The sequence below is a fragment of the Vulpes lagopus genome, chromosome 2 (assembly GCF_018345385.1).
Source record: "Vulpes lagopus strain Blue_001 chromosome 2, ASM1834538v1, whole genome shotgun sequence".
In the NCBI taxonomy this organism is placed as follows: Eukaryota; Metazoa; Chordata; class Mammalia; order Carnivora; family Canidae; genus Vulpes; species Vulpes lagopus.
In genome coordinates, this window is record NC_054825.1 from 53797814 (window position 1) to 54086171 (window position 288358).

The following is a 288358-nucleotide window of genomic DNA, read 5'->3' on the forward strand; positions in this document are numbered from 1 at the left end:
CTCAAAGCACTTAGGGCAATTGAATCTCAGCTTATATCCTCAATTCTCTTGCAATTGCTATCCATTCTTTACTAAATTAACCACATCTCTGATTAGACAAGCAGTAAACATCCCAGCCCTCTCCTTTTTCTTTCTTTCTTTCTTTCTTTCTTCTTTCTTTCTTTCTTTCTTTCTTTCTTTCTTTCTTTCTTTCTTTCTTTCTTTTTTTTTTGGTTCTTAAAGTTTATTTATTCATGAGAGACACACACACACAGAGGCAGAAGGAGAAGCAGGCTCTCTGCAGGGAGCCTGATGCAAGACTTGATCCCAGGACCCCAGGATCACAACCTTTGCCAAAGGCAGACACTTAACCACTGAGCCATCTAGGTGCCCTCAATCTTCTCCTTTCTCTCCATCAAACCCCGCTCACAGTCTTGCCTTACCGTACTATTAAATCCAGCTCCCCCCCCCCCAGTTTTTTCTTTTTTAAAAAACCTCCCCATCTCTGGGAATCCTTGGAGAACACTTAGAGATGCATATTCAAGGACAAATTGAACCTCATGTTTAGCCAGATGTAACGGGAAAACACCTGAACTGAGAGTAACCCACTGTGTATGGGTGGCTCAGTTTCCCTTTAAGCAGCTGGGAGATGTGGGATGTGTAACTTCATCTGCATTGGTTTGGGGTGCCCATCTTCCCTATCTCTGTGTCCTTCAAGTACATTTCATCTTCGAAAGCCTCTGATGACAAATCAGAGACAGGAATGTCTTCAGAACCACAAGTGAACTGCTCACTCACTGCTCTGGAGCCCTTTCAAGTCTCTTTATCAAGAGTTGCAGGCAGAAAAGGTCATCCCTAAGCCTACTGTGGTCGGCAAGTGCTGGCAACAAGATGTCTTTGTAGCTACTTCCTTAAAGACTTCAGAGCTCTTTATTAATGCAAACAATAGCTGAGCTGATAGGGATGGAACAGTAGCACCCTTTTTACTGTGGGTGGCATGTCCTTCCTGGTGACTCTCAGCACGGAAGCTGCTCTAGCCTTCCAAAACCTGTTTGGACCAGTGCTTTCACTGGTCGCTGAGGCCAGCCTGCGGTCCACATAGGCGAGAGTCAGCGCAGACCTGAGGGATGTGAGGCTGGTCAGGCTGCTGTGGCCAGGAGCATAGGGCAGGATGGACCAAATCACCTAGCAGGGCTGCGTGGGTCCCCTTCATCAGACTGTGCGGTCTGAGCAATGTCTATAGGCAGCAAGGAGCCAAGAGGACAGGCTCGGTCACAGAGCAGAAAGGAAACCGAGCCCAGCCTGGGGAGCAGCGCAGGCATTGAGAGGCCCGGGGAAGCCAGAAGCACAAATGGCCAGGGCAGCGCGAACAGCAAGCGGCAGTAGCAGGAGGAGGAAGATTTCCCGAGTTACTGAGTACTGCAGGCAGCAGGATAATAAAACCTTTGACTTCACAAGTGAACATGGACTAAATACAAGGGAGGATCAGAACCACACGTATAGGACTAGATGCGTGTACACAGATGAGTGAAAAGTGGGCAGAAATGAGCAACAGGTAATGATCATACGCACCGGCAGCCGAACCCACGCACTGACCTGGACCACAATGCAAACGCCCAGGACAGTGCCTGACACACAGTAGGCACTCAATAAGGAGGTCTGTTTCTTCTAGTGCTAACCCACAGAAGGGATCCCCCTCCCTGGCTTCCTAGAGAATGCAGCCCTGTCCACTGACACGTTCCTGGGGGAAAGTCTAACTGCTTCGGAAAGCTGTTCGCTGCGTACCCCGCTGTGCTATTTACCTAAATTAATTTATTCGGGCCCAAATTCAAAAGCAGGACCTTATCAGGCCGTGGTGCACCATCTGCAGAAATTCTGGGCTGGAATGCGGCCTCTGGGCTCTCCTTTCCAGGCGCTAACGTGCTCCTGATCTTGCAAGCACACGGCTGGGAGGGCGGGGAGGGGGCGCCCCGCTGGAGGAGGCACCCGTCCGTCCCTAAGGCGGTCTACTTGGGGGGCTTCTCCGAAAGGGAAGCGACAGAGCGAGGCAGGGCCCGGGGCAGCCGGGGCGCAGACCAACCCCTCCCGGTGGCTCCCACTGCCACCCCCCGCCCAGGACACCGGGGCTCCGGCTGAGCGCTGCCCCAGGAGCGCGGCTGGAGCCGGGCTGCGGCTCACCTCGGGCCGGGGCGCCAGACCTCCCGCGGGCAGGGCGCGCTCCCCCGCGCACGATGACATCATGTGTTTGGGGGCCGAGCGGCCCTATATAAGCGGCCGGCGCGGAGCCGGGCGCGCCAAGGGCGGACGCGCTCTCCGGCCGGGCTGCGCGCACGCGGTCCCCGGCGCCCAGGCGGAGGGAGGGAGCCCGAGCCCCGCGCCCCGCGCCCCGCGCCCCGCGCCCCGCGCCCCGGCCGCCCCCGCGATGCCCCGCAGCCTGCACGCCGCCGCCGCCGTGCTCCTGCTGCTGTGCTCGCGCCCCCGGCCCGCGCGCCCAGCCCCGCCCCACGGTAAAGAGTCCGCCTCGGCTCCCCGCGCAGCCCCGAGCGCGCAGCCCCACCTGCACGGGGCACGGCCTGCGGGGCTCTTCGGTGCTAAGGCAGCATCCTTGCGGGGGGCGGGGGGCGGGGGGCGGGAAGCGTCCCCTCGGATGGCGTAGTGTTTAGACCATTTGGAAAATGCGTTGCGGAAAATTCGTTCTCCTTGGAAATGCACGACCTGTTGCGGGTTCGGGGAAGCGCTGCTGTCTCCGGATTAAAATCTGCTCGTGCGCCCTTTGAGCTGCCCCCGGGTCTGGAGGGGTGGCTGGGGAACTCGCTGAAGGGGAGGACAAAGGGAACCAGGTGGCAAATGCTGCGCCCCATCCACGTGCAGATGCTTAAAGCAGTGAATGTGGCACCCGAGCCGCGTGGTTACCAGGAAGGGCGTGCAGCACCCCCAGCCGCAGGACCTTCCCCCAGGGGGGTGGTGCTTTTCTTTGGAGGAGAGACTCTTCACCATTAAGTTTTACCTCCAGGTCAGAGGGATGGTGCGTCCCGTTCCTAATCATTGTTTCTGCTCCAGAGGGGCTCTACTATCTTGAACGTAAGTGTGCGTGCACCCAGAAGAGCGTGCACACCTCAGTTCGGAGTCTAAATAGGGCGCTTAAGCCCCAAAGGCTGGAGGCTGAGGGTGCCCAGCGGGAGGGGTTGGGAGGAAGTGTGGGGACCTGAACTGGCGGCTCAGGTCAAGGCAGGGAGTTTGGGTGAGCAACCAAGGTCAAAGTTAGTTAATCCTTAGGCACAAGAGGGTGCCAAGCTTTTGCCTGCCTCTCCAACTGCTGGGTGAGCACTTTTCTGGGGGTGGCGACTCTTGGGAAACTGCCTGGGTGCCTGGTGGTAGCTCCTGCCCTTGACAGAGTTTGTCTCAAGTTGCAGGGACATTTGTAGGTGCTACCATTGCTGGACCGAGCTTAGGCTGAAACCTTTATAGGAGGGCTGACAGTGACAGTGATGGCTGGAAATGGAGCCTCCCTTGTTAGCGGGGTGGAAAACGGATCCTGCTCTGGAGCATGAGCGCTCAGAGACTCCTTCTCCTGGAGGTCACTGGGTCCATGGGGCAGGAGGGAGGTGGGGGAACTGGCCTGTCAGAGCTTTGGCATTACTTTTCATTCAACTCAAATCCATTGGCTGGCAAGATATGCTTGATATTATTTCCCTTATCTTGTCCAGAAGAAATAGAAAGTTGGGGGGGGGGTACCTGGGTGGCTCAGTCCATTAAGTGTTAAGGACCCTTGATCTCAGCTCAGGTTTTGATCTCAGGGCTGTGAGTTCAACCCCCATGTTGGGCTCCATGCTGGGCATGGAGCCTACTTAAAAAAAAAAAAAAAAGTTGGTGGGAGAAAGGAGTTATATAAAAGTGGAAATTTTTACAATTGCAAACTTTGACTGCAATTGTATTCCCCTTTCAAGAAAGCTGCACTGGGATCTGAAGTTTTGCTAGAAATTTCCCTTGTAGTTGCACACTGCTCCAAGACAGGAGAGAAACAGCAATTCATTGGCTCTCTTTCCAGAAAGCCTGTTGCTCCCCTCACTCTGGGGCAGCTCCTCCTCCCTTTTGTCTCTTCCCCTGCCCTCCCTGCCCTCCCCTCCCTCTCTACCTCCCCCTTCTCCTTGCCCCTGCCCCTCCCCCTCTTTCCCTTTCCCTTCTTTGCCTTCCTTCCCTCCCAGTTCTGCAAGGTGGGGTGGGGGAGTTTGCAGTAAAAAAAGCCACTCTCACCAGACACTGAGTAGCCAGCCTGCCTCCCCCTGGAGTCTAAGAACACAGTTTTTATTCTGTTATTACTCATGCGGATTTCTTGGCTGTTTAACCACCTCAGGGGACAAGGTCAAAGCAAAAGTCACTGAGATGTAGAGAGTTGGTATTAACCCAAGGTTGGGAATGGAGGGGGGTTAAGCTAGGTAATGAGGTCAAAGTGTGGTCTGTCCTCCTCCTGGAATATTTAGACTTCCAGCATTTGGCACTGGTGAATGTCGGAAAAAAATGGAGTCGGGAGGGAAGGAGTATCATAAGGTGAGGTCACGTGTCTTCTGGAGAAAACCTTGGAATTCTTAGTCGTCGCGGGGGAACATTTCAGTGAGTTCTGCAGAGCCTGTTCTGCCTGAACCTGGTTTGGAGACCTGGCAGTCTCTGGCTGCCCCAGTGACTGTTACTCAGAGAAGGTTCTAGCACCCAGACCAGGAAGCCGGCAGGGCCCTCAACCCCTGGCCTGGATCCTTGTCAATACACCCCCTCAGTGAGCACTCAGGGCATTCTCCTTGCCTAGTACAGAGTAGGCCTGCAGGTTCCAACAGGCATCGAACTGGGCCTCCCAGGTCTCTCACGTAGGAGAGATCGCCTTCCTGAGAAGGGAAAAATTTCTTCTGGAGAAGCCTGCTCCTCAGGAATCCTCCAAGGTGTAGCCACAGGGGCCTTGGCCTGGCCTGCCTCCAGAGTATGGTCAGGACTCCTGCTCCTAAACTCTGGGTGGGGAATCAGGAGGTGCCACTTCCAAACAAAAACAAAACAAAACAAAAAAAAACAAAAAACAAACACACATGCACACACGTCCCTGAGAAAGTCTTCCTCGGGTCAGTTCAGGGCCCAAGATGTACCAGGCTGGGCCCTGGCCTTCATCTGAAATTAATTAGACATGAATTTTGTGTGTCCAAGCCTATGGGCATTTTTACAGGGAAGATGGCTGTAAGTACTTATCAGATATTCTGAGGTTTCTGAACAGCAGCCCCCACATTACCCTAAAGATTGAGAAGGAGACTCAAAGTAGCAAAGTTTATTGGAGGTACTGGTAAATGTGGAGAGACACTTCTTAGCAGGCACTGATCCTCTACTTCATCTCACTGGTCTTTTATTTCCTTACATATAAAAGAAAGTGATAGGGTCGCCTGAGTGGCTCAGTGGTTGAGTGTCAACCTTCGGCTCAGGTCATGATCCTGGGGTCCTGAGATCGAGTCCTGTATCGGGCTCCCCCAGGGAGCCTGCTTCTCCCTCTGCCTATGTCTCTGCCTCTCTGTTTGTCTCTCATGAATAAATAAATAAAAATCTTTATTTTTTTTAAATTTTTTTTTTTAATTTTATTTATTTATGATAGGCACACAGTGAGAGAGAGAGAAGCAGAGACATAGGCAGAGGGAGAAGCAGGCTCCATGCACCGGGAGCCCGACATGGGATTCGATCCCGGGTCTCCAGGATCGCGCCCCGGGCCAAAGGCAGGCGCCAAACCGCTGCGCCACCCAGGGATCCCAATAAATAAAAATCTTTTAAAAAAAAAGAAGAAGAAGAAGAAGAAGAAAGTGATAGGCTACAGATGGTTCCCAGAGACCTCACTGCTTCTCTCCCAGGGAGGGAGTCAGTAATGCCTCGACTGAAACAAATCCTAGAGGAGCAATACAGGCTTCTATTGAGATGTGGAGATACCCACATTGAAAAAGGATTAAAAATCCCCTAGGGACCAGGGAAATAGTTAGGGGTGTCAGGGGAATGATCTGTTTTATAAAAAACCTTGTAGAACCATCTGACGCCTTGAACCATGTGTAAGTGTAATTTGATACAATTACCAATTCACTTTGAAAATTTAAAAAAAGAGTTGAAAAGCACCAAGGCAAAGACACAAACCAGAACAACAGGAAAATATGAGATGAAACTAGTTTTTAAAAGGCAGCAAAATCTTTTCTTTTTGCTTTTAAGGATCACCGTTGGCTTGAGTAAGAAATGCTTGGTTGTGGTTAAGGGTGCCGATTGCTGGTCAGTTCAGTTTTACTGCAAATCAGTTCCTAGGAGAGGAAGGGGACAGGACAGCCTTCCTCTTCTGACTGTATCCTGTGGACCAGGATCATGGCATCAAGGGAAGCCGGGAGAGGCACTTAGGATTTGAAGAGTCCCTCTCACTGGATATGTCACCGTGACACCCTGAATCTCAGGCTCTCTGTGTGAATCTCAGGCTCTCTGGAGGTGAAGAGGGAGGTGTCAAGCAGGATGCTAAGTGTGCACTTGGCAACATTTTTTCCCCCAAAATATGTTTTTTATGTAGGAATAGGGGATTTCTGCGTGTGAAGGGCGTGGAGTGGGAGGTGGTAGGTGACTCTCATGACATTCCTAGCAGAACTTCTCCAACGCGTTCTCTCCACCCCTGGAATTCTAACTTAGGTGAGGGTGGCAGCTTCCTCAAAGAAGGACCTTCCTTTTGAGACGAGTTTTCTCCTCTTTAAGTACTGATGTGAACTGCTCTCCAGGGTGTGTTGGTCACTGGGAAAAAACAAGATGCATGACAGTGTTTCCAGGATGCTGACATCTGTGTGCAGAAATGGGGAGAAAGAATGTGATTACACATGTATGTGTAGTCACACCACGAAAATGTTCCCGGCAACTCCTAAAACTGGCTGTCTCTCTCATGGAAGCAGGGAGACTGGGTGGAAGGAAGAGCTTTTACTGTGCACCCTTTGGGGGCTTTTGGGTTTTGAGCCTTATGAAATTTTTTTTAATGTATTCAGAAAATAAAATTTGGCTTCCCTAAGATATGGGAGGCTTCTAATAAAAAAGCCCCGTACCTAATGCACAAGACTCTGCTAGAACTCACTGTCTTGTGCCTCCCTCTGGAACAGAGAGGCTCTGGGAAGCAGTTGTCCTGACACAGCCTCTGACAACATCTTACATTTGGGCATCCTCCTCCTTTTCAACTGTACCCATTTCAAAACAAAATCTGTAGTGTTTTCTTCTAACTTGCTCAAGCTCAATTGTACTTACTTTGCTTTGTTTTGTTCTTTCCAGGATCCAAGTGGAGCTATTTTGGTAAGTAAAGATTTTAAATATATTTTGCAAAGACTTATTATTTTAGAGAGAAAGAGGGAGTGGGGGGGAGGGGCAGAGGAGAAAAAAATCTCAAGCAGATTCCCTGCTGAGCACTGGAGGCCAGTGTGGGGCTGGATCTCACAGCCTTGAGATCACTACCTGAGCTGAGACCAAGAGTTGGACTCAACTGACTGAGCCCCCTAGGTGCCCCTTAAATATTGAGGAGATGGCTGTTTTCATGAGAAAGCCAGAAACTCCATGATCTGTGGAGGTTATTGTGGGGATTGAAAAGAGCGAGTCTGATATCATTAAAAGAAAGTACAAAAGCTTCTCTAAAACACTGTTCCGCATGGTTTGCATGAGGCACTCTCTCCAAGCACAGGGGCCTGCTCTGTGCGCTTAAATTGTGACTCCTAGCATTCTAGATTTCCAGATTCCTGCAAAGATTTCTACCAAACCTCCCAGGTGAATGTGCCTAGGTTACCTCCAGACTGCAAGGGCCTTGGGTAGGAGAGAAACCTTCTCTGTAGGAAATATATTCTACAATAAACAAAGAATAAAGGGCTCCTTTCTGGAAGTTTGGCTCAGACCCCAGAATTTAAGCTGTCCGTGTATCTAGAATTAAACGTCTTGTTGCCATGTTTGTAAGCGAGCGCAGTTCAGAAGTGGCGATGGCCAATCCTTACTGAAAGAGGGATGCCTGCTTCGTGCACAAGGAGAGAGATGGACATCAAGTATGCAGTGGGGTTTCCACGGGTTGGGCAAGGATGACATTAGCCATTCCTGGCAGGCCTGCAAGATAAGCAGCTTGAAATCAGCTCAGCTGGTGTGTGAAATGAACTGGAAATTTGGTCGTCGGCTGGGGTGGGAATGGCAGGCCCAGCGCCAGGTCGGCGGACAAGTACAAGAATGTTGATAATGTCTTGTGAGGGACCATCAGGAGCACTGTGCAAGCTAGATTGTTCTGGTAAGAGGAGGGCAGAACTGGCCTCACTCACGCGGGAGGAGTGGTGACAGGCAGAGAGTTGATCATAACAGCAGAAGCAGAATCCACAGGAAGCTCTGACTTAGATTTGCAAAAGGTAGCCTTTGGATGTCTGTTAGCCCAGGAGGCATAGAAAAGTCACTGGGCCAATTCACCAACCACCTACAGGCCACGGTCTCCTTGGCGCCCGCGCTGCATGGCTCCATCATTACTAACATCCCTTATGTGCTTACTGTGTGCGAGACACGTTGCTAAGTGGGTGGGTAATGAGAAGGGTAGGCTGTGGTCTGTTGCTGGAAATACTTATAGGTCACAATTCGAAGCTGGATAGATCATGGCAGATAATCAATAAATGGTTCAGTGCCCCGAAGTTCAGAGGAAAGAGAGTCCTGGGGCCGGATAGTCAAGAAAGGCTTCCTGGAGGAGGAGGGCTTTCACCTGAGACCTTGGAGGATGGAGAGGATTTGGTGTGGTAGGAAGGAAGTATGTGGGCCAAGATGATGATGGCATCATATGAGCAGACAAGAAACAAAATAGTATTTGAGGGGCATGTACAGAAAGAGTTGTAGGGGAGCGATTAACTCTAAGGTTGGAAAAATAGGTTGGATCGAACAAGGGAGATGGGGAGCCTTCCCATTTTGTCCCATAGATGGAGGGGCACAAACACATTAGTGTTTTAGGGAGAGTAGTGTGGTGCAGGGGCTGGAGAGGGAAGGAGGGTAGGCAGGAAGGTGTCTGGCCTTTGCCGAATTCCCATTTTATGTCTTAACGTCCAGTTTGGGGGTGGCAGTCCGAGGGAAGGAAAGGGCAGGGCTAAAGACTTGCTGCAGGGAGAATCGACAAGACTCAGGGCCCCTCAGGAGGGAGGTTCGCTGTGGGGGTGGTGACAGGAGCAGCCCAGAAGCATTTCTCCTGGCCCACTAGCTCTGGACGGCCCTCTCTGTCCCCCACGCCCTGTGCCACCAGAGCAGCGCTCTGCTGAGGAAGCAGAGGGCAGAGTCTAATGGTGCGTGACATGCAGGGGCTGAGCCCAAAGCCAAGTCTGGCTTTTTATGAATGTGATGAGTACACATGATGTGGAGTCAGCCCTGATGGGGGCCAGTGAAGGAGGACGGGTGAGGGGTGGCTAGCGAGGCAGACAGGTCCAGGCTGGCAGCTGGCACCTGTGCTCAGAGCCACTCAGGTAAACAGAGAGCCTGGCATAGGTGAGAGGGGGAAATGGTTTCCAAGTGGTGAGGGCTGCACTGAATGAGGCAAATCCAACCAAATGCCACGTGCTGGTTTTCCCAGGGTGCAGACCTCAGCCACTTTGCACGTAGATGCTGCTGAGTCATCCTGAACCAGGGGCCTCCCACAGCCTGGAACACAGGGTAGGACTTCTAGAAGCACATGGAAAGAACTCTACCCCCACCCCTCTCCACAAAGTCACCCAGCTGACCTCCCCGATGGCCTGTCTGGAGATAGGAGGACCTTGTGATAGCCATGGTGGGGCCAGCCCTGCCCCTGTGCACCCCTCAGCCAGAGGCGTGCTGGGTTTAGAATTGCTGAGCAGGCCCTCGCCACCGGAAACCTGTCCCAGACCAATCCTGCTGAGCCCCAGCAGCTCCCTCAACTCTGAACTGGAGGGCAGTTGCAAGTCAGGCTGTCCTGTGAGCGGATGCTAAACTCCAGCCTGCTGAAGTGACTCTGCCATTAGAAGTCAAGGTAGCAGGTACCCTCATGGGGTGGAGGTGACAGGAAGGAGGCGCCAGGAGGGTGCTGGTCATGTTTAGTTCCTTGGTGTGGGGGCTGTGTTCAGCTGGCGAGGACTCATCAAGCTGCTCCCTGATGATGCACGCACTGTTCTGTGTGTGTAGTATATTCAGTAAACGAGTTAAAGCCCAGCTGGCTGGGAGAGTCATCCTTGCCGTGGAAGTTTTCCTGGCCCTTCCCCACAAAAACCAAAACCAAAAACAAAAAAACCCAACCACGACAAAAAACCTCTAGCATGTTCAAAACAACAGAGCAACCAAAAAGAATGACTGTGTTGGAACTAGTGACCCGAGAACACGTCGTGTGAGCAGAGAATGGGCGCCGAGCTCATCCCTGAGCGTGCCAGACATTGCTTTAGTGCTCCCCAGATGTGAGCGAGCCCAGAAACAGATACCACTGTCTGCTAGAGATTTGGGAGGAATAAGATAAGCCTTCAAAGGAGATGGGAGGGACAGGGGAACAGGGAAGCCAGGCCCTCCTGTTTGAGGGGGTGGGCATCCCACCTCTCCCGGAGTCCAGGGCCCTGCAGGGCATCTGCCCGGCCGGCCTCTCCATCCCGGTGCAGAGAACTCTGGAATGGTAGTGGCTGGGCCTGGGGGTGCGGGACAGTGGGCTGCAGCCCCTCACAGGCCCTCCTGCCCAGCTTCTCTGCCATGGCTGGAACGCCCCCCCCCCCCCCCCCCCCCCCGCCGCCCCAGCTCTGGCAGGGCTCCCTATGATCCAGGCCCTGCCACTGCATTCCTCAGTCTGCTCTCTCTCCTTTGTCCCAGACAAGAGTCCCGGGCTTAAAGGATTTCCTTGGGGAATCAGGAAGGCATCCCCCACGGGGGCACATCTCTGGTATTCCAGGCTCCAGCTTCCACCTACCTTCTGTCCCGAACCTGCTGGAATATTAAGTCACCACCAACTTTCCCTGGCACGCGGCATCCATCCCAAACCCTCCCCAAACTCTAAGAACTAGACACAGGGGCCGCTCCAGTTTAGCACCATCTTCAGCCTGGGATGTGATCCTGGAGACCCAGGATCGAGTCCCACGTTGGGCTCCCTGCATGGAGCCTGCTTCTCCCTCTGCCTGTGTCTCTGCCTCTCTCTCTCTCTGTCTGTCCCTCATATGCAGGGTGGAGAGCAGACTTAAGAGCTTGAGGGAGAACTCAAAACAGTAGTTAGGGAGCATGTGCAATTAAAAGGCTGATTTAAGGATCACTGGGTGGCTCAGCGGTATAGCACCTGCCTTCAGCCCAGGGCCTGATCCTGGAGACTCAGGATCGAGTCCCACATCGGGCTCCCTGCGTGGAGCCTGCTTCTCCCTCTGCCTGTGTCTCTGCCTCTCTTTCTCTCTGTGTCTCTCATGAATAAATAAATAAAATATTTTTTTAAAAAGCTGATTTAATTAAGAATGGGTCCTGTCTTTACCAAAGGTGGAGAGGCTCAGCCAACTGCAAACACCCCGTGACCTCTCCCCCATTCCAGCTGCTGGCCTGAGGGTGAATGGGAAGAGGCATAAAGCCCTCTGAGCATAGAAGCAAGAAAAGGCCAGAAGGCGTTTTTCATACCGGGGAACTGAATCCCTAGCCCCATGCGGTGGGGATTGCCCTTGAGGCCAGCAGTCCAGCCCCACTGTCATTGGTGAAATCGGGGCTGTAGTTCCAGTTACTTCTAACTGAAGTTGTGACATCCAGGGTCTGATAGGATGTGGTGTGGTTCACCCACTCAAAATCATTTCTCATCCCTTCTGAGTTGCAGAACTGAGGTTTGTGTGTTCTGGGGGATCTTGGCCTGCATTTCAGTGTTCCCGGCTGGCCTTACCGGCTGGGTAAAACCCTAGGGAAGCTAGGATTCGTTCCCAAAGGCAGGGTGAGGGCATGGGAGTGGGGGGCGGGGGTGGGGGGAACCGGGAGGCAGGAGGGGAAAGTGTGCAGCGCCCAGAACCTGGCAGCCCTCCGTGAATATTTGCCAGGCCACTTTCTGGCTGAATGGCCTTAGGCAAGTAACTTAACCTCTCTGAACTTCAGTGTTTACTACCAAGTGGGAGTAATAGCATCTACCTCCAGTGGTTCTCCAAATGTAGCCCTGGGTTCTTTAGCAGTAACAAAAGCACTATGTTTGACTTTGTTAGAAATGCATGGAGCCTGCTTCTCCCTCTGCCTGTGTCTCTGCCTCTCTCTCTCTCTCTCTCTCTCTCTGTTTTGCTCATGAATAAATAAAATCTTTAATATATATATATATAAAAGAAATGCACATTCCTGGGCCCATCCCAGATCTACCTACAATACCCCAAAACTCTGGGGCTGGGCCCAGCAATCTGCTGGCACAAGCCAACCAGGGGGTTCTGATGCCCTCTCAAGCCCGAGAAGCACCTGTCTACTTCAGGGAGGATTCAGCAAGATGACGATGGAAAGAGGCTGATGGTGCTGGGCACGTGGTGAGCACCTAGCACAGCTTATCACCATTTTCTTTCCCTCTGCCTCCCAGGGTGGGATTATATTAGCTAATATGTGAGAAAATGCCTTGCAGACTCTGTAGTACCAAACGGGTGTGAGCTGCGTTAGAAAGGGTTGGCTTCTTCATGCTTTGCTCAATGGCCAGAGTTTTTAATAGCAAGGAGGTTACTCCTCGTATATTCTGAACAAACAGAACATGTTGCTTGAGAAAGAAAGGGACTAAGCAAAAAACATCAGCTCCTCACAGGCCAGAATGTTCTTTTTAGCCTTGTCCTTCAGGCCAGGGTGAATCAGCCCTCATCTCCCTGGTGCTCTCCTGGCCCTTAGGGACCAGACACCTGGTTCCATAGTCATCGCCGGGGCCACCTTGGCCACTCAGCTGAAGTCACTTGAGCATCCTTGGCCTCTCGATCCAGCCCCTGGGAAGCCTCAGGGCTGATCCCTGGTTTAGGGCAGCAGGGTGGAGGTCTGAACCTGGAAGAAGTCTGAGGCTGGGCTGTGAGAATCTGGGATCTGGTTCCCGGGCTGGAACCGTCACCCACCTGAGGCAGAGTGAAGCCTGGGGACTGCAGGGGAGCAGGTTCTGTCCCTGTCAGCGTTCTGGAGGTGCTCAGACTTGCCCCTGCTGCTTCATTCCCCAGCCCTCCAGGAACCCTTAAAGCCCTTGGCAGCCCATCCCCAGCATGAGAGAGAACCCCCCCCCCCCCGCCGGGGGGGAGGTAAACCAGCTCCAAGGGAAGATTTAAGCCAAAAGGGCTGAATTCAAAGCAGGTGTGTGAAGGAGGCTCCAGGAGGGGACTGGAAAGTCTGGTTTTCCATGAGGAAGAGAAGGGATCAGAGATTGTCCCGGGCAACCTTCTGGGAGGGAGCGAGCGAGGGCCCCCTCTCTTGCTCTGTGCTGTGCCCCCTGTACAGCAGCAACCACCGGGATGAAGGGTGCAGACGTCTACTGTGGAGGCCGGAAGTACGGCCAAGACTTCCGGGGGCTGCCCTGTGGACAAGGACCATGATGCGTGGATTCTCAGATCCACATTTTTTCCTACATTTTAGCATCTCTGAAATAGGGACATATCACCAGTGGTGTCTGGAAGCAACCCAATATGGTAGTTGTGGAAATATGGTAGTTGTTCTGCAAATGCTCGCGGAGAAGCACCCTGTCACAAGAGGGAAGGAGCTGAGACGATGAATTTCAGCAATTAAATAGTCAAAACAGTGGGAGCAAAGAAGTGGGAGACGAATGGCTAGTATGCACACTGTCCAACACTGCATATGGGAATGATGGGCAACCATATTTGATTTTTAACTCTTTTTTCAACTTTCATTTCATGCATGCTTTTTGGTAGAATTTGAGAGTATTACAAGTATTTATAAACAAAGTAATATAGGCGCGTGCGCAGACACACACACACATATTTTTTTAAACAAAAGTATTTCTTTGAGGAGTGAGCAAACTCCCTAATTCCTTGACAAGCATTTGATTTTATGCCAACCAGGAAGGAACAAATGCTAGGACAGCACCTCCTTCTGTCTATAAAGGTTGACTCAGAGCTGGTCTGGCTCTGCATGGTTTGTTTAGCTCATCTTAACTTTTTAAAGTGTTGCAATCATTAACTTGTGCTTAGATCAGCTCTGTGACTCCTGGGTGAACTGGATGAGACCCCTCCAGATCTCCTAAGGACACACTCAGGGCAAATCGCTCATGCAGCCCCCACCTCCCGGGACAGGTGGCTCAGGAAAGGCTCCTTGGTTATGGTGAAAGTGAGATTTACTTAAATGGGGCAGTGCTGACATTGGCCAGTGGTGCCCGGTGCTGTCGTAGAGCAGCCCCTCCTCGGTGCTCCGTCTTCTGGGAAGTGCGCTTTGGGGTTGGAGAAGGCAGGAAAGGTGACTGAAGGTTGTGGAACAAAGCTGTTTTGTAGCAAGTCTGAGGCAGTCATGCAGATGACTGTGTTTCCCTTTTGGTTTGGACCACCAGGAAGCCCAGAGGCAAACTGAGTCACTGTCTATTCTCCTATGACCTGCAAATCTAAAGATTCTAGATGATTCTTCCTATTCCTGAGCCAAAATGTTATAACAGGTAGATTTCTGGAATTTTTAGCTAGTCGGGACCTTAGAGGAGTCATATCTATATTTTCACCACTCCTTTATCCAGCACCCCCCTCCATCTTTAAAGATTTGTTTTAACAAATTAATATGATTTAATGAAATGGTTAATTTTCCCCATCTGCTTTTATTCAAAGATAGACATAAAAACCAATCAAAATTTTCCATTAGCCCAAGATACTTGATTCACATTCATTCCACCAATATTGAGTGAACTGAGTGTCGAGCATTGGATTAGATGCTAAAGCAATAGTGGCTAAAGCACGGCGTCTACCATTCTGTGACTGTGACTCTGGAAGGACACCGTGAATTAGATAGGGCCCTCCACTGCAGACAGAGGAAGCTTGGAAGAGACCTCCCCTAGTGTTTTGGGGAAAGGACTAGAGAAAGCTTCCTGGAGGAGATGATATCTTTTTTTTTTTCTTTTTAAAGATTTTATTTGTTTATTCATGAGAGACACACACACACAGAGAGGCAGAGACATAGACAGAAGCAGGCTCCCTGCAGGGAGCCCAATGTGGGACTCAATCCTAGGACCTCAGGATCATGACCTGAGCCAAAGGCTGACACTCAACCACTGAGCCACCCAGGTGCTCCTGGAGGAGGTGATATCTAAGCTGAGACCTGGAGGACAGAAAAAAGCTAGCCAGGCAAAGGGCAAGGGGTGAAAAGGTGCTGGGGGCCTAGGGACAGGTTGTGCCAGGACCACGCATTTAAGAAAGATCACCCCCGGCTGCAGGGTGGAGAGTGAAAGGAGTGTAAAACACTAGAGAAAGGGAGGTCAGAGGATTGTGGGAGAGGAGCTTGGGGGCTGAACCAAGGGAGGGGTCATGGAGGGTCTTGACTTGTTGGTAGTTCAGCTGGAATTGTAGACATCTAATAGAAATGTAGACACGATGTAGGCACAGTGTAGACACAGTACCACGGATTGTGGATGAATGCCTGTCTCTGTTCAAACTGGCATCCAGACTGCCATATTGCCTACATGGGATCCTGGGATGGGGAGGGGAGGGGCACTGATACAGCCAAATCCCACCCCACCTACACATGAGGCAAGGGACACTCAGAGTTCCACAGTGGCCCAAGCAGAGCATGAAGCGCCGAGCCAGGACCAGAACTTGGGTCTCCTGATTCCCATTGCATGTGCTTTCCTGGTCATTCAGCAGATGCTTATTTTATACGAGGTGTAGCATGCCCTACACCGCACATCATGAGATTGTGTAAATGCCATTGAGGAAAGGCAGTGATTTTTTTTTTAAGTAAATAATCTAGATTTGCCAGGAACAAATTATGCCAAGTTAACTTGTTTTTCTTCCCCTCATCAGGACAAAAGCCTGTGGTTAAAGAAAACGCAACAGACTTAATACCTTTTGACACAGATAAACATTTGATACGGTTCCTTGCACCACACTCATGGGAAATGTGAATTAAAGACCGGTGTGGTTGCTAGGAGAAAAAAAATCAGTAAATCCAGCCATTGTTACTATGGACAACACATGGCTGTTACTCTTGTCGGGGTTCCTCTAGGGGCAACCCTGAATCATTATCCTCAGATTCTTAGGAAGAGGATGGGCAGCTAAAGAAATGTGGTGTTTGGAATCCAAAAGAAGCACAGTGGAAGGGAGAACAGGAAGCAGAGGACGAACATAAGTGAAGGACCCGGTCAGAAATAATGGATCAAAGTGAGTGGGCTGGGCAGCAGGGGCAAGTGTCGTGTGAGTGTGCCACGCTGCAGGACTAGGGCCAGCCCGCAAAGACTGAAATGACAAGGAAGGCAGGGCTGCTATGCTCTGTCCCTCTGGCCCCTCAGGAAGGAGGGCGTGTGTATGCACGCATGCACATGCACACATACAAGCACACACACACATCCCTGCATCTGTATTCATGTGTATACGTACACTCTTGGATGCGTCTCTACTCACGCACACTCACACTCCCATCTCCTAGCCAGTGAGCTGGAGTCTGCCTCTCAGCTGGTTTCCGAGGGATGGCATGTGTGTTTTTATTTCACTGCTCAGGGAGGCACTCAGGTGAAATCTTAAAATGCCTCCTCGGTGCTTCCTTCTGGCAGTTTCCCAACAGTCTCCCCGGCTCTTGATAAACCTGTTGGTGTGATGCTCACCGACAGGGATGATGTAGGGAACGTCCCATTCTTGAGACTGAGCGTGCAAGTAACACTGAGTGTGCCCAGCTGCCTGGCCAGAAAACTTGTTACACCTGGGAGAAAAATGAACTGTAGGAGCCTAACATCCTCCTTGCACAGAACTGCCCCATGAATCACAGGGACCTCTTGGGTTCATGGCCAAGTGCTTGCTTCCCAGTGAAGATTATCTCGTCAAGTTGTCACCAGAGAAGTTTTTCCCTCAATAGCTTTTATTTTTTTTTCTTTTGTTTTTTAGCAGAAGCCTGCTGCAAGCAGGGCAGTGTGCCAGGGGCTCTGCAGGGCCCAGGGGGCGAAACATTTCCAGTCTCAAAGATAGTCATCCAGAAAGAGAATGTAGCCCCACAGGGGCTTCCCAGGCAGATGCACAGACTCCCCAGGGAAGATGCTTGGGAAACATTTGTTGAGTGAATGAGGAAAGAATGGTTTCTCTCTCTGCTTATTTTTGGCTCTGGGAGTCAGTGAAGGCACCAGGGAGGAGGTAACACTTGATCTGGGATGATAGGATTTCAGAGGTGAAACCAATCTGAAAAGCAATGCCCCATCAGCACGCGTATCTCATTTGAGGTAAAAGGAGACCCACAGGGCACCCTAGATTTGTTTTTCAGTGAGGCGAAGGGGAGAACTTGCTCTAAAACGTTGGCAAACAGCCTGCAAGAGAAAAAGAATTGAGACAACTGAGCTCAGGAGGGCCTGTGGCCCAGCGTGTCTCGGGAGCATCCAGATCTTACGCTACCATATTTGTTCCTCACAATGGGACAGTGGGGTGGGGGGCTGTCACTTTCATTTTGTGAGTGAAGCTCAGGGAATCCATGAGATGTGCCCCAGGTCACAGGGCTTGTAGGTGGCAGAGCTGGGACTGGCAGCTTGGCTGGCTCCAGAGCCCCCGACCTTCCCACCGCATGTCATGCTCTCAGGAGAGCAGATGGGAAGCAGGAGTCTGGGTGGAGCTCCTCAGCTGTGAGAGACCCATGAGAGAGCAAGTTTTCTCACTTTATAAAGGAAAACTGAGGGAGTAGCTTTGAATCACAGCAAGAGGGCAATAGGTCAGCTATTGGAAAGAACGTCCTCACGGTGAAAGCTGGTAAGTGGAGAATTGAGCTGACGGTCTTTGGAGGCCAATCAGCCTTCACTTTAGTTCACTTTCCACCCTGGGTAGCTGCAGAAAGTTTGTGTCTTTTTATCAGATCCTTCTCTTTATTATTTCCGGACTGCCCAGGGAATGGTTACAAGGTCACAGATGCCTCCACTGCTGCTCCTGTCCTCTAGCTCTGGACAGTCTCCCAGGGCTTACCTGCGGGTCACCTCTCGCCAGCCCATAACCACTGCCCGGGCTCCGTGCCTGCTAAAGCGCATTGGGAGCTGCCGTGGTGGCCAGTGTGGACGGCTGGGGTCAGAGCTCAGCCTTGCTACCTACTGGCACTGTGACTTTGAGAGATCTGATCTCTGTGTCTGGGTCACCTCCTCTATTAAATGAGAATATATAAAAAGAGAATATAGTACCCACATTGTAGGGCCGTTATACAGCTGAAATTATGTAATACGTGTTAAGCATATAGAATGAGGGTGGGCAAACTATGCCCCACAGGCCAGAGGCAGCCTACCCCCTGTTTTTGTAGATAAAGCTTTCTTGGCATGCAGCCGCTCTCATCCCTTAACACAGGCCCTAGGACTCCTTTTGCACCACGGCAGCAGGGCTGGGTCGTGGAGATAGAAACTGTACACCCTGCAAATCCTAAAATGCTGGCTATCTGGCCTTTTGCCAGAAAATATTAGCCAACATCTGATACAGAATGATGCCTGGTGCATAGTAAGTGCTCATTACATGGTAGCTTAAAAAACAAAACAAAACAAAAACAAAAAAACAAGGACAACTCATTAGGCCTTGGAATTTAGCAAAAAATTTGGTTCAGGCCCTGGGATGGCAATGACAGTCTAAAAGGAAAATTCTAAACAGATCTGTCAACAGTACTCCCTGAGGGCAACGATCGTCCCTCTTCCCTTGGCTCCCCCTCTATCAGGTAGGGACCAGTCTTGCTCTCCTGGCCTGGAGTCCTCCTGTCCCCTCTCTCTATTCCTCTTTCTGGTCCCAGGATGATTAATGGTGAGAGCACCCAATCCCTTCGAGAAACACTCCTCCACACTGTATGATCTGGCCCTTCTTGCCCATGGCCCCCCGCGAGGCAGTCACAATAGTCCGGGCCAGGCTCTCAGCCTCTGTGCTATGAACATTCTGGGCAGGATGATTCTTTGTTGTGGGGGGCTGTCCTGTGCTTTGGAGGATATTTAGCAGCATCTCTGGCTTCTACCCACTAGAGGCCAGTAGCACCTGCCAGCCAGGACTCCACAATGTTTCTAGACTTGGCCAATGTCCCCTGAAGGCTCAAATCACTCCTGTTGAGAACACTGACTTAAAGTTTGAGATAACGTCGCAAGTGGGCCGACAACATTGCCGTCCAGGACACCCAAGTTCATACTGAGAAAAACAGTGTCTTTTTGCAGGGACACAGACCTATTAAAGATGCATCTAGTTTATACCATCAGATCGCTAAACAGAATGTTTAGCATCTCAGCCTGAAGCACCAGCGTTTGGATCACGCTCCAGCTGGGGCTGCATTTTCACGGAAACACTGCGTAGTGCCTTGCCTCATGTCCATGTCTCTAAGAAGGCTTCTCAAAGTGCTCCATCCTACAACACGGGGAGGGCCTCCCCACAAACCAATTTCTGGTTCCTCACCCAGGGTGTGGAAGGTGCTTATGAACCCCACACCTGCCCCGACCCAGTGTCCTATGTCAGTTTTCCTGCTCCATCTGTTTGTACATCTGATTCTACCACAGGTGACAGGGAGAGACAGCTGGCAGCTTTAAAATGACAGTTTATTCCCTGATTCACTTATTTTTTTGATCCCTTCGTGGGCTGGTCCTGGGATTAGAGACAAGTGTGACACAGCCCTTCCCCTCAACGAGTGGACAGCTGAGGGACCAGCAGACATGTAAGCAGGCAATTGCAGCGGAGCAGATTAAGTGCGAGGACAATGTGCACCAGTGCTGTGGACACAGGGAGGACAAAAAGCCTCAATTCGGGGGTGAGAGTGGCTGTCAGGCCTGCCTGAGGAGCCAAATCTTGACAAAGGAACAAAGCAAGGAGAGCGTGTGAATGTTCATGCGCGTGGGTGGTGTGCATTTCAGGGATGAGGATGGCTTTCCACTGTGGACAACAGAGGTCCAAAGAGCAGGCGAGAGTGTGCGGTGCAGTTAGAATCAGGTGGTGGGGCAGCCCGGGTGGCTCAGTTGTTTAGCGCCGCCTTCAGCCCAGGGCGAGATCCTGGAGACCCGGGATCGAGTCCCACGTCGGGCTCCCTGCATGGAGCCTGCTTCTCCCCCTGCCTGTGTCTGCCTCTCTCTCTCTCTCTGTGTGTGTCTCTCATGAATAAATAAATAAAATCTTTAAAAAAAAAAACCAGGTGGTGGCCGCGTAGTGTTTGAGGAGTGGTGCGGGGAGACTTCTCCCTGGGTCGCTGGTGTTTCGGCAAGTCTGTGGGCAGAGGCGCTGATGGCTTTTGTTCCAGATGATCATTTCAAGGATGTTTATGTAGCAAATAGTTTTATAAGCTAGAGATAGTGTCTCCCTCTAGGGCAGAGAGCAGGTTTGTTTGCTATCTAGTAAGATAAAGACAGTGTCTTCCTTGGGGGCAAAGTTGAGCGGGTTTGCCAAGCCCCTCTAGAAGATTGGGGCTCCTTGGCCGGGATGCCGAGCAGTTGGCAGGCACAGGTGTCACCTGGCCCCCATCGTAGCGCCCTGTGGAAATAGGGCTTGGGAAACAGGCACACATGTCACTCTGTTACTGCTCTGAGTAGCAAATTGTCCTTTGTCTCGGCCTCAGGAGTCTCATGTCCTTGCAATGACACTGTGGCAGCCTAACTTGTTAGTCTCCGTGAAATTTGCTCCCCCTTTCCCCCAGTGAGCTCAGATTTTTAACAGGTGGCAGTGGGGGAAGCAAAGGCTAGAGAAAGGAGTAGGATCACTAGGGTCTTGAGGGCTGCGCTGAAGACCTTGGGATTAGGGACACCTGGGTGGCTCAGTGGTTGAGCATATGCCTTTAGCTCAGGTTGTGATCCCGGGATCCTGGGATCGAATCTCACATCAGGCTCCCCACAGGGAGGCTGCTTCTCCCTCTGCCTCTGCCTCTCTCTCTGTCTCTCTCATGAATAAATAAATAAATAAATCTTAAAAATAAAATAAAATAAAAAGACCCTGGGATTAATCCAAAAGGCTTGAGAAGCCACCAGAGAACCTTCAGCCAAGGAATATGCGGAAGTGGTATGTGTTGGTGTGGAGAGGGCAGGGCTGTGGGGTGAGCCTGGAAGAACAGGGCCCGTGAGGGGCACAGATATGGAGCTATGGGTCTGAACAAAGGCTGTGCCAGTAGGAACACATGAAGGCCAAGTTTAAAAGAAACTTTTTGTGGTCCTCGATAGCACTTTTTCTGGTGCAGGAGTCAATCCAGATACCTCACTGCACGTTTTTGTGGTGTCTCTTTAGACTTTTCATGCCATGACATGTCTGGAGCATATAGATCTTCTAGAAAGTCCCTCAATTAAGGTTTGTCCGAGGGTTTCTTGATTGTACGTTTTGGCATTAATACTGCAGAAGTAATATCTCCCTGACTTTGCTTTTCATCGAGTGGCACTCGATGTCATTGTTGGTGATAATTTTGATCACGTAGTTTAGATAATGCCTGATAGCTTTCTCCATTTTCATGTTGCCGTTTTTCCCTTTTATAAATCGTAGGTAATCTGTGGGAGGATCCTTTGAGTCTGGGTGTAAAAAATTTGGATATTGATTGTATACCAGATAACATCTAGTATACAACTGGATAACTAGATTAAATTTTCTGACTTGGATAATTGTACTGTGATTATGTAAGGATATGTCCTTGTTGTCAGGAGACAGACATTTAAGTATTTAAGTACAAGACGGCATGAGAGCTGAAACTTTCTCTCTAAAGATAGCCCCAACTTACAATGGTTCGACCTACAATTTTTTGACTTTAGGATAGTGTGAAAGGGATACATATTCGGTAGAAGCTGTACTTGGAAATGTGAATTTGGATCTTTTCCTCGGCTGGCGATACCTATGGTGATCCTCTCTGGTGACACTGAATGGGGGCAGTGGCCACAGCTCCCAGGCAGCCACCCCATCACGACGATAAACAACCGATACACTTCCAACCGTTCTGTACCCAGACAACCACTCTGTTTTTCACTTTCAGCACAGTATTCAACAATTTACATGAGATAGTCAACACTTTCTTATAAAATAGGCTTTGTGTTAGTTGATTTTGCCCCATTGTGGGCTAGCATAAGCGTGTTCCAGGTAGGCGAGGCTAAGCGATGATGTCGGTAGGTTAGGTGCATTTTTCAGACTACATGATATTTTCAACTTACAGTGGGTTTATTGGGACATAACCCCATCACAGGCTGAGGAAGAACTGTAATAACAATAATAATGTGTACACATGTGTATATATAGAGAGAGTAATAAAGCAGGTGTGGCAAAATGTTAACAACTAGTGAGTCTAGCTGAAAAGTATATGGGAATTGATCGTGCTATTCTTATAAATTTTCCGTACATTTAAAATTTTTCAAAATGAAAAGCTTTCAAAAAAAAAAAAATCCATAAAAGTAAAATTGTTAATTGCCCTGGGCCTAGAAATGGGACCAAAGAGGAGGATGAGAAGAAGCAGGTTGTGATTCTAGGCTCTGGTGCGGTGGGTGGTACCACCAGTGGAGACAGAGAACCTTGAAGGAAGTGAGAGAGGTTTTGGAAGGAGGAGGGTCAGACAGTCAGAGAGGAAACGATGGCAAGTTTGGTTATTCGTGTTGAGTTGTTTGGCTGTCTGCCCCCTCTCCAGCCACGTAGAGTTTCAGGAAGCCATGGGCATGGGGGTGGGGGCGGCCAGTAGGCTGAGCTGGTCTGGAGCTCAGGAGGAAGCTCAGGGCAGGGCAGAGGTGCTGTTGAAACCAATGGAGGGGATTGGCCCAGGGGTGTGTGAGAGAGGGAAGAAAGCGCCAAGGACAAAACCATGGGGCCAGGAGCTACAGACACCAGGAGAGGGGAGGTTTCAGACATGGCAGGAGGGTGGGGGTCACTGGGGCCAAGGGCTGCAAGGAAAATGAGGATTAAAGAGTCTAGGGGATCCCTGGGTGGCTCAGTGGTTTAGTGCCTGCCTTTGGCCCGGGCCTGATCCTGGGGCCCTGGGATCGAGTCCCACCTCCGGCTCCCTGCATGGAGCCTGCTTCTCCCTCTGCCTGTGTCTCTGCCTGTCTCTCTCTCTCTCTCTCTCTCATGAATAAATAAATAAAATCTTAAAAAAAAAAAAAGTCTAAAAAAGAAAAAAAAGAGTCTCTTTGAAGGTAGTGGGGCATGGGCCTCAAGTCAGAGGTGCAGAGCAGGGAGTCTGAATGAATGGGAAGTGAGGATGCACAGGCCGGTGGCTCAGACAATTCCTGTAAGATGCTTGGCTGCCCGCAGAAGCGAGGAGTCACAGTGGAGGCGAAAGGAGAGGTACGGGTTCTACCAACCGACGCCCCAAGTCCACAGGCAGTACTGGGCTGGGCCACGTTCCGCTGGGATAGCAGCGCTGCCCGCGGCCTAGTGTCCACCCGCAATGCGTCCCGGTGAGTCATCCCCAGCCTCACTCTGGTAACAGAGATGAGTGCTGGGGTGTGTGGGGGTGCACAGCCCCCCATCAGCCAGAGGGGCAAGGTGCACCCGCCATCCAAAGCACCTGAGACAGTTTCCCTGTGCCAGGGGAAGAGCCTGGCACGGAAGCGGCCTCTGCCCACGTCATGGGCTCTCCCAGCAACTGGCTCTGGTGCCAGGACTACGCCCTCGGCGTGATGACTGGCCGGCTCTCTTCATTCCGGAGCCTGCTACAAGTAACAGCCCCGTTGACCCTACACCCGTGGGCTGCATCTTCCCCATCTTGCCTTCACGCCAGCTGTAGTTACAGCCCCTCTCTCACTTTTTTTTTTAAAAAAAATTTTAGTCATTTGATTAGAGGGAGAGAGAGCGAGCACACAGGCACACGTGATGGGCAGGAGAGCGAGAAGCAGACTCCAGGCTGCTTGGGGACCCCAAGGCGGGGCTTGATCCCAGGACCCTGGGATCAGGACCTGAGCTGCAAGTAGACACTCAACCCACTGAGCCACTGGGAACCCCCATAGTCACAGCCTCTTCTAAAACCCATACAAGGGGTGCCCAGATGGCTCAGTGGGTTGAGCATCTACTTGCAGCTCAGGTCGTGACCCCAGGGTCCTGGGATCGAGCCCTACGGCAGGCTTCCTGTCAGCGGGGGCCCGCTTCAACCTCTCCCTCTGCCCCTCCCTCTGCTTGTGCTTTCGCACATGCACACACACACTCTCTCAAATAAAATCTTTAAAAAATATATGAAAAGTAAAACCCATACGGGAGACACACCACTGCTTGATTTCAGTCAACCACTATTTTACAGACCAGAGGTACAATTTAACCAGAGTCAAACATTTAAACCACAGTAGAAAGCAATGATATGAATGGATAAAAGAATGGCAGCATACAAGGGGATATTATTCAGCCACAAAAAGAAAAGAAGTAGGGGATCCCTGGGTGGCTCAGCGGTTTAGCACCTACCTTTGGCCCAGGGTGTGATCCTGCAGTCCCAGGATCAAGTGCCGGTTTGGGATCCCGGCATGGAGCCTGCTTCTCCCTCTGCCTGTGTCTCTGCCTCTCTCTCTCTCTCTCTCTCTCTCTCTCTCTCTATCATAAATAAATAAATAAATCTTTTTTTTTTTTAAAGGAAGGAAGTACAGGTATGTGCTACATGGCTCAACCATGGAAGCATTGTACTATGTGAAAAATGCCAGACACAAAAGTCACGTATTGATTCTGCTTATAGGAAGTGTATTAAATAAATAAATAAATAAATGAATGAAGGAAGGAAGGAAGGAAGGAAGGAAGGAAGGAAGGAAGGAAGGAAGTGTATAGAACAGGCAAATCCATAGAGAGTTTGAGTGGTTACCAGGGGTTGGGGAGAGGAAGGGGGTGGGGATTGAGGATGGGTTTCCCTTTGGGGTGATGAGAATGTTCTGGAGCTCAAGAGTGATGATGGTTGCACACCACTGTGAACGTACCAAGTGTCACTAATGGTAAATTTATATTATATATATTTTACCACAACAAAACATCAATTAATTAAAAAAAATTTTTTAAAGCAATCTTACCCTGACAAGGGAAGAGTAAAAGCCCTGGCTCCCACGTCAAGGTCTTTGATCTGAGGAGGGGTTTTTATCCGTTCTTCTCAACTTCGGCTGCACATTAGAATCACCTGGGCAGCTGGTGGGCCCCCACCCTGGTCCAATTAAACCAAATCTCAGGGGCTGGGGCCAGTAGCAAACTTAAAAGCCCTTGGAGATGCCAGTGTGTGTCCAGGGTTAAGAAATAATGCTTTAGACCAGTGGTTCTCGAAGTGTGGTCCCTGGACAAGCAGCGTCAGCATCACCTGGGAACTTATTAGAAATGCGGAGTCTTTGGCTCCATGGGTAACCTACTGAACGAGGAGCTGTGGGGTGGGGCTCAGCAATCTGGGCTTTACCAAGCCCTCCAGGGGATTCTGGTGCTCACTCACATTTCACAACTGCTGTGAGGTTAGACTCAAGAAGAAATTACAGAGAGCTCTCCTCAGCTAGTATTTACTGAGCATCTACCATAATTTTGGTTCAGTGATAGGTATGAAAATACAGAGACCTACCTCAGCTCTCTTAAATCTCTACTAGGTGGGATTCTGGGAAAAGAAACTGTACATTAAAATGAGAGGAGTCACTTTATGGGTAAATTGTATTCCGTTGGATGTATATACAACGTTTTGTTGTTCATGTGTTGATGAATGGACTTGGGGTATTTGCACCCTTTGGCAACTATGAATAATGCTGCTATGAATATTGGTGTCTAAGTGTCTGAGTCCCTGGTTTCAATTCTTTCGAGTATGTACCAAGGAATAGAATTGCCAATTATATGAGATTTCTAACTTTTTAAGGAGCCACCACATGGTTTTCCATATCAGCTGCCTCATTTTACATTCCCACCAGCGACATACACTTGGCATGATGGAAACAGATCTGGAAATGGATAGTGGTGATGGTTGTACAGCAGTGTGAATGTACCTAATGGCATGAATTCACTAAAACAATAGTTAAAATGGTAAATTTTATGTTATGTATATTTTACCACAATAAAAATTTTTTAAATGAAATGAACCATAAAAAGAGATTTGGAAAAGGAAGCTATATTCCTAATAGTCAACTCTGAATAATTACCTCAAACACCATAATCATGTTTCCATAATCATACATATAATAGTACATTAAAAAGATGATGTCTGTAGCCTTTTCTATTTAGAGATGCTTGAACATAGAGAAAGAATATATATTTTTTGAATTTTTATTTATTTATTCATGAGCGACACAAAGAGAGAGATAGGCAGAGGGAGAAGCAGGCTCCCTGCAGGGAGCCTGATGCAGAACTGGATCCCAGGACCCCGGGATCAAGACCTGAGCTGAAGGCAGATGCTCAACCACTGAGCCATCCAGGTGCTCTGAGAAAGAATATTTTTAATATTCTTTTTGAGGGTAGATCAGGACATCTGGCTTGTATGTGGACCTTGCATTTTTACATCTACCACGATTCGTTTGTGAATGAGTCAAGGAAGATCGAAGGGAAGAACGTGCACTGAACACTGACCAGTGACCGGGGCCTGCCTAGGTTTCAGTATTGGGCTTAGGCTATTCCCACTGTGGCAACTTGTTTAACTCACTGATTTATTGCTCCTGTTATTCAAGAACCATTTGTTGGACACTTCAGTTTGCCAAGCTCTGGAGTAGGAGTCAGGGACACAAGAGTGAGAGAGGCAAGCTGAAAGCCTAGTACAGTGGTTCTCAGCCTGCAGGATCAGGCTTGTGGACTTGATGATCCCAGGTCCCCGGGATCACAACCTGAGCCAAAGGTAAACACTCAACCACTAAGCCACCCAGGTGTCCCTAAAATACTATTTTGATAAGTATAGGTGTTGCTAGGGAAGGAGAAATGCTAAAAGCTCTACAGGAGCACAGAGGATGGGGAAACACTTACCTTACCTTAGGGAGTGCAATGGGTGGGGAGACATACCTGCCCCTGTACCTCCCCTCTCCCCGACAATCCCAGTGTTACTGGGTCGGGGATAGGGTGCCTCTAGATATGGCAAGCGAAGGAGAATAGGGGCTAGCAGAGATCTGAGTTGGTGGCCAGTCGTACAGCTCACCTCTTCTCCCTCACCGCCATGGCTAACCCAGAAATGATGCCCAAGTGTGGCTTCACCCCACTGTCACCCCCTCCTCTTCAGCTGGCCCAAACAGGAATTGAAATATCAGAAAGGGAGACAGAACATGAGAGACTCCTAACTCTGGGAAACAAACAAGGGGTGGTGGAAAGGGAGGTGGGTGGGGGGTGGGGGTGACTGGGTGACGGGCACTGAGGGGGGCACTTGATGGGATGAGCACTGGGTGTTATGCTATATGTTGGCAAGTTGAACTCCAATAAAAAAGGATCCAACAGCAAAATAAAAATAAAAACTAAAAAAAATAAAAACAAAGAGGAGAGTTTGATGTAAAGTATAGATTAAAGCCTCTTTAGAAAACTGGCCCCTTTTTCTTGACCTCCTTTGGTGCTCCAGCTTTGTGCTTTGTAACAAGTCACCCTGACTCTTCAGCCCTCGCTCACTGCCCTGTCTCTGACTCACCTGTAGCGTTAACACAGGAAAATGCTGGTTTGATTCCTTGGCCTCCACTTGTTCATAATAAAGTCATGAGACCTCACGGATCAATCATTAACCCACACCCTGCCAGCCTCCCTTCCTCCTGGGCGTCATGGCCATGCCTCTGCCCTTGACTGGCAGGCAAGCATGCAGAATCGGGCCAATGTGGCCTGCACAGGGGCCAGAGCCCAGCCAGGTGCACTCTGGGAACTCCATCCCACCCATAGGCTGAACCCACCGACTTCTGTGAGAAGCTGTGTGTCTTTTAATTAACTTCGGAAGTAAACTGAGAATCCATAAGGCATACATTAAGCACATTTTTTAAATGTGGCCTCCAAATCCCAACAACATCCTGGGGATGTGTGGTTTCAAGGGAGAGGCTTCCCTTCCCCTCTGAATGGGGGCCTGGGGCTTAGACGTGTTTTCTGTGGCTCCAGCCACAGGACCACGGCTGATGGCCCTCAGGGAAAGGTAAGCAGCAGCCCCCCGAAAGGGGGACCTTTCTAACAGACAGAGGAGTATACATGATGCCGAAGGACTCTCAGCCTTGTTGTAAGGCAATGCCCCGCTTGGGAAAGGGGAAGCCAGATGAATCCTAGGTTCTTTCTGAATTGATACATCACCTGCATCGAGAATATATAAGCTCTCTGCTGCAGCAGGGCCTCTGAACTTGCTGTGCCCTGGCCCTGGAATGCCATTCCTCTGGTTTTGCTCATGGTTGGCACAGTCTCATTCCTTTTCAGTTTTAATGGCACCTCCTCTGAGAAGCCTTCCTGTAGTGCCTGATCCACAATGATCCCTCCATTTTCTCCACCCCAGTCTTTGCTTATTGCCCTCATAGCACTGATTGCAGACTGGAATTATTTTATTTATGTACTGCTTTGCTTCTTTGCAACTTATTGTCTCATTCTTCCACTGAAATATAAGCTCCATGAGGACAGAGACCAGATCTGTTTTGTTCTTCAGAGCATGTTTGGCACCTAATACGGTGCCTGGCTCATGGTAGGCCCATTTGTTGAAGAGATGAGTGAATTAACTTCCAAATTAAGCAGCATTCTAAGGAAGAGCATTCAGTCAATATTTGAATATGCATTTGTAATGACAAATGTAATCTATTTCATTAAATCTATATCCAAATCCGATACACAATCTATGATCACTTCCATCTAAATATAGATCCCAGGACTCAATCCGTTTAATATAGTCAGATCCCCTTAGAAAACAAACTTTAGGGGACTTAAAAGCTTTTATTGTATTGAAACCTTAACTATTGATTGAAAAAAAAGGTGTGTCAATAGCCAGCAGATGTAAACCTTGCCATGAGGATTTTATCCGCTGGGGCAAGTTTTGATCTGACTTTGAGGAGACATGCCCTGCAGCCTGTGGCACCCGGCTGGCTTCCCAGGTAGCTGCCTGCACAGACATTCATACAGACACAGGGAGGAGTCTATCTCAGAGAATATGACCACCAAGAAACATCAGGGGCAGCAGGTAGGTCTGAGGACCGACTTAGGCCCAAAAAGACAAACCTCAAAATAGGATAACAATGAATGCACTTTGTTTTTTTTTAAATCCAGACTCATCAGAGTCCAAGTTACATACAATATTTTTATTAAAATGCTTATTATTCTTGAGCACATAGGATGTACAGTCAGTGAGAAAGAGTAACCACTGAGAAACTAGCAGTTTTTACATAGTTCTTGTCGTCTAAGGCACTTTCTGTGCTTTTATTATTACAGGGTATGTACCATGTATGTAAATCTAAGAAATTACTCAACCTATAAAGTTTTTTACGTTCCCCTATGCCATGTCTACAAACAGGTTATAAAATAATAAAATTATCCTTCATTTGCTTGCATAAATTATTTGCCCAAGGCAGTAATAAGTCTGTACCTATACATATACAGAGTAAATACACCCATACTGGGGAGAGATGAAAGCTAGGAGCCATATTAACCAGTCATAATACGTGGATCTTATCTGGACCCTGATTCAAATAAACTGTTCAATGAGTTTATGAGACAATTGGAGAAACTGGAACGCTCACTGGATGTTTGATGACATTAAGACATTAGTGCCAACAGTTTTTAGATGTGAAAATAGTATTGTGGTTACTTTTAAAGCTTTAGCTAAGCATCCATAGATTTTGTTTAAAGTAACCCAGTGGTGGAGGGTAGACAAAACTAAACTAATTGTGGATTAGTTTATGGGGGCCATGATAGGATACTCTTTACTTTTTTAATTATTTATTTATTTATTTATTTATTTATTTATTTATTTCCTAGAGAGAAGGGAGGAGGGGCAGAGGGAGAGGAAGAAAGAGAATCTTACGTGGGGGCTCGATCTTATCACCATGAGATCATGACTTGAGCTGAAGTCAAGAGTCAGACGCTTAACTGACTGAGCCACCCAGATGCCCTGATACTCTTTACTTTTGTACCTTCTTTGAAACTTTCTGTAAATTTCAAAACAAGACACAAGATGTATTAAGAAAGTAATGAAATATAAGTTCATTAAAAAAAGTCACATTGACTTTTTTTTAGGCTCATTGGTGCACTTTGGTGGAGTACATTGCAGAATGCAGAGAGATGGCTTGTCTTCCCATAGCCAATCTTCCCTGATTAGCTGCACAGTCCTGCTGAGTTCCTGGATTTCTGACTGGGTTTTTACTCCATGGGCTTCCTTTCCAGGCAGGCTTCAGGGTTCTCCTTCATCCATATGATGAACGCTTCTTGAATGCATGCCTCCTTCAGCCCAGAGTTCATTCCTACCTCTGCTGGCTGGCCCCTCCCAAACCCTCTGTCTTCTCAGGGCCACACTCCATCCATAGGCTCCTCTCTCCCCTGGACCCGACCGTCCTTCTCTACTCCCCTTTCCCTTCCGTATGGAAGTATGCTTAAGTCTATCCATTAAGCACAAGACCCTTCTCATTACCCTCATCTTCCTATAACCATGTGCACCCATGTACAGACACACTTCTCTCTTCCCTTTATGGCTAGATTTCTGAAATGAGCTTAAGAAACCCTCCAAGTCAATTTATTAAGTGTTTAGTAAGGGCCACATGTCAGATACGGGGGAGAGGTGTGACAAAATGCTCTAGCCTTCAAAAGGACTTTGACATTTGTAGACAGAGTTCTACTCTGGAGCAGGTTCACGTGCTGGTCTGGAGACAGCAGTCACATATGAGACTTAAATGAGCATTCTTGGGACACCCGGGTGGCTCAGCAGGTTGAGCGTCTGCCTTTGGCTCAGGGCATGATCCCAGGGTCTGGGATCGAGTCCCACATTGGGCTCCCTGCAGAGAGCCTGCCTGTGTCTCTGCCTCTCTCTTTGTGTCTCTCATAAATAAATACATTTTTTTTTTAAAAAAAATGAGCATTCGCATCACAGTGATGCATCCCCAGCAGGTTGGCTCAGGAGTCCGGGGCAGGGAGAAAGCACTGAAGTAGCTTTGGCAAGACTTGAGCTGGCCTTTGAAGAATTGACAAGATTTGGAAAGGTGAAGGGGAAGGAAGGCGGCATTTTAAGCACATTTTTAGCATAAGAATGTGTGAGGGTTGAGTTCATAGCTTGTTCTGAGGATGGGGAAGCTGGCCTGACCATGGGGCTGACTGGGGAGGGTATGAGGGCCACTGAAGGCTTGACAGGCTGAGGTGTTGCCAGCCATGAAAGATGGCCACGGCTTGGCTTTGTTCTGTTGGGTGGGGAGGGCAGGCTATGGAGGAAGGGAGGGGAGGGTTGGGCTGTGCCACAGAAGCAGGGCTAGGTCTGGTTAAACTTGGCTACCATAAGAAAGGAGCCTGGCAGCAGCAGGAAAAAATAGAACACAGAGACTGCAGAAAGCCTGTACAGTGTGACATGATGAGGGCCAGTCCCAAGGTGATAGAGGTGGTGGTGGTCACAGGAACGTGGGACTCCATGATTGACTCAGGGCAAAAGATGGACCGAGCCAACCTGGCTCTGAGATTTGGAGCCTTGGAAGGGTGCTGCCGCGGTTCTCTGATGAGGCATCACACCATCAAATGGAGATCTAGGCCGGAACACATCAACTAACTGCAGCAGGTGGCCCTTCCTGGAATCCTGAAGCTTACAAAGAAACCGTTAAAAAGTTATGGGATAATTGGAAAACTGAATTCTGACTAGATTCAATAACATTAAGGAATTAATTGTTAGCTTTTTAAGTGCGGTAATGGTGTTGTGGTTTTAAGAGTCCTTATGTTTTAGAGGCACATACTGAAATATGTACAGACGAAATATATTTGGGTTTGTTTCAGAATTATCCGTAAAAATAATAATAAAATTAATTTTTAAAAATTTTTTAAAATAAAATAAAAATGAAAAAATAAAAATAAATAAATTAAAAAAAAAGAATTATCCAGGGATAGGGAAGAGTGTGATACAGATGAGGCTGATTTGTTTCTGCAGAGGATTAGTTCTCAAAGCTGAGGAGTACAGGTTCATTTTGCTCTTCTTTCGACTGTTGTAAATATTTGAAATTTTCCATGACAAAAATTCTGGTCCTTGAGTAATGCTGATCCTGTACCTTGGGCCTCATAATTCCCGATCAGAGATCACAAGAGGCATTTTGAGCTGTGCCAGGTTAATCTCCTGTCACATTTCAAAACAGAAATTTGGTCCACTTCTGTTTTGCCTTAAGCAGAAAAACATGAGCTGGAAAGAAATAATGCTTTGGCTTTGTCTGGAAAAACAAACTGGGAGATACACATGATCTCCTTTATCAGGATCACGTGAGGAATCCAACTAACTGAAAAGGCAAAGTCAAAACTCAGAAAAGTTGAATTCTTACAGTAGCTGGAAATAAACACTTCTTTTGGAAAGAGTCAGTCCCGAGTGCGGTTTTCTGGCACCAGTGCACTTGGCATGAGTGTGAAAGTCAAGACCCAGTTGAAAAGCCACGGTCTGGGCTGTGGCTGCCTGCAAAAGGCCAGCGTTACTTGGGCAACAAGTCATACATTATTGAGGCAGAGGCTTGGGGTGGGGGCAGAAGGGAGTCAACTGACACCCCTGATACTGGTTGCCCTGGTGCCCACCCACGCAGCACCTCATACCCTTCTCACTCACAAGCCACGAATATGGGAGGCTGCTCTGACAATGTCCCCAGCTGTGCAAGAAGAGGACACTGGCCACTGGGCGTCACATGCCGGTGGAGGGTCCCATGAACTGCTGTGAAGCCCCACACCTGGCAGGCCATCTCCCAGGCCATAGGGCAGCAACCAGATTTCTTTCTCACTGAGTGGTCCCAAACAGAACAAATCCTCATGCACCTAGACTAGGAAGCTAGGAAGGTACATTTTGAACCTGAGCAAATGACATAATTTTTCTTTTCTTTTCTTTTAAGATTTTATTTAGTTATTTGAGAGAAAGCGAGAGAGCATGAGCACAAGCAAGGGGAAGCAAAGGGAGAAGCAGACTCCCCGGGAGCAGGGAGCTGGGAGCCAGATGTGGGGCTCCATCCCAGGACCCTGAGATTATGACCTGAGCTGAAGGCAGATGCTTAACTGATAGAGCCACCCAGATGCCCCTTCTTTTCTTTTTTTTTTGATGGGAAAAAGAAAATTATATGGGGTAGTAGGGAGGCTAGGGGGTTAATATAGGTACATGCTTTCCTGGAGAGAAGCACAAGATTAGGATCAGAATCCAGAACATGAGAGACTCCTAACTCTGGGAAACGAACAAGGGGTAGTGGGCAGAGGATTGGGGGATTGGGTGACGGGCACTGAGGGGGGCACTTGACCGGATGAGCACTGGGTTATATGCTATATGTTGGCAAATTGAACTCCAATAAAAAAAAAAAAAAATAGGATCAGAATCCAGCTCAGTAAACTGGTAAGGGCCTGTTCTGCACCAGGCGTTATGGGACAGGCAGGGATGAACATGACCTGCTCCTTGCTTCATGGAGAACATGGGAGAGGGAGGAGACAGGCATGCCTGAAATCTCCCGGATAAATACTAAAACAGAAGGGCAGGGAGGTTCTGTGACCCAGGCAAGGTAAGTCTGGTACTAAGCCAAGGTCTAATTAGGGTAAATCATTTAATCTCAATTCTTCACCTATAAAATGGTGCAGGTTTTGCCTTGCACCATCCTATAGATCCTATAGAGTTGTAAGGATCAAATCTACTAAAATAATAGTAATAATAATAATAAAACAGGAGTATAAAAGGCTTTTTAGACCCTGTTGCCCTTAGGGGATGGCAGCCAGCACCTGTGGCAGATTCCCGAGGCGGGTGGCTCTCCAGCCAGCCCCAGCCAGCCCGGGGAGCAGCAGTGCCCTGTGCAATCACTCCCACGGCCACTTCCCCCTGGGCACCTTGTCACACACCTGGGAGCTGCTCTCTCTGACTCGTTCAAACTTGCTTGATATAGAGGGTGGAGGGCTTAGTCTCAGTAATCTCAATCCGTCTCAGAGCTGAGAGCCCGAACAGAACTTCCAGAACATAGTGTTCGATCCTCTCATTTGTATGAAGGGTACAGGAGACTCAGGCAGGGAATGTGACTTGCTCAAGGTCATTCACTGAGGCGGTGGGACAACTGGCGCCAGAATTTTGTTTTCTGGACCCTTCTGGTCCAACATAGCTGCTTCTCTTTCCTTTTTTATTTTTAAAAATATTTTATTTATTTATTTGAGAGTGAGACAGAGCATGAACAGGGGGGTGGAGGCAGAGGGAGAAGGAGAAGCAGACTCCCCGCTGAGCAGGAAGCCAACGTGAGACTCAATCCCGGGACCCCTGGATCCAGACCTGAGCCGAAGGCAGGCACTTAACCGACCAACTCACCTCGGTGCCCCCTAACCACTGCTTCTCTTTCCTAAGAAGGTTTTGCCAACACTGGCTCTGTTGCCTTTTAGATCTCTAGCTGTCCTGCCCCCCAGTACCTAATTCAGTGTAAGTTCCAATAAAGAGTATTTAGTGCACAGTGAAAAAGAAAAATCCCTCCTGATAACCTTTTACCAAGCTCTCTGTTCTTTTGGGGTCCTTTGTTCTTTGGGAAACTGTTTACCAAATGCCTGTTATACATGTGACCCTAATCACACCATGAGTTCACAGTGATCAAAATGAGCTGCCCCTGACCCCAAAGAGCTCTTGGTTTAGTTATCACTAGAATGCTCTCTTCATGAAACCTTCTGGAACTTCTGTTCCGGGAAGAGAAAGTCTTCCTAACCCAGTTCCCTTTAGTCATGTGTCCAAGGTGAAGTCATCTCATTGCTATGCCTCTTTCCTCACTGAGTTTTCCCACTGGTGCCTGGCCGGCAGCTTCTGCCTTCCTGGCTGTGGGAAGGCTGGCAGCCTCATTCTAGAAGGTAGCTGCGCCTCTTCTTGACCTGAGGGTTTGCATGATACCTCATGATTGCTCCATCTCTGCTTCCCGCTATCCCTAAGGAATTTGGCTTTGTCCTCAGCTGAGTAACAGTATTACTTTGGTGTCCTCCAGCCTCCTTCGCCTTCTTGGTGTAGTTGAGTTGCTTTGAGTCCAGGGCTCTGAGGTCTTGAATATTAAAATATAGCTCAGTAAAGACTCCCACTGATATGTGCAAGTGAGAAAACTGGTGTCCAGTGAAGGGTTGGACAGGAAATTTTGCAATCCCTTCAAGCTCTAACATTTCCAAAAAGGTATATCCAGAGGTTGACAGGCTGAAAAGTTAGTAGGGTCCTACTGTGTATGTCCAGACCTCGGCTTAACTCCTCACAGCATTTTTTAAAAGATTTTATTTATTCATGTGAGACACAGAGAGAGGCAGAGACATAGGCAGAGGGAGAAGCAGGCTCCATGCAGGGACCCCGAGGTGGGACTCGATCCTGGGACTCCAGGATCACACCCTGGGCTGAAGGCAGATGCTCCACTGCTGAGCCACCCCGGTGTCCCACTCCTCACAGCATTTTAAATGGACCTGGGCACCAAGTTTTTCTTCTGACTCCCTTTACTCCCAGATGAAGTTCCCTAGTAAGAGAACAAGGGATATGGAACCGGGATTCTGTGAGGCCAGTATACACATGTCCACTCTTGGGAAATCGAGCTGCCGTCTATGGACGGGTTCCCAGGAGACGTGGTGCTCCTTTCCCCTCTGCTCCAGTTAACATCAATCCTGGGCCTGAAATACTGATGCATGGACCCCAGATGGCAAAGCCGGGGTCCCACCTCGGAGAGAGCCCACAGGGCACCATGGTTCTACCCTAACAGGCCATGACATGCCAGTTGTTTGCTTTTCTGGAGAAACCGCCCCCTGAAAATCCATTTAATTACCACGGGAGATAATCTTTTAAACACAGCTTTACATTCTTTAAAGATTTTTCCCTGTGGGAAAAGAAAGTTTATCTGAACATAGGATTGGATTGTTTATTTCCATTTCCAGAGGAAGGACAATTACCTGGTAGCTAGTAAGAAGCTGAGCCCTGAAGGATTTATTTTTTAAGTCTCTTACTGCTCACTGGTAGTTTGGCACTAGTTTGTAGGATTGTCACACTCTCCTAGTATAAACTTTGCACTGAGCTCCGTGATTCCAGGCATGTGTTTACTTGATACTTTTCAGGCATCTCTATGAGATTGGGTTTTATACTTGCTCGGCATATAAAGAGTCAGTGTCCTCAAGGGTTTCCTACTGGAAGATCATACCTGTATATCCACCAGCCCCAGACACCTACCTGGAGCTCTGGACAGTCCAACACCAACTTTTTCAGCCCAAAGCATCCCAGAGGATGTAAGTTTGGGCAAGCAGGGGCCTTGTTGTTGTTGTGTTCAACCTGGTGGCCCCAAGACTCCGAGTAAATCCTGCTCATAATAGATGTTCCATAAACAGATGCTAAATTGCTGAAAATCAAGAGGTCTTCAGGTGGAGACAATGTGTATTGTGTCAAAATAGGAACAAGGCAAAATGAAAACGGAGCCTGGTGAGCCCTAGTCCTTGGCAATGGGGCTCTTCTAGTTCTTTCCCCACATCCCTTTAAGAGCAAGCAGGCACTAGGCTGAGATTTCAGGGCCCTGAAGAATGTACTTCTGGGGATTAAGAGGAGAAAAGGAATAATGGTATTGAACACAGAATTAGAAAGTGAGGAAAAAAACTTTAGTGGAAAACTGACTAAATTTTGGGCTTCCAGGTCCCGATGGGGAGAAGAGCTGGTCTGAGAAGTACCCGTCATGTGGGGGTGTGCTGCAGTCCCCAATAGACCTGCACAATGACATCCTCCAGTACGATGCCAGCCTTGTGCCCCTTGGGTTCCAGGGCTACAACATTTCTGCCAATGAGCAGTTTATCCTGACCAACGATGGCCATTCAGGTGAGAGAGATTCCTCTAAGATCTGTAGGGGGATGTGAGCTGCCCTCAGCTTCCTGGCCTGCTCTCTCCCATCTGGCAGGGAGGAGGCTCTCCTGAAGTACCCAGGAGAAGGGTTGGTGGCTGAGGGTTGGGAGAGCCCAGGGATGCCTGGACCACCCACTCAGGGGCTGCTGGAGGCACCTCTCAGAAGAAGCACATCTCTTGGGAAGGGGAAGGGACAGGCCTGAGTCCTTTGGCCCCTTGGCTCAAACACTTCAGGAGCCATGCAATTCATTGTGGGGTCACCCAGGCTTTGGCGTCCGACAAACATGGATTTGAATCCTGGCTTGACTACTTATGAATCATGAGACTCTGGGTAAGAATATTAACCCCTTTGAGCTTCCATCTGGAAAATGCACGTATTGATGGGAACTGTGAAGACTAGAGATTACGTACTTTGGGATCTGAATACAGTAGATGCTTCATAAATAGCAATTTCTCTTGTTATTGTTATATTATTCTGCAGCTTGGCAGGTACTTCATTAACAGCCCAACCTTCATAGCTGGGTGTGTGATACATGGGCATGTAAAAAACAAAACAAAAAAATCGTCCACCCATTGGTCTAGTATTAGCGCTCCTGCCATCCTTTTCCCAGGGGACCTGAGAAGGTGCTGGTGCTACCAGAATTGCTTTAGGGAAAGAGGGACATTCTCGGGAGAAGAGACCAGGTTTCTGACCCTCAGGCTCCAATTGCCGCATCCACCTGCCTCCTGTCGGGGCCCAGGCCGGTGTGGCCTACCTAGGTGCTCTCAGGCAGCGCTGGGCTGGCCAGGGCTCTGAAGGCTCCACTCCCCACAGTGAGGCTGAACCTGGTCCCGGACATGCACATCCAGGGCCTCCGGTCCCGCTACACGGCCACCCAGCTGCACCTGCACTGGGGGAACCAGAATGACCCTCACGGCTCCGAGCACACCGTCGCTGGGAAGCACTTTGCTGCTGAGGTAAGTGGGGCAGTCAGGCTGGCAGAGGCTGCCTGGCGGTGGGTGGTCTGGCACCCTTCCACCTGGCTGGGGTACAGGCGCGATCGGAGTGCAAGCAAGGGCTGCCTGCACACTCCACACACCCACCCCTGGCGCTGGGGGCAGCACAGCGAGATGGAGCCACTCCAGCAACCCTGCAGCTCCTTGCAGTGTCCTGGGCCCCGTCCTCTCCTGAACATGCAGAGGATGGGTGGGATGTTGGCACAGCATTGTGTTATGTCCCTCTGCGGCACTAGATGCCAAAAGAAAACAGGAGGGGGCAGCCCGGGAGGCCCAGCGGTTTAGCGCTGCTTTCAGCCCAGGACGTGATCCTGGAGACCCGGGATCGAGTCCCACATCAGGCTCCCTGCATGGAGCCTGCTTCTCCCTCTGCCTGTGTCTCTGCCTCTCTCTCTCTCTCTCTGTCTGTCTCTGTCTCTGTCTCTCTCTTCCTCTCTCTCTCTCATGAATAATAAATAAAATCTTAAAACAAAACAAAACAAAAGAGGAGTGGAGCCATCGTTCCTGCGCTAGTGGTGTGCAAGGGGTACACTGGGGTGCCCGAGGTGCTCCATGGGATAGGACTCGGGGATGTGGTTCTGGATATTTACAGGGCAATAAATACAAGGAGATAAATGCTACTGATCAGCCTGTGGAGCCCAAGGTAAATAATGACATGACCATTCTCCTCTGTTCTTAACTGCTGAACTGCTTAATGCCTCAGGCTAATTATAGGTCGAGTTACAGGTGTGGAGGGGCTGTAAGTCTGGCCCAATAAGATGGCACTCTTGGAGGTGCACGTATATCAAACCAGGCCCATCTCCGAACCTCCAGGACTGCAATTTCTTTCAGGCTAATTGCAATGTGGAGGCTTCTACTCACCCAAGGGGAATAAATAAGGAGTTAGGGTGTAGGCTGGGAGAATTTGGGCGCTTGAAAATATTTCTAGTTACTATATTTTCCGCTATTAAGCCACATCATCACCAAGGGCCTGGTGGAGATGGACCATACACATCTATAATAGAGAAAATACATCAAAGTGACCCAAAAGTGGCAGATTCTCTACGGAGGGTCCTTGAAAGTGTAGCCATTCTTCTGGATTGAGTCCTATAAAGAAGACCCTCTTAATCTCAGCAGGGAATTCTATTTTCTGTCTGTATTACTCTTGGCCTCCTCTTGATTTAATCTGAACACAGTAAGAAAAGTGCTGAAACAGACCACGAGCTCAAAAGGCAGCTATAAAAAGAAATAAGGATCTAGGACCTTCAGGGTTTTAGCCATATAGAAGTCTCCATTTCTCAGAGCTGGGCCGAGCTAACATGGTGTGGGGTCGTGTGGCACGCTGCATCCTTCATGGGGAAAGATGGTGAGGGAGGAACCCCTAAGAAATCTTAAATAGGGGATTACTTAAAAGAAGGCACAATTTTGTATGATTTTTAAAAATTAGAAAGGGTCGCTTGAAATGTGGGCAACATTGAGTTGTAGTCAGTAAAATATGCTTGAATTCTATTGACAACCACATAAAACAGAGAAAAGGAAAAGACAGAGAAAATCTCAACGTGTTATAGTCTCAAGAGGCAAAGAAAGAACAAAAATGTGTATCATATATCTAGGCCTATCTACTAATACAATTTTTTGGAGGACAGGTAACATCACCTTTTGTTTTTTTGTTTTTGTTTTTTTAATAATAAATTTATTTTTTATTGGTGTTCAATTTGCCAACATACAGAATAAAACATCACCTTTTGAATTAAAAATTAGGTTAAACATCATCAGAATTTGTCATAACAATGTCTTAATACTTACCTAGACTTTTTAAAATCCAAGATTTCTCAGGAAGTTCTTTTTTCCTCACTTTAAAAATGACAAGTAATTCCTGCTTTGAAAAAAAATGAGCTTAGCTTTTTATTTTATAAAGGTAAAATCTACATTCAGGGATTAAGAACATTCTTGTTTTCTGGTATCTTAGATTATGGCTGATAAAACCTGTATAAGCCATGCTGTGATTTTTTTTTTTTTCCCACCTGAGGGATAAGTGTGGACCCTGCTCTGGATACAGTTACAGTTAAGTTACCACTGGAGGTTTCCTGCCTCAGCCCCTACTACTTCCAGATCAAATGCAGAGTGGCCAGGCTGAGCTGGGCAAGCTACGTGGGACCACTTTTCCTTAGACCCCAGAATAGGTAGAAAAAAGACAGAGGGGGCCCCTGGGTGGCTCAGTCAGTTAAGCCTCTGACTTTTGATTTCAGCTCAGGGTCATGATCTCAGAGCCGTGGGATTGAGCCCTACATCTGGCTCTGCCCTGGGCATGGAGCCTGCTTAATTTCTTTTTCTCCCTCCCCCACTATCTCTCTCTTGCTCTAAAAAAAAAAGAAAGAAAGAAAGAAAGGAAAAGGAAAAGAAAGAAGAAAGAAAGAAAGAAAGAAGAGAAGACAGAAGTGCTCCAAAGTATCCAAGCTGTTTAATGGCTAGTATAAAGACCCATTCATTCATTCATTCCTTCACTGAGTACCTACTGTATACCTGGTACTTTCCAAGCACCCTATCAGACACTAGAATACAATGATGAATAGGATGGACAGTCTCCCCTGGTAGAGTTTTTGGTCTCCAGGACTGAGGGAAAAGAGAAAACTAGGGAGGCCATGAAGGAAAGGGCCATGAGGGAAAAGAGAAAACTAGGAAGGCCTGGTCTAACTGGGGCAGGGCACAGGGGTTTTGTCCTCCCCATTGGATTTGAGTCCCCTGCAAAAGCAAAGGTTCCTATGAGTCGCTCATCCCCTGGTGAGCAGCTTTTCTTTCACTGCAGCTGCATATCGTCCATTATAACTCGGACCTGTACCCCAACGCCAGCACCGCTAGTAACAAGTCAGAGGGCCTCGCCGTCCTAGCTGTTCTCATAGAGGTAAGAGAGGTCTACGGGATTTTACCTAATTTGAAGCCAGGGTGGTATTAGACTCGGCATTTGGTCCATGAACACCTGTCTGTTGGATGTGGATGGCTCACTCCCGTTTTGTCTGTGTCTTGCCTCTAGGGCTGGAGATAGCCCCCCCGTAGGGTACCTTCTCTTTTGACCTGGAGGAGCACTTTCTGTGGCTGGGCAGCAGAAATGGGCATGTCCTTTGAAACATTGGGGAAAGTGAGCCCTAATGCCTAACCCTATTGTATGAGACAGAATTGCCCAGCTGGATAGGACCCGTGTGTGGGGGTTGGGAGGGTGGGGATCATTCAGTGCTGCCTCATCAGGTGCCTGAATCCCTTACACAACTCCTAATATCCAGGTTCTATTCTTTATATGGACCCTAGAATGAGTTCTTTCCTTAATCCCAGAAAATGAGACTGTTCTCTAATTTGCTTGCATGCTTTTCCCTGATAAGACAACATGTACCTTGTTTCTCAACATGCTTACTTGCCTGACCTGGTTTGCGTGAACCCGGGCTCCCTTAAGTTCTGGTTAGAGCACATGCTAGTTGTGGCTTTCAGGCTTCCAGCCTGATAATCAGGAGCACAAGCTGTATTCCTTGCCCGGGGACATGCAAGCCCCAGTGTCTTGAGCACTCAGTGTCACGCATCCTGAGATGCAAGAAGACAAACTCCTAATGGCCCGGGATCCTTCACAACTGTCCTAGTAAAGTGCATCCTTCAGGGAGAACCTTGGTAACAGCGACTGTGTACCTCTAGCCGAGCCCTTCCATCAGCAACTGCCAAACCAGGCTCAGCCTATAGAATTCTGTCCCAGTTCAACCTGCCCTGTCTCTGTTGCAGATGGGCTCCTTCAATCCATCATATGACAAGATCTTCAGGCACCTTCAAGATGTAAGATACAAAGGTGAGGGGGCCTTGGATGCATATTCATCCTCTGTTGGAGAAGGATGTAGTCACTCCCATGTGACCTGGAGAAAACTGAATTCAGAGGGCAGGTGCTAGTCACATTCCTAGGCTGAGTCACATGCCCAGCAGCACCTCTGCCACCATTTCTCCAACATGTCTCTCCAGGCCAAGAAGTGCTCATTCCAGGGTTCAGCATTGAAGAGCTGCTTCCTGAGAGGCCTGAAGAGTACTACCGCTACAAAGGGTCCCTGACCACACCTCCTTGCCACCCCACAGTGCTCTGGACAGTTTTCCGGAACCCTGTGCAAATTTCCCAGGAGCAGGTAACTCTCGTGCCCTTCTGAGTCAGAGACCATGTCGCACCTCGGTCCCTACCCATATCATAATCAACAACTTGGTTTCCTCACTTAGAATTTCATTGACAGCTATGCAGAACCTCTCCAAATATTGCAGGTGCCCGGAAGCACTGCAGAAATGACAAGCTGAGCTTCAGAAGTGGAGTTTTGAGCCAAGCTGGGGAAACGAACCCATCTCCATAGTTCCTTACACAGGAGTTGTTCAGCTGCATTTCCTAATATATTCCTCAGTGGCTGGATAGTGTTTCCTCTGTGGTGGGAGAGAGCACAGTACCTTCACAGGGCAGAGACAAAGCCATAGAACCGTTCCCCTCCCCAGCAGGTGTCTGGTTGACTGGGTGCCAGGTGATCTGGTCTGTCTCTTCCTCTCAAGGCTTGGAGGGAGGTTAGTGCTGTTGGCTGCTAGGTGGTGGAGGGGCTCCTCAGCCTCCCACAGACACGGCATTCCTCCAATGGGCCCCATTTGGAACCCAGCTCTAAATTAGAGGGGCCTAAGGCTCATTCTGATGGCCTCATCAAAAGGAACAAAAGAGGGTGGCAAGAGATTCTCAGGTCTTCTGATGACTAGTTCCATAAAATTTTCATACACCTACACAGATTATATAATCGGTTTCCAAGGCAGTTTCCAGGTTAGGCTATTACTGCTTCCCCAAACATTTCATCTCCTGATTCATCACACCTTTAGTCCTGTCCGCCTACCTGCTGCCATTTATCTATGTTACTCAGATCAGTAGCTCATAGTGATTCCACTATGAAAAGGGTTCCACTGCTTTCTGGTATGCCTCTTGCCAAGCCCCAGAGGTCTCTTCCTCATTGAGGTCAGGCAAGAGAGCATCACTCTGCCCATGGGGTATGTTTCTGCTTCTCCCCTTACAGCTGCTGGCTTTGGAGACTGCTCTGTACTACACATATGTGGATGACCCATCCCCTAGAGAAATGGTCAACAACTTCCGGCGGGTTCAGAAGTTTGATGAGAGGCAAGTGTACACCTCTTTCCGACAAGGTGAGAAGATATTGTGTGTGTGGGGGGGAGTGTGGTACCAAGACACCCATTTTATATGAAGTTGGGTGCCCTGTCCTTGGGTCCCCTGTCACAGATGCCCTTAGGAGGTGGTTTAAGAGTACTCTGGCTGCCAAGGAAACCAGGGTGTGTAAGAAACTACTGTGTGTGTGGGTTTACTGAGGTCTCCCTTCACTGCTCTTGACTTCCCTGAGCCTCTGTGGCTAGTGTTTGCTAGCCAGGGCCTCTTGGCATCTGGAGCAGAGCCTCATTTAATCTGGGAGTCTTCCACAGCTGGGGAAGAGAGGATGTTCTGAGACATCTTCTCTGGAGAACCACTCTTAAGACAGACAGTAGGACTGTTCATGAGATCAAGCTCCTAACTTCTTACCCTAGGCTTTCTTGGCATCAAGGCTCATCTTCAGCTCTGCCAGGTGATTCACAGTACCATGAGCATCACCAACGTCCACGGAAGGTCCTCTGTAAGGCTTTAGAGTGGGCATAATGCACATCTGTAGCCACAGCAGCTCATGGTTAATATAGCAGGACCCATCAGGCAAGAAAGCCTCTGCATTCACTGCCCTTTTGTCTCATCTCCTTAAGCTTACTGAAGTACAGGCCCACAGGAGCTATACTGAATGACGCTTAAAGTTTGGTTTATTCCTAATGCTATGAAAGCTTAGTTCTTCCTTTTAAATCTATAACTCCCCAGAAGGACATTTAACGTCTTTATCTGTTCAATACCTGTGTCAATACTGTCGGAAGCTGGGGGTCCATGGAAACACGTGAGGGAGAACTCTTGGGGCCTACACCCTTCTTCAAACCTCCAAGTTCACCTTCTAACTGTAGATTCTTGAGCCACTCCCAATATGGGAATCACAAGTGGTTAGAAGCAAGGTAGGTCTGTGGGAGTTCCACATGGTCCCCTCTCATCACTTGTGGCTGAACTGGGCCAGGTGATCATATCTAAAGATGACCCCGTTAACCCATGTGCTGGAGAATCAGATCTTCTTATCTCACTTGGTGTACCTTTGTGGTTGTCATTGTTCCTTTCTTATTGTGTGAGATTATAACTACCACTGACTAAGCCTAGTTACACACAGGAAGATTGTATTTCAAGGCCCTTGCCAGAAAGCTTTAGAAACATGCCCTTCTGGACTCTCCCATATGTATGGTTGGAATTATGTCCTTCTGTCAGTTACTGAATCAAGAACTGCCCAAGAATTTATCTTTTGTGCTCTCCTCTCCAAATACCACTGGTGAAGGTTATGTCCCTCTTTTTCCTCAATTCTCTGGTCTGAAAACTGCATCTGTGAACAATGACCCTTCCTAAACATTGAGAATGTATTTGATGATGACTGTCAACTTCTTTTCTAGGAAATGCTTCAAATGTACAGAATTATCCCTTTGTGATCTCTTTTGGATATAACTTTCTCTTTTTCCTATTCTTCTGAATGAAGTATGTAGTACACAAGTATTAAAGGGAAAATACTACAACTCTTCAATAAAATAAAAAACATAAAAACTCTACCTGGAGGCAAAGGGCTGGGCCCATGTAGATAAGGTAGTATTTTGTTTGTGATTCAAGGATAATAATCATATCTCTTCTCTGGGCTGGTCTATACAAGTCACAAGGGATTATGGTGATAAATATTCCCCCTATAGTCATAAGACCTGGGTTCAAAGCCTGAATTTGTTTCCTCCTGGTTGTATGTTGTAAGCAAATCATGTCCCCTGTTTGGCCTTGGTTTCTTCAGCCATAGAATGTTAGGTTGGGCTAGGTGAGCTGACATCCTTTCAGTGCTAACATGTGATATGATTCTAAGCAGACACTAACAACTGCCCATCCTCACTTTACGTTGCAGGGTCAGTGTTTGAGGACAGTTACAAAGGATCAGAAGAAACCATGCAGGAACTTGAGTGTGACTTCCCAAAGTAACCTCCACTTGTAACAATGGGCTGTGGCATTGGGAATAATTAGCCATCTTCTTAGACTGGCTCAGGTCTAAGTTGGTGCTCATGGAGTGGGTAATGCAGTCAGGCCTGTAGCAGAACGCTTCAGTAGACTCTCCTAGTCTAGCTGGGGAGCTTGAGGGGCCTCTCAGCAGAAGCCTGGAGACTGACTCCACACTTAGGACATCAGGATCAAAGCCCAAATGCAGCTTTGCCGCTGTCTTTCCTGCATAGTTCATCCAGAACTGCTATTTCTAAGAGCCCAGGCTGGGCCTAGCTCTCCCCTTAGAGTGAGAAACCATGGCAGTCCAAGGCAAACCTGTTCATTTGGAGGCTGATTATAGAAACTTGGCTATAATTGTCCCTTCTCGCTCACTTCTGGGAGATGTGGGGAGCTAATGGGGCTGCTTCCCAGGGAGCAGTGGGGAGGGCAGCCCCAAAAGAGTGAAGCCCCAAATCTCATCCCTCAGGGGCACCTGCACTCATGAGGTCCCTCTAACACCAACCTGAAGGGGCTTCAGACTGTAACAGGCCGTTTCAGGGTGAGCCTGTTTGTCAGTGTGAACCTTAAACAATTCAGGCTCAATTATTTGTACATTCTTTCATTGAGGCAGGCTTGTAATTAGGGTCTGATTTATTCAGGGTTTTCTCTGGAAGTTAATGGGAACTATGGACTTGGAGTATTTTGCCAGGAGAAAAGTAATGTTAAGGAAATCCTCTAGGAGAGAAAGTACAAGGATTTTGAGGGTAGGCGCTGAGGTTTAGCCAAATTGGAATAATTGGGACTCAATCATTTAACTTGTGCATGCTTTTTCCTCAACTGTGCTTAGAAAAGGAATAAAGAACTTGGTTTCTGTCCTTAAGAGGTACCAGCCTGTCCTTCAGCCACCAGAAAGAATAAAATCTTGCCACTTGCAATGATATGGATGGAACTAGAGGGTATTTTGCTAAGAGAAATAAGTCAGTCAGAGAAAGACAAATACCATATGATTTCACTCCTATGTGGAATTTAACAAACCAAACAGATGAACATAGGGGAAGGGAAAGAAAAATAAAATAAGATAAAAACAGAGAGGGAGGCAAACTATAAGAGATTCTTAACTCTTAAGAATTAAAAAAAAAAACTTTAAAAAAATAATAAAATGCTGAAAAAAGAAAAAGTAGCAGTCTGTCCTTAAAGACAGACTTAGGTAGTCTAACTATGATTTAGCCCTAGGACAAGGTTTCTCAGTCTTAGTGTTATTGACATTTTGGGCTGGATAATACTTACTGGGGGCTGTCCTCTGCACTGTAGCACTTGCAGCATCCCTAGCCTCTCCCCACTAGAAGCCCATAATATCTTTCCAGTTCTGATTGCCAAAAAATGTCTCCAGACATTTCCAAATGTCTCCAAGGCCGGAGAGGCAGGGTTGAGGACCAGGGATTGCACAAAGACTCTGTCTAGGCTCAGACTGATTTTTTTTCATTCATATCTCAGGATTCTGGAGTTTTCAAATGCCCTGGTCTTTATTCTATTACAGCATATTTTCTTTTTTAATTTAACTTAAAAAATTTTTTTAATTTACTTATTTGAGAGAGAGTGTGTGTGTGTGTGCAAATGGGAGAGGAGCAGGAGGAGAGGGACAAGCAGACTCCACACTGAGCATGGAGCCTGACATGGGGCTCGATTCCAAGACCCTGAGATCATGACCTGAGCCAAAATTAAGAGTCAGGATGCCAAACAGACTGAGCTGCCCAGGTACCCCAACAGTGTGATATTTTCAGTCTGGTGATGGTTACTCCTGAAACCAAAAGGTTGTTGGGTTACTAAGGTAGAACAACCAAATTCAAGAAACCATTCTCCATCTTCTTTTAGAATTTGAATATACCTTTTTTAAAAATAATTGGGTACATCCAAGGCTAGGAGAAGTGGATGAGAGAGAACTATCCACCCTACAGAGAAGTATACAAACCACTTTATCAGGGGTCCAGATGCCTCTGAGGCAGCAACTTGCTTCAGAATCTCATTTTTGTCCTTGCTTTTGTACCCTTTTTTTCTCATGTGTGTTGGGTTTCTTGTTGCCTTTGGTTAAAATGCCCACTCTTTGTGGAGAGGTGAAATAAACACGAGGCACCTTTTTTTTAGCTCTTAGAAAGTGCCTCTTCCAAGTGGCACAAATAGAAGATTTGAGCTGAAGAGAGGAGATAAGATTCATTGTCCTCAAGGAGGGATCCCAGAGAGGGGAACGCACCCTGTGAGCAGACCAGACCTCACAGAAGTCAGATGCCCTCTGTGAGGAAGGAGAAAGATGGCAGAGGAATATTTGCAGTCCAGGGGCCTCATTCTTGGTTTCTTCTACATGACCTCTTCCTAGCTAAACATACCAGCACTGGGTCCTGATGGTGATGGGTAATAAAGGAAGAGCCTATCAGACCGAAATGTTAACCTTATCTAGCCCTGTTTTTAATATGCCAGGGCAAGGAAATTTTTAGGGACAATGAGAAGCCAAATTTTTAGGGATAATGGGAAGCCAAAGAGTTTCTATAATCATGTCTGTAGTGGGCTTGCTCTGAGCAACTGCATGTCACCCACCGCAGAGCCTGGAGCCAGCTGACGTATACTTAGACAAGAGCGCTAGACAGTAGAGGGTTTGGGCTTTCACCCCTAGTACGTATGTGGAGTAGCACAATTAGAAGCTGCTTGACCCTGAGAGACCTGGGCAGTTTTATAAAACCTTTAAAAAAAGAGGGAAAAAAAATCTTACAAAGCTAAGATGGCTAATTATCTACTTTTTGAGACCAGAATGTATGCTTTGTTGTTACTGACCTTGTGTTTCTAAAAGTTCCTATTTTTAAATAAAATCTCTTAGATGGAAAGTATTATCAAGTCTACGAAGGTATCCAAATAAAAGACCAGAAGAGTTCCCACCTTCAAAGGCCCCTGGGTAAAGGGGGGCTGAATAGTTGGGAGTAATTGTCAAATGTGCTAAGAAGTCCCTAGTCCCTTGATCTAGTGCAATTTAATATGCCACATGTCTCCAGAGCACACCCCAAGTCAGGCACGATGGGGAACAGAAAACCCCAGTGTGGATATTCTCTTGCTCCTAACAGCAAGCCTCTGGCACAGAGCAGACCAGGTGGAAAGTCAGAAAGCTGGGCCCACCCTTGGTGAGGTGGCCCTAGCTGTCTTTCCAGCATTTCTCCCCCTGGCACCCATCCACGCCCTGCGGGGCCTCCCTTAGCATGGCACTGCTTTGAGGTGTGCACATTATTAACTTCGGCACACACGATTCCCTTTGCCTGGGATGGCCCTCACTTGTCTCACCTGAAGAATCCTTTCAAAACTCAACTCTAATCCTATGATCCCAGAAATCTTCCCCGTTCCCGGGAAGGTGACTTGTAGTTTCCTTCAGTGCAGCTAGAACAGCCCATCAATCTCTGTTACGGTTCTTAGCATACCACAGGGGGATGGCTTACAGCCATACAGAAACAGGGAATCAGCAAGTCTAGATTATGCCCCCACACTCCAAGCCCCCTAGGGACAGGGACGACTGGCACCTTACTTTTGTGGCAGGCACTGTGCCAGGTGCTCACTACCAAAGAGTATAACTGACCATCTCCCTACCCCTCCCCTCTCCAGGGTCCCCTCTGCAGAACGATTTTAGGTTTAGTTTCCAGTCTTATTTTGCTTTGTTTTCAGTTTGCCAGCAGCATTCACATCAATCCATTTGTTTAAGAAACATTAAAGATCAGAATTTGGCTGTCAAGTTTCAAAGTCTTGGGGGAGAGAGTAGCCTAGAGCTGTTGTGGTCAGGCTTTTTCTATTGCTCCAGCCTGAAAGGAATAAAAGGCTCCAGTCCCACCACCTACCATTCCCTCAGCCACGGACAGCCTGAGCCTGGCCTTTGAAGGGAGCTGAGAGTACTAAGTATTAGTACTAAGCTCAGTAACCCAAGCCTACTGCTCCAGAATCTGGGCCCCTCAGAGCAATGGGGCTCTCTGTCCTGGGCCTGCAGTCCTGCACTGGAAGGCAAAGCCCCCAATCCCTATCATGGCTGTAGCAATCCAGCTCCCTCATGTAATCTGGTGGTAGCTTTTCCCCCGATTTATTTGTAGAAATTATTTCTTTTTTGGGTTGCTTGGTATCAATAAGAAAAGCTCCCCAGTTAAGTTTGTTCTCCAAAGATAGTCCTGTTCTGTAGCCACTGAGGGCAGCTTCCTTGCTTTTCTTACCAAAGCCTCATCCAAAGAAGGGACTAGCATCTCTGTTATTTCAGTCTATGACTCGTAGTAAGCATAATAATAAGGGCTTTTATCATCCAAAAGGGGATTTTATGTACTTAAATGATCAAATCCTTGCTAAACTAAAACTTTTCATCTCTTTTAATTAATGCTGAAGGCAGCTAAAGGCATGTATATACACACATGCATAAGACACGTACATATGTACACACAGACACAGGTACGACTATGTAAGACGTCACCAAAGCAGCCCGTACTTTAATATTTTGAAAGGAAAAGGGTTGTATTCTGTTTGAATAAACAGACCTGCAAGCAGACCTAAAAAATGCTAGAGGTGTTCCTGGAACTGCAAGCTGTGTAAATGGGGTGCTTGTTCCTTCCGCTGGGCTTTCCTGCGTGTGCACTTGAGGCTTCAGAAGACCTCGCAGGCAGCGAAGCGCATCCCTCGGCCCTGCAAGGTAGCCGCGGACGCTACAGCTCCTGAGGCAGCTCGGACCGTAGCAATGTCCTGGGGCCAGCAGCTCGTCTGTCTGTCTGTCTGTCTTCTCTGGGGATCTGTACCTCCCGGGAGAGGCATGTGCCCATCAAGGTCCGCACTTGTGATTTCCTTCTCTCCTGGCTCCCCCTGACCCAAACCAGAACACTTTCTGGACAGCAGGTAGCTCTCCCCCTCTGTGGGGCCTGCACCCTCTTAGCAAGCGGCTCAGAGCCGCTTCCCTGTGTTCTCGCGGGTGGCTCTTGGGGGCCCTCTCTGCCGACCAGCCTGTCTCTGTGTCTCCCGTCTCGATCTTCAGTGGGAACTGCCCGTCTAACCTGCTGTTTAGAAACAAGCCATTTCTTTGTTTAACCTGTAAATGAGTTTCTCTGGCTGTGCCCCTCCTTCCATCATCTGTGTCCCCTGTTCTCCACGACATCCCGGAGGCCCTGCTGTCATGCAGGCTATGGCTTCTCTCTCTGGGCTCTACTTCTCCAGTTGCCCCAACACCTACCCCTGTGCCCCCCAAAGTCTTACTGACTTTCCCTCTTCTGTGAGGTAGCAGAATGGGACTCAAGCCCTGTGGGCTCCTTCCCTCTCTGCAGGGAAGTCCTGCTTCCTTGATGGCTGGTGCCATCTCAGCAGGCAGGGAGCAGAGTCCCAACATCCTCCCTCCCTGGGCTTCCTTAGGGGTAGAATTTTCATGAGGGGACACCCTCCCTGCCACTTCTCTTTCATAGTGGCCTAAGCTCTTAGCTTGCCCAGTCAGGCTTCTTTGTTTTTGCTGCATCAGAGTCTTGGCTGACAGTCACCTGTCCCAGGCTCTGGGGCTTTCCTTGTCTCGGTGGCTGCTTGCTCATTTCATTATTCCCACGGAAAGGCAATGTAGGCCCTCACTAGGAGCCAGGAATCTGGTTAGAGCCCTGGATTAAATAAGGCTTTGTTTATAGGACCTAATACAGCCAAGGGCAGCCAGATTTCCCTCCAGGTAAGCCACCAACCGGGGCCATGGGCTCTTAGGAAAAGTCCCATCCCTGGGGGCCTTGCTTCTGTAGACTTGGCTCTGCTCCCTAAGCTCCCTAGGGGCTCCTCATCCAACCTGAAATAGGGTTCCTCAGTTGTCTGGGGGCCTGTGTGGCTCTCAGAATGTTTGAGGTGACTGTGAAAGTGATGACTTTAGAAACTGTCCAGTTTGGATGGCTTAGCCAGGTGGTTAGGCTTACTAGTGGTCTTATGTGGAAAGAACTGGCTCGGTACCACAAGCATCTGGAGCTTCAGGAACAAAGAACAACAGTATATTTCATCAAAAGGCTTGGAAAAGTAACCATGACTAGTTGGGAGTTTTGGGTTGTTGTTTTTAAGATCTTAGAAGCCTTGGTTGCCTCTAGGTACCTTAAAAAAAAAAAAAAAGCCCAAATACCAAATTGCAGTGTACAGAGGCCAAAGGCTGTGCAGAGAACACAGCACATGCTATACAGACACCGACACTCTCCCCAGGGGAGACTCATAGCCTGAGTTATGAGCCACAGACTGGTCCTTGTGTTCAGGTTTTAAGAAGAGACCTGGGGCAGGGAATGAGGCCATGAGAGCCACTCTCTGCCACTTGGGAGGGCATGGGCTACTGACGGTGGCCAGCAAGAGCCAGAGAACAGCCAGCCTGTACTTTGTGGACAGCTCCTCCCCATAGCTGCTCTGCTTATCCTTCCAACAGCCTGGGGCCACCTGGGGAAGGCAGACCAGAGACTCCTAGGGGCCAGCCTCAGACCGGGGAGGCTGCATGCTCAATAGGAGATTGTAGAAGAGGACAGTAGGGAAAGGACACAGGGCTGATGGCTCCAGAGGAATCCACTAGACTCTGGTCACACACAGGAAAAGGGTGTGAGCAAACCTCATCCTGCAGTCTTAGGTCTGGCTCCTCAGGGTGTCAAGTGCTCCCAGATGTAAGTCCCTGGCCCTCTGCTGGCATCTCATAACTGGCCAGGGCTCTCCCAGGGTCTGAGTCATCACGGTGGGCTCAGCACAGGCTCTCCTGAGTGTCAGGCTGGGTGGCCACTATCTGCACAATTCTGGCTTCCAGTGTGAACTGGAACAAGCACCCACACTACACACACATATGTGCTAGAGGTTTCTACTGAGGTCAGAAAACCACCAGACAAGATGGTATGTATAACAGAGACTTTCTGTAGATGGAGGACCTGGTCGGGAGAATGGGGAGTTCTAAGAAGCTGGAAGAAGCATGCTGGGGTAACCCAGGGGGATTTCATGACTGGGCTCTTCTGTCTTACTCAAGAAAGATGGGTTCACCCATGACCCTACCCCCAAGAAGGTCCCTAGGGGGCTATGAGACTTTTACCTTAGATAGCTGGGCACTATGTCAGCCCCACTGAGGACTCCTAACTCACCCCAATAGTAATTTGCTGAGAGAAGCCACAATCTCCCATAGCGGAAAAGGGAGGCTAGTATCGGGAAAGGTTTCCCCAGTTTGCCCAGTGGGACCAAAGCAAAAACAACCAAATCATGACAACGAGACTGGATGGGGATGGAGCAGAAGTCTAGTGACAGGCTTCAGACTAAGCCCTGCCAGCCCCAAATAGTTAGAACCTGACAGATTTCTTACCAGTGAAGAAGGGTAGGTATCTGAGAAGCAGATAATAGCCTGCCCAAGTGGACTCTGATCCTTACCCTTCCTCATCTTCCACTTTAGCCATGTTGTACTAAAAACTGAAGTCTTGCCCTAGCTAAGAGACTGCTGTGATAAAGGAGAACTGGAGAGGGAGACAGTGTGAATTCCCGAGGTGCACAATTGCCTCTAAACCATCAGGCACCTGAGTCAAGAGTGAATACTCCCAGAAAGTCTGCATTAGCCCTGTACTTGCAGCCAAACAAAAGGTAGGGCTTGGCCCAACACACTAGTCAAATCTGCCATAGTTTGACGTGGTTAATTTTCAACCTTTTCCTCTCCCCTTTGAAGTGCAAGACCTAACGTACGCAGGACTGAGTCTGGGTATGTGGCCTACTGGCCTTGCATGCTGCAGCTGGGTGATTGCTGTGATTCTTGGTGCGATCTGGGCCCGTGATTACTTCCAAGCCCATTTTCCCCTGCTTCTCTGTGCTGTCGCTCTAGCTCTTGGTCCTCTCCTTGCTGTGGGTCCTACCTTCAGGTCACTCTATGATTCAAAGTGAAATGCCAATCAAATGCTTCTGTAATGAAAGACCTAATCACTCTATAGCATGCGTACATTCAGTGAGCCTGACCAAGACCTTCTGTTGGCCATGCTGGGAAGCTGTTGCCTAAGAACAGACCTCAGTCCAGTGTGGGGGCTGGGTGATTAGCTCAGTGATCTCAGCAATGAGCTCCTGGTTGTTTTGGAATGTTTAGGACTGTGCAATGGAGCATGGGAGCTAAGCCAATAGAGGCTTCCCAGTGGGCCTTAAATCCAGCAAGCCAAGACAGAGCACATTCTTATTCTGTAGCCCAGAGCTGCTCCAAGTATGGTTCATGAACCATGTACATTAACCTCAGCCAGAGCTGTTTGTAAAAATGCAGATTCCTGGGCCCCACTCCATACTGAATCTCTCTCTGATGCTCGGGCTCAAAAACAGTCTATATCCTAAACAAGTTCTTCAGATGATCCTGGTGCAACTCTGCGAACCTTGGCTGGAGAATCACTACAGTTTGCAAATGGCCCCCTCTAAGTAATCTGGCCAGTTCTACTAAGCCAAAGACCAGAACCTGAGAACAGAAATGGGGAAACTACAGCTTTCTATGGCAGATTACACTGCTGTCACTTGACTTCACATCCATGTGCCATGGGATGAGATGCAGGGGAAGGAGGGAATGTAATGCGTGTTCACTGCCTCTTGACCAGGCATCATCCTCTCAGTGGTCCTGGCTGGCGTTCTTGGCATCTGTGTTGTCCTGGCAGTGTCCATTTGGCTTTTCAGAAGAAAGAAGAGGTAAGCTGGGTTTAGTTCAGAATGAGAGTTGAGTAGCTTCTTTGTCCATGAGGATTGATCTGTCTGGGAAGGCAGTCTGCAGAATGAAGAGCCCCTGTCATCTGTACCGACACTTATCCTAGGAGTGCTGTTTCTCAAACACCGTTGCCCCCAGTCTCCTCTGCATGAGACACTGGATCATTATACTCAGAGGTAGAAGTGTGTCTGCCAGACCTACTGCTGTGGCTTACACCTTAAGACAAGTCTCTTGATTTGGGGGGACGGACATTTGCCTAAACACAAGCAGTAAGGCTGTCTTCTTTCTAACATATTTACATCTGGGTTTTTTGGTTTGTTTGTTTCTGAATCCAAAAAGAGAAATGAAGGAAAACTTGACCAATCACTCACATTAGCTATTAATGCCCTTTGCTAATGTTTTTATTGTCATGTTTGATTTTTCTAAAACCAAATTTATTTTTTTCTGGTATATACAAAAACAATTTTCCAGGAATATTGTGGAATCAAAGGTTGGAAGTTGGGGTTGTAAGGAGACCTTCTTTAAAATGGAAGTCTAGTACTATCAGCTGTTACAAGAAAACAGTTGGAAAATGATGAAGTTCCTTCTTGGTTAGTGCTTTATTTGGGGGGCATTCCTCCCAAGACCAACAGAACAGGGGAAAGGTCCCCATGAGAGGAATCTGACCCCTAAAATTCATCCCATTCCATAGCTGAATTAGGCTGCTCTCTGTTTGCCTCTTCTTTTAAACTGAGACTCATGTGTTCTTCTTGTTCCAGTAGCAAAAAAGGTGACAACAAAGGAGTCATTTACAAACCAGCCATCAAGAAGGAGACTGAAGCCCATGCCTGAGGCCTCAGAACTCCCAGGCACATCCAAGCAAGAACTTTGCTTTGCCCACTACACACTGTGGCTCCCTAGACATTTGAAATACCTGAGGGTTGCCTGAAGTTCAACCCACACATGCTCCAGACCCATGCAGGACCTCTAGGGGGATACCCTGCCATCCTGATGCCACAGTCACTGCCAGGATAATGTGTGGATGGGAAGAACTCACCAATGAGGCAGGAACTCTAAGCTGTCTGCTTCATCTGTGTGAGACCATTAAGTTGTCTGGATTCTAGGGGCACAAACCAAGTCATCCACTGGGGGCTGTTACAGGTCAGAAAACATTTTCATCCAGGGATTCGCTTTAGTGTGGTTTCAAGGATCCTGGAAATTCTGCTTCTTGTCCAAGCTTTCAGACCAGAATGTGCATTCTCTGTTTAGGTTTTACCTTTGAGGCTCAGTTTCTTTCCTCAGGGAAGGGGTTGTTGTCTTCCTCTGAGTTCATTCTGCTATGACAAAACTTTTGGTCTGATCTTACAACTGGGAGGAAGAATGATACAGAAAGGGTCAAGGTGTAAGAGACCTAAAGAAAACAAAAACAAAAGAGTCTTTGAAACACAGTAGAGGCGTCTCCCAAGTCCTGTCCTTTAGATCAAATGCACTGAATGGACCTGAGAGGGAGAGAAGAAGACACAGAAGGGCTGGAGGAAATCACTCTGAAGTCAGAACTGGAGTCAGAAGTGTGAGGACAGAATATTAAGCCCAAAGCCAACCTCCTGTCATGGGGCAGTTTGCTTTGTACTTCACAGACTTTATAATTAGGCTATTCCTTGAAAAGCATTGTTGTTTTCTCTCTCCTAGAGTAGACATGACTCCTGAGATGACCCAAACTGCATTTGAACCTAGAGGAAATAGGCAGAAGCAAAATGACCGAAGAGCTTGGTCTCTTGCCCAAAGTTCATGTCTGACACTTCTGTGGGATCCCTCCTGCCACTCTGGAATTGGGATTACCTACTTCCCTGACCTTGAGGATGTTCAGCATGGCTTGGTTATAATCTATTTTCAAGCTATGGAAGCAGGAAGCTATCTGTGCAGGCTGGGGGCATCCTGGTATTTAGGGAGCAATAATAATGGAATGTTAACAAAAACTTTTCATAGTTTTCCACCCAAGTCACAGTTTCTGAGAAGACTTAACCCTTTCATGGGTGTAAAAGCCCCATGGAGGCCAGTTAGTTCCATGATTGGGAAGGGGCCTCCACCACCGACTTCATCCCGTACCTTGCAGTTCACGGAGAACTTCCTGATTCCTCATCTCATTTGGAGAGCATGGAATATCCCATCAAAGCATGGTTTCTTTATAAGATATTTTTCCTTCTACTCCTCCCTTTGACTCTGAGAAGTCTTCTCCCTTCTCTACCATCATGACTTTTTGTAGAGATGGCAAACCCCATGGCTTTGTGGCTATAGTTTGCTCAACAGAGTTACAAAAGACCTAATGAACACTCAGACGTGTGTACACAAAATCTCTGACAGCCCTGGAGCCTGGGGTGACATTCCTAGCCTAGCCATTAGCATGCCTGATGCTGATCAAATGACAACAGGGACAACCCTCATGACAGAGCAACGTGAATAAGGTGATGCTTCCTTGGCCTTGGCCCAAAGTTTCCAATCAGAAGCCAACCTAAATCACTCCAGAGCCCTGGGACTGTCTACCTTTTATGGACAAATTTTGCAAGAGAACAACGAGATCATTGTACCTGGCACAGCAGCCGTTCAAAAAAAGTGAGATTTACTGGGCCATGAAAACAGTGGCATTTCTCCTACCCTGTGGCTGAGATAACACAAAGCTAGGGAGGCAAGCAGAAGACCAACAATCAACAGTCAACTTCCTTGCTAATCGGTATTGGACTCCTGAGGACCCTGCTTTGGAATTGGGAAGCCTCTGGTCAGGTTCTCATTCATTCCACTGACACAGCTGCCACTAAAGGAAACCAGCACTGTGGCACGTGTGTACCCCCCCCCCCCGGAGCGCCTGGGTGCTGTGCTGGGTGCACGACAAGTAGAGATCACAAAAACAAGGCCCAGGTGGGGAAAGGACACAGGAAAGGCCCTGGCTTCTTTGCTTCTCACTAATGGGAGAGAGCTTGAGTCTCTTTCTTCTGTTTCTTTAGTATCATCTGGTACAAATAGTAAAAACTTATACCTGTTTCCTTAATAGACACTCTAGAATTTCATTGCATTGGCTATTAATCCCATTTCAAGTTCAGATCTTAAATTCTTCTCCCCTTCACTAAACTCTCTGGAGGCCTCCTGAGCACCACTGGGAAGCACCAGAATCTGCAGCACCCCTCTGTCCCTGTGCCTCGGAGGGACCATAGGCCACTGTGACGATGGTCTGTTTAGCACTTCTGTATTTATTATAAGAATGATTGTAATGAAGACATAAACTATAAATATGAGAAATTATAAATAAAATGTTTTTCACATCAGACTGAATTTTTGGAAAGGTTAAAGCATTACTGTTGGCAAAGCACTTTGTAGTTCCCAGTCTATGGTGACAGGTAACTGATCAGAGCAAATGTCACTTGGCTATAGTGTTTTACACCTGGCTCAAGGGGAACCCTGGGTGGCTCCCCTGTTTAGTGCCTCCCTTCAGCCCAGGGTGTGATCCTGGAGACCGGGGATCGAGTCCCACACTGGGCTCCCTGCATGGAGCCTGCTTCTCCCTCTGCCTGTGTCTCTGCCTCTCTCTCTCTCTGTCTCTCTATGAATAAATAAATGAAATTAAAAAAAAAATAACCTGGCTCCAAAGGAAAACACACTGATGTACTTAATCATTTTACTGAGGATGGAGGCCTGTGATGTGTGCGGCCCTGGGATCACACAGTGGAGCTGAGAAGTCCAGAATAATCAGGCAAAGGCTCAGAGAGAAGACGTTATCTAAGCTGGGCCTTAAAAAAATAAGTCAAATTTGAACAGAAGGATGGAAAGAGGGAGGCATTCCTAATCAAAGTGACATGAATATAAAGAATGGGTCTTATGCCTCTTTACTTCACTAGGTATTGCACTGAGTAGGTTGGTAGCCTTTCTTGGTTGCCTGGTATCTATTTTGGTTTTTTTTCCAAGCATGCTGTCATCTTTCATGTAATTTTTTATCTAAATGCAGATTTCACCTCTGGTTTGCTGAAAGAGGCATCCTGTCAAGGTTACAAACAGGCACCATCGTTTGTTTATTTAGAAAAGCTTCCAAATCCAAACGGATTTTCACTTCAGTTGCCCAAGGATGGAAAGAGATGAACTGTCCAAGGGTAATCTTGCTCCAGTAGGTGATAAAGCAGCAGGCTCAGCTTTGAAATAGAAACATTATAAAATCTCCAGGTTTTGATGGTCTCTTCAGTCAGAACACAGGTGTTCTTCAGTTCACCCTCTCAGATGCTAAATCCTTCTGAGGTGAGGACAGGTGGAACAAGGCACTCACAAAGTACCCGTGCAACTCTCATTCCTTTGCACTTGCTCCCATGCTAATAGGGCTGGGACTGCAGGGGAGGGGGGAGACTAACATGAGCAACAGAAGTCATCTCCCTCCCTCCTCCCTCCATAGCTTTTCTCCCCTTTCCCTGAACTCAAGATTCATTGGGGTTGATGATCAGGGGCATGTGGTGGCAAGAGCCATGGGTTGGCTGAGGAGACTCCAGTCTTTCTTCAGGTTGGCCATTACCTCCTTGTGTAAATCCAGGTATATGGGCAATCTAGAGCACGCAGTCCAATAGACTATAAAACAATATGATGCGAGACACATGAAAATTTAAAGTTATAGTAGCCACACACCCCAAAAAGGAAATAGTGACATCAATTTTAGTAATATATTTTAGAAAAACCCAATGGATCCAAAATACTATAATTTCAATATGTAATCAATATTTTGATGAGATATTTTCATTCTTCCTTTCCATAGTAAGTCTCTGAAATCTAGTGTGTATTTTACATTTACAGCACATCTTGATTCCGATGCTAGATTTTCATTGAAAATATTTGATCTGTATTTAGAGTTTACAAAATTACAGTTGAAGAAGCAGATTCACATGCCCGAGTTGCTCCAAACACACTTAGAAGATTTCCAAAAACTGAACTAATTATCAGCTTATAAATTATTGATTAAAGTAAAATAAGTCAAGTTTTTCTTACTTTCATTAGACACATCCTAAGTGCTCAGTAGCCACATGTGGCCAGAGGCCAGCCCAGCCACTGTGCAGATATGGACTGCTAACCTTCTTCTTTGGCATACCCTTTGGCAAGGTTAAACCTAGAGAACTTTCATGCAAAATCAACCTGAGAAGAAAGTTTTGTGAGCGTGAGGAAATGGGGGGATCCAGGTAGGTAGATATGGAGGATGGAAGAAAAGAAGGCAGATGGAAAATCAGGCTAAGGTGAACAGACCAGCAGACCTTAGGCACAGCTCTCCTCTTTGTACCTCTTCTTGTAGCTCCACAGGGATTCTCCAGCCTTCCCTGCCCTGGCAATGTCCTTTGGCCAGGACCTGGGGTCCAGGTGCTCAGTAGTGGCTCGGCCTAGAGCACTCTGGTGCCTTTGCAGGAGGAGCTTGAGCTACAGGCATGAAGGCGCCTAGTCAACTTGTTGGGGGACCTCACTGCAGGACCCTGGCCCAGTGCCAGGTACTAACTGTCCCCCAAATACCCCCCTCCTGATCTCCTCAGAGTCTGACCATTCCTGCTTTGTCTCTGCTATTCCAGAGCTGGCCAGCATGAAGGGAGCAAACACCCGAAACCTGAGTCACTTGAACTGTCAGCTGGCCCAGTTCCTCAACTGGGAAGGAGTTGCAAGTTGCCTTCTTTCAAGGTGTGGGGAGAAGTTATGAGACAAGAGGAAAGGAGACCTCTGCAGCTGCCTGCTGGGAAGCAGAGGTGCCATCTGTGCAGTAGGCATTTTGGAGTTGCCTCTATGCCTACACTGTGCACACCCCAGCAGGGTGCATGACCCTCTGTGGTCCTCTGGCTCAGGCTCCATTATGACAGGGTAGGGGGGAAGGGGGGAGGCCCAGACAGAGCTGGAGAGGAGGGGCCCCATGCTCCACCTGTGCCCTTTCATTGGCAGGAGTAAGGGCCAAAGTGCTTTATGATACAGAATTATTCACCATAAAAAATTATTACGACAAAGTCAGTATATCATTATGACTGCAGGTCAATCAGGGATTCAGTAAGCCTCTCATTTGTATATCCTAGACTGCACCTTCACTCCATTATCCCACAGCCCAGGCAGAGAGGAAAGAGGAAACACTGCCCTCAAAAGTGGAGAGCCATAAAAGGGCTCTGGCTCTGGGCTAAGTTAAAGTCACACAGCTCCTGCAGCTCTCTGATCTTCAGTGACAGTATGGGGTCTGCCCTTTGCAGCTCCAAGGACATGGAAACATCTTGTAATAGAATTTACCATGCTTCTCTCAATCATGGCACAACCTCATGAAGCCCCAAAGGCTAAAGGCCCTAAAGGCATTTGTGCCAATATTTCTGGAAAGTCAACAACCTCCTGCTCCAATCTGCTTGGTAATATTAAACCCTGGCCTCTGTTCAGCAAAAGTCTGACCAAGACTGCCAGCTGCTAGCAGACAAAGGAGTCAGCTCAAGCTCCGGCGATGTTACCCTCACCTCTTCAGCAAACTTGATATGTCCCAAGGATGTATTCATTGAACTTTCTCTATTCCTAAGGCTGAACTGGAGAGAAGGAATAAATAACACACACACACACACACACACACACACACACACACACACACTCTATTATCCCATTTGTATAAAATTCCAAAAAGTACAAAATAAACTACAGTGATAGAAAGCAGATTGACAGTCACCCAGGGATGAGGTGGCGGTGGAGGGTGGGGGATGAAGGGATTCCCAAAGGGCACCAGAAATTGGTGAAGTGTTGGATATGTACTTTATCTTAATTGTGGTGATGGTTTCTCCACATAGGTCAAGACTGTTCAAATTTACACTTTAAATATGTGTTATTTATCTTACACCAATTAGCCTTCAATAAAACTTAAAAAAAAAAAGAAGAAGAAGAAGAAAAAGAAAACACAGCTAAATGACACCCTGCCCTGTCCTGGCATTTCCATTGAGAGCTTATCCTCATCCATCTAGAAGGAGAAGGCTGGCCAGAACTGGCACCTTCCTTGAGACCCACCCTGTGGGTGGTAGCCTAGGAAGGAGTGTGATCTCTATTCACACAGCCAGCTCTGACCTCTTGATACTGTAAGTCAAAGTCATTATTTCTGCTTGAGCTCACTGGTTTCAAATATTAACTTTTAATTACCTGCAATGAAGACAACAAACACAGGGCTATGGGTTCAAGGACAAACTCAGACCTCTGTAAGGACTCTGTGTCAATGATGACAGAGTCTACTGGCTTCTCTGCAAGAAAAAAAAGACTCTTCTGGTGAGGCAGTTAACATAACCAGTCAATTCATCTGCTGAAACTGGTTTCCCAAGCTACCTAGACATCCAACAGCAGACCTCAAGCATCTTATTCTTTCCTTCCCAATCCCCCAAAAAATAACCATTTGAAAAGTTTTCCTAAATGAAGTACAATCTTCCCACGGAGAACAAGCATGGTCAGGAGCTTATCACTTCCTCTTAGCCACTGGGTGAAACCTAAATTTATCTCCTGTGATACTGAATATAATAAGAAATATGTATTTGGTACTTGTCCCCAGTTCCTGGCTCAGAGCTCCCAAGTGTTATCCATAATAAGCTCCTTTAAGCCATACCTAAGTTTATGCTAAAGAAGTGATGCTTGGAGGATAGGGGATTGGTTGCCAGAGGAACCAACCACGTCATTAGAAGGCTGGAACTTTCAGCCCTACCTCCTCTGACCTCCAGGGGAAGACTGGGAATTGAGTTCAAACACCAATAGCCAATGATTTAATCAATCATGCCTACATAGCAGGACCTCCACAGAAACCCTAAACAATGGAGTTCAGAGAGCTTCCAATACCTGGAGGTACCCAGAGGGGGCATGGAAGCTTTGTGCCCCTTTCCCATACTTTGACCTCTATATCCCTCCATCTGACTGCTCATCTGCATTCTTTATAATATCCTTTATAACAAATAAGTAAATATAAGTAAAGGTTTTGTGAGCTGTTCTAGCAAATTATCAGACATGCAGAGTGATTCATAGGAACCCACAGTTTATACCCAGTTGGTCAGAATTACAGGTGACAACCTGCAACTGGCAATTAGTATCCAAAGTGGGGGGCAGTCTTGTGGGATTGAGCCCTTAATCTGTGGGGTCTGTACTAACACTGGGCAGTCGGTGTCAGAAATGAGTTAAATTGTAGAACACCTACTTGGTGTCCACAGAGAACTGAATTGTTTAGTGTGGAAAAACTCACACATCTGGTGTCAGAACAGCCTTTTCCTTTATCTCTCTTCTGTTATTCAAAGTAATTTCCAACTGATTTACTTTCTCATACCTCCTTATTCAAAAGCAAAAATTTAATGAATAACTACTATCTGTTAAGCACATATTAAGTGATGGGGATTCAAACATGATTCAGAGAGATTTCCTATATTCAATGATAATTGGTATAACAATCTCATTTGGGAAAGCAAGCAGAAACCACTAACCATAGTATATAGAAGAGTAGTCCGAAAAGAATACTATGTACCCATTAATGAAAGAACAGCTAAACAAATTGTACATCTAAAAGATGGAATGCTATTCAGCAAAAAGTTGTAAATTACCAATATACAAAAAATATGGATGGATCTCAGAAAATTATGTTGGATGAAAGAATTCAGACATAAAAGAGTAATTTAGTGTTGTTCCATTCATATAAAGTTCAAAACAAATGAAATTAATCTATGGTGACAGAAGTTGGAAGTGGCGATTACCTGTGTTAGGCGGGGTCCATTGACTAGAAAAGAGTGCAAGGGAACCAGCTGGAAAAAGGCAGTGTTTTATATCTTGGAAGGAGCAGTGGTTACATAGATGTAGCCATTTGTCAAAACTCATCCAATTGTATACTTTAAATCTGTCCATTTTATTGTATGGAAATTATTCCTTGATTTAAAAAAAAATCTGCTAAGGGATAACTGGACAATGACACTTGCTTTGAGTCTCATCAGGAATGATTTCACAAAAGGTAACATTTGAGCAGGACCTCGAAGGAGGAATAAGATGCTTTCTTTCTGATTGGAATTGAAAACAAGAGCAAGTATGTGGAGATATGAAAGTCCAGTGTGTCATAATAGAGATCTTACGGGTGAGCTTGATAATAATGTCTGGGAAGGGAAGAGGGGGGAATGGTGGGAGGCAGGAAAAAGTGGTTGGGATCAGACTGTGAAAGCCCTTGAATGATATGTACTTTCTAATAAGGACAACAAGAAATCATGGAAGTGCTGAGAGTATAGTTTTAGCTGATTACATAAACAATCTATGCTCATTAAAAAAATACAAATAATATATGTATAAAGCCAAAGGTCCCTCATAATCCCAACTCCCCAAATAGGCATTGCTAAGAATTGTTTTATCTTTCTAGCCTTTATGTACATGTGTGCATATTTTAGTGCTCATTTTTAATAAAATGGACGGATAAGATATACATTGTATGCTCTATAAGAGCTAGGACCATGCCTGTTTACTTTCACTTTCACATTCCCAGTATCTAGCACAATGTCTGGCCTAAGAAATATTTGGTGAATGAAAGAATATCTATACCTTGCTTTTGTTTTCTAACATGTTCCAAATATCCTCATTATTTATTTATTCATGAGAGGCAGAGAGAGAGAGAGGCAGAGACATAGGCAGATGGAGAAGCAGGTTCCCCACAGGGAGCCTGATGTGGGACTCGATCCCAGGATCCTGGGATCACGACCTGAGCCACCCAGGTGCCCCACATCCTCATTTTTTTTTTTTTAAAGTTTTTTTTTTAAATTTTTATTTATTTATGATAGTCACAGAGAGAGAGAGAGAGAGAGAGAGAGAGAGAGAGGGAGAGAGAGGCAGAGGGAGAAGCAGGCTCCATGCACCGGGAGCCCGACGTGGGATTCGATCCCGGGTCTCCAGGATCGCGCCCTGGGCCAAAGGCAGGCGCTAAACCGCTGCGCCACCCAGGGATCCCTTCATTTTTTTTTTTTAATGGCTGTTAAGTATTTAGCTCTTTGAGGCAAAGCTCTACGGACAGATATTGCTGCAAATTCCTTACCTTTACAATACTACTGCAAGATCCTTTTGCACTTGAGTATATTTCAATAGGATAAATTCCTAGAAAAGGAAATGCTGGTTCAAAATATTTACATCTCAAAATTTTTAAATGAATTTTGCTAAATCACCAAAGGATTGTACTAATTTGCTTTCTCACAACATGCTGCTTCCACCATATGTTCAACAATCCTTGATATTATCAATCTTTTTCATCTTTGACAATCTGATAATCTAAAAATTGCTTGTTTTATATTTCATTAATTAATAGTCTAGCATTCTCTTATCTTTACTGGTTATTATATTTTATCTGTGAATTATATGTTTATGTCCTTTGATTACTTCACTAAATCAATCATCTTTTTTTATTCACAGAAGCTCCTTCTCTATTATAGGAGGCAACTCTTTGTAATATAAGCCAAAGATATTTCCAGTCTTTTTTGTTTAGAGTATCTTCTGCTGTTTTAAATTTTATGCAGTCAACTCTGTCCATTTTTTTCCCTTTGTGATTTATAGTACAGTGCTAAGAAAAACTCTATTCACCTTAGGATTATGAAACTACAGTGGCCCCTGAACGAATTTGAACTGAACTGGTCCACTAATAGGCAGACTTTTTTCAATAAGTATATTAAAAAATTTTTGGAGACTTGCAACAATTTGATAAAAGCTGTAGACAAACTATATAGTTGAAAAATATAAAAAAAAATTAAGAAAATGTTAGGCATCTCATGCAGAAAACAGATGCAGATACCAGTCTACTTTATCATTTACTTCCATAAAATATACACACATCTATTATAAAAAGTTAAAATTTATCAAAATTTATGTACATAGAGATTGTACATGGCACCATTCAGCCAAAAGAAATATAAACAAACACAAAAATGCAGTATTCAATCTTGAGGGCAGCCCTGGTGGCACAGTGGTTTAGTGTTGCCTGCAGCCTGGGGTGTGATCCTGGAGACCTGGGATCAAGTCCCATGTCGGGCTCCCGGCTTGGAGCCTGCTTCTCCCTCTGCCTGTGTCTCTGCCTCTCTCTCTCTGTATCTCTCATGAATAAATAAATAAAATCTTTAAAAAATCTTAAATGCATAAAATTAACTACAGTATATACTGCACTACTGTAATAATTTCATAGCCACCTCCTATAGCTATTGAGGTGAACTCAAATGTTGCAAGTATCTGCTTAAAATGCTGTGTGATGGTAATCATCTCTGCATGACCAATTCACCTCCCCAGTAAAACTGCATATCACAGTAAAAAGTGATCTCTCCCATTCTCACATATTTTTCATAATGTTCAGTGCAATACTGTAAACCTTGGATAACATTATGAGACCCTTCTAGAAGTGCTCCCAAGAAACAGAAAAAAATCATGACATTACAAGAAGAGTTGAATTGCTTGATATGTACCATATTTTGAGGTCTGCAGCTGTGACCGTCTGCCATTTCAAGGTAAATTAATCCAGTGCAAGGACCATTGTGGGGGTGGGGGGAAGGAAATTCATGAAGCTGTCACTGCGGCTATGCCAGCAGGCACAAAAACCTTGTACTTTTTGCAAAATACCTTTATCTTGTATTGAAAATGCAGCTTTTGAGTGCAGCACTGCTATAAGCACTGCTTTCTTATAGACTCTAATATGATTTGAGAAAAAGCAGTCATTATATGATAACTTAAAGCAAAAGGAAAGTGAAGGATCTAAAGCTAGAGAATTTAACACCAGCAAAGAGTGGTTTGATAATTTTAGAAAGACGTTTGGCTTAAAAAGTGTCAAGATAACAAGAGAAGCAGCTTCTGCCAACCACGAGGCAACAGGCAAGCTCCTAGTCATTTATTAAGAAAATCATTGTTGAGAAAGAATATCTGCCTGAAAAGGTTTCTAATGCAGACAAAAGTGCCCCATTGTAGAAAAAAATGCCCCAAAGGACATTTTTTTAAGGCAAGAAGGAATAGGGTAACTCTACTGTTGAGCAAATGCAGTCAGATTTATGACCAGGACTGTCCTTATCTATAATGCTACTAAGCCTCAGCCTTGAAAAGAAAAAGATAAATACCAGCTGCCAGTCTTTTGGTTTGTAAGAAGGCCTGGATGATGAGAACTCTTTCTGGATTGGTTCCATCAATGTCCCTAAAGTCAGGAAGTACCTTCCCAAGTAAGTGATTGCCTTTTTTTTAAGTTTATTTTTTTTTTTTTTGGATTCTCTTCACCCAACTTGGGGCTTGAACTCCTGACCCCATGATGAAGATCTGCATGCCCTTCTGACTGAGCCAGCCACGTGCCCCAGTAAGTGACTGCCTTTTAAAGTTGTTGTTTTGAGGTGGGGAGGAGGAAAGAGAGAGAGAGAGAGAGAGAGAGAGAGAATGAATCTTAAGCAGGATCCATGCCCAGGACAGAACCTGATGTAGGGCTCAATCTCAAGACCCTGATATCATGACCTTAGCCAAAATCAAGAGTTGGATGCTTAACCAGCTGAGCCATCCAGGCATTCCTAAAGTTCTTTTGATAGTGGACAACTTTCCTGACCATTCAGAACCCCATGCGTTCAACATAGAAGGCGTCAAAGTGGTTTACTTACCCCCAAACACAAACAACATCTCTAATTCAGTCTCTAGATTAGGGGGTCATAAAACCTTTAAGGTCATGACATATGGTATCCTATGGGAAGTATTGTTAACACTATGGAAAAGAACCCTGATAGGGAAAACATCATGAAAGTCTGGAAGGATCACACCATCCAATATGCCACCATTGTTACAGGAAAAGCCATGAAAGTATCAAGACAGGAACAATAAATTCCTGCTGGAGAAAACTGCCCAGATGTTGTGCATGACTTCACATGATTTATGACAGTCAATCAAGGAAATCATAAAGGAGATTGTGGATATGGCAATAAAGGTGAGAGTTCCAAGACATGGATCTTAAGAAATTCAAGAGCTAATACACATCACCTCAGAAGAGTGAAGAGAAGATGATTTGATGGAGATGGGTGCCTCGGAACCAGTGCCAGATAATGGGGAAGGAGACCTAGAATAAGCAATGCCAGAAAACAAGTTGATGTTAGACTATCTGGCAGAAGGGTTCTGATTATTTAAGACTGCTTTGGTTTTCTACAACATGGATCCTTTTGTGATACAGGCACTGAAACTAAAGCAAATGTTCGAAAAAGTATTGGTACCATAGAGAAACAGTTTTAGAGAAATGAAAAAAAAGTCACACAGAAATTATGATGTATTTCCATAAAGTCACATCAAGTGTGCCTGCATCTCCTCTGCCTCCCCTATCTCCTCTCCTCTTCCACCTCTGCCACTCCTGAGACAGCAAGACCAACCCTTCTTCTTCCTCCTCTGAGCTCAGCAGCCTACTCATTGTGAAGATGATGAGGATGAAGACCTTTATGATGTCACTTTCACTTAATGAATAGTAATAACCATCATGCTGTACAGTCAATAAATTATGTACGTGTCTTCATATGAAATCCCAAGAACTGCAGGACAAGAACTGTGAGAGGTGTTTCTGTGTCACCATTACCAGCATCACTCAAGTGTTCACCATGGAGAACACTGCATAGGAGACTGGTATGGAGGTGGACAGCCCACCCTCACATAGGCATAAGGTGAGTGAGAGTTAATATAAAATTAACAATGTATTCGTTTTCTGTTTTAATTTTTTAATATTTTATTTATTTATGAGAGACAGAGAGAGAGAGGCAGAGACACAGGCAGAGGGAGAAGCAGGCTCCATGCAGGGAGCCCGACGTGAGACCCGATCTCGGGTCTCCAGGATCAGGCCCTGGGCCAAAGGCAGGCACTAAACCACTGAGCCACCAGGGCTGCCCTTGTTTTCTGTTTTAGAACTTTGCTTTCAAGAATTACAGTATGCCTCTCATGATTGGAGAAACTGCCTATTAACCGGGTTCCTGCAGCTCTTCCAGGCCAGGCCTGTCTGCCCCAACGGCCAGCGGCCCATGCTTGGTCCCAGCAACCCCTCCCCCCGCCCGCATCAGTCCGTCCACGTGGGCCTATTAGCCTATCATCACAAGTGTTTTTTAAAAAAATGTAACAATGTTGGGCAGCCCGGTGGCTCAGCGGTTTAGCATCGCCTTCAGCCCAGGGCCTGATCCTGGAGACCCGGGATTGAGTCCCACGTCGGGCTCCCTGCATGGAGCCTGCTTCTCCCTCTGCCTGTGTCTCTGCCTCTCTCTCTCTGTGTGTGTCTCTCATGAATACATTAAAAAAATATTTTTAAAAAATAAAAATAAATTAAAAATACAAAATTAACAATGTTTCTAATAGTATATTATGAATATGATTATAATACCCTATGCCATAAAAATTTTATGACAATTCATTCATTAGTGTGTAGGCTAGGCTACTATGAAGCAATTTTATTGATTACATAAAAATATGATTACCATAAAGCAATCAGTGTTGCTTCCTCATTATCAATGCATGAGTTGTTATACATGTAAATAAATACAAATTTTTTATATCTTTTCATTTTTAATGTCTAGTGTTAGTAATACATATAATGTCTACAGTGTTTTGTATAAGAAAATATTTATACAGGTACTGGAAGACTATTCATCTTGCAAACACACATCATAAACTACATTGTTAATAAATAGAGTACAGTACTGTAAATGTATTTTCCCTTATGATTTTTTTTAAAGATTTTTAAATTTTTTTTAAAGATTTATTTATTTATTTATTCATGAGAGACACACAGAGAGAGGCAGAGACATAGGCAGAGGGAGAAGCAGGCTCCACACAGGGAGCCCGATGTGGGACTCAATCCCAGGTCTCCAGGATCACGCCCCAGGTGGAAGGCAGGTGCCAAAGCACTAAGCCACCCAGGCATCTCAAGATTTTTTTTTTTTTTAATTTGAGAGAGAGAGCATAAGGGAGGAGGAGAGGCAGAGGGAGAGGGAGAAGCAGACTCCCCGCTAAGCAGGGAGCCTGATGAGAGGCTTGATTCCAGGACCCTGAGATCATGACCTGAGCTGAAGGCAGACACTTAACCAACTGAGCCACCCAGGCACCCCTCTTATGATTTTTTTAAATAACATTTTCTCTAGCTTACTTTAAGAAAGCATTATATAATACATATAACATAAAATACGTGATAATCATCTATTTATATCAGTAAGGCTTCCAGTCAACGGGAGGCTAATAATGGTAGTTGAGTTTTTAGAGAGTCAAAAGTTATGCATAGATTTTCAACTACCTGCGGAGTGGGTGGGAGGGTCAACACCACTAACTCCTGTGTTGTTCAAGGATCAATTGTATTCTGATTTTCTTCTAGTTCTTTTATAGTTTTACTTCTTGCATTTTAATTTTTTTTAAAGATTTCTATTTATTCATGAGAGAGGCAGAGACATAAAGGGAGAAGCAGGTTGCCCACAGGGAGCCTGATGTGGGACTCGATCTCAGGACCCCAGGATCACAACCTAAGCCAAAGGCAAATGCTCAACCACTGAGCTACCCAGGTGCCCCTGCATTTCAATTTTAATCTTTACATTTTGTTTTATAGTAAAAGTGAAATAAGGGGGCAGCCCCGGTGGCTCAGCGGTTTAGCGCCGCCTTCAGCCCAGGGCATGATCCTGGAGACCCGGAATTGAGTCCCACATCGGGCTCCCTGTTTCTCCCTCTGCCTGTGTCTCTGCCTCTCTCTCTATGTCTCTCATGAATAAATAAATAAAATATTTTTTAAAAAAGTTAAATAAGGACCTGGCTTTCCTTTTCCCCCCAAATATAATCAAATAAATAATCAAACAGCCCATTTATTGAATAGCTAATTCTTCCTCTGTTAATTTAAAATGCCAATTATATTATATACTAGATTTTCATATATACATAGGCCTGCTCTGGAATTTCTATCCATATCCATTATTGTAAATTTATGGTATATTTTGGTATCTAGTAGAATAAACACAGAAAGGTTTTATTCTCTAAAAGTGGCATTGTTATCAACCCATTCTAGACTAGGTAAATTAACAAACAAGATATAAGTTTATTTATCACACTAAAAAGTTTCAAATGTTGATATACTGGGTAATCTTTCATAGTGTGTTAAATAGGCATTTAATATGGAGAATTGTCTTTTCATTCATGAGATTTTTTTCAGTTATACTGATTCTACATCAATTCCTATTAAGCATATTGTCAATAAACATACATTTGCAACTCTTTTTTTCCTGTTTATTTATTGAATATAATTTTGTAACTGTTGATTCTAGTAACAATTTTGGGTTTGTAATTTGAATGCTTTATCATATTTTTATAATTCATTTTTTTATATTTTACAAAAGTATTGATCTGTAATGGACTAGAAAGGTTTTTTTTTTTTAATGGCCCTTCAATCAAAGAAAGTATGTGATGTGATGAGCACTGGGTATTATACTATATGCTGGCAAATTGAATTTAAATTTAAAAATCAATAAATAAATAGCCCTTCACTACAGAGTTTGAGAGGCAAGCTAGTTCTAGAGAGCCAACCAATTTCAATTTCCAGTTGTTTGCCATTTGTATAGAGAAATATGATTGATTTTTGTATGTCAGTCTCGAATCCCATAACCTGCTAAATTCACTAAGCAGTTCCAGTCACCTTTTGGTAGCTTCCTTAGGACTTTCTACGCTACTAATTCATATTATCTGAAAATAGAGAATTTTATTTCTTCTTTTCCTTTTCTTGTCTTTTTGTACAGACTAGGATCTCCAGTACAATGTTGAATCAAAGTGCTGAGAGTGGACATCCTTGTATTGTTTTTAATCTTAGTGGAGAAAGCATTCAGTTCTTTATCATTAGGTATGGCCTTAGATATAGGTTTTATGTAGATTGTCTTCTTTTCATGTTAGAGAAATTCCCTTCTAGTCCTAGTTTGCCAAGAGTTGTTAATTCAAAAAATGGAGGTTAGATTCTGTCAGGAGCTTTTTTTGTATCTATTGATATGATATGTTTGTTTGTTTTAGTCTGTTAACATACTAAACTGAATGATATTTATATGTTAAACTAATCTTGTATTATTGGGAAAACTCAGCTTGGTCACATGTATTATCGAATTCAATTTTCCAAAATATTGTTGAGGGTTTTTACATATATACAACATGAGCGATACTGGTCTGTAGCTTTATTTTTATTTTTGTTTTCTTTTTAATACCTTTGTCTGGTTTTGCTATTAAAGTAATGCTTGGTAATGCTCATAGAATGAATTGGAAAGTGTGTCGTCTCTTCCGTTTTCTAGAACAGTTTGTGTAGAATTGGTATCGTTTCTTTCTCTTTGGTAGAATTCTCCAATGAAGACTTCTAGGAGTTTCCTTCATGACTACAAATTCAGTTTCTTTAATAGATATAGGTGATTTCGGGTTAGCTCCAACATGTAAAGAGCTTGGAAGCTGTCACTCCCATCCTTACAAGAAACGCTAAACAAACTAAAAATCAATAATGTCTTTGTACCTGTTAAAGAACTGATGTCTCAGGATGAGCCATCACCCTGAAATCTGAAGACAGAGGTGAATCCAAAGATTGCTGGAGTCTGAGTATGGAATAGTAGAACAGTGAGAAATTCCTAAAACTAACACACAATCTTAGGAGGCTCACGTTTTTGTAGGTTTTATCTCCAGGAACACTACCAGAATCTCATGGTCAGTCTTCCATGGCTCTGGCAGGGAAAGGGTAAGAGCAATCATTGTAAAATATGTCCAGTATTCTCCATAACAAAGACCTAAAAAGACCTTAAAACAGACTTATCCTACTTAGGGAAAAGGGCATTTCTCCTACTCTAACCCACTTTGTTTTTCATGTCTTACCTACGGGGGCAAAAAAGCTAAGAGACACTTAGTCTAAGGATGCAGGCCCACTAAAAATAAAATGAAAAAAATTTTTTTAGAGAGAGCAAGCATCAGAGTGCAGGGACCAGAGAGGGGAATGGGGCACAGAGTGGGGGAGAGGGGGAGAGAGAGAGAGAGAGAGAGAGAGAGAGAGAGAGAGAGAGAGAATCCCCAGCAGGCTTCACGCTCAGCACAGAGCCCAACATGGGGCTCGATCTCATGACCCTAAGATCATGACCTGAGCTAAAATCAAGGTTTGGACTCCCAAAGTAATGAGCCACCTAGGTATCCCTAAAAAATTAAAATTTAATCTTGAGATTATAGGCCACATTCTTTCTCTTCCATCTTACTGCCACACCAAAAGGTTTCCAATATAATAGCAGTGGATTATAGCTGAGAGAGCTGTAAGACATAGACTTTCTTTGATGAAGAGCATACAGGGAAGCTCAATGTCAAGGGGACAGACAAAAACAAGAACACAAGGAAATTTGAAGCCTCTGCAACAAACCCCAATTACAGTCCAACTCTTGCCCAGATCAACATAAAACACTAGATCCTATTACTCAATATATGATGCCCAGTTTCTAATAAGTAATTATAAAGCATGTTAACAAGAAAAAACAGTCTGAAGTGATAGTCAGATTTTCAATTTCTTCTTGAATGAGCTTTGTTTTTTAAAGGGATTTGTCCATTTCATCTAAGTTTTAAATTTATTGGCATTGTTTATAACATTCCATTTTTATTTAATAAGTATAGGATCTATAATACTATTCATAATTTATGCATTTTTTCCTTATCTGGCCAGAGCTTTATCAATTTTATTGATTTTTCTTAAAAAAAAACAGATTTTTGTTTTACGAAAATTCTCCAATTGTTCTTCTGCTTTTTGATTTTTGCTATTCTCTTCCTTTCTTCCTTTCTTCTACTTATTTTAGCTTCAGTTTGTTCTTTTTCTAATTTCTTAAGTAGAAGCTTAGAAGTCATTGATTTTAAACACTTTGACTTATATAAGCATTTAATGCTAAAAATATCATTCTACTCCTTCTTCAGGTACTTTGCTTTGGCAACTATCTCCCCATCTCCTGCATCATCAATTTTTCCCTTGCCACTGAATGATTCCCATCTTCATACAAACATGCTGTTATGATTGATTATTGGGGGGCAGTGTGGAGAAAAAACTCTGTTTCTCCCTCATCTTCCTCGGGTTATCATCCCATTTCCCTACTGTAATTATAATGGTTATCTGTACTTGATATGCTGTGTCAATGTCCTTAACATCCAATATCTATAATCCACCCCACTTAGGTATTCATCCCTACATTGAAATTCCATCTCTCCATATGTAATGATTAATTCTTACTCCTCATTTTACTCATTATTCAACAGCATTGACAAACCTTCCCCTCTCAGGTCACCACATTCTCCTGATTTTCCTTCTTTCCTCAGTGGACAACTCCATTTCCTCTTTCCAACCTCTCAACTGGAGTGCCCCAGGGTTCAGTCCTCAGTCCTACTTTTTCCTCTGGATCTACATACATTACCCATTACGCCCTTCATCTACTGCTATCCATCCATTGCCTTTTATCTACTACTAAAATTTCAAGTATCATGCACTCAACCTATTCCATGTTATTTCATAATTGGTAGTACACATTTTTTAGTTGCTGTAAAGTAATATTTATGTGTTTTAATCTAGGCAGTTAGGTTATATGTTCCCAGAGGACAAAAATCTGCACCATCTTGTTCTTTTCCATCCTTTTAAAGTATTTAATACAGTGTTTTGTACATGGAAGGCCCTGATTAAACACTACAAACCCCACCTCTGATTTTGCTCAAGCACTGAAAAATGAATGGTTTTACTACTAGGTAGAAGGATTTACAGTGATCTACATGTATACAAGTACTTCCTATTATTGAGTCTTAAAGCCAAGACCTGCTCAGGGATCATCATCTATTACGGTCACCTTAGAATGTGTCAAATCCTTAAAAATTCTTTTACTGAGACTGAATCCATAAGCCAGTTGAGTGGTTCCATCTATTCAGTATATACTTCTTTCCACTGGAGATTTTTCATGTGTTGAGGCTGGTCACAGGGAAGTCCTTATTCCAGCTAAATACCAAACAAACAACAATTAAACTAGAGCCACAGTTTCAGTGGGGAAGGGCCAAAAAAATTGTATACAAATCTGGGCTATTACCTAAGAAATGCACACCTTTTCCACTGGCTTACAAGTGAGGACTAAAAAGCTCTTGGTCTCTGAGGATATTTCATCTACCTGAGGATATTTCATAAACCTGGAGGAGCCTCATTTCCAACCAGAGTGAACAAGCATCACATGGTTTGAGTTTCAGGCCATAATGATTTTCTATATAGTCTGCCTGATGTGTGAAAGCCAAGCTCCTCCCCTTAGCTGCACTGTCTCCATACCAAGGGGAGAAAAAAACAAAAGGACTCTATAGGCTGCTCAGGGTTACTGGATAAAAAGCAAACTCTACTCTCCTTGTCAACCAATTGCCATCTTTAGCCAATATTATATAATGTTTTATAAATTCACTATTTTACAATTACTTAGAGTTTTCAAGGTGAGTTTCCAAGATCTTTGAAAACAATCTTTCACTTGGTTTGACACACCTCAAAGAATGCCTCTGCACCAACTGTTTCTAAACACACAGAAATGAAATAGGCCTTATGAATTTTAAGATAACAAAGATTTTTCTTTAAAAAGTGTCAGAGCTGACCAGTCACAAACAGAATATACAGCCAAGTTTTATAAAAGACAAAAACTGTAACACAGATACTGAAGAATATACTGCTCCAAAGAAGAGGACACAGGAAATGAGTAGTGCCAAACAATATTTTTATTGTTCACAGAAAAATACAGGTCTGGAAAGAGTCTATTGCATTGTGTATTGAATGCAAGGCCTGATATTACAAGTATATACACATAACAGCATAACTGATATAAAATGATACATATTGTATACTTATATAAAATGATACAGCAGCTACCTCTCTAAATGCTAGAATTTAATAGAATAACACCTTTTATTAAATCACAACTGTAAACAATGCAATGATAAACAAAAAGCTCTAAGCAATGCACTTTAAAATTGTTTTGTTGTGATATCTACTTTGTCCACCTGGAGTTAGGAACAGTAGGACCCAAGAAAAACTAATGAAAGCTAGCACTTTCAAGGAGCTCTTCTCAGGGAGCAAGCTGCTGCTGGCCAAGACAGGCAGCCACCCTGGCCTCCCTGAGGCCCTCAGGCCCACAATGACTGCCAATCCCTGCCTTGGGGTTAGTCTGAGGTGACTGCAAAGTGGAAGGAGCACAGGTAGTAGGAAGCTTCTGTCACAACTGCTTGTCCTGACCCTACTCTATGGATAAGAACACCCAGTATGTTTTATGTGGATCTGCCACTCTCAGCAAACACTGAAATGTGCTTTAAGAAAAAAAAAAATTAACAATGAGAACAAAAGCTATTTTCTATGCAATCTGCAGTTATCATCATTTCTTCTTTTCAGCCACTTTTTCATTAGATGCTCTAAAGAGGCTGCTACTACAATATTACCAGCCAGGCTGGCCAGGATTGAGGTAACAAAACTTCTCCAGTTACAACTACTAACTTAGACAAATAAAACATAAATATAAACTCATTAGAAAGCAACAAAATCAAACTGTATTAATCACATGGCAAAATAGTCAAGCACTGCAACAATATTCACATTCCAAGTTCAACTTTAACTATATCCACATTTCCTTCCAAACTGAGAAAACTTTGTGGGGAGGAGAACATAAAATATCAACACCACCTCCTCCTCTCCAAATACTGTCAGGGATCAGAAGGCTCATCATTAATAACAAATGCAGGGAGGAAAAAAAAAGGCATCTCAATATATACACAGCCACAGAGGAAAACTGTACTCTCCCTCTGGGCGCCCTTGGCATTAGGGAAAGCAGAGTTTTGTAAAAATAGTGCCTAAGCTGACTATGGCAATGCTCACATTTTAAGACAAATTAGGATTACAAAGTTCCTTTATTCACAGCAAATCAAAAATTATTAAATAATTTCCTCAGACAAGAGTCTCACCATCAAAGATTTTCCTCTTGCCTGACAAGTTTTTATAAATGAGATTTTACAATAGCCAACTTCTTTAATTAATATTAAACTATTAATGCACAGAGGACATCCTCAGGGTGCAATGAGTAATATTAATATTCTCATATTTTTCAATACTTTACAGATCAAACATTTTATCAGACTACCCATTTAGGAGATTTGTAAGTCAACAGTGATAACCAACTATGTATGTTTCTTATTCTGTTCATCAAAGAATGCCACATTCCAGTAGGAATAAAGCCCAGTTCAATGAGTATTTCATTCCCTTCAACTCTGCACAGTAAATTTCACTGTTCTGTCTCTATGTCCATGACTCTTCCTATGACTCTTCTAGTCTAAGGAAAATCTTGTATAATGGCGGAAAACTGCAAACTCTAGTGGAAGTATTGGTATTAATTAGTGTTGCAAAGTACACTTTAGGGGAATAACTGTAACTGCTATGGGACTGTTTACAGCCTTGCTGGAAATCCTATTTCTTCTGAATCCCTAGATTGACAAATTCTAGTTATTTAACCATGAGAGGGGATTTCACTGATAAAGGTCTGGTTCACGTGAGAAGTTCTGGCCCCAGAAATGATGTGTGGCTAGCCCAAAAATACTGGCCACATTTTCATTTAAAACATGTCCATTATTCTTCCCCCCCACAGTACTGTCAAATTCTTCCATCTGTCATGGAACACTCTCATTGCTTCTCCCATTTCTTTTGGATGTTTTACTGTATATGTGGGATCCACTGAGATTATCACTTTAATGTATAGGGAATTTTCATTGCACACCATTCACTCTCTAAAAGCCATCAACTGGGAACAATTTTTAGTTTAAAGGCACAATTCACTGGCATTTCCTCTTTATAAAGGAAATCAAAAGGGTTGCTAGAAGCTGAACAAATACCTTGGGTATTCCTATAAAGGCAAGGTTATGTCTGCTACTAAAACCCAGAGACATTCGCTAGATCCAAAGATTATATGGATTTTGTAAAAGCATGAATTTGGCAGTTTAAGACATTTCCAATTTTACACTATATCACTTGGTGGGGAAGTGCTGGTTAGTATCACAGGAGCAAATTTAAAGTGTCAACATCACACTATTGGCTTTTATTAACTTTCACCAGCTCTAGTGAAGCCCGTCCAAGGTACATCACTCAGCAACCAGCAGAATGTTCAGAGCTAGAAAAATGGGTTTCACCCCAGCCAGCCCAGGTACCAGCACTCAGCTGGTAAATACTGCCTTGGGGGTAGAACTCATAAAAAGCCTTAAGCCCAGAAAAGACAGAAGTTGCACAAAAATTCTTGGTTTATTAATACCTCCCCAGAAATCAGAAAATAATTAGTTTTAGTTAAAGAAACTGAATCTATGCTCACAAACAATGTAATGCCTCACAAAGCAAAAAGAATGTAAAAACTACAGGAAAAAATACAGCTTGTTAATCAATAGCTTACTTTGGCTAAAGTATCGTAGTAAGTCGTGCAATTTACTATTGCGTGTAGAAGCACAACCTACCATGTCCTCATAAAATAGGGTATGAGTAAGGAGCATGAAAACAGTTCTTAGGGATGAGAGCCCTTTAGCCTTTTGTGACCTAACTTTAAAAGACAAAGGCCGAGCAGGATTGGACATTCACAGATTTACCTGCTCAGCACAAGCTGAGTTGAGAGACAGCTAAACATCTGACATTTATTCATTTATGGTGTTCTCAGGAAGTTCCCATTTGGACACCAATGAGTCTCAACCTGGCTGCATATCAGAGTCATCTGGGAAGCTTTTAAAAATTACCAATTGCCCAGAGGCACCTGGGTGGCTCAGTCGGCTGGGCATCTTGATGCTTGGTTTTGGCTCAGGTCATGATCTCAGGGTACTGAGACTGAGCCTCAAATCAGGCTCCAGGCTCAGCACAGTCTGCTTGTCCCTCTTCCTTGGCTCCTCCCCCAACTCACATAAATAAGTAAAATCCTAAAAGTTACCAAATGCCCGGGCCAATTAAATGTGGAGGGTGGAGCCCAGGGAACAATCTCCTTTCTGCTTTCTCAGGTGACATTCTAATGTGCAGCCAGGACATATACATCCACTAATGTATCCCTTTCAGAGAGCCGTTGCATGAAAGTCATATTTTACCTAGATGGTTTTGTTTTTTTCTAGATTCCACCAGGAAAAGGAATTTTTAGAAAAAGGCACAGTTGTGCTTCCTCTAAAGATGCAGCTTACTGTTTGGCAGGTGCTGGTTCTTGGGGGTTATCTGGAGCGCTGGTTGAAAAGGAGGAAGTCCTTGTCTTGACACAGTAGGCAGAGCTTCAGATTTCGGCAGCTGCCTCCAGCAACAAAGAACGCCCAGATGCCCATGAGTAGCATGATCATATATGTTGACACCAGATTTATTCCATAATGAGGACTTATGAAGGTCTGCAAAAGAAAAATAAATCAGCTTGCATAATGACAGCAGGCTTATTAAACATGTAGAGTCACTAAAGATAAAGGAAAACATAAGACACTTTTTTTAATATATAAATTTATTTTTTATTGGTGTTCAATTTGCCAACATATAGAATAACACCCAGTGCTCATCCCGTCAAGTGCCCACCTCAGTGCCTGTCACTCAGTCACCCCCACCTCCCGCCCACCTCCCCTTCCACCACCCCTAGTTCGTTTCCCAGAGTTAGGAGTCTTTCATGTTCTGCATAAGACACTTTCAGCAGCTGGGGTGCTTCACCAAACATATGATGTATGTCACATACTGAGTACCACAAAGACACACAGAGCTAAAACTGAGTCAACAGACACTAGCCCATAGATGTGTGCTTTACTATATTCAAATGGCAAACCGAGAGGGTAATTACAAGTCAGAATACCCAATAGGAGATACATGCTATACAACCATTTAAAATAATTTGTGTTAATCAACTCTTATAACGTGCCAAAAAGACAAGTCCAAGTTACATTAGGATGAATCCTTAGTATTCAAGGGAACATGAGGGAACAGCATCTCTTTTTCAGTAGAACAATTGTTGAGGGTTTTAAAAGTTCATTTAAAAAATACTGATGAAATGCCAAGAGGTATGGTGTTACACAACACTGAACACTTCATTAGGATCTCTCCTAATGAAGCTTATATGCTAGTAAGTGAGACAAGTAATGAATGAAGAAACAAAGGAATCAAATAATTACATATTATGATGAATGCTAGGTAGAATAATCGTAATTGTGATGATGCTAGCTAAGTAAGAACAAGGTGGTCTATTTAGGTTGCTCAGGGGAAGTCCTGAGGAAGTGGCATTTAAAATGACACATATAGTTGGAGGAGAAAATGAGCTTTGTGCAGACTGAGGGAGGGAACCATAGGACAGCAGAGAACTTAGTGCAGCTGAGAACCTGAGTGATATTAATATGTGTGTAGGGATGGGATGTGTGCATGAGATAAGGTCAGAGAGGAAGGTAGGAAACAGTTAATGCAGCAAGTTGATATGGAGAACGGACCTCATCCCCAGGGTAATAGAAGGCCACAGAAGGGGTCAAGGTAAGGGAGCTGAATAACTTGATTTCGATATATAAAACTGCACAGAACAGATGAAAGGAGGCAATGATGAAAGCAAAGAGACCCGTTACAAGCACTGGCTGAGGAGTACAGGATGGTGACTTAGACCAGGGTGGCAGCAGTAGAGATGAGTGGGGAATATGAATGGAGAGGACTTGCTGATGGATGGAATATGAGGGAAAATGGGAGGCTAAAATGACTTCCATGTTTCTGGTTTTGGTAAATGGTGGTGCTTTTTATTTAGCTAGATGAAAAAGACTTGGAGAAAGATTACACTCAGAGTGATGGGTGAGAATCAAGTTCAATGAAGACAAGCTAAGTAAGAGTAGCGTGCCTATGAGATTTCAAAGGACAGATGTCCTTTGGCATTAGGTATATGGCTATGGGGCTCAAAACAAAGGCTTGGACTAGAAAAAGGAATACAGAAGCACCATTATAGACAGTATGTAAAGCCATGGCTCTGAATGCAGTTACCCAGGGAGCTATTGTAGAGTGAAGGTAAAGGAGAAGCCAAGACTAAGCCCCTAAATTTTTTGTGCTGTTTAGTATCACAGAAGCAAATTAAAAGTGTCAACACCATTCTATCAGCTTGACTCTTATTGAAAAAGAGTCAGCAAAGGGGTCTGAGAAGAGCAAACAGTGAAGTAAGAGGAAAATGAGGACAGTGTGACGTTGAAGTCAAAAGATGAAAATGTTTCACAGAGAGTGGTAGTCAATTCTTTTAAAGGTGCTGAGATGAAAACAAAAACACCAATGTCCATTCGATTTGGAGAAATGAAGATCTTTTTTTTTTTTTTTTTTTTTATCTTGACAAGTGCAACTTTAGAAGGGTAGCTGAGTAGAAACCAGATTGGAACTACAACTATGAGAGGTGAATAAGTGCAAACAAAATTAGTGGAGATAACTGAAAAATTCTGCCATGATGAGGAACAGAAAAAAAAAAAGGAATGATGGCTAGAAGGGGAAAAAGGCAAGAGTGGAAAGTTTTATTTAAGATATGTCTATATGCTGACGAAGAGAGGGAAAAGCTGGTGATGTGGGATGGAGGGCACAATCAGAGGAGTGAAGTCCTCATTGGAGAGAACTGGATCTAGAGCCCAGGTGGAGGGATTGGCCTCTGAGAGAAGAAGGGATACATCCTTTACCTAGAGTAAGCTGGGGAGATGGGTTCCCAACTAGCCCAGCCCTTATACTTAACAAAGAGGAGGATTCAACTGGGGCAACCTATCCACCATTCACCTCCATGGCTCCTCACTGTCCTTACTCTCACCCTACCTGCACATGCCCTTGGTTAAGACACCAATCCTGACTATTAGCTCTGGCCAGGTAAATGGGCTGATTCTGTAGTACAGTGGCACCTTCTGCAGAAAAATGCTTTTCTCAAGAGGCATCTGTGGGCATGGGAGGTATTGAGCATATTCTGGATTCTCCAGAAATCCACTGAATTTTAATATACTTCACAGAGTGCTAAGCTCTTTTGTATATCTCTTTAAATTTCCTTCTCCTTTAAACAATTACAGAATCAATATGTGATTGTTGTAGAAAATTAAAATGTACAAATGAGTAAAATAAACATTTTAACATCTGAAATTCAGATAAATTAATATTTATTGAACAGAAAACAAAAACTGCAAGTGATAAAGCAAAATTGATTAAACTACACTTAAATGAAGAACTTTTGCTCATATAAAAGACAACATAAAGAGAATGTCAAGATAAACCACAATATAGGAGAAGCTATTTACTGTATGTATATCTGACAAAGGCTTTTTTTTTTAGAGCATACAGAAAGAATTCCTAAAAATAAAAAAGACAACCCAATAGGATTATAGGAAAAAGATTTAAACAGGCACTTCACAAAAGAATTATTCAAATGGCCAATAAATATATGAAGACATGCTTAATCTCATTAATCATTAGGGAAATGCAAACAAAAACCATAATGCAATACTACAATATACTTAGTGGGATGAGTAACAAGAGTGTGACATACTACCTGTTGGTGAAGAAATGGAGGAACTGCCACTCACAAATTAATGATGGGGATGTAAGCTGATACAACTACTCTAAAAACTGAGTAGTATACATAGTTGACATTTGTACACCACATGACCAGCAATTCCACTCCTAGGCATATATCCAAAAGAAATGTGTACATATTTCAAAAGAGGCATATACTAGAATGCTCAAAGCATTACTGTTCACAATAGAAGCTGGAGATACCATTTCTGCTGGATAATGGATAGATAAAACAAGGTATAGTCACAAAGTAGAATATTACACTGCAAAAAATGAACTAATAACTATACATACAAATGAATCTCACAAATATGCTGTTGAGTGAAATTGGAGTCACACACAAGAGCAAATACTATGTGGTTCTGTTTACATAAAATACCAAAAGGCAGTCAAGCTACAGTGTTAGAAGTCAGGACTAAGGTAGAAGGCTCATGGAAGCTGATAATGTTTTAGTTTACATTTGGGTTCAAGTTACATAGGTTATATTCATCAAGATGTATACTTCTGATCAGTATGCTTTTCTGTATGTGTATTTTAACATGAAAATCACTTAAACATTTCTGAAATCTACTATTCAGAGATAACTACTGTTAACATTTTGGCATATAATCTTTCAAATTTCCGGGTTCTTTTAAATTTATTCTCCTGGGTTCTTTTTAATCATTAAAGAGAATATCAACTATTCAATAATTAACCACATTTATTGGATTGAGGATACAAAGATTGATAAAATATAGTCCCATCTTGATGACCAAACTCTAGATAGATATAAGAACTATATTAAATAAAACAATGCTTTCTGAGGATAAGTGTTATAACAGCTATGAATTAAGAGCTAGCCATTGTGCTGCTCTTAGGAATATACAAGGAATATACACCTTTTCCAGGGATGTTTCACACTGAATCAGTACTTTTCCAAATTGACTTAGGTTAGAGAGAATGGAGTCACTGCAAATAAAACAGCATGGACAAGGCATGCCTGTTGAGTAGCCATAATGGATCAATTTAGATGGAGTACATGATGTAAACTGTGGGAAGCAGCAAGAAGGTAAATTTTACACCCAGTAAGGTTGATAAAAGGCTTAGGTCAAACAAAGAAGTCTGGGTATCTGCTACAGCTGATCATTTTCTCAAATACTTGGCTTCCAGAATACCTGCCTCTTGGTTTTTCTCCAACCTCAGTAGTGGCTCCTTCTCAATCTCCTTTGCTGTCTCCTCTTTCCCTAGCCTTAATGTGGGAGTATCCCAGGGCTCAGTCCCTGGGCCTCTTCTCTTGTCTGCTTAAACTTATTCCTTGTAATCACCATTTTCTGGCCTGGATTTCTCTCCCAAACTCCAGACTTCTTCATCCAACTGCCTAACAGATATTTTCACTTGGACATCCAATAGGTACCGCTATTTACATTTATAATGTGCCCAGATAAACTCTTGATCTCCCTTCACCAGCTTCCCTATCCAGCTGATGGCAACTCCATCCTTCTAATTGTCCAGGCCAAAATCCTGGAAACATCCTTTGGCTCTTCTTCTTTCTCTCCAATGCCTTAGCCTGTCAGGAAATACTGTTTGCTCTACTTTCAAAAATATGTTCTCAATCTCATTTCTCATTTTATCCATTGCTATTTCATCCAAATTATCACCATCCTCCTCTTGATGACTATAATCTCTTTCCCTGATACAGATTACCCTTAAAACAGCAAAGTGATCCTTTTAAAATGTTAGATCATGTCCCTCTCTTTAACACCCTACAATGACTCCCCTTTCACCAAGAGTAAATGTCAAAGTTCTGCATTATCCAGATGTGGTTCTCACTTCCAACCTCTACTTCCCTCCCACCCTCAACTCTAACAGTTTCTCCTACTAACTTTCCCCCTAGCTCATTCTGTTTTGGCCACCCTCAGTTCCAAAAACATGCCAAACAAGTTCTTTGATCTTAGGACTTTGCCACTGGCTGTGCAGTCCAGGATGCTCTTTCTCCAGACAGCCACATGATCAATCTAATTCACTTCTTTGCTCAAATATCACCTTCACAATGAAGCCTACACTGACCACCTAATTCAAAAATTTGACATCTCCTGCCTCCCTATATTCTGGATTCCTTTTACCCTGATTTACTATCCACAGCACCTATCACTATAAAATTTATTATTTATTACATCTACTGTTTAATACTGAACTGTAAAAACAGATCTTTATTTTGTTCACTAAACTATTTTGTTTACCTAGAGCAGTGTCTGGAACACAGAAGGCACTTAGTAAATATTTGAATAAATTAATAGCCAATTGGATCCATAAAAAGGACATTTGCTTTTTCATGTAATTTCCTTTCTGATTATAAAACTGTACATTGTAGGGACACCTGGGTGGCTTAGCGGTTGAGCATCTGCCTTTGGCTCAGGGCGTGATTCCAGAGTCCTGGGATCCAGTCCCATATCAGGCTCCCTGCACGGAACATGCTTCTCCCTCTGCCTGTGTCTCTGCCTCTCTCTGTCTCTCATGAATAAATAAATAAAATCTTAAAAAAAAATAAAATAAAAGTGTGCACTGCAGAAAATCTGGAACATGCCAAAAACTATGAAGAAAAAAAGAAGCCACTCAGAATAAATGCTGTTAAGATTTTAATGTAGTCTCTTTCCAGTCTTTTTTCCATGAAGATTTGGCTTCACATAGTTGCCATCATATTAAAGGTAACTTTAGTATCCTGCACCACTGAAAGGTTTAAGGTAGGGGAAACAGTAAGATTGTATTTTTATCTATCTATCTATCTATCTATCTATCTATCTATCTATCTATCTATCTTTTAAGTCATCTCTATGCCCAGCCTAAGACTCAAACTCATGATCTTGAGATCAAGAGCCACATGGTCTACCAACTAAGCCAGCCAGGCACCCTTGTAAAACTGCATTTTAGATGGATCAAAGGTCAAGGAGTCCAGTATGAGAACTTGATATAAATTTTAAATGATGGGGATCCCTGGGTGGCGCAGCGGTTTAGCGCCTGCCTTTGGCCCAGGGCGCGATCCTGGAGACCCGGGATCGAATCCCACGTCAGGCTCCCGGTGCATGGAGCCTGCTTCTCCCTCTGCCTGTGTCTCTGCCTTTCTCTCTCTCTGTGTGACTATCATAAATAAATAAAAAAATTTTGAAAAAAATAAATTTTAAATGATGGAGAAGAGAGAAGCGTGAGGAACCTTTTCAATACTCTGAAGTGAAAAATTACAAGGGTCTGGACAAGGTAGTGGTGGGGATAATTCCAATGTAAATATATGACAAATTAAAATGAAAGTCAGACCCAAAGCATTAAATAGTTCTTTAAAAATATATCTAGTCAAATTTTATTTTTAAATTTTATTTATTTTGAAAACTGGCATGCTTACCATTTCAGTGTGGAAAAGAGTAAACTGGGCACTCTTGTTATTGATCAGAATGAGCAAAAATGATACAACTTTTGTGGAGAGTATTAAAAATATTTATACATTTTAACTTCATATTTTCATTCCTTGGAATCTAAATATCATATTGAAAAACTTTCACGTACAAAGATGTTCAAGACAGCATTGTAAGACGCAAAAGTAGAAAAAGATGTGATCAATCAGTTAAGCAAACGGTAATATAATTTTTATGTAATAAGATTATTAAAATGTATATATTAAAAGGATTTGTAATATCATGGAAATTGTTTAAAATATATTACATAACATAAACATAATACAAAACTACTTCAGATTTGACTCTTCCCCTAAAAGAAAGATGGAGAAAAATCTTTAATGAAATCAACCAACAAATAGTTATTTTCTATAAGAAGACTCAGATGATTTATTTATCTACCATTCACTCAATAACTTTTCTGAATTTCTTCATTTGACTATGAGCATGTATTTCATTTATAGTGGAATCTACCATTTTAGATATGGGGACCTGAGTTCCAAAAAACAATGTGAGCATGGTGGCAATACTCACCAGGGCAGACACCAGCAGATGGGTCAAAAGAACTATAAGAAGGGCAGACCACTTTTTCTTCTCACAGCCATCAAAAAATATGATGCCCCAGAACACATGCAGTAATATGATAACCAGCGTCATGAAAGCTGAAAGACAGTCATCCATTAGTGTCCAGTCATATAGACAACAGATGCCAAAACCCACTGACCACCTGCTCATGACACAAGCTCTTGGGATACACCACACCACTGAGAGTAAACACCACCTGTCAGAACTAGGACATACATTTGCTCAAATGGTACCTTGGGAAGCAATACTTCTTAACAAGGGGGTCAGCTCTGCAGCACCTTCTCATCTAAATGTGAACTTGTTAAATCTAAAGTCAGTTTGGATCTGGCTTTCAAAAAGTTTGAGGAAGGAAATACAACTAGTGTGGTATCTAATCAGATCTTTCCAAATTAGCCTTCTGCACTTTCCTCAATTAAATGGACTACCTTCAATTTAAACCAGTCTGCTCACTAAAGTGGAATTTCTCCTGTATTCTCTCCTTTTCTTATAAAAAATGCCAATGGAAGAATAAAAATATTAAAAATTGCAATAATTCTCTTAGATTCTTAAGCAACTGAAACTGAATTTGATCAGCACACTCAGGTTTTTCTGTGGAATAGTTGTGTGTGTGTGTGTGTGTGTGTGTGTGTGTGTGTGTCTCCTGTGCCCTGGAAACATTTAAAAAGGGCAAGTCCCACATATTCTGAAAGTTTTAAGATAAAAAAAAGGCAAATCACTTTTCCTTTTCAGCCACAAAATAAAATACAATTAACACCCACCAATCTGACAAAAATTCAAGTCTGATAATTCTCTTTCACACTGCAGATAGAAAATCAATTCAGCATTACCTAGTAAAGTTGAAAATATGTATTTCACTCCAACAATTCCACAGCTAGATCTATATTTTGAAGCAGTTAGTTCCTGGATTAATAGATCACTAGTACCTGAGAACTTGTTAGGAATGCAAATTCTTGGGACCCTTAGACCTCCTGAATCAGAAAATGAGCCTAGCAACATGTGTTTAAATAGCCCTGCAGGATGGGCAGCCCTGATGGCTCAGCGGTTTAGCGCCGCCTGCTGCCCAGGGTGTGATCCTGGAGACCCGGGATGGAGTCCCCCCACGTCAGGCTCCCTGCATGGAGCCTGCTTCTCCCTCTGCCTGTGTTTCTGCCCCCCCCCCCTCTCTCTCTCTCTCTCTCTCTCCTCTCAGTGTATTTTCATGAATAAATAAATAAAATCTTTAAAAAAAATAGCCCTGCAGGGGATTCTGATGTATGGTCAAATCTGAGAACCACTGCTGAAACAAATAATTTCCATCATTACCAGAATGCCTAACTTGTGGTGTATTCATACAATGGTACACTGTATGATCCTTAATATAAATGATCTCAAGAATATAATGCTGAGTAGGTAAGAAAGCATACTGTGGGAAAATCCCTATTTATACAAAATCCAAAACATCCAAAAACAATATTAAAAGGACATAACTACTGTGGTTGGAGCAAAGCAAGTTTTTCTATCTAGTGACAGCGTGCCATCATTTCAGTAAATCATGGCAAATACCTTAAATAGAGGAGAAATTTTAAAATATATATTTGGGATGACAGTAGACTAAAACTCAAATGATGTAAGGTACTTTCCTGCTAAAAAAAAAAAAAAAAAAATCTTTGAAGGACTGATATTGTATCCAAAGTAAAGTCTAAATATCTGATTACCACACAAGGCCCTCTATATCCTAGACCTATATTATCATCCTTTACTAATCTTCAAATATAGCCTATACAGCAGAAAACCAGAACTCTTATATCCTATGTCTCTGTTTTTACTTTTTTAACTGATTGTCCCTTTTTCCTGAATACACAGCACTTCCCTGCCATTTCACCACATCCAAATCTTACTTTAATATCTAGCTTAATGCCATCTCCTTGGTGAATTCTGACACCTACTCTTCATTTTTTAAAAACACTCAGCACACATTTATTGAGCACCTGGATAGACTGGCCTGAAGACTCTGTACAGGAGCTCAGGAGTCACACAGTCCCGAGATGGAATGCCAGCTCCACGGTGTGTCTGTGGGCAAACTATTTAACCTCCTTTGCCTTCTGTTTCCTTTATTTCTAAAATAGGGACAATAATATCTCATAGGGCTGTTGCAGTGAGGAACAGTGTTTTGTAAACCACAGCTTTTCAATAAATGATACTATTATGTGCTATAGTCTCCTGATTCAAAGATGACTACAGCAAGGCCTTCAGTGACTTATACGGTCAGGCAGGAAAGCAAGGCAAAGCAGCAAGCAATATCACATTTATCCCAGCTTCCTGGGTAGTATGCTTTTTAAAATGTACTCTTCTTCACTCTTACAGATTATTTCTTCCTCTGACCTGTATTACCTTTTAAATTTATTTTCTTCCTCCCCTCTTTCCTTAATCCATACAAGTACTTATTCGATGTCCATCATGGGCAGGTACTGTTCCTGGCACTGGGGCTACCACAGTGCATAAAATACAATCTCAAGGAACTTTGCCTCATCCTTTCAGTTTACTGTTTTATTAACAGCATCCAAAAGGGATCTCTCAGACATTTGTTAAAACACTCTATGTGCTTACTTGACTGCTTATTTATTCAGCTGGCATTAGTTTCTGGCTGCCTTCCGTGTCATCATAAGCCTTTATTATTACAATGTGCTATTTAGGATACTGGAATTCATTGTTTATTCCGTCTGCAACTGGTCAGAGGTCCAAGAGAAACTGAGACCAGAATATCTATTGGGCCACATACAGGTAGCTAGAGATACATGCATACTATTTTGATACTTTTCTCTAGTAAATAGAATTAATTTCCACTAGAAATGAAGATTCGCTAATAGTACCTCTAGGATATTATCTTTTAATGACTAAAACTTTCTCATTTCGTGTTCCTAACTATAAAATTCTAAAAGTCCTTCAGTAAATCTAACTCTGAAATTTGCTTTGTTCTAATATTTATAAAAGTAGAAAAATCTCCCTGAACTAATAAAAATATCATGATTCATTTATAATCCAGATTTTTAAAGGAGCTTCCATAATTTTTAGTGATTTGGAACACTTATCAGAAATCTGAACAATTCAAATTGGGGACCTGGGTGGCTCAAACATTTGACTCTTGATTTCAGCTCAGGTCATGATCTCAGGGTCATGGGATCGAGCCCCACAACAGGCATATGGAGCCTGCTCATGATTCTCTCTCTCTCCTTCTGCCCCCAGCCCCCATGTGTGCGCGCTTCTCTCTCTCTCTCTCTCAGGGAGGGAGGGAGGGAAAGGGAAAAATAGTTCTAACAATTATTGTATATATGTTTATGAATTTGCAGCTGCCAGTTTGATAATGGATGTCCAACAATCTTTTAAGTCAAATTCTCTTGGTAAAGAACGTTTGTTTCAACCTATTTCTAAGCAAAATGTTTCAGAGTTATCTTTAAGAGGTTACATTTAGAGGCACCTGGGTGGCTCAGTCAGTTGAGCAAGCATCCAACTCTTGATTTTGGCTCAGTTCATGATCCCCGAGTCCTGGGATGGAGCCCCACATTGAGCTCCACACTCAGCAGGGAGTCTGCAGTTGGGATTCTCTCTTTCTCTCTCTCTCCTGCCCCTCTTGCTATGCTCTCTCCCTCAAATCAATAAATAAGTCTTAAAAAAAAAAAAAAAAGAAGAAGAAGCTATATTTACTATTTGGTTCTTTTCTCCTTCTTGAATATACTCCAAATGTTCTAGTACACAGATTCATAAACATCCTCATTTTCACACTCGTCCCTCTCTCCCTTATTCCTGATATTTACTTTTCTGTCAATGGCCTAAAATAGCAACTGATTCTAACACTGGATCCTACCAGTACAGAAACTGCTAACATCTGGCTTTCTCTGACAACTTCAAAGAATTTCTAACTATACCAGAGAGCACCAGTGGCTGCTGCTGGGTGGTAGTAGCAACAGGCAGAGGAGGATTTTGCAAAGCCAAGGGTTAGCCTCAACTGCCTAGAGACAGATGTGATTAGTAATGAGCTTCTCGCCTTTTTCCAAGTAAGAAGATAGTCTGGGGTATCAAGGTTCTGTGAAGTAAGGGACTCTTCTCTGTCCCTCTTTGCTGCAGAAATTCTCTGGATTCTTAAGAGATCTCCAATGACCTAGTTCAAGTAGAAGTCAAGCAACAGAACTAAATATTTTTGAAAATTCCTTTCCTATAATAGGGATTTGACTTAAAAATCTTGCTTTAGGGATGCCTGGGTGGCTCAGTGGTTGAGCCCTCTGCCTTTGGTTCAGGTCGTGATGCTGAGGTCCTGGGATCAAGTCCTGTATCAGGCTCCCTATAGGGAGCCTGCTTCTCCCTCTGCCTATGTCTCTGCCTCTGTGTATCTCTCATGAATAAATTAATAAAATTGGTTTTTGTTTTTTTTTTTAAGAGACAGGCAGAGGGAAAAGCAGGCTCCATGCAGGGAGCCCGGGATCAATGCCCTGAACCAAAGGCAGATGCTCAACTACTGAGCCACCCAGGCATCCTAATAAATAAAATCTTAAAAAAAAAAATCTTGCTTTAAAAAACATGACAATTCTGTGACCTAGTTATTATAATACAGAAGTATATATATTCCTAATCAAATAACATTCTCCAAGATTTAAAAGAGGCATTTTGAAAATCATCTCATATACATACGTACATAGCAATAAGAAAGATGTATTACTGTCCTTTAATACCAGCCAGATCATAAAGGAGGTGTTCTGAAAGTAATCTGAATGACTACTGGTGTTTAAATAGCATTTATCACTTCATATTTATGGAAATGCTTCTAAAGTATGTTCAAGAGCCAGTATCCAAGATATGTAAAGAATTTATCAAACTCAACACCCAAAAACAATCCAGTCAAGACATGGGCAGAAGACATAAACAGACATTTCTCCAAAGACAACCTACACATGGTCAACAAGCACATGAAAAAATGTTCCACATCACTTGTCATAGGGGAAATACAAATCAAAACCACAATGAGATACCATTTTACACTGATGAGAATGGCTATTAACAAGATAGAAAATAACAAATATTGGCAAGGATGTGGAGAAAAGGGAACCTCTTACACTGTTGGTAGGAATGCAAACTGGTGCAGCCACTCTGGAAAACAGTGAGGAGGTTCCTCAAGAAGTTAAAAATAGAGCTACCTTATGACTCAGCAATTGAACTACTGGGTATCTGTCCCAAAGATATAGATGTAGTGAAATGATGGGAAACCTGTACCCCAATGTTATAGCAGCAATGTCCATGATACCCAAACTGTAGAAGGAGTGGAGATGTCCTTTGACAAATGAATGGATAAAGAAAAAATACACAATGGAATATTACTCAGCCATCAGAAAGGATGAATATCTATCAATTATGTCAATGTGGATGGAACTAGAGGATATTATGCTGAGTGAAATAAGTCATAAATAGGAGAAAGACCATTATCATAGGGTTTCACTCATATGTGGAATATAATAAATAGCGAAAGGGACCATAAGGGAAGTGGCGAAACTGAGTGGGGAAAATTTAGAGAGGAAGACAAACCATGAGAGACTTCTGACTCTGGGAAACAAAGGGATTACAGAAGGGGAGGTGGCTGGGGGGATAGGGTAACTGGGTGACAGGCATTAAGGAGGGCGCATGATGTGATGAGTACTCGGTGTTATACTATATGCTGGCAAATTGAACTTAAAGAAAAATTAACATTAACATTAAAAAGAAGTATGTTCATGAGTTGAACAGACTGCCAAAAATATGATTTTGTTTAAAGTCTCCCTAGCAAATGTTAAAGAATGATGAAATTCCCTCTTCAGATTAATTCATCATTCTGGAGAGTCAGCATTGGCCTCTTAGATGTTTTTTAATCTAATCCTTATGCAATGAAAAAGTATATCCCACAGGTTCCACTTCAAATTCAGATTAGAAGCTTGCTTCATTAAAACAGTCTCTGTGGGGGGGTCCCTGGGTGGCTCAGTGGTTTAGTGCCTGCCTTTGGCCCTGAGCATGATCCTGGAGTCCAGTGATTGAGTCCCACATCAGGCTCCCTGCATGGAGCCTGCTTCTCCCTCTGCCTGTGTCTCTGCCTCTCTCTCTCTCTGTGTCTCTCATGAATTAAAAAAAAAAATCTTAAAAAGAAAAAAAAAAAAACAGTCACTGTGGGAAAGTTCCTTCTCAAACTCAACCAAAATCTGCCTTCTAACTCAGTGATTCACAAGTGAGGCAATTTTGCCCCCAGGGAGCATTTGTCAATATCTGTAGACATTTTTTGTTGCCATAACTGGGGGTAGGGTACTTCTGGCATCTGGTAGAAGCCAGAGATGCTAACACCCTACAATACATACAAGAGATCTTTCTATCTCCTGCCAACAAAGAATTATCTGATCTCAAATGTCAACAGTGCCATTGAGAGACCCTATTCCAACTCCTGCTTGTTGATCCTAGGAAGACTTTTGAAGAAGCACAAGTCAACTATTTTGTCCCCACATGTGGCACATTTTTTAAAAATGTAATTCTCTGTATTACTCAGATATTGGCACAAAAATGATGCGTAACAAATGACGCCAAAAGTTTTTTTTTTAATATTTTATTTATTCATGAGAGACAGAGAGAGAGAGAGAGAGAGAGGGGCAGAGACACAGGCAGAGGGAGAAGCAGGCTCCATGCAGGGAGCCCGATGCAGGGCTCGATCCTGGGACCCCAGGATCAGGCCCTGGGCCGAAGGCGGTGCTACACCGCTGAGCCACCTGGGCTGCCCCTGCTCATCGTTATGAAAAATATCTCTGGGAGTTTTTCTAGGAAAAAAAAAAGAAACTAAACACAAAAAACACCAAAAGTAGTTTTTTTAAGATTTTATTTATTTATTCATGAGAGAGACACACACATAGAGAGGCAGAGACACAGGAAGAGGGAGAAGCAGGCTCCATTCAGGAAGCCCGATGTGAGACTCAAGCCCGGGTCTCTGGAATCACGCTCTGAGCCAAAGGCAAACACTCAATCACTGAGCCACCCAGGCATCCCCAAAAATACCAAAAATTAAAGGCAGCAGTGGATAAAGAAAATAAGGACTGACTCATACGTGAAGAAGAAACAAGGCCTGAAGAGAAATGAGAAGCAGAAGGTATCAGCCTGCCTGAGCCATGCAGGGGTCAGCAGGCACTGGCCATTTGGCTGTGCGGCAAAGGAGATAGCAGGGTCTCAGAATGTGGCCTGGAACATATTTGAAGGAGCCACTAAGTCCTAGAGCCACAAACTGAATCATTCTTTCAGCCAAACTCAGTGAAGCAATCCACTGAGCTGCCTGTTTGCACGCTATGTGAAGATGGCTACCTGTGCTTTGCGTAAGTGGTAACATATCCCAGGCTACTTAGTCTCTAACTGGCCAAGATTTAATGAAAGGACAATCCAACATAATTTTCCATTCTCAGTTACTTGAGCAGCTTGAAGGAAAGACCATTACACTACTGATATAATGAAAATGCAAAATGGAAAAAATATTTGATGACAACACTGATGACATACTTCAGCATATGGAATACCCCTGTGTCATAAGCAGTGGCAGTTATGATAATTTATTATAAGAAATTAAGATTCTAATACATTCAGAAAAGAATAAGAATTGCATATTAAGCTCTACTGTTAAAAGTTTTTCTTGTATCATTAATAGATGTTATATTTTTTCTTTTTTTTAAAAAAAAGATTTTATTTATTTATTCATGAGAGACAGAGAGAGGCAGAGACATAGGCAGAGAAAGAAGCAGGCTCCTCACAGGGAGGATGATGTGGGACTCGATCCCCGGATTGGGATCACACCTTGAGCCAAAGGCAAATGCTCAACCACTGACCCACCCAGGAATCCCGATGTTATATTTTTTCTACCACTTTGGAATTAGTAATGTAGTTAATCAAGGTAATCTTGCCTACAAAGAGCTTTCATTTAGAAGTCTAAACATGTAACAGACTTGACATATTATAAAGATTATACTTAAAATATCGTGGCGAAAAAAATGAATGAATGAAAAAAAACCTCACTGGGTTACAATACCAAAGATTTATTCTCATGCTCATTGGTCTAAAGGTTGACTGTGCTTTGGCTGATTAAGGCTGGGCTCAGGCTGGGCAGCACTGCTGTAGGCTACTGGTACAGGTGGGTTTGACTCCTCACTGCAGCTGCAACACAGGTCTGCTCTATACATGTTCATTCTGAGGTCAAGGTCAAGTGGGCATTAACTATGTAGGACATGTTCTCATGGCACATGACCAGAGTTCAAAAGCACAGACCCAACCATGCAAGTGGTATTTTAGCTTCTGATTTACCTTACATTCACCAATTAACCAACTGAAGCCACATAACTGAGTTCAATCTTGGGGCAGAGAAGTACATCCAGGCCACCATGAAGCCATATAAGAATGTGGATGTATAATTCTATAAAAGGGAATGACAAATTGGGACAAAAATGTAATATCCTATATTCCTCTTACTCCTATTTTCCTTCAAGTTCAACATTCTTTTTCCTTCAATCAGCCCTCTTAAGACATGGTTTCTAGATCTTTCATCATACTCACAAGTTCTTTTGTACCAATTTTAGTTCTACAGTATTCCTGTTAAACCACAATGCTCCGAACTGAACATGATACTCCACATGGGGTCTGACCGGTACTGATTTCTCCTAGTGAGTGGCTAAAAAGCTTACCTTACCTAGACAGGAACACTGCCAAGAAAATGTAAATGAAATGATTTGGGGAAGTTTTTTTAAGATTTGAGAAAGAGAGAGTGCGCATGCGCGCACACACACGCATACATGAGCAGGGGGAGGGGCAAAAGGAGAGTGAGAGAGTCTCAAGTAGACTCCCTGCTCAGCAGGGAGTCCAACAACTACTACTATGATGGCAACAACATGATGCTTGAGCTCAGGATCCTAAGATCATGACCTGAGCTGAAATCAAGGGTCAGTCAATCCACTGAGCCACCCAGGTGTCCCTGATTTAGGGAAGTTTTAAAAATAAAATATTAGCTACCTTTCTTATTGAGTACTAGTTAAAGATATTTTTCTTCTAAAGCATAAGAGAGGCAATTCAGAGTGATAAATCCAGATTCCACATAAAGAAATTATCCTCTAAATTCTGTTTTTTAATTTTAAGAACCGAATTCTCTACCCCGATAAGAACAAATTCTCTTTAGGCCATTTTACAGTTTATTAGATCACTTAAATATATACTCTCTAAATTAATTTCATTTAATTCATTACAATTCTGAGCTAGGTATTACTTTTGTTCTTCCTGAAAGATAAGGAAATTGAGGGGTAGACAGAAGTCCAGTACTTCCTTTGTTCAGGGAACAATGTCTTTCTTACCTCTAGGCCAGAAGGGAAACACCTCTTCCCTCCACCTGGAACATTCCTCCCTGACAACCTCCTTCTTTTGCCTGCCTTACTATTATTCATCCTTTCAGTTTCTACTCAAATAGCACTTCCTCCACAAGCTGTGCAGAGTTTTCATTTTTTCAATCGATATTTGAGACCATGTAGTGTTAAAGGACTCCAAAAGGTGCTGGAGTGAACAAAACACAGTTCTTGCATTTAAAAGGCTTAGCATCCAGCTTGGAGAGACAGACATAAATAACTACACAGTTGACCAATTAATTACAAGTGCAGAAAGTACTACAAAAAGAGAAGCACCATATCATCTGAGTGTGAGTTAGAGCTTGACTTTTGTGAGCTCATGGCTCTTCCTCATCATAGCATTTATCACACTGTATAATAATTAGCTTTGTCTTTATTCCCCACTATGAGTGGAAAATTCAGGCATTAACTAAACTGTATTGTCATAGCTTGGTATAACTTCTGTTTACTAAAAAACACTAATACTCATGTGTAGAATGAGTGATTAAACAATCAAATGGACTTGCTCAAAATACTAAATTAATGAACCAGAATAAGACTTGAACTTAGGACTCCAATTTCCACATTTTGCCTTTATATAGCATTAATAATAAATGGTAATGATACTAAGAAAAGGTAATGCCAGCCTGGTATGCAACTACAAATAATAAACTTATACATATTTATAAACTATGCCTACCTGTAACAAAAAAACCTATGTACACACAGGTATCACAGTGTATCTCTGATACTAACATAAATATACTAATTAGTGACCCCATAGGCCTATTTATTCTGATTACTACTTAGGCATTTGTAATGAAATATGTTAAACTAACATATAAACTTACAGATATAACTGACAAATTAAAAATGAGCTCATGCCTAAATAAGTGGTAACAACAGCAGTTATAAATAATACATATAACAAACACAAATATATACATATATTTATATATATATATAAATTTGGGGTTATTTTAAAATGCAATGAAAAGTAATTTCTTAAACTTAGAATTCAAAGTTTATGCTCCAAAGAATGATGCTACAACAAATAAGAAACTCTTGCATATGGTAAAGTAACTATTTTTTTAACTATAAAGTAACTGTATACATATATATTCACAGCATGGTCAGCCTGCCATCCTAACAGCTAAAGACATTAAAATACTTTATTTTCTTTTGAATAATGAATTTTCCCTTGAATTTAAAGAAACTGCAAACACAACCCTCAAACTGCTAGCACACTGTTCTTTCACTTTCTTCCAAAAGAATCATTTTAAGCTAGTCTTATGAAAGGGAATTAGCACCATCTAGTGAAAGAAGCTAGCCAAAAAATAAATTCCATTAGGGGAATGCTACTTGAACCAAAAGAAAATTGCTCATGTAGCAGTATAATAGACCACTTCCAGAAAATATAGAAAACTGTAGCAGTAGTACCCTTCTGATTATGTTTCGTTCATTTATATTGCACTCTCATAGATGTTAACTATTAACATTACATTTATTATAAAAACCTAATATTCAGGATGCCTGGGTGGTTTAGCAGTTGAGCATCTGCCTTCTGCTCAGGGTGTAATCCTGGGGTCCAGGGATCGAGTTCTGCAGAAGGCCCACTGCGGGGAGCCTGCTTCTCCCTCTGCCTATGTCTCTGCCTCTCTGTGTGTCTCTCATGAATAAATAAATACAATCTTAAAAAAAACCCTAACACTTATTATAATCCATCAAAAAAACCTGTCAGAAATGTACTAATTATGGAATGCTTAAAATGAAAAAAATTTGCTTTGTTGGAGGAACCACTAAATAATTCCAACCTATGAACTTGTAGCCAGATGTAATGAGCCCTGACTTAGTTCTTAGAAAGGAGAAACCTTTGAAAGTCATTACACATTTTTGTACAGGGAAGATCATTTTGGAGACTCCATACAGGATAGATTCATACGAAAAGTGTGTTGAGGAAAGACTAACCAGTTGAGGGTTGGTAGAAGTCATCTAGACAGGAGATTCCAAGGCTTGGACTAAAATAAGGAGCAAGAGTCTACTGGGTTTAAGGATCACTATAACAAGAAGGATGACTAAACTATTGTAGCAGTTTTTAAAATCTGACTTACCTTCCTATATCTGGTTCTATTATTACCTTAAACTGTAATAAAATACTCACTTTTTTTTGGTCTTATTTTCTCTACTAGAGGGTAAGCTCCTTGAGGACAGAAATTCCTTCAATATATGTGTTAAATAAATAATATTTAATTAATAGAATATGCACATGGGGTGAATTAATTTAATAATATAGCTTGTGGAGATAAAAAATACAGTGGCATTTTCTTAATACTATTTTTAAAGATTCCTCTTGAAAATTTAAGAGAAATTTTACATTAATTATGTACACTACCAACTCTCAAATGGATGATCACTGCATCATGATGACAGTTTTTACTTGGTGAATGAAAAAGCAGTTTGAAAGGAGTTGGTCCTTTTATACTGCATCTTTGTATAAAAAAGGCAACTCATCTATTTTATCATTTTTTTCCTCTCAACTTCTTTTTTTGAAGAATATAGCATGATTTAGTTTTAAATATTCAAAAGCAGGAAACCATTAATTTTTTTCAGATACATTCATGAGAATAAAAGTTTCATGTTTTGCCTTCAAAACAAAACATGTATACATGTTAAAAACCTAGTTTTCAAACCTGGTTAACCTAGGGAATTAATAACACAAGATCAGAGCATTAGTTACCTATGGAGGAAAAACAAAGAAACAAGGGACTCTAAGTTCTCTGTTAATGTTCTAGTTCTTAAGAAAAAGAGAAAATGGGTTATTATTTAAATGATATATTAAATATACATTTTAGATGCATAACATTATATTAAACTAGAAAGCATTTTTTTCTCCTCTCAATTTCAAAATTCAGTTATACTGCCTATCCCAAAAAGGGGCCAAGATGACTAATTAAACACTAGGGCTCATACTGAAGATAAATACAAACCAATACAAATCAAAAAGCATACAGCCTATAAAAATTCACATATAACACATCAACTACACAACACTATTAATATAGTAAAATAAAAAAATATATGCTAAATTCCACCCTAAAATTATAAAATACTCTCACCAAAATTTTTATTTTCCTATGCCCTTTACTTCTGATGTCTAATAGTATTTTGCCTTTAGAAGGTATCATATAAATTTATATTCACTCAAATTCCTAAGCCAGAGACCTCCTATACAAATGATCATTGAGATCGAAGACTGAACCTTCACAACTAGTAGGCACATACCTGAATTTAGGAAGAACTGGGGAGAGTCTCCATGAATGCCCACTGTGCCTGGTCCCAAGGAGTCGGAAAGGGTATTTACAAAAGCAAATACTCCACTCATGATTCCAAAGCCCAAGCCAGAAACTAAAAAGGAAGAAATACATTGTTAGACCCTTTTCATGCTATTATTTCTCTTCAAATCAAGTTTCCAAGGACTAGAGAATACTACTTTGAAGGGGAAAAGGCACAGAGACTATTGGAGAAGTAGTGGAAGGCTGGCTCAGGAAAGTTAAGTGCTTGGCTAAATGATAAACAGGGGATAGTGCAAAAGTAAGGGAAATGGACAGTGGAATATAGCAAAGAAATGAAAAAAGAAAATTATTAGAAAGGCACAGAAACAATATGTGAGACTGAGGACACAATGCTGAAGTTTTGGCTTTGGTTTATGATAACAGTCTGTAGAATTAAGTTTGAGGGCTTAAAAGTAGAACTGAAAGGGATGACTGTGTATCATAGAAAGTAATCCCTGGGTCAAACTAGGGTGATTCAATTTAGGGATCTAGATCTAATATTTAAAACATAATTTTGAAAGAAAAACCTGCAGAGGTATTAACTGTATTAATATGAAAAGTTGTCCTACTACAGCCAAAGTCATGGTAACCACCCAGAGAATGTAACAGTAATATCACTCAAAAACTATTAACTAGGGGATCCCTGGGTGGCGCAGCAGTTCGGTGCCTGCCTTTGGCCCAGGGCGCGATCCTGGAGACCTGGGATCGAATCCCGCATCGGGCTCCCGGTGCATGGAGCCTGCTTCTCCCTCTGCCTATGTCTCTGCCTCTCTCTCTCTGTGACTATCATAAATAAATAATAATAAAAATTAAAAAAAAAACTATTAACTAGAGTATATGCATATTAAAAACTCAACTTTCAAACCTAGTTAATATTTAATGGACATATAGATCACCTATAATTACTTCCCTTTACATAATGGTCCTGGAAAGCTAGAAATAAACAATGCACACCAAAAGGCAAAGGCAAAAATAAAATACTATTTAAAATCTACAAAGATGAGGCACCTAGGTGTCTCAGTCTGTTAAGTCTCTAAACTCTTGATTTCAGCTCAGGTCATAATCTCAGGGTCCATGAGATCAAGCCCCATGTTGAGCTCAGTGCTCTGCCAAGGAGTCTGCTGGAGCTTCTCTTTCTCTTCCTATCCCTCTGCTCCTCCCCTCAACCTCCACTCCTGCCCACAGATGCATGTGTGCACCTGTACACTATCTCTCTCTCTCAAATGGGTAAATCTATTTTTTAAAATAATCTACAAAGATACAAAAAATAAAAATGGTTTTTATGTCAAGTCTGTTTTTTTTCTCTTAATGACACCATGCAGTTCCAACTTACCATAGGCTAGCAACCGCATAGAAGGTGTTGTCTCATCTGGGTTTATACTCTTCAAACCCTCACTGGCTTTTCTAAAATAAAACCATAGAGTTTTTTTTTTTTTTTTTTAGAGAGAAAGCAGTATATCAGGAAAATATGCAAGATATTTCAAAATATAGACACTTACTAAGGCTCCTGATCAGGTTATACTTTACATCTAAAATATATTTAAATAACTTTAACTATAGAGAGTGGATGGTTACCCCAGGAGAGCTGGCTGGGGAGATGGGTTAAATAGGTGATGGGGTGCACTTGTGATGAGAACTGGGTGATGTACGGAAGTGTTGAATCACTGTATTATAGAAATGAAACTAGTATTACCCTATATGATAACTGGAATAAAAGTAAAACCTAAAAAAATAAATCAAATTAAATCCATTTAAACAAAACCCAGCAATTTTTCAATTAACTAAAATCAACTAAAATTTTCACACAACTCTTGCCTTTTATCTGACTTTTGACATAGAAGAGAAAAAATAAGAAAAACATAAGTAAACAAGCCACCAGGGATTGAATTAGTAAGAAAAAAAGCAATGGTTCTGACTACTTTCTGAGCTCGGTAAATATTTAATTCAATATCCTACGGCCTCTTATCACTTCAAATTTTTCTCTCCAGAGTACTATATCTTCAATCCCAGTTTGTTGGTACTTTGTATTATCTTCCACAGAGGCTATAGCTATTTTGCTACTCTCTCTTTTACCTTCCACTGCATAGAACTTAAGTTATACTCATTCTCCAAAGTCTCATTGAGTCAGCAGCTTCTCAAAGAATTCACCTCTACCAATGATTGGTAATCGCTAATCTCTCCTTACTCTTAAATCCTAGAATGCCCATCGTCTGAGCCCTCATATGGGTAATCATATGGCCTTCAGATGATAAAATATTCTACAGATTTGTTTCATATTCCAATCAGGCTTCAGGGGAGAATTAATCAGAGGAGAATAAAATGCTGCCCTCAGAAAAGGAGATAAATGAGTATCTATATTAAATGTTAGAATACTGTTCAATAAGAAATATCTTCAGAGTGATCATATTTGTACTTCTGTTGTGAACAATTCATAAACTTGAGTCCATGCTCCCATGCAGATGTGTTAAGTAGGAATGCAAAGTGTGGCGGTCAGTTCTACTATTGTCACTATTTGTTGGCTAGAAACTCTGCAACAGTGATCCTGACTCAAAGGATATTTACATTATATTTACGAGAGGGTATATTTGTTAAAGCAATAAAGAAACCAAATACTTTAGATTGAGTTTTCACTAAGTGCTGAAACAAAATGAACTAGGTTAACTCTAACAGTAGGAAATTAACCAGAACATATTTACATTCTGAGTATTGTGTTAATTTAAATTCCAAGGTATGAATATTCAATATAGTTGGTCTATTAATTACATAAATATATAAATATCATTGATTACTTTAAATAAAAGCAATGCAGAATTCAGTCAAAATAATAAATATAATGAAAAAGGCCTTTTGCTTTTCTAGACTCGAAAGAAACAATTTGCCACTTCAGAGCTCTCCATTTAGAAGTATGATTTGGTAGGAAGGACATTAGTCAAAACTTAAGTGGCTATATCATCTTTCTCTGGAGCAGTAACCAACTAAAATGTTTCATTTTCCTAAATAAAATAAAATAACCTGTCATAGGAATGTTGTTAAAGACTAAAGCTTAGAGACATATATGGCAGTAATAATCTCTATCAACAAATGGACATAATGGTACAACAAAATCAAATTTGGGGGGATTTGTTTTATATAAGCTGCTCAATAATGATTAAAAGCAAAGTACTGCTATCACAAATGTATGAAATACATAAATTCAAAAGTTTAATAAACTTCCTCATTCTGTGTTGCAAGTTTGTGAGAGGGAAGGTCTACAACATTAAGAGTTCTCAATGCTAACATTAGGATGAAAAAGTAGAAAACACCATTAGTTTCCATGTTCCTGATGGATAGAACACATGATTGATGATGACAGTGTTTTTAATTTGACCATTTTACTGAAGTGGAAAATTCTCTGTTAGCATTTGTTACTCTTTCCAAGAACAAAGAAGAGAAAGTCCAATTTTTAAAATATAAATTTTGTGGGGCACCTGGGTGACTTAGTAGGTTAAACATCTGCCTTTGGCTCAGTTTGTGATCTCAGGGTCCTGGGATGGAGCCCTGTGTCAGGCTCCCTGCTCAGCAGGGAGTCTGCTTCTCCCACCACCTCTGCACCCCACCCTTGCTCATGCTCTCTAATAAATAAATAAAATCTAAAAAAAATATATTGTAGTAATGATTACCTTAATGTTTTTCTATAAATGGAAAATTTTCTAAAATAAGGAAACATGGTATCAGCATTATAAGACAAAACTGGATTAAATTACAAAAGCTTCAATTCAAGCAAAAAAAAAATTTTTTTTTTAAGATTTTTTATTTATTTATTCATGAGAGAATGAGAAGAGAACATATTTACATTACACAGAGAGAGAAAGGCAGAGACACAGGCAGAGGGAGAAGCAAGCTCCACGCAAGGAGCCTGATGTGGGACTGGATCTCAGGTCTCTGGAATCACGCCCTGGACTGAAGGCAGCGCTAAACCGTTGAGCCACCCAGGCTGCCCCAAAAAATATATTTTTTAAAGATTTTATTTATTTGAGACAGAGAGACTGTAAGCACAAGCAGGGTGAGGGACAGAGAGAGAAGCAGACTCCCTGCTAAGCAGGGAGCCTGATATGGGGCTTGATCTTAGGACTCTGGGATCATGACCTGAGCTGAAAGCAGATGCTTAACCAACTGAGCCACCCAGGTGTCCCAAGGCAAAAAATGTTTAATGTATGTTTTAGGCAATGTATGCAGCCATAACTTGGATTTTTAAAGAAATTACTATAGGAACGTCTATCACTTATGGCTACATGCCAGTTTCTTACAGTACAACTCTTTGCTAGGCATAAAGTTACAATTTGTTTATTCATTCTTCAAGATGAAGTACTGTTCCCAAGGCCTGACCCATGAGATAAATCTATATTAGATTGCAGTGATATTTTGATTAAATTCCATGTGTGTAAAAAAAGTGCTACAAATTGTCCACATTTAATCTTGGCACCAAATTCAGATAGCAAAAAATATGACTGCAGCAGTACTTTAAAGAAAACCTACTTTGGAAGTGGAGAGTTAAAATATTAATTAAACCAAAGTTTCTATATTTGAATGTAGTGCAGCATATGAGAGCAACTTAAACGTATTTATGTCATGAATAAGGTATCTTAATAATTCATAAACTTATTTTAACATATAACTACATGACATCCAACATGTCTGAAACCTGCTAGAAAAATACTATACAATAATCCAAAGGCCTGGTGAAGATACATTTTGCAATGGCAAGTAGACACCTGTTAACAAAGGTTTGTCCTATTACCTGATTGCTAATTTCCAAAGGCCCGTTCAGAGGAATAAACATGGTTTCCCTAGAAGGCCAAAGAGGCTTCTTTGAACTTACTGGGCCTTGATTGACCTGTAATTCCCTCCTCATATGTCCCCAATTCCCCACTACCTTCATTAAAAATGGCAACCTATGTTCAGCTTGTAGTCCTTTAGAACTGTAGGACAGTACCAATAAAAGGATCTATTCAAATTCTAGATAGAATACACACACAAAAAAAACAGATGGTAAAGAACAGCAGATTTAGTCGTTCCACATAAGTTGGATTTTAGAACCTAAAGTCCTAAGGGGTTATTTTTAAGATTTTATTTATTTGAGGGACAGAGATAGTGACAGAGAAGGCTAGAGAAAACATGAGCAGGGAGGAGGGGGAGAAGCAGACCCCCAGCTGAGCAAGGAGCCTGACACCGTGCTCAATCCCAGGACCCTGAAATCATTATCTGAGCAGAAGGCAGATGCTTAGCCGACTGAGCCACCCAGGTGCCCCTAAGGGGTTATTAAACCCATGTCCCTAAACTGTGAAAATCTATTCAAAATTGGGTCTCTCAAAATTAGAACCAACATATGTGAAAATGCAAAACCAACATGAGCCAGTGATATTGCCGACAGGAAAAAACCAGTGCAACCTGAGCCTAAATAAGTGTACAGTGCCCAGGGGCACCTGGGTGGCTCAGTGGTTGAGCATCTGCCTTCAACTCAGTTAGTGATCCTGGGGTCCTGGGATCAGGTCCTGCATTGGGCTCCCCACAGGGAGCCTGCTTCTCCCTCCACCTCTGTCTCTAATGAATAAATAAAATATTTTTTTTTAAATAAATAAAATCTTAAAAAAAAAAAAAAGTACAGTGCCCAAGCAAGGGTGGGAAAGGCCGCTGCTCTCTGTACTGCTTCGACCACAGCAGGTTACTGTGGGGCATCCTAAGCCCAGGGAAACTCCAGTTAATAACAAAAAGCAGCACGTTGACTGACAAAAGAATAGAGAGGGAAAAAGTTTAGAAGCCACATCTATGTCTTCTGAGGGCCAGGTGAAGAAATGAGGTATGTGTAGCCTTGAAAGACACAAGATGACAACCATGTAAAAGAGATTTCTTTTGGCTATGTGGAGCACAGGACAGAAAAAGGAAGATTTTGATTACCTTAATATCTTCTACAGTTAAAATTTTGGAATGAAAGTAACTGCTGCATACCAGAAACATTCAACCACAGCTGACTAGATGGTCCATCTGTTAAGGATTGTATTCCTGTGGAAACTTAAATTAACTGTTCATATTTGGTTGTTGCTCTTTAACGTTTCCAGAAATTAATCGGAATTTCATTTTTAAATCTTTCCTAAGACTTTTGCTTCTAAGCACTGGCTTCCTGATTTGCTATTTGTAATTAAAATTACTTCATTATTAAATTTCAATACCTGTTATTAAAAGCAACAAGTAAGGGGGTGCCTGGGTGGCTCAGTCAGTCAAACATCCAACTCTTGGTTTTGGCTCAGGTCATGATTTCAAGGTCAAGAGATCTACACTCAGCATGGAGTCTGCTTGTGATTCTCTTCCCCTCTTCCCCTTACCCCCCTCTCTAAAACAAATCTTTTAACAAAGAAAAAAGTGCTACGTAGGGGCATCTGGGTGGCTCAGTCGATTAAGCCTGTGACTCTTGATTTTGGCTCAGGTCATGACCTCAGGGTCCTGAGACGGAGCCCCAAGGTGGGATCCGCTAACTGGGAGCCTGCTTAAGAATCCTTCTTTCTGCCCCTCCCCTCTTCGTGAAATAAGTAAATAAAATCTTTAAACACAGCAAGTAAAAAATATAGAAGGCCCTGCATACTGGCAAGAACAAATTATCAGAAGCCTATTACAAGAGATGTTATTGAGGTTTTCTCTTGGCAAAATGTATGAAATTTGTGGTATGCCTTAATTATCTCATTTGCAGAATTACAAAAGGACACTTATCACTTTATTAAGCCTTACTATGTACTCAAAGCCAACCTCATGACTGCCTGAAAGAAAATAGTTCCAAGTTCAAACTGTGTTTCAAATCTGTGGTTTCATGTGAGGTCCTCATGGATCCTACAGGTGACCTACTTCCTGGCCTGAAAAGGGAACCATGGTTTCTTTTTAAATATATTTTTCTATTGTAGATATGAAATATCACAAAATAAACTCCTGCTTTTCCTTAATGCAGTCAAAATAATGGCAGGCATAATCTCCATAAGAATTATTTATTTAGACTGATGGCAAAGAGAAGCACACATAAATTCTAAGCTAGAATCGTTTTTCTTGTTTCAGTGACTATTTCTCTAGCTTATTTTTCCGCAGGGCACATATTATCTTCTAGCATATAATGTATTTTCTTATTCATCCAGTGTTCTCTTTCCACTCTAATATAATCTCCATGAAGACAGATTATCTTTTAATCATCATGTATCCCCAGTGCCTAGGATAGTGCCTGGCAGTGAGTAAATTCTCAAGAATATTTTTTGAATGAGTGAAGAAATGTCCATAAGCTAAAATACTCAATATTTGCAAGGCACCTGGGTGGTTCAGTTGGTTGAGCCCCCAACTCTTGATTTCAGCTCAGGTTATGATCTCAGCATTGTGGGATCAAGTTCCATTCCTTTGGCAGGGAATCTGGTTCAGGTTCTCTCTCTCTCCCCCTGACCACCCTCCCCCGTCATGCACACAGTCTCTCTAAAATAAATAAACTTAAGAAAAATACTTGTATTTTCAGGCTGGAATTATACAATCCCTTGACTTTCAACTCTGTATGAAGGCACAGACTCTCAAATGCCACACTATATTAATGTTTCAAACTACTAAATCTAATTCAAGTATAAATGGAAAAAAGGTAACGCAAACATTTAACTTACTTTAAAAGTTTATAATACACAAACCGAAACAGTTCTTGGATAAGGACTGAGACTAACACTCCCAAGATCAGCAGATATTTCTGTATTGGTCCATCTTTGTTGGCAGTAATGGTTCTTGCCACGAACCAAAAAAGGGAGGAAAACAGCAGAGACACCAACCAGAAAAAAGCTCTGAAAATTAGAGGGGGTAAAAAGCATAATGAATAGGATTAATAATGATTTAAAAGTGAAACAAACAAACAAACAAACAAACAAAACAAACCTTACTAGAGAAGGAAGAGATTTCCTGACTCTTTAATAAAGCGGAGGGGGGAGTCCTCATAAATGATCCCCTGGATTAATTGTTCTTAATGGTTCATTTTCCCTGGTGAGATGAACATGCAGTCCAAAAGCAATGTGAGGTTTTTCCTAACCTTTTTTTTTTCCAGGGGCCCTGCTGCTTCTAAGTACACCTGCAGACTATCTGCCAAGGACTGTCTGGCTGGAAACTTGGTTATTTGCTGCTACTCTCCCTATTTAATGCTTTGTCCATCCATATATAAATATCTCTTCCCCCCCCCCAAAACATCCACATCTCTATTAACACAGTGATTAGCATAAAATTCAGAGGTTGAAAACCTGTTGAAATCTACGCGAGCTTTCCAGGCCTGGCTTGTACCTCATACCTGTGGATTTTAATGATTGTAACAACAAGCTTTGCAAACCTTTTGCCCAAATCTCCATTTGTTTTCAAATGACACCTGTGATGCAGCACTTTCAGTACAGCAGCAGCTCAGAAAAGGTGGTTATCACCGGCCTACCACGGCTGTTTCTCCTCGCTAAGACTCAAAGGTGGAGGGGGCCCTGGGAAGCCCCGGAAACGCTGCCAGAGGGGTGAAAACCGGGATTATGACCACAGTCGCCGCCAGAGTTCACTATTTACCAAGATCCTGCAGAGATGTACTGACAGGTGCTTCCGTTTTCAGGGGTTTCCACCCTCTGGGTGTACACCTGGATCACCTAGCGAGCTTTAAAAGCAAAAAATCCGTAGCCCGAATCCCCGAATGGCGCTGCGGCTGACCCCGGCAGGGCTGGGCAGGGGGGGCTGGGCAGGGGCGCTGTTAGGCCCCCAAGCCCCAGGTGCTAATGCGCTCGCAACCCCTTTGGGACTGATTACAGACGCCTGTGACAGTCTGGGGGAAACTAGGGACCCCCTCCGTAAAATAAAACACGAATATTTAAGTTCACCCACGATTTTTGATACAATTTTAATGGCTTCACAACTCGGGCCCACCCGCAGCCCCTCGGCGCACAGTCCGGCGCCCCGCGGCCCGCCCCGTGGGGTCCCGCCGACCTCGGAGGACCAGGGGCGCCGGGGGCGGGCTCGCGGCTCTCCCCGCCCGACCCTCCTCCCGTCCACAGCCGACAAGGTCGAGCCGCTGGGGGGGGAGCTGGTTCCGGGGTCCGGGTTTCCCGGAGCAACCGCCTCACCCGATGATGAGGAAGATGACGCGCAACGGCTCGGTGGCGATGGTGAAGATGTAAAGCGCCAGCGCGGGCCCGAAGGCAATGAAGGCGCAGCCGAAGAACACAGCCGCCGTCATGGCGACCGCGGGGCCGGCCCGGAGGCCTGGCGAGGACGCGAGCTGCGCCGGGCGCCCACGGAGCCGAGCGGGGCGCGGGGCCGCCGGCGGGGAGCGGCGGAGGGGCGGGAGGAGGGGGCTGGGGAGGGCTGGGGGGCGAGGCGGGGCGCCGCGGAGACGGGGGGGACGGGGCGGAGCGCGGCGGAGGGAGCGGGAGGCGGTGGGGGCGCTGGGGGCGGGGCGCCGCGGAGACGGCGGGGACGGGGCGGAGCGCGGCGGAGGGGGCGGGAGGGGGAGGAGGGGAGGAGGGGCGGAGGGGGCGGGAGGGGGGAGGAGGGGGCGGGAAGGGGAGGAGGGGCGAGGGGGCGGGAGGGGTGGAGGGGGCGGGAGGGGGGAGGAGGGGCGGAGGGGGCGGGAAGGGGAGGAGGGGCGGGAAGGGGAGGAGGGGCGAGGGGGCGGGGGGGGGCGGAGGGCAGAGGGGGCGGGAGGGAGCGGGGCGGAGCGCCGCGGGGAAGGCGGGGAAGGCGGGGCTTTGAGGCGGGACGGACCGCGGGGAGGGGGCTGGAGCGGAAGGGGCGGAGCCCGCGGGGTGTGGAAGAGGAGTGGAGGGGCGCGGCCGAGGGGGCCGAGGTGCCGGGGCGGAGGAGGCTGGAGACGAGATTGGGCGGGGCGGGGCGAGGCGAGGCACGGCCGGGAGGACTGGAGGGGCCAGGGGGAGGCTGGATGCTGGAGGCGGGGCTGAGCGGGCTGGGCGGGGCGGAGGAGGCTGGAGGCGGGGGCTGGAGGCGGGGGCTTGGAGGCGGGGGCGGGGGCGGGGGCGAGCGCGGCGGGGCCGAGGATGCCGGAGGCTGGAGGCGGGGCCGGAGACGGGGCGCGGGGGAGGGCGGGAGGCGGGAGGCGGGAGGCGGGGTGGGGCGGGCGGGGTGTGGAGAGAGAGGCGGGGCGGGGCCTCATCGCCGGGCTCTCCGCCCCACTTGGCGCGTGGGGCCGCCCAGAGGCCGAGGCCGCGTTGGGTGGCGGCTGTGGGGGAGCCCCGGACCCTCGGCAACTAGCATCACCCCTCGCTGGTGCACTTTGGTGAGGCCGTCGGTGCCTGCAGGGAGAGGACCTGGGAGAGGCGAGGTTCCTCAGCCCTCTTTGGAATCGGAACAGGTAAAAGAGTCCAGATCAACTAAAGAAAAACAGCTCTGGACAGAAGGATTACACATCTAAATAAAGTTGTCTTTTGTATTTTTAATTTTTTTTCTAAATAAACTTGTCTTTTTTAGAGCACATTTTGCCATTTGCACAGTTGCAGGAACCTCGTGCTTTGTCATATACAGCACCCATATAGCGGCAACCCAGGCGACAACTCACAATAGTGCAAGTGTGAAAGAGTAAAGGAGGAGGTTGTCCTTCTCTGGGCTGTTTTGTGTGTCCTCCCCACACCCCTTCGGAAAAGGGGTTTTGTTTTGTTTTGTTTAGGGAGGGGATAGGGGTAGAGGAAGAGAGTGAATCTTAAGCAGGCTCCTGGGCCTGGTGTGAACCCCACAACTCAGATCCTGAGCTGAAATCAAGAGTCAAACCCCCTTAACTGACTGAACCACCCAAGCGCCTCCCGAAAAGTTAGTTTTGGAGGCATTCTCCGATCACCCATCCTACAGTAACGATAAAATCTCCCTTTTGTTTTCACTTGTTCATCTATGTCGCCAATTAAAATCTAAGCTTTTGGAAGGCAGGAGTTTTGTTTCTCTGTTTCCACAGCACCTGAAAGCTTCTCACTAAATATCTGTTCAGCTAAAAAAATTAACAAAATGGAACTTACAAATATTTGCTATTCTATATTAATTTAACAATCTCTGAGAGGTTTAAAAATTAAAATCAAGAGATCCCTGGGTGGCTCAGCGGTTTAGCGCCTGCCTTTGGCCCAGGGCGTGATCCTGGGGTCCCTAGGATCAAGTCCCACGTCGGGCTCCCTGCATGGAACCTGCTTCTCCCTCTGCCTGTATGTCTGCCTCTCTGTCGCTCTCTGTGTCTCATGAATAAATAAATAATTTTAAAAAATAAATAAAAATTAAAATCAGAAGGTTACCCTGATCATTCACATCTAAGACTTTTCTCCACCTTTAGCAGGAATGATGATAGTATCTCATGGGTTATTTTGAAGATTGTGCCTGCACAGTTAGTACTATTTAAGTGTTAGCCATTCCTATTCATTATTTAATGTCTATCATGAATAAAACTGTTGGAAGTCAACACTGAAAAGACAAACACCAGGAGACAAAAGTTGGGACCTGACTGAAGAGGTTTTTCATCTCATCTCTGAAAATGGGCCTTCAAATAATACAAGCATTTAATTCTTATGGTAAAATTTCATCTTCACCCATTGAAAACAGACATATATATTTTCTATTTACTTCACAAAATACTTCGTTTTGAAACGTCTTATATAAGCACCTATTGAAACTTAGGTTGAGACAACAGTTCAAAAATGATAGACTCACCCCTACATAGATTCTTTTGGTTCTGTCCTGAATCAAAGTTATCAAATGCAATTCCATTACTTCAGCTCCAAGCAGAAATGCCTTCACAGAAGCATAATGTACTCAGGTCCTTAGCATAAATTAAGATTTTATACAACAATGGCCATCTACATTTTTCCTCCATATTTTATAAAACTTTAATTACCACTGTTCAATATCTTTCACAGATCCATGCTTTACTATTTGAGTTCAGGGCTAGAAAACATTTTTGTTTCTCCTGACAAATGCATATATTTAGCTCTGAGTGCCAACTCATCGTATTCAGGCTTTATCTTGACTCCCAAGAAGCTCAGAGATGAATTTAATAGTCAATTGTAGCAACTATTCTTCTGGGTTTTTGTTATTATAATTACTGCCATGACTTCAGAAAATGACTTATTCTTTGATCCCTATTTATTTATTTAAGTTTTTTTTTTTTTTAATTTATTCATGAGAGAGGCAGAGACACAGGCAGAGGGAGAAGCAGGCTCCATGCAGGGAGCCCGATGTGGGACTCAATCCCAGGACTCTGGGATCACGCCCTGAGCCAAAGGCAGATGCTTAACTGTTGAGCCACGCAGGTGTCCCTTTGATCCCTATTTTAATGATTTGATTACCCTAATTGTAACTAGATCTATCTGTCTTGGTTAAAGTTGCCTCAAATATTTTGGAAGTAGGCAACTCAACATGCAAAACTAGAAGTTGGGAGAATTTGTATTCATAGTATCTTGACCATGTTTCAGTTCACTCTTAGTCCTCAAATCTAGTTAAAAAATGGAAAGGTACTGTAAAATGTAATGAGTTTGTCTCCCATGTTAGTAAAGACATCTTTAACCGATATCTTTTGGAATAGAAAAGAAGAAAGCAGCTAGATCAAATGGACAAATTCACCAATAAAATAATCATCAGCATTCATAGTTATTTACCAAAAAACTAATTTCAAATTGCCTTACATTTATACAATGCATTGCATACAATGCATTTCCTTACATTTATACAATGCAGTGTTTAAAAAGCACTTTTAGGGCAGCCCTGGTGGCGCAGCGGTTTAGCGCCGCCTGCAGCCAAGGGCGTGATCCCGGATCGAGTCCCACGTCTGGCTCTCTGCGTGGAGCCTGTTTCTGTCTCTGCCTCTCTCTCTCTCTGCATCTCTATGAATAAATAAAATCTTTAAGATAAAAAGCACTTTTACACAGACTTCAACAATTCTGTTTACAAGAGGAGTTTGAAGCTAAGTAGCAGTGCTATTGACTCCAAGTTTTTATGTACTTACTATTAGCTTCCCTCCAAGACTTGAAAACATAAGGTACTAAGTGATGAAGTTAAATCCCTAAGAGGTAGGGCACCTGGGTGGCTCAGTCGGTTAAGCATTGACTCGATTTTGGCTCAGGTCATGATCTCAGGGTCTTAAGATCAAGCCCCACATCAGGCTCCATGCTAAGCTTAAGATTCTCCCTCTCCCTCTGTCCCTCCCCCTGCTCATGTGCGCGCGCTCTCTCTCTCAAATAAATAAATAGATAAATAATCCCCACGAGGTGAGGGGCAGAGGAGGCTGGCATATGCAATAGATCTGGATGTAGACCTCTGAGAATTCCTCAGAATTGGGTGTATGTGGGGAGCTGGGAGGAGGGGGGTCAGGAGGCGGGGTGGGTAGACAAAAGCAATATCATATTTTAGCAATTGATCAAATAAGGCTTTGACAGACCCACAAGTAATTCACAAGACATGAATGAATTCACTTGAGCTTTGTTTTCTGGTAGTGCTGATAGGTTTATTTTTTTATTTTTTATTTTTTTAAAGATTTTATTTATTTATTCATGAGAGACACACAGAGAGCGAGAGTGAGAGAGGCAGAGATACAGGCAGAGGGAGAAGCAGGCTCCAAGCAGGGAGCCTGATGTGGGACTCAATACTGGGTCTCTAGGATCACACCCTGGGCTGAAGGCGGCGCTAAACCACTGATCCACCCAGGGATCCCCCTAGGTTTATATTTACTCAACCATTTATTCACTGATTCAAAATGCATGCTGAATGCTTACAAAATATCAGGCACAGTGCTAGGCACTGGGAATACACAAGAAACAGATGTGCTCCTGTCTCCGTGGAGCTTATGGTCTAGCGGGAAGCCAGACAGGTGGATACAGGATGCCATGAGAATATACAGCAAGGGCGAAGGGCATCCAGTCCAGATATGTGAGAATTTGTTAAGGAGAATACTCATTCATTCAGGTCTCTGCTTAGGAGTTGGCAAAAATGGGACTCCTGGGTGGTTCAGCGGTTGAGCATCTGCCTTTGGCTCAGGGCCTGATCCCAGGGTCCAGGATTGAATCCCACATCGAATCCTACATCGAGTCCCACATCGGGCTCCCTGCGAGGACCCTGCTTCTCCCTTTGCCTCGGTCTCTGCCTTCTCTCTTGTCTCTCATAAATAAATAAATAAAATCTTAAAAAAAGAAAAGGAGTTGGCAAAAATAAAATAGGGAAGAAATGGAGGAACAGTGGAAAGGCCTCAAAGTGAAAGCAAGGGATTTCTAAGGGACAGAAATTAACTTTATTTGCTATGGGGGCATCCTCATATATTCCTGCAACTAATATGGGAAAACCTAAATTTTGAGGGTAGGATGCATGAAGAAAAGGGAAAAAAAGGTTAACAATTTATCAATACGTAAGTAGCATTCTGGGTGATTTATCTTATTAAAAGGAAATCCTTCTGTATTTAATAAAGTTTAAAATAATGTAAGGTAAGGGCCAGAATAAAAAACAGATAATGGGGGCACCTGGGTGGTTCAGTGTGTTGAGCATCCGCCTTCCACTCAGGTCATGATCCCAGGGTCCTGGTCCTGGGATCGTCCTCAACATGGGTATCCCCAGCATCAGGAGCCTGCTTCTCCCTCTCCCTCTGCCTGCTTCCATACCTCGCCACCCCCCCCCCCACCCGGGTCTGTCCTCTTTCTCAAATAAATAAAAAAATCTTAACAAAAACAAACAGATAATGAAGCTCCTCTTTTTACTGCTGTACTTACTGAGGCATGGATGAATTTAAATTTTTATTTAAATTAAGAAGTAAATGGAAAACAGCTCCTAAGTTATCTTTCTTCAACATGTTCACTTTGATGATTCCTAAAGCTCACTGATTTTCTTCTGACCCTTAATAAACACCTACTATGTTCCAGGCTCCTTATTGGAGACCATGGATACAAAAGCTGAAGACCCGGTCCCCACGCTTACAGGAGCTTAGAGTCTGATGGGAAGCAAATAAGGAGACAGTTCAAATCTGGTGCAGTGACACTGTGGGCATACACAAGAGGGGGCTCCTAACCTGGATGGGTTATGCCCTAAGTCTTCCCAGAGAAACCTTTCCTGAGTCTTGAAAGATAAGAAAGAGCCAGAAAGAGGTAGTATGTCAGTAAAAGGAGCAGCATAAGCAAAGGAATGACAAAGCATGGTGTGTTCAGGGAAACTGCAATTACTGGTAATTTCAAAATAGGTATGAATTAAGGTATGACAAGATCCAAGGCTGGAGACAAAAATGTGGAGCTGGCAAAGCTCTTTGTTTGCCAGGCTAAAGAGGTTAGTTTCTACCCCAAGGTTATGAGGTACCACTGAAGGATTAAATTTGGCAGTGATAGATTCCTGTTGGCACTGTGAAAACTGGCTTGGCGGAAAATAAGATTAGAGACCGGGCAGCTGGTTAGGAGAGGCAATAGAGATCTAGGCAAAACATGAGGCCGGAACACAGGGGCAGAAATAATGGACAAGTGGATGGATTCGAAAGAGGTTAAGGGAAAAAAAGAAAAAAGAAAAAAGAAAAGAAAGAGGTTTAGGTGGTTTGATCTTTAAGACTTGGAGGCTGGTAAACTGTGTGTGGATCTAGGCAGATGATCATGCTATCACGAGGGAGAAAAGAGGAGAGAGAACAACTTTCTCCTCCGGGTTTAAGGGTTGGTGGGAAGTGCTGGGGAGGGGAAGGATGGAGAGTGGAGTTTGAGTTTAGACATGTTTGATATACCTGTAGCAGATCCCAGGGGAGATGTCTAATAGGTAGATCAACTTGGAAGTCTGCCTGTCTGCAGAGGCTGGGGCTAGAGATACAAACTTGAAAGCCCTATTAGTTTCCTATTGTTGCTGTAACAAATAATCACAAATTTGGTGGCCTAAAGCAACACAAATTTAAGTTCTTAGAGTTCTGGAGGGCAGAATTATGAAATGAGTTTTACAGTCTAAAGCGAAGGTGTCAAAGTCAGGCTGGTTCCTTCTGGAGACTTTAGGAAAGAATTTCTTACCTTCCTTTCTCCAGATCCCAGAGGCTATCCACATTCCTTGGCTCACCCGCCTACATGATCACACCTTTTCTCCCTCTTTGTCACCACATAGTTTCCTTCTGATTCCAATTCGTCCTGTTTCTCTCCCATAAACCCTTGGGATTACATGTCCTCTGCTGGGATAATCCAGGACAATCCCCCACTTCAAGGGCCTTAATTATTAGACCAAATCTGTAAAGTCCCTTTTGCTATGCAGAGTAACATTCATGGCTTCCAGGGATTAGGGCATGAACATCCTTGGGGCCACTATTCAGCTGATCACAGAAGGTAAGAGCATTTCAGAGCCATTAAAAAGGATGAAATTATTTTTGGAAAAGTGGAGAATCAGGAGAATACTGTCACAGAAGCTAAGAGAACATTTCTGGGAAGAAGAGATACCCAGTCAAATGCCGCCAAGAGGTTAACCAAGAGATAAGAACTGAAAATTGCCACTTTAGCTACTAGGCCACACGGTAAGGCCAATGTCAGTGAAGTGGCCCAGGTGGAAATTAAACTGGAATAGGCTGAGGAATAAATGAAAAATGAAAAAGTGAAGATGGTAACTGTAGGCAACTCTTTGGAGAAGCTTAGCTACAACAACAAGAATAGGACAAAGGGCAATGGGTGAGAGAGACACAAGGCCAAGAGCTGGAGGGTTAGTGCTGCTTAGATGCTGAGGGAACAGAAGTAACACATAACACATGGTAAGAGTGTGAAGGTGGAAGAGAAAGCTGCGAGTCCTCTGATGGGCAGAGGTGGGAGGATGAGTCCAGAGAAGAGGGAGTGGTGAGAAAGGCACAGAAGAGAAGGGATGCTTCTGCTCCAAAAGGAAGGAGTGAGGATGAAAGGGGCATTGGGCGCCAACCCATGGTAGGCAGTAGGTGAGGGAGGAAGAGGTGGCTAAGGACCTTTGTTTTGACTGATGCTTTTCTCTGAGAGGCAGGAGGTGAAAGACCTGTCTACCAAGAGTAAAGGGAGAGAAGTGGGAAGCTTAAGAACAGTGAAGGTTCAAAATGGCAGTGGGGATGAATGCAGAAGGCTAGGACTGGGAATGTGCATAGTGTTAGAACAGTGACAGGGCTGGGGCCTCAGTCTATGGCATTTGAAAGTCAAAACCAAGCAACAGAAACTAAACTTGCAAGGACTAAGAAGGGAAGGATGATCACTTTAAGGCTGCAGCTCTGTAACAGAATCACCTCCGTATATTTGCAGGAGATCTGGCCATTTTTCTGAGTCTTTAAACAACTCAGGTAGGTTTGCTAAAATATCTCAAGCCTACCAGGGTTTGAATCACACAGAGCAAATTTGAAGAAACATTTTTAAAATGTGTAATCCATTTCAGAGTCATGAGTATTTTCATTACGTAGTTTTTATTTTAGACGAACATTATTGTAAAAAAAAGTTCACCTGGAATAAAATCCATTAAAAAAAAAAAAACAAAACCACAGCATCAGTATCAGTATACAGTTAATGAATTGGCTTAAACAAGATTAACCACATGACAGGTTCACGTTATCTGCAGGAGCTTTTCACATTAAGCTGTTGAAGCAAAAATAAAATATGCTGAAACATACACAGAAGGATAATTCTATGGAAAAACTAGGTATTTCCCATTAGGGGCATGATTTTAGTCAAATAGTTTATGGCATGTTGCACTAAAGGAACTGCAGTGTCAGCTGCAAACAAACAAAATAAAACCCATCTGTAAGGCCATAGGAATGAATTATAATAAATTCACATTTTTAAAAAGGTAAGAAAATGAAACAAGAAGTTCTATTAGTTCTTGGCAATAAGAAATGTAACTGCATATGGCACAAGCATTTCAAAAAATGAAGTAAAATTTGAAAACACCCCTAAACTAATGGGGATGTTTAAACTAGTTTAAACTAATTTGCTAATTTTCACTTCTGTAGAGTTCAGTCATTTAGAATTTTTTCATCCTAAACAGGACTCCCATTAATTTTATTAGTCTAAAAAAAAGACTGATTCTCTGTAAAATTGTGCCGGGATTTAAAATTTTATTAGCATCTCCTATCCCTCTAGGTCCCTCTAGGACAAGGAACTTCATTTTTAGACATTCCATTTCCCTCCCTTCTTTGGATATAACAAGAAGGGAAAAAGGAATGTCCTTTCTGTTAAAAGAAAAATTCTAAAAACCCTGACAGCAGAAATGAGTGCTTAAAATCTGAGATAAGTAAACCAACATAATGAAATGCTGTTTTAAAATTTGAAGCTTAGAAGCTCATCTTTAAAGATTAAGTACTAAATTTATAAAGAAATCTAAGTCATGAATTAGAAAAAAAAAAAGTCTGCTTAAATGCATCACTTACTGTTCACAGGAAAAAGTTTATAAGTCTTAATACAGATTCACAGCATTCAGAATCTGTAAAATGGAGTTATAATCTCTTATAAATTTCTGCAAATGTTCATCTATATTGCACAGCTAAATTTCTTAATGGAGACAGGGAGATCATACCTTTTTTTGCACTAGTGGATATGACATGTATGTTCTATTCTAGAGTAAACTATCTCCTACCTTTTCCAATGATGTCTTTAGTCCAAAACAAAACATGTAATCTAAACGGTGTTGGATGCTTAAAGGCTGGCTCACCGGTTTTCTACCAGGTATTAGAATACTAGTTAGCTAAATGAGGTATAATTAAAAAATAGTCCTTCAAAGTAAAGAGTATAGTCTTCTGAACATTTATAACAAAGACTGCACAAAATGTTCATGTAAATAGTAAGAAACCCTGTGGCATCTCCTAACCAATGCACAGGTGGATTATTTTCTCATAATCTGTATGAAGTAAAACATAGCTAAAATAAATTCCCAGTGAAACGTTTTACAGTCAACTGGTTTACATGCTACTGAGTTACAGCACATTTTCAGTGTCTGATATCCTCAGACTCTATTTGAAAAGGTCTAGTCCAATCATTGTCAAAAATTAGCACACTGATAATAAAGTGCAGCCACCGAACCACTAATACTGCTGCAAAAGTCTTCATGTACCTTATCCATTAGACCACAAACATGTTCACACAAAACTAGATTTCTTCAGTTTCAGCAGGGAACAGACAGTTATCTGTCACTAAATTCATCTACCAATAGAAAAAATAATGCACTCTATGTACATTATTAAGCAAAGTGGAATATTTATTGGGTCATTTTACCATGCAGAAAGTGAATTTCCTATGGTCTTAGCTCAAATTATATACAATTTAGCAAAGCTAAATGTAAGAAAATAGCAAGGACGATTTATTTCTATATAACAGAGCGTATCCCCCCCGAGTTGCTGCTACTTCAAAGAGCACTTTTAGACTCTTCTAACTTTTACAGGCTCTTTCAAAGGGAATTTCATGGAGACTAATTATTAACCCACGTAAGACAAAAGAAGAGAGAAGGAATGAAACAAAAGCAAAGCACTGTGTTTAACAAAAAAGAAAGAAAAAAAGCTAACCACAGAATATGTCAGTTTTGGTTTGCAGACAACCCCTGAGATATAAACCAAAGTGTTAAGACACCAAATAGTCAGAGGTAAATTACTAGGAGGATTACATTCATTCATGGTGTCCTAGCACTTGCCTTTTACAAAGTACTTCGTTACCGTTCAGAAAGCTCAACTGCTTGGATCTTTTTCAGAAAATTAGTAAATACAAGATGTTTCTAAGATTACTTTTCCTTTCCAAAAATGCATCTAATTTTAAAATGGTAGATGTACAATCAACTTCCAACCAAGCAACTAGTGATTATACTGGGATACCAACAGGTACCTTTAAGCCTATAGGTAAATACAAAAAACAAAACAAAAGAATCAAGAAGGCTGAAATTTGTCAACATTAAGTTTAGTGTATCCATTAAAACTAGCTCTGGTCTATCTGCCGCCACTAAGCTGTACAAAAGTTTTCAAACAAGTAGTAAAGGTTTGACTGGTCCAAGCATTCTAACGCTACGTCTTAATCTGAAGCACGATGCTCTGTGGTAACAAACAATCCATTTCCATTTTCATCTCCCCTCTAAACTATCAAGCATGATGGTATGATGGTAACCTTCATGAAACACAAAAGGCCTAAGAGGAAGAGTAATTATTGACAAGATTCATTTCCCTAATCACCTATTCATCACTCCCTTCTGTATTATGATGCTGAAAGGCTAGAATAACAGCAACGACAAGATGATCTGAATTTGGCACATAAGTTAACGCTAAATACCATTTTTTTCCTTATGTGAAGGTTTCATCTACAAAAGGTATACCAGTACCAGTGTCTGGCGAGAAAGGCAGCTAAGCTTTTGGTTGGCTTTGGCCCAAATGACTGGACCGAGTTCTATAACAATGAACCTGAACAGATGGAACTGGGTTCTACGCATTCAAAAACAGCTGTTTTAAAATGGAAACCTTGCTCATATTTTCTCTAACGAAAAGGCAAGACTTTTCCTAGAGGCTGCACTAGGTCTAATTACCTTTGTTTAAAAAAAAAAAAAAAAGCCCAAATAAAAACAATAAAAAATCATTCTGTTCACCATTACTAAGAGTTATCTCTATTAAATTTATATCAACAAGTTAGTCTCTCTCTCCCTATAGGTTAAATTTTCTATTAAAAAAAGTCTAAATCTAATACTTAACTTTTGCAGACAGGGATCACAGTAGGCATTGGGTATTACAAATGAAACCGGCAAGCTAATGAGTGAACTTAAGAAAAAATACATTGCATATATTACGATGCCCATATAACAGAACCACAATAAGATGCTAAAATAAAACCTAAATAGTACATCTCTCTGCCTATGTAAAATATCAGCTCAAGAAGTTCACAATTAGAAACGGACAACAATGTTCAAATACATTATGTTTTTGATAACTGAGTGGTTACAATTGGTCAAACAGAGGAAAAAATAGTAAATACCCCAGGAAAAGTGAGATTAAGGTAATTTCCAAATGTAGCTTCTATTGATTAGACAGAGGTAGCCAATGAAAAAGTGACTTAATCAGCTACCCAAACTCTCTGGCAAAAAGGTCAGGAATGAAGCAAAACTCTAAACTACCTGAAGAAATAAAGGAATTGTGGCCTCTGATGAATAGATGGACATTTTTAAGATCAATCTGATCAGAATTCAATGATTCTTATTTAAGGAAATCACAAATTAGAGCCCTTAAAAAAATTCTGTCAATGCAATAACATTTGGCCACACGAACCAGACCAAACATCTTTTAATTTTAGTAAATTAACCTCTGCTTTAAATGTTTTGCTTTTTTCAAACATCCCCAAGTGCACAAATTTGTCTGGAACTTCAGGAGGCAAAAGTGTGCAAATCCGAGTCTGAGACTGTGCTGTAGCAGGGACAGACTAACACTGATGTGCAAAGTGAAAAAGAAAAGATAGCAGCTTTCTGGGACAAACCAAAGAAGAAACAAGTTAAGTCCTGCGCGTGTCTCCACTTCATTGCTTCCATGTTTGAAAAAAGGAGCCTGTTATCTTGATAGACCTTCTAGAAGGCTGGAAACCATGTGGCATTCTGTGTCGGGAAGTCTAGGTTCAGTGGTGCTCTCAGCAGCAGCCGGGTGGTGTGATTCTGAGGCTGGCTGACCTGTGCTTTCAGAGAAGCAGGAAAGGGTCCTTTAGGTGTGCTGCAGTCTCTCAGAAAGAGTTCATCAAAGTAGTGAACAACGGAAGAAACTGGTCTTCTTTGATCGGTTCTCTGTTATTTTCACTGGTCCACCTGAACCTGATGAATTGCTGTCATTCTAAAAAAGGGAACATAAAGTTACCAAGGAAATAAAAGTTTCGTGGTTTGATCTCAATTATTTAAAACATACAAGCATCAAACCACACCACAAATGTGTATTCCATAGAGTATTTTATTAGAAAGGGAACTCATCAGGCTTTGATGTTGTCAGTATCTTTGGAAATGGATTAAGATGAGAAAAATATTTTTAGGATAGCATCTTTTATATTAATAATATATTAGATGGGAAGCTCCTATTTCCAGTTCAGAGAAATTACAGCCAATGGAGTGTTAAGTTTCAAGGCTAATGATGGAAACAATGTTTTAAGATACAGGTATAGGCAAAACTCTTGCCAGAGGTAAAAAGAGTTGCTAATGTAAGGTATACAATTATATTCAGGATTCTGATGAAAACAAACTTTCAAGGTGGTCCTAATGATTCGTCACTGACATCACTTCTAATTTAAGTGAACTTTAGCAACTTTAAGATCGTATTCATACATAGATACAAGTATCTGTCACATGAAAACCAAGCTAGATCATTTCATGTCATTATTAATCTAATTATTCTGCTCAACATTCTATTAAAGACCACCTAAAGAGTCAGATGAAAAAACAGAAGCAGCTGCAGTTTAAAAGAAACTCGAAGAAATAGAAATAAGAATCAAGCTTCAACCAGGTGAATATGGGTCAGGAAAGAAATGAGTCAGTGTGAATATATTATCATCAGGCCTATCCTATTGATCAAATAAATAAACAGCAAAAATAAGAGAACAAATTTAACAAATAGCATAATGCAAATAAAAATTATAAGTGATACAAACCATTTTTCTGTTGAGTTTTGTCATTATATCTCGTGCAAGTGTAAAAAATGCCTAAAGGTAAACCAAAAATTGTATTAATAAATATTTATAATATAGTCTTAAGTAGAAATGTAGAATTTTTTCATTATTTCATTATAAGACATTTGATAGCTTTTTAAAAAATTTTATTTGTTTATTCATGAGAGACCCAGAGAGAGAGAGAGAGAGAGAGAGACAGAGAGGCAGAGACACAGGCAGCGGGAGAAGTAGGCTCCATGAAGGAGCCCGACACGGGACTCGATCCAGGGTCTCTAGGATCACCCCCTACGCCAAAGGCAGTGCAAAACCACTGAGCCACCCGGGCTGCCCACATTTGATACTTTTTAATTAAGAAAGAACAGAACCTTAATCACAGTACACATGTGAATACTGTATCTTATTTTTCAATGATATCACAAAACTGTCAGTCATGGGGCGTCTGGGTGGCTCAGTCAGTTGAGCATCTGATTCTTGGTTTCAGATCAGGCCTTGATCTTGGGATTGTGGGACTGAGCCCAGAGTCAGGCTCTGGAGTCTGCTGGAGATTATCTCCCTCTCCCTCTCTTCCCTCTGCTCCTCCCCCTACTCATACATCCATGCTCTTTCTTTCTCTAAAATAAACTAAAAATTAAAAAAAAAAAACTGACATTCATTCAGTCATCAAATATTTTCTGCACATTATATATAGCACAGGTTCCTAACGTGACATTTGTTGAGTCATAGGTGGCTTCCTCAGTACACCAAAAGCACCAGGGTTGGGGGTAGGGGGGCAGAGGCTCTCAGTCACCCCAGGTCCTCAAAGCAGGGCACAGTGCCTTGTTTTCGAGATGCTGAATATCTCTGTTCAATAATTGAATGAATAATTATGTACTACTCTAGAGTTTTAGAATCCATTTTCACAAAAATCTCTATCTTTTATCCCCAATCTCCTCTCTTTCAAATTGTTTTCATTCTTGTATCTGAGAATTATATCATCTTCTGTCTTAGCTCAGCTAAATTCCTCACTGTGGAAATCAGTTCAAATAGGACAAATCTGATTAATCTCAGTGACATTTGGTACCTAGTGCCTCTTGACCCAGACCAAACATTTTTTTAAACCTACCATCTCTACTTTGTTTCTACAGAGCCAAAACTTTTTTTAAAAAGATTTTATTTTTAAGTAATCTCTACACCCAGTGTGGGGCTTGAACTCACAACCCCAAGATCAAGAGCTGCATGCTCCACTGAGTGTGCCAGGCAAGCGACCTCTACAGAGCCAAAACTCTTAAAGAATCTTCAGTTGTCCCCATGCTAAACCCATAACTGTCAGTCTCTTTGTCCCCAACCACTCCTGATGCCCCCAAAGATGTTCAGCATAAGATTATGTCCAATCAAGTCGAACAGAAACAATGATAACCACTATTATCACTTACTATCAATGTTCTACTGTCACACTGGTCACCTCTGAATCTAAATTTCTAAAGAAGCTGATCCCAGTTTTTATGAAAAGCTAAATACACTAAAATAAAGCTCTGGGAAAAGTCCTAATTTCTGTCAAATACCGGTCAAAATAAGCAGCTTGGGCACCTCCCCGCTCTGTACTTCCATAACTCAAAGCTCTCTGTAAGCCACAGATTGTGATCAGGGTACAGCCACAGAGACTAAGCCTGCTCCATCAAGCCAGGGTATGGAGTTCACTTTGTGAGAGCAACCCCATCTAGGCCATCTCAGTGAACAAATTTTCTCCTACTTCTACTTAAGAGGCTCCCCTCTTTCTGACAGAAGGAAATCCTTTTGTGGTAAGCAGGAGGAAGTATTTTTCTGCTTATCTATGCTTGTGTAAATAAATCAACAGAAGCTTCCTGTTTCCTAACATCCATTAGCCAATCTGAAAAATTAGTATTAGTTATTGAAAACAAAGAAAAAGTTCGGATCAGTGTGCCCTAGCCAATAAAGTAATTTAAATCTCGATTTTTTAGCCATAATGTTATGGTAAATGGTGAGTAACCTAAGAAATTGAATGTCTACAAAACCACTAATATTACAGTTTATTGAATTATATGTATTAACACACATGTATCATTTTTACGACCAGTTTAAAATATATTTTTTAAGATTTTATTTGACAGAGAGAAAGAGAGCACGTGTGTGCACAAGCAGGGTGAGCAGCAGGCAGAGGGAGAGGGGAAAGGGAGAAGCAGGCTCTCCCCTGAGCAGAGAGCCTGATACAGGGCTCGATCCCAGGATCCTGGGATCATGACCTGAGCCAAAGGCAGACGCTTAACTGACTGAGCTACACAGGCACCCCTATAAAATGTTTTAAAGAAAGAAAATATTATCAACAATTCTGCCCTTTGTAAAGAAAATCTATTCTTAGAAGACTCTGGATGATTTGGTTGTCTTTAACAGTTCACTTACTGAAAATTTATTAAAACTAGTCTCTGATAGGAATGCCTGAGTGGCTCAGTGGTTGAGCTCTTGCCTTCGGCTCAGGACATGATCCTAGTCCTGGGATCGAGTCCCACATCGGGCTCCCTGCGGGGAGCCTGCTTCTCCCTCTGCCTATGTTTCTGCCTCTCTGTCTGTGTGTCTTTCATGAATAAATAAATAAAACCTTTAAAAAAAAAACTAATCTCTGATAAACATGCTTATTTCTACTAACGGCTGTTGTGTTACAATTTGTCATGCTTAATCTAAGGGAATCTATTAAATAATCAGTTTAATTCTCTCCTGAGAGAGTACAGACATGAAAGTAATTAAGATTCTCCCGCTATAGGCTACTAAAGGATGACATGAACCATGATAAATAAGCAGAACACAGTGCTTGGTCGGCAAGTACAGGATTTCTGGCTTCCCCAACAAAGGTCAAAGCTGAACTTGAAGGACCTTCTACCTTCTGTTCAGTGAATCTTAACTGAGCAATCTCCTATAGCCCACGTGGGAGCTGGGTGCTAGAAATTCAACAACCTGGGTCCACAATAAAAGTTAGAAGCATAAAAGTTCACAAAATGGAGGTGGAGCTCACAGAAGGCATTCACTAAGAAAATGACAAGTCTTGGAGAACCACTTGAACACAGAGACCTAAGCTCTAATGCTACCACATAATAAATCATGGAAAGTTTCCTTCTTACCTCTTCTACGTTTGTACTGGATTTTGCACTTGTCTCCAAGAATTTAATCCCATAGTCAATTGCTAACTGAAAGGCAAACAGACATTTAAATTCCATTCAAGTTACTTCAGTATATAAAAAGCATTTCCATCTTCTAGGTTGTTCAAAGTCTCAAAGGTAGAGGATCTAGTGGAGAACTCTTGTGGTCCACAATTTCTTTGCTTTCTATGTTTGAAATGTAGACATCTCACTTAATCATCATAAATAAAATGGCAGCACTTCAACTCAAAACATAACTTAAGTAATTCTTTTTTTCTATTATACTTTAGCTCTCTAATATATTTACAAAAAAAACCATGAGACACATACCCGCTCTTATCATTAATTGGGGATTCACTGATCCCTTTTACCTGGACCCAAAGTACAACTATCCAATAGTTACTATACTGACCTATTATTTTTTAATAAATTGGTACATAAAAGAATGAAAGCTTTAAATACTGAGCACGCACTGCTTTTTGTTTTTATTTAGTTTCTATTTCTATCTACTCCAAAAAGCTCCCAGTTCATTTAAAATAACAAGATTAAATGAATGTTCTTAAGGGAAAAAACTTTGCAGACAGATTTAAAAACAAAATATATATTGCATATATCACTAAAAAAAGGCTAAAGCAAAATTCCAAGATTTAAAAACTGAAGCCTCTAAGCTAATTTAGAAAAATGTCATGGAAGTAAATATGTACATGTAATACACTCTTGCTATTTTTCAGGATAACAAAATAGAGAAATGCCTATAAATGACACCCACAGTTTGGTAACTTAAAGTAGTTTATCCATAATGACCTAAATCTAATATGGAGTAAAATATTCTTAGGAAAAAAATAATGAATTGGAAATGATTACTGTTTAAATTTCTCCTATCTTATTACTTTTATTTGAAGAGAATGATTTACTTGATCTTTAAAACTGGGCATTTTCACACAGATGTGGAAGAAAAGAGCCTGAACTCTAAAGCTGCAGGAATTTGAAAAAGGAGCAATTTGTATCTCCCAGAAAACAGCAAATTCTTCAGGAATGAGTCATGACTACACAGTATATGGAGCTGGATCTTGAATACTAATTCATACCATTCAAGTATGGATTACATCTCTTTGTTGTTTTTTTAAAGGATTAAAATACAGATAATTTTCACACTGAAATCAATAATTAAGTAATACTAAGGAAATAAATGCTTCGTGTGAATAGATTCCAATCTTCATGCATTCGGTTCAAATTTACCTTCTCTCCTCTTTCTTTTGACACTTGTCTTTTGTCATTCATATCACATTTGTTACCCAGGATCATTCTTTCAACATCTGAAGAGGCATGCTGCAAGGAGAAAATCGTGTGTTATAAAAACAGCCTGAGCAAAACACAGTTATTCAATAAACAAATCCTAACCTGTCAGAAACATCCATAAATTTAATAATAAGACAAATAATCTTTTGCTCAACACAAGGCCTCATGCAGAGAAAAATTTAAAAGATGGGAGGAGGGAAAAGCTACAGCAAAGAGCCTATGCAAACTTTTCCCCCAAAGGCTTGCAGCCATTTTCAGGCTTTTTTTTTTTGTACATGAACAAACAGAAATAAAATCTATGGTTATCCAAGAACAAAACTTCCAAATATTAGTTTGGGACAAAGAAGAAAAGAAAATAGTACTGAGTGAGCCAGTGGAGAAAGTATTCTGGATTCTGAACTACACAAAATATTAAATCATGTAAGTTAATATAAATGTGTACAAAATGACTTTAAAGTCAGATTTCTTTCTGTAATGTCAAAGACATAAAAAAAAATCTTAATACCAATCAACCTGGAATTAAAACAAATTTCAAATATCTACGATGGAGAAAATGTTAGAAAGGAAAAATGATAAGTTGCTAGAATAAAGAGATATCTTTCTGGGAGTCAGATGCTAAAGCTATAGGAGCACAAGTCCCTTCTTTCTGGCCTCAGTTTTCTCATGTGTAACCTAGGGACTTGTATTAAAGTATTTTCAAGATCTGGCCCAAGTTTAAAATTCTGTGAAACTGCTCCTCTCTTTGTACCTCCCCGTCTAACAGTGGTTGGACTGGCAGCACCAGAGATCACTCTGTTTGTGGTGCTCCTCAGAACAAGAGGGCCTGACCTGCCCATGCCCTACTTCTCAGCAGCTCAGCTGCCGCTTCCAGAGACAGAAGGAGCCCTTAGCAAGCACCCAGCAGGACTCCTCTCTACTATCATCATTCTCCTCCCATACATACCTCTTCGATGTTTCTTATCCAATTTTTAATATTGTCAAAGGATTTTTCATTTGTGATGTCATAGACCAGCATAATTCCCTGTAAGGAAAAAAAACTTGATTTAGTATTTCATATATCTTAAAGTTATAGAATATAATGTCGGTGTACTCCTACCCTCCAGAAACCTTTTGTTTGTCCTTTATTTTATCTTTTTTTTTAATTTTTAAAAAAATTTTTTTAAATTTATGATAGTCATGCAGAGAGAGAGAGAGAGGCAGAGACACAGGCAGAGGGAGAAGCAGGCTCCATACACCGGGAGCCTGACGTGGGATTCGATCCCGGGTCTCCAGGATCGCGCCCTGGGCCAAAGGCAGGCGCCAAACCGCTGCGCCACTCAGGGATCCCTATTTTATCTTTTTAATTAAAAGGGATTTGTAATAAAAATTTTAAAGTACAAAGAAGGAAAAATAAATAAATTCTTCCACTATCACACCATGTAAATAAATAGTCTGTAAACGTTTCTACTGTTAACCTTTAATGAATTAGTGATTATGGTAAAGGTGATACACCTTTTATATCTGACTGCATGTGATAAGAATCAGCACCAACTAGAGTTGAAGGAGTGTTTAAGTTAAAACAGAGATAGTGATGAGAGAAAGAGATAATCACTTCTGTTGTGTACTTGTTTATTGCAAGTAGAAATGTCTTGTTTCTTACTCCTGTACTAAGATCAGATCCATACTGCTTTAAAATTATTTCTTTTTTTACTTAAAAAAATTATTTCTTATATGGGCTGTTCAAAGTGTCACTGTCTACATAAATCATAGACACTTAAAATATAATACATTTTTTTTTATATACATTTGTTATACAGGTTTAAGGAAAGGCATGGTCACCATATTTTTAAAGGCCATCATATCTTCTATTTCTAAAAGGTTTATCTTCTAAGCATATCAACTGACACTTGTATGCTAACTATTCCAAAATCTGTTATCACTAGACCACACTCCTGTGTTAAGTGCTACATGTACCTGTCTATCCACTCAACAAGTATTTAGTGAGCACGTACTATGTGCCTTATACTATACGTTGTGCTACTCGCAGTGAAGAAGACAGACAAGGCCCCTTCCTCTCTCATAGATGGCTAGCAAAGAAAACAATAAACCAATAATTATTCAATTTGTTATAACATTGACAACTACTATAAAGAAGTATGGGGAGTTTTGAGTACAAATGCCGATCTAATCTGGTTGAGGGGATGGGGTGGTCAGGGAAGGCTTCCCTGAGAAAATGACAGTAAAGCCAAGACCTTAGGTCTGAGCAGACTTGAACTGGGCAAAAGGGAAAGCCACCGTACCAACACACAACAGAAATGTGAGTATCCTGCTGACCAGAATGGCCCACTCACTGGACTGAGTGAAAGCAAGTCAGCTTGGTAAGAGTGCACAGATCCGATGGAGAAGGGCGCATGATGAAATGAAAGAGATAGACAGGGTCAGATGTGCTTTGAAGACCAATGACCGGATAGCAGCCCCCAAATGTCCCATGTGGTCACCAAAATTCAACTGAGTAAAACACAAGCTTGCCTTTGTCCCCTCTAAGTCTTGTCTTCCTCTTTGTATTCTCGTTTTGTTAAAGGGCAATAGAACCCTGCCAGCCAGCCCAAGCAGACCCCTGGGAGTTACCTCCTCATAGCCAGGGAGTCACTAAGTCCTGTAGGCCTGACAACCACAATATCGCCCGATTCTGACCCTCCAACTCTCATGCGTGGCCTTATTCATATTCTCATCTATTAGCCTTTACCTGAATTACTGTCATTGTCTTTAACTGGTCTCCCAGCTTTCGTAAAACTATACAATCGCTCAGAACATATGCAGGAATTCCAAAACATCTACAAGTTAATTACCTGATTAATATTATGAAGACCAATGGCAAAACACGCAGTTACTAAACAAAGAACATTAAAAAAAAAAACCAACAAAAAGCCTTTAAATGTCTTGTTTCCATATCCCCAAACCTATCTCCCCCATTGTACCAGACTCTAGCATGGATCCTTTGAACTTGACAAATGAATATTCATGTTTTACTTTCACTTGAAGAGTTATAAAACCCTTAAACACACTCACCATGGCTCCTCTATAGTATGCTGTTGTAATGGTTCGAAATCTTTCCTGGCCTGCTGTGTCCCTAAAATTTGAAACAAAGGAGAGAGTGGTTTTAAAAGTTATCACCAGCATCACTGAAGAGAAATCTTAAGCTGTGGATAGAATTCTGGTCTGCTCACAAAAGCAGTGGTTTCAAGGGAAAGGGGAATGGGACACCAGGAGAGCCTGCTGTGTGTCTGTGAGCTGGAGGCGGAGGTGGCCACAGGGGCCTGTCAGGAGCTCACAATGACTCTGGTGGGAAACTTGGACCTTCATGATAAAAGCAGCAACAGGAAAATACATGGCCCTGCTAGGAATTGGCATGTTCTATTAGTCAAACACACGTAGGAGAGAATAGAGAATAGTTCTAAATTCTTGGATCCCTGTCGGTAGTTATAATTCTTTTTATAAATGCCTAATGATTAAGGCATTTTGCTCTCTTGACTGAAGGTCTGATTTTTGTACAAAGCAAGCATTTGGGCTGGACTTACTACTGTGTAAATTCTGCTCAGCAGAGCACTCTCAAATGGATCTCCTCAAGAACTTTTTCAGTTATAGAGCCTGGGATTAAATGGGAGCCTGGAGTTTCACACATAATGGTTGACAATGTTTCCAAAGATTTTAAAATATGAACACCACCTCAAAATTACATAAGCTTTCATGTATTCTTGCTTTTTGGCTGATGGCATTCTCTTAAAATACATTAGGAAAAATTCAGAAATTTCTCATTACATTGATTGAAACAATCCCTCTAAAGGGAGTCAAATTTCTTTGGTATCTGGGAAAATCAGTATTCTAAATTTGTCACGCACAACCACTCCCTGTGCTACTAAGGCAAACTAAATTGTACAATTTAATTGTAGGGGAGAGAGAGGCATTTGTGGAAATATACTATAATTCTGATGCATACCAACCCAAACAAGAGATGGAGGCCCAAGGGAAATATAACAAATCAAAAACATTAATAAATACCTTAACATTCATCTATACCTCACAAAATACTTTCATCTGTGCTCACGTGATGCCCATCACAGCCCAGTATAGTGGTAGGACCCCCATCCTCATTCTGCAGAAGAGGTAACAGGCTCAGGTGGGCTATGGCCTACCACTAAACCACTAAATAGCTCAGAACCTTGAATACCCTCAAGCATCTTAGGTCTCAGCTGCTTAGGACAGGGCCAGGCTTCCCACCACAGTATTCATCTTATCTTGTCATTCTCTCACTGGTCAGGATTAGATACCCAGGGCACCGGAGTTTGGTATATTGCAAACACATCATGGGGAAAACAGATGCCAAGTAACTTTGAGCCAACCAACTATTTTGGTCTAACATACTACTTGATTTAGAACCAGCTCTGCGGTAAGGATGGAGGAAAAACCCTGCCATACTAAATGTAGGCCGTGAAAACTGAATGGAGTCTATTGCTGTTGAGAGTGTTGATAAATAGTGCTATGATGTTATATTAAGTTCTAATTAGCTGACTGCTAGCTGACTGCCCACAGGCTCCTAGAAATGTTTCTTGGTGCTATGCTCAGGACTGTTCAGCACAGTCAGAAATTCTCTTTGCTTCTCCTTAAAAATTTTTTTTTAGTATCTTTAAAGTATCTGGCCTCTTGCTGAATATCAATAGATGCAAAGGGAAACCTATGGTAACCTTCACCATGTTTTCCAACAAATATACTGGGAACCACTATACTAGGTTAATATATGAAGCTGACACAATGCTCCATATTTGGGTCATTATCCCAGCTTTATCGTTGACCCAGACAGATGCTCTCCGATGGACTTAACTACTCTAAGTCCTAAGTTCTTCCTCTGTAAAAGAAGGACTAGTGGATTTCAATATCATGCTCTAGTTCTAGCCTGGTTCCGAGATTCAAGAAGAAAGAGAGCCTAAGGAAAAAGCTGATATAAATTACTTTACTATTTTGCCCTGTCTGCTTCTTAATCTATGCTGCTCTAAATTTCTAAGCTTTGTCTACTGCTGTCATCATTACACACTGGATCAGTTCAGTGGTCCTCATTTTTTATTTTATTTTATTTATTTGTTCATGAGAGACAGAGAGAGAGAGAGGTAGAGACACAGACAGAGGGAGAAGGAGGCTCCATACAGGGAGCCTGATGTGGGACTCGATCCCAGGACCCCAGGATCACACCCTGGGCCGAAGGCAGGTGCTAAACCGCTGAGCTACTCAGGGATCCCCATTTTTTTATTTAAAGAGAAGAAACACGAAAATATAAAGTGTCAGATGTGGAGGGGAACTTAGATGTCTTCAGGCTAACCAACCAATTTACCAATGAGGAAAAACAGGCCCTAAGAAGGGAAGCAATTGGCCCAAGCCCTCAGTTCAGGGGTAGAACCTAGAACCTAGATCTGTACTTCCATAGAAGAACCCATTCAGGGTTCCTACCACTTGACTACTCTTGCCTTATCTGATTTCAAAGCTGCAACAACTACAATGAAAAAGTGCATGCACTCTTGAGATTTTGGTTTCCTTCCCTACAAAATTAGGGTTTGGGAAGAATGAGGTCTCAGATCTCTCTCAGCTGTAAGATCATTCCTTACCTTCCCAATCTTGGTGGAGATACCTTTGAATAGTTACCCACTTCCCCTTGGTTCGGATAAGGAATAGATGTTTTATTTATCATAAGTTACCTCTAACTCACCACAATTCACATTTTAATTCCCACTTTCAATTCCTGATTAAGGTAGAAACTTTGTATATAATTTTTTATTTTTATTTTTTACTTACCATATCTGAAGCTTAATTTTCTTTCCATCTAGTTCTATCGTCCTGATTTTAAAATCAATTCCTGCCAGAAGAAGAAAGAAAGAAATACTAAATTTCTCCAAATATAATCCAAGTCTTATTAGGAAAAGGACAAAGATTTCTATTGAAAAAAAAAAGCTCTCCAACGCACTGGAAAATGTGAACACAGAGAGGGTGTGAATGGTATGTTTCCTCTGAATACAGGCTGAAGAAAGGAATGCTAATTACTCTGCAAAGAATTCCCACACATGTTAAATGCAATGTATTATATGCTTCATTATTTTGATACAAATGGATCACATCCCTCAAAGTTACATAATTTAGATAGACTGAGAACATGCCATATTTTCTGCTTCCTGAAATACATATAAACAATGATTCCTACCCCCTTTCCTGCCCCATCCTTCCCTAAAAATCGCCGTGGGACCTCTTTACAATGTCTTCCTCCATCTCCTTCCATGTGTTCTTTAGGATCTGCAACTGGCTAAGGAAAAAAACAAAACCTCAAGCCCCCAAACCTGCCTATTTCAGCTCAAGAATGGGAAAATCTGCGTATTTATTTTATACAGCCAGCAAGTATCTTTTGTACATTTATTTTTTTAAACATATTTTTTAAGATTTTATTTATTTATTCATGAGAGACCCAGAGAGAGGCAAAGACAAAGGCAGAGGGAGAAGCAGACTCCTTGCAGGAGCCCGATGTGGGACTAGATCCTGGAACTCCAGGATCACGCCCTGGGCCTAAGGCAGACGCTCAACCACTGAGCCACCCAGGCGTCCCTCTTTTGTACATTTTAATAAACGTTTCTTGCATCTTACTGGCTGGAGCTGAAATAGCTAGAATAGTTTTTAGCCATGGCTGAACTTTAAAATTATCTGGAGAACTTTAAAAAACTACTTATGACTAGGTCTGCTCCTTTACCCAATTTCGTAGATTCTAACTTAGCTGGTCAAGGGTGGGACCTGTGCACTGCTAATTTTAAAATAGGTGATTCTAACTTGTAAGTAGCACTCAAGCAGGCCTGTCAGGAACCATGTGAAAGTCATTTGGGGGTCAAAAGTCCAACCCTCCCACACTTGCTCCCCTCCCCCACTATGGTAGTTCAAAACTCGCTTAGCAATTTCAATACAAAGAACCACAAAATCCTTGACAAACATCAGAACGCTCTATCACTTATCAGCAATAAGCTGCTACTCTCTGAAGAGACAAGTTAACGAATACAACTGGAAGCAATTTGCTAAATCCTTATCATCTGGCTATTCAGCTTTTAGATTTTTTTTTTCTATTCTTTTGTATTCTGTCCAGAGCCCCTTAAAAGTGGTTTCCAGGACATTTCAAGAAAATATGTCAATTACATATCCGCTAAACTGACTTAAACACTAAATGCAGTTCTTGGGGGGCTTGGGTGGGGGGAGAAAAGCCTTCAACAGCTATGTTACTACAATGTTTCTACATGTAAATATGGATAGCACCCATAAAAGCTGCCACTTGGAGGCTCCCTAAAGTCTCAGACACTCTTCATTCATTTAAAAACATTTAGGAAATTTTCTACGGACCCAGCCTCTTGTTTTTTTATATTTGTTAGAAGGGTTACCTTTCTCTAATTTGAGGAAGTTCTACCATTATCTGTGATACTTAACCATCTTTTCACTATTCAGAGGTTTTCAATGTTTAGAAGAGTTGGGAGCTGTGGTATTTAGCTTTTGTTTACACTGCTGTCAGGAGCCAGCTGATAGACAAAACAGTACAACCTAAATTTCGTAAAAATGGAAAATGGGGGGATCCCTGGGTGGCCCAACGGTTTAGCGCCTGCCTTCAGTCCAGGGCGTGATCCTGGGGTCCCAGGATCGAGTCCTGCATCGGGCTCCCTGCATGGAGCCTACTTCTCCCTCTGCCTGTGTGTGTGTGTGTGTGTGTGTGTGTGTGTGTGTCTGTGTCTCATGAATAAATATATAAAATCTTTTAAAAAAATAAAAATGAAAAATGCCATTTATATTATTATCGAAAAGCACTGGACCTGAAACTCAAAGACCTAGACTGTAGATTGGGTTCTGTCATTGACAACTTTTGGGAGGTTGCTTAACTGCACTGAACCTCTGTATCCTCATCCATTAAAAAAAGGCGGGGGACCTAATTAGATAAATTAGATAACGTGTTTAAACGTGGTTTGGGAACTCTGAAATTCCATATAAATGTAAGATATTATATATTCAGATGCTATTATCCTGCAGCTCTTATCACTTGATGCATGAATTGTGGTAACAGCTTCCCAGGACTCTGTGCCAACATCTTTCCCTGGTCTAAATTCCCTGCACGCCACTGCCAGAATAACTGTTCACAATCTCTGTGGTATTGGCACCGGGATACTTAAGAAGCTGTGGGTCCAACTTCCTTTGCCTGGCAATACAGCCTCTCAGAGGCACTGCTCTCCTGACAGTCACCCTCAGGGCCTCTCTCCAAGGGCCACCACACACCTCCCTGTTTGGCCCCACACCTCCTCCTCTCTGCATGTGCATGGCCACCTGGCTCACCTGGCTCTGCCGGCTTCCCTAAGGACTTCACTCTACCCATGGGTCCTCCCCAGGCCTCTCTCTCAGCTCTCAACTCGGCTATGTCCATCCCTGACATGGCAAGTTCTGGTTTCTTCCTGTGCTATTTGGTTTTGTTAACATATTACTCTGAATTGCTCTCAAATTAAGCAAGGGGTCCGTCCATCCTCTCTTTGCTAGTTAGACTGCATAGAGAAACACGTATACGGTAGATAATAAAAGGTTAAATACTCTTAGGTAAGTAAGTAAAGGTTACATTCTACTAGGTGTGGGGAGAACTAAGAACACCTTTTTAAGTTCAAAGTTTTTTTAGTATACTATAGTGACAATAGTAAGCCTGCTAAGAAATCTACTACAATATGAAAATCAAGATCTTTACATTAATTAGTTTAACAATAACATCAGTAGACCACATGGTGGATTAACATTCACTTAAAAGAAAACAAAACTATTTATTTATTTGACAGAGAGAGCGAGTGAGCGCAAGCAGGGGGAGTGCCAGGCCAGGGATAGGGAGAAGCAGGCTCCCTGCTGAGCAAGGAGCCTGCTGCCCAATCAATGTGGGGCTCAATTCCAGGACCCCGGGATCATGAACTGAGAAGTAGACGCTTAAGCGACTGAGCCACCCAGGCGCCTTGGATTAACATTTACTTTAAAATTTAAAGAAAAGATAACTTCCTGAGACTACTCCAGAATTAGAATAAACAGTTATAATATAGTAATGTAATTCTATCAATTAGGATGCTTTCTGCTGCAAATAATAGAAACTTCAAATCAAACTAGTTTACGGTAATTTGTTGACTCATAGAATAGGCCCAGTGGTGAGCTGAGGTTCAGGGATGGCTCAATCCAGTAGTTCCGGCTCATTTCTCTGTACCTCCTTTGGCTCTACCCTTTTGGGACTATCAATTTCATCCCCTGACCGATAACGGTTCCTGACCACAACAACAATACTGAGAAGAAAAGATATCATCTTCCTGCACCTCTCACTTCAAAGTGAGGAAATGTTTCCCCAGGGCCTCCAGCAACCTTTCCTTCATGTTTCATTTCTAGAATTGTAACTATGAGAATGTCATGTCCTAGGACCTAATGCTGAGTTTTGGAACCAATCACAGCCATGCGCAGTCACCAAGATTGGATTAATCTAAACTCATCCCTAAATTTAGATTAATCAAGACCCATCCCTTGAGCTGGGTCACTTCCCTGACCCATAGGACTGCTAAAAATAGGAGAGAGTATGAAAAGCTGTTGAATCAGTCATAGCGTCTGTTGGAAAAATACTCCAATCTATCAATTAGTAAAATTTTATATTCATAGCTATATGAAATGGACAAATCATAACAGCTATCACTACTACCCTAACATGTATGTTACTAGGTTGGTGATAACTCTACTACTTCATCTAGTGGTTAGCCACAAACAGAAAGTATGAAGTAAAAAATAAATAAAAATAAAAATAATGAGCAACCCAGGTAGTTGCCACAATATCTCTGCACTAAACCACGAACTTCACTGACCAAGAGTCCCTGAGACTATAGCTCCAAAGCTCTGGCCTGTGCCCTAGCCTCAGATGATCAGAGATTGCAAAGAAGGAGGGGGCTATCATATCAACAGCAACAAGAACCACAGCACATTCTGGCAAGAAGGGAGCAACTTTTTTTTTTTTTTTTTTTAATTTAAAGGACTATACAATCTCAAAAACACAGCTTCTGAAGGGCATTATGCTCAGGGTAAAAAAAAAAAAAAGCTCTTCATATTTCAATAGTCGTTTAGAAAGCATCATTTCTTGGCAGCACATAATTCGATACCTCATGTTCAAAATGACGACCCTGAGTCATCCCAACTCATGAGCAATCCATCAGCCACCAGGCTTCATGCAGCCTGCCCAGCTGGCAACACAGCCCAACATCTATGCTCAGGAGAGAAGACTCCAACACTGCTTCCATGTTTACTGGAATATGCCCCAATATTAACATTTTAATGGCTTTAAAGTAGAGCCAGTTTTGTCATTAATATTTATCTAGTCAATAAAATAGGAAACCTACATTGTAAGAAAACATTCCCAAGGGGCTCCAAGTCATTTTCATTTTGAATTTAAATTCACACACACACACACACACACACACACACACACACACTCTTTTTCTGAACTGATTCTCACGCTAAACAGTAGCTCATAACCAATATACATTATGCACTATAAGGAGGCAGAGAAGCAAGCTGGAAAGGAATCACAGAATTCTAGGCTTGGAAAGAACCTCAGAGAAGGTTTATTAGTTCGGTTCTCCCTGTGTGCCTAAGAAAACTGAGGCCCAGGCTGATACAGCAACTTAACCAGTTTCACAAAGACTTACTCAAAAGGGAGTCAAAAATCAAACCTGGCATTTAAAGATCAGGCCTTACAAAGAGGCGTGTACAGATGTCCATGTCTCCCTGGGGGAGGCCTGCTCTTTAAGAGTCCACAGCAAATCACTAGCAACAAAGAGAACATCCCTGAGTCGGAGAGTACCTTGGTACACAGGGGATTCCAGGAGCAGTGAACAGGAGTCACATTTATCAACACACGGGCATCTAAGAACATAATATGAACTGAAAAAAGCCAACTGCAGAAATTTCCCAGACTCAAACCATTCCTATAGAATTTCAAAAATACCAAAAATCATGGTATGTATCATTTACATATACATCCATGTGAAATTAAAGTATAAAAACATCCAGAAGAAGGACTATTAACAAAATCAGTACAGGGACACCTGGGTGGCTCAATGGTTGAGCATCTGTCTGCCTTTGGCCCAGGGCATGATCCTGGAGTTCCGGGATCGAGTCCTACATTGGGCTCCCCACGAGGGAGCCTGCTTCTCCCTCTGCCTGTGTCTCTGCCTTCTCTCTGTGTCTCTCATGAATAAATAAATAAAATCCTAAGAAAAAACAACAAACAACCCCCCCCCCCAAAAAAAAACACAAAATCAGTATAGCTGCTACCTCTGAAAAGAAATAGAAGAAGAGGTGATTAACGAGAGGTTCAGGGGGACTTCAATTTTATCATATATTATTTCTAAAACTGAGTGGTGGTACCTGGATGTGAGACTGTTTTATATTAGGTACACTTTTGTATGCCTGAAACTTTTCCTAATTTTTAAGAAGCAATAAGTAGTTATTTGAAAGAAATGACATCTGAAGACACTCATGACAGTAGAAAAACGAAACCAGATTTAGAGGAAAGGCAACTTAAAACATTTAGTGGGAGTGAGTCAAGGGCAGGGTGGGGGGAGAAAGCAGACACTACCTCACTCCCACGTTGTTCAATATACAGAGGGCCTGTGAGCCCCTGGTGACTGGGTGTGGGTGATAGCAAGATTAGATCAAGTTCAGAAAGTGAGGGCTTAGGGTAGCAAGGAGTGCTGGCCATTTAGATTTCAAGCAGGGAGTTCAGGGGCATTTCCTGGAGGAAAAAGAAGGTTCTATCTGGGCTAAGAATAATGAAAGAATACACATTTGGTCACTTGGGAGTGGCACTCTAGGAAAGGAACAAGGGAGTTCTGATTTTCCATTCCAGTGGGTGAAGGAAGAGGATATCCTCCCTCCCCCTCAGGATGGGGGTGGGGAACTGTGCCCTGCACCTTTCAGGAGAAGGTAAAGTTGTACTTGAGGCCTCTGCATTGTCTGGGGCGCCCCAAGTTAACAAGAACAGGCAAAGACCTGGCAGTGAGGCTCTGGGGAGGAACCTGGTGTGAGCAGTTGCCTAAAGCACTGCTTATCAGCTATTTCTCAGAAACCAGCAGTGTGGTTGGAAGCAGCTGAAGAGAGGGCCTGGCCAGTAGAACAGAGGGAAGGAATCTTTGAACTTGACCTAAGTCTATAGTTAACAGATCTTGGAGTGAGCAGTACTGGGCCACCTGTCACTCCACAAATTAGATATAATTTAACACAGAGAGGGAACAGATTGACAAAATTATTTTACACTGATGTCAAATTAGTCAGCCAACAGATGTTTATTTACTAACAATCTTTTCTGTTTCAAGAGCACAGGGAGGTTGCCCTGATTTTGTGCTGCAGTGTGGAAAAAGTATGAAGAAGGACCACTCCTGGCCTTCACAACTCTGGAACAAGCCAGTTGTCCCGACCTTCAGACTCGCTGTGATCTGGGTGCATTTTTGCCCTGTAGGTACTGTAGCTTAGAACACACAGAGCTCTCTCTTCTACCTTAGAACTATGCTGGGTTACTTGGGGAAGGAAGCTGACCCAGGAAAATTGAGAGGTGGGGAAACAATAGGGACCTTCAACTGACATGATCCATTCCTGGTTCCCACTCAAGTGCTTTTATAAAAAGTCCACTTGGCTGCAGTCAAGAGATCCATGAAAAAAAATAATAACTCAAGTTTCTGGGACATTTAGCCTTTCGATGAATGAGAACAATGAAAGATTCTAATGCTGGGTTTACTCATGGTGCCATACATCAACAAGAAAAAAACACAGGGTATCTATCTATCCCCTCTGACCCACAGAAGAAGCAGAAGTCCAAAAATGCACTTTCACAATTAAAAGGGGAAAAATGTACTTGGTTTCAAAAGTACATTTAGAAACATCTGTGATCCCAAGCTATCAGAATATGGGTTATGTGGCTGGTCTATTTACATTTCAGAGATACTCCAGAAATAGAAAAAAGTGTCCCAAATATTGAAATCCACTTTAAAGAAATGGCTACATTCACTTCCTTTCTTGAGATTTTTATTATTAATGATGAAGATGTAGGGTAGATGGATACTGCCAGTTTTGCAACTTTGACAACCTCATTTTGCTTAGGCTTTTTTGGTGAACTTTTCCACATGGAGACTAATGAGATTTTAGAGTAGCTGACTTTAGGACAATTAGCTAAAATCTCTAATTACAAAAACAAATTACTGAAATGGAAAACATAAGAATCACAGTTTGAAGCTTTAAAATATTTTTTTTTCCAAAATAAAGGACTTGAGAAAAATGTGTAAAAGTAGAAATAAAGAATGTTACTTAGATTGAGGCCCCTAGATGACTCAGCCGGTTAAGTGTCTGACTCTTGATTTCAGCTCAGGTCATGATCTCAGGGTTGTGAGATTAATTAAGCTCCACTTTGGCCTCAGTGCTCAGGGTGGAAAGTGCTTACTTAAGATTCTCTCTCCCTCTCTCTGCCCCTCCCCACTCTAAAAAAAAAAAAAAAAGAATGTTACTTAGATTGAAAGAGAGGAGTTCAAGGCATTGTTCTTCTGTGAATACACATTCTGTAAGTTCATAAAAGCATGTTCACCAAGTACCAATTTTGTTGCATATATTTAGAACCACTTAATTTTTCAGTTTGCTTATATTCAAATTTAGGGTATGGTTTCCTTTTTGAAAACCAGAAAGTCTAAAGTTTAGCAGCAAAAAAAAAAAAAAAAAAAAAAAAAAAGCTTAGAAAGTATTTAACAACAGTTTATAATGATCACAGTGGTCTGTGAATATAGTCTGCCCTTAAAAAAGACATGTACCATACCAAAAAGACAGAGGTTTTCAGATTTCTTTGGTTCCTCTCTATTCTATGAATAGGAAGCATTAAATTAAACCTCATTTATGGTATAAATCAATAGTGACACATATTACTCCTTCCTGCTGAAATATCTGCACATCTTTACACTGTTTTAAAAGTTTGTACTTGTTACTGAATCAAATTCAACTTTTGGCATTTTTGGTGTAAGACATTTGTACCCATACAATCTAATCCTACCAACAAAAGATAAACTCATAAACTAATTCTAGAAATTAGGAAGAATTACATACATAAATATATGTATGACAGATATAAAAACAGTACAGATAAGAATAGTTTTAAGTAAGGTCTATATTTGAGAGTCTTAAAGGGCTTTATAGATTAAATTATGAAGATCTAATTAATCCTTAAAATGTCTTTGGGAAATAAAAGGGCAAAATAACAACTCACTATATACCAAATGATAATTTATGCTAAAATAATCTATGTGTTGAATGATAAACAAAAGGTTTTAATGCTAGAACTACAAAAATGTCAAGAGAAAACACACACACATACCAGAAATAGCAAATGTGCAATAACACAACTACAACTCAGATAAAGTATGCAGAAACACCTAGGAAGGATTGAAAAATTTAAATCTGATTAAGGGGCCAGCAGAGATTATCCAACATTCAGTTCACCATTTGAGAATGGCCACATGAATGCATGACAAGTTTCTTTTGCAAATCTTGCATTTTCAAAAGGAAATATGTTTTAAGTGTTACTCAATCTGGAAGTAGTAATATGCTTGAAGTTGTTAAAATGTGGATGTTAGAGGTTTTCAATGAACAGATGTTTTACATTCAATAAAATCTCTTTTCATAAAGAGCCTAATATATGAATTAAGCTTTCCTGAAAAATAAAAGTTCAGAATGTCTCTGAGATTTCTATTCCTTTCCCCATTATTAATTCATAACCATCTCAAGAACCAAACTGCTCCAAATGAAATCAGCTGCATCTCTTCTGCTCCAGCCACTGTTTCTGAGAAAGTGTACCTTTGTAGCAGGCAAACCTCTCCAGTATGAGTCACTATTAGTTTCCTAAACCTGGAATTTTGTTTGTCTTTGACAGCTCGGGGTCAGGTTGGTTTCATTTAAGGGTGAGGGAATACTGTGGTTATTCAAAAAATGAAAATAGAAAACCAAATCTCTGATTTGACACACTGTTGCTGTGGGAAAACCATACTGCCAAATCACTGGAATTATCACTGGAAAAAATTACAACTACATTCCAATGATGTTGCACCAAAAATGCAGTAAAACTGATCCTTTAGATCTTTCCAAGTATTGACTATGTATCATATTTTCCATTCATTTGGAGGCAAAAGAAAGCTAAGAAGAAAAAAAATACATATAAAATAACTAAGTAACAACATTACGTGATACAACTAACTAAAAACAAATTATGTATTTTTTTCCCTTCAAGAATGAGTTCTTAAAAGAGGAAAAACAAGATTTTATCGATGTAATATATCAGCACCAAGGCTGAAAATAAACTTTATCTACAATTTTATTATTTTTCAGGAAAATTTCCAAATCACTTGTTTAAGAAAGATTTCAGCTTATATTGGTACAAAATGCAAAATTTAGTAATTTTCCTCACCAAGTTAATACAAATCATTTTTTTTAAATGGCGGGGGGGAGGCAAAGGGTAGTGTCGTACCCAATTACCGTAGGCTGATGAACTATCAAGTCATAATCTCTTTCCTGCAACACCTACCTCATCCCCTCCCACCTTCTTTTCCCACTGATTTTTCTTTAGATAAAAGGAAAGTGATCAGAGAGTATAAAATAAACAAACATAACTGCAAACTTGCAGTGCTCTGAATCTAGTTAGCAAAAAAGCCTGTTCTTGATCAAAACCAATATTAGTGCCACAAACGTATAGTAAAATTAAGCAGCACTTACAGCTCACGGTAGCCAGGGTGACAGATGGGTAATTATAATAAGCTATTCCTAATGAATAGGGTTAAAACAAACAGATGGAGTATATGCAAGTAAAAGGATGATACAAAGATCAACAAAAATGGCACGAACAGAATATAGTTTTTCCCAATCAAAAATGAGAAACTTTTACAAATGATTATATCATCCTGATTTGTAAACGCACTCCCTCGTGATACAAAAGTTTAAAGTTAACAGCAGTATAATCTTACATGCATATGAAGTAAACACTTCAATGGACCCATTACATATAGTTTTATATATATATATTTATTTATTTATATTTATATATTTATATAATTTATTATATAAAACTATATATATAGTTTTGCCTTTTGCCTATATATATATAAACTATATATAGTATATATTATATATATACTCTACAGTATATATAGTGTGCGTATGTGTGTATATATATATATGTGTGTGTGTGTATGTGTATATATATATATGTGTGTGTATATATATATATAAAACTCTCCACTTCTATATACTTAAGACAATTTACTTTAGAGGGTGACAGAGGCTGCTGCCATCCATTATTTCTTTGGCTTGGCTTTTAACTGAATACAATGATACCAAAACCCAGTACTAACTGGGTTGGTCAATCCAAGATCTTCTCTCACTCACGTTTCAGATCTACAGGATGCAGTGTGGACTAATGAAGGACTAGAATACATCATATTTCGTTTCCCTTTATTCCCAGCTAATTGCCACTTTAACCCTTCAAATACAAAAAGAATGAGGTATCTGGGTGGCTCAGTTGGTTAAGCATATGACTCTTGGTTTCAACTCAGGTCATCTCACAGCTGTGGGATCGAGCCCTACATTGGGGTCTGCACTCAGCACAGAGTCTGCTTCAGATTCTCTCTCCCTCCACCTCTCCCTCTTGTTCACACAATCTCTTTCAAATAACTAAATAAATAATCTTTAAAAAATGAGTAATTCTATCAAAGCATAAAATGAGTGAGCTATCAAAAAATGCTACCCTCAGACTTCCCATTTAATCATTATGCTCCTTATTTCCAAATCCTGTGTTTGGGGTTAGAAGGAAAGAAAATCTAAACAATATTAATAAGAGACCATTTCTAGAAAGCTGTCCTGATATGTGATATCAATGGCTCAGAGAATCATACAGTACCACATAAAATAATTTTTCTAAAATTGACAAAAGACATTTCTTTTTTTTTAAGATTTTTTTAAAGATTTATTTATTTATTTTTATTTATGATAGACACAGAGAGAAAGAGGCAGAGACACAGGAGGAGGGAGAGAGAAGCAGGCTCCATGCCGGGAGCCTGACATGGGACTCGATCCTGGGACTCCAGGATCACGCCCTGGGCCAAAGGCAGCTGCCAAACCGCTGAGCCACCCAGGGATCCCCAAGATTTTATTTATTTATTCACGAGAGATACACAGAGAGAAAGACAGAGACATAGGCACAGGAAGAAGCAGGCTCCATACAGGGAGCCTGATTTGGGACTCGATCCTAGAACCCCAGGATCACACCCTGAGCTGAAGGCAGGCGCTTAACCGCTGAACCACCCAGGTGTCCTGACAAAAAACATTTCAAATTATATTTTATCAGCTTGTTTTTATTAAACCAACTTCAAAGCAGAACACTACTCAAGGCTTTCCATCCCTGCATCCAATAACTATAGAAGAAGACCTGGGCATCAGAGCAAGAAAACTAACTGCAGTTTCCACTCTGGCCCTCAATCTTGGATAAAAGAAATTATTCACTTTATGTTTCCCTTTACCCATTTCTTTCAAAACAGACTATTCCTTCCAAACCCTGGAGAAATGCATTAAGGATCACTGAATGTTGGCACCTGTCTTTCTTCTCAGGCAAGTTTTTCAAAGTTACAAACACAAAATATGTTTTTTAAACAGGTCATAAGCAGGAGGTTGCTCCAAATGACATGCATGTAAGTAAGATACAGAAGACTCATTTGAAGGTCTCCAGTCTGACCTTAATGTCCTTTATTGCCTACCACAAAATACCAAAGAGTGAGTGAGATCTTTTTTTTTTTTTTTAATTAGGCTCTATACTCAGCATGGAGCCCAATGTGGGGCTGAAACACAACTGTGAGATCAAAACCTGAGCCCAGATCAAGAGTTGCATGGAGGCTCAACCCACTGAGCCACCCAGGTACCCCTGAGTGACATCTTTTAGGGAGATAGAGACACACTTCTTTGTTTTGTTTTTTTTTTTAATATTTTATTTATTTATTCATGAAAGACACACAGAGAGAGAGATAAAGAGAGAGGCAGAGACACAGGCAGAGGGAGAAGCAGGCCCCATGCAGGGAGCCCGACGTGGAACTCGATCCCAGGACTCCAGTATCATGCCCTGGGCCAAAGGCAGGGCGCTAAACCACTGAGCCACCCAGGGCTTCCCCCATACTTCTTTGAAAATAACACACACACCTCCCACATCTCCCCCTTTAATTCTCAATGCTGGAATAGCCACTGAAGACTTTGTGTCTTTTTCACCATGAAGGAATGTTTTTAAAGTATTATATTGTAATATATTTAAAGTATTCCTTGGTCATTATCAAGATTATACAGAAACTTGCAAGGCGTTTATATTATAACATTATAACAGGAACAAAATATAAATACGTATGTCTATAACATTAAGTGATTTTGGAAAAAAAGGTCACACATACTATAGCTGAAGTAGTACTCACTACAACTATACTTCAAATTCTAGATTAAAGTAAAATGAGTATAATGCCATATCGTTTGGGGGAAAAGCTTTTTTAAAAAAGCACACCAAATAACTAATTCATGTACTCCATTTAAAAGAGTCCTAACTGAAGACTGTAACCATTATCTCCCAAATAGACTGAACAAATTTGCCCCTCTTTCCCTAATTCCTTCAGTTCCAGTTTATTTGCTGTCACCTGAAAAAGAATGTATGGAAAAACAAAGAAAGGGATAAGGAAATGTGAGCTTGCTTTCACATGACGTGTCTTTGTGGCAACTGCAGAGACAAAGCCAAGAGGAGAGACAACATCTGAAGATTTCATTTTTCCATGCTATTCCTGTCTCTAATTAACACAGATAATTCTGAGTTTGCCATACTATAATTTATTAATCATATTCAATTAATCTAATCAGCTGTAAAACAGGAGAGGGCAAGAGAGCAAGCTTTCATAAAGTGAGTTCACTGGACTTTAAAAGCTGCTCAGCTGAGGCTCATGGGGAATCCCACCCCCCACCACACACACACACAAACAACACAAGCAAAAGTGGTCTTCGTAAATAATCTGCTTTGTATATTTTTAACTCATCTTTCTACTCATAAGGCCCCATACTATGATATGATTTGGAAGAAAGAAACAGCAGGTGTAGACAGACTATTTTAAGGTAAATTCAGGGACAGAGGGTAGAGAACTCTGGCCTTTGGGTGTGTAGCGGGTGGCTTGAGCCAGAGTCTTGCCATATATATAGAATTGAGAAAAAGCTAAACAAAACACACTTGGCTGCTGAGGTGAAAATTGTACCTCTGCCACTGAAAAGGTGGCATTTCACAACATTAAATTCATCTACCCAGATTTTGACTGACCCAAAAGTGCCCCAGCGGCACATTAACTGTACCCCTCAGTAATTAATATGAAAAACAAAAACAGAATTATTCACTCACATGATTACTTTACAGACACACTTGTCATTTTAAGGATGTCCTCAGGCAAGCCTGGGGCAGGATTTCCACATCTGGTGGTCACAACGTTAGCACTCCCAGTTTGGGCAGTGTCGCCATTAGGTCAGGAAATGCATATGACAAAGGACTTAAGAAACATGATCCACAATGACTGTGTATTTCTGACCCTAAATGGTCTGTCAGCAGAATGAGGTACGTGAAGGAAGATGTCACTGGGCATTTTGGGGAAACAAAAGAGTTTAGCCATTGGAGTGCAATTATTTGCGTGAATTTCTGAAAGTAACAGAAGAAAGCAAAAAAACTGTACATTCAGAAAAATGGATATTTAGTCTACTTCAGGTAAGTCTTTGTGGGCCTCAAGGTTGAAGTCCACGTTCCCGAGATTACGATCTCTCCCGAGGCAGAGAAGTGTCAGATTTGGGCCTCTGTCAACTCTGCAATCAACTCCTCAGTCTCTGTGTGACTATAGTCTATTACTCAAATTATAAAACAGAAAACTGACTGCTTGGCTACACAAAGGATCAACTAAGGAGTGGTTGAGCACCTATAACAGATATAGTGAGGTGTAGCTTAAATATAAATCAAGTCAAGTAATGAAAGGTCAAGTTTCAATATGCATTTTTAAAAAGATTTTATCTATTTATTCATGAGACACGAGAGAACGAGAGAGAGAGAGAGAGAGAGAGAGAGAGGTAGAGACACAGGCAGAGGGAGAAGCAGGCTCCATGTAGGGGCCCAATGTGGAAACTGATCCCGGGACTCCAGGATCATGCCCTGAGCCAAAGGCAGACACTCAGCCGCTGAGCCATCCAGGTGTCCCAATATATATTTTTTAAAAAATATTTTATTTATTGGGATCCCTGGGTGGCGCAGCGGTTTGGCGCCTGCCTTTGGCCCAGGGCGCGATCCTGGAGACCCGGGATCGAATCCCACGTCAGGCTCCCGGTGCATGGAGCCTGCTTCTCCCTCTGCCTGTATCTCTGCCTCTCTCTCTCTCTCTGTGACTATCATAAATAAATAAAAAAAAAATTAAAAAAAAATATTTTATTTATTTATTCATGACAGACACACAGAGAGAGGCAGAGATATAGGCAGAGGGAGAAGCAGGCTCCCGGTGGGAAGCCCGATGCGGTACTCGACCCCAGGACCCCAGGATCATGACCTGAGCAGAAGGCACTCAACTGCTGAGCCACATGGGTGCCCCTCAATATGTAATTTGATAAGAAGTCTTGAGCCTGACATGAGCCTGACTCTATGCTAGGCACTGAGGAACACAGAGATGAAGGTATGGGCCTGAAAGAGCTCCTGGGCTCTTTGGAGCCCAGGATTGGTCATTACAATCTCCTACCGTGAAAATCCTATGCCTCACTTGTGTCTATTATTAAAGGTAATATTCTAAGGTCTGCTCCTCAGAAGAAGGAACTAATGACAGATGAATGAACCAACAGAAAACATGATTTCCTAGGATATGAAACTGCCTGCTTTAGTTCTGGCATTTCCACAGGCAAGTGTAGAATTATCTCCCAAAAGGCTGAGAGTAAACAAGTGGCATTTGTCTATCACAAATAGCAAACACGGTAAGAGCAGTTTTTCACTGCTGTTTAGGAACCAATTTGAGTTAAGGTTTAAGACAGTTAAAAAAAAAAAAAAAAGGAGGGGGGACACCTGGCTGGCTCAGTCAGAACATGCGACTCTTGATCTAAGGGTCATGAATTTGAGCCCCACCATGGATATAGAGATTGAATGAATGAATGAATGAATGAACTCTAAAAGAAAAAAAAGGGCACTCACTATACCATCACTTTCACATTCCCTGCCAGCACTCCAGTATATATACTATTGTCTTGGTCAAGTTTGAAATTTTCTCTGAACTCTAAGAACTTTAATGACTAACTGAAAATCAATATGAGCATATGTAACATTCACAGGGAATGAGAATGTTAAAAACTCTGCCAATTTTAACTTATATTGGCGAAGGCCGGGGGCTCAGCAAACCTCTGCAGCTCAGCTGTAATCCTGAGTTCCTGACTCTGGGTCCTTTATCTGATAAACACGATGAAATTATATTAAAGAGCTACCATTTACTATGAACTTACTATGTGCCAAGTGTAACTCTAGGAAATAGCTATCATTACCCTCCATTACATTCACCAAGAAAGAAGCTGAGGCTCAAAGAGGTGAAGTAACTTGTCTAAGATGACAAGCTAGTGAGTGGCAAAGATGGGATATTTACCCAGGTCTGCCTAGCTCCCTTTACTGGGCCATTCACTATGCTAAGAATGAGAATTCTGTGACTCAAGGGGTATGAACAAGGGGATGACGTTCCAGAGCCCCTCCCCACCATGTACTACTAACTCAGATTACAAAGGACTGGGGAGGAACCAGTTTCCAACAGAGGACTGAAAGCTGAATCTAGTTCCAGGTCATCTCTATATCATGGAAGAAGAACAGGTCCACTCTTAGGGGACTTGAATGTTAGGGAAGAACAGGTCCACTCTTAGGGGACTCTTTGAGTCCTTTTAGTATGCTTAGTATAGTCATTGCATTAAGAATTCTTTTTCTGGGGGGCACTTGGGTGTCTCAGTCGGTTAAGCGTCTGCCTTCAGCTCAGGTCATCATCCTGGGGTCCTGGGATCCAGCTCTGCACAGGGTTTCCTGCTCAGTGGGGAGTTTGCTTCTCCTTCCTCCTCTGCCTCTTCCCCAGCTTGTCCACTTGCTTGTGTTGTCTCTCTCTCTCTCTCTCTCTCTCTCAAATAAATAAATAAATAAAAATCTTAAAAAAAAAAAAGAATTCTTATTCTGGATTAATCTGAAATAGATCTGATCATCCTGGCACCTTTCAAACTGGAAAAGACTCCATCATTGCAAGTCTATTTGAATCTTTCCCCCAAGGCAAGGCCCAAAATAAGGAGATTTCAGGAGAAGGAGAAGAAGCAATTGTTTGCTTTTATGACTGAAATCCATCCCATGTTAGTCTATAAGACAGGAACTATGACATTTATATGCTGCCCTAGGGAATCTGCTCTTGGTTCTGTAGGAAAGCTAGGAAGAATTGAAGAAGTGTGGGATGCCTAGAGTATTATCACTGGTCAAATATGCTTCCTGGCCACTTGGAGGATAACTTACATGCACATTAACGTCTTCTGACATGAGATAAATGCTTACATAACTTTTTTCTATCTAATGGTGGTTGCCATCTTCCAATTCTGAGTTTATAATGAGAAAGAAACTATGTTGGAAATAACAACAAATGCTCATAAAAATTTTTAAAGAGGACCAGCCGGTAGACTGTCCTGTGCCATCACTGAAGCTCCAAACCCAGTGCTCTTTTCACTATATCACACTGTTTCATTAGGAGACATTCAGTTAGATAAATGAAATAGGTTATTTTTACCTATTTCTGAGGCTGCACCATAGGGGGGAAAAAAACAGCATAAAAGACAAAAGAAAAACTTCTTTTTTCTCTGGAGCAGTGTATCAGAGTCTAATCAGGAAAAAGAATCCACTTCAAGTGTTTACCACAGAAGGAACTTAATGCAGGGAATTGATTACATCAGCCATGACATTGCTGGGAGCCAAAGAGCAGATAGAAGGTAAAAGGTTTAGCAAGAGCACGGAGCCACTACCACCCCTAAAGCTAGAGACAAAAGGAGGAGATGGTGTTGCCCAATAAGGCGGTGGCCCTGTCCACTAAAAATTGGAGCCCCACAGCAACAGCTTCTGCTGAAGAAGCTCCCCAAGGCACAAAGGCAAAAGGAGAAATACCCTGGTGTCTCCTTTATCTCCTCTCCTCCCATCTCCTGCCAGTGTCTCTGTCTGAACCCAGTCTGAAGCCAGGAAACCCAGGAGCTTTGGCAGGACAAGAGGGAGGAATACAGCCGAGGGAACCCTAACCAAGCATATGGTTAACGCTTAGCAGCAAGAATGAAACGTGCGTTAGTATTACAAGCCAGAGATCGGACGTGTAACTGCGAAAGCTGAACACTAGTCAAACACGATTCTCCATTAACATGAAATATTAATAATTATTTTCAACAATTGCTTTAAAGAAAACATTTCCACCATTAATTTGTGAGCCTAGGGCAGAGGGCAAGTACCTGAGCAGATCTCTACCCTTGCCCTGGTACCGAAGGAAAAGCTCCTGGGGAACCGGTCTAGGAATGCAGCAGGATCCCCAGCCGGAGATGGGAAGCAGCCCTGGCTATTTTGATCTTGCAGCTTCACAATCAACTGGGCAGTTTGGGACAGGATGACCTGGTGAACTGGGAGTGTCATATGCTGGCAAGTCAGGAGCCAGGCCTGTTCCAAAAAGGAAGTCTTTCACTGAGTCAGCGATGTTGCCAGGCCCCAAGCCCAAGCAGTCCCAATATAGCTCAAGGGTGGCCACCAACATGGTGACTCCAAGGTTTTGCTTATAATACTTCCATCACAGTACTGGCTTCTAGCACAGTACTTATAGGACAGCCTCATAGTTATTTATAATCCCTTCCTACTCCCGAAGTAGATTACAAGCACCCACAGGATGTGGGGTACCTTTTCAGCTTATGAAACGCCACAATTATCCCTCCACCTTAAAATACACGTCCCCAGGGATCCCTGGGTGGCTCAGTGGTTTAGTGCCTGCCTTCAGCCCAGGGTGTGATCTTGGAGTCCCGGAATCAAGTCCCGTATCAGGCTCCCTGCATGGAGCCTGCTTCTCCCTCTGCCTGTGTCTCTGCCTCTCTCTCTCTCTGTTTCTCATGAATAAATAAATAAAATCGTAAAAAAAAAGAAAATGTCCCCACCCACCAAACATACCCAGCCTTATTTTCCACAATTCCTCACAACATACCCTCAGAAATGCCTCCTTCATGCTATACTCTAATGTTCTCTGCCTCTAAACATTTGTCTAGATTCCCCCACTGTCTATAATATTCTCCATCCTTCCCACTGGAATGCTGACAATGGCTCAAGATTCAGTAACTCCACTTCCTCTGTCATCCAGTTACCCTAGCTGATTCTGCTCACTCTCTACCCCAAAATCCTGGAGGATTTAGAATCGGTATCATTAGAGATGGCACTTCATTATTCTTTTTGTTTCATATAACAAGTTTTGGCTTCGCAATTAGATTTAGGCAGGCAACTGAGCACAGTGATGCACCTGAGCAGGTGCTCAATAGATGTTTACAGGGATGAATGAGAGGGAAGTCCTTATGAGGCAGGAGCCTCATCTTTACCTACCACAATTCTTTTAGGAAGAACTGCTCTTGTTTGCTAAGCACATCACAGGCACTCAAAAAATTACTCCTTGACACTGATTAATTACTTCTGAATACAATCAGGTTCACATATCTCCAAACTGATCCTACCAAAATGCCATCGTAATGACTGACAAGTTATATAATATTTGGATAATTTTAAATTATCAAAAGAAAGACATACACAGGGGGATCCCTGGGTGACTCAGCAGTTTGGCACCTGCCTTTGGCCCAGGGCGCGATCCTGGAGTCCCGGGATCGAGTCCCGCATCGGGCTCCCTGCATGGAGCCTGCTTCTCCCTCCTCCTGTGTCTCTGCCTCTCTCTCTCTCTCTCTCTATGTCTATCATAAATAAATAAATCTTAAAAAAAAAGACATACACATATACACACAAACACTAAAATTTTTAACTTACTGAGAAAATAACAAAACACAGTATTAAGCACACATAAAATAGATGTCTTTTCATTGTAGAATGGGGAAAAAAAGACAACAATGCAGTCTCTTCTAGAGGTATGGATTGAAGTAAAGGTTGTTACCATTGTCTCAACTCTAATCCTTCAAGTAACATGTTAATTTAGACAGGCGTAGGAATGTAAGTGCTTTTTAAAACTCCACACACAAGTAAATAAAAACCAATTTTGTAATCACATCAGGAAGGATAATAATACATGTGCTACCACCAGGGGGAAAGAAAGAATTAGATAGTTCATGTTGGTTAAAGAGTTTTACTTTCTCCCCAAACCACAATGTTCTTAAAACTCTGGCACAAAAAAACAAAACAAAACAAAACAAACAAACAAACAAAAAAAAACAAAAAAACTCTGGCACCAATCACAAAACCGTATGTTGCAGATGTCTCTGCTGTCTAAAAACTTCTGCCATTGCTACAACAGCCAGAATGGCTTCCAGGGTCCACTTAGAGAAAAGAAAGCAGGAACCCAGAAATGGAGAGAGATAATAGGCTCACTACCCAAAAGACCCTAACAAAAACAGAGCAAGTCAAACCAGCATCAAGTCCTCCATCAATAAAAAGCTTGAGAGTTAAAAGGCCCAGTTTTCTTTCATGGGAAAAAATGGGTTTTATCTGATTAAATACAGCCTCCAGATACTTGCTTTTTAAAAAAAAAAAATTGTTTTTTAACTCTTCAGTGACAAATGCAACCATAGCAGGAGCTTCCTAGCTTTTTGGAGAGTGGGGGGAACAGAGGGAGAGAGCAAAGAGAGAATCTCAAGCCCATTCCATGCTGAGCCCAGAGCTGATATGGGGCTTGATGTCACAACCATGAGCTCACCACCTAAGCTGAAATCCAGAGTTGGATGCTCAACTGACTGTGCCACCCAGGCGCCCTGGATTCCTAGCTTTTTTGACCCACAGTTAAGAAATACTTTTTAATATCACAGCACATGTGATATATGTTTGTGTGCATGTTTATACACTATATAACTGAAACAGATGTTTCACAAAGTAGCAGTCGACTTATCCCTTGTTACTTTAGTACATGCTATTTTCTTTTCTGTTCTCTTATATTCTGGTCTATTCTCTTCCCAACATTAAAAAAAAAAAAAAAGTTGATCTGGACACACTACACTGACTTCATGACCCAATATTAGGTTCCATCCATACTGAAAAACATTGGCCTAAGGAACATTCTGGAAGTCAACCAAGGGTCACATGCTTTCTTTCTTTTTAAAAAATCTAATGCTGATAAGGAGAGGCCACTCTAGCTTCACTTTTTAATGACAGAAAAAAACAAAGACAACTAACTACAGGACCTAGTAAAAGCTAAAATATTTGTTAAATTTAAGAAGCCATTAAAAAGTGAGTGTATGTGTATTGTTATCGTTGTTCTTTCTCTTTTGTGGTTAAAGAAACATAGAAAGGAGCAAGGAGCTAACCCTTAAAGGAGAGAAAGGAGAATTCTAATAAAGGAAATACTGACTGGGCAGCATGCCCAATTTTTTTAGCATAACATTACCAGAGGTTTTGCTTCCTCCATCACCTGAGATGCTTTGATCCACTGGCCTAAGGCCAAGAAGCAAAAGAGACAAAGGCCCATCACAAAAAGGCAGAAGAGTTCAACAGGGTTTGGTGACTGACCTCATTCTAAATGAATGAAATGGGACTGTACCTTTTATTTTATTATTTTATTTTATTTTATTTTTTATTTTATTTTATTTTTTTAAAGATTTTATTTATTCATGAGAGAGAGAGAAAGAGAGAGAGAGACAGAGACAGAGACACAGGCAGAGGGAGAAGCAGGCTCCATGCAGGGAGCCCGACACGGGACTCGATCCCAGGGCTCCAGGATCACACCCTGGGCTGAAGGCAGTGCTAAACCGCTGAGCCACCGGGGCTGCCTGGGACTATACCTTTTGAATGACGAAATTACTGCCTGCAAAATCAAGGACTCCTGTTTAAATCAGCACAGAATGGCTACAGCATGAATTGTACCAAAGAACAAAATGTAGTCAAGCAAAATGAGCATCAGATTAGATAACTCTGTATAACAGAATCAAATAATACCCCTCAAGATACTCTTCTAAGACCCCTCACCTCCTCAACAGATAATGATGATGTTGATAGCTATAATGATAGCTATAGGTCATTATTAATAAAAATAGCTATCACTTCTCAAGAGCCCACTTAGTGCCAGGCACTGTGCTAGGTACTTAGTATATTTTATCACTACTCTCATCAGCAAGCTTATATGGGGGTTAATACGCCCATTTTATACAAGAGGAAACAGGTCTGGGTGAAGGAAGGTGAATGTCCAAATCAAGGCATGGAGGAGGGCTGTGTATGCACAATGATGGAACCCTAGAACCAAATTATGCAGACACCAGACTTCAACTTCCAGATTCCCCAGGACCCAGCTGGTGGTTTGTGGCAAACATGGTATTTGGTCATAAACAGTAACAGTAGGTATCTGCCCTGTTTAGAATGGGGAAGCAGCTCCAAATCCTGTAGAGAATGCAGACACCTAACTCTGTGATAATGAGACACAAGTTATGAGGAGAGAAGAGCTTTAGATGCCCTGTTCAATTTGAAAGACCTTAATTATTAAACAAGAAAAATAAATGTAAATACTATATATGTATTTTATAGAAAATATTTTTTTGGGCAGCCCCGCCGGGTGTGATCCGGAGATCACCCTTCAGCCCAGGGTGTGATCCTGGAGACCCAGGATCAAGTCCCATGTCAGGCTCCCTGCACGGGGTCTGCTTCTCCCTCTCTCTCTCTCTCTCTCTCTCTCTCTCTCTGTGTGTCTCATGAATAAATAAATAAAATCTTTAAAAAAAATATGTTTTTTCGTTAGAAAAAAAAAAAACCAACAGCAACCCACCACTTAACAACATGCAGTTGTTAAGTTAGGAGGGGAAAACCCAGAAATGTGAACTCTCAAGAGCAGAAACTCACATCACAAGGGTTATACAAGAAAAGAGAAATGAACTGCTGAACTGAAATTGGAGGCAGGAGATCCCGCCCTGGTCACATCCATTGTCAGATGCACAAGCTTTGGAAAGAGTTAGAAACTGAGCACACCCATTTCTAAGGAATTCAACACCACTGCAGAATTCTTTTTTTCAAACTGAAATTAAGCTCTTGGATAGTTACACTGGACAAACCCTTTATCTCCCAAGCTGTAATATCTTAAAAAGAATGACCAGTTTGAATTTTAAGCACTGGAAATTTCTTAAAACAACATTTTACAAAGTTGGTGCAGAAAAGGAAGCCACTTTTATTTTGTTCTTAAGAGCAGATGTGACACAGAGATAAGAATAAATGACAAGTGTAGAAAGTTACTTGGAAGACAAAATTTATTCATTTTAACTTTTAATATTCATAAACAAAGCCGTTAAGAAGTCATGTAAGAAATGCCCTTAACCAGAGGAAGATTGTTCTATTTTTTCACAGTTTTGTGTGTGTGTGTGTGTGTGTCCATTTACAATTTAAATTTACAACCTAAGCTTTTTGTCATTATTTTTTAAATGAAAGCTGCATCATCTAAAGTCATAAATTCACAGCCCACTGGAATTTAAAAGAGGCATACATTACAATTTTAAGCATAAATTGAGTGACTAAATGAACAAGAAATTCCTTAGGCAGTGCAGTGGCTTTTCTGGGCATTTGGCACTATTTAGTAAATGATGATTTACTAAACACCAATCCACTGAACTAAGTCATATTATGATAGCTCCCCTAACCTAACCTCTGCCTCCCTTCCCACGTGCTACCTCCCTACATATCCACTTATTTTAGGTAGTAAAATAGTGCCTAGAAGACATTTTATCCTCATCGGATTTTACTTGAAGAAAGAAGTCAGCAATTATCTAGTATAACTTAGTTACAATTGCAGGTACCAGCTAGGAAGCAGAAAAATGAAAATTATTTTAATCTGTGTCTTAAAGGTTAAATGATCCCTAATTTTGAAGAGATAATAGTGAGTTTCCTTTTGATTTCAAAGGGTTGAGAAAGGGAAGAAAAAGGAGGAAGGGAGGCGGGCAGGGTGGGGAGGGTGGGTGGAGGCAAGAGGGAAGACTCATACTAAAACATGCTTTAGGTTTCTGTCAGAGTCTTACAAAAACCTAACACAAACCTCATAGTTGACTACTGACAGTGGCATGTGCTTTTAATTATATTCTGAAAATGTGCAAGCAAGCAAGGCAAAATTATATCATGGTCCTCATTTACATTTATCATTCCCTCTCTACGGGAATATATAATCACATACAGACATCTGTGGATGATTATATGTGAAGATGGGCCTTTCAAGATCAAGTTTAAGAGTTCTAGTGTCTTTCTTCCTATTCATATACCAATCGGGAGGCAATTCACTAGAGTTGTGTTAGTGAATAGGGAAACGTGAGGAAGTCCAGAGGCTATCTCCCCACCATGCAGGAAAATTTTGTAGTAATTTCCCTGATCCCCACCCACCCCCTCCTTCCCACAGAAAAGCTCAGAGATGACATTTCTTTGCCCTATTTATGAAAATCACTCTGTACTTGACAACACTTCTCTTTGTAAGGATTCCCCATTTTTTTCTTGAGTCAAAAGTGAGGCCAAATCATAGCCACAATATCCTGACTTTTCTGAGGCTCAAACAGAATTTCCCCTCCCCTACTTGAAAGTGATATTTTCTAATACAAAAACTTTCCAAGCAAAGTGGGGTTAGACTGGAATAAATATGAGTCACGGGTGAACATGAACAGAAACAGAAAAGGTGCTGGTGAAATCCTTTCCTCCAAACCCGGAGGCCTAAAAATGACAAACACGGTGCCCCATCCAACATTAACCTGGGGATCAAGTTGTTCTTTTTTAATATTTTGGTTTATTTCTTTTTTTTTTTAATATTTTATTCATGAGAGACACACAGAGAGAGGCAGAGACACAGGCAGAGGGAGAAGCAAAGCAGGCTCCAGGCAGGGAGCCCGACGTGGGACTCGATCGCGGGTCTCCAAGATCACACCCTGGGCCGAAGGCAAACACTTAACCACTGAGCCACCCAGGTGTCCCTTGGGGATCAAGTTTTCGTTGCTGTTTTGTTTTCTGCTGTGAACTACTTCTGCACGCTCCGCTCGGTATGCACCAAGGCACCAACTCAGGCAGGACCACGATGCATTGTCCTGGGAAGACAGAGCTCCTAGTGATGCTGCACAGCTAAGTAGGGGCATTTCACCTTTAGAGAGGATATATATGAGGGCTATAGTCAGTCACTATGAGGCAATACAAGGAAAATGTGGCTCTTGGCAAAAAAATCCACCAAAACTATACCTGGATTTAATTGGAGGTTAATTTTGAACTCTACCACACTCACTTTTACTTTTAACAGGATATATTTGGAGCACCTGGGTGGCACAGTCTGTTGAGCATCTGACTCAGTTTTGGCTCAGGTCATGATCTCAGGGTGTTGGGATTGTACCCCACATCAGACTCCATGCTCAGCGGGGGGTCTGCTTGAGATCCTCTCTCCCTCTCCCTCTGCCCCTCCCTGAGCACCCTCTTTCTCTCAAATAAATAAATCTTTTAAAAATAGATATACTTAAAGGAAATATTTCCTAAACACAGTACCAAAAAGTTTTACAAAGAAAATCTCAAATTAAGGCTCTCCCTAAGGTCTTATATATTCCTTTCTGTTCAAATGGCCAACACAGTTAAGATACAGCAGGGTGAAATAAGCCTGTCAATGAGAGATGGCGTGAGTGTATACAGCCTGGAACAGAGCACAGTTATAATATCCCAGTAAGTGAGACAATAATCTCCCAACACGTAACAGAGGAAGAATTTCACTGTAGTGTCAGAAACATCTGTTCTTGAATTTCTCCCAAGATCTCAGCAATTGCTGTATTTCTAAAATACAAAGGATATTCTATTATTCATCCCCCTGTCAAAACAGAAAAGGTAGGCCAGAGAAGCCAAAAGAGATTTTAATGCAAAACACTGAAACCAGTGAAAGCAGAGTTGATCATTCACTTTTACTTGGGCTTTTGCAGACAAGACACATATCTCAAAGAAACCCTAGAATCCTCTCCCAAACTCTATCCTTGCTTTTGTCCTTTGATACTGCAAGGGCTCCAGGGGGGGTCACCTGGAGTAGCAGTATCTTTTGGCAAAAGAACTTTCCTTAGATTGAGTTAAGGCCTGGCTCTTCAGAGTTAATTAGAACCATACCACATTGTATTGTTAGTATGCTGCTAGAAAATGCTTGTGGTATAATGTTAAGCTTTCATTTTCCCCAAGAGACAATTCAACTTCTCATCTTTTATTTACATACCAGTCGCTCATAAGAGAAAACCAGCCTACAGTTTAAAAAAAGAAGGCTACAAACTGGTCCACTGGTCAATGCCCACAAGCTGTGGCTGCCACCACTGCCAGCACCACTCACCACCCTCCCCCATCCTCTTTTCAGAAGAGGCAAGACTGAACAGGCAGTGGCACAATCTTCCTTCTGCCAAGGTCTTCTATGTCAGAAACCCTGTCATTTTTCCCAGTCCAAAATGATCTCAGTACCTCAGTGGGAAATGATGAAACATGACCTACCACAGAAGGTCAAGAACCCAAAGGTATAAACTATTTTTCACTGAAGGTTGCCTCAAACTTATACTAGGAGACCCAGCTGTTATATTACCTATTTCTCATCCAGCTGTGCTTTTGCATTATTCAAACTCAGTAACCAAAGATTCTGGGTGGGTGGGGGCGGGGGTGGAAAGCAGGGCAGAAGTAGACAAAGTGGAAAAAAAACCTAATTCACTTATAAAAATGTTTCTTTTTTAAAAAATTTTATTTATTCATTCATGAGAGACACGGAGAGAGAAAGAGGCAGAGACACAGGCAGAGGGAGAAGCAAGCAGAGGGAGAAGCAGGCTCCATGCAGAGAGCCTGACGTGGGACTCAATCCCAGGTCTCCAGGATCACACCCTGGGCCGAAGGCAGCGCAAAACTGCTAAGCCACCCGGGCTGCCCATAAAAATGTTTCTTAAAGAAAAATGAGGGATGCCTGGGTGGCGCAGCGGTTTAGCGCCTGTCTTTGGCCCAGGGCGTGATCCTGGAGACCCGGGATCGAATCCCACATCGGGCTCCTGGTGCATGGAGCCTGCTTCTCCCTCTGCCTATGTCTCTGCCTCTCTCTCTCTCTCTCTCTGTGTGACTATCATAAATTAAAAAAAAAAAAAAAAAAAGAAAGAAAAGAAAAATGAAAGTGACAGGCTTTTATATAGCTCATGGATGGCTTGCTCATACACATAGAGAAAGCCTCATTATCTAGATCAGGCCAAAGTTTACAGGGTGTTGACAACTCTAGAGAAAGCCAGAGGCACAGAAATGTTTGCCTATCACCTGGGTGAAAGAAAATTTGCAAGGCCCCTCTGTCAAAATGAAATCAAAATCAATGTTCCAACAAAGATTTCACAGGTTTCACAAAAGATGTTAAATGAGGTGTGTAATTTCTCCACCACCACAACCACTGCAGACCTTACCCCAGTGCTGAGATAGCTAGAGCTACAGTCTAAGATGATTTTGTATTTAAAAGATAATTGGGGAGGGGGCGGGGAAGATCCCTGGGTGGCTCAGTGGTTTGGTGCCTGCCTTCGGCCCAGGGCGTGATCCTGGGATCCCAGGATCGAGTCCCACATCAGGCTCCCTGCAAGGAGCCTGCTTCTCCCTCTGCCTGTCTCTGCCTGTCTCTCTTTCTCTCTCTCTCTGCCTCTCATAAATAAATAAATAAAATCTTAAAAAAAAAAAAAAAAGATAATTGGGCAGAGGTGCCTGGGTGGCTCAGTCAGTTGAGCATCCAACTCTTGATCTCAGCTCAGGTCTTGATCTCAGGGTCGTGAGTTCAAGCCTCATATTGGTAAAGATAAATGGGCAATTATTCTCAACATGTTTTAGTAAGCAACTGTAATTTTAATTTCAGAATAATAAAAAAAAAATCCTGAACTAACACTTTTAAAGACCTTTTCCCCAAAGATGTGAGCTTTACCTAATTACTTTATCAGTATCATCCTCAGAGTTCAGTTCCATGACAATTTTTTTGAGCACCAATTATGTGCCAACTACAATGTCCAGCAATGCAAAGAACACAAAGAAAGAACACAACAAAGAACACAAAGAAAAAACACAAAGAACACAAAGAAAAAACACAAAGAACACAAAGAAAGCTTCTGCCCTAAAGAAAGTTATCACGGGAGTGGGGAGATGGGGCTGCAGAGAAAGAAGCCAGTTCTACCTGAACACAGGAAGAACATGGGAGGTATGCAAAAGTCCAAAGTACTACAGCGTACAAAGTACCACTGAGGAAAGAGGATGTATCTTCCAGTGGTATGAGGGCAGGGAAAAAGCTCTGACATGGTACCACAAGAAAGGAACATCCTGAGGAGCATCAGGAAGGAAAGGCAGGATGTCAACAGGCAGATATGAAGTGTGTTCATGAAACATCCCATTCTGGGTAGAGTGATTCCTAGACTTTTTAACTTTGTGAATTGGTAAAATTTCAAGGGGGAAAAAAAGATGGTGGTGGCAGGGAGAATGGAAGAAGCTGAAAGAAGGAATATACTAAGCTAGGAACTGTTATCCCATAAAATTTGCTTCGGGAGAAAACTGGGCTAGAAATTGCCTTTTCTCCCTTAGGGAGAAAATAGCAATAAAATAGCAAGAATTCTATTACAAATGATAGTGAGATAAATAATGACCATCTTAAAAAAAAAAATAATGACCATCTATTATCACCAGCATTTTATAAGTAACAGAGCATCTGAATTCTAAAAATGTAGGAAGCACATAATCTTGGGAACTTAAAAATGGCATTCCTTCTCACAAAAGGGTAGCTAGAAACCTTACACTGGTCAGGTGAAAACTTGGCCACAACCTGCTGGGTACCAAGTCAGGAGGCCCTGGGTTTAAGTGTAGGATTCCTGTAAGAAACAGAAGGAAATACAACTGAAGCCTCACCGTATGGAAGGAGGGACTGAGAAAGACATATTCAATAGGCAAAGTGAAAAATAAGACCTTCAAGGATAAGAGTTAGGGATTAGTATGATTAATATTTAGAGCTGTGCTCTACGACGAATCTGATTAAAGTGTACAGGATAGAATGGGGAGCAGTGCTGTTGCCCAAGTAAAGCTGGAAGTATGCAGGAAACCAAGGGGACACTGCAAAATCCAGGTGAGATGTGTGGAGGGGTATACAAGGGTGGTAGAAGAAAGAACGGAAAGGAGTTGACAACAAATTATATGCAGGGTTTGAGGAAAAGGAAAGAGCCAGAGAGGACTTCCAGGTCTTGAGCCTAGATAAATGAAAAACAAAACAAAACAAAACTGATGGTAGTGTTAAAAGATACATGAAAATTCATGAAAGGGTACAAGATAAGAGGAGGAAATGAACTCATTTTGAGGTGGGATATACAGGGCAGGAGTTTGGGAAAGGCTGGGGATATAACGAAATAGAAGTTGTGGGGGGGCACCTGGGTGGCTCAGTGGTTGAGCCTCTGCCTTTGGCTCAGGTCGTGATCCCGGGACCTGCATCACACTCCCTGCAGGACCCAAGTCCTGCATCACACTCCCTGCAGGGAGCCTGCTTCTCCCTCTGCCTGTGTCTCTACCTCTCTCTGTGTGTCTGTCATGAATAAATAAGTAAAATCTTAAAAAAAAGAAGAAGAAGTTGGAGAGTCCTACATGGAAGACTTGGAGGGGGCAAGCCTACCTCCTTTATCACTTGGAGATTATTGAACTGTACTAGGTGCTAGTGTACACATGAAGAACAGAGCTGGTACCTGCATTCACAGAGGGTCAATCTGGCAGGAAGACAGACCTTCATGCAGTAATCACACAGACGAGTGTGATGACAAATTGTATTAAAGTGCCTAATTTCCAAAAGAGGGAAAAAAAAGGAAAAAAAAACCAGGATACTTGGACAATGACTTCAATTAAAAGGCAAAATGAGGGACGCCTGGATGGCTCAGGGGTTGAGCATCTGCCTTCCACTCAGGGCGTTGTCCTGGTGTCCCGGGATTGAGTCTGGCATCGGGCTCCCAGCATGGAGCCTGCTTCTCCCTCTGCCTGTGTCTCTGTGTCTCTCCTGAATAAATAAAATCTTTAAAATAAGTAAGTAAGTAAGTAAGTAAGTAAGTAAATAAATAAATAAATAAAAAATATATTTTTTAAGATTTTATTTATTTATAAGAGACACGGAAACAGAGAGAGAGAGAGAGACAGAGAGACAGGCAAAGGGAGAAGCAGGCTCCATGCAGGGAACCTGACGTGGGACTCGATCCCGGGTCTCCAGGATCATGTCCCGGCTGAAGGTGGCGCTAAACTGCTGAGCCACCGGGGCTGCCCAATAAAATCTTTAAAACAAAACAAAAAAAGGCGAAATGATGCTACCAATGGAAACAGAGGCACAGTTAGAAGAGTAGGAAGCAAATTGGAGCAGACAATTCTGGAAGCTGGTAGAAGAATGAGTTTCAAGGAGCAAGTAATAAAACAGTGCCAAAGGCTGCTGAGAGGCCAAGAGGGACAAGCATAGAGAAAGGGCCACTGGCCTGGATATATGAAGAGGACAGGGTGACCTGGATGCAGTGTTGAAGCCTGTGAAGCAGGATTTCAAGGGGTTAATGCATGAGGACATACAGAAAAGTGTAGGTGACAAGACTTCTCTTTTAAGGAGTCAAACAACAAAGAAAAAGGAGATGGGTAACTTGAGGAAGTAATGCATTTATCAGGTCTTCCTATTAAAATGGGGACAATTTCAACAGGATTGAAAGCAGGGCAGAAAGGGCCAGCAGAGAAAGAGAAAGAAAAAAAAAACAGAAGATGTAAGAGAGAAGATGACAACTGCCAGGGCCTGGTCACAAGAGAGAGGGAAGGTATTTCATGAAATCAACAGGTCACCACTGCCTCCTTGGAGAGAAGGGAAAAGGAAACGAGGGAAGGTGAAAGTACCCAGAAATTAGAGATGGCAAGAAAAAAGGTCGAGGAAGCTCCTGTTAGGGTGCAGTGGGGTCTTTTCCAGAAACTATGGGAAGAGACACGAGTGAGCCATGTACGGTTGGGACTTGAGGAGATGGCATCAGCCATCAACTGTACACACTCAATTCCGAGGTCCTCCCATGCGCCAGAAAGTGTGCATGTATGCCTGAGCATAAAGGAAGTTAGCAGGCATTTGTTCTCTGGGTAAAAGAGAAAACAGGTTGATTTTATCACTCTTGCATCTAGAAAAAGCCAGAAGCAGTAGCAGGTGATAATTACACATCCTTTGAAGCTAACGTATGTGCTCATGGATGAGATGTCACTATTGCAGGAGCCCAAGATCCAGTCCTCAGAAGGAAATGGATGGTGTTAGTTTACTTTTTCTACAAACACTGTGTGCCTGAGCATCAGATAAACAAGCTCTGAAGAGGGAAGTCATGGTTCCCGTCCTCTAGAGGGCCAGAATCAGAAGTGATATTCTGAATGCTTCTGCTCTTTCCCCCATTTTGGCACATTTCATTGCTCGGAGCCTTAACTGAACTCACCATCACAATCTTTATACTTTATTAGAAGGTAAGACTCTGGGGATCCCTGGGTGGCGCAGCGGTTTGGCGCCTGGCTTTGGCCCAGGCGCGATCCTGGAGACCCGGGATCGAATCCCACGTCAGGCTCCCGGTGCATGGAGCCTGCTTCTTCCTCTGCCTGTGTCTCTGCCTCTCTCTCTCTCTCTCTCTCTCTGTATGACTATCATAAATAAATAAAAAAAAATTAAAAAAAAAACAATTAAAAAAAAATAGAAGGTAAGACTCTGACCATCTGAAGACTATTAGTAAGTATTAGTAAGGTAAGATACTCTCCTGGACACAGCGTCACCTGACAGAATGAACTAGACCAGAGAGTTCCAGAGTATGGTTTCTCAATGCTATTAAGCCTCAAAATAAACTTATATTTTTTAAAAGATTTTTCTTTTTCTTTTTCTTTTTTAAGATTTTATTTATTCATGAGAGACAGAGAGAGAGAGGCAGAGACATAGGCAGAGGGAGAAGCAGGCTCCATGCAGGGAGCCCAATGCAGGACTCGATCCCGGGACTCCAGGATCACGCCCTGGGCCGAAGGGAGGTGCTCAACCGCTGAGCCACCCAGGCATCCCTTTAAAGAATTTTCTTTTTAAGTAATCTCTATACCCAATGAGGAGCTCGAACTTACAACCCCAAGATCAAGACTCACATGAGCTCCAATGAGTGAGCCAGCCAGGTGCCCTTAAAATGAACTTTCTTAAAACCACTGCAGCTTTTAAAATTACAAATCATAGGGGCGCCTGGGTGCCTCAGTCGGTTAAGCAACTGCCTTCAGCTCAAGTCATGATCCCAGGGTCCTGGGATTGAGCCCCATGTCAGGCTTCCTGCTAAGCAGGAAGGAGCCTGCTTTTTCCTCTCCCTGCCTGCTCTCTACTCATACTCTCTATCGCTCTCTCACTCTCTCTCTAATAAATAAAATCTTTAAGAAATTAAATTACAAATTATATGCACATAACCCTGCATATGTCCTTTCAACTAGAGTCAGAATAAAATCTGTGCTCTTTACGATGGCCCTCGAGGCCCTTCAAGACATGGCCTCTGCCAACCTCTTATACCAGCTTTATATATATGTTTTTAATATTTAAAAATACTTTTAAAAGCTAGGGAAGAGTATCTCACCTCACCTTCGTGGTCCAGAGCAAGTACTATACTAAATCAAACCCAATATCAGCTCTATGTCTACCATGTTCATGTAATCACTCATTAAGTACAAAATATCATGAGAGGGGGAAATCATGCTTTACACTCATACTGACACATTTATTCCCCTAATTCTCTTGATGAGACAGTTTAATGATTAAAAAGAAATTAATAGCATGTATCGATATTGTAAGATCATGATTAATGACTTTTTTTTTGAGAGTAAAGCATCATCATCTTGATTATTTGGTAAAGAAAAGCCTATCAACTAACTTTCAAGTTGGGTAATTTACTCCATTAAAATCAGCTACGGTGTTTCAAGATTTAATGTATTGTTCAAATTCATGTATGCAAACAAATTCATTAAAATTCAGGAGACTTCACTCAGAAAGTCGCTGCACTTAAAATTCAGGACCCTAACAGAGGACACTGAGCTGGAATATTTAAATTGAAACATTTGTCCCTCCTAGACAGGGTACTTTGCACTGTTTTTTGTTTTTGTTTTTGTTCTCAACCACAGGAAGAATTCAAGATGCCCCGGGCGTCTGCAGCAGCCAGAAGGCTGTGGAGAATTCGTTCCTTACATTATACTGACATGCTGGCCCTGAGGTCAAGGACTGCTCTTGGACACCTTCTTAAGGCCAGCCAAGGCCAGGGACAATCACCTTCACTCTGAGAATGAGACTAAAGACAAATATTTCTAATTCTGGCTTTGTAATATGCATATTGCCTTAACTTTCAGAACGAATTTTCTAGAAAACTGAAACATATCCCATTAAGTAATCAAAATATTCCCATAGTTTTTATGGAACTCATTCTAACAAGGGCTTCTTAAATTACCTGGAAAAAACAAAACCCCTCACCAATTACTGAGCCTGGCTGCACACTAGCCCCTGTGCTAAATGCTTTAGTACAGTACCGTCACTAAAGCACCTCACAACAATCCTCTGCACAAAAGGAAAACTGATACCAAAGAGGTCAAAAGACTTGGCGACATCACCCAGCTGGTCAGGACACCTGGCACCACACTGCTTCCGTGAAGATAACTAATCTTCTTCTTCTTCTTCTTCTTCTTTTTTTTTTTTTTAATATTTCTGAGTCCCTGATGGTGTAGAAAGGCACAGCGTAGTTAAAAGCAGACTCTGGAATGAGAATGCCTGAATTCAGATCTGGGTTGGTTTCACTACTTACCAGCTATGTGCCCTTGAGAAGTTATTTTACCATTCTGTGCCTTCATTACCTCTTTTGGAAAATGGGAATAACAGCAGAATGCACCTAAGAGGTTATTTTGAGAATTACATGGATTGATCCCTGAGAAATGTTAGATCATGTAAAATGCCCAGACCTGTACCTAGCATATAGTAGGCACTCGATAAATGCTAGCTTTTACTAAAAGCAAGTGCTTTAACAGTGAAGGCCTGAGGATTGCCAAGGTCCTCCCTCACAGCCTTGGTAGGACTGGGACTGAGTTCGCTCACACACAGACCTTTCTTTTTTTTCTTTTTTTTTTTCAGAGACCTTTCTTATATGTGTCCCACGTGTTGAAGATAATATACACACGATGATGCATTTCATTCTCAAAATAAAATGAAGCAAAAAGCCTGAAAGGGAGTTACTATCCTTTCTTTATTGATAAAGAAAATGCTTAAATCATTTGCCCAAGACTCTCGAACAAAACTTGACCTTGAGTTTGTCTCAGCAGCCCAAGTTCTTTTATCTACACATTATTTTGTGTTCCTAAATCTATTTTTTTCCATTTTGTCAGTGAATCCTTGGTGATCACTTAGGATGAGAGTTTTGGAAGGGTCTTTTTTTTTTTAAGATTTTATTTATTTATTCACGAGAGACACAGAGAGAGACAGAGACACAGGCAGAGGGAGAAGCAGGCTCCATGCAGGGAACCCAACGCGGGACTGGATCCTGGGACTCCAGGATCACACCCTGGGCTGAAGGTGGCGCTAAACCACAGTCACGGGGGCTGCCCCTGGAAGGGTCTTTAGAGTGTATCGCACAGGACATTCCCTTTTGGCTTCTGAAGAAATGAAGTCCTAGGAGCTTACTACCGAGCTGCCCACAATCCTATGACAACTGCCCCTGCTGCAGTGGCACACTGCCACTTTTTCTCTCAGAAGCCAGTGGCCTACCTCAGCTCTGCTCCTAATCCTCCAGGGGCTCAGAGAAACAAATGACCATTGCAAAACTCCAGAAGGCAGAGGCTAAATAAGAGACCTAGGGGCTCCCCTAGCAGGCAACATCTTGAGTTTTAGCAAATGGGACTTTGTTTTATCAAGTTTAGCTGCTCGGGCCTTTCTGCTTTTCTGGCTCACAGCAGCATTCTGGAGACTTGGGGCTAGCAAACAAGACAGGTGTGAGTCTAGTCTACAATGTCCCTGTGATTCTGAGGTAAACTGTTAAACTGGACTTTCAAAGAAAACCTGGAATGGAGGCAGTTTTGCCCTGAAAAAAAGAATAGGACAGGCTAGCACAAAGTTGAAACTTAATTTGTCAAAGGAAAGCAGCTTACAATTAAAGCAGCTGTTCCTAACGCATTACAATCTCAGGCCCCAACAGTACAAGCCTAACAACCAACAGCCCCTGGGCAAAGGCAGGCCCAAGATGCCGTTATAATTAGGTCCCTTTTCACCAGAGAGTTGGATTCATAATTAAACTCTGTCCCTTCCTGCCCCCGTATCTAACTGCTTCCAAAGGGACAGGGTTAGAGGCCAGGAGACAACCCCAAACCACAAGTTCACTGACCTCCCAGGGCCAATGGGCAAGGCGACACATGTTTGCATTAGCTGTACAGGAGCCTGTCTGGGGAGAGGTTGATTTCATCTTTCCGTGTGACACGCTTCTCAAGTCACTTTACACAGTTGTTACTGACCCCTGAGGGGGAACTGCTACCACAGCCTCGGGGCCAATACAGTCAGTCCCCCGGAGAAGGCAGGGACCCGCTCTGAGAGAGGGGCCTGCTGTAGACAGAGTGTGGTCGGGGTTTCCTCTGGGTTGTACTTGATGGGTCAAGTCAATGACTCTCCCAGAACGGTAGCTTCCAGAACTGGGAGGTAGCAACCTCTATCTATAGACGTGATGATGGAGGAGTTTAAATATACATATAAGTGAAAGCCCTTCGGAAACACAGGGGTCCAAATGAGGGAAGAGGCCACGGATACTGTCTGCTAACCTACCCGGCCCCAGCATAAAACCCTCAGTGACTCCCACTGTTCTCAGGACAAAGTCCAGACCCTTGAGCAGGTTAAAAGCCCATCACAACCTGCCCGCTGATGTCTTTCAACTTCACCTCCCACCTCACTGAGGCTTTGGCCAAGCAGGGTGACCTGAGTTCCTCCAGAGGGCTATGCTGTCTGGTGCACCTGCTGCAGGGAGCCCTTCCTCCCTGTGCTCTCCCATTCTGCCCAACTGAGTCCTCCTTTGGGTTCTGATTTTAGCTTAGATGCCATTCCCCCCTAGAAACTTTCCTCTACCTCTCTTCCACGCTTTCACAACCTCTTCTGTTTACCCCTTTGGAGCCCTCTTGATCATCCTGTTAAATTGATGGCAATCCTCCTCCTGTTACTCTTTCCTCTCTCAAAATTTTGTGAATGAAACAACGTTGCTGAATAAGTTAGTGAAAAGAAGAATAACTTAGTGTCTGACATTAGTAAAGAACTTAGAAAATCTCTGCAGTTCCCACCCTAAACTTAAACTTCATAAGCAACCTCACCCCACTGCCAGCCTCGCCTTTTAACTGGTAAGAAAACAAAGATCAAAAATAAATAAACAAACAAACAAACAAACAAACAAATAAAATTTAAAAACAATTTTAAAAAAAGAAAGAAAGAAAGAAAGCAAAGATCACCAGAAGAAGCTAAAAGCCTGACTAAAAGTAAATGGCTCATCAAGAGCAGAGATGGGTTTGGACTCTCCATCTCCTAGTTCAATCCCTGAATTTTCTCCATCAGAATGTTGGCTATGCCCAGATTGTTTGCTATACCACTAGTGTCTTCTCACAGCAAGAGAAGTGAAGGCAGAGGAGGTGCAAGAGAAAAGAGACTTAAAATCCAAACACTGCTGCTCAAGGCCTAGCTCTGTGGGACCTGGAGCCATCTCCATGCCTCGGGCCCCTCATCTGTCAAAGGGAAGGTTAGCACTAGTAAACCTAAGCAGCAAAAAAACTTCTTAATATTTTAAGATTATTTTTCACCTACTTCACTCACCACGTTTTATGTAAAGAAAACAAGATAACTTTAAAATACTTTATGCTTTTCTTCTCAAAGAAATATTTTTCCAACTTTCATGTGGATATTTTTCTGGTGACATTTAGCTTTATTATTCGAACCAAAGCATTTTTTTAGGTGGGGGAGGAGCAGAGGAAGACAGAGACAGAATCTTTCTTTTCTTTTTTTTTTTTTTTAAGATTTTGTTTATTTATTCATGAGGGACACAGAGAGAGAGAGAGAGAGAGAGAGAGAGAGAGAGAGAGAGGCAGAGAAGCAGAGACACAGGCGGAGGGAGAAGCAGGCTCCATGCAGGGAGCCCAACGTGGGACTCTATCCCAGGACCCCAGGATCACGCCCTGGGCAGGCGCCAAATCGTTGAGCCACCCAGGGATCCCCAGGAGACAGAATCTTAAGCAGGTTCCATGCCTAGCACAGAGCTGGACATGGGGCTTGATCTCACAACCCTGAGATCATGACCTGAGTTGAAACAAAGAGTTGGACGCTTAACCAACTGAGCCACCCAGGCACCTTGAACCAAAGCATTTTTTTAAGGACAGGATTCAAATTCATTAAGCAATCTCTTTAGAACTACAAAAAATTTAACCAATTTACAAGATCAACACAGGCTTTGCTGAAATTAACTAGCGTTACTATTTCTTCCTTCTGTCTTCATGTCATCAAGACAGTAGTATCCACCTGCAAAAAAGAACCCTCGTCCATAGCCATTAACTGAAGAACGGACAAACCCTTTTTTCTTTACAGACACTACTTGATTTCATAGACTCACAGAATGCGGCAGCCAGAAGAGACTATGAAAACCATCGAAGCCTGTATCTGCCTTTCACAATGAGAAAAGAGGCCCAATCTAACTGTCCTTGGGAGGGGCTTAAGCAGGGCTGATTGCAAACATGCACCAATTGTTTTTCAGGGTATTATATATTTTGCAATAATAGATGATTGCAACAAAAAATGTGCTAAATTGTATACTGAGATCACAACACAAATTTCAAATGTAATGTTATTTGTCAAGGTTGAAGGCTGAAGGGCCAAGAGAGAGACATAACTGATATTATGTATGCATGTTTTAAAATTTGATTATAAGTGGAATTTTCTGGGCAGCCCCAGTGGCCCAGCAGTTTAGCGCCGCCTTCAGCCCAGAGTGTGATCCTGGAGACCTGGGATCAAGTCCCACGTCAGGCTCCCTGCATGGAGCCTGCTTCTCCCTCTGCCTGTGTTTCTGCCCCTCTCTGTGTGTGTCTGTCATGAATAAATAAATTAAATAAACAAACAAATAAATAAATAAATAAATGGAATTTTCAGGAAGTGAAAGGAATTATTTTGCTTGTCCCACCAATTTGTCATGCTTCTGTAGGACTGGAAATTTTCAAAATAATAGTAAATAGACAAAATGGGAAATGTACCCAGTCAAATTTTTTTTTCGACAACTTAACCTGTCACTGTTCATTGTTGGCTGTGACTGAGACAAGCACCAATTCTTTACCAACAAGTTCTAAACAATATAAGTCAGCAATAAAGTCAAAGCCACCATTAATCGTCACACCCTTTATGTATTCCTTTTCTTAACGATTTTATTTTTAAGTAATCTCTATACCCAATGTGGGGCTCCAACTCACAACTCCAAGATTAGGAGTCACACACTTTTCAGGCTGAGCCAGCCAGATGCCCCAATGCTCACACTCTTAAGAGGCAGAAGTTTCTAATTCCTTACCTAATAGTTTCTCCAACGACTAACAAAAACAAAAGAGACTGAAAGAGTAGCCAACGAAATGGACAGGGGCAAAGGGCAGAATGTTGTTCTCATTCTTTTCCTCTTCCCGATCCAACAACCCCTTTCCCCCAGCCCTGGTAGGGGTGAAGTGTTCGTGAACTGAAGTGTGAACTGAGACAGTGGTCTGAATCATTCCAAAACTGAATGAGTTAACTCCCAACAAAAAATTGTTTCCCATGCTATCTCAAGATTTTATTCAGAGACCTTTAGAAAAGAAAAAGTGAAAAGTTCCTTGTTGAAAGCCATGAACAGTTACCCCATCCAAATTCAGAGGCAACAAACAAATTATAGTAGGGTTAGTCACTGCTCACAAAGCAAATTTTCATTTATTTACTCTTTGTGACGGACCTTGTGTATTTGTGTGTATGAGATTAGAATATTTTGTGATACCTATTCCAGATAAATTCTGCATCGGGGCCGTAAGAAACACACTCTAACAATTCAACTTTTAAATAGATCACCCTATATTTCATGTCAAAACTCGACTGTGTATTTTACAGACTATCCCTCCACTTCCTATATCAGGAAAACATCTATAAGTTATTAAAATAACTACTGCCAAGTTATTTGCCAAAATATGCAAAATTTCAATGTGATGTGGGGAAGTCATGCCAGTCCCAGCTCTGCCAGCAGAAAGCTATGCAACACTACACATTGCTTAGCCGCCTTGTGTTTGGTTTTTTATGATGAGGTGGGATTCCATACCTAACCTAGCTTTTGCAAAGTGCTCTGAAGTTCTGCAGTGCCGTCACAGGCTGCCACTAGCACTGTCCCAGCCTCTCTCTTAGTGACAGCAAGCCTAAATTTGATGAACATGAGGACACAGAGAGCTTTAGCATCTATTCCTAGGAACCAAGAATTAACATTCTGGGCTGAGGAATGTGAGAGCTACCTGGAAAATGTCCAAAGGTTCAGCAACAGGTAAATACCAAAGCGCCCAATCAAACTGATGCAGAATGCTGCAGGTAAGACAGAGAAAAAAGGTATTTCACCACAGTCAAGTAACAGGTCTGCTGCAGAGAACAGCTTCCATCCAATTGCCTCCACCACTTTATGTGGCTTTCCAAAAGAAGTCCAGAGTTACTCACTCAGTAATTTAAAAAAAATAAAAATAAAAAAATAAAAAGGCAGACGTTTCTTCCTCTAAAGACAATCAGGTACCCAATTCCTTTAAGGTTCTTATTAATTTGACTCAAAATAAGAAAAATCTCTAAACACAAAACAAGCAGAGGAAAAGGACACATTTCCAGATAACACGTATCCAATTATCACTCCTGGATAATATTTGTAATACTAAAATTTAGCCCAAAGATGATGTACAGCAAACCTATACACTTCAGGAAAGAGATGGCAAATGTGAAGGGCGATGCCACCCACCTTCTCCCTCCATCACCGAGGCAGAGGTCAGGAATTCATCACAGCCCTCGGTCTCTCAGGATGCCACGAGGCAGCGCTGCGGGTGGCCGCCACCCAGCCGCCGAGCTGGCATTCATGCTCAAGTCTACTGGATCCCAGCTTTGTATATTCCTCAACATACTATGCCAAAATATTGAAATGGGTCTCCAAGGAAAGCCACTTCATGACAGTAAAGCCCTTCATTTAAGCCATGAAATGGCAATTTTTTTTCTACCTTAGGTAATTTTAGAGCAGTAGGAAGAGCAGAGAACATAACTGTAAACATTAGTTTTACTCTAGACACCATGCCATTCCAGTGAGATACACAAGAAGTTCTATACAATAAATGTTTATATTCATCTTTTTCAAAACAGAATTTGGCTTTATTCAACCCACATGCCCAGCCCAGTTCCAATCCACTCACTACCCTGTCACTCAAACAAGCACTGGGCAGAGTACAGACACAAACAGACCTCCATCTGCTAATTAAAACTGGGCACGAAACTGTTAACAGGCATCTGTTGCATTGTTTGAAGCTAATGGGCAGAGACAAAGCTGAAATGGCTCTTCTAAAGCAAACCCAGTGATTTCACTCATTTTCTATTTGGTATTTATGTCAGTGGGGGACTGGAAGCGGGGTGTTAAACAGCTTATTATGGAGACTGAAAGATATGTGATATCTTACCTAGTCTAAAACATCCCTTTAAAACTGGTAATAAAAGATATGTAACAATTTTTTACTGGGGAAAATACCATTCTTGTGTTAAGGATTCCAATTAAGCACTTCTGATCTTATCTCAGACATAATCTAATTATAATACTATGAAAGAGAATAATAACCAAAATTCAAGCAGTGCTTTATAGCTCATGCAGTGCTTTCACAATTCATCCATCCAGCCATTCATTCATCCAGTTGATGAGTCATTTAATACAGGCCTCAGAGATTTAGAAGGTGAATAAGGCTTGATTCCTGCTCTAGGGAATTCGCAGCAACCCTGAGAAGTTGGTATAATATTATTAGACTCCATTCTAGATAAAGGAACTAAGGCCCTAGAAGGACAAGTAACTTACCAAGGCCAGAAAACTAGGAATGGCAGAGGTTAGGATGTGAACTGACTGCAGACCCACTGCTCCTCTACCTTCGCCATGCTAACACCCAACATGGAACAGTCCACTTCATCTGCTACTTATATTTCAGAAGCTCCCTAATTATGTTATGTTCCATAATATTACTCACTAGCTAAAATCTACTTCTCCATCCCCACTCCAACCCTCTCTGCATCCTGTGTGAAATCTCTTCCCTGCAAAATATCCCTAATTCTAATACACCCAAGAGAGCTGGTCCCCAGAACGGCCCCGTTTGCAGGCAGGCAGACCTAAACCAGATCCAGCCTCCAGGCCATGCCAGCAGCTCTTCAGTCTTCCACTTCTGGTTCCATGGTTCTTTTCAGATTCAGTTATCGGATTTAATTCAAAAATCAACTGCTAAATTTTTCCTGGTCTTCAAAGGCTAGACTTTTTTCCCTCTAAGACAATATCCGAACCCATTTCCCTCCAGCTTTCTCAGTAGGTCCAAACAATCTTGGTGCTGTTGCCCAGAGAACCTCCTCCCTGATTTGCTGCCATGTAGAACAGCTGGCAAAACTCTTTTTTTTTTTTAAGTACACTTAGTCTTTTTTTTTTTTTTTAAGATTTTATTTATTTTATAGGGCTCGATCCCAGGACTGGGATCATGACCTGAGCTGACTGAGCCACCCAGGCGCCCCTCAAGTATGCTTAGTCTTAAAACACATCCATATTGTATCCAAGACTCAGTTTCCCCATACCCATTCTTAATTTGCTGAATGGTTTTTCCATTCACTAGAACATGAATTGAGAAGGTTACATTCAACCCTTTATTATCAAGCATTAAGTTCTACTCTTCCTGAAAGAGTATTGTTATGAAAACTATCAGAGGGAAAAATCTGACAGCTTCGAGAGAAGACAACTGACATTAAAGTAAGACTTTATGTACAAAATGTTCAATTTGAAGTTGCATGTTCCTTGCATATTTTTGCTTGAGAGGCTGAAACTAAGGAAAACAACTATGAAAATTAAAATCAACTTGCTCTACATATCTGGATTATGCTCAGCCAAATGTTGATAACATCTTGGATAAAAATGTAAATATGACAAAGTTTGTTTTTCAGTCAATAAGTCTTGATAAAAGCCTTGAATTGCTACCAACCAAAAACAGTTTTTAATTTTAAGCTGGGGTCGACAAACTTTTTCTATAAAGGAACAGTCAGTAAATATTTTAAGCTCTGTGGAACACAGATGGTCCCTGTTGCGTATTGGTCTTTGTTTTCTATTTTAATAACCCTTTAGAAACGTTACCAAGCATTCTTTGCTTGTCAATGACACAAAACCTGCAGGCCACATCTGGCCCCGTGGTCATAGTCTGCCAACCCCTGATTTTAGGAAAAGTGAATCCAAGAAAAAAAAAATGCAACATTACAAAATAAAACATCTACAAGTGCTCTGATGAGACCAAGCTGCAACAATTAACCAGCATGCTGCTATTAACATGATTTCATTAGCAATTTTGCACGTGGAAGGAATTTTAATGACAGGATGGATGCACTTTGATCTTCCAACTTGTAACTAGGGACACAAAAGAAAGGGCAAAGGACAGCCATAATATGCTGAGTTATGCCTAAGAGAAATTCCTCGCAGAAAAGCATATGTGCAAAATCTAATTCCTCCCTGGAAAAGGTGGTAACTTAGATTTATGGAGATGATGATCAGACTGATCAGAAATAGCAGCAGCTCAACTGTGAGAAGTCACACAAACTTGACCCAGGGGGCTCATGAGAAGTTCTACGACAACCAGCTGTGTGATCTTGACACTGTCAACTTAACCTTAGTTTTCCTACTGACACAGTTGGGGCAGGGGCAGAAAGGCGATAATCTCCAACTCTTTCTACTGTCAAACTATGACTATACTAAATAATGAAACCACTCAGGAAATACCCTAACAGGAAAGGGGATGTGGTGGGGAGGGGAGAGACAGCAAAGGGAAGAAGCTCACATTGTCCAGCTAGAGGTGAAAGGACAGGGCTGGGTTTTCTCTTTCTGTTCTATCAGCAGCCCCTTGCTCAGGACAGGCCATTTCAAGGTGTTGGTACAGCCTCATATCAATAGTAAACTGCATCCACATCCCACAGGAAATATAATGCAGAGCTGACTGTATTACTATTTCCTACTTGTCTTAACATCACATCTTGCAGACATTTAAAACATTAGTTATGATTACGTGGGAGGTTTGGGGGAGCTCATTGAGAAACTTTTTTCAGGAGTACCTGGGTGGCTAAGTTGGTTGGGCGTCTGCCTTCAGCTCGGGTCATGATCCCGGGGTCCTAGGATCCAGCCTGACATCGGACTCTCTGATCTGCAGGGAGTCTGCTTCTCCCTCAGCCCCCTCCATGCTCTCTCTACTCTGTTGTCTCTCTCTCAATAACTTTTTTTTTTTTTTTAAAGATGAAGAAGAAGAAAAAAACTTTTTTTCAGTTCTCAAACATTTGAGCTGAAAGGCTGGCTGGTCCTAGGAACTGGGCCTATAATTTCAAATGGATAAAACATCCCTACTCAATAGTTAAGGAATATTATCTGACTGATACACTGAAAGATTCTCCATGGGTCAGGTGAAAGATAATGCATCCTCCACCATCCCCAAGAGCATAAAGGAAATGAGAGGAGCTGGAATATCAGAGAAGGTAGCAGAATCTTAGAGAAATAAGAAGAGGGCAGCCCGAGTGGCTCAGCAGTTTAGTGCCACCTTCAGTTCAGGGCCTGATCCTGGAGACCTGGGATCGAGTCCCATGTCAGGCTCCCCGCATGGAGCCTGCTTCTCCCTCTGCCTGTGTCTCTGCCTCTCTCTCTCTCTCTCTCTCTCTCTCTGTCTCTCATGAATACATAAATAAAATCTTAAAAAAAAAATAAATGAGAAGAAAGTACTCAAGAGACGGCCTTATCTGTAATCAAAATGACTGTTTCCTTCCTTTCATGACAGCAAAACCACTATCAAACAGGGTCTAAAGATGGCAGATGCCTGTTTTAAAAATGACTTAGGGGCACTTGGGTAGCTCAGTGGTTGAGCATCTGCCTTCGGCTCAGGTCATGATCCCCGGGGTCCTGGGATCGAATCCCACATCAGGCTCCCCAAGGGGAGCCTGCTTCTTCCTCTGCCTATATCTCTGCCTCTGTGTGTCTCCCATGAATAAATAAATAAATTCTTTAAAAAAAACGGCTTAAAAATATGCTTTGACAAAGCAACATTAAAACTAAGTATGTATCTGCACGGAAGAAATGAGCACACATACACACCTACCAAAGTGCACACACAAACCTCAGCCGTTAAGAAATAGCTTTTTCCTGTGATGTTGACCTTATCGAGTTTCATCAGCAAGGCTGAGGCAGACCCTGTCAAAACCCAGTCAGAAAAGCCCAAGAACTTACACACCCAGGTACCTCAAAAAATAATCAGGACTGGAAGGAGATGGACCACCAGCTCCGCATCTTCAGATCACCAGCTGATTGGGGGAGAGGTCTGGGGAGGGGGGGGAGTGCTATTGCTGCTAGAGATGTGGACACCCCAAGCTGATGTTTGTGGTTAGGGAAGAATGCATGGAACCTTTTCCACTAGAATGGTGGTAATACTCACCTTCTTTTCCCAGCTTCATTTCAAATGCAAAGCATGAGGTTTCAGGTATATAAATTTTTCTACTGTTTGAAGGCAGTGCGATACCACTTCCTGTTGGGCTCTGGGGCTACATAAGAGGCATGGATTTCCCCTCCTCCAAGTCAACTGAAGACAGAGATATAGCCTCTTTTAACCACATCCACCCCACAGAAAATATAAAGACCAAGATCACATATGAAACTCATCCCATTTAACGTCTACCTTCCGTTCCACACAGTTTCAGGACACTGGTTTTCCTGCCTTCATAGCTGCAACCCTTCACAGAACCAATTTCAATTTTAAAAAAAAAATCCATACAAGAAAGATTCTAAGCCATCAGCATGAAGAGTAATTTTTAAAAGCGACTATCACAAAAGGAAGCAGATACCCTTACAGGAAATGTGGGACAAAAATTAAGGGGAAACTAACAAAGCTATTTCAAATGAGCAAAAGTCATGCAAGGAACTTAACAGAAACAGCATCAGCAAGACTCACTCACTTTTGACACAGGAGAATGCTTCTGGGAGGGTCACACAGAGAATGGACAAAAGGCTACCCACTCAACTTGTTAGAAACTGTCCTTTACCATCTGGATTGCACTATACAATCAACAATGCAAAAGGTTTATTCGGGGGTTTTGAAATTAGTACCAGCATCCAAAACTAACGTCCTTTAATTGCTGCGACAGCTCCCACCAAGTCTCTTAGGAATATACTTGAGACATGACATTTAAAATCTGCTTCCTCAGAAAAGAAAAAGTCCCACTCAATAATGACTGCCAAGAACTTGCAACTCAAACTTCCCTAAGCCCAGACATCATAACACCAGGGAGATTTCAGAGCACTCAATCCATATGAAAGAGGCCAGAACAAACAAACAAACCATAGACTTTCCTAGTTCTCAATTTTAAGTGCACTCTATGCCCATTCTTAAAAAAAAAAAAGGCAAATTATCCTTAAAACATACAATATTCAAATACGATTGTTACCATAGCACTAGCCCCATAATAATCCCAGAAATTCACAGTGAAATATGCCAAAAGAACCATGTGAAAGGTGCTTAAGTGAGCTACTAGTAGAAACCACAAGCATCACCCAAACAAACGCTAAGATTCTTAAGGTACTTAATTAACTGCAGCTAATTTATTTAACAAAGGGAATGATGTTAAGGTCACTTGTATAGACAGCTTAAAGCCAGCTTTGATTTGCTCTTCGGTTTATGATAAGTTATAAATTTTGATACCTGAGCACAAAGGCCGCCAGTACAAAGGTAGAAAGGACAGCTCCCAGCCAAGACCAGGAAAAACAATTAATTCAAAGTAATTGGGGGTGGGGGGGTACACTTGCGTGTTGTGATTCATTTAGCAAGTGATAATTAAAAACCAAGGCAAAATGCACAGGGAGGCAAGGCAGGCAGGATGTAAGACCAATTCCTCCGCTGAGAAGTCCCTAAACCTTCAGGCCCAAGAATTCAAAAAGTTGAGAACTGCTGTTTGTCAGGAGATGGTGGTGGAGGGGTGAACCCCGTCTCCCCTGACCAGCCATTCCCAAGAGCCACCAATCCTAACACCGGTTAACGCGCACAGCACGACCCAACACTGCGTACGTTGTGCCACCATTAGTCACATTTCGCTCTTTCTCCTGCAGCTGAGCAGCAACAGCAAAGGGAGACAGAACATGGTAACCAGGGTTCCCAGTGGCTGGAGAAAGTCCTGCGCCCATGCCTTCCACCTGTGCTCCCTTTCCCTCCTCTCCCTCTTCTCTGCGCGACCTCTGGGCTGCACGTTCTGCTTCTCCTTTGCTCCCCGCCTCACACCCAGAGTTCCTCTACTTTCTCCACCACCTGTCCTCACTCCGCCCTCCGGTCCCCTGAACTCTTTCTCCTCCCCATCCTGCGATGTTGCAGAGTGACCCTCCCCTGACCAGAGATCCAGCCCTCCCGCGGCCGGGGCCCCCACCCCTCGCCTCCCGGTCACTCGTTCCTCCGAATTTCCTACTGATGGTTGGGTTCTCACCTCTCCTGTCCCTCGTGTCCTCTGCTCTTTTACTTCAGGTCCCTCCCATTCCCCCAAAGCTTCATTTCCCCCTTTGCATTTCCTTCCTCTTTCCTGTCTTTTAATCCATTTCACACCCACTATCCCCTTCTCTTTCTCCATGAGATTTCGTGTCTCCCCCCCCAACACACACACACACTTTGTCCCGCTAAGAGCCTTGTCTGTCACTCGCCCAACCCTCTCGTGCCCCCCATCACCCCAGGTCCCTCTCGCTCTCTCCCCCTTCCCCTTCCTTTGCCCCCAAGTTCCCCGTTCGCCCCCCGGCCTCACGTCCCCGCCCGCCCCTCGCCCCCACGCCTGCACCCCCGCCCTCGCCGCCCTGCAGCCCCCGGGGTCCCCTCGCTGGGGCTCCCAGCCCTCCCGCAGCCCTCCCCTCGGGCCCTGGCACCCGCCCCCCATCTCCCTCTCACTCCGCGTCCCGGCCGCGGCCCCTCCCTCACCGATGGTGGAGATGAAGGTGGTGTTGAAGGCGTCCTCGGAGAAGCGGAACAGGAGGCAAGTCTTGCCCACCCCCGAGTCGCCGATCAGCAGCAGCTTGAACAGATAATCGTACGTCTTCGCCATCTTCTCGCTCCGGCCCTCTGACCGGGGAGCGAGAGAAGCGGCGGAGAGAGGCGGGGAGGGGGCCGCGGGCGAGGGGGCGTGTCCGCCGAGCCGCCGCCGCTCGCCCCGCCCCGCAGCCCGCCCCTTCCCCTGGAGAAGCCCTGCGCGCCCCGCCCCGAGCGGCCAATCCGCGGGCGCCTCGTCATCACAGCCCGCGTCCCGGGGCTTGCTGGGACTTGTAGTTGCCTGCGGGAGCCTCGGGCGTGCCCGGCGCCCGCGGTCGGAGCGGCCCCGGGGATAAAGGAAGATGCGCTGCGTGCCGGGCGAGCGGATGGACGAGGCGTTTCCACCGCTGCTGGGAAAGAAGGCTCCGTGTCGAGGTCCGCGCGTGGGGCGGCCGGAACTCAACTTGACGGTTTCTTTGTGTGCGGGCGCCTTGCAAACCCAGACCTCGGAACCCGAGTCCCACGACTGGCGCATCTCTTCCGCCCGGACCCGGAGCGGGGCTGCTTTCTTTGCTGCCCGCTGCCGGGGCGCAGCCTGTGGATTATCTGCTGGGCGCCTCGGCTTCTCCGTCCGTTCCTGCCCTGCACCGCCTCGGTGCCCCCTCCCGCAGCCCCTCGGTTGCAGAGCTCCGCGAGAATGATTGCCGTTCTAACTTGAGCCCCAGTCATGTTCTCCTCGCCCAGACCAGAGCCAGATCCCAGGGGTATTTCAGAGGATCTGCTCTGCAGACCACCCCCCTCCCCCTACAAGGCGATGGGCTCAATCTGGGAATTGAAAATATTAAGGCTTGTGCTACAGGTCTGCGCCCTCGCCCTATAAAGTGGCAAAGCAGGAACTATGACCCTTGGGATCTAGAGAATAAGATTTGGATTTTACTGAGTGTTGGCTCAGCGGCTTAATTGCTCCGTCTCTGCGCCCCAGTTTTCTCACCTGCAAAATGGGCATGAAACAAACTTTTTTCATAGGGTTGTAGAGAAAAATTAAGAGACAACTTAATATGAAAGCACTTTGACATCCACAGGCGTTGTAGAAATGTTTGTGGTGATGGTTACTTTTTAAGCCCTCAGTAAGCTCTCAGTGGATGACAAATGGGGGGGGGGGGCAGCATTCTGTTATACTCACTTTAATCCTTTACTTACTAATTTAGACTACACTTTAAATGTTTTGTGGATATATTGTTCAGGCCTCTTCCATTTGCTAGTGGCAGAAATCCCACCAGATCTCCTGGAAAGGAGGTTTCCTGGCTCAAGTAAAGCCAAAGGGCAAGAAAAGGCTAAGGAGGTCTAGGATGAGAAACTCTATCCGGTCAGGGCTCCGTCTCCCATCTCTGCTCCCTTCTCAGTTTTAGTTTCTAATAGTCGGGGCGCCTGGGTGTCTCAGTGGTTGGGCGTCTGCCTTTGGCTCAGGTTGTGATCCCAGGTTCCTGGGATCGAGTCCCACATCAGGCTCCCCCGCAGGGAGCCTGCTTCTCCCTCTGCCTGTGTCTCTGCCTCTCTCTCTGTGTCTCTCATGAATAAATAAATAAAATCTTTAAAAAAATAATTTCTAATATGTCAAATACTGATTGGTAAGACCCTCATGAACAAAAGCTCTTCAGAGAGGATAAAGAGGTCCTGAGGTCAAAATAATTGAGAACCGTGGGCCTAGGCATTTACTTTAGATCTAAGGAAATACCTTCCAGAAGGTTGGAGGAGGTTATTAAGGGAGCCAATGGACTCAACCATTAGAATAAGGAAAAAACTTGGGACAGTTAGTTAAACAAGACAGCAGGCTTTTCTAAAACACATCTCAAGTACCTTGTGACTTCACAAAAAGTGCCAGTGATTCGCTATTCCTAGTCTTGCTATGGCAAAAGATTCACTTGGCCTCAGTGTTGACCTTCACCTTCTATGTGGAAAGAAGATGAAAGGAGTAACTCACACTTATTGATAACAGTACCCAGAGAGTTGTTACCAATTTAACGTCTAATTCCTAGAGCCCACTTGATGGGAACAAAGCTCTAAGGAGGTCAATGTCAGTTTCTGTCCCCTCAAGAGAAGGGCCCTGCCCTCTGGCACAGGCTAAGCCTCCCTGCCCCTCCACCAATACTTGGGCAAATCTGTGAATTTGAACTCAACTAGGACTGAACAAGCATGGACAGCTCAATTCTATATCCTCACCTTCATTCTGGAAAAGAAGGGGGGGAAAAAACTTCAAAAACCAGTGAAATCTTTCTTTTATCAAATGTGTACTGATTAAAATAAACTTTAGCCCCACTCTCTGCATGCTACTGTTGGCATTCATTTTTCTGTATAAGAACATACTGATGTGGCACTGAACTTAAGTTCAGAAAAGAAGTCAGAGTTAGGAATTTTAAAGTCCCTAAATTTCCTTAGGGGAATTTTGTTAACTGATGGGAATTAAAAAAAAAAACTAAAAACTTTGTCTTATTTTCACTTCCCTGGTTTTCTCTACCACCACGTGTGGGACTTTCTAGGTGGTAGGTAAGCCTATGCATCACTGCTGAACTTATTCAAGAATTTTGATATGTGGACACTATTTCAGGAAGAATCCAAATGTTTTCTTTATGCATTATTAATTTTTACATTTGTACAATATGTTGCTTAGTAACATATTGTAGTAACAGTACTATTAAATCAAGGTACTTTGCTCAAAAGACTGGACAATGAGTATATTTGTAGAGCTGAGGGTACCATGTGGAACAGGATGCTCATTGCCACCTTCCTTTCTTTCTCCAGGTGGCATCAGTGGACCCCCTTCTAAAAACCCATGCTACTGTGCTCTGAGGAAACCACATCAATATTTTTTGCCAGTTGCCCAGACCCATCTTTGAAATGCTACATCACTGTAGAGCACTAGCAAGACCAGCACATTCAATCTGATTCTGTAAATGTTTATTGAAGCCTTTGGTAAGGTTAACGTGTACACAGCAGCTTGACTTACAGAAATCTAGATGTCCAAGGAGTTTACTTCTGTGGTTTTTGTCAGGCCGGCACTCTTTCTGCCTGCTTTTGGGAAGCTGCTCTCCTCCCAGTCATGGCTGTGAGTCATGGTTCTTTACTCCTCCAGCCATAGAGGTGGACATGACCAGGCTGGGTCAATCTGAGCTTTTCCCTGCTAATTTTCTAATGAGGCGGGGTAATAATGCTGAAAGGAGGTCTGAATGGTGGGAGGTCTGGGTGAGCTTCAGGCTGGTTTGGATCAGAACTTTAGTTCATTTTCCTGTAATCTCTTTTGCTGCCCTCCTCTACATGTTTATTTTGTCCTCAAGCTGGCTTTCCTCTGCCATGTTGCACAATGCCAAGGGCAATATTCACTTCTTACAGTTTATTCATTTGGGGCTCAAAGACCCCCAAGAATCTACACATATTCTTGAGGGTCTGTGTGTTCTCTAGGCAAATCTTCAAACTCATGCAACCATTTTTCAACTGTTTTAAATTGCTCTATAAAACTTGAGTGTAAGAAAAGTCACCTTTCTTAACTGCTTGAATGAAATTAAATTCAGTTGAGATCCCTACTTGTCAAAGGCTGGCAAACTGGTATCTACCATCAGTGGGGCTTTTCCTTCTCTTAACTGCACCCTAGAAGAATCCGGGAGCTTACATGGTCCTGAAAAATTAGGGGGGGAAGCAGCTTCTTATCATCAGTCTGCACCCATCAGTGTTGACGCTTCTGTCCAAACACTCTTGGGTTCTGGTCCTCTGCCATCTGTTGAGCACAGCTGTCCCGGTGGGCTACAAAGATGTCCTTCATGGTGATTATTTTCACTGACTGATGACTCAGCCATCGAATAAGTTCTCTCTCTGTTATCTAATAGTTTGTGTACTTCTTTGTCTTCTCCCTTAAAACTTGAGCCCTTGGGACGCTTGGGTGGCTCTGTGGTTGAGCGTCTGCCTTAGGCTCAGGTCATGATCCCAGGGTCCTGGGATCAAGTCCCACATCAGGCTCCCTCCGGGGAGCCTGCTGCTCCCTCTGCCTCTCTCTCTGTCTCTCTCTCTGTGTCTCAAATAAATAAATAAATAAATAAATAAATAAATAAATAAATTCTTTAAAACGAAAACAAGGGCAGCCCCGGTGGCTCAGCAGTTTAGCACCACCTTCAGCCCAGGGCGTGATCCTGGAGACCTGGGATCGAGTCCCACGTTGGACTCCCTGCATGAAGCCTGCTTCTCCTTCTGCCTGTGTCTCTGCTTCTCTCATTCTCTCTGTGTTTCTCATAAATAAATGAAATTTTTAAAAATAAATAAATAAAAATAAAACAAAAACAGAACTTGAGGTCTTTGAGGAAAAGGACATTGCTAATTTCTCAGCATGCCTACCATGATGCCTTAAGTAGATACTCAATTAAGTTATCAAATAAGTGAATGAACATCTGACTATCATGCCTGTTTTCTATTTTTTAATCAGCTGGGAACTTCAGTTTATTATTTGCTGTAAGACCTAGGTATTTTTGGCCTCACAAATACCTTTCTGGTTGTATACTATCTTGTATTTATAAGTCATTTATTCTGTAAGTATACTATTCATTGTTGTGTTTAAGAAACCAGTGTGATTATATCTTATTTCTCCATCATGTCAAGATCATATTGAATGATAAGCCCTCAAAAATACCAATTTCTCTTATCACTTGTGTGTCATCCAAAAACATGCTATTTGTTTAGTGATATTCCAGTGGGATAAATCTATAATTATCTTCATCCAAGAGGGACAAACTGTACTCTTTCCACCCACTGATGTTTCCTGAGTAATCATGGGATGAATAACATCCACTCAAACAAATATACATTAGGCTCACACTATGAAACCAGCTCAGCAAGGCCACTTGGAGAATACAAAGAGATCTATCACGAGGTCCCTGCCCTCAGTTTGCTTCCCAGTTAATCACGAGGAGAATCCACAAGTGAAAAGTTCAGTGATAAATGGGAGACGGGTATTTGGCTGCATACACTTCATTTATTCTGATGGGTCAGGTGTTCATTCTGAGTGGTTGGCTTTTAATTCAGATCTGTCAGGCATCCTTTTTGATTGGTTGGGTGTCCATTTTAATTATTTGGACATACATTCTTCTTGGTCAGGCTTCCAATCTGCTTGATGAAATGCTCATGCTAAACAGACTGCTAAATATTTTGCATATCAGGGCAGCCTGGGTGGCTCAGCGGTTTAACGCCGCCTTCAGCCCAGGGTGTGACCCTGGGGACCCGGGATCGAGTCCCACGTCAGGCTCCCTTCATGGAGCCTGCTTCTCCCTCTGCCTGTGTCTCTGCCTCTCTGTTTCTCTCTCTCTCTCTCTCATGAATAAATAAATAAAATCTTAAAAAAAAAAGTGTAGAGGGACATGTGGACATTCTGCATCCTTCAGGCCTGGGTTAAAGAACATGACTGAATGGGAAGCTATCTATAGCATAGGCCCTTAGAATATGGGCAAGGACTATGGCCAATGCCCAGATGAAAGCAAAACTCTTTCTTGGTATCAGGAGGGAATACTTAATCATCTAGAATGAAAAGGAAGCCACCCAAGTTGCAACAATTCTGAGTGTTTCCTTTTCTGGGCAGAGTCTAGCCAGCAGAAAGAGGAGGTCAAGCTTAGCCTGCACAGAGAGTTGGGATCAATATTTTACTCTACTAGAGGGTGGACTGGAAGGAATCCATTCAAATACCTCATATTTCTTTCTCTGACATAAATTTCTTTTTTTTTCTTAACATAAAATTTCTGACAAAATATTTTGTAAAAAATAATAAAAATATTTTAGTAAAATCCACTCCTTTCATTAACCTAGACATTGCTATGTAGGATTTTGTTTCAAATAAGGCATATGTAGTAAATACTATGCATTTTGGGTAGAGTTTCTTATAAACTTGAAGGATTAAAGAAAGCCTTTTGGAACTATAAAATGGATTCAGATCCAATGGCAAAGTGAACATATCGGGGATCCCCAGGTGGCTCAGCAGTTTAGCGCCTGCCTTAGGCCCAGGGTGTGATCCTGGAGACCCAGGATTGAGTCCCACGTCAGGCTCCCTGAATGGAGCCTGCTTCTCCCTCTACCTGTGTCTCTGCCTCTCTCTCTCTCTCTCTCTGTATCTCATGAATAAATAAATAAAATCTTTAAAAAAAACACACAAAGTGAACATATCCTGAAAGTATCAGCATCATAACAGGTTTGAGATGCTTCTGACAGTAAATAATAGAACACTAGATGGCTTAAGTAATGAAAATATTTATTTAATCATGTACTAAAATAATCAGATATAAAACTAATGACAGGTGAGTAATCTAGCAGCTCAAATGACATGCCTGGGATCTGGGTTTTCTTTCTTTAATTTTCTTAGCAATGCTTCCTCAAAGCAACACTTATTTCAAAAGGCCAGCCCAATGTGGTCGCAAAATGTCTTCCTGAAACTCCCCAAACTCCTTGCTTCCAGGTTCAGCAAAGCAGAATGTAGAGGATCCTCTTTCTCAAAAGTTTAAGTAAATACCCTAAAGTTGAGTTCCACGGGGCCTGACTGTCTTGCATGAAGCAATCCTAGGATCCAAGAGACTGGCCTAGACCAACTGGGGTAGAGCTGAGTAGAGAGTCAAGCTCAACCTAAACCATAGGGCTCATTAGAAACAGAGAAAAGAAGAGACAGGCTATAGAATCAACAAGTGAATACTACCACCTGTTTCAGTGTCACGTGCATATTGATATTTGTATGGAGTACTGCTAAGTAGTTGGTTCCTTTTTTTTTTTTTTTTTAGATTTTATTTATTTATTCATGTGAGACACAGAGAAAGAGGCAGAGACATAGGCAAGAGGCAGAAGCAGGTTCTCTCTGAGGAGCCCAATGCGGGACTCAATCCCAGGACCCTGGGATCACAACCCAAGCCAAAGGCAGACGCTCAACCACTGAGCCATCCAGGTGCCCCTAAATGGTTGGTTCTGTTGGAATTTTTGAAGAAATCATGGAGCTGAATCCAGAAAAACTCTGACTTGTTCTCTTAAACAGATGGATTTATGTTGAATTGGGAAGAAGAGGCAAGGAAGGGACGGGTGGTCCAAAGCCAGAATTAACATCAGCACTTACACACTTGACTACTTTCTACTCAGCTTCAGCAAAAAGCTAAGGTTAAACATTTTAGGGGATCCCTGGGTGGCTCAATGGTTTGTTGCCTACCTTCGTCCCAGGGCATGATCTGGAGACCTGGGATCGAGCCCCACGTTGGGCTCCATGCCTGAGGCCTGCTTCTCCCTCTGCCTGTGTCTCTGCCTCTCTCTCTATGTCTCTCATGAATGAATAAATAAAATCTTTAAAAAAACAAAAACAAAAACAACATTTCAGCAGCCTTGAACTTTTTCTTCTTTTTAAAAAAGATTTATTTATTTATTTGAGAGAGAGAATGGTGGGGGGGAGGCAGAGAGAATCTCAAGCAGACTCTCCAATAAGCAAGGAGCCCAATAGGAGTTCATCCTCAGGACCCTGAGGTCATGACCTGAGCTGAAATCAAGAATCGGATGCTCAACCAACTGAGCCACCCAGGCATCCCAGCCTTGAACTTTCTACATTTTGGGGTTTTGTAATAGAAAGAGGATTGGACGGAACACCAGGTAACTTGGGTTCTGTTCCCAGCTCTGCCACTAACTATCTCTGTGACCTTAAACAAGGAGAACAACTTTTCTATGCCTCAGTTTCCTCATCTGTAAAATGAGGGGAGCCAGATTAGATAATCTCTTTCTGTCTAGAGAAGCCTTTGGATCTTGGGATGCCTGGGTGGCTCAGTGGTTGAGCATGTGTCTTTGGGTCAGGTCACGATCCTGGGGTCCTGGGATCGAGTCCTGCATCGAGCTCCCCACAAGGACCCTACTCCTCCCTCTGCCTATGCCTCTGCCTCTCTCTGTCTCTCATGAATAAATAAATAAAATCGTTAAAAAAAATCCTTTGGCTCTTGAATCCAAACCCCCATAACAGACCTGTCTTGGGGGTTCTGGTTTTACAGACATTGGTCTCCCAGGTGAACCAAACACCCTGGTGAACAGAAGGGATTTATCAACAGCCTCAAAGCCTAGTGGGTCTCTTGGGGGCCAGGCAGGGTGTGGTGTTGGGAACGGAGCCCAAGACACCTAGTTCCTTGTTCCAAACAGCACTCAATTCACCTTATGACTCAGTTATCTGTACTTCTCTCTTTCCAAGGAGTGCAAAGTTTCAGTCTTCCCTGGAGTGGCAACAACAATTTATTAGGTTGCCAATCTCGAAGGTTAAGAGAAAAATAAGACTTGGCTTTGTATTTTGAGCCATATCCAGTCATATCCCTGCCTCCAATTCCTACTTAACATGGATAATCATTTCCTGAATAACCTTAAATGCAGACTTTTTTTTTGGGTCTTGTTTAATAGCAGCAAGGCTTATTAAAATGGAGTTAATCAGGGAGCATGCTGAATGCTCCAGAACCTATGATAAAACACCCTATCTCTCTTGAAATTCCTTGCTCTGACTGTTCAGACAGAACTGAAACAGTTAATATGAAATCAAGCAGAACTCTTTGATTACTCATTTTTAAGATTTACAATTATAAGTGATGGTGACAACATCACAATGCTGAAAAAAATAAGACTCAATAGGTGATTCTTTGGGGCCAGGATGAATATTCAGATTAAGAAAAACTGCTAATGAAATCCCAATCACATAGTAATTTCCCACGTATTACTCTCTGAAACTCAAGTAGCTATATGGCCTAATTAGGTCTGTTTGGGAGATTATCACAACATCTTATTTCTGCAATGAATGGCATCATTCAGCGTTTAATATTCATTGAGGCTTTTATGAAACAGAGAGGTTTCCATATGTCTCTAGAGCAAAACATTTGTGTTTGCCATCTGCTACTCAAGAGTAGTTTTGTAGAAAAGAATGCAAATTGCTTGGTTTTTTAATTACTTTGGGGTTAGGCGACACTATACTTGGGGCTGTGGGACAGCCAATTCACTGCTAGGAGCAGTGTTTGTTTACTCAGTCACCGATTTACAGAATTCTTTACACGCAAACGGAATGAAAAAGAAATTGAAGCCTAAAACTATCTTTATCCTTTAAACTCAAGGCAAAGTCCACTGTGAAGTGATGTGTGAGACTTTAAGTTAGCTTTAAGGAGATACTATCTAGGACACTGGACTTTGAGGTTGGTATAGCAGACATCAGTTTTCTTTTTTTTAATCCTGATACCAAAGGAATATATGACTCAATACTTAAAAAAAAAAAAAATCAAAGGATCTCCTTGAACTCAATATCAAAAAAAATAAAAATAAAAAATAAAAAGGAATTTACTCTTAGTCACCCAGGAGATAATTACTTGGGCTTTGGACTCTGTGCTGTTTATTTCGCCTTTCCCCCTTCTCATTAGTTTCTTGAATTGTGGATAATTCTCTGCTCAGTAACATCTCCCTAGCCTATGGATATGCACCATTAGTTTTGCTTAATCAGGAGTAACTTCAATCAAGAATTTAACCCAAAGGGGAAACCCTGGGGCTTAGAGAAAATCTGTAGATTTCAATTACTGATGCTCTTCGGAGCCCTCCCCAGAGTAAAATTTCATTCACCGGGGTTAATGGCATATGGAATATAAGAAAATGACAAATGAAAGGGACCTAGTTTGGCCACTGACTATCTATTGAATCCTAACCTTATGGACCTCTGTTTCCTAAAATACTTTTCTGCTTTAGGATGCTATAAAACCAAGGAGTATAGAGATCGTTTATTGTTTCCAAAGTTTGTACCTTAAAATATTAAATAAAACAGTAGGTGAAACCCGAAGAATGGGTTTCATGGCCAAACCCTTTTGAAAAATGCCCCTCTTACAGTGTTTTGATGATATGGCTTCTCTGAACCCTTAATATGCTGAAGTGCTTTGTAACTCTTCACAATTGGGTGCAGAGTGCAGCTTTCCCCACACTTGTGCTCTGAGACACCTTTTGATGGAGCACCTGTGTTCAGCACAATAGATGTTGGGAAAACGATGGCATCTAAACCCTTAGTTTTAGGGCAGCCTGGTGGTTCAGCAGTTTAGCGCTGCCTTCAGCCTAGGGCCTGATTCTGGAGACCCAGGATCGAGTCCCATGTCGGGCTCCCTGCATGGAGCCTACTTCTCCCTCTGCCTGTGTCTCTGCCTCTCTGTGTGTCTCTCATGAATAAGTAAATAAACTATTTTTAAATAAACCCTTAGTTTTAGATATGAAGATTGAATTATAGAGTCCTACTGTCCTGATGAAAATTAGCGTGTTTACAGGAAGCTATCTGGAAGGGAGGCAACATCCATTACTAGAGTTCCTGACAAACTGGACTGAGAACACCTGTCCCTGCCTCCCCAGGTTTCTCCTGAATCCCAGGGCAGGGCTCCCTCATGCTGTCTCTCTCACGATTGCACCCACCCACAGAAAGACTGGCCAGGGGGGGATGGGCGCTGTGATGGAGGCTTCTTCCCCACCTGGGGCAGCTGTCTTGCCCCCAAGTCCTGGGGAACAGATATTGTATTGAACTGAAATGAAAATCACCATATGTCCAGAAGCAAATTTACCCAGCATTTGAAAAGTGCAAAAAACTAGATTCTTATATGAACGTTCTGGAGGCTGAGTTTTTCAGGAAAAAAAAAGACTAATGCCGAGCAATTAAGCTAACATTTGTGGTTTTTTTCTCTTGCATTATCTGTATTTTGAATGAGTTATAGGACATGTTACCGGGTCAAATCACACCCAGGCTTGTTTTCTACAGTGACATCTAAAGTTCTGTAAAATTATCCGTATAATAAAATGCTCTTAAAGATAAATTATTTAAATTTCTTGAGGGTATGAATTATATTCATATTGTATCCCTATTGACTAACACAAAACTTGGCATATATTAGGCACATAGTGATAAATATGTTTGCATTCATTAGTAAATTATAATCTGATGATTATACTTTAATAAAATAATCGTTATATTAACGGTACTCATAACATCCTACCTTCTCAAAAATCTCAAAGATAAGTTCCTTGACCTGGTTACAGTTTAAAAGCAGAAGCTAGTTAAAAACACTCTTTATTTGTAATCTTCTATGTGATGCAGTATTTCTTTCAGGGAATGATAAGTGGGATCACTTCTGTGTGTGACTTTTGAATACATGCACATAGATTTAGAAGTGGAATGAGTCAGTAGATACCAAGTCCTATCTTCCATCACTATAGAATTCCCCTGTCAGCCACTTGGCCTGTATTAAATATCCCCCGAGATAACACACATAATAATAAGCCTGAAGAAATGTGTGACCGTGGAGAGCCTGAGTCATCAAAAAAAGATTAAGTCAATACTGGAAAATTATAGTTTGTGTTCTATATTTTCATTCATTTAATAAAAACTTTTTCTTTTAGCACCTACAATATATGAAGCAACCCACTAGGTACACTAAGGGGAATAAAGATAAAACTGATCCAGACCATCCCTCAAGAAGCCTGTGCTCTTGTAGGAGAGGTGGGACACACACATAAGTAATTACAGTGCTGAGTAAAACCATGATATGCTAGTCATACACTGTTGTGTTAACTTAGAGTTCTTTCCAAATTAGTTTACTTTTCTTCCAAAATTGGTCATCTATAGGTAAACAGATTCCCTAGTGTATTAGAATGCCCCCATCTTCTGATTATTCTGGATAAACAGCATCTGTGATGTCAAGTTCTATTAACAGTCATTAGCATCACGTGAGAGCCACGCTTCTTATTGGATAATAGGACAGGGCCATCCCAGCAAGGTCTGATTGGCTGGCACCAAGTCACCTACCTGGACACACAAGTCACTTCATCTGGGTGGGTGAGGAGGATGAATCACGGGAGCCTGAACTGGTGGGGAGGCTGAGGACACACAACAGGATGGTGGGTACTTTGAGTGGCAACATAGTAATAGATGGGTTAAACTAGCAAGGGACAACCAGAAATGGTGTCAACATAGGCTCACAAATTGTCCCTGGCTCATGGAGTGGCTCTGTCTGAACAGAGAGTGGATCTGTGAGGGGAGAAGGCTGTGGGAGAGATAGGGGGAAGACCGGTCTGTCCACACCCCCAGAACTGACCGCGACCTGATGGTATGAATTGACTTTTTGTTCTGATTCAGACTGCATTTTCATCTCAATTTTAAAAGCAAAAACAAAACAAAACAAAAAAACCCAAAATTAAAGAATTCGTCTATATAACCAACATCCAAAGATCATTAAGGAAATAGGTCTTTCATACATTAGGAATGATGGTGCCAGAGAAGGCTGGACTAAAAAGCCTTTGTCTGAGTCAAGAATCCAGAACTCAATGCTCTTATTACTGGAATACAAAACAGAGGTGCCTGGGTGGCTCAGTGGTTGAGCATCTGCCTTTGGCTCAGGGCGTGATCCCAGGCCTGGGATGGAGCCCTGCATGAGGCTCCCTGCGGGGAGCCTGCTTCTCCCTCTGCCTGTGTCTCTGCCTCTCCCTCTCTCTGTGTCTCTTATGAATAAAAAAATAAAATATTTAAAAAATAAATAAATAAATAATGAAAAAAGATATATACAACAACAAATTAACATCAAACTATGCATCTTACACATTTCCCTATTTACATCTTTTGCCTGATGATTAAAAATACTTTTTATGTGTGGACATAGTTTTTCTTAAAATTGAATGTTGTAGGGGCACCTGGGGGTTCAGTCAGTTAAGCATCTGCCTTCACCTCAGGTCATGATCCCAGGGTCCTGGGATCGAGCCCCACATCACGCTCCCTGCTCAAGAGAGAGTCTGCTTCTCCCCCAACTCATGTTCTCTCTCATTCTCTCTCAAATAAATAAATAAATAAAATCTTTTTAAAAATTAAATATTGTAAATCATTAAATGAAATGGGGACATGAGTTAACAAAGCAGCTCATAATTTTAACTTTTTTGTATCTTAAGCCAGGACTGAGATCATGACTCCAATCCTGAAGGGAATCATTGGACAGAAGGATTGGTTTTGTCCCATAGCTCCTTGCAACTTTGGCTGACACAAGGACTGCTCTACAAAGAGCAGGGCAGCACATGCTCAGGGCCCCAGGGAATCACACTTGTCTTCATCCTAACTGGTCCATTTTGGGGAGGCAACGAAAAGGTCACCCATGCCAGGATCACTCCCTAGAGCTTTGGTATGGGGGTTTTTGTGGGAGCTCAGCCTTTCAGTAAAATATTTAATTATGGAGTTTATTCATTTGATTTCTGGCCCTTATACCTGCTGAAGACCATGTCTACTGCCCAGAGTAAGTTCCTTGCGGGAGGCAAGCAGGCAAAACACTTGAAACAGCTCGTGCCTTTGTGTTTCACAGCTGAGGTAGCAATTACTTATGGTATCTAGATTTGTGCAGACTCCAGTATTAACTCACACTTCTGGCTTATAATTTAGCCAGATATCATTTGCTCTTATGTCTTAGCAAGAGGGGCCCCTCCCTTGGGCCCATTCTTTAGAGAGCCCTACCCTTGCCCTCTTCTGATCACCACTCCCTATTAGGCAAGGAATCCACAGGCCAGGTGGATGTATTCACTTAGAGCCATGCTCTCCTTTTAGAACACACTCTAGGTACCCAGACCCCCAGAATTCCCTGCCAAAGACCCTGCTTCCAGGAATGGAATGGGCCTCTTCTCCTGATCTATCCTTCTGAGGGCACACTGTGCCATGGGTGTGGCACTCTTGGCATAAACAATGGTCAAAAGGGGGGCTAACGTGGCCAGAGCTTGTACACATGGTCTGACATCCTCATCCCCAGTGTATGAGGCCCTTCATGATGTGGGCCCTTCCTGAGGGTGGGAAAGCAGGCCAGGACTGCTCTCCCTGAATCATCACATTCTGGTATGGAGCTCCATGAAGCCAAAATACCCTAAATTTCATATCATTTTTTAGGTCATTATAAATGTATATATGTCAAGGTAGGAAACTTGCCTGTTATCTTTCCTACAATTTCTAAATATTTAGATACAAGATGTGTGGGCTTGTTTTCATTCGTCTATTTGTTTTTGTTTTTTGTTGTTTTCACTTTTTTTTTTCACCTCGAGCCCCACAAATTATGTGACTAGGCCTGCTCATGGAATAGGTTTGATTTTGAGTTTGTTTAAAATCTTAATACAAAGGATCTGGTAACAGAGGGTTGGAATGTGGGTGGTGGGTGGGCTGCTTTGCCACCAGGTCAAACGTAGCATTGTTCATAATCAATGTTCCAACTATGTCCCAATGTCCTGGCCCTGCTCCCTGGCCTGACAGGAGAAATCGTGTGTGCGTGTGTATGTTTAACATCCTCTGAGAACCAGAAGAATATGACTTGGCTGTTTTCAAAGAATTCAAGCCCCACACTGCTGCTCTGCTCTAGATTGCTGCCGGTTCCCTGCCAAGGAGCTCTTCCCAGTTGACTTGCTTAAGCTGCTTGGAGTTAAGAGCTGGGCACCGTGAAGGCCTCTTCCAGGCGAAAAAGAATGAACTAGAAAAAAGAACTGGGCCAAGCTTCCTTGATTGAACCACTTCACTTCAGCAAATCCCTAAGCCTTTCTATCTGTTTTGTCAGGAGTAAAATGAGCAGACTAATTCAGTCCTACCTCAGAGGGCAATGAGTGGCAGGTTTAATTAATGACGATTGTAATGGGCTTTGTAATGTAAAGTCGTATATAAATGAAAAGGAGCACTAGAGCTATTTTTTCCAAAGTCTGGAGTGCATCCTGCTTTGCACTGCCATGGTTGCGCCTCTCCGAACTGCTCACAGACTGCTGCAGACTTCAGGGGTATGGAAAAGCAGAGCTGGGTTTGCATCCCTGAACAGAAAGCAGGGTTGGTAGTGGGAGTGGAACACAGAGCAAGGAATCCGTGCACATCTCGGATTCTTGGATGGCAGGCGGCACCAAGATCCACCGGGTCTGGCTGGTGGCAGATGACAGACTGGTTTCTGTGCCCCAAGTACAAAGAATAGGTAAATCCATGGATTTCTGTGAGACCTAAAGCATCAAATTGAGTGGAGAGCTCTTTCCCAACATCTCCCCTGCACTTCTTCCTAGTGTCTTTGCCTTGGTTTGCTGGCCGACAGCTCACATTAGAGGTGTTTTCGTCACAGAGAGCGTTTACTGAAAATATGCAACAAGCATCAGGCCTGTCGAGGATGCATTTCTTCTTATTAAGTCATGTCTTTTTTATAGGGGTCACATTCCATGGTTCACTTAAAGACAGAGCTACATGATTTACCAGGAGTCATACTAGTCTTTTTAAGCATCACACTACAGAATGGTTGATTACTTTGGTTAACATGGGATTTCTGCCTCTCTTCTACAATTCACCTAACAATATTCATATGCAACAAATTGTAACTTTTATATAGTAAGTGAACATGATGGCTCCTTCCTTAATCTCCTGTAGACTTTAAGGTTCTAGGATGGTGTATCATACGTAATTATGTTTATATAACCACTTGCTTATTGTTAGATGATTTTGAGCTCCTTGAAAACTGCAAGAGGGGAACGCCTGGGTACCTCAGTGGTTGAACATCTATCTGCCTTCGGCTCAGGGTGTGATCCTGGAGCCCCGGGATCGAGTCCTACATTGGGCTTCCTGCATGGAGCCTGCATTTCCCTCTGCCTATGTCTCCATGTCTCTCTCTCTCTCTGTGTCTCTTATGAATAAATAAATAAAATCTAAAAAAAAAAAAACCCACAGAGGGTCTGAATCATTTTTACATCCTCCTTGACAGCAGTGCCTTCTTTATAGGAGACACAAAAATACACTTAATCAAATACATTGAAAGTGGTAAGACCTAATGAATGATGAAAATGCTAGGAAGGCCTAATATTCATTGAGGGGCTCCCCTCTTTTTCTTCCTTTCTCTCAGAGCTTCATTTTCGAATAATTTTTTTAAAGTAAGCACCACGCACTGCATGGAAGCCCAGTGTGGGGCTTGAACTCATGACTCTGAGATCAAGATCTGAGCTGAGATCAAGAGTCAGATGCTTAATGATTGAGCCACCCAGATATGCTTTAATGTTTTTTTTATTTTTTATTTTTTATGTTTTTAGAAAGAGAGAGAGAGAGAGAGAGAGGTGAGGAGGGGCAAAGGGAGAAGGAGGTGAATCCCAAATTCTGGGATGGGGCTCCATCTCACAACTCTGAGATCATGACCTAAGCCACCTATGTACTTCACCCCTCAAATAAATTTTTTTAGGGGCAGGGGAGGGAGAGGGAAAGGCAAAGGCAATGGGAGAGAGAACCATAAGCAGGCTCCACACCCAGCATGTGAGCCCAACTCGGGCCTCAATCCCATGACCCCAAGACCATGACTTGAACCAAAATCAAGAGTTGGATTCTTAAGCAACTGAGCCACCCAGGCACCCCACTTGCAAATAATTTTTTTTTAATTTCTTGTTCAAATCTCTAAGTATGTTATATTGTTTAAGATCAAAATTCTTGAACTTCAGCCAAAACTAGGCTTACATCTTAGTTTTGCAAGTTACCATTGATGAGGTCTTGGGAATGGTACTTAACAATCTCTGTGCCTTAGTTTCCCCATCTGTTAAATGGAAATAATACTACTATTTACCTTATAGAGATGTTGTAAAGATTAAATGAGATAATCTATGTAAATTGCTTAGCAGAGTGCCTGACATGAAATAAGTGTTCAGATGATATCGTTGTCATCACGATGAGAGATTATAGGGTAAGAAGAAATGGTTTCTTGCAGAGCCTTAGAGTACAGCCTTTAGATTTAACTGCCTACCCCATAGTTCCCTCAATGCTGCCTAATAAATATGAAGCAGGAACCTGCTTAGGTTAGAGACTCAAAATTTTCTGCTTCTAGCCCCTGATTGCAGGTTTTATTCTTTAGATACTTGAAGTACAAGTAAGATAGTTCTCATTCAGACACAATATAAGGACTGTTTAAAAAGCACCTCGTTGGGATGCCTGGATGGCTCAGCTGTTGAGCATCCACCTTTGGCTTGGGATGTGATTCTGGAGGCCTGGGATCGAGTCCAGCATCAGGCTCCTCACAAGGAGTCTGCTTCTCCCTCTGTCTATGACTCTGCCTCTCTCTGTGTCTCTCACGAATAAATAAATAAAATCTTAAAAAAAAAAAAAAGCACCTTGTTAGTTGGAAAATATATTGCTAGGCAGTGTGGATCATCGTAAATGGGCTCATTTGGTACTTGGTGTGTCTTCAGTTTAAAATGGTATCTCTTGGAGAGCCTGAGTGGCTCATTCAGTTAAGCTGGGGGTGGAGCCTGCCGTAAGAGCCTCTCCCTCTCCCTCTCCCTCTCCCTCTCCCTCTCCCTCTCTCTCCCTCTGCCCAGCCCCTGTACGCTCAATCTCTCTCTCAAAAAAAAAAAAAAAAAAAAAAAAAGGAGGGTGCCTGGGTGGCTCAGTTGGTTGGGCATTTGACTCTTGATTTTGGCTTGGATCATGATCTCAGGATTGTGGGACTGAGCCCTGCATCGAGCTCCCGGCTTCAGCATGGAGTCTGCTTGTCCTTCTTCCTCCTGTTCTTCCCTACATTTTCGCTCTCTATCTCTAAAATAAGTAAGTAGTAAGTAAATAAATAATATCTCTTTAAAAATGGTATCTTGGGGCACCTGGTTGGCTCAGTGGTTAAGCAACTGCCTTTGGCTCAGGTCGTGATCCCAGGGTCCTGGGATCAAGTCCTGCATTGGGCTCCCCACAGGGAGCCTGCTTCTCCCTCTGCCTATATCTTTGCCTCTCTCTGTGTGAGTCTCTCAATAAATAAATAAAATCTTTTAAAAAATAGAATTTAAAAAATAGTATCTCTCCTCAAACATGGTCCCCAGATTTGATTATTCTACATGAAAAAAAAATGTTACATACTTTTATCACCAACTTGCTGAAGTTTGTGGAGAAGGTGTTTTTAGTCAACAAACCATGTCCAGCAAACATGACACTTCAGGAAGACAGAGCAATAGAGAGGCAGCCTGAGGGGAGGACTTAGACTGCCAGCTGCCTAGCCAAAGGCAGTAGTGACAATCGTTTGGAGGGAGTAGGCACCTTATAGGGTCTCTGTCCAATGTATGCCTCCTTCCTCCTTTTCTAAGAGCTTCCCCCACCCTCTTCCACAGGGGTGGGGGGACAGTAGTCACTATCATTCATCCCAAGTGCCCACAGACTACTGGTGTACACGCTTCTGACCCAAGCTGAGACAATCCGATTCTCTCACCAGGGCATCTGGAATCGGGACACAGGCCTTCTGGTCAGGCACTGTTGGCCCAGGAACTAGGACAGCATATAATAAGGGGCTGGCATGGCCACTGTCACTACACGCCCCGAGAAGCAGAAAAACTGAGATGTAGTGAGAGGAGGCTGAAAGAGTGTCAGGGACAAGTAGAGATGAGAAACCAGGTCGCACTGGAGAGAAAAAGGGAGGTGGCAAGAGAAGAGGTGTCTCCATTCCCAGGGCCTCTCAGGGCTTTGTTCTGACCCCCCTGAGGCCCAGCTGCCCTTCCTGCCCTGGCCTGTGTCCAGCACACTCTCCATTTTAGCTCAGGCCAGCTAAAGATGTATCTGTTACATGAAACCCAAGGAGTCTTGGCTGAGTGAGTGGGTTGGCAGAGAGAGAGGCCGCGCCCGGGGTTCTGGAAGCGCAGGCAGGGTCTGCCTGAGGATGCCCACCAGGTGATCCCAACGCACCTGGCCTGCCACTATCAAACATGCATGTGAGGAAGGTTTGCTGATGATAAAACTGAATGGAACAGATCACAGTCACCCCTGAAATAATGTTCTTGGTCAATTCCTGATATACTTTGTTGTGCAGTAGGGAAGACAGCAGCATTACAGACGGCATACCCGGAACTTTGACTGACCCTGACTATTTCTACAGGAGTATGTGTAACTGCAGCTGTCAAGCATGTTGCAGGGGAAAAAAACCCAACAACAACTGGATAGGCTCTGATCGCTTTAAAATTTTGCCAGTCCCTGTTCTGGGCCACTTGACATTCACCTGCAGCTTTGGCTCTGCCCCAGATTCAGGGCCAAATCCTACCTCTAGCTGAAGGGTTCAAGAAGCCCTGTCTCAGGAGTTCAGGGAACTGTTAGGTTACCCTGTGATTTGTTCTGCTCTCGTCAAATGCTCTGGTTCTGGCCTCTGGGCTACAGCCTCATCCTAGGATTGAGTCAGTTTGACTGTGTCACAGGACCTGACTCCTAGATTCCTCAGGCTTTAACCCCTGCCTCCATAACCCAGCCAGGACCCTGGCCCCTTCCAAATCAGCATTCCAGTCTGCATGCATCTATTCTTCCTAGGTAACACAGCTGGAAACAGACCAAGCAGAGACCCTGCTATCTGCACTTAGTCCTGTGTGACCCACACTGCCACTGTGGGTCACTCACACTGTTATTTCCAACACCCCCCACCAATTCTATCAACCCCTTTCACCACTGCCAATAATCGTATTTGTTTCATTTATGGGACCCCTTCCTTTTCATATCTGAATCTCTCTAAATAGCCATATTACCTGCTAGTGTTCTGAGGGTTCACAGGGTCCCACAGCTCTGCTCACCTGGAAAGCCTCCTCCCTCTAACTTCAGCTGGGCACCAATCATGATGCTTAGCATGTAGCAGGGTGACAAGGAAACAGTGTGGTGGAAGGAGTATGGGCATCTTGAGCAGACCTAGGACCTAGGTTCAAATCCCTGCTCTTCCACTTACATAAGGTTCTTAATTCCCCTAGAACACAAAATGATTGTTGAAAGGATTATGTGAGATCATGTATCTGGCAAGATTTAATAGTTATCTGATGAAATAACTGCACTTTTCATCAAAGTGCTTTTCTTTCCTGCACTTATATTTCTAACAGCATTATTGATATTCACATATACACAACCCACTGGCAAAGGACAAATCAATGGTTTTTAGAATATTCAGTAGACTTGAATTTCTTAAAATAAAATTAGAGCATGAGAAATATGAGGTTTAGTAACACTTGAAAAGACAGAGGATGTTAGTCAGCTACAAGGTTATGTAAATCAACAGTGTGATGCCATTGCATTGCCAAAAAAGCATATGTGTAATCGGGCTGGACTGGTACACATGTGATGATCAGAACAAGACAAGTAACAGTTCCCTGTGATTCAGAGCTGGCAATGTGTTCAGTCATTGGGCCTATTTTAAGAGAGATGTGGGAAAATTGGAGCACGTCCAAAGAAATGTATAAAGGGTGATGAGAAACAGCAAATACTATGATATTCATCCTGGAGAAGTGAATTCTAAGAAGAGGTGAAACCCTGTCTGTCCTCAATTAGCCCAGGGCTGTCAAATGGAAAATGAATGACATGGGTTTTCTGTTTCCTTCCTAGGCCAGAAATTCAAGAGGGGAATTTAAAAGCAAGCTGACTTCGATATGATAGAAGGAACAATTAGAGCTGTTGGAAATAGGAATTGATTGTCCCTTTCTAACCTGAAATTCCATATTTAATATATTACTACATTATTAGCAAGTCTGAGAACAAAGACTTGTAGAGCTCTTATTCTGTGTAATGTGCTGTGCTCAGGTGGATAAAATGACCCAGGATCTCTTTTTTATTCGAGACCAACTGCCCAGTTTGTGGGTCTAGTCTAGTAGGCCATACTTTCTTCCACCTTTAAAAAATATTTATTTATTTGAGAGAGAGAGAGAGAGAGAAAGGGTGCAGAGGAGAGGGGCAGAGGGAGAGAGAAACTCAACCATGATGCAGGGCTCAATCCCACAACCCTGAGATCATGACCTCAGTCAAAACCAAGAGTTGGCCACTCAACCAACTGTACTACACAGGCACCCCTCCCATTTTTCCTTCCTGCTTTTGACGTAAGAGGAAAGAATGCCCCAAGGTGTCAATCTGGGTATTTTACTAGCAGTTTTGATGACAGTTGGAAATACTCCTAAAATAAGACTTGGACCTTACCTAATCAGGAGGGTTGTGCTTCTCTCTTCCCTATTCTGTGTAAAGTGACTTCATTTTAGTACTTGAAATTGCCCATGGTGCAACATTTGTGGAAATTAGCAAACACTACAGATCAGCAACACAACTCTCCCCTCGCTCCCAATGTCTCACTGCTTTAGAGGCTATGCTACACAAGGACCACTAGGCTGGCACAATTCTACTAGATTTTTGGACTAAGTCTCTACAAAAAATATATTTAGAGCCAATGGTATTTAACTTTCACCTAAGGACACTTTGGAATTTATTTTTTTTAATATTTATTTATTTATGATAGACATAGAAAGAGAGAGAGAGAGGCAGAGACACAGGAGGAGGGAGAAGCAGGCTCCATGCAGGGAGCCCGATGTGGGACTCGATCCTGGGACCCCAGGACTGCGCCCTGGGGCAAAGGCAGGCCAACCGCTGAGCCACCCGGGGATCCCCGACACTTCGGAATTTAAATGGTTTAATATAGTTAACAAGTTTCAGATGAATGGAATATTTAGGGGTAAATATTTGGAGATTAGACTCACTCTCATATGTTTTCTCCTTTAGGAAATCTCATAATAACCCTGGTCTATATATTTAGAGTGTATTATGCACAGCTGCTAATGGATGACCGAGTAACAGACTACAGAGACCTAGCCAGGACGAAGGCCCTCTGGAAATGAGAAGACAAAGCTCTCTGCTGGCCAGTGCTTGTCCTGCGTGACAAGTGGCTCCTTGTGCCACCTATTGGACTTCGAAAGAACAATCTCTTAGTTTTTGATTCAAAGATAAAACTCCAGCAAGTATTTTCTAAATGGAACAAATTCATGATCTTCCCTCAGTCAGAGCTAGTCTATAAACCTTGCGTTTTACAAGTCACCATGGAAGAAATCACCATCAAACCAAGATTCCCAGAGCCAACTGATTTCTTTATCATCAACAAGCTCTAGGGATGCCTGGGTGGCTCAATGGTTGAGCATCTGCCTTCGGCTCAGGGTGTGATCCCAGAGTCCTGGGATCAAGGCCTACATCAGGCTCCCTGCATGGAGCCTGCTTCTCCCTCTGCCCCTGACTCTGCCTCCCTCTCTCTGTGTCTCTCATGAATAAATAAATAAAAATATTTAAAATAAAAACAAGCTCTAGGAATTATAGATGGCATTTTTTTTAAAGATTCCACTTATTTATTCATGAGACACACACAAACACACACACACACACACACACACACACACACACACACACACACAGAGGCAGAGGGAAAAGCAGGCTCCATGCAGGAAGCCTGACGTGGGACTCGATCCCGGGTCTCCAGGATCAGGCCCTGGGCTGAAGGTGATGCTAAACCACTGAGCCACTGGGGCTGCCCTTCTTCTTCTTCCTTTTTTAAAGATTTTATTTATTTACTCATGAGAGACACAGAGAGGGAGGCAGAGACATTGGCAGAGAGAGAGAAGCAGGCTCCATGCAGGGAGCCCAATGTGGGAATCGATCCAGGGACTCCGGTATCACACCCTGGGCCAAAGGCAGGTGCTCAACCCCTGAGCCACCCAGGCGTCGCGACATACATATTATTATCATTTTACAGTTGGGGAAAACAGCTTAATAAGGTTAAGTGGCTATTAGACTTAAAAAGTTTCTGCACCCCAGGTAACAGGGCTTGCATTTCTTACCACTTTGAATCTAGCAGACATTCTACAAATAGTTGAATAAGTTTTTAAATGTGGACAGAGTGGCATTCTTCTTACTACTCTGAGCCTGCTGACCCATTAGCCTTTTAATCAGCTTTTAGCTAATGGGAAGACAGAATGATTTTCATTTATTTTGCTTGAACATATTTTCCAAGGAGAAGAGCTCGCTAGAATATCTCATTAACCCTATATGACTTAGACTTATTTTTTCAGTTTTAGAAGCAAGTTAACTTGGGCTTAGTCAGAATTCTGCAGTCCTTCAGTCTTTTCATTACACCAAGTTGAGGCAGAGGGAAGACCAAAGGCATGCATCAAGAAGGGCCTACAGGGACACCTGGGTGGCTCAGCGGTTGAGTGTCTGCCTTTGGCCCAGGGCATGATCCTGGGGTCCCCGGATCGAGTCCCACATCGGGCTCCCTGCATGGAGCCTGCTTCTCTCTTTGCCTATGTCTCTGCCTCTCTCTCTCTCTCTGTCTGTCTCTCAGGAATAAATAAATGAAATCTTTAATAAACAAAACAAAAACAAACCCCAGTTGGTTTTCTTTAAAGAAGGACCTTTAAAGTTCTGACAGGAAAAGCAGGGTTCTGGATAAACCAGAGGCAAAATAGTTCTCAAAGAAAGACCATCATGCCAGTTACATTGAGTATGGCACACAGTGGACATATTCCCACGCCTACTATGCTACTTAGGCAAGTGGGGAATGAGAGCACATGTGGATTTTAAGAAGCCTATGGACTTTTAGGGAAGAGAACACATAGACACATGGACATAAGGAACATGAAATTACAGTACAAGAGCATGAAACCAAAAAAAACCATCTGAGATAGCAGTGATTATTGACAAAGGATTAATGTAGGCGATAAGTGCTGCAAAAAAGGGAGAGATAACATTTGCATACATTTTTGCTGACCCCAGCATCTTAGTAAAATGTCTTTTCTATGACCTATGGAGAGACACTGAAGTTAGAGAGAGCACCTGGCTTCTCAGTAGCTCACTTTCTTCCCTGGAGACTCAGGCTATGAGAGGGTTTGCAGGAAGCAACAGCTGGAGAGACCAGGAGACCTGCCACCTGGATTATCAAGGCAGACAGCTCAGTGCTAGGAGGTCTCACCTGGCTACCCAGTCTGGATGAACTGAAAATGAATGATTTTCTTCCCCTCTGTATTTTTCCTTCTTCCTACCTTTCAGCAGGAGTAGCCTGAGTTCTCCTGGGCTTTGCTTTTGAAAATTTTGAGCCATTCAAAGGAACTGAAAGTAGTAGTTCTCAGCCGTGGCTCCTCATGGAATCCCCTGGGGAGTTTTAGAAAATACTGAGGCCTGGGGGTGCCTGGGTGGGTGCCTGGGTGACTCAGTCAGTTAAGCATCCAACTCTTGATTTCAGCTCAGGTCATGATCTCAGGGTCTTGAGATCAAGCCCCCCACTGGGTTCCATGGAACCTGCTTAATTAAGATTTTCTTTCTCTCTCTCCCTCTGTCCCTCCCCCCATAAGCAAATACTGCCACCCGGGTACCACCCCTAAATGCTCTAAAATTGACCTAGAACGCTCCTCTGGTGATCCTAACATGCAACCTAGTTTGAGTATCATTGACTTAGTTTCTTTGACATAGCAAGAAAGAAAGAGTAAGATTTGCTGAAATGGACGAAACATCTTGGAAAAGGAAGGGAAGGGGGGTACTTCCAATCTAGCAAAATATCCTTGATTTGTTACCTGGAGGGATGGGAATCTGGGTTCTGGCTTCCTTTTGGTCCCACAGGAAGGTAGGAAGACACCAGAGAGAATGCCACGATGGTAAACCCAGGGCAGTTTCTTATACTGGGATGTTGAATGCAAATTGCCAGGGGATCTTGTTAAAATGCAGATTCTGACTCAGGAGGTCTGGGGTTGGGGCTTGAGTTTGCATTTCCAAATAATTCCTAGGTGGTCGCAATGCTGCCCATGTGGCAAAGATCTTCATGGCTAGGACTCTAGGTGTGTCCCTTCAAATTCCCATTTCCATCTCAAGCCACAACATGTTAAATGTGAAGGGCTCTACTGTCAGGGACAATGGACATCGTGGCGGTGACCCGATTGGATTGATGGTTGAAGGCCAGATGGACCCCATCTACAAGTCTACAAAGCCTTGCAGGCTAAAGAGGCACACATCCTGGCAGGAGATCCCCACGTTAGGGTGCCAGCAGATCATAAATGGCCCACTCAAAAGAGATGGCTGATGATAACTTCATGTAGGTGTTATTTACCAGGCGGAGACAGGGTTAAAAGAAATCAACAAAAGATAATGAGATATCACCCCTCAGGCAGAAGAACCAAAAGGGGAGGAAGTAGTGACTGGTATCCCGTAAGAGCTGTAGGAAAGGGACACCTGAAACAACTGCTGGCTCTAAAGAAATACAGCCACATGGAAGAAAATGGCCCCTCAAGGATAGATGCAGAGGAGTAAATACCCCAATATTTCTCTTCACCCAGTTTATGATTTCCAACTGATCCATCCCATTGGCCCAACTCAACTAGAAACCAGAGGGCAAGAAAACTCAGCAGATGGAGCCCATCAAAGCCAGCCTCCTAGACACAGAGAAGGGTGAAGGACGGTGAACAGATCAGGTCAGAGACACATGGAGAAAGCCCAGCACCATCTCCAAGGGTGAGGTGAAATGTCCTGCCAGGCCAGCCTGCTTAGTCTGTTCAGGCTGCTGTAGTAAAATAGGATAGACTGGGTGGGTTTTTTTTTTTTAAGATTTTATTTATTTATTCATGAGAGACAGAGAGAGAGAGAGACAGAGACAGAGACACAGGCAGAGGGAAAAGCAGGCTCCATGCAGGGAGCCCGACGTCGGTCTCCAGGATCATGCCCTGAGCCAAAGGCAGACACTCAACCACTGAGCCACCCAGGCATCCCAGCCTGGGTGGTTTATTTTATTTTATTATTATTTTTTTGATGTTGTTAGAGAGGGGAGAAGGGCAGAGAGGGAGAGAGGGAATCTTTTTTTTTTTTTTTTTATGATAGTCACACACAGAGAGAGAGAGAGAGGCAGAGACACAGGCAGAGGGAGAAGCAGGCTCCATGCACCGGGAGCCCGACGTGGGATTCGATCCCGGGTCTCCAGGATCGCGCCCTGGGCCAAAGGCAGGCGCCAAACTGCTGTGCCACCCAGGGATCCCTAGCCTGGATGGTTTAAATGCACACCTTTACTTCTTACAATTCTGGAGGCTGGCAAGTACAAGATCAATGGTGTGGGCCCGTCTGGAGCCCACTTCGTAGCTCATAGGTGACAGTCTTATCATGATGTCCTACATGGTAGAAGGAGTGAGGGAACTCTCTGGGGTCTCTTTTATAATAAAACTAATTCTATTCATGAGGGCTCCATCCTGATGACCTAACCATCTCTCAAAGGCCTCACCTCTCAATATCATCACACTGGGGATTAGGATTCAACAAATGGATTTCAGGGGGACACAAGCATTCAGCCTATAGTACCAGCCCAATAGGGGCTTAGCTTCAGTCAGAAATTAGAGTGGCATGAGAAAGAAAAAACATGGCAACAGAGTTTGCACTGGAGACTCTCACCCCTTATAGATGGGAGCTTACCTGAGAGTGTCAGACATCCTCATGAATGACAGAGTGATTTCCACCCCCCACAGTGAAGCTTTTGGGTCAATGGTTGTGACTCTTTTGGAGAACTGGCAGAGAAGCAGAGAAGAGGCGGGCTTTCAGCAGTTGCTGTTGGTTTCAGGAATGTTGAGAATAAGCCACACATGCTTTGATTCCTGACAACAGGTGGACCACAGAGGAGGAGAAAAAAAATGCAGCCTCAGTAGAGTTTGCTGATGACACAGATTTCTCCGTGTTTCTCAGAAAAAAATACTTAGAAAGGCAGGAGTGTGAAAAGTTATCTTTAGGGGCCCACCTCACACCCTGAATTTCTTAAAACAAAGCACAATTAAATTTCCAACCACCTTTCTGGGAAAAGAAGGGCACAAGCCAGAAAGGCATGTCAACCTAGGGGCAAATAGGGATCTGACCTATTTAGAACGGGTCTTGCTAGCCTGGAATTTAGCACCAGTTAAGTTCCTGGCTTAGCTGAACACCTGTGAGTTTTCCCAGTGTCTGAAGTTGACAAAGGGGGAAGGGAGTGGAGATGGCTGTACACTTTGGAGGTGAAGGAGACTGGTGTTGAACTGGAGATAACAAAGTACTTTCTCAGGTGTGGCCAGATGGAAGTTGGGAGTTCTCAACACTACACAGAACTCCGACTGGCACTTGACGATTCTTTGGGAAGCTGGGTGGAAGCTCCTTCTGCAAGATCGCTGAGAGCAGGCTGCCAAGGCAAAGTGGCTCCGGGTCCTTTATCTGCCAGTAGTGCAAGGACCCAAGACATTTTGGGAGACACTGAGCTTTGGAGGAGGTGGTGGAGTTACAGAGTCCAGGTCTTCCTGACCTTGAGTATTATTCCCCTGCCATTACAGTGTCTCCAATAGAGGGTTTTGACATCGTCCTGGGCATTAGTAAGAAACTGAAGCAATAACTAGGAGTGATCGTTAGAAAGTGTTCTGAGACTTACTACACATCAAGTGCCAAAATAAATTCCAGGTAAATTAAAAAGTTAAAGAATAAATATCCTAACAGGAATGCCTGGGTGGCTCAGCCTTTGGGCTTCTGCTTTTGGCCCAGGGTGTGATCCTGGGGTCCTGGGATCGTGTCCCACATCGGGCTCCCTGCATGGAGCCTGCTTCTCCCTCTGCCTGTGTCTCTGCCTCTCTCTCTCTCTCTGTGTCTCTGATGAATAAATAAATAAAATACCTTTTTTTTTTTTAAAAAAAGAATAAATATCATAACAAAAGAATGAGAAGAAAGTTTAGCTGATCCTAAGGTGGCAAAGGCCTTTCAAAACATAGGAGTAAAAAAACCTCAGGTTTGGAATATAAGTATACAAAATTTTAAAATTGTTTAGTTTTTAAATCACCAAAAAAAATTAATAGGATACAGTTAATAGGAATTCAGTTGGAAAAAATATTTGCAGTGTATAATTACTGGTTAATGTCCTTAATATAAAAGAATACATAAGAGAGGAAGCCTGACTGGCTTTTTCAATAAAGCAGGTGACTCCTGATCTCAGGGTCGTGAGTTCAAGCCCCACATTCGGCATGGAGCCTTCTTTTAAAAAAAGATACATAAGGAAGAAATGGATGATCATCTCAACAGAAATATGCTAGTTGCCAATAAGCATATGAAAAATATTAATTAAAATAACAGTGAAATATGATAATATACTATACAGTTCTTCAGAATTGACTGACATAGGCAAAAACACAATATCCGGTATTGTCAAGGGTACAAAGAAAGGGGCATTCTCGGACATTTACAATTGAAATGTAAAATGGTTTGACTTTTCTGGAGGGCAATTTGGCAGTTTATATTATAAGCCCTAAAATATGCATAACTTTGGTCTCAGGAGTTTCTCCTCTAGGAAGTCATCCTTTTTTTTTTTAAATATTTTATTTATTTATTCATAGAGACACAGAGAGAGAGAGGCAGAGACACAGGCAGAGGGAGAAGCAGGCTCCACGCAGGGAGCCCAACATGGGACTCGATCCAGGGTCTCCAGGATCACGCCCTGGGCTGCAGGCGGCGCTAAACCGCTGCGCCACTGGGGCTGCCCAAGTCATCCTTTTTTAAAAAAGATTATTTATTTATTTGAGAGAGAGTGCACAGGAGAGGGGGGAGGAGTGTGGATAGGAGTGGGGGGGGAGCAGGGGAAGTGTGGCAGAGGGAGAGGTAGAAGCAGGAAGCCTGATGGGCTTGATCCCAGCATTCTGGGATCATGACCTGAGCCAAAGGCAGATGCTTAAAAGACTGAGACATCCAGGCGCCCCCTCTAGGAGTTTATCTTAAGGAAATAATGAAGGATGTGCACAAAGACTTATCCACAAAAATATCTACTATAGTGTTATTTTTAAAATGACAAATCCTGGGGAGAGGGTATTAAATGGTTAGATTTGACAGAGTTGGGAGTGACTAAATGGGTCTTCATCACTGTATTCATTTCCTACTGTAACAAATTACCATAAAAGTAGTGGCTTGAAACATCATAAATTTCTTTTTTTTTTTTTGAAACATCATAAATTTCTTATCTCACAGCTCTATAGCTCAAAGATGGACCCGGGTCTCAATGGGTTACAACTGAGGGGCTGGCAAGACCGTGTTCCTCCAGGAGACTCCAGGTCAGAGTCCATTTCTAGCTTCTAGAGGCTGCGCACACACCTTGGCTCTGGTCCCCTTCTTCCATCTCCACATCCAGCAACATAGCCTCTTTCAGACCTTTCTTTGGTCACTGCATCTCTCTCTTTTTCTGTCCTCCTCTTCCACTTTTAAGGACACTTTTATCACTTTGGGCCTACCCAGTTAATACTCTTAGCTAATTAGCAACCTTAATTCCAATTGCCATGTAACTACATGTCCTGGGGATTAGGGCACTTAAGTCTTGGGGGGATGTCATTATACTGCCTACACTACTGTGTTAGTCCATGTGCTTCTCTTTATTAAATATTTTGTAGGGTAGCCCAGGTGGCTCAGCGGTTTAGCACCGCCTTTGGCCCTTTGGCCCAGGGCCTGATCCTGGAGACCTGGGATTTGAGTCCCCCATGGGGCTCCCTGCGTGGAGCCTGCTTCTCCCTCTGCCTGTGTCTCTGCCTCTCTCTGTGTGTGTCTCTCATGAACAAATAAATAGAATCTTTTTAAAAAATTTTTGTAATCTTTAAAATATTAAATATTTAAAAACCCCAAACCAATGTCCACTTTAGCCTACAGGATGAAAGGAGGGTACGTATTCATAGGATGAATGCTATGTGCACATTAAAAGTCTTAATGTAAGAAAATATGTCTTAACGTGGACCTATGTTCATTATACGGTCAGTGAGGGGAAATCAAGTCTACAAAAGAATATGCACCAGATGGCACCAATTATGTGAAACCCAAGCCCCCAACAAACCTATATGCCAGGAAGTAAAAAAAAAAAAAAAAAGGTTTGGAAGGTCATAGGTCAAATTGTCAATATTTATCTGGATAGTAATTTTAGCTTTCTTCAGTTTTCCTGCAGTTCTCCAAATATGCGAAATAAAAGGTGATCGGGCATGTCACCTAGGACATTTTTCTGGACAAGCGCTTCCCTGGTTTCCTAGTTTTGGGTTTTTTTTGTTTGCTTTTGTTTTGTTTTGGTGTGGTTTTTTTTTCCTAGTTTTTGATCACACTCGCGCACACCCGTCCCTCAAATTCATTTTCACCAAAAAATACGTCCAGTCCGGCTCTCGGCGATGCTGGTTCCCCGGCCCAGGCCGTCTGCGCTGGGAAGAATCCCCAGAGGCGAGAAGGAGCCGGGCGGTGGACTACGCCTCGGCAGCCAATCGGTGCTGCTGCTGCTTCTTTTTAAAAAGATTTTTAAATTTATTTATCCATGAGAGACACGGAGAGACACAGAGGGGCAGGGTCGCGGGCGGAGGGAGAAGCGGGCCCGCGCAGGAGCCCGGCCGGGACTCGATCCCGGGTCTCGGGGGTCACGCCCGGGCGAAGCCGCCGCTGAGCCGCCGCGCCACCGGGCTGCCCCGACCGGTGCTGCTGAGAAACTTTTTCGGGGCGAAGCAAACGCAAGGCACAGCGCTCCCCCCAGGAACTTAGCCGGGACCTCGGAAGCCGGATCACAAATACGCGAAACTTGCCCAATTCCGCTGACCCGGGTTAACAGCGGTCATCAGTGCTACTGTTTCCACGCGCGCGGGACCCGGCGCCCCTCCGCGGGCCGAGCGCAGGCGGCTTCCCGGCCGGGCCACACGGGGCAGGAGCCGCCGGCCCGCGCCCGCCCGGCCTCCGCCTCCCGGGAGCCGCCGAGGACGCGGCCGAGGCCGAGCGCACCACCGAGACGAGCGCCTAGAGCGGCCGCGCCCGCCCGCCCGCGCCGCCGCTCCGCCCGGCCGCCTCTATCCCGGAAGTTGATGCGGCTCGCCCGCTCGCGTGCGGCTGGCTGGGGGTGTCGCCGTCGGGATCGGGACTGGCTGCGATTGCGAAAGGGTCGACATGCCTGTGAGTTGTTGACTTGCTGGCTTCCCGTTTGTTTCGGGCTTGTCTGTCGTGGGGGCCCGGGGCGCCGGCTAGCCCGACCCCGTCGGCGGGCCCGCGGTCGGCCCCTCCGCGCGTGGCGGACTTGTCGGGACTTGCCCGGGCCCTGTGGGCGTGGGGCGGGGACGGGGACGCGGACGCGGACGGCGACGGCTCTGGGCCGCCCTGCCTGGGCTCGGGTCCGGGGTCCGCGGCCGGGAGGGCGCAGCTCCTGGGGTCCCCGGGTGGGCGGACCCCCGCCGTCCCGGGTTTGGGAGGGCTCCGGCGAGACTGTCGTCTTCGGGTCCTGTCGCCCTTCTTGGGCTGCCTGGCTCGAGCCCCCTCTCGGGGAGCGATTTCCGCCGGTCTCCTTTCTAAAAACTGTCTTGCAGTTGCCCGGGCGTGTTTACTCCCTCGGGGGCCGTGACGCCGCGGCCGCTCCCGGGTCCTGTCGGGTCGGACGCTGAACGCCCCGGGCCCGGCGCCAGGGCTCAGCCGGGCCTCGCCGCCCTCGGCCCGCGGCCCCCGCCCTCCGCCCCGCCTCCGCGGCTTGTGCGCTGAGCGGCTGCGGGGCCGGGCACGGCCTTCCTCAGCCCCACGGAGATCGCGCTCAGTTGAGTGAAGAAGAGCGGGATCCCCGGTACCCTGACCGCGGGCTTCGGGATCGCCCAGAGTTCCTTTACCCGCCGGGCCTCGGGCAACACAGGCAGTATAAAAAGTATTGATTAAAGTTACTTCGCAACCTGATAACATCTGACGTGTTGCCTCTGCTGAGTGGGATTTGTTCTTCCTTGTTTGGCGTGTATATGTCACATATGGTTAAATGTGGATTCCTTCTAGCAATAATAATAATAATAATGCTTTGTTGTTCAGCTGGCTAGAGATTTGCTACATCCGTCCTTGGAAGAGGAAAAGAAAAAGCATAAAAAGAAACGGCTAGTTCAAAGCCCAAATTCCTATTTTATGGATGTAAAATGTCCAGGTAAAAATGTCTAATCTTAATTCCTTTCCCAAGGAAAATTTCTTTCTTTTCTTTTCCTTTTTTCTTTTCTTTTCTTTCTTTTTTAAGATTTTATTTATTTATTTATGAGAGAGACAAAGAGAGAGGCAGAGACAGAGAAGCAGGCTCCATGCAGGGAGCCCGATGTCGGACTTGATCCCGGGTCTCCAGGATCACACCCTGGGCCAAAGGCAGGCGCCAAACCGCTGAGCCACCCGGGCGTCCCAAGGAAAATTTCTTTTTCTTTTTCTTTTTTTTTTTTTTTTTTTTTTTAGATTTTATTCATTTGTTAGAGACAGAGAGAGGCAGAGACGCGGGCAGAGGGACTCATCCCAGTCTCCAGGATCACGCCCTGGGCTGAAGGCGGTGCTAAACCGCTGAGCCACCGGGGCTGCCCCCAAGGAAAATTTCTAAAGGATCGCTTGTGTGGTGTGTAGATTTAGATAACAGTAGGACCTTTTGTTGAGTAGAAGTAGAATCACAGAATTGGAAACGTCAAAAGGGACATTTTCCTAATAAACTATTCAAACCATTGGAGAAACACTCGGGGGAGGGGTGGTGAAGATGAGACTCCAAAGGGGATACCCCATTTGACTTACTCTTGAAGTGGTCAGGTGGTTCAGATGATGAGTTTTCTTTCTCATGATGCAGTGAGAAGCATGTCGATTCTTGAGTGTTCAGCAGTGCTGCTGGGTGTTTGGTGGCCGTTAGCCCTAAGTAGCTGCTGAGCGCTTGAAATGTGGCCAAAGTGGAAAATACTCTTTATGTGGAAAATATACACTGGGATTTTAAGATACAGCGCACAGACATTAAAAACCATACCAATTACCTGTTGAAATGGTAATAATATTTTGGAAATGCTAAGTTCAAGAAAATACATTATTAATTCCACCTGTTGGCTTTTGTAAACTTTTTTATTGTGACTCCTAGAAAAGTTTAAGTTAAATGTGTGACTTACTGTTGCACAGCACCTAAGTTCTTAATCTTTTACAAGGTCTTTACTAGAAGTATGGTGAAAAATATTCTTTATTTTCTTCCACTTTTCACTTTTAATGGTGCCTTTTTTCTAGGTTGCTACAAGATCACCACGGTTTTCAGCCATGCCCAGACGGTGGTTCTTTGTGTAGGCTGTTCAACCGTGTTGTGCCAGCCGACGGGAGGAAAGGCCAGACTCACAGAGGGTATGTCTTTTGGCCTTTTCTCACCCAGTCATGAGGTTTTATGGTTATAAATGTCTACCTTTACTAAAAACTAGTTTAAAAGAAATCTTAAATTCATTATTACCAAAAATATTTTTTTATCCTCATTGTATGCTCTTTCAGTAACGAGTACCCTGCTCAAATAGAGGAGCTTATACTTTTGGCTTTGCAAGGAACTCATTTAAGTGATTATTGTTTTTCTTAGTGTGGAACACCTAATTCTTTTCTAGTCAGTCATATAGTTTGCTTAACTTGGAATATTAAACTTAGGTCAGGATGGAGCAAAAGAATATATACAATAGGACAATGGATTTTTAAAACCATGGAATTTAAAAAATTATCTTCTAAATGTTTTGTTTCACATGTATTTGACACATTTGACTGAAGATAGTTTTTATCATTACTAGCTAAGCAACAGATAACCAAGGTATAAATTAAAATGCCAGATGTTTGATTTCTCTGAGCACCTACTTAATGGTTACATAAAAATCTCATTTTATTATAATTATTTTTTTTTTAAGATTTTAAGTAATTTCTACACCCAACATGAGCTCAGACTTAAAACCCTCGAGATCGAGAATTGCAGGCTCTGAACCAGCTAGGTCACCCTAAAAATCCCATTTCAATTCCTCTTTTTTGTCCAGTAAGAAAAAAATAGTTTACATATATTATTTTCCATAGTAGTACTTACAGATTTATAATTCCATAATGGTATTTGAAATTTGGTTGTGATATTTTGGGGAGTTGTGAATTCCATATTCTCCCCAGAAGAGTTATAAGTAGATTGGTAATGAATCCAAGATCTATTTTTTTTTTTTTTTTCCCAAGATCTATTTTGTGTGACCTGGTGAGATCTAAGTATGAAGTTGGCATATAATATTTAAGTACAGTATTGCTCTCAAAAGTATACTTGTAAGATTTTTTAAACCTTTATATCATGTCATGATCTTGGAGTTTTGTGCCAATGGATGATTAATAGGGTATTAGAGTTTTCCTGGCAGACTTGAAGAGAATTCTAATCAAAATTAGTTTCTTAGGAAAGTAATTCAGAATAATTCCTAAAAATTAAGATTGCATTTTCTGACCGCTTGCATTAAAGTTGTAACTATTGAAATTAGGTCATAGTCTTATATAGACCAATATAGCATTTGGGAAACAAGAATAACAGTCATAGTCACATCAGAATAAATTCAAATATACAAGATTTATTATAGTCAATTTCTGGCATAAAAGAGTAAATAACCTATATTATGAATATTAATCTAATATTCCTAAAACTTAGTTTTTTTACTTAAAAAGTACTTTTTGTCATTAAAACTATAGCAGAGGTAGAGTACATGTGTGTTTAACATGTTTCTGTGGTTCCTTTGCAGGCTGTTCATTTAGAAGAAAGCAACACTAATGATCTGCACAACCTCTCGAATTTGTGTTACATCGCAGAAAGCCTTATCAGTTCAGTAATTCCAGTTAATCTACCAAGATAATGTAATTATGTTTAATTTTGTAAGGTTTACAACAGTGATCTCCTATTTTGGTGTCAGTTTTTCAATAAAGTTTTGATTATGGGCAAATTCCCCTTTTCCTTTTTTTTTTTTTTAAGTGTGTGTGAATATGCTATATGTGTATATATGCTGTGTGTGAATTTGGTATAAACATTTTTAAAAAGTGTATTCTGATTCGTCTCATTTCAAAAGTAGAACCTGTAAATATTTGATTATCAGTCCTTTTCCAATTTGCTATGAGTGGGCTAAATAATTAAAACATGGAAAGAAATCCATTATGTGTTAATTCTAAATGCAGTCTTGCCATTGTAACTATGGAAACACATGTGTAGAAGTACATATTTAATGCAATAACAATCAGTATAATTACACAGTAATTACAATTAATGCCTTGGATTTATGTGGCTCTAATGTACTGCATAATTTAGCAGAGTAACTGCAGCTGGGGTCTGAGTTATAGGAAGCACCTTTTGAGATAGGAATTTTTAGAGGAGGCATCAGGAGTAGCATGATTTACCCCCGATGTCCTGATGAGAATGATAGATGACATGGAATTCTCTGGTCCAGACATGAGCACTCCTGAATACAGACATGTGTTGAGTGGCTCTGGTGTCTCATTTTTGTAATTTATGAAGTGACCCTGGGGAGCTAGGAGGTGGAATGTATCTCCTTCTAGGCATATTGGACTAGGAAGGTAACTGCTTGTATTTAACTTGTTACCTTTAAAGCAGACACTTAAGTATTTCCTATCAAGGTGTTTCTATATTCACCCCCAATTTCGGAAGCTGATCCTATGAGAGGAACGTTGCACAAGAACTGAAGAACTGGAAAGTTTGGAGTGTAATATACAGAGAAATAACCCAAAGTTTCCCAAACTTTCTTGGTTTATGGTGGCTGGAGTCTTTTTTCAGAGTCCCTTTGCTAGAAGAAATACCTAACAGTTAACATTTATTTATTTATTTATTTATTTATTTATTTATTTATTTATTTATTTATTATTTTTTTACAGTTAACATTTATTAAGTAGTTAGGTTCTAATACATGTAAATGAAAAAAGGGACACCGGGGTGGCTCGGCTCGGTCAATTAAGCGTCCAACTTGATTTCAGTTCAGGGCATAATCTTAGGTGGTGAAATCAAGCCCCATGTTGGAGGTTGGAGACATTGGGTACAGAGCCTGCTTAAGATTCTCTCACCCGCCCCTTCTGCTCCTCCCCAACCCCATCCTTCTCTCTCTCAAAAAAAAAAAAAATTTTTTTTTATTGCATTCTTAGATGACCACAGAGTTACTAATGGAATGGGTGTCACTTTTGGGCACTGCAGTTTCTCAACATTGGGATCAGATTGGACACTGCCATCCTCATTTCTTCCACATTCATTTTTGCATAGTACTTGCTTTTTATCACAGCAATGGCCCAAAACCCAACTTCACAAAGATATGACATCATCAAGAGGAATGTGCCATATAATGTAACTGAACTAACTGGAACTAGAAGTAGGCATGGCATCCAAAAGAGAACCAAGTATCATGTTTTTCCTATAGTGCCCCAACTCCCCTCAGCTTGCCCTCCCCAAGGAGAGCCAGTGGGGATTGACAGGCTGTTGATATTGATGGAAGGGAGCAAAACCTATAATAATTACCTTAGAGGGCAGATCCCTGAAAATTTCCTTGGAAATAGTACCGAAAGAGGATTTACCTGGAACAACATATCTGAAATTTAAGTTATGGAGATACCTGGCCCTGGGAGGTGAATGGTGTGTTGAGGTTTACTTCATTATTAATCTAAATGGTGTTACTGGGCTTGAAAAATAATAGTACACTAGGACTTTTACAAACTTTAAAATCTGCCATATCTTTGCTATTTACTGAATGTTTTTCTTAAATACTATTATTTATATTGGCTTCATTTTTTTAATGTAAACATTTCTTATCTGTTTTCGCTTTTTGGCTACTATGAATAATGCTACTATGAACACGTGTGTACAAGTTTTTGTATAGACATTTTAAATTCTCTTGGGTAATATACCTAGGAGTAGAATTGCTAGGTTATGGTAATTCTGTCTCTAGCTTTTTGAGGAAATGCCTATTTTCTGAAAAGGCTGCACCATCTTATATTCCGAATAGTAATATGCAAGGGTTATAATTTCTCCACATCTTCACCAACATATGTTTTTATCAGGCTTTTTGATCATAGCCATTTTAGTATGTATGAAAAGCTATCTCACTTTGGTTTTGATTTGCATTTCCCTGATCATTAATTATGTTGACCATCTTTTATGTGCTTACCGGCTATTCATATCTTCTTTGGAGAAGTGTCTATTCAGATCCTTTGACCGTTTTAAATTGGGTTGGGGTTTATTGTTGAGTTGTAAGAATTCTTACATATTCTAGACATAACAAACGATTTTCTTCCATTCTGAGGGTTGTCTTCATCTTTGTCCTTAGAAAAACATCTTTAATTTTAATGAAGTCTAATTTATCTATTTTTTTGTAGTTGTTTCTTGTGCTTTTGGTGTCATATTTAAGAAGTCATTATGTAATTCAAGGCTATGGAGATTCATGCCTATTTTCTTCTAAGAACTTACAGTTTTAGTTCTTACATTTAGGTTTGATCCATCTTGAATTAAATTAATTTTTGCATATGGTGTGAGGCAGGGGTTCAACTTTATCCTCTAATTCTTTTTAATGGTTGCATACCATCCTATTATACTGTTGAGCACTTTTTCTATCTTTTTCCACTATAGTCAACTGCCATAAATATATTTAAATATGTCCGTAATTGCTTTTATTGCTGTGGGTTAGATTTCCAGGATTAAGATTGCTGGTTGGAAAGATAAGATGTATTTTTTAATTTTAATGGGTAATACCAATTGCTTTCCACCAGCAATATAAGAACACATTCTCCTCCTTCTACATCTCTTCCATTAGAAATATGGCTAAAAATAATTGGAATATAGTTTCCTCTTGCTGCTGTAACAGATTAGCATGAATTTAGTGGCTTAAAACAGCATAAACTTAAAGGATCATCTATCTCTCCAAAAACAAAACAAAAAATACAAAAACCAAAGAAACAAGGAAAACATAAATTTACTGTCTTATAGTTTTGGAGGTCAGAAGTCCAAAATGGCTAAAATCAAGGTCTCAGTGGGGCCATGTTCCTTCTGGGCACTTTAAGGAGAGATCTATTTCCTTGTCTTTTCCAGCTTCTAGAGGCTGCCTGTATTTCTTGGTCTGTGACCTCACATCCTCCTACCTCTACTTATGTCATTACATCTCCTGTCTCACTTTCTACCTTTCTTTTAAAAAAAAAAATACTTATTTTAGAGAGAGAGGGAGAGAAAGTGCTTGTGAGCAGAAGGAGGGGCAGAGGGAGAGGGAGAGAAATCCTAAAGCAAACACCCCACTGAACACAGAACCTGATCTGGGGCTCAATCCCAGGACCCTGAGATCATCATCTGAGCTGAAATCAAGAGTTGGATGCTCAACCAGCTGAGCCACCCAGGCATCCCTACCTTCCTCATAAAGATACTGGTGGGGATGCCTGGGTGGCTCAGCAGTTTAGTGCCTGCCTTCTGCCCAGGGTGTGATCCTGAAGACCTGGGATCAAGTCCCACATCGGGCTCCCTGCATGGAGCCTGCTTCTCCCTCTGCCTGTGTCTCTGCCTCTCTCTCTCTTTCTCTCTCAGTGTCTCTCATGAATAAATAAATAAAATATTTTAAAAAATAAAATTAAAAATACTATTGGGACGCCTGGGTGGCTCAGTGGCTGAGCGCCTGCCTTTGGCCGGCATGATCCTGGAGACCTGGGATCCAGTCCCAGGTTAGGCTACCTGCGTGGAGCCTGCTTCTCTCTCTGCCTATGTCTCTGCCTCTCTCTGTGTCTCTCATGAATAAATAAATAAAATCTTAAAAAAAATACTAACAAAGTGCTTAATGTATGTTAGGCATTGTGCTAAGCACTTTGTATATTATCTCATTTTATCTTCAAAACACCCCATTAAGTAGAAATTATTCTTACTTTGCCTGAGGTCACACAACCATTAGCCATTGGAAATCCTTTCAAGCCTTTGTATATCTGGCTCTGAAGCCTATTCTAACCATTATCTTGCCTTCTCATTAAAAAAGGCAAACTTAGTGCCTTAATATGTATATATATTTACATTTATTACATTTACATTTACAAATATATATATATATATTTGGACTTTAGTATAAATATGGCTACACATAAAGAGAAATATACTTTTTACTAATATACAAATTAATATAAAGACAAGACAGATGGCACAGTAGAGTCACGCTTTTACAAACTACCTTCTAAATACAGAGCATGAAATATAAAATGGGAAATGGGAATATGAAAAAAACATTCAAGACATTCATGGACTGGAGAACACTAACACAAAACACTGAGCAGGGCTGAAGCTAATGTCTGGTGGATTCTGAGTCCAAAAGGCAGTGTGACAGCTTAAATTTCTGTTCCTGTAGAATAATCAAACCTAAAACTCCTTCCATAAGAAAAAAAAATTTAGGGATCCATGGGTGGCTCAGGGGTTTAGCGCCTGCCTTCGGCCCAGGGCACAATCCTGGAGTCCTGGGATTGAGTCCCACGTTGGGCTCCCTGCATGGAGCCTGCTTCTCCCTCTGCCTGTATCTCTGCCTCTCTCTCTCTCTGGGTCTCTCATGAATAAATAAAATCTTTGGGGAAAAAAGAAAGAAAACAATTTAAAGGTAGGCTTTTAACTAAATCTGACAGGACTATTCTCCCTATTTTTTTCCTTTTTAAAAAAAATTTTTAAAATTTATTTATGAGAGACACACACAGAGAGAGAGAGAGACAGAGACACAGGCAGAGGGAGAAGCAGGTTCCCTGCGTGGGATTCGATTCCAGGACCCCAGGATCATGACCTGAGCCGAAGACAGACACTCAACCACTGAGCCACCTAGGCATCCCTGTCCTGGATTTTTTAGGTGAGCCCAATGTAATCACAAGTGTTTTGTTTTTTAAGATTTTATTTATTTATGAGACACACACAGGCTGCCCCCCAATAGTATTTTTTTTAATAAAAAAGGATTCTATTAAAAATAAAGTACTTTCAGGTTCTATTTTTCTCTCTCAAATTATTTACCCATCTCATTACCACGTTAGAGCATAATTAACTAATTTTTTTTAAAAGATTTAACTTTTAAGTAATCCCTACAATCCAGCATGGGGCTCAAACAACCCTGAGTTGCATGCTCTACCAACTGAGTCAGCCAGGCACCTGTGAGCATAGTTATATTAACTACTGCTGCAAAGCAAGCCACCCCAAAATTTAATGATGTAAATTAATGGTGATTTATTTTTTCTCATGATTCTTTGGGTTGGTCTCACCTGGGCTCACTCATGCAGCTGCATTCAGCTAGTGGCTCTACTGGACTGGAAGGTCCAAATGGCTTTAGTTGCATGTCTGGCAGCAGGTGCTGATTGTTGGTTCTCCTTTGTGTGGCCTCCTATGCTCCAGTAAACTAATCTGGCTTCTTCACATTCTATAGGTTAAAGCAAGTCACAAGGCCAACCTAGATTCAAGAAAGTGGAGAAATGGGGATCCCTGGGTGGCTCAGCGGTTCAGTGCCTGTCTTTGGCCCAGGGTGTGATTCTGAGGTCCCAGGATCGATCCCTGCATTGGGCTCCCTGTACGGAGCCTGCTTCTCCCTCTGCCTGTGTCTCTGCTTCTCTCTCTCTGTGTCTCATGAATAAATAAATAAAATCTTAAAAAAAAAAAAAAAAGTAGAGGAATAGACTCCACCCTTGGCTGGGAAGAAAGGTGAAATCACATTATAAGGGAGCATGCACAATGGAATGAGAGGAGTTTATGGCCATTAGAAAATGACCATGCTTTGGGAGAACTTTGGGGTTATTCATTCCCTAATCCATGAACATGTCCACAATAAATTCTTAAAGAAATGCTTTATTCATTTCACCTATTTCGGATAAGTGCAGAGTGTAAGTAGGAAATGTACATTAGCGAAAACCCCAAAGGCTACTGAGCATATGAAAATATGTCTAACTTCACCTATAATAGGTAAATGCAAGTATAAACAATCAGATACTGTTTCCCATTCACTGCATAGCCCCAAATTAAAGTTACTGTTGGCAAACAACAGAATTAAGTTCAACCGTAAAAAATTGACCCTACTCAAACATTTTTGACTTACAAAAACAATTTCATACAGTTCAACCAAGAAAAGGACATTCCTTACAGCATTCCCTATTTAAAAAAAAAAAAAATCCAGCAATAAGAAAACAGTATGTGAGATAGTTATACAATGTAGTATTTTAGAGCAGTTAAAATACACTGACCAGATCACAAAACAATGTTACATTTAAAAATGGAGTGTAGAAAAGTAGAAAACGTGTATACTATGATGCTATTTGTATAAATGTAAATAATACAAATTAATACTATTATTAGATATGGATACATATATGGCTATGAGTTAAGCAAGGAATTGGAAGGATTTTTTTTTTTTAAGATTTTATTTATTCATGAGGGACAGAGAGAGAGAGAGAGAGAGAGGCTCCATGCAGGGAGCCCGGTGTGGGACTCAATCCCGGAATCCCGGGATTACGCCCAGGACTGAAGGCAGACGCTCAACCGCTGAGCCACCCAGGGATCCCAGTATTGGGAGGATTTACACCAGCTCCTGATAGCTGTTGCCCAAAGGGCAAACGGGCTGGAACTTTGGGTGGCTGTTAAAGGGGTCTTCAGCTTTATCTCATGTTTTATACGTTATTTTTTTAATGAAGAAAATGTAACTAAATGTTAACATTTTAGGGTGTTGGGACTATATTGAATATCTGCCAGGTGAATCTTTTGCTTCCTGGTATTTTCAATTTCATAAAATAAAAGAGCAGTTTATTACGGGAAGATAAAGCAAATCATTTGTAGCAAATGATTGCCTTGACAACTGTAAACTGCAGGGGGAAAAAAAAAACCAACCAACCCAAACACAAGAAACTCGCACCGTGTTTTTCTCCAATATTAAGGATTAGCCACACCAAGAGACACCACTTTGGGAGATGTGAAAATCTATCAACACAGTTTCTAACAATATCAAGTGAGAAAGGAAGTTATCATGGCAAAAATATCTGAAACAGGAATTCTTAACCTAGGGTCTCCAAACCCCTGACATTTGCGTATCACCTCGTTTTCTCATAAAGTTCTCAGCTCTTCTCAGAGCTTCAAGAATCCTAAAAAAAAAGATTGAAAACAACAGAAGCAAGTGCTTTGTTCATCATACACATTCACTAAATTCACAAGGCTCTTCATGCTTTGTGGATCCTTTGGCACCTCTAGTTCGGTCACAGTGCCCTTCTCCCTGCCACTCACATCATCCTTTCCTCCCGATTTAAATGCCCCCTTTCTGGAGCCTCCAAGCCATCCACTCTATGGTCTGCTCAAAAGTCCAAAGCCCACCTTAGTATCACATCATCAAATTAGAAACAGATGTCTTTCTTATCAGAAACATTTTTTAGATGATCATAACTTTATTTGCTTTTAGTCAGGATATATTTTAAAATTCAAATGTTAATCTAATAAAAGAAGGAATGGCCTTTTTAGGTCTATCAAAAACACAGATGGAAAACTATAACAAATATGAATGTGAAACAGAGAGATCAGAAGCCAGAAAGAAATAAGGAGATGAAACAGATCTGTTTAAGGGAGCTGCTTTCTCTATACTTCATTCAACTCAGAATTATTTATCTATTTACCATAACAGATCAAAGTTGAAAGGGAAGAAATAGGCCGAGGGCACAGAAGTATAGAAAACCCCTCCTTTAGCAGAGTGTAGGAAAACTTTTATTTCTTTTTGAATTTTCCTGAATTCACTGTAATCTCCACTATACTCAACTATGATTGTTACAACAATATTTCCTAAGAGGTCAACACTTTAATGAGCCATCTGTAGAGCTAGTCTCCCACACTGAATCAGGGTAGGTCTGCGTGACCAACTAGAATTTGGTGTAGGTGATGGTATATGACTTTGAAGGCTAGATTATAGAAGACATTGTGACATTTACCTTGTTCTTTCTGTAATTACTCAATTTGGGGGAAGTTATAGTCAAGCAGACCTACGGAGAGGTCCATGTGGTGAGAAACTGAGATCTGTTGCCTTAGGCCAGCAAGTAATAGAGGCCTCTTTGCCTATAACCTATGGGTGAACCATGTTAAAATAAGATCCTCTAGCCCTAGGCAAGGCTTCAGATAACTGAAGCTCTTGCTGACATCTTGTCTGCAATCATAGGAGAGACCTTGAGCTACAACATTCAGCGAAGCTGCTTCCAGACTAATGAAACACAGAAATTGTGAGATGGGATAATTTGTTACACAAGAGATTACTAATGCACAGTATACTAAATGAAAGAAGCCAGACACAAAAGTCCACGTTATAAGATTTTATTGATATGAAACGTCCATAATAGGGAAACAGACAGAAAGTAGGTTGGTAGTTTCCAGGGTCTCAAAGGAGAAAAGAACAGGGAGCAAATGCCATGGGTATAAGATTTTTTTGGTGAAGATGTTCTGGAATTGGATGGATGTACACCTTGTGAATATACTAAAAAACCATTGAATTATACACTTTAAGGTGTATGAGTTGTGAATTATATCTGAAATCTGTATTTTTTGACATTATAGATTTGTTACTTTGGAGTAGTGTGAGAATGTAACAAAAAACTAAAACATGGGAGTGGACTTGGAACAGAGCAGTGATTGGAAGTTGGAATGAAGTCTTTTGAAGATAGCATTGGTGGAAGCCCCAGGAGCCACAAAGAAACTGTTTAGAAGTATCATGGCCTTTGGGAAGGCTGCAGGTGTAGACTTCAAGGACAGTAAGGAAAATCTTACTGGAGATTGAAGGAAAGGAATTCTAATTTTGTAGTGGTGGAAAGCTTAGCAACACTGTTCCCTGCAGGGACAGGGAAAGTAGAACATGTGCCCAATGAACTGGGTGATCCAGCTGAGATGTCCAGTATTGAATGTTTCCTGGCCTCTTCCTGATGCTTATACCAAAATGCACAAGAGAAAGAAGCTCAAGAAAGGACTACTAGAGAAAAATAATCAATAATGGATGGTTTGGAAAATTCCCAGACTCTCAAGATGGCAAATGAAGCTAAAATTAAGACATGGCTTCAAGGTAAAGATGAAATTTAGGGCACTTCCAGGAAAACATGGTCTAAAATGAAGCTGAAGGGGTGCCTGGGTGGCTCAGTCGGTTAAGCGTTCTGACTCTTGGTTTCAGCTCGAGTTGTGATCTCAGGGTCATGAGATTGGCCCCACTTCAAGCGTCAGGCTCAGTGAGGAGTTTGCTGGTTTTTCTCTCCCTTTCCTTCTGCCCCTCCCCATGCTCACACACACTCTCTAAAAACAATACATCAAAAAATACATACATTATGTATGTACAATACATACAAAAAAATACATACATTATTGTATGTACAATACATACAAAAAAATAAAATATTTTTATTTATTTATTCATGAGAGACACAGGCAGAGAGACAAGCAGGCTCCATGCAGGGAGCCTGATGTGGGACTCGATCCTGGGACTCTGGGATCACGCCCTGAGCCAAAGGCAAGCACTCAACCGCTGAGCCACCCAGGTGTTCCTCAATACATCTTTTTTTTTTTTTTTTTTTTTAAATAAAATGTGGCTGAGGGTCTATGAAATCCTTTGATTGCTGGAAGAACCAAGATGGTGCCTCAGGAAGCTGTATCAACAACAGGATTTATTAGAAACAAGTGTTTTCTCTAATCGTCTCAACAGAATCCTGAGTTACAGAAGAGCTTTCTTTGAAGAGTTTTGGGGGTATGCTTTTTGTTTACCTAACATGAACCCCAACGGGATTTGTAGGAGACTCACAAAGTTTAAACAAATTATATTGGCAGAAATACTACTCAGACTGAAAGGAGAGATAAGAGTACAAAAGAGGCCTTTGAACCTCCAAATTTATACAAGCAGAAAGCAGGCTGAGAAAAACCACTCTACCTCTCATGAAAAAATAGTAAGTCAGAGGGCAGATCCAAGGGCCTGGAGAACATAGCCCAAGAGCCAAGAATTATCCCCAGGCTTTGAGTAATCAAGGAGCTGCCAACCGGTGTCTGGTTGGATTTCAGAATTGCTCATTCATGTCTTCCATTTCCCCACTTGCTAAGGAGGAGGCTTGATAGCAGTAATTGTACATACGTTGTGCCATTGTATATCCCACATGTAGGGAGCAAATAACTTGTCTTTAGTTCATATGTTTTCAGGTAAAGAGGAATTATATTTAAGGAACTACCCCATCCTGCAAGGAACCTCAGCCATACCTAGACCTGATTTACATGATAGATACTGGGTTTTGAGCTGATCCTGTAATGGAATGAAATTTCTGTAAAACTTGGAAGGAGGTAGAAAGGACATTTATCACTGGGGCCAGAGGTTAAATTGTAGTAAAGGACTGCCAGTGATCTCCACCTCCTGATATTTATACTGTGTGTGTGTGTGTGTGTGTGTAATCCCCCCAAAATTAATTGTTAGCAGGGTTGGTCTGTGTGATCTAGAGAATATATTAGCAAATGTGATGGTATGTGATCTCTGAGGCTAGGTTATAAAGGACATTGGCTTCTGCCTGGCTCATGGCTCACCCTCCTGCCCTCCCTCTCTCTGTCCCTTGAATCACTTGCTCTGGGGAAAGCCAATCGACATGACAGTAAGATACCCAAACAGTCCTAGAGAGAGGACCACATGGTGGGGGAACAGACCCACAAGCTAGAGGACTGATACTTGCCACGTCAAGTGAGTAAGCCATTTTAGAAGTATTTTCTCCAGCCCCACAGAAGCCTTTAGATGATTACAACATCTTGTCTGCAACCTCATTAGAGACTGGCATCAGATTCACTCAGCCAAGCTACTGAATTCCTGAGCCTCAAAAACCATGAGATAATTTTTGTTCTTTTAAGCTGCAATAGACAACTAATATAAAATTTCTCATAAACTTGTTTTTGCTGTCATATCAAAATAACTATTTAAAAGTTCCTGTTGAACGAGATTTTCTTTATATGACACATTGAAAAATGTATATTTTTATCAGAATATTTTATTTCAAGAATTAACACTTTTTTCAAAAAGTAAAAATAATATAGTTACTTCCCTGAGTATAAAGAACTAATCCTACAATAAAATACAATTACAAAATTAAGCAATTAGAGGTACATAATTCTCTGCATTCAATTATACTCTATTACAAATCTATTTTTAAAAATCTCATGTGTTTGGGGACTTCAATGTTTCAAACAACAACAAGAACAGAACAGCTCATTTTGTACCTGTGATGTTAAGATATGTTGGATCTGTCTTTATCAAATTCCAGAGCAATTTTTAAAGCAGTGCTATTGAGGCCAACAGATTGCATGTTGCATATGATAGAAACCACTATTCCTCTTGGGGGAACCTTGTTATTTATAACTTCCACATCCAGTTCTTCAGGAAGGACCAGCAGAACGCTGCTGGCACCCACTGCACCTCCAGTATGTGAGGCATAATGCCGCTGCTTTCTACAAGAACCATATGTTTGCTTCTTTTCCACAACGCCCCATGCCATTGCATATTTACCCTCTTTATCCCAAGACATCTCTGTGTTAGGGACTGGTGTCCAGATCATAACCATTGTTTCTGGTTTGAGATATCCGGGTAAAAGATTTTCATGTGAGTTCTTAAAGAGCCCGACTTGGTAACCATACAGCATTGCATTCCCAAATTTCAGAAGGTCACCCACTGTAGACAGAAATCCACCACCAGCCCATTTATAGGAGTTATCCACGTATGGTGTGTTGACAAGACGTCTCTTTTTATTGTAAACATAAAATCTAAAATGAAATAAGAATGGTCAGTAAAAATTTAATAGTCTATGGACTTTACATATGAGAATGAATAGGAAAATATGTACATGAGACAGATTGTTTCAATGTAGTGATCATACATTCTGAGAAGGCATTAATATTCCATACGATTCAGATTCTAATAAAACACAGATAATTGAGTAATTAAAGCATAGAAAGTGTTTTTTTTTTTTTTTCTTACTGGCATGGCTTGCCCATTTTGAGTGTATCAAACTTTTAATACCTGTAAAAACGAATTGGTATATTACACACAATATGTTTGCCTGGTGCATATGCAGAAACACTTGTTTGGTAGATATTCCTAGTCCTTGGGCTCAGTGAATCATGCGCCACATGTGAATTTTATGACTAAGCATACACACTGAGATGTTTAAGATTACTATTTGTAAGGAGACTATATCTTCTGGTTGGAAATGCTGTAGGAATACTATGTGTCATGATATGACACGGGACTTTCTTGGTGTAGTGAGAGAAGCTGGAGTTTGCAAACCTGCTGGAATCCCAACTCACCCTTACTAGCTAGTAGAACAGGCTTCTTTTATTTGATTAACATTTACACAGTTCTTACTACATGCCAGGCATTTTCTAAGAACTATATCAATGTGAACAAATTTATTCTTGTAACTAGCTTCAGAAGTAGGTACCACTATGATTCCTATCTTACAGATAGAAAACTGAGGCAGAGAGAGTAGAAATAACTTGTCCCAGATTATACAGCTTGTAAGTGGCGGGGCTGGATTCAAACCCAGGCTGTCTGTTGCCTCTATGCTTCAGCATCCTAATTTGTGTAGTGGTGACATAAATATCTACTTTGCAGAGTTAGGAATATGTGCATCAATCACTTTACATATTTCTGGTAGCTACCTAATAAATGCTGTGATTTATTCATGCATTCACAATTATTGATGGAGCCCTTCCTATGTGTGAGGCACTGCTTGAATGCTGGAATGAAGCATTCAAGAGAAATGCTTGAAAGAGAGATTTCGAAAGAGACAAAGTACCTGACCTAGTGAGGTTTTTAGTCTAACATCAGGTAAATGAAATTAAATCACAAAATAATTAAATGAAATGAAATGTGGCTCATGAGGATCTTTTCTTTCAAGATTCATAGTAAGATGTGCTCGTAGGCTTCCAGTGTGCTGTCCCATCTGTAACAATCTTCTTCATCCCTCCTTGGCTGTTCAAAAGCACTGTCACACTGAGTCTCACCATCACTTTCAATCACCAGATGGTTAAGGTCTCAACCTCTGAAGTTTCTTCCTAGGACTATGATTTCCAATCCTGCCAACTCTTCAACTGAACCAGCTCTCTGTCCTCACTGTGACCTCCATCTGTTGCCCTTGACTCTTCCCAATTTCCCAGATCTTTTAGTCCCTGATTTCACCCAACTTTCTCTTCTAGCCTGAACTACTTCAGCTGTGATCTCACTAGCATCTCTGGGTTCCTCACTCTTCTGACTTGACACTACATCAGTCTGCCAATCCTGAATAAATCTAGGTACCCCTTTCTTTGGTTCCTTATCTGCCAAGAAAAGCTGCAGATAGTCACATCACAAAGCTGACTGGTATCAATTCATACTCTTGCTACGGGTCTGCACTGCTGTTATCAAATCTCATTCTTTTCCTGGTTATTCTCTGGTATATTCTTCACAGTAGTTATTCCCAATCTCTTCCTGTCCTCTACACCACCTCTGGCCAGCGGGTAGACAACTATATCCTTTGTTTTACAGAGAAGATTCTGGTGTGCTTCAGATGGCTTCAAACTCCCATCTTTATCTTAAAATGTATTTACATTACCATGCATTCTTTTTTCCTTCCCTCCAGTCACTTAGGAAAATTTCCTATTGTTTCTCTAATTCTACTACCTGCATCTCTGCCTTTTTGCCTCTACAACTTTGTTATACCAGTTATACTTCCTAGATCATTTTATCTCCCTGCAGTCCATTTTCCAAGCAGAAGCCTGAGATTGTGTCTTACTTAGCCTTCTTAAATCTATTTGACAGCCACGTGCAGAAGAATGAAACTAGACCATTCTCTTACACCATACACAAAGATAAACTCAAAATGGATGAAAGATCTAAATGTGAGACAAGATTCCAACAAAATCCTAGAGAACACAGGCAACACCCTTTTTGAACTTGGCCACAGCAACTTCTTGCAAGATACATCCATGAAGGCAATAGACACAAAAGCAAAAATAAATTATTGGGACTTCATCAAGATGAAAAGCTTCTGCACAGCCAAAGAAACTGTCAATAAAACTCAAAGACAACCTACAGAATGGGAGAAGATATTTGCAAATGACCTATCAGATAAAGGGCTAGTATCCAAGATCTATAAAGAACTTATTAAACTCAACAGCAAAGTAACAAACAATCCAATCATGAAATGGGCAAAAGACATGAACAGAAACTTCACAGAGGAAGACACAGACATGGCCAACAAGCTCATGAGAAAATGCTCTGCATCACTGGCCATCAGGGAAATACAAATCAAAACCACAATGAGATACCACCTCACACCAGTGAGAATGGGGAAAATTAACAAGACAGGAAACAACAAATGTTGAAGAGGATGTGGAGAAAGGGGAACCTTCTTGCACTGTTGGTGGGAATGTGAACTGGTGCAGCCACTCTGAAAAACTGTGTGGAGGTTCCTCAAAGAGTTAAAAATAGAGCTGCCCTACGACCCTGCAATTGCATTACTGGGTATTTACCCCAAAGATACAGATACAGTGAAACGCCGGGACACCTGCACCCCGATGTTTCTAGCAGCAATGTCCACAACAGCCATACTGTGGAAGGAGCCTCGGTGTCCATCGAAAGATGAATGGATAAAGAAGATGTGGTCTATGTATACAATGGAATATTACTCAGCCATTAGAAACGACAAATACCCACCATTTGCTTCGATGTGGATGGAACTGGAGGGTATGATGCTGAGTGAAGTAAGTCAATCGGTGAGGGACAAACATTATATAGTCTCATTCATTCGGGGAATATAAAAAATAGTGAAAGGGAATAAAGGGAAAGGAGAGAAAATGAGTGAAAATATCAGTGAGGGTGAGAAAACATGAGAGGCTCCTAACTCTGGGAAATGAACAAGGGGTGGTGGAAGGAGCGGTGGGCGGGGGGATGGGGTGACTGGGTGACGGGCACTGAGGGGGGCACTTGATGGGATGAGCACTGGGTGTTATGCTATATGTTGGCAAATTGAACTCCAATAAAAAATCTACTTGAAACCTTCCAATGGTTACTGTAATGAGGACAAAACCCAAATTTCTTACGATGGCCTGCAACACAATGGTCCTCAACAGAGGCAGTATCAACTCCTTAAGGGAAATTTTTGGAGGGATTTTTTTTAGCTGTCACAATTACTAAAGGGTTCTTACTGACATTTAGTGGACAAGGTCCTAAATGTCCTAGGATGTGTGGAAAGTCCCACATAGTAGTGTATCCTTTTTTTATCATGTAAGACCTTCAACTCTCCTACTAGATAATCATGTAAGTAAAATAGCTGTTTATAATGAGACCAGAACCCTCTCCATTTTATATATAAACACAAAGGACTTTTTGAACATTTTATGCTGTAACAACATTTTCTTGAAAGTAATCAGTGTGAAAATTGACGAAAGACTGTACTTTATTTTGCTCACAACTTTAGCCAGAGGAGGACACCAAAGGCATGAGCAGAAGAAGCACCAATACAATATACCCGTGTGGGTCTGCACTTGTTGTTACATTTATGATGCTTTTATGTCTTAAGTTGCATCTGACTTTATGTCTTCTAATGTTGTGAATAAACTTGAACATACTGAAATATCTATAATTTTTACAAATTCCTTTTATTCTTATTTAAGAGTAGTGAGTGTAAGTTATATGATCTATAACTTTTGTTTCAGGAAATTAAAGGAGGTATAGAATATTTATTAAACTAAGGGGCAGGGAGTCTAACAGCATTGAGACTCACTGTCCAATGTGATTCAGCCCCTACTTACTTCTCTGATCTTGTCACATCTTGCCTTGCTTCTTTTCATGTCAGGCTTATTTCTGTATTTGCAACAAGGCAATTTAGCTTTCCTTATCAGTCATGTCCAAAAGCACTGTATTTTAAATAGATTCCCTACATTCTCTCCTTGTTACTCTAAATCCCATTGCTTTATTTTCTTCATATCAGTATCTAAAATTCTTAATCTACATGTTTGTCTCTTCCCATAGAATATAAGTTTCTTAAGGGCAGGAACCTTACCTATCTTAGAGCTCCTTGATGATTCCCCTACCCAGAACAGTGCTTGCCATTCACTAAGTGCTCATTAATGTATTTAGGGGTGCCTGAGTGGCTCAGTTGGTTAAGAGTCTGACTTTGGCTCACGTCATGACCTCAGGGTCCTGGGATCGAGCCCCACGGTGGGCTCCACACTCAGCAGGGAGTCTGCTTCTCCCTCTCCTTCTGTCCCTTCCCGGGCTCATGCTGTTTCTTTCTCAAATGAATAAATAAAATCTTTAAAAATTTTTTTTAAAAAAGTTCAATACGTGAAAGCATCATTTATTGGCCAAATATTTAATGGAGACACCTTGCATGGCACTGGAGAGACTAGTTAAATCATACACTGTGGCTGCTTTCAAGGCACAAATAGTCTTGTCAGACAGTTCTACATGAAACACCCGGGATTTTGTTAAAATGCAGATTCTGCTTCAGTAGGTCTGGAAAGGGAGCACAATATTCTGCAGTTCTAACAAGCTCTCAGGTGGTGTCAATACTGCTGGACCCTGGACCACATTTTAATGAACAGGTTGTAGGGTGACTATCAAGACGGATGAGAGGAATCCTGAGCACTATTGAGAATACGCCTTGTTGAAACGGCTGATTAGGGACGCCTGGGTGGCTCAGTGGTTGAGCAACTGCCTTCAGCTCAGGTCATGATCCAGGGATCAAGTTCTGCACTGGGTTCCCCACAGGGAGCCTGCTTCTCCCTCTGCTTGTATCTCTGCTTTTCTCTCTGTGTCTCTCATGAATAAGTAAATAAAATCTTTAAAAAAAGAGAGAGAGAGAGAGAAAGAAACAGCTGATTACAGAGGCCAAGCTGGGGAGCAAAGTGGTTCTGTTTGGCTGAAACAGAGGGCTTGAGGGGATAAGTGGCAGAAGGCGATGCTGGAGGAGAAGACAGGGGACAGGTCACAAAGGACTTTCTCCTTAGCTAACAAAATGCTCTATATTTTCTGTATCCTAAAGAAAAAAAAATTTTTTTTATCTTTGTTATAGCTTCCAGCCGTCAATCCTTTCTCCTCATTTACTGCCAAACTACACAGAACAGCCCACCTCTTCTGTTTCCATGCACTCACCTCCTCTAGTCATTCAATTCCTTAAAATCTGGTGTCTGGTCCTCCATCCCTAAAAAGCTCCCTCGTGGGTTTTCAAGGCTCTCCTATTTCCCTACTTTGTTTGTATCCTATTTGCCTCCTATAGCATTGTTTAACCAGCACTTCTTTGATACTCAACCTTGGGCCAGTCTGCTGCTTGAGTTCCCTCTTCTAGATCTCAATCCTATGATTCCCTATATCACTCTAATCACTGCAGCCCCACTTTCCCAGATCTTCTCTTCTACACAAAAAACTACAGGCCTGCATTAGTACCACAACCCCTGTTCCAAATTACAATCAGATTTTCTACTAGCCTTAATAATTCTCAAATCTGGTTTTGGAGGAGGGCAGGAAGGTTGTTTATCAGAATCATCTATGGGCCTCCTCTCTCTCAAAACTGTATCCTTCCCTCAAAATTCATAATTTTGAAGGGACTGTGGGCACATATTATTGAAAAATTACTTTATTCCTTCAAGAATCATATATGTCTCCCCAAAATCCAAGTCATAATACCTGGTGAAGCAAGGGTGACCAAAGGTATGTGCTTCGAAGATTAAAAAAAAAAGCCCACAGAGAATCTTAATATATTCTCTTGAGAACCAATGAGTTGATATGTGTGTGGTCTTCTCATTTCTCAAAATAAATTTGTCTTTATTTCTTTTTTTTTTTTTTTTTTAAGTAGGCTCCCTGCCCAGCAAGGAGCCCAACACAGGGCTTGAACTCATGACCCCAAGATCAAGTCCTGAACTGACAGTGAGTTGGATGCCCAACTGACTAAACCACCTAGGTGCCCCTCAAAGTGAACATGCCTAAAACTAATCTCTTCCAAGTGTTCTTCTCATATTTCTCCTCTTCATTAAAACCTTGGTTGACTCTCTTGCCCTCAATTCTCACATGCATCAAGATGCTAAATACTATTTTACACAACCTCTCCTTTGTGACTTACCTTTTTCTCATCCTTCATTCCTACGGACTTTCCCACATTTTAGGTCCTCATTACTTTCTGCTTGATCTCTCTCTCTCTCTCTTTTTCTTTTGGGAGGAGATCAGGGGATGGGCAGAGGGAGAGAGAGAATCTTAAGGAGGCTATATGCCCAGTGAGGAGCCCTTTGATGGGTTCATTCTCACAACCCTGAGATCATGACCTGAACAGAAATCAAGAGTCAGAAGCTTAATTGACTGAGCCTCCAGGTGCCGCATTCTGATTACAATTCTAATTCTAGCCAATCAAATATAAAATAAACCCCATAATAAAATATATATTTCTTACAGTGAACTTCAAGTTTGTAAACTAGCAGAGAACTACCAGCATATTTTGGCTGATAATCAGCTTTGTGTAACTTTCTTTTAACAGTACAGCCTTTCAAACTGCTTATATCAAGACTGGAAATTAGGACTCCTCAGTCATTCCTCCTTTAAAATATAAAAATGTGGAGAATTCTAGACTTCAATCTAGAATTCTTAACTTTAAATAAATTCTAAGCTTTATTCTCTTGACTCCTTTTCACAGAGAACAAGTTAATGGCTTTTTATGAAAATAATTTTGTTCATCTAAAAGAGAATTTTACTATTTCAAATTCTTTTTTTTAAGATTTTATTTATTTATTCATGACAGAGAGAGAGAGAGAGAGAGAGAGAGATTGAGAGAGGCAGAGACACAGGCAGAGGGAGAAACAGGTTCCATGCAGGGAACCCGATGTGGGACTTGATCCTGGGTCTCCAGGATCTCACCCCGGGCTGAAGGCAGTGCTAAACCGCTGAGCCACCGGGGCTGCCCTCCTATTTCAAATTCTGAAAGAATTTCTGCTCTAAAAAGAATGCAATATAGACACGAGTTCTTGAGTAAGTTACTGAGACATCTCTGTAACTGAAAAACTGATGGAATGATGCCAAATGACAAAGAGCCTCTTCTTGTTTAAAAATGTTTAGATTCGGGATCCCTGGGTGGCGCAGTGGTTTGGCGCCTGCCTTTGGCCCGGGGCGCGATCCTGGAGACCCGGGATCGAGTCCCACGTCGGGCTCCCGGTGCATGGAGCCTGCTTCTCCCTCTGCCTGTGTCTCTGCCTCTCTCTCTCTCTCTCAATCTGTGTGTGTGTGTGACTATCATAAATAAATAAAAAAAAAAAATTTGAAAAAAAAATAAAATAAAAATGTTTAGATTCTGCACAAGAGCACTATATAACTACAGAAATCTACATCTACAAACCTAGAAATTCAAAATACGTTTATTTTTACAATGCTTCTTAAATGCCTTTAGAAATAATTATGTACTGGCTTGTGTTTATTGTTATGGGAAGTTTAAAAACCCATAGAATTTAAAATGTATATAATAAAAACCAATTCCACTTTATCATTTAGTATTAACATTTGGATTGAACCTATTACTATGGAGTCTATCAGCTAATGGCATAGAAAAGATCTTCATAAAGAACAATACTTAATTTTAGAAGATACTTTAGCAAATAAAGATAATAAATAATAATCAAAGAGATAATGATAGAAAGTAAAAACCATATCTATACTGTCAAAATAAGGCAAACACTTCAGAAAATATCCATTACATTTGCTTTTGGTCCTATCCAATTATAAAAGAGATTTTTGTTGCAAGTATTGTGCCAAACACAGGACATATGAAGAGTGTAAAAATAATCTAATGCATTGACTGGGAGGTTGCCCTATCAACAAAATGAGTGTCTTTTAGTCCACTCCCCAGTGGGTATTTACTTAAAAGGTTAGTTTACTTGCCCATATAGAATATACTTGTTACAAATACATCTGTGTATACTAAGTCAATGTTCCTAGCCTTCCATTTAAGAAAATCCCAGTTTTACTCAGAACAATGTACCCAGCTAAAAACTAATTTCTCTGCATTTCTCACAGCTAAGTGTGGCCTGTTGCTAAAATTTTGGCTGAAGAAATCTAAGTAGTATTTTGAGGCAGGGTTCTAGGGAAATAAATACCTTAAAAAGATGACAGACACTGGGATGCATTATTTTAAACACACACACACACACACACACACACGAGCAAAAAGATGGCAAGTATTTACTCTAGGGTTACCAATAACTCTAAAAAGCCTAGGTTAAGGTAATATAAATATATTTAATATATGATTATGGTCAAAGATTCAATAGACTAAATAACAAAGCTGCAAACTTTTGCTGGAAATTTTATCTCCTGCAAACATATGAACATAAATGAATAGAAACATATGCACTTATTAAGTTTTACCTTTTTAAATACTTTTTAAGTTTTTTCTTTTTAAATACATATCTTTGAAAAAAATTAACAAAAATAAATACATATCTTTGAAGTTTCTTTTTACACCCTGAACCCCCTTAAAAAGCTGGTGTATTTAAGCTCTTTTAAAATAGCTATTACCAAAAAAAGAACCAGAGTTGAGCTTTAGAGGCCCCAGGAGATACTGCATTAAGTAAAATAAGAATGAAGCAAATGGACAAACCATTTTCAAAGGTAACAACATTCCCTCCTTTTTTTAGTGCCCCTTTTCAGCAGCCCATTTAATATAACTAAAATGAATTCACTACCCCTTTAGCACCATTGGGTACTTTCAAGTCTAACAAACTCAGAGCTTATAGGAACCTTTAATAGAAGAAATGGAAACCCACAACCTTTTTTTTCCCCTTAAAATAATGGAAGATAAAATGAAATTAACTCATCATCATATGCCATATTTTGATTTTGTGCAAGCTATAAATTACTCATTAAGAAAACAGCAAACTGCCTTGTAGTCTATACATTCATAGAGTCTTAATTTTCAGTTTAGAAAAGCAGTTCAGTGATTATACCTAATGCTCTTCTCTACTTTATATATAAGTGTAGGCATTCATTATCAAATGCCTAGATCTGAAATAAAATAAAGTCAGCCATCTATGCCACATTTACTAGTGAATCTTTTAGATTCAATCAGCAACCTCTGGTATTTGTCAATTTTTCTTATGCTTTCCAGTAGAATGTAGTGTTGGACCTAAAAATAATAAACATTAATTGAAGTGGTTGAGAACTACAGGCCATTTTAAAATTAAAATTCATTGCTTGCTGCTAACCTAATTTCTTTTAGGTTCAAAAAACCTCTTTCAGGCTGATTTGCAATGCACACTTAATCCTTTTAAATAAACTGGTAATTTAAAAATGGTAATTTAACTAAATATAACAAAAAACTGAACAAAACTAATACAACACTAAGAAGATAAAGCTAAAATACCCCCACCATTTCATCTATTTCAAGCACCATTAAGCTATTTGCAAAGCAGTACTCAGAAAAACATGCAAAGTAAAAGTAACAGTTGATTTGTTAAATGTTATCTTTCTAACAAACCAAATAATGAGTAAAATGGAAAAGGAAATAAATGTAGCCATAGAACTCATAATAGTGTTTAGTCTCAAAATTCTCTCCCAATGCCCCTTTTACAAATCACTAGTAAAAATTATGATAAAATTTTAGTTTGATATATTTCAATGAAATGACTCAAACTTTTACAAGGGGAAAACATAGGTACCACTTCAACAAAGTAATTAATCACCATCACCAATAATGGAACAAACCAATTTCCAACTTCATGTGACTTCTGAGATAAGACACCTAAATGCAATGTGTGTTCCTGGACTAGATCCTGTACCAGAACAAAACATTTTTTCCTTTTTCTTTGGCTATAAAGGACATTATTGGATGAACTGGAAAAATTTGACTAAGTCTGTAGATTTGATATAAGTTTGGTGCTGAGATTAGTTTCCTGAATGTCCTTATTTTTAGAAAATATACATTTAATTATTTATGGGTAAATCTGCAACTGATTTCCAAACAGTTGAGGAAAAAAAAAAATAACAGAGCAAATGTGGTAAAACGATAATATTTGAGGAATCTGGGTGAAGGACATATGGAAATTCTTTGTACTTGGCCTTATAACTTATCTACAAATATTAAATCACTTTAAAATAAAAAAAAACAGTTAAAAATAATAAAAGATAAAATATTAGCTACAACATAAAAAAAGGGATGATGGAAGAACAAACTATAGATGCCCTTGACAGGTGCAATTTTGGTTTAATTATGCATAGATTTAAATTATTACTGTCTTTCATCCAAGGATCCTGGAGTACTTTGCTAATACTTTCAATTTCCCTTACTTTATAGATGGAAAAACAGACATATATAGAGCTCTCAAAATATGGCAAGTGTGATTTTGGAATGGAGACAAGGAAAGTTTGACTTTTAATTAACAACACAGTGTTAGAATGGGATATAGCTAGACACACCAGAAAGTATCATTTACCTTGCTCTATTGTAAATCACTGGCTCATTTTCTTCCTGCACAGTTGTCAGCATATCCAAGTCATGGAATATTTTCTGCATATAGTCCAAATATTTATATCCTGAAGCTCTTTCTACTATGGCTGCTAATAGGGTATAGCCAAAAGTTGAATACAAAAACTGACTACCTTGAGACATCATTGCAAGGCGAGGGTGGGGGGAGGAGAAAAAAAAAAACGCTTATTATTTCAAAGCATGTAAAATATTTCCCACTGAAAATTGACATACCTTTAAAACCAGAGTATTTTACTTCATCATTTAGAAACAGATCATGGATGACATATTAATAAATTTAGTCAACTTTGCAATGGCTCTGCTTATTCCATGATTTAATGATCAGAATATGAATCTACTCCTTTCCATGATAATGAAATAAGCAAATAAATCCTACCTCAAAACTAAAATAAAATCCTTCAAACTGGTACCAAAACAGGAAGGGAAAGAAAAGCAAATTTGATTTCTTGAGTTAATGGTCTTATTCTTAATATATCTAATACTCATTGTTTAAGTCATAAATTAGTTGTCCACATTCCTATTTTAATAAAGTATATGTAGGTATAAATACTCTATTTCAAATATATATAGATATAGATGTAGATATATAGATATAGATATAGATAGATAGATCCCTGGGTGGCGCAGCGGTTTAGCGCCCGCCTTTGGCCCAGGGCGCATCCTGGAGACCTGGGATCGAATCCTATGTCAGGCTCCCGGTGCATGGAGCCTGCTTCTCCCTCTGCCTGTGTCTCTGCCTCTCTCTCTCTCTGTGTGACTATCATAAAAAAAATAAAAATAAAATACAAACACATATTCAAATATAGATATTATGTCAAATACACACTTTTTTATCATTTGGGATTCCAGAAATACAGAGTGTATGATCTGTACTAACAACTGGAACTTTATTTTTATTTTTTATTTTTTATTTTTTAAAGATTTTTTATTTATTTACTCATAGAGACAGAGAGAGAGAGAGGCAGAGACACAGGCAGAGGGAAAAGCAGGCTCCATGCAGAGCGCCTGACATGGGACTTGATCCAGGGTCTCCAGGATCATTCCCTGGGCTGCAGGCGGCGCTAAACCGCTGTGCTACCGGGGCTACCCCTGGAACTTTATTTTTTAACACAAAATCCACAAATGTATTTCTTTGCCCTTATTAATTACACTTATATCTATTCATGGTAAAAAAAACAAATTTCAAAATGAAAATGTAATACAATTACATAAACCTATAGTAAATTGAAAGATATTAAGTGGTTTTGGTAGTCATCCTGCCAAAAAATACATTTAAAACATATTTTTATTTTATTTTTTAAAAGATTTTATTTATTTATTCATGAGAAACACAGAGAGAGAGAGAGGCAGAGACATAGGCAGAGGGAGAAGCAGGCTCCATGCAGGGAGCCTGATGTGGGACTTAATCCTGGGACTGACTCCAGGATCACGTCCTGAGCCTAAGGCAGACGCGTAACCACTGAGCCACCCAGGCATCCCTAAAACGTATTTTTATAGATCAGCTTTTTGGGAAATAAAATTAAATTGTTGAAAACCAATTTCTTTAAGAAATGAAGGCACAGCAATGTCCACAATAGCCAAACTGTGGAAGGAGCCTCGCTGTCCATCGAAAGATGAATGGATAAAGAAGATGTGGTCTATATATACAATGGAATATTACTCAGCCATTAGAAATGACAAATTCCCACCATTTGCTTCAACGTGGATGGAACTGGAGGGTATTATGCTGAGTGAAATAAGTCAATCGGAGAAGGACAAACATTATATGGTCTCATTCATTTGGGGAATATAAATAATAGTGAAAGGGAATAGAAGAGAAGGGAGAAGAAATGGGTAGGAAATATCAGAAAGGAAGACAGAACATGAAGACTCCTAACTCTGGGAAATGATCTAGGGGTGGTGGAAGGGGAGGAGGGCAGGGGGTGGGGCTGAATGGGTGACGGGCACTGAGGGGGGCACTTGACGGGATGAGCACTGGGTGTTATTCTGTATGTTGGCAAACTGAACACCAATAAAAAATAAATTTATTATAGAAAAAAAGAAATGAAGGCACAAAATAGGTTGAGCAATTTAAATACTAAATTAAACACTAAGTATATACTGACATATTAGCAATATTTTATCATGCTTTCTTTGGTACAGACTTTATTTGAAGAACAATTATTACTACAACATTTCTCCATAATTTTCCACGAATATCTTTATCCTGAAAATCCACTAAATGAATGATGAGGCTAAATCTGAACAACTGGCTACCTGGATGCTAGGCTTTGTTAAGAACTAAAGACAAGGGGTGCCTGGGTGGCTCAGTGGGTGAGCATCTATCTGCCTTTGGCTCAGGTCGAGATCTGGGGCCCTGGGATGGAGTCCTGTATCAGGCTCCCCATAGGGAGCCTACTTCTTCCTCTATGTCTCTGCTTCTCTCTCTCTTAAATAAATAAAATCTTAAAAAAAAAAAAACTACAGACAAGAAGGTGCATATTAGACTGACAATGAAACCCACAACATAAGCATCAACCACATCCAATGCACTCTGGATGGATCATTTCAGATTTTCTGAAAATTAATATTTCAATAATGATGATTTTGTTAAGAGAAGGAATTAACACTCACCAGGTTTAAAGAACAAAGGATCATTTTTAAATAATCTTAGTGATTCAATTGAATTCTCAAACTTTTCTTTCAAATATAATTCGCCTTGTTCAAAATCATTCTTTTTCTTTCCAGGTTTTAAGTTCCGGCCTTTGGCATCACTATCTTGCTCTATCTTAGCTTTGGCAAAGTCACTCTTTTCATTACTTTTGCCTCCTTTTTCTCTGAACTCTTTTTCTTGGTCAGATTCCACTGTCCCTTTCATCATTTTCAAGGCTTTGTAAGCTTTCTCTTCTTTCACTTTTTTCATGTCCTTTTCATAATGACGAATTCCACTTAAATGGGAAATCAGTAATCTTGTTGTGACAGAAACCTAATTGTGAAAACATGGAAATTCAATTACAATATTAAACTGTATAATAAGAAGTTGGTAGCCTGGGAATAATGCCTCAGGAATACTTTCCATTAAACTGCTGCTGGAAAAACATGTCATGTACACACCTTCAGCTTTAAGTTTCAGAGAAATACCCCATCAGTTATCACCTGGATAATAAAAAAAAACCCTTTAATCCATTAACAATAATTAAAAACAAATTGAAGAATCTTCTGAAACCTTTTAAACCATTTAACATGCTGTTAGTAAAATGAACTGTGAGTTTCATTACCTTTTCACCTTCATATTCTTTTTCTGGGAATTCAGGAACATAATGTTGTACTGGAACATCAAGATCCAGCTTCCCGGCTTCCCACAGTTTGGCAAGAGCAACCATGGTGAGGCTTTTGCTGATACTGGCAATTCTCATAACCGTCTCTGGCTTGCATAGTACACGGTTCTCAACATCTGCATAACCTAAACCTTTAGAAAAAAGAGAAGCAAAAAGTCACTAATAACAGGCTTCATGGGCAAAGGAGTCTTCAAAAACTGAAATAACACTACCTTAGAATGTCCCATCTATTTATCTAAAAGAAAAGATATGCTGCTTTTATAAATTAATTAAGAGTGGATGAGAGTCTTAGTAACAGGGGCAACAGTAAGCCTCACAACTTAATCTTATAACTAAACCGAAATTGCACTCTGTACAACAGTAATTTTCTATCCATACTAATTTTTCTGAGTTTATCTAGACAGATTAGTTAGTCCACATTTTACATAAGTTATTCTATGTTCTTTAAGGGAAACATCACTGTTCTTCAGATTATATTTATTTTTGATTCTTGAGTTTCCACTGGACTCCTTAAAATAACCACCCAATAAAAGCTAATGTGAAAAGGTATCCTGCAAACCCACTCTAGGTAACAGTTTAACTCAGCTGCAAACCAGAAAAAGAAAAGCACTACTAATTTAAAGTATTGTTGAGAGAATTTTTTTAAAAGTCTGGTTTCATCTTCTGGAGTTTCTGAAAGGATGAAAATCTAAGTGACAAGACCTTAGATCTAAAAAGAACGAAAGGCATACAGTGATTGTTTTTAAACTATAAATATATATTATGCTGAAAAATATTTGCATTAAAAACAAAGCCCTCAACCATAAAGCTGACATTTATATAGTTTTTGATTAGAGTATTTTTCATAAATTGGGCTATACTTGGGGGAAGAATTATTTTTCTTAAATTCAAAACCTTATTGCTCCTATCATTTTCTCTTAAAAGTACTAATTCTTTTAAGTGATGTCTGAACATTTTCCCAAAAGTAGAGTTCCTAAAAATCTAGGATGACCAGTTGGACAAATTTGTGTGGGACCAATGGGTAAGTAAATCAAATCATAAAATATGCTTTGATGAAATTATCATAAAGTAATTAGAACTCTTTCCCAAAGCTTCTAACTTTTTGTTTGGGGGGGGGGGGGGGGAAGGCTGACACCTCTGCCCACTAAAATAAATAAATAAACAAACAAACAAAGTAGATTGTAAACTCATTAAGGTCAAGGAATCATGAATACCGCTAGTTCTTGGTAGTGTATTTTACAGACTAAGGGACTCAATCGCTTGATAATTAAAATAGAAAACAAACTTCTGACGTTTTATCTAGTAGTAAGAATTTACAAACATGCAGTTAACAGACTGTTCTATACACAACTTTCAGAAGAATAAATTCAGTCCTTAGCAAAAAGTCACCTATAAAACTCCAAGGGTCACATTTAAATCTTGCTGTTTACAGGAGCGCCTGGCGGCTCAGTGGTTGAGCGTCTGCTTTCTGCTCAGGGCTTGGTCCTCGGGGGTCGGGGATCGAGTCCCGCATGGGGCTTCCTGCAGGGAGCCTGCTTCTCCCCTCTGCCTTATGTCTCTGCCTCTCTCTGTGTGTCTCTTATGAATAAAATAAATCTAAAGAAAAAAAAACCACTTGCGATTTACAGAGAGTCTGATTCTTTATTCCCTTAGACAAATTCTTCTCTACAATGGGTATGGCTTCACGAAAAGCCATGAACGTTTCATGAGATTCACTCCCAGCAGTAAAAACCTCATAATTTCATTCATCAACTGGTACAAAACAAGCCAGTAAGTGTATTTTCTGAGCCTACCTTCTGACCAGACTTCTCTTCCATCTACAGAGACTCCAACCACTATGCCTGGGGCGCCCACCTCATCCTAAGAGCGAAGGGGAAAGGGCACAGTTGGAAATCAGGACGACAGGCTTCGCACAGCAGACGGCGCGGAGCTCTGGGGCCTTCCCAGGCCCCGCCCCCTCCGCCCGGGCCCCGCCCCCTCCGCCCGGGCCCCGCCCCCTCCGCCCGGGCCCCGCCCCTCCCCGCCCGGGCCCCGCCCCCTCGGCTCCACCAGGCCCGGCCCTAGCGGCGAGGGGCGTGCCTGGTCTGCACCGAGCGAGGAGTGGAGGTTCCCGAGGCGGGCGGTGTGACCTCCGCCCCGACTTGGGCAACCCGCAGGAGCTTTTGGCCGTGGCCGGGCGGTCGGGGAACGGGAAGTCCTGCTCCGGGCATCCCACCGCCTGGGATGGGGTCCGCCTGGGTCCGGGGGAAGACCACCGGGGGGAGGCGGACGCGGGCGGGGGGACGCGGGCGGTGGGGCGCCGGGGTCTCCGCACCTTGATCCGGTGCAGCAGGTCGCGGCTGCTGTCGATGGCTCTGGCGAAGCGCCGGGAGAGGGGCGGCGTCGGGGTCTGTGCAGCCCCCGGAGCGACGGGCTGCTCCGGCGGCGGGGGCAGCGGCGGCGGCTCGGCCTGGGGCGACGCCTCGGGGTCGGGGGCCGCCGGGGGCTGCGCGGGGGCCGCGCCCCTCAACCCACCCGCCAGCTTCACCCCGAGCGCCAGCCCCAGCCCCAGCCCGAGGCCCCCGGCCCAGCCGGGGCCGAGCGGCGGCAGCCCGGCACGCTGGTGGGCCCCGCGCCGCCCGCGGCCCCAGGCCCAGCCCCCGAGGGTCGCGGCCCGCGCCGTCACAGCTGACAGCAGCCGGTACATGGCGTCCGCCCCGAGCCGGCAGCCTCGGAGCTCGCGCAGGTCCGGCCCGCGGCGGGGGCGCGGGGGGGCGGGGACGCGGGGGGCGGGGCCGCGCAGCCCTGAGCAGTCGACGCCGGATGCCGGAGCGTCGATCGCATCGAGCCCTTGCGCCTTCCCTCCCTCCGGGCCCTGGGTGGTTCACCTTCCCGCACGCTGCTCTCCTCCCTCCCCTGTGCCTGTCCTCCGATCGAGGCTCACCTCCTCCGAGAAGCCTTCCCAGCTGCCATCCCAGTGGCCGCACCTTTTTGACCCTCCTTAATAACACTGAACACTTGGTTTCATCCAGCTTCCCTGATTCCTTACCAGGCTGCGCCCTCTTCTTTGGAGAGCCCTGACTTTCATACTTTTGTATCCTCAGCTCTGGAAGAGCTGGCACCCAGCATCCGCGAGCAGGCATCTTTTCTCCTAGAACTCTTTTTCTCTTTTGCCATCACTTTCAGCTCCTTCCATTGCCCTAAAGTCCCTTTTAAAATCTCTAACTTCTGTTAAAAATTTTTATTAAAAAAAAATAATAAAATAAAATAAAATATCTAACTTCTGGAGTTTCGTTGCCCCACCACATCAAACATTAGGTTATATGCGGACTTACATTAAAAACAGTATTTCTTGTTGCTGTAGACGTTTAAAAAATTTTTTGCACTTGAAAATTTTTAACCCAAAAGTAATATAATTTATAATTAGCTATAATTTCTGACATCTGTAGATTATCAGAGGTTCTTGTGAAATAAGAAAACGTCAAATTGCTACAAAATGTAAAGGGTGTACAATCCCAACAGAACAATTAATGACAATGTTAATTTTGAAGACACTTAAATGTTTATCCATTCCAATCTTACAATTATTTATTTATATATACATGTATATTGTAAAAAATATTTTGTATATTGTAATTTATATATAGTATATATACATATAATTTTATGTATATTTTATATGTATATTGTCAAAAATATTCACATATACATACATACATATATATGTGAAAAGTTTTTACAATATACATAAAATATATGTATATATACAATATATATAAATTACAATATACAAAGTATTTTTTACAATATACATGTATATATATACATAAATATGTAAATATTTTTTAAAGCTTCTAGTCCTTAAGTACAGGAGTAATATACCCAATGCATATAATGACTCTGTCTTTCCTTGCAGGTGGGATATATACATAGAGAGTTCACATATTTGAATCAACAAGCTATTGTCAGGAGAAGAAGCTTTAAACAACTTGAGTTAATAATTGTTTAATTATTTAAAAGTCAATAATGGTAACTATACCTAGTCGGGAGATACTGGGGCTAAATAATTATAAGGTGTTGGGGCTGCTAACAAAGCTACCAACTGCAAGAGATCAGGGTATCCTAACACTCAGCAGTTTGGCACTGAAATAGAGGTTTCTGGAGCGCCACCTGCAGTTACAGTGGACAGGTGCATTCTTTCAAGATGGTATTGTTCCCATCCTAGGAGCCCCATTACTCCAAGCACATGATAGCAAGAGAAAAATGTAAAAGACACAGCTAGTGGTGATTACAATGAGTGCTCACTTTTTCCTTATTTTTTTAATTTTTAAGTTTTATTTATTTATTCATGAGAGACACAGAGAGAGAGAGGCAGAGACACAGGCAGAGGGAGAAGCAGGCCCCATGCAGAGAGCCCTACTGTGACTCAGTCCTGGGTCTCCAGGATCACGCCCTGGGCCAACGAAGGCGGCGCTAAACCGCTGAGCCACCCAGGCTGCCCCTCATTTTATCATTCTTTTAAAAATTATATACTCTTATGTACCTCTCCTTGGATCAAAAAGAACAGAAGCACAGAGCCACACAGAGAGCAAAAGCCAAGTTTCTGGTGGACTTCCACCAGAAGCAGGTAGAGAGAACACCAAATGTATGGCTTCTGTGAAGGTAACAGAGAATAAATGTTCTCCAAGTACCTAGGAAGCCCAGTACCCAGGAGGCAACCAAACCTCTTTACCACCCCATGGGGCAGGAGCCCAGAACTCCACTGTTTTAGCTTGCTCTGGCCTGGGAGCCACAGAAACCAGATAGAAGAAAAGTAAACAACTACACAGGGAGGGGAGTGGGGGGAAAGAAAGAAAGAAAAAGGAAGAAGAAAATTTATTTTCCACTAAAATAAACCTGCAAACCAAATTCCCAAAAACATTTGAAGGAAAATATTTCTAAGAAGTTCTGGCAACAAAATCAATAATCAAAAGGTGAAATCACCTCAAACAAATGAAAGCCATAGAACAATCTATAGGGAGGATCCCTGGGTGGCTCAGCGGTTTAGTGCCTGCCTTTGGCCCACTGGAGTCCCAGGATCAAGTCCCACGTCAAGCCTGCTTCTCCCAATGCCTGTATCTCTCTCTGTCTCTCATGAATAAATAAAATCTTAAAAAAAAAAAAAAAAGAACAGTTTATAGGAAGAGAGAAAAAGTCTATTCCCTGACTGAAAAACAACAGGCCTTCCCCAAATACAATGTGTTAACAGGAAACAAAATAGGTTTTTTTCAAAGAATCCTCAGAAATAAATGCTTGTATTCACAAAATAAACCAGGAATTATGAAAAAAAAGTAGGAATAAATGAAATAACATAAAGATGTTGTTTATCACAAATTGTGGAAATAAAAAATCATGAGAGATATAAAGAGTATCTTTTCTGAAATTGCAAGTATAAAATTGGTGGATTATATCTATCTGAGGTCAGCTTTCATTTTCCCTTAATACTTTTTCAGTATTAACCTTCTCCAGCTGCTAACCTGGAGGTTATCAGAGGTTCTTGTGAAATAAGAAACCTAACATCAAATTGCTACAAAATGTAAAGGGTGTACAATCCCAACAGAACAATTAATGGCAATGTTAATTTTGAAGACACTTAAATGTCTTCTCCAGCTGCTCTAATCATTCTTCATATCTCATATCTTTATATCTCAAGGTTTCCAGACCCCAGATTGGCTCTAAGAATTAGACAGACACAGTGCTTGAGGGTCCACCAGTAAACTGAGCCCATCACCTCCTGTCCTCTGGATAGTTAGCATTTTGACCAGTTGTATCACAACATTGGTTCATAATAAATACGTGATCAGCAAACAAGTCCTTCTTCTTCTTGTTCTTCTTCTTCTTGTTCTTCTTCTTCTTCTTCTTCTTTTTACATAATATAGTCAAACCCAGCTTCTCTTCCATATTATGTATTTGTAAGATTGATAAACTTTCTTTTATCTGTTTTGGATTAGTATTTCCACTGGTGTTATTATTATTATTTGAGAGAAAGAGAGGGTAATATTTTAGAGCAAGAGTATGGGTGCACAGGGGAGGAGCAGAGAGAGAGGGAGAGAGAGAATCCCTAAGCAGGCTCCATGCACCCAACACAGAGCCTGACATGGGGCTCAATCTCACGACCCTGAGATCATGACCCAAGTAGATCTCAAAAGAGTTGGACACTTAACTGACTGAGCCACCCAGGTGCCCCTCCATTTTAACCTAAATTCTGTCATAGTCTATATTATAAACCTTTTGACTCTCATATCATCTGCAAACAACATAGGCAAGCCTTCTATCTTATTCAAATATTGAATATGACTGGACCTCATGTAGAACCTATAGTACACCAATGGAAACTTTTCTCCAGGGGATCAGAGATCCAGTAGCCAATACTCTTTTTTTTTTTTTTTTTTTTTTTTAGATTTTATTTATTTATTCATGAAAGACACACACAGAGAGAGAGAGAGAGAGAGAGAGAGAGAGAGAGAGAGGCAGAGACACAGGCAGAGGGAGAAGCAGGCTCCATGCAGGAAGCCCAATGCACTTGGGACCCCAGGATCATACCCTGAGCCAAAGGCAGATGCTCACTCCACTGAGCCACCTACGCGTCCCCCAGTAGCCAATACTCTTTGATATGTTTGTCCAAACAGGAGCCCATCATCGCCATCTGTGACACACTAGTATGTGATGTCTTGAAAGTACTTCTGTTTCCTCTCCTATTTTCATCTTCAGAATGTCTCCCATTGCATTTTTAATCTCGGGTTCATCAAAGGCTTTTGCAGAACCCTAGTCTTAAATCTTCCCACACATATTTATAGGTATCTGCTCTTTGTCAGACAAAGTTGGTGCTGAGGTTACAATGCTTACTCAAAAGAGACACATGCCCAGCCCTCCTAGAGATTATAGGCTGGAGAATCAAATAAACACACAGGTAAATGTAAAATTCCAACTGTAATAAGTGCTGTGAAGGAGAGATGCATAGTGTGTTGAGAGGTTATAATGGTGAGATTTGATCTAGTCTGGAAGATTCAGGAAGGTTTTTCTACTGAGGTAAAATTAGATCTAAGATCTTCAGGATAAATGAGAATTAACTTGGTTGGAGTACAGACAGGAAGAGGAAGTGTTCTGTGCAGAGAAACCAGCAAGAACAAAGACCCTGCAGTAGGAGGGAGGAGGTTTCATTCAAAGAATTAAAAGAGGTCATGGGGCTGCCATGGAGAACAGAGGGGAGTGGAGTGAGTGATGAGGCTTAGAACTGACATTCAAGACCTTATCTCCCTGTCCTATTTCTTTGGAAGAAAGGATATTCTATAGCTGCTTCTTGCCACAAGTCCTGTTCTACAATATCTCAGTCCAGTATAAACTATTAATATCTAGTATCATGAAATACTATTTATTTTCTTGGATAATCTCAAAATTGCTTCATCACACATACTCTGTGCTTTGGTGTGGAGATACCAGAGGTCATAAATATGATTGCTAATCAGCTTCCTGCCCCACCTTCCAACCACAAGAATTGCAGAGCACTTCCTCTTTCATGTTGCAACTTTCTTTGTTGTATTTGCTACATACTATCCAGTTTTAATGTCTTGTTTGGGTGGTTTATTCTTTTATCCCTTAAAATTTAATTGAGGGTACACTGATGTTGTATGGAAGCTTCAGAGTGTCTATTTCCCATTAAATAAATGCTTATAAGTTATTGTCCAGCAATATCATTTTTAGGTTGTAGACTCTAGAGCTGCGGTTTTCAAAATATGGTGCTTGGACCACTATCATTAGCATGACCTGAGTACTTGTCAGATATGCTCATGTTCAGGTTTCACCCAGATCTACTAAATCAGACACTCTAAGAGGGGTGCCCAACAATCTGTGTTTTTTTTGTAGAGAGAGAGCATGTGAGAGAGCACGTGAGAAAAATGAGTGCTCAGCAGGGAGTCCGCTCAAAACCCTCTCTCTCCCTCTCTTTGCCCCACCCCACTGCTTGCTCACATGCACATTCTCTCTCTCTCTCTCTCAAAAAAATCAATAAATCTCTTTTAAAAAGGACTATGAGATATCCTTGTGGTGATGGAACTTTGCTTTATCTTGACTATATCAGTTGTCTGTATCCTGGTTGTGATATCATGCTATAGTTTTACAAGATGTTACCATGGGGAAACTGGGAAATGGGTACACAAGATCCATCTTTTTTCTCAGAACAGTGTGATTCTACAATTATCTCAAATTTTAAAAGAGCTTATTTAAAAATAAAAAATGGAGCAGCCCCGGTGGCTTAGCGGTTTAGCGCTGCCTTCAGCCCAGGGTGTGATCCTGGAGACCCGGGATCGAGTCCCAGCATAGAGCCTGCTTCTTTCTCTCTCTCTCTCTCTCTCTCTCTCTCTCAAATAAATAAATAAATAAATAAATAAATAAATAAATAATCTTTAAAAATAAAAATAAAAGATGTAGCATGAAGAGGATGAATATTCTGAAACTGAAATTCAATCACTTAGAAGCTTTAAAGCTCCCTTTACCAATAGGAGAAAGTCTAGACTCCTGTGATTCATCATGTGCTAGAATAACCTATTGAGAAAAACGTTAGTCCCCCCTCCTTTTCAGAACTGGATTCACCACAAAGGAATGAACCACATTTCCTTTCTTGCCAAGAGGGTAGCCAGGCCTCTGAGTCCTGAAGGACTTACTCAGAGGTAAGGGCTTTCCTTACCCACCTAGGGGGTTGTTAACAACTGCAACTGATTGTTTGAGAGGTCTCAAATCCAAAGATTTGGTCTTTCCCAGTTATCTACTCTGCTGGGCTGCATCCCTTTTGAACGGGTAGAAAGGAACTTTAGCGCCATCTCTGGTCCAAAACCTTTTCAGGCATATCTAGTTATGAGAGTACCGGAATGTCAAGGGAATATTCAGTGGCTTTAGGTACTATTTCCTTTGCCACATGAGGTTCAATATCCTCTCTCCAGTAGCTGGGCAGGCTGCCTCTTGCTTGGAGGCCCCGGCAGGGGTTGAATGGGGGCTTCTGCTTGCTTGCTTTCATCTCTCTTTCCCTTCCTTCCCGTCCTTTACTCTCACACTCACACCACCAGGAGCAATTGTGGACTGAGAGCCCAGAGGAGAACAGTGGTTGGTGCAAGCTCCGAGTGTGGCCCTGGGTCTGGGCCATGCAGCCGGCAGAGTCTTGGAGAGGCATGGTTACCTGTGTACCTAAAGCAGCAGTCTCAAAACCCACAGCTTTGCAACGCTCAGGGAAGGCCTCCCAGGACTAAGTTGCATGGTGATAGGGTTAAGTGGCCAGAGAGGATTCCCACCAGCAACTGGCCTCCACAGGCCTGGGGACTCCCACAGAGCACCGTAGCAACAACCATTGACAGAGGGCCAACAACAAGACCCCACAACTTTCTGGGGCTCCTGTTTAATACTAAGGAGGTAAAAGGAGTTCCTGCCCTACAAAGAAGGTCAATATAATGCTTTTTACCCTCAGCCCCATGGTCATGCCATTTTTTAAAAAAGATTTTATTAATTTATTTACTTGAGAGAGACAGCACCAGAGTCAGGGCCAGGGTTGGGGAGGGGCAGAGGGAAAGGGAAAAGCAGACTCCCTGCTCAGCAGGGAGTCAGTCTTGGGACTTGATCCCAGGACCCCAGGATCATGACCTGAGCCAAAGGCAGCTGCTTCACTGGCTGAGCCACCCAGGTGCCCCAGACACTGACATTTTTATTGAATAAATAAATGAGCGGAATAATTCATTTTTGTTGCATTCTTCAGCACTGAATCCAGGCGTAGGGGATATTTGCCATTCCTTTGGGGCCCTTCAAAACACTTTTTCTCTGAGAGAATTTCTTGTCTTACAAATGCTATTCCTCCCTAAGGAATAACAATAGCAAACGCTTACATGGTGCTGCTCTGTGCCAGGCACAGGCCTAAACTCTTTACACATCATTTCACTGAAACATCACGCCAACTCTCGAGGCGCCTGGTGTTCTTATCCTTTCTGTCTTATACATGAGGAACTAGAGGTACAGGGAAGTGAAGCAATTTCCCTCAAGCCTCAAAGCCAGGGGATGTTGGTGTCAGGAATTTATTTTCCTAGTTTCCCTTCCCTTCGTGGCAGGTGTGTGAAGTAGGCTTTGCCACTCATGGGTGCCCATTTTTGGAAGCTGGTAATGGCTTTGAGGGTGCTTCCTGGGCAGCAGGGACAGGGATTCTGGTCCGGCCCGGTGTCCAGTGGCTAGCTGGGCGGCAGGGCTGCCTCACTGCAGGCCTGGGCGGTGTTCCAGGCTGCACAGCCGCTCCCAATTTCCCAGCTTCGGGGAGTGCCCTAATGTTAACAACTCTGTGTGTGTGTCTCCCGCACATCTGCTGTCAGGAATAATTAAAAATAGCGCCCCTTCCCTCTCAAATGGGGCAAGAAAATATCCGGTCATCCCACCCAGTATGTTTCAGCAAATTCCTTTTCTGTTTGAACTGGCTATAGTAGGGCACCTGGGTGGCTCAGCGGTTGAGCAGCTGTCTGCCTTTGGCTCAGGTCGTGACCCCGGAGTCCTGGGATCGAGTCCCACATCGGGCTCTTTGCGTGGAGCCTGCTCCTGCTTCTCCCTCTGCCTGTGTTTCTGCCTCTTTCTCTCTGTTTGTCATGAATAAATAAAATCTTAAAAAAAAAAAATGAACTGGCTATAGTGGTCTTTGTAATTTGCAGCTAACAATATGCCTCCTCGTCTCCTACCTCCTTCATCGCCCACTTCTCACCAGGGCTCTTGTCTCAGTTCTCTGAAAACAGGCTGCTGGATGCCTCCAGGCCTTTGCATAGAGTTTTCTTTCTTCCTGGAATGTTCTCATCTCCAGTGTTCACAGGGCAAGCCCCGCCCTGGAGGGTGTCAGGCGCTCCCTTCCTGCCTCCATCTTGCCCTACATTCCTCTCTTGTGGCACTTAGCCCTGCAGGGCAATTTGACCTAACTTTTTGGATTTTTTACCTATCATTTTGGATTTGCCAGTGATCTGTGGGTTCCTTCAGAGTACAAACTGTTTCATCTGGGTTTAGCTCTATTGCCTGGCACATGGTAAGCTTTCAACAAGTATGTGTTGAAAACTTTCTATGATTGAGTGTAAAATTGTACTTTTTATAGAAAAATAACTGCAGCCTGCCAGTAAAGTTTCATTTTCTGAAGGTTTTCATTTGCTAGTCTTCCTTTTCAGCTTGAGAGAATCCTATTGGAGCACTGGAAAATGGAATTCATATTGGAAGAAGACCTTAATACCACCAGGCTAACTCATCCCTGTGGGGAGAAGAGCTCACCATTAGGAGACCTCATTATGTGCTGGCTACTTTATACACATTTGTTCATTTAATAGTGGGTATTATTTCCCAGACAAGTAAGAAAACTGAGGTCAAGTGGCTAGTTGCTTACAGAAATAAAATTAAATGAAGAACTGGAATTGGAATTAGGGTTTGCTCTGGGTTCCACCCATTTCCTTGCTTTGCTCCCTGGGGATCTGTACAAAGTGATGCAGGCAAGGAAGTAGGCATTTGACATGAAGAGATACAGAGGAGGAAGGGCCACACCTCCTACATCCTCCATTCTCTGTCTAGTATTTTTGTATACTGTCTTTTCAGCCTGGTTTTTTGTTTTGTTTTGTTTTGTTTTTGTTTTTTGTTTTTTGGCTCTATCTTCAAATGAAGACAAAATAGGGGCACCTGGGTGGCTCAGTGGTTGAGCATCTGCCTTTGGCTCAGGTTGTGATCCTGGGATCCTGGGTTGGAGTCCCACATCAGGTTCCCTGTGGGGATCCTGCTTCTCCCTCAGCCTCTGTCTCTGCTTCTCCCTGTGTCTCTCATCAATCAATAAATAAAGTCTGTAGAAACAAATGGAGACAAAATAGCTTGTGGTATTACTGTAGGATTGCAAAGCTGAAAGGCCTATTAGCCATGACCTAGTGTGGTGATTTTCATGGATGGGGCATTTGGAAAGGCACTGAGCTTTTTTCTTTCTTTCTTTTTTTTTCTTATCCTAATTGGAGGAGGGGGAAAGGGGTCCCTGCCATTCAGTGGAAAGGGGCCCAATCTGTAGGAGAATTGTGCTGGCCAAGATCTCCTCCCTGACCAAACTCTGGATGGCGTCCTCTGAGCCCTCTTGACAAGGCCTCAATCTTGGTTGTAAAAGACATCAAACGCCACCAACAGTTTCTAAGGTGCCTACCTGACAAAACTCAAGACTGCCAGAAGCATTTAGGGTTTGTTTCAGACAACACCTGAAGACAGGCCATCTGTCTTCCAGCTTCTATGGGTGGTAGGGACCTACCTTCAGGGAATAGCACTTAACCCCAGACAGCTTTCACAAACAACTTCACCCAGGTTTTTAAATTATTATTATTATTATTATTATTATTACTACTTAAAGATTTTATTTATTGATTGATAAGAGACAGAGAGGCAGAGACATGGGCAGAGGGAAAAGCAGGCTCCCTGTGAGGAGCCTGATACAGACTCGATCCCAGAACCCCGGGATCACGCCCTGAGCCGAAGGCAGACGCTCAACTACTGAGCCACCCAGGCATCCGTCACCCAGGTTTTAGTAATCTTCCATTCTCTGATTCTGTTCATTCTTCATTCTGCCCCGACCCTGCTCCCTCGTTGTTCCTTTAAAATGCTCTCATTACCTCTGCAAAAATCAGAATGGCCCTCAGCTGCACACCCCCCTCCCGGCCCTGCCCTGCCCTGCCCCTCATCGGTAGTTTCTGAGAAAAATGTTTTCACTACTTTAACCAATGCCCTGCTGTGTTGATCTTTGATGACACCCAGGGGATTGTTCAACCCCAAATGCTACCCTTCCAAAACAAGGATCCTTGTTTTCAAAGCGAGGTCTTATAGTGTGTTCACTTTGCACTATAAGTGCAAATTGTATAAGTGATGATTCATTGAGATGTACGTTCCTAATTTGCGTGTGTTTCTGTTTATATGTTGTATTTTGATATAAAAGTTTGCATATAAAAAAATAAGAGCCTGAAAAAAAATAACAGTGAAGGATAAGTTAAGAAATAATCATTGAAGTGATGTTATGTGGAGAAAATAAGGCATTCTGATTTTCAGTGACAAAAACACAAATGTGTATAAAGACATGAGAACAGGGCACCTGGGTGGCTCAGTGGTTGAGCATTTGCCTTTGGCTCAGGTTGTGATCCCGGGGTCCTGGGATTGAGTCCCGCATCGGGCTCCCCATGGGGAGCCTGCTTCTCCCTCTGCCTGTGTCCCTGCCTCCCTCTGTGTCTCATCAATCAATAAATAAAATCTTTTTTTAAAAAAAGACATTAGAACATGCAGGAAGAGGAATTTGTATGGTCATAAGGGTTTTCAGAAGTATATTTAATTGTGTCCTTGCAGAACACTTTATTGAGATATAACTGAAATATAATAAACTATATATATTTAACATATACACTTTGATAAGTTTTGACATATATACACTTGTGAAACCACCACCACAATCAAGATAATATACATATCCATCATCCTCTTTATAATCTCTTCTCCCCTTCCTACTTATTCCCCTATCCATTCCCCAAACAATTATTGATCTGTTTTCTGTCACTATAGATTAGTTTGCATTTGTTAGAATTAGATATATGAAATAATAAGTATGTATATGCTCTTTTTTGGACTTACCTTTTTTTTTACTCAGCATAATTATTTTGAAATTAATACATGCTAATTCATGCATTAATAGTTTATTCCCTTTTACTGATATGTGGCATTGCCTTGTATGGATACACCACAATTTGTTTATGTACTTATTGCTTGATGGACCTTTGAGTCGTTTCCAGTTTTTGATTACTACCAGTAAAGCTACTGTGAACCTTCATGTACACAGTTTTGCTTGAACACAGGCTTTCACTTCTCTTGGGCATATACCTAGGAGTAGAATTGCTACATTATGATGACTCTATGTTTAATCTTTTGAAAGTCTGCCAGATTGTTTCTCAAAGCAGTTGCAACATTTCACTGTCCCACTAGCAGTGGATCAGAGTCCCAATTTCTCCATATCCCTGTAAACATCATCTTTTTGATAATAGTCATGCTTGCAGGTAGGAAGTGGTATCTGATATGGCTTGCTTTGCATTTCTCTCATGGCTAATGATATTGAGGTTATTGGTCATTTGTACATCTTCTTTGGAGAAATGTCTATTCAGATCCTTTGCCCATTTATATAACATTCTTGAAATGACAAAATTAGGGAAATAGAGATTGGTGGTTACAAGAGGTTAGGGATGGGGCAGGAGAAGGAGAGATGGGAGGTGAGTATGTTTATAAAAAGGCAACTTGAAGGGTAGTGATAGTGATGATGGAACTGTTCTTTATCTTGACTGTGGTGGATACATGAACCTACACGTGGGATTAAAGTATATACAGCTAAATACACACATACATACATGCACAAATGAGTAGAAGTAAAACTAGGGAACTTGATTTGGATTGGGTGGGTTGCAGTTATATGAATATTCTGGTTGTGAGATGGTTTTGCAAGATGTTATCACTGGGGGAACTGCATAAAGGGTACATGGGATTTCTCTATGTTATTTATCAGTGCATGTGAATCTACAATTATTTCAGAAAAAAAAAAGTTTAGCTTAAAACATGTAATTAACAAGAACACTTATGGGATCCCCAGGTGGCTCAGCAGTTGAGCATCTGCCTTTGGCTCAGGGTGTGATCCTGGAGTCCCAGGATTGAGTCCCACATTGGACTCCCTGCCTGGAGCCTGCTTCTCCTTCTGCCTAGTCTCTGCCTCTCTCCCTCTATGTCTCTCATGAATAAATAAATAAAATCTTTTTAAAAAATAAATAAGATAAGTAAAAAGAAACTTTATGGTCAATTCTTCAACAGAACATAATAATTCTTAATGTGTACACACCTGACAACAGAGGGCCGAATGATGTGAGGCAAAAACTGATAGAATTGCAAGGAGAAGTAGGTGAATCCATTGTCATAGTTAGACATTTCAACTCTCCTCCATCAGAAATGGACAGATCCTACAGGCAGAAAATTGGTAAGGACACAGTTGAACTCAATAACACCATCAGTTAATTGGATGTCATGGACAACTATAGTCCATTTCATCCAATAAAAGCAGAATATATATTCTTCTCAAGATTAGATGGAACATTCACCAAGGTAGACCACATTCTGGACCATAAAACACAAAACATTCCTTAACGAATTTAAAAGAATAGAAATTACACAGCTGCTCATGGACTCCAGTGGAATTAAAATAGAAATTAGTACCAGATCAAAAATTTTTAAAAATTAAAAAAAATTTTTTAAAGAAATTAATAACAGAGGATTGCTAGGAAAATCCCAAAATACTTAGAGCTAAACAACAACACACTTTCTAAAAAACAAAAAAGATTTTGTTTGTTTGAGAGAAAGAGCAAGAGCAAGCAGAGGGGTTGGGCAGGGGGGCAGAAGGAGAGGAAGCAGCAGACTTGAGCAGGAAGCCCGATGTGAGGCTCCATCCCAGGACCCCCAGCCATTACCTGAACAAAAGGCAGACACTTAACTAACTGAGCCACTGAGGTGCTCTGACACTTCTTTTTTTTTTTTCTTTAAATAATTACAGAATTATCTTACAGAATTTATATATCATTTAATCCTTCCAAAAGTAGGACTATATTTTACATGGTCTAGAATCAGCCTGTATTCAGATTCTGAATTCATTTGCTCAGAAAATATATATTAGTCCCTATTATAGCCAGGTCCTATGATAGGTGCAGGGAATACTAAGATAAATAAGACACTGGCTTACCTTCAAAGTACTTATATTTTATGGAGTGCAAAAAAAAAAAAAAATGGAAATGAAAGAGAAAAATCCAAAATGTAAGAGACACTAGAGAGACAGACACATTGAAGATTCATCCTGGAGACAACCACTTCTAAAACTACGTTACACCATCTCTCCAGGCTAAACAACACACTTGTAAAAAACACACAGAACAAAGAAGAAACCCCAGGGACATTAAGTTAAAAATTATTGAACTAGGGGTGCCTGGGTGGCTCAGTCAGTTAAACATCCAACTCTTGATTTTGGCTGAGGTCATGATCTCAGCATTGTGAGATTGAGCTCCACATCTGGCTCCATGCTGGGCATGGAGTCTGCTTGGGGATTCTCTCTCTCTCTCTTTCTCTCTCACCCTCTGCTCCTTGCCTTCTTCTCCCTCTAAAAAGTTTGTTGAACTAAATGAAAATGAAAACATAACTTATTAAAATTTGTGGGACACAACAAAAGCAATGCTTAAAGGGAAATTTACACCACTGAATATATATATATGTAAAATTTTATATATATGTAAAATTTTATATATAATTATATATAATATGTTATATAATTATATATTATATATTTATATATAAAATTATATATATTTATATATATAATAAGAAAAAAGTTCTAAAATCAATCATTTAGATCCATCAAGAAAGGATATAAAACATTTACAGATTGGAAAAGAAGAAATAAAACTTCTATCTTAGGAAATTATTTTTTTTAAGATTTTATTTATTTATTCATGAGACACTCAGAGAGAGAGAGAGAGAGGCAGAGACATAGGCAGAGGGAGAAGCAGGCTCCATGCAGAGAGCCTGAGGTGGGACTTGATCCTGGGTCTCCAGGATCACACTCTGGGCTGAAGGCAGCGCTAAACCACTGAGCCACCTGGGCTGCTCTATCTCAGGAAATTAGAAAAGGAAGAGCAAATTAAATACAAAGTAAGCAGAAGAAAAGAAATAAAAATTAGAGCAGAAATAAATAAAATTGAAAATAGAAAATCAATAGGGAAAAATCAATGAAATTATTGAGCCTCTGTCTAGGATAACTAAAGAAAAGAGGAATGAAGAGAAGGAAAGAGAAGAAAATAGTAGAGAGAAAGAGAGAGAGAAGATATAAATTACTAATATCAGAAATGAAAAGAGAACATCACCATAAATCCCCCAGACATTAAAAGAATAATGAAGGAGTACTATGAACAACCCTATGCCTACAAATTTGAAAACCCAGATGAAATGGACCAACTGCTTAAAAGACACAATCTACCAAAATGCACACAAGAAGAAATAGACAATCTGCGTAGCCCTATACATATTAAATAAACTTAATCAATAATTAATAACCTCCCAAAACAGAAAACACCAGGCTCATATGGGATCAGAAATTAAACCAATTATCATAATCTCTTTTACAGATTAGAAGCAGAGGGAATACTGCCTTACTCAGCCTAGAAGGCCAGAATGACCCTAATAACAAAACCAGACAAAGATATTACAAGAAAAGAAACTACAGACCTATACCTCTCATGAACAAAAATGCAAAACTCTAACAAAATATTAGCAGATTGAATCCAAAAATGTATAATGAGAATTATACATCATGGCCAAGTGGGATTTATCCCAGGTATGCAAGGATGGTTCAACATTCAAATATCAATTAATGTAAGTCATCATATTGACAGGTTAAAGAAGAAAAATCACATGATCATAACAGTAGATGCAGAAAAAGCATTTGACAAAATCAATACCCATTCATGATTTTAAAAACCTCTCAGTTAAGCAGGAATAGAGAATTTCCTTAACTTGATAAAGAATATCTACAAAAACCTTTTCATCTAACAACATACTCAATGGTGAGAAATTTTCCCACTCAAATCAGGAACAAGGCAAAGATGTCCCCTCTCAGCACTGCTTTTCCACATTTTACTGGAAGACCTAATGGAATAAGACAAGAAAAGATACAAAAGGTTTACAGATTGGAAAGGAAGAAATAAAACTTTGCTTGTTGATGAAATGATCATCTATGTAGAAAATCTATAAGAATTTACAAAAAGCTCCTGAAACTAAAAAGCCATTATAGCAAGGTTTCAGGATACATGGTTAATATAGAAAAGCTAATTGCTTCCCTAATATACTAACACTGAACAAGTGGAATTTGAAATGAAAACAATACTATTTACATTAGTACCCACTAAATGAAATACTTAGGTATAATCTAACAAAATATGTACAAGATCTACATGAGGAAAACTACAAAACTCTGATGAATGAAATCAAAGAACTACCTAAGTGGAGAGATACTCCATGTTCATGGATAGGAGAAGTCAATATTGTCAAGATGTCAGTTCTTTACAACTTGATCTACAGATTCATTGCAATCCCAATTAAGATCCCAGAAAGTGGGGCAGCCCGGGTGGCTCAGTGGTTTAGCGCTGCCTTCAGCCCAGGGCCTGATCCTGGAGACCTGGGATCGAGGCCCATGTGGGGATCCCTGCATGGAGCCTGCTTCTCCCTCTGCCTCTGTCTCTGCCTCTCTCTTGCTCTCTCTGTGTCTCTCATGAATAAATAAAATCTTAAAATAAATAAATAAGTAAGTAAAGTAAATAAATAAATAAATAAATAAATAAATAAATAAAATCCCAGAAAGTTATTTGGTGGATACCAATACACTGATTCTAAAGTTTATATAGATAGGCAAGAGATCCATAATAGTCAACACAATATTGAAAGAGAAGAACAAAGTTGGAGTATTGATGTTACTCAACTCCCAGATTTCCTTTAAAGCCTCAGTAATTAAGTACTGGCAAAATAATAGGCAAATAGATTAGTGGAACAGAGTAGAGTCCAGAAACAGACCCACAAAATTATAGTCAACTGCTCTTTAAAAAAAAAAAAAAAAGATTTATTTATTTATTTATTTATTTGAGAAAGTGAGAGAGAGCGAGAGAGTATGTGTGTGAGTGTGGGGAGGGGCAGAGGGAGAGGGAGACCCCTGCTCAGTGGGGAGCTCGCAGCTCTCGATCCCAGGACTCTGAGATCTTGACATGAACTGAAATCAAGAGTCAGATGATTAACCAACTGAGCCAACCAGGTGCCCTTATAGTCAACTGGCCTTTGACAAAGGAGCAAATGCAGTACAATGGAGAAAAGTTAGCCTTTCAACAAATAGTGCTGGAGCAATGGGACATTCATATTTCAGAGAGAGAGAGAGAGAGAGAGAGAGAGAGAGAGAGACTTTATGCTTTTCACAAAAATTAACATGGTCACAGACCTAAATTAAAAATGCAAAACTATATAACTCCTGAAGGATAATATAGGGAAAATCCAGGTGACCTTAGATTTAGCCATAACTATAAATACCACACCAAAGACATGCATGATTCATGAAAAAAATTGGTAAGCTTGGCATCATTGAAATAAAAAATTTCTGCTCTGCAAAAGATACTGTCAAGAGAATAAGACAAGCTACAAACTAGGAGAAATCCTTTGCAGAAGACATTATCTGATTAAAAAAAAAAACCCAACTGGGTGGCTCAGTTAGTTAAGTGTGTCCCACTCTTGATTTTGGCCCAGGTCATGATCTCAGGGTCATGAGGTTGAGCCCCATGTTGGGCTCTGTTGGGCATGTAGTCTGCTTAAGATTCTTTCTCCCTCTCCCTCAGCCTCTTCATCACCCCCCCCCATCCCCTGCCATGCTTGCATATATTCTCTCTCTGTAACAAAATGAAAAACTGTTACCCAAATATATAAAAAAAAAACTCAAAAAAAACAAACAAACAAACAAAAAAAAAACTCAACAATAAAAATACAAACAACTGAATTAAAAATGTGCCATAGACCTTAGCAGATACCGCACCAAAGAAAATACAGAGATGGCAAACAAACATGAAAGAGTGCTCTACATCATATGTCTGGTCAGAAAAATTCAAGTTAAAACAACAATGGGATACCACACACCTATTAGAATGGTCAAAATTCATAAAACTGAATCAACAAATGTTGACAAGGATAGGGAGCAATAGGAACCCTCATTCACTGTCTGGTATGCAGAATGATATAGCCAACTCTGGAAAGACAGTTTAGCAATTTCTTACAAAGCTAAACATATTTTTCCATACAAACCAGAATCTCTCTCCTTGGTAAGAGAGCCAAAGGAGTCAAAAACTTATGTCTACACAATAACCTGCACATGGATATTTATAGAAGCTTTATTCATAATTGTCAAAACTAAGAAGCAATTGAGAGACGTCCTTCAGTAGATGAAAGGATAGACTGTGGCACATCCAGATAATGGAATATTGTTTAACAGTAAAAGAAATAAATGAGCTATTAGGCCATGAAAAGACATGGAGGAAACTTACCAGCTTGTTACTAGGTAAAATAAGCCACTTTGTAAAGGCTACATATAATATGATTCCAGCTATACCATATTCGGGGAAAGGCAAAACTACACAGAGTTAAAAAAAAAATCAATGGTTGCTAGGGATCATTGGGGAGAGAGGGATACATAGATGGAAAGCAGGATTTTTAGGGCTGTGAAACTACTCTGTATGATACCATAAGGGTCATTAAAATTTGGTCAAACCCATAGCATGTACAAAACCAAGAGTGAGGGACGCCTGGGTGGCTCAGAGATTGAGCATCTGCCTTTGGCTCAGGGAATAATCCCAGGCTCCTGGGATTGAGTCCCATAGTGGGCTCCCTGTGTCATCACTGTGTCATCATGGGATGACATTGTGCCTGCCTCTCCCTCTGCTTGTGTCTCTGCCTCTCTCTCTCTGTGTCTCTCATGAATACATACATTTTTTAAAAATCTAAAAAAAAAATTCAAGAGTGAACACTAATGTAAAGTGTGGACTTTAGGTGATAATGATATGTCAATGTAGGTTCGTCATTTGTAACATATGTACTGCTCTGGTGGGGGGATGTTGATGCTGGAGGAGGCTATGCATGGGTTGGGGAGGGGATATATGGGAAATCTCTGTACCTTCTGCTCAATATTGTTGCTATTCTGAAACTGCTCTAAAAATAGCCTATTTTAGAAAACCGAGGGTACAAATGAAATTGTGATTAGTTTTGAAGTGGGTTCAAACCCCTGCTCTGGCACTAACTGTATATTAAGAAATCCAAATCTTACCACCTGCAGAATGTCTTCATGTCTTTTTCCTGAATGTGGTTATTGCACAACTTCCAAGTTCTGATTCCTGCATGGAGACTTCTTTGATTAATATCAGCCCTAAACGTTCTCTCCTTTACCTTGATCTTTTGTTTTCCAATTACTGTCCATGTTGCTTATTCTGATTTAGTTTGTGAACCACTGAAAGCATAACTTTGACTTAGACATGTTTGTGTTCCTCCTATACAAATCTCAGGACCTGTTTTGTGGGTCTGAATTTGGGTGAGGAGTCCTATACCTCAGTTTCTTCATCTGCAAATTAAAGCTCATCATAATGACACTGGAGGTTTGTTGTGATGATAAAATGTGCTTCAACTTGTAAAAAAGATGAAATATAGGGGCACTTGGGTGGCACAGTTGGTTAAGCATCTGCCTCTTGATTTTGGCTCATGCCCAATCTCAGGGTTGCGAAACTGAGCCCTGTATCTCCTCTGCGCTCTGCACAGAGATAGCTTGACTCTCTTTCCCTCTGTCCCTCCTCCCTGCTCTCTCTCTCTCTCTAAAATAAATTAAAACATCTTAAAAAAAAAAAAGATGAAATACAAACTTTAGTGAGGAGACTGGCTGATCAGGAGTCAAAATTAGAACTGTTTATTCTCCTCTAATATCACTTTTAGTGGAAAAAAAAAAAAAGAGAGATGTCTACTACTAAAGTCACCAGTTCTTTTCCTGCTGCATCTTTCAGTTTACACTTAGATGGTTTATCTTCTTCCCACCTCTCTTTCCCTCCACATGTAAACTTAGTTGTTTGGTCACTGCCTCAGTGATGAAAGACAAAATAGGAATTCAATTCCTATGCCTCTCTTGGATTGAGACTGATGGAAAGTTAACAAACAGCCCTATCTTGAAATGTCATAATGATCTTTTTAAGGAAAAGAATCAAGTCACACATGAAGGCATTCTCACTGGAGTAGTGAGAATTTTAAACTCTTGGGACCTGGAAGCAAACCATGCAAGCCCTGTTCTGTGCCCCATCTCTACAGATGAGCAGGGGGTCGGGAACTCTGCTCCATTCTGTTACTGCGACTGTGTCTCCAGAATTAGCCGTGGAGACCTGATGGGCATCCCCACTTGGCTGATGGGCAGGTTGTGCAGCAGAAGGAATCCACACCAGAGGGTCTTTCAGGCAGGTGATTTCTCCTGCGGCCTTACTAACCACTAGCCTCAGACAGATGAACTCTGGGGAAAGTAGATTTTCTTTTTAGGTCCAAAAAGCAAACGATGAGGTAATAGAATGCTGCAGGCATCTATTTTAGCTTCACAGCTCTGAACAATTTCCAGTTGCAGATGTTAAAATATCCAGAATCCATGGAGAACAGAAGAGATGACATTATTCATCCTGCCCATGCAGCTCTGGGAGCCTCCTGCAATTCCCAGCACTTGATGACTCATGTGAGGAGCAACCCTGTGCATGCTCCCAGCTCGTATATAATTCACTTCGCTTATAAAACCTTTTTACAGAGAGTCATTACAGGGCCAGACTTCTATGCTGGGGATAGAAAAAGATGAGCAAGTTCTGGGGAACCCTCAGGAGCTCACAGCAGAGAAGGCAGGTGGAGAGACCCTGCTTTTGGTCGAGCAGGCTCTATCCCACACACGGGTGTCCAGGGAGGGGTGAGTGGGTTGAAATCTAGCCTACGCTCTTATTGTCAAGCCGTGTGTCTGTGTCTGGAGGAAAGGCTGCCTTTTTCTAATATGCTCAAAGGAGCAATGTGTGTTCCCAGTAGCCCTGGACCGAGTTACAGACCTAGAACTCATTCATACGGTAACACAAGTGCTATAATAGAGACAGGTATCCATGACCATGAGAAAGGAGGAGAGAGCAGGGCAGGAATTAAGGAGAGTGGCAGAAAGGGAGGGACATTTCAGGAGGGCCTTGGAGGAGAACAGGAAGAATAGGAATTAACCCTGTAGAATTGGTGAAAAAAAAAGGCAGGCAGGGGAAGCAGAATGAGCAAAGATGCAGAGGCCTGACAACATAAGGCCTGTTTCTGGAACAGAGAGTGGTTCAGACTGGCTGATGGAGGTGAGGCCAGAAGGTGGATAGGTCTTCTAAGCCACATTGAGGTTGCCTGGCTTCAGCTGGTAGGCTGATGGTCCTCAAACTTTGGCGTGACCCGAAGCACACGGAAGGCTTGTTACAAGTGTAGTTTCCTTGGCCCAAGCCCCAGAGATGAGTTCTGATTCAGGAGGTTCTGGGTAGGGGTGGGGGTTTTAAGAATGAACGCTTAAAATGATTTCCCCTTGGATTTTGATCCAGTAGTCAGAGGAGAAACAGCACTGAGCTATAAAGGGTGTTCAGAGGAGTTAGGGGAGCAGAGTGTCTGCTGGGCTTGCCAGAGCAAAGAACACCAGCTGCAAAGTGGGGAGTTGGGGGCAGCTGGTGAAATCCACTTTGCCAGTATAGGCACTTAGAAAGTGGTCTCAGAGCCCCTCCGTTAATTGATCCACCCTCAAGTGCCAAGGTCAGATAACAGCTTTAAAATACTAAGAAAGCAGACGCAAACACTTCAGGCCCAGCTCTACCACCTGTGGATTGGGTCATTTCAGGCTAATCATTTCCCGAGTCTCTATCTGTACGCAACAGGAACCCTGAGGCCCCTCTTGGCTGTCTGGTATGGAGCTTTGATACCTCCTACTGAGAAGTTCACTGTATAAAAGGGTGCAGGATAAGTTTTTTTTTTTTTTAAGATTGTATTTATTCACGAGAGACACAGAGAGAGGCAGAAACATAGGCAGAGGGAGAAGCAGGCTCCCCAAAGGGCACCCAATATGGGACTTGATCTCAGGACCCCAGGATCATGACCTGAGCCGAAGGCAAACACTCAACCACTGAGGCACCCAGGTGCCCCTAGGGTGCTGGATCAGTTAAAAACAAAACAAAACGAAACAAAAAACCTCTAATAGTGGAAGTTAGAATAGGCTCAGAGTTGTTTTGAGAAAGGGAAGTTCTTTGTTTCTGCAACCTTCTGGAGCCTCTTCGTGTGTTTCATAGCACCTAACACAGTGCCCTGCATCTGGTAGGCCCTTAGTACAGATTGCAATGGTGAACAGCATTGAGGGTCGTTGGATCTTCAGGGCAGGACACACCTGAAACTCCTCCTTTGTGCTTTATCAAGCCTACATTATCGGCAGGCATTTTATGTAGTGCTCCCCTGTTACCCAGACTTTTATTAATTAGGGTTCTCGATTACCTGGATGTTTTAAAACAGCCTCAGGTAATGGTACCATAAACCTGAGCTGGCTGTAACCTATATGTGATTGGGTAGGGGAAACAATTAGAGATTTTAAAGGTGATGAAAACTTTCTCTTAGACTTACACAGCCTTTAATATATTCAGAGTGTGTCTTTTAAACTTGCCAAGTGAGGGGCGCCTGGGGGGCTCAGTGGTTGAGCATCTGTCTTCAGCTCAGGTCCTGGTTCTGGGATCCTGGGATCGAGTCCTGCATCAGGCTCCCCATGGGGAGCCTGTTTCTCCCTCTGCCTCTCTCTCACGAATACATGAATAAAACCTTTAAAAGAGATAAACTTGCCAAATGAAGGTAGTTATGTGAAATATTTAAAAGTATAATAAAAGCAGGCTTTGGTTTGGGAAGTGATGTTCCTTCCTGTCCCATATCAAAAGACAGATATAAAGTTCCTCCATTTATCAGTCTGCAGATTGGAAGGGTCTGTGTGTTTAGGATGTAGTGTGTCCTGAACAAGGCAATAGGCATGTTATACTTACTACTGGTCAGCAGAAGGGCAAGACCAGTGTGGGAGCTGTCAGAGGAAGGCATGCATTTGGAAGACGCTCCCTAGTTGAGGTAGAAGCTGCTGGTGTCTTGCCCATATTCCCACACCACCCTCTTCCAGTTGTCAGCACCTGCAGGTCTGTGTCTGAGGATTCTCTGGTGCCACAGCCAATCCTGCACATGAGTGCAGCAGGCTTGAGGGGTCAGAGAATCATTGCCATGCCACCCTCACCCCTTCGAAAAGACAGACTGATGGGATCAGATGTAAGCCTTAATTCCCTTGCCCCTTGAACAGAATAACTATCTTTTAGAGTTCCCTGGGTGGGGTGTGGGGTTAAGCTCCAGATGGGCACAGTGGTAGCCTGCATGATCACAAATCATGCCTCTTCCTGTCTCCCTTCTCTGGACCATCTCTCAGACAAACCACCTGTATTGGAATCCTTGTCTCAGGTGCTAGTTCTGGGGAAACCCCGATTGAGACATCAGGCCACTGGAAATGTGATCACCAAGGACATTGATGTGTAGCCCTGGTGTTAACAAGAGACAGGGCCACCATATGGCTTACACAGCTGTAGAGGAAGTAGCTGAAGAGTCCTGCATAAAAAGAGGTGAGCACAGGTGAAGTTCATGGAGATCAGGGTGGTGGAGGGCAAGAAGGTGAGAGAAAGCAACCTTGGTTCGATGTCTGCTCTGGTTCCCACCCTGGGGTTGGTGTTAGACATACATTATCTCTATCAATCTACAACAACACTATACACTAGGAAGACATCATCTCCATTCTCCAGGTTTAGGAAATGATGATTGAAGGAAACAACTTGTTTACAATCACATGGCCATCAAGTGGCATAGGGAAGGGATTTCAACTCAGGCTCAACTTTGGCTTTCTCTCTGGTGCCAAAGTCTATGCTCTGTCTCCCAGAGCTCCCCTAGTAGCCCACATATAATGAATAACTATCAGTCACCAATGTGGTCTTGACAAAGCAGAGCCAGTGGTTCCTCCAGCTAGGCTGGGCGTCCCAGTCGAAGGACCTTAGGGAAGCCTAAGTCAGTTGTCTGTGTTTCCCATTCAGTGTCCACCTCTCTGAAATTCATTCAGAAATGTTCTATGAGAACCTGTTTGTGTGCCAGGCACTGGGGAAAGTTGTAGGTATACAGTAGTGAGCAGACTTGCCCCAGCTCTCATGGAACCTAGAGACCAGAAGGGAAGATGGATCTTTATCAAATAATCATACTCATAAATGTGTAATTAAACATGAGGGTAATTGCTCTTAAGGAAAAAAAAAAACGTGGTTAATGAAAACCTGAAGAGACTTGTCCTAGATTGGAGGTCCTCAAGGGAAACTTCTCCAGGAAATGCCATCTGAACTGTCATCATCAGGTGGGTGGAGGGGAGAGGTGGAGGAAGCTGTGAGGTTAATGTGGCTCCAGGCCAAGAGAGATGGACAGGATAAAGGGTCAAGATGAAGCAGCAGCGGCAGGCAGGGGCCAAGGGAAGGGTTTTGAGTTTCAGCCTGAGAGTGATGGGTTCAAGTAAGAGCATGGAGAACAGATTTTAGGCAAGAAGAAGGCAGAGTTGGTGCAGAGAGAGCAGTTAGGAAGCTCTCAAGGTAACAAAGGCGAGGCATGAATGTGACTTGTCCACCGTGGTGGCCATGGAGCAGAAAAGTGATTGGTTCTTTGTGGAAATTTGGAGGTAAAACCCATGAGGGCATGGTGACAGTTTGAATATGAGGGCGAAGAGTGGAAGATTTCAAAGATGAAACCAAGCTTAACATGGCTTACACAAACTCCTACTAGCTGAACTGATGTTTACTTCAATTGCAGTGAAACACTGTTGAAAGGACAATATGCCCGCTCTGTGTATTTTATGACAGGCCTGATGAGAACAACTGCCTTGCATGTGAGAGGGCCGCACATCCCTGTCAAGCTCAGACAGGACCACAGTGGTGGTTTCCGGAAGAAGTTTACATACCCCAGTTCAAGCCCTTGGGTGGCCAACATAGTTGCCACTTTTTCCTGTTAGAACCCCTCTAAGAATCTCTGTCGTAAGAGGAGGGGCTGGCTCTAAAACAGAACCCCCAGTCAGAGCCTGCTGACCTCAGAGCAAGAGGCTTACCATAAATCGGAGCATTCTGGGAATCCAACCCCAAGAATGCTGGCCCCCTTCCCCACTTGTGACTGTCTTTTGAACTCTAGGATTTGGCAGTCATTCAAACCAAATAACTCTGGGTGCAAAAGGCAATGGGGTCCAGAACAATCTCTGCCTCATCGTTTCGGAGAAGATGTCTCTAAATCCTTGTCCTCTTCCCTTTTCAGTTAGAGTGTATTCTCTGGTATAATGAGAATGGGCATAAACATTTTTTCTTAATATGCTTTCCTCTGACAAGGCATTTGATTTTGCTTCATTGGGAGAGAATTTCTAAGATTTCAAACTTGAGTGTCAGGTCCCAAATATCCTGGTGGTACACTTGGATGTCCCAGTTAAAGTCACTTGTTAGGGTAAGCAGGTACTTTTGGAACAAATATCCTGTCGGGTTCCGCTCTCAGCTCAGCAGAGAGGCAGTGGGGATAGGAGTATGTCCCCTGGGATGAACAATGACAGATCCCAAACAGGGAATGTGGCCCATGGGCTCCGAACTGGGCCATTACTTTTGTTCAATTACACATCAGGAAAAGGGAAAAAATGAGGAAATCAAATTAATACTTAATAACCATTGCATCCAATACACAACTCTGGCTCTAATATTTCATGGTTGAGATCTATGCACACCTGAGTCCTCCCACCAAACCCCCTACGTCATCATTAACACCTATGATTCTCAACTTGCACTTTGAATCACGTGGAGTAGCGTTGAGGGTGGGGATGAGGGTATAAAAAAAAAAAACAAAAAATAAAAAACTAATGCCTTTGGTAATGACCCCATTCATCACCACACAATATGTAAGTCACCCCACTCTATTTGTGGCCTCCATCTTTCCTGATGGCCTATAAGGCAAGCTGTGGCCACTTCTGCCTTCAAGCACACTCTTTGCCTCCAAAAGGCACACACACTATTTGAGCCCAGTTCCTATACCCTATCTTTGCACTGGAGACTTGTACTGTTTAATAACATGAACACTCCCTCATCTCTCTGGGTCTTTCCTTTCTGGTCTCCTCTAATTCTCGCTTCTAAGGACCAGATCTTGGCTCTGAACTCCTTGGTCAGTGCCTACCTCTGCCACTGGGGATTGTGGGGCAGATGCTTAGGTCCACATGAGCAATCTGTGAAGTAGGAACTAATATATTCCCTATTTTACAGCTGGAGAAATTAATACCCAGAAAGTTTAAGGGATCCATATAATACCACTCAGCTCTAACCTCATTGCTTTCAAGTCTATAATCCAAATTATTATTCTAGTTTCAGCTGCGAAACAGAAAAAAGGTATTACCCACTTGGATTGTGATTATTTGGATGGTAAGGATTAGAAAGATAGAAATGTAAAATTAGGGAGACAAGCATAAATAAGGCTTGGATTATTGGGAGCCAACTGAATAAACTGTGGGCACGAAACACTACCTCAAGTATTTTGTATTAGTCAGCTCTGGCTTCCATAACAGGAATATCTGGAACAATAGAAATTTGTTTTTTTCACAGTTCTGGAGTTGGAAGTCTGAGGTCAGGGTGCCAGCAAGGTCGGGATCCAGTGATGACCCACTTTGTGACTTGATCACATGGTGGACCTCTTGCATCTCTTCTTCTAAGGATACCAGTCCCGTGGTATCAGATCTTCAACCTTGTGACCTCAGTTAACTGTAATTACCTCTTTACAGACCCTATCTTCTAGTACAGTCATATTGGGGATTTGAGCCTCAATTTACAAATTTTGGGGGTAGCATGTTCCTATAAGAATCACTAAATCTTGGAAATGACACAAAGTCATTCTTTTCTTGCACATTGCTTCTCAGTAACTCACTGCTCTGCTCAGCCTTCTTTCCTGAAGTAGGGTGGAGGGAGGGGCACCTTTTGTCTAGATTCTACCCTCAGGCTCCAGGAAAGGTTATCCAAACAGACGTTAATTGTTTCTTTCAAAGGTTTTCCTGCTCTCTGGTTACTTAGTCACACAAATGTATTAGGGATTCCCAGAGGAAGCCCCCCAGATTCTAAGAAGCTGGCTTCTACCCTGGATTCAGTGATTTGCCCCATAGTTCACTCAGCCAATCTCTCAATTTTTAAGGAAGGAAAAAACTAAACCGCAGGGCAGCTTTTCTTATCCCCAGAGCCATTTTATACTTTAGGTAAAGAGGATGTTGGAGAACAATCCTAAATTCAGGCCTGAAAGATTCCTCCCCATGATGGTAGGGGCCTCAAAAGCATCCTCCATGGGATGAGGGCAAGCTTCTCTCTGAAAGGTCATAACTTCCCATTTTTGTCCTAAGAGGCTTTTTCTTATTAAGTTGTTGGAAGCTGTTAGAATCCGGGCTCACTGAGAAAATCTTAAGAGGCCCTTGCTATGATACTCACAAGAAGCTTAAGTGCAGCACTATCAGGGCCCGCCTGTGAAAGAAAAGTTAGAACATGCTAGTATTTCAGGGACTTGAATCACACTTCGGAAAATCACAGTTGGGAAATTTCTAGAACAGGTTAGGCAGTCTCTCAGATATCTCTGTTCTATCTGAAAGCAGTGAGGAGGTAAGAACCCATAGGAAAGAAGCCCCAACATCCCTCTACTTCAGAGGACCCACTTTGCGTCCAGCTGGTAGACCAATCCCATCTTCATGGTTTACTGTCTTGTTGCCAAGTTCCCATGTGTCAGTCTCCTTTTTCCTGAGCATAAGCCTAAGAAGGAGAGCCTCCTTAAATATGTGTTGAATGTTCCTCCTTAATTTTGAACCCTAGGTGCCTCACTTCCCTCACCCCAGTTCTGCCCTGCCTCACAGGGCTTTGTGAAGATGAAATTATAGAATGTCTGAAAAGTGCCTGGCACAAGGTGTATGTTCCCTAAATGCTGGTTTTCTTTCTTATCCTCCTTAAAAAAAAAAAAATCATTGTAAGGGGGACCATACCCTTAGTTATCATCTGAAATCTGACTAATGATAACCAATGTTTATTTAGCTCTTAGTGCCAGCCATTATGCTAATAATTATCATTTATTGAGTTCTTCCTAGGTGTCAAGTGCTTTGTACGCATTATTCTAAATAGTCCATCCAATACTCTTATAAATAGAGATTATAATCACCTCCAATTAATAGATGAGGAATCTGAAGTGAGAGATTGGATAATTTGTTTAAGGTCTTATTGCTAGGGTAGAACTAGTTGTTTGGTTCCAGGGTCAGTCCTGAGAACAAAATTAGGGAATAAGACAGTTCTTGAAAGGGGAGAGAGAGAGAAGAATCAAAGAGTGAAATGCTTTCTAAAAATCCTCTCTTAGAAAAAAAATAAATAAATAAAAAGAAAGAAATAATAAAATCCTCTCTTAGAAATAAAAAATGGCTGCATGCTTTCATTTCTAAGTGAATCCTTGTATGAATCCCGTTAGATAGGTAGACACACTCTTATTTTACAGAGGATCTCGGAGAAGTAAAATTTCTTGTCTAGCAGCACCTAAAATTTCTCGGCAGGTGGTCACATGTCCAGGTGGATTTTCCACTGATAATAATAGCATTGTCAGGGTCTCTGGGTTCACGAATATTGTACGAGTTTCAGCCACAAGTCAAGTGTTAATTTTCTGCTCATACTTGTCTTTCTTGGGTCAGGAGTTTTTCATGGTGTGGAGGCCGAGAAAAATTAAGGCCATTCCACCTCAAGTTTAGCATTAGCACAAGTACAGCCATCTTAGGCCCCTGGGAATAAGACCTGAAAAAAAAAAAAAAAAAAAAGACCTGAACTTTACAGGAAAAACTGCAGAATGTCCTAGGCAGGGAATCCCATATCAGATCCTAAGAAACTCCCCCACCCTTTCCCCCATATTGGAATGGAAAAAATTCTCCACCCCTTCTGAAGATCCCCTAGACCAGCCCATAAAAAACCCAGCTGTAACCCACTTCGGGGTCCAAGCCCCTGCTCTGCTGTGTGGAGTATACTTGGACCCAAGCTCGAGCTTGTAACCCTCGTGTGTTTGCATCGGTGTCGGCTCCGTGGTGGTTTCTCGGATTCGCAATCTTGGGCACATGGTGCTGCAGATGCAGGTATGTATTGTCTGGGTTTTGTGGCTCTGTATATATTCAATGTTTTTTATTTATAGCTGTGTAACAGTTAAAAGCATAAGGAGTTTATACATAATTCTGGGCTAGCATATATTTAAATAGCATTCAAATAAAATTAATTTTGGTAAGCCGAGAAGTCTAAAAGATATTTCCTTTTAAATGAATATAACCATGAACCCAAAATAATTCAAACTGGCAACATCAATTTAAAGATGTTTTGCTAAGGGTGGCTGGGTGGCTCATCTGACTCTTGATTTTAGCTCAGGTCGTGATCTCAGGGTCATGAGATCGAGCCCTGTGTCAATACCTGCATGGAATCCCTCATCAGGCTCTGGACTCAGTGCCTAGTTTGCTTGAGATTCTCTCTCACTCTCCCTCTGCTCCACCCCCTCTCTTTTTCTCTCCCTCCTTTTATTAAAAGAAAAGGAAACTATCATTTGTTGAATTTTTGTGTAATATCAAAGAAGAATGTCCACAACTATCTGAAAGTCTATTAAAATACTCTTCTCTTTCCAACGACATCTATGCATGAGGTCATATTTTGTTCATATATGTCAACCAAAGCAATATATAAAAATGGATTGAATATATAAGTGAATTTGAGAATCCAGCTGTCTTCTGCTTAGCTACACATTACATGGATTTGCAAAAATGTAAAATAATGCTACTTTTCTCACTAAAATTTTATTTTGCAAAATATATTTTCATCAAAAATGTTAGATATGTTAATATATAATGAGTTCATTATTGGCACTTAAAAATAAAATAGTAAACAAATCTCAATATTAATTTGTAATACTGATAGATACAACTCATAAGCAAAAGCTCTTTCAGATTCTCAATAATTTTTAAAAGTGTAAATCGATCCTGAAACCCAAAAGATCATCCTTGGGCAGGCTTTCATCCCTGTATAAAAGGGACATGCTGCCCACCTTTTTTGGGTATCTTCTCTTGACAGGGTTCTTCCATATTTGGTATATCTCTACGTCTCTACAACTTTAGATACCCAACAGTTTTCTGTTTGAATGACTCAGAAAGTTTTCTTCATACAATGTTATGTGATGTCTTTGACCTCTACTTGTTTAGATATCACACATATGACTATTCTTTTTCCCTCTAGTTGTGACAATTCACATAGCATTATTTGGCCCCAGTACTATCTAACACGGTGCCTGCTGTAGACACTGAAATCATGTTATGGTATTCAGTGGTTGTCCAGATGACCCAGAATCTGCAAACATTAATATTACTTTAAATAGGCATCAAATGACAGGATAAAATATCAAAGTCCTCATGGAGCATTCACAGATACCTGCAGGTGAGTCTGCAGCTCCTAGTGTGAGAAGCCTGAGCTAGGTGGCTCAAGCACAATGGCCAGAGCTATGCGTTGAATGAACCTCAGAGATACTGGAAATGTCACTGTTCTCAGCACCAATTACATAATTACTTAGTAGTTTCTTAAGAGCTGTGCCTAAATATGATCTTAAGAATTATTATTTCTATGCTTTGGAACTCAGTTTGAAATGTTTTCCTCTCAACTTCCTTTTTTTTTTATTTAAAAAAGAATTTATTTATTCATGAGAGACACACACAGAGAGGGAGAGGGACATAGGCAGAGGGAAAAGCAGGCTCCATGTAGGAAGCCTGATGTGGGACACGATCTTGGGACCCTGGGATCACACCCTGAGCCTAAGGCCGATGCTCAACCACTGAGCCACTCAGGCATCCCTCCTCTCAACTTCCTTGATCACCAATGGACCAGAGATCTACATCCAGGTCTGCCCTTAATTCTTCCTCCTAAAGTTCCCATCGGATGTGTCTAAGCCTTGTTTCTCTCTCACAGATGCCTCCTTGTTGTGCGTACAGAGGTCCTGAGTCATCTTCCTTCAATTGTTCCACACTCTGGCTTTCCTACCTTGCTATCAAGCTCTCCAACAGGCCATTATACATGTTTCCCAGGTACACTAAAGACAAAACATTCCTTTCTTCCCTTAAAAAAGTCAATCAATATTTCTTCCATACTCCCTGTACTACAGAGTTGAATGTAGATTGTCACAGGGAGTCTGGTCAGGTCCTCTTATGTCAAACATTTCTCAAAATATTTGGTTCCAGCTCCTTCACTTACCAGCTGTCTGTGTGAACTGGGCAAATCACTTAGCTTTCTGAGCCTTGGTGTCCCTGTCTATAAAGTGGTCATATATAATACCCTGTGTACTATCTGTTGTGTGGAGTTGTTGTGAAACTCAAAGTTGATCATCTGAAGGATGTGAAAGTATTTTGAAAATTGTTAAGTGCTAGTCAAAGGTAAGTTGGTACTAAGACAGAAACTGACATATTTAATAGCTACTTTATGATTCCTCCCATTCAGGGTGGACGAGAGTGTCATCTCAGCACAGTTGATGGATTGAAGATTTAGGAACATAAGATTCTTAGAGGATTTTTCCCCTGCATAGTATCTGCTTCTTTTATTTGCAGTATATCATGTTTGAATGTTGTGGTGGTTGATGAAATTTTTTGGCAAAGTATTACTGATGGAAATGAGAAACCATTTGCTTTTCCAAATAGATCGTAACTGCCTCCTTGTTCTAAAAAGAGGTGCTCTGTAGAGTAACTAGGTTCAGTTTAGAAATAGAATATCTGTATCCTGAAAGGCCAAGTTTCTTTTTATAATGTTACCATACTTAAGACAACTTAGAAATAAATAAATAAAAATAACCCAGAATCCTACTGAGTACAACTTTTTGTGTACTTGCCCATTACTGCCCAGTTATCATTCATAAACACAGATAGCTTAAGAATGCTGTAATTATAACATACACACTATTTGGTATACTACCTTTTTTCATTTACCATTGTAGCAAACGTTTCTCCACATTTCTACATAGTTTCCATGTTTATCATTGAAATGGCAAAATAGTGCCATGAACTTAAGCGCTTTTGGGTTAATCATAATGCCCTTTGGGTCAAGATTTAGGTTATTTCCAGGTCTCTCTTTTGCTACTTTTTTTTAAAAAAAAGATTTTATTTATTTATTTATTCATGAGAGACACACACACACACACACAGAGGCAGAGACATAGGCAGAGGGAGAAGCAGGCTCAATGCAGGAAGCCTGATGTGGGACTCTATCCTGAGACTCTGAGATCACACCCTGAGCCAAAGGCAGATGCTCAACTGCTGAGCCACCCAGGCGTCCCAAGAGTAGAATTATTCTACTCAAAGGGTATGAAAAATCTAGGATTCTTGCAAATATATTTTTATTGCTTTCCAAAAGGATTTCCCAAATTACAATGCCATTAGGTGTGTGTTTGATTTCATTGCAAACATTCTATGACTGATCAATTAATTGTAAAATTTTACTGATTGAATAAGTATAAAATGCTTTCTTAGAGTTAATTTATTTTTATTTCCACAAAGGAAAGAAAGGTTTCAAGGGCTACTTTTCAGAGAAGAAAGTTTGGGCACCATGAAAAGAAATCCAGGCAACAGTATCTTCATTTAACATTTTGTCTAAAAAAAAAAAAAAAAAAAAAAAAAAAAAAAAAACATTTTGTCTTCTACAAGGAGACGGGAGTGTGAGCTGACTCCCAGTCTCTGTTTTAGAGGATAAGAACAGCTGGCTTTGCCCTGGAATCCACAGGGCACCCAGGCCTAGAGTATGTAGTAGAGGAACAGTCCTGCAATAGTTTACAAATACTTGCTGGAATTCACCAATAGAGACTTTCAATTTTGCTGAACTTCAAAACCAGCAAAGCAAGTTACAAATATTCCAGGAAAGGATATTAGATTGGCAACATGGAAGTTGATTATCACCCAACTACTGGCATTTAGATCCAGTAAGAAGGAATTTTCAGGCAAACAGAATCTGGTATGTTTACTGCTACTTAGAAGGAGCCAGGCCTCCTCACTTTGCTAGTTGCACAAATTCCCAAGGGAACTTGGGTGGCAAAAGCCCTACGTTTTCTCAGTTTTATGTTGCCCATTTGCTAGATGCTTTGCCTGAAAGAAGTGCTATGAAACGTGTGAACTGGAATCTTGGAAATAACTCTGACAGTCTCAGAAGCGACAATTTTAATTATGAAAGCTTGTTCCATTAAAGAAAAATCAGTCAACACCAAAGAAATACAAACAAAATTGTAAGAACATATTATGAGCAAGTATATGCCAACAAATTAGGCAATCTGGAAGAAATGGATGCATTCCTAGAAATTTATAAACTACCAAAACTTAAACAGGAAGAAATAGAAAATCTGAACAGACCCATAACCAGCAAGGAAATTGAAACAGTAATCAAAAATCTCCCAAGGAACAAGAGTCCAGGGTAGGATGGCTTCCCAGCGGGAGTTCTACCAAACGTTTAAAGAAGAATTAATTTGTATTCTTCTGAGATGCTTCAGAAAATAGAAATGGAAGGAAAACTTACAGATTCTTTCTATGAGGCCAGCATCACCTTGATCCCAAAACCAGACAAAGACCCCACCAAACAGGAGAAGTATAGACCAATATTCCTGATGAACATGGATGCAAAAATTCTCACCATATACTAGCCAATAGGACGCAACAGTACATTAAAAGGATTATTCACCATAACCAAGTGGGATATATTCCTGGGCTGGAAGGATGGCTCAACACCCACAAATAAATCAACATGATACACTACATTAATAAAAGAAAGGACAAGAACCATATGATCCCCTCAGTAGATGCAGAAAAAACATTTGACAAGTACAGCATCCTTTCTTGATTAAAATTCTTCACAGTTTAGGGATAGAGTGAACATGCCTCAATATCATAAAAGCCATATATGAAAAGCCCACAGTGAATATCATTCTCAAGGGGGAAAACTGAGAGCTTTTCCCCTAAGGTCAAGTCCATGGCAGGGGTGTCCACTCTCACCACTGTTGTTCAACATAGTACTAGAAGTCCTAGCCTCAGCAATCAGACAACAAAAAGAAGTAAAAGGCATCCGAATCAGCAAAAATGTCAAACTCTCACTCTTTGTGGATGACATACACTCTATATAGAAAATCCAAAAGACCCCACCCTAAAATTACTAGAACTCATACAGGAATTCAGCAAAGTGGCAGGAAATAAAATCAGTGCGCAGAAATCAGTTGCATACCTATACACTAACAATGAGATAGAAGAAAGAAATTAAGGAATCAATCCCAAATACAATTGCACCAAACCCCATAAGATATCTAGGAATAAACCTAACCAAAGAGATAAAGGATCAGTACTCAGCTACAACACTCCTGAAAGAAATCGAATAAGAGACAAAGAAATGGAAAAATGTTCCATGTTTATGGATTGGAAGAACAAATATTATTGAAATGTCTATACTACCTAGAGCAACCTATACATTCAATGCAGTCCCTATCAAAGCACCATCAACTTTTTTCACAGAGCTGAAGCAAATAATCCTAAAATTTGTATCGAACAAGAAAAGACCCCAAATAACAAAAAGAATGTTGAAAAAGAAAACCAAAGCTGGTGGCATCATAATTCTGGACTTCAAATTATATGACATCTGTAACCATCAAGACAATATGGTACTGGCACAAAAGCAGACACATAGATCAATGGAACAGAATAGAGAACCCAGAAATGGATCCTTAACTCTATGGTCAACTAATCTTTGACAAAACAGGAAAGAATGTCCAATGGAAAAAAGACAGTCTCTTCAACAAATGATGTTGGGAAAATTAGACAACCACGTGTAGAAGAATGAAACTGGATCATTTTCTTACACCGTATACAAAAAAATAGACTCAAAATGGATGAGAAACCTAAATGTGAGACAGGAATCCAACAAATCCTAGAGGACGACACAGACAGTAACCTCTGTGACCTCAGCTGCAGCAACTTCTTGCTAGACACATCTCCAAAGGCAAGGGAAACAAAGGCAAAAATGAACTATTGGAACTTCATCAAGATAAAAAAGGAAACAGTTGACGCAACCAAAAGACAATTGACAGAATGGGAGATGATATTTGCCAATGTCTGATCAGATAAAGGGATAGTATCCAAAATCTATAAAGAACTTATCAAACTCAACACCCAGAGATCACATCATCCAATCAAGAAATGGTCAGAAGACATGAACAGACATTTCTCCAAAGAAGGCATACAAATGGCCAGTAGACACATTAAAAAATGCTCAATATCCCTCGGCATCAGGGAAATACAAATGAATCAAAACCACAATGAGATACCACTTCACACCAGTCAGAATGGCTGAAATTATAAGACAGGAAATGACAGATGTTGGCCAGGAAGCAGAGAGAGGGGAACCCTCTCACTGTTGGTGGCAATGCAAGCTGGTACAGCTACTCTGGAAAACAGTATAGAGAATCCTCAAAAAGTTGAAGATAGAGCAACCCTATGACCCAGCAATTGCACCAGTAGGTATTTACAAGAAAAAATGTTTTCATTTTTATTTTATTTTATTTAAAGATTTTATTTATTTATTTGAGAGAGAGAGAGAGAGAGAGTGGGGGTGCCTGGGTGAACCAACGGGGTGGTGGGGGTAGGAAGGGTAGAGAAAGAGGGTGAGGAGCCCAGTGTGGGGCTTGATCCCAGGGTTCTGGGATCATGACCTGAGCTGAAAGCAGATGCTTAACCAACTGAGCCACCTGGGTGCCCCAGAAAAAATGTTTTTAAATTGTTAAAAATGTTAATGTAAGCAGAGGTGATTTGGAGCATGTTAGAGATGATTACTTGTTCCCTATCCTGGCTGGTCTTTTAAATATCTAAATTTTTTTGATAAGAAAGTGGGTTGTAGAGGGAAAAGATAACTTATTTCAACTTAAAACAATTGTATGAAGGAGAAATACCATTGTCTTCATTTTACAGATGAAGACACAGAATCAAAGGAGTGAAGCTCCTTGCCTCCAAGAGCGTATCTAGCATGGCCCAGAGCATATCTTTGCTCTCCTATTTGAGCCTTTCTACTTCGGCTAACGGTTTACTCTTCTTATAATATTTGACATTGAGCAAAGGTTGATATTCTTTTACGTAGGTCCTAGAAGAGATCTGGAAAAGACAGTGATGAGGATCTTGAAGAATCGTGCACAAAGCCTTGGAGAAGCCCTTGGATGGAGAATGTATGAACAGCAGGTGGCAGCAGTGTCCTTGGAGTCGTGGTTCTCTCGGGAGGCCTTGGAGAGCAAGGTCAATGCTCTGCTCTCTGACTTGTCTCCCACCTTCCATCCACTTCCTCCTGAGCCAGGTGGACTACCTGACACCGAGTAGAGTGTTTCCCTTTCTCTGCAGTGTGTATCCCCGAGGAACCAGTGTGGAAGACTGAGGAAAATGACCCAGGAGTTATTTACAATGGAAAGGCTCCATCTAGATAGTTAAGTCATGTATAATTGTGTGATCGTGTTATGTTGCCTTTTCTGTTCCTTGATGTTCTGGTCTGTAAAATGGGGATGATACTGGCCACCTGCTTCACAGGGTCATTGAGATGATTGAAGAAACATGACATATGCAAAGCCTTACAAGAGCACAGTGAACACAACACATGCCATTCATTGGTACTCTTCTTTGTAGAGGGCTTTATCATTTGTAGCGGGCTTTCATAACTATCATCTCATTCCATCCATATTTTTAAATGCAGATATTATGTCCATTTAACAGAGAAGGACTCAGGTCGAATCAGAGGAAATAAAAAATTAGCATAAACTTTGAAGTCAGACAGTCGAAGTCAGATTCCTCCGAGAGGTGGGAACACATGCAGGTTTTTTTTTTAATAATAAATTTATTTTTTTATTGGTGTTCAATTTGCCAACACACAGAATAACACCCAGTGCTCATCCTGTCAAGTGCCCCCCTCAGTGCCCACCACCCAGTCACCTCCACCCCCCACCCTCCTCCCCTTCCACCACCCCTAGTTCGTTTCCCAGAGTTAGGAGTCTTCCATGTTCTGTCTCCCTTTCTGATATTTCCTACCCATTTCTTCTCCCTTCCCCTCTATTCCCTTTCAATATTATTTATATTCCCCAAATGAATGAGACCATATAATGTTTGTCCTTCTCCGATTGACTTATTTCACTCAGCATAATACCCTCCAGTTCCATCCACGTTGAAGCAAATGGTGGGTATTTGTCATTTCTAATGGCTGAGGAATATTCCACTGTGTACATAGACCACGTCTTCTTTATACATTCATCTTTCAATGGACACCGAGGCTCCTTCCACAGTTTAGCTATTGTGGACATTGCTGCTAGAAACATCGGGGTGCAGGTGTCCCGGCGTTTCATTGCATCTGTATGTTTGGGGTAAATCCCCAGCAGTGCAATTGCTGGGTCATAGGGCACCTGCAAGTTAATTAATGCTTCAGAGCTTCAGTTTCTTTGTCTGTAAAATAGTGATAATATTACCTATCTTGTGTGTCTGTTATGAGGATTAAATAAAGTTTCATATCTGGAGCTCTCTGGTGTAGTTCCTTTTAAATAAGGAACACTTAACTTTATCAAAACTATGTCTTAAAAATCAAACATACAGAAAAATTATATGGAAGGCAAGTTACTCACAATCCCACCACCCAGAAATAACTGTTATTATTAGGGTGTGTTTTTTCCCTCAGTGTTTTTTTTTTAAGATTTTATTTATTTATTTATTTGAAAGAGAGTGAGAGAGAGCGCAAGCAGGGGGAGCGGCAGGCAGAGGGAGGGGGAGAAGCAGGCTCCTTGCTGAGCAGGGAGCCAGATGTGGGGCTCAATCCTAGGACCCTGAGATCATGACCTGAGCTGAAGACAGATGCTTAACCAACTGAGCCACCCAGGAACCCCTCCCTCAGTGTTTATATGTAATATGGCTGAGATTATATCACATACGTAGAAGTAACCTGGCCTTGTAGAAGTTCTGCCTTTAAAAAAGTGGCAGAGCTGGGCTTGTATACCAGGCAGGCTGGCTCCAGGTCAGAGCTGTCCTGTGTAACCGCTTCTCCACACTGCCTCTATAAAGTTAAGGCTTACATGACTTGAGAAACTGATGAGAAATGTTTAAATGTTTCAAGTTTGAAAATACACACTTACATTCAAAAGCATGTAAAGAAACCAGAAGTAGTCAAAATAATCCTATCATACAGTTAAAGGCTGGAATTTTGCCTGGAAAAGTAGTGTTTCATGTGGGAAAAAATTTATTTCTGCACATTTCTGTGTAGCCAACATTTCAGTTGCTAAAATATTACTGTTCAAACTGTTATAATTATAACGAGTAAATTTGGTAAAACCAGTAAACTAGTCTTTTGACAAATTGATTAAATTGACAAACTGAATTGGTAATTCAGCAGATTGGGTTTTGGGGTGTACTGATTTTTGGCAAATTGGCTTGTATTTACTGGACATGGAGTAGTGTTCACTATATAAACTTGTTGAGTAAATGAATACATGAGTGAATGAATGCACTGAATATTGCTATAAACAAAATATTCTTTCCTTCTAAAATTCAATGGCTTTTCAATCTACAGATTGAATAAATTCCTCTCAAAATACCAATAGCATTTTTCACAAAACTAGAACAGATAATATTAAAGTTTGTATGGAACCACAGAAGATCCTGAACAACCAAAGCGATCTTGAAAAAGAAAAACAAAGCTGGAGGTACGACCAGATTTTGAGATATATTACAAGCTGTAATAATCAAAACAGTATGGTACTGGCACAAAAAAGAGACACAGATCAATAGAATAGAGAGACCCCGGAAATAAACCCATGATTATATGGTCAAATAATCTATGACAAAGGAGTTAAGAATATAAATGGGGGAAAGACAGTCTTTTCAATAAATGATGCTGGGAAAACTGGACAGCTACCTGCAAAAGAATGAAACTGGACCATTTTCTTACACCATACACAAAAATAAACTCAAAATAGATTAAAGATCTAAATGTGAGACCTGACACTATAAAAATCCTAGAAGAGAACACACGCAATAATTTCTGACATTGGCTGTAGCAATTTTCCTAGCTATGTTTCCCAAGGCAAGGGAAACAAAAGCTAAAATAAATTATTGGGACTACATCAAAATAAAAAGCTTTTGCATAACAAAGGAAACTAACAACAAAACAAAAAGACAACCTACTGAGTGGTAGAAGATATTTGCAAATTGTATTTCTGATAAGGAGTTAATATCCAAAATATATAAAGTACTTGTACAACTCAACACCAAAAAAAAAAAAAAAAAAAGCAAAAAACAAACCCCAAACAACCCCAATCCTATTAAAAGATGGGCAGAGGATCTGAATAGACATTTTCCCAAAGAAGATACATACACATGAAAAGATACTCAACATCACTAATCATCAGGGAAATACAAATCAAAACCACAAGGAGTTATCACCTTATATCAGTTAAAATGGCTACGAGAAAAAAGATAAAAAATAGCAAGCATCGATGAGGATTTGGAGAAAAAAGAACCTTTGTGCACTGATAGTGGAAATGTAAATTGGTGCAGCCACTGTGGAAAACAGGACGGAAGTTCCTCAAAAAGTGACACATTGAACTACCATATGATCCAATAATTCTATCACTGGGTATTTATTCAGGGAAAACAAAAACACTAATTCAAAAAGATGTATGCACCGTGTTTACTGCAGCATTATTTACACTAGCCAAGACATGGAAGCAGCCCAAGTGTCCCCCAATAGATGAATGGATAAGGAAAATGTGGTATATATACATATATATAAAATAGAATATCACACAGCTATAAAAAGGATGAGATCATGCCATTTGAGACAACATGGATGCACCTAGTGGGTATTATGCTAAGTGAAATGAGTAAGACTGAGAAAGATAAATACCATATGGTTCCACTCATAAGTGGGATCTAAATTTTAAAAAGAGCAAATGAATAAACAAATAAAAAGCAGAATCAGAGAACAAACTGATGGTTTTTGGAGGGGAGGGTGGGGGTTGCACAAAATGCATGAAGGGGAATAGGAGGCACAGTTTTCCAGTTATGGAATGAACAAGGACTAAATAGGCACAGCATAAGGAATCAATGATATCGTAACAGGGATGTAATGGGACAGATGGTAGCTATACTAGTGGTGACCACAGCATACTGTTTAGAGTGGTTGAATCACTATGTTGCATACCTGAAACTGAGGTAACATTGTGTGTTGACTACATTCATACTAAAGAGAGAGAGAGAGAGAGAGATATCAGATTTGTGGTAACCAGAAGCAGAAGAAGATACAGAGAAATAGGATGAGGGTCAGAAGGTACAAACTCCCAGTGATCAGATAAGCAAGCACTGGAGATGTCATGTCCAACATGATAACTAGAACTAACACTGCTGTATGAATGGTGTATGGGAAAGTTGTTAAGAGAATAAATCCCAAGAGTTCTCATCATAAGGAGGAAATTTTTTTTTCCTTTTTTTCCTTTTCTTCTTATTGTATCTATATGAGAATGTGGATGCTAGCCAAACCCACTGTAGTAATCACAGTGCTGCCTCCCAGAAAGAAACCTATATTCAAGGAAATCTGGCTGGGGAGGGCTGGCAATAGGACAGAATGCAGCTGGGGGTGATAAGACAGCCTGGGAACACCAAAGACAAAAAACTGGTGGTGTTGGGGGGATGTGGGGAGAAGGCTGGAGAGCACTGTTTTCTTTTCTCAAGGGTAAGGGTGAACTAAGGGAGGGGGAGAGCATTCTTCAAAGGGAATATAGCAACCAGTGTCAGCTTTCAGAATTTGCATGGGTGACAGGACATTCCTGCTGCCATCAGGAGACCTACCTCAGCTCAGTGATGCTGCAGGCTGGCCCACCCAGGCCAGAGGCCCCCCAGTAGCTCCTTGCCTCATAGCCAGGCCATCTGACCTGTGCAGGTCTCTGGCCACTAGCCAAGCAGTAAAACATATCACCTACTCATTCTGGTTTCCTCTCTCTTTCATAACTTACATTAGCCTTAGCAGAGACTCAACATAGTAGTTCACTATACCTATAAGGTACTTCTTCCCAGAAAGCTTCACACCCACCATCTAAAAGCTCATACACTGGAATAGCCCTTCAGGGTTTAAAGCACTTGTGTACAGGGATGCCTGGGTGGCTCAGGGGTTGAGCGTCTGCCTTTGGGTCAGGGTGTGATCCTGGGATCTCTGGGATCGAGTCCCATATTGGGCTCCCTGCATGGAGCCTGCTTCTCCCTCTGCCTGTGCCTGTGCCTCTCTCTCTCTGTGTCTCTCATGAATAAATAAGTAAAATCTTTTAAAAAGAAAAAAAACCACTAGTGTATAGATGGGCTCTGAATGGAAAGGTGTTGAGCTTACTCAATGCAGTTACTATCTGGTATCAGCTGGGGCCTCCATCTTATCCCTCAGAGATCTGGTTCAACTTGGCCCAAACCCTAATCCCAGGACCTGTGACCAGGGCTGGTTGTAGTCCATAACAGGCTCCATGGCCTTTCAATTCATTATGGAATTCACATTCCACATCATATCAAACACATTGGAGTATACCCATATTTCACAGTAAATATAACATTTTCACATAGCAAAAAAAAAAATCAAACTGAATTCTGCTTTTGAAATTATTTCGCTACTAGTCAGCCATTTACTATATGATTATGATTTCTAGGCTGTCATCACATGCACATTGGAAATTTTATGGAGTGAGAAAAATCAAACCACAGCATTATTTTCAAATATAAAGAATTTATAAATGCAAAACTTAAAAATGCCGTTGACATAAATATATGTTTTATAGATGTTTAATTAAAATGCTTTACTTTCAGGCAGCCCGCGTGGCTCAGCGGTTTAGCGCCACCTTCAGCCCAGGGCACGACCCTGGAGACCCGGAATCGAGTCCCACATTGGGCTTCCTGCGTGGAGCCTACTTCTCCCTCTGCCTGTGTCTCTGCCTCTCTCTCTCTCTCTCTCTCTCTCTCTCTGTGTCTCTCATGAATAAATAAATAAAAATCTTAAAAAAATAAAATGCTTTACTTTCAATTTTTATGTTTCTCCTTGTGTTACGTCCATTCATTGTTTTTCTCATCTCACACGCTTCCACAGGCCTTTGAAAACTGTTCATCTGCCAGAGGCTCTGTGCCATTGGGACCAGCACACCAGAAGGCCCTGCTTGAAGGTTGCTAAAAGCCCTTCCCAAGATTTTGGCCTGTCCCTCACCTGATTTCTAGCATCTTTTCGATTCCTTGCTCCTGCATATTTGCTCATGCTTTGGTTTCAGCTGATATCAAAACTGGTCACAAGGCTCATCTCCTTCCTTGTTTTCTACAAAATACCACCAAGAGTGACCTCTTGGTGGAATTCTGGATGATCAAGGCTGGTCCATCTGACCACGGATAATCAGAAGCTTAAAACTTTCAGCATCAATCCCCTTTCTCTGGAGAGGGTAGGGGCTTGGAAATGGAGTTAATAATCAACCATGCCTATATGAGGAAGCCTCCATAAAAATTCCAATAAAGGGGGTTTGGGGAACTTTGGTGCTAGTGAACACACCTGTATGCTGGGATGGTGGCTGACTCCACCTCCACAGGCACACAAGTTCCTGTGCTCAGGACCCTTCTGGATCTTGTCCTATGTATCTCTTCATCTGCCTATTCATTCATTACCTTTACTATGTCCTTTATAATAAGCTGGTAACTGTTTCCTTGATTTCTGGAAGCCATTCTAGCAAATTTTCGAACCCAAGGAGAAGATCATAGGAACTCCAATCTATAGCTGGTTGGTCAGAAAGACAGGTGACAGCCTAGGATTTGTGACTGGTGCCGTAAGTGGGGGGCAGTCTCGTGGGTTGAGCCCTTAACTTGTGGGATCTGCTGCTAACTCCAGGTAGATAGTGTCAGAACTGAACTGAACTGTAGGACACCCCTAGTATCGGAGAATTGCCTAAAGCGTGGAAAACCCACACATCTGGTGTTTGAGTATGGAAGTGTTGCGAGTATGGAAGTATTTTGATTTTATGATTCTGGGCAAACGCAAAGTTTCTTCACATCAGGAAAAGATTGAGGATTCTTTGTTTAAAGGTATTTCATGACATATAACACATTACACTATGAAAACAGGGAGATGGAAAAATTCACCGGTGGAGGCAGAATGAAAGCCTGCTGTTTTCCATTAACTCTCCTCAGTTCACATCCTGAAGGTGGAGCTGACTTTTAAATTGCTCACCAGCAATCCAGAGTGTGGCTAGAAGACTCCCACGCTGCTACTGCTCTGTGAAGTCTCATACAGTACTCGGCTGTGACGCTCTAAGGTAAGAAGGGAAAAATGGAGCTTCAAGGCTCATACTGGTGAGACCAACAAAATCCCTCTGGCAAATCCAGGAAAATCTAGAATTCCAGAAAGTCTGGGGAAGTCACAACTTTCAGACCGGGATCAAACTTCAGCAACTTTCCTAACTGGGAGGTGATGTCTATCTTGAAAATCCCTGGGCTGCCAACTCAACCCAAGTTCACTTGCCTTGAAGTTGACCAGCTGCAAAACTAGAAGTCTGGGGAGAGAGTGCGTGTGGTGATGTGGGGGCCAAAATGATAATCCCATCTTTACAGATAAGCTTGAGGGTGGGGTGGGGGACAATGGGAGAAATACCAATTCTGGAATTCCTATCCTTGTTTTGTTTCCTGTCCTGTTATCACCACATCCCCCCTACCTTCTGGCCTCCCAACACAGACACACACACACACACACACACACACACACACACAATCTCCTTACAGGATGGAAACCATTTAGCTGCAGACAGATGATTTCCCAGGCATACTGTTGGGAGGACCTGGAGTAAATCACTTCCTTCTCTACCCCTGGGAAAGGTCTCTCTCTTGCTTGAATCATAATTCAAACAGTCTGCCTCCAGTGAGCTGAGACTGAGATGACGTATGGAGAGCATCAGCACCGATGGCCCGATGGCCCAAGCTCCAAGAATTAGGAGCAGAGAAAAGATAAGATAAAGTGAAGGTGCCTCTGCACCAATGCAGTGCCTGCTTCAGACAAACGTGACTCCCAAAACTTAGAGAATGTTTTCATTTCTCTAAATAGAAATAAGTAGGAATAATAAGAAATATTCTAAAATATGATTTTAGGGGTGCCTGGGTGGCTCAGTTGGTTAAGCATCTGCCTTCGGCTCAGGTCATGATCTCAGGGTCCTGGGATCAAGCCCCACATCAGGCTCCCTGCTCAGTGGGGAGTCTGCTCCTCCCTTTCCCTTTGCTCCTCCCCCTGCTCGTTCTCACTCTCAAATAAATACAATCTTTAAAAAAATTGATTTTATTCAAAAGACTTCTATGTACACAAAACTTTCTGGGAATCTATGTATCTCATAAAAAAGGTTACTTCCTCAGCAGATTATATCTGTAATTTTTAAAAAACTATTGGAACAAGCTGATGGGATAATTATAAGAGCCTCTCTGCAGAGTAGACAGTCAGCAAATTTTTCTGTAAAAAGCCAGATAGTAAGTATTTTAGACTGTAAGTCTCTGTTATGACTACTCAGCTCTATATATGTAGCACAAAAAGCAGCCTTAGACATCACATAAATTAATGGATGTGAGTGTTCCAATAAAACTCTATAAACACTGAAATGTGAATTTTGTATACTTTTCACATATATGAACTATTATTCTTTTGAAATTTTTTCAACCATTAAAAAATTTAAAAAACATTCTTAACTCTCAGGCTGTAACAAAAACAGGTGGTGGGTTCAATTTGGCCCACAGATGATAATTTGGTTGGTTTACAAAATTCCCAGGACAAAGACACAATGCAGGTAAAGTTTTATTTTTGGTTAATATAATCCTTTCCCTATGGTTCTGGTTTATAATAAATAAATATTTATTTATTAAATATTTTATTTATTTATTCATGAGAGACACAGAGATGCAGAGACAGAGGCAGAGGGAGAAGTAGGCTCCTCACAGGAAGCCCGATGCAGGACTTGATCCTAGGACCCCAGGATCAAGACCTAAGCCAAAGGCAGACCTCAGCCACTGAGACACCCAGGCATCACTTATTTATTTATTTTAGAGAAAGAGAGTGAGCAAGCACACAAATGGGGGGAGGGGCAGAGGGAGAGAGAGAATCTTGGACTACCCACTGAGCACAAAGCCCAACATGGGACCCCATCTCACCACACTGAGATCCTGATCTGAGCCTAAACCAAGAGTTGGACGCTTAACCAACTAAGCCACCCAGGGATCCCTGATTCTGGTATTTTATTTTATTTCAAAGATTTCATTTATCTATTTTAGAGAAAGAGAGTGAGGAGGAGGGTCAGAGCAAGAGGGAGAGTCTCTGACTCCCCATTGAGTGCAGAGGCCGAGGCCAGACTCAATCTCATGACTCTAAGATCATGACCTGAGCTGAAACCAAGAGTTGGTGACTCAAATAACTGGACTACCCAGGAGCTCCTGGTTCTGGTATTTTAGAATAAGACAAGTGAGTAAGGAAAATGAAAGTCAAAGGAATAAATTATTAATATAGGAATTTCAAGAAGAATAAAGAAAAATATTTTGAAGAAGGCCTCTCATTTGACACTTTGTAAAACAAGTACTGACTTGACCTTCAGATAGAATGGGTTTCACCTCTATCAAATTCAACAAACTTTTGTTGACCTCAATTATATTCCAGGAACACACTAAGTGCAAAGACGTTGAAAAGACAGCTCCTGCCCTTTGACAGGGGGCACCTGCTAATCAAAGGTCCTTTCCATTTAGCAATAGTATCCGACCATTCATTCAACAATACATTTGTTGAACACCTACTTCATGCTAGGCCCTGGATTAGGTGCCAGACTTTCCTTCCAAGATAAATTCCAAAGAAGTTTATGACAAGTGACTTTCTTCCATGCTTTCACTTAGTTCTTATCTTATTTTCTTGAGGGAAAACCAGAGACAAGAGGTCTAGCTGGCTGTCCCGGATGTAATATCAGAGTGAGAAAGCAGAGCATGCCTAGTACCTGCCTTAGCAGGCTGGGACTAGGGTGAGGTGAGTGAAGCCTCAAGGGCATAGGGGTCAAGGAGGCTTCACACACAAATACTGCATGACCTTGAGAGTGAGCACCTCCTTAAGTTTTGCACCCGATGCCTCACTTCCCTCATACTAGTCCTGGCTGGTGCCTCAGCTTCCCTGAAGTCCAGCTGTGGTTCTGGGAGGGCTGGAATGGGCTTTGATGGGTTTGGGTGACCTCATGGTCATGTGACCGGTTCCTAAGATGTCCTGACTTGCTGGTGAGGAATTCCTTCTTTCTCATGGTATAGTCTTGTACAACTCCAGGCTGGCCTCACGACCAGAGCCTAGGCTGGTGTGAGGCCCCGAGCATGGTGTGGGCATCGTGTCTTCCTTTCCTGCACTGACTTCCAAGCCGAGTGAGCTGTTTTCTGTTTCTTCTCACCACCCACATGACAGTGGTACATTCCAAGTCACACCTCAGAGCCCTGCTATTCCGGCTGTGGTCCACAGACCAGAAGCACTGGCATCACCTGGAGCTCATGGGAAATACAGACTCTGTCCCAGACCGCAGCCAGAAGCTGCATTTTGACGAGCCAGGTGATTCCTGTGCTCATTTAAATGTGGGAAGTGCTAATATACACCTTTCCCCCACTCTCCCGCCACTGAATCCCCTTGGGCTTCACAGTCACAGGGGCCTGGGAAAGGGCCTTCCTGGGAAATGCATAACTTGCTGAAACTCAAGGAGGCTCTGGGCTGGCCCTCGCCTTCCCAGATGGCCTGGCTCCCTGAGGAATCCTCAGCCCAGGGCTCCTTGGATACATCATGCGATCTCCAGTTCAAGGCTGATGCTAAAATAAAAGAAAAAAAAATACACACTGACCTCAGAAAATGATGAGAGTGTCACCCTTTTGGAATGAGCCTCTCTCCAGGAAGCTCTTCCCTTTAAAAGTTTGGGGTAATGAGGGCAGGAGTCTCAAGAAGCTACTTTGAGCGGTGACGTTTCCCTACAAAGTCCCTCGGACTAACCTGGGATGGTGGGGGAGGTGGGGGTGGTTCTCTTAGAGAAGGGACCTGTTGTATCTACTTTTTAGAATGGGCCAGGAGTGAAGAAGGGACATTAACGTCCCTACTATTTACTGACGGCCTGCTCTGTACCAGCCACCTACCATGTACCAGGGTGTCAGCAAATAGTATTCTTTTTTTTTTTTTTTTTAAGATTTTATCTATTTATCCATGAGAGACACAGAGAGAGAGGCAGAGACACAGGCAGAGGGAAGGAGAAGCAGGCTCCCTGCAAGGAGCCCGACACGGGACTCAATCCCAGGTCTCCAGGAACAGGCCCTGGGCTGAAGGCGGCGCTAAACCGCTGAGCCACCTGGGCTGCCGAGTATTCTTTATTTTTTTTGTATTCTTTATTTTTTTAACACAACCATAAAGGATGGGCTTTCACAGAGGAGGGAAGTGAAATTCAGAGAAGCCGAGTAACTTGCCTCAAGTTCCCCAGTTACTTGCTGAGAAGAACCAGGGATAGAACCAGGTTTCATCAGTGTTGCAGACTCGCAAAAACACATGAAATCTAACACATGAGATGGAACTGTGGTTGGCATTTGTCCCATGTGGTGGTGACAGTGATGACGGCTCTGGGTGTGGGCAGGTGTGAGTGTGCACTGGGGGAAGGTGGGATGGAGTCTTCAGGAGAGTCAAGGGCACAAGTGAGACGCCTGCAGAGGAACCCAGCTCCTCTTGCTGGTGGGCCACGGCATCAATGAGGTATGTAGACAGCTGAAGACACCGTTTACACATTTACAATTCAAAATAAAAGATCACTATAGAATAAGTGGAAATAGACCAAGGATATTGAGATTCTTCCAATGATGGACTTCATCAATGCTTTTTTGGGGGGAAATACAAAAAATTCTATCCTTTTTTTTTTTTCTTCTGGGTGCTCTTCTTTTGCTGATGCACTCAGTACCCATCCTTGTAGGACCCATCTTAACACCAGTGCTGAGGCCAAGAGATGCTCACCCGGCTATTTGGAGGTGGTGGTGACACCCTCCACTTGGGAGGACCAGTGCATGCCTCATTGTTAGGGAGGTGAGGAAGCTGAAAACCTAAGTGAGTCACTGCTCTAAAGATTTTTGGAGTGCTTGCTCACCCCATTCCTGGGCTCTGAGTCAAGAATGTAACTGAAGCCCCAGACAATAGGGTGTGAAAGGAAAGATGTTCCCTAGTGTCAGATACCCAGGCCAACCAGACCCAAAAGCACAGAGCAGGTGCTTGGCTTTCGTTCCTGGTGCTGGCTGGGTCCCTGCACCCTGCCCCACACCCCACACCTCTCTAGACAAAAGCCACAGCTAAGAAGCTTGAGCTCCTGCCTCCTCCCAGATATCTAGGAACCACTCCAACAGAGAATAGCCTGCTTCCTCCTGCCAACCCCTTCTTTCAAGGCTAAAGATACAGAAGGCAGGAACTGCATCCCAATGGAGGACACCATGAAGCAGGTCCTTAGGTATGAAGGATTTTATCAGAGGAGGATGAGGGTATTTTATTGTCTGAAGAAAACTTTCAAGTGCCCTTGGTAACCTTCTAGTGTCTGAGAATAAGATCAACAAC

General features: G+C 42.3%; 5 protein-coding genes across 7 annotated transcripts; 2 read left to right on the top strand and 3 right to left on the bottom strand.

The window, feature by feature from the left end:
• The first annotated feature begins 2401 nt into the window (after positions 1 to 2401).
• CA12 (carbonic anhydrase 12) lies at positions 2402 to 56962 on the top strand. The gene is made up of 12 exons (XM_041731467.1): positions 2402 to 2486; positions 2857 to 3060; positions 7279 to 7299; positions 36682 to 36861; positions 37700 to 37842; positions 40667 to 40762; positions 41623 to 41686; positions 41854 to 42011; positions 42921 to 43047; positions 52665 to 52697; positions 53563 to 53650; positions 54425 to 56962. The coding sequence occupies exons 1-12, from the start codon at positions 2402 to 2404 to the stop codon at positions 54495 to 54497; spliced, it is 1272 nt and encodes a 423-aa protein (XP_041587401.1). The 3' UTR covers positions 54498 to 56962.
• Positions 56963 to 73256: 16294 nt separating this feature from the next.
• APH1B (aph-1 homolog B, gamma-secretase subunit) lies at positions 73257 to 107281 on the bottom strand. Its single transcript, XM_041744450.1, has 7 exons — positions 107031 to 107281; positions 105561 to 105731; positions 99236 to 99306; positions 97853 to 97975; positions 85137 to 85264; positions 77838 to 78032; positions 73257 to 73623 (listed from the first exon to the last, which is right to left on the bottom strand). The coding sequence occupies exons 1-6, from the start codon at positions 107141 to 107143 to the stop codon at positions 77865 to 77867; spliced, it is 774 nt and encodes a 257-aa protein (XP_041600384.1). The 5' UTR covers positions 107144 to 107281; the 3' UTR covers positions 73257 to 73623; positions 77838 to 77864.
• Positions 107282 to 115275: 7994 nt separating this feature from the next.
• On the bottom strand, positions 115276 to 177723 carry RAB8B (RAB8B, member RAS oncogene family). Of its 2 annotated transcripts, none has more exons than XM_041744435.1 (8): positions 177498 to 177723; positions 130736 to 130796; positions 127964 to 128024; positions 125859 to 125936; positions 124856 to 124945; positions 123599 to 123664; positions 120471 to 120521; positions 115276 to 119665 (listed from the first exon to the last, which is right to left on the bottom strand). In XM_041744435.1, exons 1-8 carry the CDS (start codon positions 177619 to 177621, stop codon positions 119573 to 119575), a joined length of 624 nt encoding a protein of 207 aa, XP_041600369.1. In that variant the 5' UTR covers positions 177622 to 177723; the 3' UTR covers positions 115276 to 119572. The 2 variants fall into 2 exon arrangements, with proteins under 2 accessions (XP_041600369.1, XP_041600370.1); XM_041744436.1 differs by lacking the exon at positions 177498 to 177723 and adding an exon at positions 148559 to 148738.
• Positions 177724 to 208111: 30388 nt separating this feature from the next.
• RPS27L (ribosomal protein S27 like) lies at positions 208112 to 212051 on the top strand. The gene is made up of 4 exons (XM_041746724.1): positions 208112 to 208266; positions 209155 to 209263; positions 210352 to 210462; positions 211854 to 212051. The coding sequence occupies exons 1-4, from the start codon at positions 208261 to 208263 to the stop codon at positions 211880 to 211882; spliced, it is 255 nt and encodes an 84-aa protein (XP_041602658.1). The 5' UTR covers positions 208112 to 208260; the 3' UTR covers positions 211883 to 212051.
• Positions 212052 to 221692: 9641 nt separating this feature from the next.
• On the bottom strand, positions 221693 to 240747 carry LACTB (lactamase beta). 2 transcript variants are annotated; one of them, XM_041745359.1, is made up of 6 exons: positions 240244 to 240662; positions 239723 to 239789; positions 237870 to 238060; positions 237226 to 237577; positions 234560 to 234725; positions 221693 to 223873 (listed from the first exon to the last, which is right to left on the bottom strand). In XM_041745359.1, exons 1-6 carry the CDS (start codon positions 240613 to 240615, stop codon positions 223342 to 223344), a joined length of 1680 nt encoding a protein of 559 aa, XP_041601293.1. In that variant the 5' UTR covers positions 240616 to 240662; the 3' UTR covers positions 221693 to 223341. The 2 variants fall into 2 exon arrangements, 1 of the variants encoding a protein (XP_041601293.1); XR_005986240.1 differs by having other exon boundaries at positions 223738 to 223873; positions 234560 to 234721; positions 240244 to 240747.
• Between the last annotated feature and the right edge of the window lie 47611 nt (positions 240748 to 288358).

Bases quoted from the DNA above. Each gene is read 5' to 3' on its own strand.
- CA12 (XM_041731467.1), top strand. From the start codon at position 2,402: ATGCCCCGCAGCCTGCACGCCGCCGCCGCCGTGCTCCTGCTGCTGTGC. The intron at 37,843-40,666 runs GTAAGTGGGGCA...CTTTCACTGCAG, and splicing joins GGAAGCACTTTGCTGCTGAG to CTGCATATCGTCCATTATAA. The intron at 40,763-41,622 runs GTAAGAGAGGTC...TCTCTGTTGCAG, and splicing joins TCCTAGCTGTTCTCATAGAG to ATGGGCTCCTTCAATCCATC.
- APH1B (XM_041744450.1), bottom strand. From the start codon at position 107,143: ATGACGGCGGCTGTGTTCTTCGGCTGCGCCTTCATTGCCTTCGGGCCC. The intron at 105,732-107,030 runs GTGAGGCGGTTG...TCTAATTTTCAG, and splicing joins GTCATCTTCCTCATCATCGG to AGCTTTTTTCTGGTTGGTGT. The intron at 99,307-105,560 runs GTAAGTTAAATG...GTTTTATTTTAG, and splicing joins GTGTATTATAAACTTTTAAA to AAAAGCCAGTGAGGGTTTGA.
- RAB8B (XM_041744436.1), bottom strand. From the start codon at position 148,736: ATGACACTCCCAGTTCACCAGGTCATCCTGTCCCAAACTGCCCAGTTG. The intron at 124,946-125,858 runs GTATGTATGGGA...TTCTCCTTGCAG, and splicing joins GGATAAGAAACATCGAAGAG to CATGCCTCTTCAGATGTTGA. The intron at 123,665-124,855 runs GTAAATTTGAAC...TTTGCCTTTCAG, and splicing joins CAAAAGAAAGAGGAGAGAAG to TTAGCAATTGACTATGGGAT.
- RPS27L (XM_041746724.1), top strand. The intron at 209,264-210,351 runs GTAAAAATGTCT...CCTTTTTTCTAG, and splicing joins TATGGATGTAAAATGTCCAG to GTTGCTACAAGATCACCACG. The intron at 210,463-211,853 runs GTATGTCTTTTG...GTTCCTTTGCAG, and splicing joins AAAGGCCAGACTCACAGAGG to GCTGTTCATTTAGAAGAAAG.
- LACTB (XM_041745359.1), bottom strand. From the start codon at position 240,615: ATGTACCGGCTGCTGTCAGCTGTGACGGCGCGGGCCGCGACCCTCGGG. The intron at 238,061-239,722 runs GTAGGCTCAGAA...TTTTTTCTAAAG, and splicing joins AAGAGAAGTCTGGTCAGAAG to GTTTAGGTTATGCAGATGTT. The intron at 234,726-237,225 runs GTGAGTGTTAAT...TGATGTCTCAAG, and splicing joins TCCTTTGTTCTTTAAACCTG to GTAGTCAGTTTTTGTATTCA.